We start from the raw sequence: 267,852 nt of genomic DNA, 5'->3' as shown, positions 1-267,852 counted from the left end.
ATGTAAATGTAATCAAAAAACACATATTGTCAACACAATACATTTTGAAACCACCCTTTGCCAAGATAACAGCTCTGAGTCTTCTCCTATAATGCCTAATTAGGTTGGAGAACACATGAGAAGGGATCTGAGACCATTCCTCCATACAGAGTCTCTCCAGATCCTTCAAATTCCGAGGTCCACTCTGGTGGACTCTCGTCTTCAGTTCACCCCACAGGTTTTCTATGGGGTTCAGATCAGGGGACTGGGATGGCCATGGCAGAACCTTGATTTTGTGGTCAGTACCCAGTGGTCAGGGGTGCATTATTTCTTTTGATTATAATGTGTGTTTTGGATCATTGCCCTGCTGGAAGATCCAACCAGGGCCCATTTTAAGCTTTCTGGAAGAGTTGGGTTTTGATTTTTAGATAGAGTCCATGATGCCATGTAGCCGAACAAAATGTCCAGGACTGCTGGCATAAAAATCCACCACCATAACCATGCGCATGAGGTACTTTTCCATATGGCTACCTCTCTGTGTGCGCCAAACCCATCTCTGGTGTTTACTGCGATCATTTTTAAGCTCTATTTTCATTTTTTCGGACCATAGAACCCAGTTCCAATTGATGTCCAGCAAACTGAAGACACTTGAGTTTGTTGTTGGATGAGAGCAGAAGATTGTTTTCTTGAAACCCTCCAAAACTTGTGATGTAGGTGACATCTGATTGTAGTTTTGGAGACTTTCTGACCCCAAGATGCAGCTAACTTCTGCAATTCTCCAGCTGTGATCCGAATTTTCGGCCACTCGAACCATCATCCTCACAATGCGTAGAGGCAATATAGACACGCATCCTCTTCCATGTTGATTCTTAACATCTCCAATTGATCGGAAATTATTAATTATTGCCCTGCTGGTAGAAATTGACATTTTCAATGCTTTATTCTTATAGCCACTTCCCATTTTCTAAAGCTCAACAAACTTTTGCCACACATCATAACTTTATTCTTTGGTCTTACCCACTGTTATAGATGACTAAAGGAATTTGGCTTGTGTTACCATATATTTCTACCCCTGTGAAACAGGAAGTCATGGCTGAACAATTTCATGTCTCTAGTCACCCAGGTGTCCTACAATTTTTTATGATTTTACAATGTTTTCGAGAAAAATATGTATGTAGTCCCCCCCCTTCAATTCATAAACAATATTTTTTCACAACCTTCTTTGCTTATATTTACCAAGGGTGCCAATGCAAACTGTCGTTCCGAAATTCTGTCATCATTTACTCTCCCCCGTGTTGTTCCAAAACCAGATGACTGGCAAACAGTTACAGTGTATCTAAATTCTAATTATTTTGCTGAAAAACAGTCTCCCAGGATCACTGGAGCCACAACGTCATCTTCCTGTTGGAAGAATGCAGAATTCAAGAGCAAAATTAAAGGGTAAAAATGTTAATGACTAACAAATGTGTATGTATTGGGACCTAACATGCACTGACAACCTGTCCCCAATCTTTAATCCAAATTTATAGCAATTACACACAGGGAGCAAATTCTTAGACAAGTAAATTAGAGGCAGTCTAAAGTCTGGGAATCATGTGCAGTTACCGCATTTGCTGTTGTGAGTAATAGTTGGCAATTTACAGTGTCACAGAGAGAGGAAGTCCTTGTAGCTGTACCAAATTTTTACTGTCATTTCATGAACATGATCTATGTGCCTCATAGACTGAATATTACCTGTCTATGATATATAATGTTACAGAATGTAATTATATGATTCACAGGCCTTTATAGTGCCATTGATCTCACTCATATTTAGTACTCACAAAATATTTTTTTTCCTTTTCTTTAAAACAGAGCTAGTCAAAAAGGAAAAAAAGGACTTTGAGAAATATATGCTTACAGCATAATCAAAGTATTTATTTAGAGAGGATGTTTGGATTTTATGCTTGAAAATACTGTAGGGAAGACCGGGCTAGATGTTATACATTTTACTGGGGTAAATATTTCTCATTTTTTAAAGTACATTTTCGTTGACCTTTTTGAAGAAAGAAAGAAAGAAAGAAATCACAATGTCTCACAATGGACCCTTTCCAGCCTGATCTCAATAATATATGTAGCTATTTGTACGTTAACGTTTGTAACATTTAAACATACATGTTTTTTAGGTTTGGCTAGACACTAAAAAGTTCAATACAGATGTTTGAAAGCATCTAAAATGTAAATATGTTTACGTATTTACGGCTTTAGAAATGTAAAATATTAACAAATCCATTAAAACTATATTTGAATACACGAATCGATTATAAATATTTTTGACATTTGTACTGTTTTATAGATATTTTAGATCCTTTAACCCTACCCCAACCTTTAAACATAACCACATTTCAATAGCCACAATAATTTATTCAGAAAAATTTTAAAATTCAGTACAAAAGTAGTCCAAAGGTGATGCGCTGTATCCGATGTGCTCCCTGATAGCATTGTGAGGTGGAGATTAGAATTTTATTTATTATGAATTATATGAATTCTAATGAGATCACGTTGCCCTTTCCCATGGTGGTACTATAGCCCGTTTTAAGTATTTTTTCCCGGGACTAGTACTGCTTGCAGTTTTCACACCTGAGGAACTATAGTTTCTCAAAGCTGTTATAAGGGACATTTTTGGCTTCTACTCAGGTATTTTGGGGGCGGATAAGGACTATGGCAGACTGTGGGAGGTGCTGCAGCCTGTGATTGGTTGAAAACCTGTGACACAAATATTTTTTTGAATCTCAAGGAGTCCACAGTTGCCAACATTTAGCTGCTAGCATGCTACTCAGAGGATTCCGATAATTTTAGGATTACCTTAATGTGTGTACGTTCACTGGCAGCCAAAAGTTTGGAATAATGATCACACATGTATAGTCAGGACATTACTGATGTAAAAAACAGCATCATCACTATTTGAAAAAATACATTTTTGATCAAACCTAGACAGGCCCCATTTCCAGCAGCCATCACTCCAACACCTTATCCTAGAGTAATCATGTTAAATTGCTAATTTGGTACTAGAATATCGCTTGCTGTTATATCAAACACAGTTGAAAGATATTTGGTTCATTAAATGAAGCTTGTGTTTGTTTTTTAGTTGCCACAGTATGCAATAGACTGGCATGTCTTGAGGTCAATATTAGGTCAAAAATGAAAAAAAAAGAAACATCTTTCTCTAGAAACTCGTCAGTTAATCATTATTTGAGGAATGAAGGCTATACAATATTTAAAATTGCCAAAAAACTGAAGATTTCAAACAAAGGTGTACAATACAGTCTTCAAAGACAAAGGACTACTGGCTCTAGCAAGGACAGAAAGAGATGTGGAAGACCAGGTGTACAACTAAACAAGAGGACAAGTACATCAGAGTCTCTAGACGCCTCACATGTCCTCCGCTGACAGCTTCATTGAATTCTACCCACTACAACACCAGTTTCATGTACAACAGTAAAGAGAAGAATCAGGGGTGCAGAACTTAGGGGAAGAATTGCAAAGAAAAAGCCACTTTTGAAACAAAAAACAGGAAAAGGTTCAAGTGGGCAGAGAAACACAGACATTGGACAACAGATAATTGGAAACGAGTGTTATGGATCTATTGAGCTTTTGTGGGATCAGCTAGACTGTAAGGTTTGTGAGAAGTGCCCGACAAGACAGCCACATCTATGGCAAGTGCTACAGGAATCTGGAAACACTGACAGCTAGAATGCCAAGGATCTGCAAAGCTGTCATTGTTACACGTGGAACTCTATTCTATACTAAACCATCATGAAATCTTATTTACATAAGGGAAGTATTGTGTGCCTGTTACTGTGTGGTTAAATTGCATCAAGACTTGCATCATGTATTTTTTTCAGTATTTCAATATAGTATTTTATATCATAAAAGCCTTAATTGTATAAGATTGTGTTGATAAATAGGTTTATAGTGCATTTTCAACATATCCGCTGAGTTCAGCTTGTGCACGTGGTTGCAAGCGCTTTCAACACATCATCTCATCTCTCACTCAGGCTGCAGCATGGAGCACTGAACACACTGTTCTTGCGCCCAGTTTAAAATGTAATTTGAAGACACTAGTTGCATCAGAATACTGGAAAATGCCTTTGGAGGCTGTTTAAAGATGGATTAAGGTAGGATGAAATAATGTTCTTTTTAAACTGTTCAGGGAGTTCTATTCATCCCAAAACTCTGTCATTTAACCGATTAACTGATCAGGCAGCTGCCTGTGTTTTCCGAGGCAGCCAAACTTGAATAAAAAAGCTCTAACATAAGTGTAACTCCGATCCCGGTGTCCTCCATCGGTGTTGTTGATTTTGTTGTTGTTGCTTCTGAATCACACATGCAAATAAGAGTCGGAATGCAAAAGAGGAAATGTCTCCATGGTTGATCTGTTCCTCGTAAGAGTTCTCATCTAGAATGTAACTAAGGGAAAAGTACTGGGAATGTAGGTTGGAAAGGGCCTAATAGCATTCATGTGACAAAAGGAACATGCCAATAAACAGTCTACTCAGCAAAAAAGAAAGAAAATGAAAGAGAGCCTAGATGTTAGGTCAGAATTTTAACCTGAGTCCCTTTTATGCTAAACTATACCACCAAACATTCTTATATTTAAATAAAGAATTACCCCTTCAAAAAATACAATAGGTTACAAAGACCCAGGAGAGCACTCATAATACCTCTCTCCATCAAATCCATCTCTTCCCAGGCTCTCTTTTTCTCACATACTTATACATACAAGTCCTCTCTTTCACTCTCACTATTATGTCAGTGTCACTGCAGGTATTGTTCCTCCATGCTGAATCTGAAGAAAGCTAGGTGTGTGTTCCTAATGTTGGCACTAGCTCTTGCATACTCAGCAGTTAGTATTGTATGTGTACAGTTTGTGCGATCTCACTCTCTCACTAAGACACTCTGAGTACTCACTGACAGCTCTATCTCTTGCCCTCAATAGGGTGTAATTTGTGAGGGCCTTGTTGTGCTGGGAATAATGGGTAATTAAGAAGGTGAGCTAAGCTACCGAGGATGGGTGTTGACAGCATTCAGACTGCTGTATATATCACTGTTTTCTCCAAGGGTCTCACATACACTCTAGTCACTCAAATCTCTCTAAGTGTCTGAAAAAAATATGCTTTTGATAAACCTTCTTACTTTTCAGGCATTCAGAAGAGAGAGTGAGTGGTGTCCAACACTATTCCTATAAATTAATAAAATACAAGCTATAAATTACTGGTTACTGTAATCAAGTTACTTTTAAGTCAAAAAGAGTAGTGTAAAATTGTAATCAGATTACAGTTACTTACTTTCATTTAAGGTAATTAAAGAACATGGGTTACACGTATTTATGAAATCACTGTCAATCAGAGCAGTGGTATATACAATTTTAGGGGGGCTAGAGGCAGTATGGGGGTAACGCCCTCAGGTCAAACATCCCCAGGTCAACACAACTGTATAACGTCCCTAGGTCAACATATGTTTATGATGTCCCTAGGTCAACAAAATTGTATTATGTCATACGTCCCCACAACTGAGTGATGTCCCTAGGTCAACACAAATGCATGACGTACTTAGGTCAACACTAATGTATGACATCCCTAGGTACAAATAACTGAATGATGCCCCTAGGTCAGCACAACTGCATGGTGTTCCTAGATCAACACATCTGTATGACATCCCTGTCAAAATAACTGCATGGAGACCCCAGGCCAACATAAATGCATGACGTCCCTATGTCAACACAACTGCATGAATTCCCTAGGTAAGCACAACTGCATGACATCACTAGGTTACATAAATGTATGACGTCCCTAGGTCGACACAACTGCATGATATCCCTAGGTCAACAGAAATATATGACATCCCTATGTCAACAAAACTATGTAATGTCCCTAGGTTAACAAAACTATGTAATGTCCCTAGGTCAACATAACTATGTAATGTCCCTAGGTTAACATAAATGTGTGATGCTCTTAGTTCAACACAAGTGTATGATGTCCCTAGGTCAACACAACTGTATGATGTCCCTAGAACAACACAAGTGTATGATGTCCCTAGGTCAACACAACTGAATGATGTTCCTAGGACAACACAAGTGTATGATGTCCCTAGGTCAACACAAGTGTATGACGTCCATAGGTCAACACAACTGTATGATGTACCTAGGACAAAATAACTATATGATGTCCCCTAGGTCAACACAACTGTATGATGTCCCTAGGTCAACACAAGTGTATAATGTCCCTAGGTCAACACAAGTGTATAATGTCCCTAGGTCAACACAACTGTATGATGTCCCTACGACAACACAAGTGTATGATGTCCCTAGGTCAACACAAGTGTATGATGTCCCTAGGTCAACACAAGTGTATGACGTCCCTAGGTCAGCACAACTGTATGATGTACCTAGGACAAAATAACTGTATGATGTCCCTAGGTCAACACAACTGTATGATGTCCCTACGACAACACAAGTGTATGATGTCCCTAGGTCAACACAAGTGTATGATGTCCATAGGTCAACACAACTGTATGATGTCCCTAGGTCAACACAAGTGTATGATGTCCCTAGGTCAACACAAGTGTATGATGTCCCTAGGTCAACACAAGTGTATGACGTCCCTAGGTCAACACAACTGTATGATGTACCTAGGTCAACACAAGTGTATGATGTCCCTAGATCAACACAACTGTATGCTGTCCCTACGACAACACAACTGTATGATGTCCCTACGACAACACAACTGTATGATGTCCCTAGGTCAACACAACTGTATGATGTCCCTAGGTCAACACAAGTGTATGATGTCCCTAGGTCAACACAACTGTATGATGTTCCTAGCACAACATAACTGTATGATGTCCCTAGATCAACACAACTGTATGCTGTCCCTACGACAACACAACTGTATGATGTCCCTACGACAACACAACTGTATGATGTCCCTAGGTCAACACAAGTGTATGATGTCCCTAGGTCAACACAACTGTATGATGTTCCTAGCACAACATAACTGTATGATGTCCCTAGTTCAACACAACTGTATGATGTCCCTAGGTCAACACAACTGTATGATGTACCTAGGACAAAATAACTATATGATATTTCTAGGTCCACATAACGGTATGACGTCCCTAGGTCACCACAACTGCATGATGTCCCTAGGGCCACACAACTGTATTTTGTGCATAAGTCAAGACAGAACTGTGTGGCTGTATTTCCTTTTAGTTTAGTTTCAAAAGTATCCTATTTATAACAATGATTCACATATTTTTGTAATCTTGTTCCTTTGCACAGTTCCTTCTGCACTACTCTTCTATGGAGAAGGAAAAGGGTACATTCATAAATTAATTAAATAAATAAAAAAAATAATAATAATGTCTTCTTTAACCAGATAATTCACTTTTGGTAATGTGTGGCAAAATGGCAAAATGGCAAAAAGTTATATTTTCAGTTTTCGTCCGAAAGAGAAAAAAAGGTCAAAAACTTTTGAGAATTTAAACATAAACTGTTACTTTAAAACCCCGTAACAGAAACACTCACATGGAGATAAAACATTGTTTATACTGAACATTTAAATTCCACATCCCAAAAATTTAAGTGATGGCTTTCTTGGTCATGAGTCCATTAATAAAGTGCATTTTCCCATGCTCCGATAATGTTTGTTATTGTGTGACATAGTCGTTAATGTCAAGCTGCAATATGGCATTAAAGATGCATAAAAGCACCATTAAAGTTGTTCATATGACATATGATATATGACTGTATTATGTTTATATTCTCTGGAAGCCATACAATAGATTTGTTAATCGCAAAGGATGCATTAAATAAGTAAATACATAGTCTGCATGCAATGAGCACTACTCTGTTGTTGACACACACTCACTGCTGCACATGCACACAAAAAAAGCACCATAAAGTTAATATTTTAGTTTTCTACAATCATTCTAAAATCATTATTCGCTGAACCTTCCCCTCCCACATACAAAATTCTCAAATCTCAAATCTCATGTGCACTTGCATATATACAAATATAGAAAAAAGTAGCGTAAATGTTCTACTTAATGCAATAGTTCACCTAAGGTGGGTAAATAATGACGGAATCGTCATTTTTGGGGTGAAGTATTCCTTTGAATATATATGAAATGTGACTTTTTTGTTTTGTTTTATATGCTCATAGAAGCATGTTTTATATGCTCATAGTTTTTGTAACTCATAACTGTGCACTGAACATTAAAAATCATCAGAATTGAAAATACAAAAACAAATTCCTTAATCCAGTATGCCTTCCCTCCTCTCAGTTCATCATTCTATGCCATGCTTATTGGCCAACAGAATGAGAAAGAGGGAGAGAGAGAGAGATGGACATCTCCCTTTAATTGATAAAGCCATAATATGAGCCATTTCTCCACCATCTGCTAATTAGAACCATGAAGGGGAAGAGATTGGATGTCGGGAGAAGGGGTCTGCCATCTGAGGGGGTCTTTGATCTTATGACTTGTCTGCTGTGCTGTTTTTCTTCAAGCTTTCCTGCACTTGAGCAGACAGCGGCTTTCACTCTTGGGGATACGAGCACTAATGGATCACTTGAAGAGGCCTTTAGCTTTACGGCTGGTGCTAAGCAATATCAGCTGCTCTGAGGCCAGTGGCTGCAGAGTTCAGTTTCTCATGAAGTGCTTTGTCAAATAAACCCACTGGGAATAACAGTTGGACTGCAATGGACGTGGGGGTGTTGTCTGCGAAAGACGAGGTAGAAAGTCCATCAAGGTGACTCCAAAACCACAGTCCCCTGACCGTTATTCAGTGGGCTGAAATTCCAGAATACATAATGGAATTCTAGAGCATCGGAAAGGCATGGGACATTTTGGGACAATTACTGTATTCCACTGTACTGTACAGCTGACAACAACTCGCTCACAACTCGCTTTTAGCACCCCTATGTGGACAATTCACCCAGAAAATGAAGCTCAAATGTGTCCATATACCGAATAACACTTACCGCTTTGGCCACTGGGGGCCGTGTTTCGAATTTCGGTAAGAACAGACCAATTTTAGCTAAAGAAAAGTCAACATACTTTATCCGATTTCCCTGTGCGATCAGTCTGAAACAACGCAAGATCCCAAATGAATACGTGAGCTTCTCATTGCATTCATGAATATTTAACGAACATCAATATTTTTACACAAAATGACATTTTGGGTTGTTTCTCACTAAAACATGTATGAGTTGCATTGACTACTTTTCTTTTACTTTTTTACCCTTTTTTAATGTTTAAAGTGAATATCTATCCACTGCAATTGTATTAAGAAGAAAGACCGCAATTTTCATTAAAACATTTTTTTATGTTCTGCATAATAAAGAAAGTAATATGGGTTTGGAACTACATGGTGATGAGTAATTTATGACAGAATTTTCATTTTTGGGTTACATTTATTCTTTCATTTGTACTCGGTTTTTCAGACTTTCATCTTGATTTTTGTTATCAGTAATTAATTTCAAAGTTGTCTGAAAGCTTAAACTTTGACACCACTTTGATTTTACTTTGCACTTGAACTAAACTTTTCTTTTTTAGTGGGTTGACATTTTTATAGTGATTTGCGTGACCCACTGATTAAGTGTTGATTATGTGTGAGTGACGCGGCTTTCCGTTGGATTGTTATGACGAGGATAATCAAAGGATAACTGCCCAGCTGTTTCTAATATAATGCCTAATCCTCACTCGCTTGCCTATCTAATGTAATCATGTTGTGTTGTATAAACCTAACAACAAACATTTATTTGACTATTGTTTAGATATGTGCTGTTGAAATTACATTATTAATCAATTACATTATATTGAACAATTTGAGGGCAATAAGAGTGAATGAAATAGGAGCCATTTGTTTTCCTTTTTTATGATTAAAAAAAAAACATCTTTGAAAGGTGGGGGTTTGAGCCATCAGCGCTGTTCTTTTGCCTCTAAGTACAGAGTCGTAAATATATCCAATAGCATGTGTTTCAAATTGCCCATTGGTTATGGATTGCTTTACGAGAGCTGCTTGTTAGTGGCCCAGTGGCTTTAGCCTCTGTTGATTTACCCCCAGGGAACCAGAGGTCAATTAGTCGGGGCACACAACAGACAATCCTGTTCTTGAGCTGGCTGACTTTCCACACTGATCTGAAACCAGTTTTGCAGTTCCTCTTGTTAGTAATAGAGAGCAGGATTTTTGCAGGAAATTCTGCTTCCAGAGTGATATATGATAAAGGCCAATTAACTCTCTTGACTTCTGTTGCTGTTTGAGAGCTTCTCTTATTAATGAGACTGTTTGTGATGATGTTCTAGAAGTAAGACATGAGAGTAGGAGTTTTGGACTGTCTAGCTGAAAGAATTACACTGATTAGCCACAACATTAAACCACTGACAGGTGAAGAGAATATAATTTATTATCTCGTTACAATGGCACCTGTCAAGGGGTGGGATATATTAGGTAGCAAGTGAACAGTCAGTTCTTGAATTTCATGTGTTGGAAGCAGGAGAAATGGGCAAGCGAAAGGATCTGAGTGACTTTGACAAGGGCCAAATTGTGACAGCTAGACGACTGGATCAGAGTATCTCCAAAACGCAGGTCTTGTGGGGTGTTCCCTGTATGCTGTGGTTAGTGCCTACCAAAAGTGGTCCAGGGAAGGATAACCGGTGAACCGGTGACAGGCTCACGGGTGCCCAATGCTCACTGATGCGTGTGGGGAGCGAAGGCTAGCCCATCTGGTTTGATCCCACCCAGAGGATAAACTGTAGCACAAATTGCTGAAAAATTTAATCCTGGCCATGATAGAAAAGTATCAGAACACACAATGAATCACAGCTTGCTGCGTATGGGGCTGCGTAGCCACAAACCAGTCAGAGTGCCCATGCTGACCCCTGTCCACAGCCGAATGTGCCAACAATTCGGCTGTGAGCGTTCTAACTGGACTATGGACCAATGGAAGACCAATGGAAGAAGGCGGCCTGTTCTGATGAATCACATTTTCTTTTAGATCATTCGGATGGCCGGGTGGTGTGCGTTTTTTACCTGGGGAAGAGATGGCAGGAGGATGCACTATGGGAAGGCAGGCAGGTGGAGGGAGTGTGATACTATGGGCAATGTTCTGCTGGGAAAACTTGTGAATGTTACTTTGGCAAGTACCACCTACCAAAAGATTGTTGCAGACTAAGCGCCACCCTTCATGGCAACAGTATTCTTTGGCCTCTTTCAACAGGATAATGCACCTTGCCACACTACAAAAATTGTTCAGGAATGGTTTGAGGAACATGACAAAGAGTTCAAGGTGTTGATTTGGACTCCAAATTTCTCAGATCTCAATCCAATTGAGCATCTATGGGATGTGTTGGACCAGAAAGCCAGATCGATGGAGGCCCCACCTCGCAAATTACAGGACTTAAAGGATCTTCTGCTAACGTCTTGGTGCCAGTTACCACAGGACACCTTCAGGGTTCTTGTGGAGTCCATGCCTTGACAGGTCAAAGCTGTTTCTGCAGCACAAGGGGGACCTACATGATATTAGGTAGGTGGTTTTCATGTTGTGGCTGATTGGTGTATAGATTATATAGGGGGAGACCGAGGCTAGTTGTTTGGTTTTGAGTCAAAAGTCAAAATATACAAGTTTATTTAAGTTTATTTTAGTAGTTTTATATGTTGATATTTGACATTATAACATGTTTTTATACTGTATCACATTTTGTTTTAATAAATGGCAAGTCAGAACAAGTTGTGTTTTAAAAGCTGTTTTATATAATTAATTCATTTCAATTTTTGTCAGCCCAAACAATTTCCTTAATCCAGTATTAAAAATTGTTGTTGTTTCACCAATTATTTTGTCAATTATAATTGTTTTACTTATTGAAATCAGAAAGGCTGTTCTATATTGTAGAGCGCATCTAAACGCATTCAGCGGGAGACGCATACATAAACAGTGCGCAATAGCGAAAGCCGTCGGGGTAGTTATGATGGAATAACTGCCCCCAGTCAGTCAACTAAAGGGAGGCCCTCTGAATATGTTTTGTACCAGCAGCCCTCTCTTTGGTAACCAGGAAATAATCGCGTTTACATAAACAATTGTGAGCACGATTTGGAAGTTGCATTTTTTCTTTAAAATGACATCTTTACTCCACTGGCAGTTCGATTTAGGGTTGGGGTTTATCAAAACATGCATTCCTGTTGACTGTTTTCCATCTTTGGCGCCACTCTGTGGACATTTCACCTGGACTCTGAAGCTTACATGTACCTATATTTTCAATGACAATTCCAGCTTCAGCCACTGGGAGCAGTGATTCGAATTTCAGGAAGCACAGACCAATTTCAGCAGCAAAACATTTGACCTAAAGTTGCAGAATATACAGTTAGACCAGTCTGAATATGACAGAAACAACCCAGATTTGGAGGATTTGAAGGATAAAAATATTTACCCTTCAAACAAACTAAGAGTAGAACTGAATCCATAGGCAGTTTGGAATATGACTGAAGTGTATTACTGAGATATTTTTATGCTGTAAAAAAAAAAAAGATGCATTTCAGTGAAAAACAAAAGGATATGCTCCGTATAACCTCAAACAGCATGATAATGGGTCTGCAAAACCCAAAGACAATAGAATAGACCAGACACCCTATTTTCAATTGTTCTCTGTGTTTATATTTTTTCAGGCCCAAATGAAGGGCTAACTTGAATTATTTCTTCTAAAGAGTATTTTAAAAGTACTGGGAAATCCCTTCTAGAGAGGCACAATTTTCAGTGTTAGACAAACCTTACAAAGATATTTGTCATATTATATTATTTAATGTAACAATCATTTATAGGCCTATTTAAATTTTTCTAATAGAATGTTGACGTTGAATCTGGCTAATATGTGCCAAAGTTTGAAAATGCACAAATGTGAATGAGATTTCCAGAAAGATTTTCATTGACTGATGACATCAATTTCTGTTTTTTTTTCCTCAGACAAAGCTATCATCTGGCTTCAGAATACTTTTTTATCCTTATTGGAATTTGATAGCCCCAGGTCACTGTATGCTTTCATTGTACAGAAAAGAGCTGCAAAAACACTGTCAAACATCTCTTAACATCTTCCTTTTTCCTCTCATAGAAAAAGTCATACGGGTTTGGAACGACATTAAAATGAGTAAAGTAAATTTTTGCATGAACTTTACTTTTAAGACAAGACAAACCTTTGATGTTCTTTGAAATTTAGTCATATTTTGGGTTCTTATTTCATTGTTGCCTTATGGTAAATCCAATGGACTTTAAAGCCTCTCCAGTGAATTACAAGACATACCACCAAAAAAAGTACTAACAGGGTCAAAGGGAGAGGCTTGTTCTTGGATTTTGCCCTACTGTATCCAGGATTTGGAGGGATCAAGACTGTTTGGTTAACTTAAAACTAATGCACACAGTCAGGGAAAAGAAGAAAGATTGGCTTCATAAGCCCCCGGGAAAACAGACCCAGACAAGGCTGCCAGTCTGTGTGCACTTAAATCCGTCTCCTGCTCTACCGTCACATCACTGTTAGTCATTTGAGAAATGTAGAATTGTTCCATAAGAAAAACAGTCTGATGGAAAATATAGTAATGGACCAGCCCTTGTTGTCCTTCAAGAGCATAATCACAATCAGAGTTAAAAGATTAACTTTAGTACAGTTAAAATGCAAAAGTTTGTGAACATATACAGAAACCAGTGTGTAAATAAACAATGTTTATAATATATAGCAGCCAAATTAAATATGGCGTCACGTCAATAAAATCAAAACTCAAAGGTTCTTGTGTCTTGTGACCAAACGAACCATACCAGAACCAGTGATGTAGATGTTATTGACATGTCGCCATGTTTGATGTCAGCGCTGTGGAGCTGAACAATAATATCATTTGATTTGAATTGCATAATTTCTAATTCATTTGATTGAATAGCAACTTTCGATCTGTTCATCACACCAATTTAACCTATGCCGTTAGAGGATGAGTGCAGTAGTTGTATTGACTACGTAAAAAGGGATGGTTCACCCCAAAATTTTAATTACACAATACAAGTGAATTGTGATCAGATGTTTGAAGTGCCAAAAAGGAGATTAAGTCAGCATAAAAGTAATCCATCAGACTCCGGTGGTTTAATCATCAGTCTTCTAAAGCGATCCAGATGGTTTTGGGTGAGAACAGACCAAAATATAAATCCTTTTTCAATGTACATCTTGACAGCCATCTCCTGAGGTAGTCCTTCATGATTACAAACTCGATTACACTTCCTACAGAGCCATCTAGTGGTCTGCGCATGGGTCAAGCACTTGGAAGTGTGTTTGAGGTTGAGCACGAGGAGATCGCCAAGGAGACTGCTATCAAATGTACAATAAAAAGGAGTTATATATAGATGTGTTCTCACCCAACACCAAATGGATCACTTCAGAAGACATTTATTAAATCACTGCATTACTTTTATGCTGACTTTATCTCCTTTTTTGGAGCTTAAAAGGCCTGGTCACCATTCACTTGCATTGAATGGACCTACAGGGATGAGATATTCTTCTAAAAATCTGATGTTACTTTGCTTCTCCAGTAAATTCAACTTGTTTTAAGTTAAAAACAGGACAAAAAACTCTTTATTAAGGTGAGAAAATTATTACCGAATTTGCCTTTTTTGGGATGAACTATTATAATTACATTATGTCCTCAATTTTAGTACATTAAAATGGACATTCTGGTTCACACTGGTTCAGTTCACTGGTCTTGGTCTCGGCTTCAGTCTGGGCCTTGAAGAGTCTAGCCTGAGTCTGGGATTTGGAGGGTCTGGTCTTGACTCCAACTCTGATGCACATATGGGCACATTAACACATAACTTAGTCTATCATATGGCTTGTTTAGAACCACACCTTATACATAAAACAGTTTTGAGTTCTGCAACGGTTTCAATAGGGTCGAGAGCTATGTTAGGTTATTTCGTTTACCACAATTGGGTATTTTAAGCTTAAATTTGTAAGGATAATAGCAACAAGTAAACTGCTTGAGGGGAGTCTGTGCTGTTTTATTGAACAAAAACTAGATTCCAAATCCAAGGCCTAATCATCACAGGTTGAGCAGCAATGGTGGTGAGCTTTAAACAGCGACTTCTTCAACAAGTTTATCCAGTTCAATTTAATTGTGCACTTACTTTTCAGTACAGTCATTTGGCTCACATCAGGAGTATTTGTTTTCAGTTTTTGTGGTTAAAGCTTGTTAATGTTTGCAACTGGGATTCAGGTAGGAGGAACTGGTTCAAAATCGGTGTGGAAGAGCAACATCTCCTGGAGCTAATTACACTGGGGGAGGAGGCCGTTTTCTTATTTATTTGACCCAACATCATGATGCAATTTGGTTTTATCACCAACAGAATACTTAAATAGCGGCTGTACGATTTCCTGTAACAAACACGTGTGTTGTGCCATTAGAGTGAGTGATTTCACACAGTGGGTTGCCATCATGTAGATGAGGGGGGAAAACAAGTGCTAATGGAATTGTTGTACTAAAACTGCTCAGTTATTGCGTCTTGTTATGGGTTTATTGGTTTTCCATGTTGTCCTTAAAGGGATAGTTCACTCAAAAATGTAAATTCTGTGTTAAGGTACTCTACCACATCATGTTATTTCCAGAAAGTAGGAAAGTAGAACGTATGTCTTATGTCTTATGGATTTGAAATGACATGAGGGTGAATAGAAAATACATTTTGGGGTGAACTAATCCTTTACGTTGCTAATAGGAAGGATAACAAGTATCACAGATAATGCAGAGGATTTGTCTTAGTGAAAGAAACCTGAGTTTGATAGCCCAGGCATGTGTACATGAAACAGCCAGACCTGATGTCTGATAACGGATTGTTTGTGTTCACGTAGACATTCACATGAACAGGTCACGGCCACTCGAGTCAAGATGGAGCCACCACATCAAATCAAAAAGGAGCCCAACTGGGCATATAGTTTATTATCAAAGCCTGAGTCACTTTTATAATGTTCAAGTAAGTTCCTCAGGCTTTAATGCTAGGCACGCAAGCGTAGTAGTCTACCTCTGCGTAGCAGCATATTATTGTAAAATCCCAAATGCCCAGGGACATCCATTAAGTAAATTCAAAGCTAACCCACCATGTCTCCAGTGGGCTTGACCCTGCTTGGATCCTCAGAGTTAAATAATACAAGTTACCCCAACACAGCAGATCATGAAGATATGTGCCCAGCAAGAAGTCGAGTTTCACATAAAGTACCCTGCATTGGAGTGATATTAGATAAATGAGATCAAAATTACATTACTGTGCTCTTTATGGAGCTGTGAAAAAAGCATCGCCCACAGGTATGTTGCTTGGCCTCGTAATTCGCTCCAGAATTGTTACCATCTGGACTGACATTGAGGAATGCTTCTCTCTTAAAAACCTCAAAGCAAATGATACAAGGAAAATACCATGTTCATAACATGGTGTAGTATTACTGGATGCTTACACACACAAACACACACATACACACTGATAGGCTCCCACGATTATCGAGGCGGAGATCATGCTGGCTTCTGGCGTCTAAGTTGGAGCAATCATTGTGGAGCTAGGACTCTTTTCTATATCCACCTCATATCCATGTATGAACGAGAACTGATATAGTAATTCTGTCATGATTATTTTCATGACAGTTACGGTAATAAGAGTCATCCTTGAAACCCATGGGAATAGTACAAGTAAAATGTCCAAAGTGTACAGAAAATAATGTCAGAATGCAAATAATGGCCCTAAATAGGCTTCATTTTCATCCAAATCTAGTTTCATAATTTCTTTAGATTGATATGGGGTTTAATATGACCAGGACATTTCCTTGACAGGATATGCAAGAATCACCAATAAGCTTGTAATTACAGTAAATCCTCTCAAAACATTTTAAGATGCACAGGTAGGTCAAAAAGACCACCAGCATTTATGTTTTTCAAAGAGACCGATAGACCCAAAAGATGACCCAAAGAAACTGAATTAATTAATTAATGAATAAAACATATAAATAAGTGAGTAAGCAAAATAGCCAAAAACAAGGTTTTACATTAGCCACTTTTCCACCATCGGGTCAAACAGTTCTGAGCACAGTGAGGAACAGTTCCAGTATCAGCAAGGTTCAGAACTGCACGTGTACAAATCGTTCTTGGCCCGGTTCTCTCGGTACGGTTAGCTTAACTGTGCTGGTGGAATGGTTATAGGGTGTGACGACTCACTATTGTCAATTTGCCAATGTTACGGTAACTAACTTGTTTCTCAGTAACTGACAAACTTTGCTAAGGTGAGGTTAATAAAATTTCATGAAATAATAGTGTATGTTTGGTGGATCTTCGTGATTTGTTGATGATGGTTTAACATTATCTTTCTACACACTTTTTTCATCAAGGAGGTAGATTACACAAGCTAGCTCACTGTAACTATAATATTTAATTTATTATTATATATATATATATATATATATATATATATATATATATATATATATATATATATATATATATTGTGAATAAATGTCTGGGCAGTCTGGGAACTTTTACCTTTCCTTTTTACATCATGGGCTATGTCTTTCCTGTGCTTTTGCAGAGTAAAAACTTGGGGGAAAAGCAGTCCTAAAAACTGGAATATGCATTCATCCTCCATAGCGCACTAGCTCCAATCTTTACCTCTCACATCATCATTAACTGACGTTACATACACGTTCAAACACCACAGTGGAATCGTAATCATGCTAACTGGCCTGGATCAGTACAGAATGACATGGTTTCGCAACGCGAATCGTCCGGCCCGAAGGTGTAAAACTGGTCATTGTCTATTTCTCTACCTCTGTTTTAAAACCAAGTGAGCTGCAACTTAGGCAGCATTTCAAGACAACAGCTGAAGACACACTTCTGATGCAAAGGCTGTTCCTAAAGGTAGGCTGCATGATTATCCATAAAATATCAATAAAAATAAGACTATTTAGCTCCAATATTTGTGTGTTGTAATTAAATTTTAAGGGTCCCACGGCATTAGCTTAGCAACATGCTAATGCCAAACTCAATTGAAATCAATTGTGTATCGAGTCTCTTGTGAACTTCAAATGATTAGCACTATTGGTATGATGTAGTGTAATGGGAGCCAGCTGGTAGATAGCTGTGCCATGTGTAAACCTCACTCTCCTGACCTCAAGAGGTGCACTAGCGACTGACACTAGAGGCTGTAGCCTTTAGCCTCCTTGTTAGAGCACCCGCCTCCCACACCGGAGACCTAGGTCCAAGTCCCGTACAGAGCGGGTAGAACAAGAGCGTCACATGTAGCACACTTTAAATCAGTCACTTTTGTGGTTCCATTTAAGTTAGTATGCTGGTTTAGAAGGCACTTGCCTATGTAGGCAATCAATTGCAAAGTAGCGCACTTGGTTTTAGAAACAGAATGGGATGTACTGTCTAAGCTGATACCACCATATAAATGTAAAACTTATGTGAAAATCTATTTGAAAATCTATCATAATACAAATTTGAACAGATGGGACATAAAAGTATTTATTATTATTCATTATTAGCAATTAGCTTTTAGGGTAGCAAATTTTCAGATTTTCCTTTATTGACAATCATTCACATTAATGAATGAAAATCGTCAGCAACAACAACAACAAAAAAACTTTTAAATAGCAAAACATGACAGAAACAGTTTTTCTGGGTATATCTCTTTTAAAGTCTAAATTAAATTTTAGTGAGCTACATAGGACCAAACATTTGTGTGTGCTAGCTTATTCAAGTCTCACTGTGTTAGCTTAGCCACATGCTAATGCCAAACTTATTCAAATTTGTGTCGAGTCTCATGTAAACTTTACACAATTAACACATATGTTATTATAATGATTGGATTCATATTTTTATCATTTTAATATGGAATCATGATATATTTGCACAGATTCAATGACAAAATTATTTATAATTATGCATTATTGGCAAGTAGCTGTTAGATAGCGAGACTTGACAGCAACAGTTGCTCTGGGCTTATATCTTTTGAAGTCCAAATTTAATTTGATCCTGAACACAGTGTTTTTGCTAAATAGCATCACTGACCTGTCAGCAAGGATAGGGGGTCATTGAGGGACCCATGAGGGCACCTGAGGGTTTGCCAGGAGCCGCCCGCTGTCCTGTCGCCCCCACACCCTGCCACTGTACGAGAAAAGCTGTTCTTAATAAAACTTTAAAAGAGGAGGATGAAAAGGAGGAGAAATTGAGCAGCCCAGGCTGTATTATTACTTCTCTATAAGGGAGCTGCCCTCTTGCTGGGCAGGCCGGCAGTGTCAACCCTTCGGGCTGGGAGGCGTGAGGACAGGACAGGGATGGGATGGGCCTTGGACGGGTATTTGACCACTGTTGCCCCCGGGGCAAAGCAAATGATTTGCTTCTCAGAGGCTTCAAAGGGAGGCAATTACTTTTAAGTAACCGTATGAATAGATTGTCTTGCCAGGGAGCATTCTGAGAGGAAAACAGAGAATTGCTTTGAGGGAGACACCACACCTCATCCAAACATGTTTCACTAAACAAGCACAGAGCCTGTCTTTAATTGCACAACAAATGGAATAATGTAAAGATTATTAAAGGGATAGTATAGATAATATATAGATAATGAGAATTCTGTCATAATTTAGGCACGGTTTGTGTGGTGCATGGCCATTGAGAAAGAATTTAAGGAAACGATTCCCACAAAGTCAGTCACCACTGAGTTCCAGCACTGAGAGAGAGAGATTATTAGAGAGTCCTTTGAGGCCTACCTCACCTGCAGTGAGAGGACTATAGTGCTCAGTGGGCAAATAGAGATCACAGCAGCTGCCAGAGCTGTTAGCCAAAGCTCCCTACAGAGTGAAAGAAAAGAGGATGCAAGGCCTTTCAGTTCACTGCCACTTAGTAACAGCAGCCTTGTGGAAAGCTTGCAAAATGGGAAAGAGAAATCCCCATCCACCCTTAATATCTTTATTATATATGGGTGAGATAGCAAAAGTCAAAAGGAACAAAACAAGTGACTAAAATTTAGTGTTAGCGCTGTATATGTTAGCATGGGTTGACGTATGGATAGACAGGACACATTTATGAATGTCTCAGCAGGGTGAAATCTTTTAGAATGCAGATATCAGCATAAAGGGTCAGACATGGCAGATGCTGTGTGGAAAAACTTTAGAAATGCTCACGGACAAAGGAAGTTTGTGGTGTGAGAACAGCCTGACAAGCTGCCTCAGCATTACTCACAGGAACTAATTAAATTTGTTTGGAATTAAAGGTGGTAATTAAGTTCGTTCAGAATAAAAATGACCTGATTCAAAAGAAAAAAACAGAGGCATTACACGCTTAACTACAAGTATAAACATGACTTCTTGTTAAATTAAATGCAGCAGCAGCTTTCACGCACTAGATTGCTTTTTAGATGTAGTGTCAAGTCAACTTTTAAAAACACATAATGGTACACCTGCGTTCTGTTTTATTTGTGGCGCTGCATCTAACTTTTTCTAATGCAAGAATGGGTTTGGTTCGAACAGCCCCTAAGGCAGTATGCTAACTGAAATGCAGCGTCATAAGTGGATGCTCTGAACCCAATCTCGTGACAGTTTTTAATAATAGAATAAGATGGCGAAATTGTATTAGTTGTCTCGGACTTTAACTCCAAATAAACGAACCAGAAAGTCGAACCCCTTACACAAACCCTAAACCTAACAGTGATTTTAATAGAAACTAGCATTTGTGTAGCATGGAAGAAAGAAAAAATCTTATGATTTCGCCATGTCAAACGGAGTAATACAAGAATATGTTGGATTATCTATAATGGCAGCAACTGTGTTAACTGCGTTATACAAATAGTGCTCCTCACACGAAGCATACAGGAGACTGGACTGAGTATTGATTTTAGTAGAGTTGGCTTGAAGCATGTTGCTAAGCTAACACTGTGATACTCAAATACGGAGTAAATTAAATTGGTTTTAATTTGATGGGACTTTTTTATCTATACTTTTTTGGTATTGAAGAATATGTTCAATCAACATCTCTTAAAATTCTCTCATTTTGTCCTCCATCTTGGGTGGATTTTCTCCAAAGAGCTGAGCACAAAACCTTGCAGGATTGCCTTCTTTGCAAAGTATACACACTTTTACAGTTAATCTGTAAATATACAAGATTGTATAAAATCGCACAGTGAATTTGTTGACGGTAAGTGAGAAGTTCTGAAACTGGTCTGTGCTTACTGAAATTTGAAGCAGTGTGCCCCCAGTGGCCAAAGCTGAAAGTTTTGTTGAACGTATGGGCATTTGCAAACTCCAGTTTCCGGTTAAAATGACCACAGGGTGGCATTAAAGGTAGTTGTTTTGTAGTTGTAAACGATGTGAGACAGTCAATAGGAATACACATTTTATTAACGCCACCCCCAAACCCAAACCCCAGCCCTAAACCTAACCGTCATTGGAGTACAAATTTAATTGTAGATAAAAATGCAACCTCCGAATCGCACTTCCTACCTTTTGGAACAGTCTTAACGTCTGGAACGCACCAATGATGATTTACAATGCTGCCTTTTGAGGCCCTTCACTATATTTTAGAACAGAGTCTTTTTAGAGTTTCTTTAACCATGTGCATGCTTGTTATATAGAACAATATTTTCCTTTTTGTTATTTACTGTAGCAGTACACAGTAACACAACTCACCGGCCTAATAGATGGTCGTGTGAAAGGAGTGAATCAGCTGTCTAATCTCTTAATCAACTCCTTATAGCCACTGCTAATTATACCCAACTCTTGATAACAGACATCACAAGAGCCTTTGAAATGCAACAAGTCAATTACCTGTAAGGTGGATTAATGTAAGCTTACTGGCCCTGTGATATTCCTTTCGGCCATCCCCTCCCTCTCCACCCCATTCTCCACACACAGCAAGACACATATCCCTTTAAGGCATTACCCACGCATTTAATTTACATCGCCCTGCAGACAATTATCACTCTCAGAAAAGTACAATTGTGTTTTCTACCTCATTAAGCAATAGAGCAACAAAGCACCTAGTTACCTCTTCCCCTTTCTCTACTTTCCTACCCTTTTTTTCCCGCAAAGTTTCTGTCCAAGAGTCAAACCTTCTGTCAAACGAGTAAGACTTTCTTTCTACTTTCTACTTTCTTTCTTTCTGGAACAACATAATGTTGGTAAGTATATAATGACAAATTTTTTGGGCAATTCATACCTTTAAGTCCAAATCTTAAGAAAACTAAGCTTTCCCTTACAAAAACTGAGATTTCATGGCAAATTTGGAGCAAACTTGCCGCAAATTCACCACCGATATTTTTCCCATGCAAATGAGCTTTGCAGAAAATTGTCCATTGTTGCCAAAGGTTTGCCGGAGGTTCACCACTACCAGCGCAGAGTTGCAATCTTCGGGCAAACATTTGGGGCGTATCAAAAGCTCATTTGCATGTGAAAATAACGAGCGGCAAATTAGCTGCAAGTTTGTGGCTTGTTTAGGTTTTTTAAGGGTCAGGCTGTGGTTTAAGCAACAAAACAAATAAAGGCTGATGTTTTATACTATACTTTTACTATATCTTGAATTAGCTTCTATCTCACCTGAATCAGAAATCAAACTGTTGGCTAAAAGAAATGAAAAAACTGGACCAGGATCAGTGTCAACACTGTGAAACAGGCATTTGCCCAGAGACAGCAGCTCCGACCTCCTGCCTCGTGTCCTGTGAACATTGTTAAAAGCTCAGCGCTTCCTCTCTATTCTCATTGAGAAAGACCAAAGAGTGTTTATTCAAAGAGTCATTTCAACCCACCGGCCCCCTGGTGCCTGACTTTTTCATGGTAAAACTTTCAAATTGTAATCTCAGGAGAACCAAGCACACATATTTGTTCATGCCTGACCTCCCTCATAATCAAATGACACCAGATGGTAAGCTGAAGGATATGCCAGAGGACCTATACAAATAAAAATGTAATTATAAGAATACTGAAAAGTATGAAATACATTTTATGAGACTCTAAATATACTTAAGCCTTAAGAATTGCCCCAATGCAGTTTGTGTAAACATTTATAATGAAAGATGCAGCTCTCTGGAATACTTGATACTTATTGGTCAATTGCGGCATTCGGCTTTCAAATAATTTTGTATAATGACTATTTAACTGTATAGTTGAATTGTCCCACCAACATGATCACACAGGAAATCGTAATGCAGCTTTTCTTTGCATCACTTGAAAGTGTTCAAACGTGAACACTTTCCCTCTAGCACTAACAACCTCAGAGAAACGGGTTCTGGTCATGTGGGAACCAGAAAATAATCACTCACATAAACAATGGTGAATCGAAGTTGCGTTTTGCACTAAAATTACCTTTCTACTCCATTAACGGTTAGGTTTAGGGTTGGAGTTTGGGTTAGGAGGTAATAAAATATGCATTCCTGTTGACTGTTTTTCATTATTTAACTAAAAATACAGCTTGCTTTTGGTGCCACTCTGTGGACATTTCACCTGTAAACTGGGCCTCATACTTGCCCATATGTATAACAACACTTCCAGCTTTGGCCACTGGGGGCAGTAATTTGAATGTGGCAAACAGACCGATCTCATCAGCAAAACTTTAGACCTACTGTCGCCATATTCTCTGTATTATCAGCCTGGCCCCACAGGTGACCAATTTCTAATACATTTGTATTAGTTTCATATTGTATTTTTTTTGCTGTACAGCACTTTGGGTCAATATAAACTTGAATTGATTTGACTTGACTATCATATCACTCTGCAGATTTTATTTCCACATAATAAAATAATAAAACTCAAATTAATATAATTTATATCCATTTGTACAGTCAACCGTCATTATCGCAAAATAAACCCTACACTATTAGAAGAAAAGGTTCCATATATGACCCAAAAGGGTTCTATTCTTCACTTCATATTTGGAACCCGAAAATGGTTCTACATAGAACCCTTTTAAAGATTCTTTGAGCCAGGTGGAAAGGTTCTATATAGAATCATTTAGGAGTTTCCAACATGCAACTGTTAGTTTTCGTTTTTGTTTAGTTTTTACATTTATTTTTTTGTTTTATAACCAGAAGAAAGTTTAATGGATATCCGAATTTAATAGTTTATATACTATATCACTAAGAAAGTGAAATAACCATAAAAAAGACATTTAAGTATTATTAAGTAAAGCATTTTTAATAGTTTTATTTACAACAAACAAGAAATAATTTACACAATTCATAATGCAATCCAAAACTTCACTCCAGGCATCTCCATGTCATTCACGTGCACTCTCTGAGGGGTCTGGATACCATATGTAAGATCTGGGCCTCGTTTCCCAAAATCGTTGTAAGCCTAAGTAGATCATAGAATCCATTTTACGATTTATCTTTGCGGCCCATTTCCCAAAAACATCATAACTTAAGTAGTACTTGAAAATGCTCATAAATTAAGGAGTGCTCTGGAGTAATCGTACAGCGCTAAGTACATCGTAAGGACACAGATGTTTCCAGACACCTGCTGGACAAACGTGAAATTACGCCCGATACAATTTTAATACCTTTATGCTCATTTAATATCAGTATATATATATACATTATATTTTATTTTTATTTTTAACCGACAAGGCTAATAATTATAATAACAATAGTACATGCAGAAAATGGTTAGTCAGTATTGGATGAACAGATAAATTAAGTAAACAAATAAAGTTATTTGTGGACTAGTTGGAAACAACAAAGTGGTTGCAGAGAACTGTAAAAACTACAATCAGAGAGAGAAGGAAAAAAGTCAATAACTTGCTGCCGTGGATGAAAATAGTCCATACATTATATTGGCTCCTCATCCTCATCTTCTCGTCCTCTCTGATTCCTAATGGCATTCTCGCCCGCACAATGCATTGTGTAGTACCACACATGTTGTGTAGAATTGCTGTTACCCTTATCACTTTTGGGATTAAAGAGCAGATCTAGAGTGGTGGTGGTGTAGTGGGCTAAAGCACATAACTGTTAAGCAGAAGGTTGTTGGTTCAAGCCCCACAGTCACCACCATTGTGTCCTTGAGCAAGGCACTTAACTCCAGGTTGCTCCAGGGGGATTGTCCTTGTAATAAGGGCTCTGTAAGTTGCTTTGGATAAAAGCATCTGCCAAATGTAAATGTATCTCCATTTGATTGATGAAAATCCCTAAAGCGCAGCTTCCACGCGTCTCCTTATTTTGCGCTCCACAATAACAAGGTGAACCTCGTTATATTCAATTAATGCTTGTTGTCATTAGCAGGACCACACTATGGGTCTCCGCTGTATTCATTGATCCTGAAAGCTTTAAAATAGGCTTACAGAGCAATTTTTTAAAATGAAAGATTAAATGCACATCTGATGAACGAAGAAGTGATTATGTAAAAGAATATATCGTTCTGCACAAAACGATTGCAAAACAAAATTCAAGTATGTGGTAAATTAAGTTATAATATTTTTATATATTTCCATCGCGGTAAATTACAAATTTTTTTAAAGTTATGCACAAATATAATGAAGTTGTAGTGATGAGCCAACATGCAACACGATCACATTTCCATCACTTCCTGTCTTGAATAGAGCTTGATTAATGTCTATATATCAGTGCTTAATTCAATGCTGTGATGCACTCCTGGAAACTTCTTTTGTTTTTCCCATGTTTTCTAGATGCAAGAAAATTCAATTATAACCTGGTATGAGGATTACAAGTCCATTTTTTGCATCTTTTGTTGAACTATGATTCAAGAATAGACTGTACCATAGACTGTATATTAATACTAAGATGAACATGTCATCTAAAATAATATAATTTCAAATAGAAAGATCATTGTATCTGATCATCTGTCATTTATCCTTTTCTATTCAAACCCAAAGCTGTAGATGTACATTTTAAAAGTTTAATTTTCAGCAGTATGAAATGCAAATGCAAAAGTAATATAGTGTAGTGTTCAAAACTATTTATAAACAAAACTTTTAATAATGCAATTGATGCATACACATACATATATATTGTACATACATACTCACATTAAGCAATTGTCAGCCTAAAGAAGCCTTTTGTGCAAAAAGTGTTCTATTTCAGTACATCTTTGTAAATAGGGTTCTATATGGAACCCATAGGGTTCCATATAGAACCACAAAGAAAATATTTTCTAAGAGTGTACAGGGTGATTAGGACCACGGCACAAAGCAAAAAATAGTGACTGTATATTATATCTTGCATATTCCTGCATCCATGAGATTCGTATTCTCATGATATGGGGTTATCTTCTTCAGATCAGATCACAAGGACCACGTAATACGCATCACCCTTCCTGTCACATCCTCTTTCGCAACAGAGTGGGTGATGCATGAATACTCTCATTTAACAGCTTGAAATAAAAACATTAATATGCAGATCTGAATCACCTGTCTGTTTCAGTTCATGGTGAAGTCAAGCAGGCAAAGATATCATTCTTGTCACAAGTTTAGCGGCCAGATAACCCTGACGATTTTGCTATTAATGCCGTGTTATTAACTCAGACGGAACTAAAGGGCAGTTTAGCTGTATCACAGACATGCACTTTCATATTGCATACCCAAGGAAAGTCTTTCCAAGATCTGAAATTCATACAATAGCTTGCGGTTGAGATGTTACCCCAGCAGTCAAAGCATAATTTAGGCAGCTGTGGGAGTTTTTATAAAAAATAATACAGTGCATCTTTGGCCACTAACAACCAAAGAAAGTGTGGAGACATTCCTGGTTTGTGTGTGTGTGTGACCGTTAAGTCGCCACAGTGGCGCACATAAACACAAACATTCATTTATGGTTGATTTATGTACAGTAAATATAGAATGACCATAACAAAATTCACAAACACATTTGCTCACACAAATAGATACTTATAGGTCTGTTTTAAAACCTAGTGACCTGCCTCGCTGTCTATTGCCTACATAGGCATCTGTCTTCTAAAGGCCGAATTATACAAGTGCATGAACGCAGAGGCTTATAGCTATGCAAGCTTGATGTTGTGTGTTGTTGTGTAACAAAATGTGTCAGATCACAATTCACAACACAACGCAAGTATGTATTGCATTCTCAGCATTGTCACAAGATATTAGTGTGAACTGTCAGCTTCTATAGAGAGATTTCTCTTTCAAGTGAATTATTGTCATGGCAGAGCAACAGTTTGATGTGAATCTTGCAGAGCAACTAAGTTAAAGTCAATATATTTATAGAAACTTACCTGGATAACACCACATGCTGTTTAATGGTACACACATTTGAAGGTTGTTTTTGAGGTTTGTTACTGCTTTAGTAATGCAAGGAAGCATGTTCAACCGAACAGCAGTATCCAAACTAAAAGGAATCATGTAAGTGACAAATTTAGAATGCTCTACAAAGGCAGCAACTTTGTGAATCGTACAAATAAGGAGCAAGGGAGACTCGCAATTGATTTCAATATTTTTAGCATATTGCTAAGCTAATATCACAATACTGTAATAAGCATAAAAATGCATAGTCCACAAAAACATTTGGTAAAATATAGAGGTGTCAAAGTTAACATGTTAACAATTGTGATTAATAATCGTGATTAACTATGAAAAGATTAACCAAGATTCAAAATTGTAATCAACTGACAACACTAGTTAAATTGTCAATTTCTTTAGATATGTTTTGGTAATGAATTCATTATATTTATAATAGACATTTCTCTCACTTTGTCCGCCATCTTGGATGCATTTTTTCAGTTTATACATCAATGCATTCTGGATATGCGTTCTCTGTAAAGAATTTATACGATTCCTGCTTTAGAATTTTGTTAAAACTAGATTTTTGGAATAGATATTTTGGAAGAACCTGTGTTAGAAGTGCACCTGTGATGCCTTAAAAATGGAAGTAAAGGTCTCTGCAGAACAAACATTGAGGTTTTCCAATCAGTGGGCATCGAAACGGTATGGGTGTTTTTCACCATCCAATAAAAATAAGAAACCTCTTCGTGAGCTCAGACATCATTGAGGTGAGAAAGGGAATTGACTACTTGATTATAGCAAATCATCTAAAGCGGTTAAAAAACTCCCATCCCAGGGTCACGTGATGCCATGCGAGGAGACGGACGTGTGAGCGATGAACTCTGCGCACTTTGCTTGTTTTTTTACTTATTTTCATGTTAAAATCCGGTGAAATTCAATACACCCAGTTACACATTTGAGGTAAACATGGCAAAGAAGTCAAAATCATCTGGCTCTGGAGACATTAAAAAACACTTACGTGCTCATGAAGAAACCTCTGACGGGCCTGCAGACCGGGACTCGATTTCGATGTCACGGCTGGGGAAATTCAGTGTCAACTGTCCAACATGTTGTTGCTGGCTTGGAGGATCTCGCTGTAATATGTTGATCGATTACGGCGATGGAAACAAAATTCTCTGAGTCGGTTACAAGAGTGGCAGATGTTGAGAAATGCATAGATTATCTGGAGTCATCCGAAAGGAATTATCCGCTAATCCGCTCGCGACCAAAATAGACCTGTTAGGCATTTTGGAAAAACTGGAGGATTTAGAAAATAGGAGCTGAAGGAACAACATACGGATTGTTGGAATTCCTGAGCATGAAGAAGGTAGATATATGGTGAAATTCCTGGACGAGGTCTTCCCGAGTCTGCTTGATGTAACAGTCCATAAACTGGAAATCGAGTGAGCTCACAGAGCCCGGCTCGCAGATCTGCTGAAGAAGACAGGCCCCGATCAATTCTGGCCACATTTTTTAGATCATCTGATAAAGATTTCATGTTACGCCAGGCGAGGTGCAAAGGAAAGCTTTCATGGAAGAATCACAATATTTTATTTTTCCCGACTTTGTGAATTCAACAAGAGAGAAATGCGATTGGTTCAAGGAATGTAAGAAACTCTTGCATCAATGGAAGATCACTTTTGCACTGATGTTTCCGGCCAAACTGAGAAGAGACACCAAGGATGACCTCAAAGTATTTATATCCCTCAAACAAGCACTGTCCTTCATAGAGACAATGGGTGAGTAAAACATTGGGTGTTTCTCATGTGAGTGGATTGACTAACTGTACATTGACTCGACTGTCTGAGAAGCTAGGCACCATTTTGTTTATTTTTGTGTTGGCTCCGCCTAGCAGCTGGAGTTTGTTTTGTTGAATAACACGTTTCCTTAAAGAAACTTTTGCATTGATGGAAGAATGCTTTTACACTGAAGTTCCAGGCCAGATTGAGAATGGACACTATGAATGACTGCAAAATATCTACATGCCCACACAAAGAATGTTTTTTATAAAGTTGACGGACTGGGTAAGTCATGGTGAATTTTCTTTTCTTTTTTTTTCTTTTTTTTTTGTGGCATCCATGTGAATTTGACTCTTGACTATCTGAGGAACCAGAAGGCCTGTTTTGTTTCTTTTTGTTTTGGTTCCGCCTAGCTACTGGAGCTTGTTTTGTTGAATAACACTGCTTCGGGACAGTTGTGGATGAATCTGTTTGTTCTTTGTGCTTATGCCTCCTGTTGAATGGAGTTTGTTTTGTGGAGGTTTTTTTGGGACATTGGTATGATTACATCATCTGCTGCACTCATAAACAGCCGGCTCACTGAACACTTGTTTGTCTGTCCGAGGAAACTGAACAGCTTGATATCAGTTGGAATTAGTTTTTGTGGAGGAACACACATTCGAGACAGTTCTGTGAGTTAATCTACATGTTCTTTGTGTTTATTCTGCCTATTGGCTGAGGTTTGTTTTACAAAGTATTTTCTGTTATGTAAAATTGAGCAAACCGATGGCAAAGCTGTCGCAGGGGATCTCGTAGGTGTACATGGACCTTTTAAGTTTAGAGGGATTGATGCCGGTTGGCATTGTCAGGCACAGGGTTAATGCACATGTTTTTATTTTTTTCTGTTTGTTTGGTTCGGGGGGGAGTTTGGGGTTTGATCGTTGCACTAATGTGGAATGTGGTCTGTATAATCTTGTTTTTGACACACAATTAATCTGTTCTATTATATCAAAATGTCAAATGTTAATATGAGTGGGTTATCTTTCTCCACATGGAATGTGAATGGATTGGGGCACCCTATAAAAAGAAGGAAATTTATTTATATTCTTAAGCATAAGAAATATGATAGTGTTTCTTCAAGAAACTCATCTTTATTCAGAGGAAGCTGAAAAATTTGGGAAGATATGGGGTGGACATGCTTTCTTTAGCACTGGCTCAAGTAAGTGCAGGGGAGTCATTATATTGATAAATAAACATCTACAATTCAAATATCTCAAACAGATTAAAGATAAATTAGGAAGAGTCATTATTGTTTTAGCAGAAATTCAGGGTTATAGGTTGATTTTAGCTAATATTTACACACCTAACGCTGATGATCAGAGCTTTTTTATAGACCTTGAATGGATGTTGCAAGCCTCTGGCACCCCTCATGTTATGGATAGATATTAATCTTTTGATGGACTCATTGCAACACTGACACTTCACAGGATGTGTAAAAATCTTGGTCTTGCAGATATTTGGCAACTTTTTAACCCATCTGGTAGGGACTATAATTTTTTTTCATCAGTCCATAAAATCTATTCTAGAATATATATATATTTTTAATCTAAATTCCTCATTTCATCTGTTGTTGATTGCTCAATTGGAAACTCAGATCACACCCTGGTGAGTTTAGTGATGTTGCCACATAAAGAGAAAAATAAATCATACAGTTGGTGCTTTAATGTATCCCTTTTGCAAAATCCTGATTTCCAACAAATGTTAAAGACTGAAATCAATGTTTATATGGAGACCAACTGGTCCTCGGTGTCCTCTTTGGGTGTAGTTTGGGAGGAACTTAAGGCGGTTCTTAGGGGTCAGATCATACAGTACGCCAAAAAATCCAAAGCACGAGAACTCGTGGAGTTGGAAGGGAATATTAAAAGTGCAGAGGCAGAGCTGAAGTGCTGAATGTCTTCTGATGGCTTCAGGGAATTGATCTGATTGAAATACAGATATAATACTATTTTGTCACGGAAGGTGGAGTTTTGGTTATTCAGGGCAAGGCAGTCATACTTTGAGTCGGTCCAAAGTAGGGAAGCTTTTAGATAGATATATAAACCAGATTTCCCTCAGTGAAATCTGCTGGTGGTGAAATATTTACCTCAGCCATTGATATCAATAATGTTTTTAAAGAGTTATATCTTGATCTTTATAGTTTCACGTCTTCATTTACTGATAAAGATATTAGAAAATTTGTGGAACCATTAGAACTCCCTAAACTGACAACTGAGCAATATAATTCTCTTGATTCTGAGATAACCTTGGAGAAGCTTGACGAGGTAATTAAGGCCTTACCTACAGGCAATGATCTGGGGCCAGATTGTTTTGCCAATTAATTTTTTAGATCTTTTGCTACAGAATTGCTCCACTTTTGTTAGAAGTTTATATGGAAGCATTAAAGAATGGAAAGCTTCCTCCAACCATGACACAAGACCAGATCAGTCTGATTTTTAAAAAGGACAAAGATCCAAGCGACTGTAAAATTTACCATCTAATTTCCCTGATCAAGCTAGATGTAAACATTTTGTCAAAGATTTTGGCTAACCCATAAAGTAAAGTTATGACATTAGGCATTTCATCAATATCATGTGGTCAGTAGCTAATGATCAGTCTCCGGTCACTGCCATCTCACTTAACGCAGAAAGGCATTTGATATGGTAAAATGGGATTATCTTTTAATTATAGGTTAATGTTAATAAAATGAATTGTATTCCAAAATTCAACTACCTGCTAAAGTCACTCCCTATAGATGCCCCCCTCTCTTATTTCAAGCAATTTGATAGTATAGTGAAGTCCTTCATTTGGAATGGTAAACGTCCCAGACTACATTTCAACAAATTACATAGGCCGAAGGACAAAGGTGGGCTAGGCCTACCCAAGATTTTGTTTTATTATTATGTGTTTGGTCTCAGGCATTTGGCTCATTGGTCGCTTCCACCTGGAAGGACTCCTCCCTGGTTTCATATTGAACAAGAAGTCCTTGCCCCTATTTCGTCATTGCAAAGCCTTTCTATTAAACCGGAGAAGCTAAGTTACACCCTGTTATCTTGCATTTGCACTCTGTATGGACAATGTCAGGAGTGTTTAATTCAGACATTTATTTCAATGCTGCCTCGAGCATATGGCTGAACCCAAAATTATGTATCGATAAGTCCCCCTTCTGCTGATCAGAGTGGATTGTGAGGGGGTTACTACACTTGGTGACCTATATGAGAGTGGAGTGTTGAGATCCTTTGGTGATTTGGCTCCACATTTTGGGATTGCAAGATCTCAGTTTTTTAGGTATTTACAGTTTCGCCACCTGCTCTGTAATACTTTTGTACTAAAAACATAAAGTCTGTATCTAGAGATGCAAGGGTGCAACTTAAACAATTCATGATTCTACATAGATTCTATTGGACCCCCTATAGACTCTATAGACTTGGTCTTAAAAACACACTGGCGTTGACAATCTGAGGATGGAGACATTGCCCATGTTTTTTGGTGGTCCACTGAGATTCAGGAATTTTGGTTGAAGGTACAGAGTTTTATGTGTGGCGTGTTGGGCATTCAGATTTCGTTTTGCCCCAGACTCTGTGTCTTGGGTGATGGGGCAGTCATCAATGTAGGTGACAAATACATAAAAGATTGGGTCCTCACCTGTGATGATAGGCAGGCAGATTGTTTTAAGGGGTTCGAATCGGTGGGAGCACCCTCAATTTGGGAGTGGTGGGAGAAAATGGGAAGAAAATGGTTACCTTTGAAGAGGTAACGTATAGAAGGCTGGAGATATGGGATTCTTATAATGGGATAGATATTTGGGGTAGATATTTGATGTTTTTGGGGGGCTCTCGTAGTGGGTGTGTGTGGACAGAGGCATAGTTTAGAGTTGTATGCTTATTATATGTGTGTGCGTGTGTCTGTGTGTCCGTGTGTGTGTGTGTGTGTGTGCGTGTGTATATTTATTTATTTATTTATTATTCTCTGTATGTGTGTGTACTTATATAAGGCCACTGGGATGTTCGTTTGGGGATGGGTAGGGTTCTTGATTGGGGAGGGTTAGTGGTGGGAGTTAATGTTGATTCACTGTATACAGTATATGCCCATCCCGTTTTGAAAATGGCCACTGATTGGGAAACCTTTATTTTTTTCTGCAGAGACATCGGTCTCAATAAATGTTGCCTCTGTAGGCAACTTACTAGGTTTCGGAACATAGTCACAGTTTCTGTGAGCTTATTGTTTGTAAAAAATGATCTCTTTGTATTGATGTTGAGATTACTAAAAGGCCTGAAGGAAACTGAACTTGTTCTCCACTTTTCTGTACAAAACAGCCGTCTTATACTAGACTTCCATCTCTCACTGAAGACATTGTTTTGTTACAGAAAATCAAAGATCTGTCTATTAGTAGGTTGATGCCTTTGTTGAGACATTACTGTAAAGAGAAGAACACACCCAGTGTATTCAGTGCTTGACTCAATGGCTTCATAACATTGTCAGCTATTTCACAACTGTAAAATACCTTATTACCATCTCTCTCTCTCTCTCTCTCTCTCTCTCTCTCTCTCTCTCTTTCTCAGTCTGTATTTCTGACTGAAATTAGTCACTATCTACTCCATAGATTCTTTATGTTTTTTTCCTATTTACTTACAAAAGCCAGAAAAAATATGATATTTTTATATATAATATATATTAACATATCTAATATTTCAGATATGAGTATATATATTTATAGTAATAATAAAAATGTGGTGAATCACAATAATTTGCGACTATAAATATAATTAAATGTTATTATTAACTTGTAAGATTTAATTTGAAAAGAAGGGGCCTGTGTAAATAATTGTAAAGCAAGTGTTGAGCACATGCATGGTCCATGGATGAGTACACGAGGAAATATAGAAAAAACAGATACATTTAACTCATAGATACACAAATATTAGGAGAATCTCTGGAATGTCAAGCACATAATGGCCAGCATGTAAACTTTATACTGTATATATAAGTACAGCTAAATTTGGCTTGGACTCTGGTTTTATGAACTGACTGAGTGGTTTCAACCAAGCTTGAAAATGATTGAAAATGACTCCATGTGAAAAGAGCCATTATTGGCTATATAAATTATGCAGCCTGCCGAAGGCTGACCTTGAGAGGGTAAATGTGCTATGCAGAGACTGTTGGTAAAAATCCACATCCTTTTTTCTTTCTTTCTTTTTTTTTTTTTGTAATGATGATGATAGGTTTGGTTTGTCTGGGAGTGTTTTTCAGCCTTAAAAGTCTGAGATTGAACTAGCTCAGAGCAAGTAATTTAGGAAATGATGAAGAGTATGTACATAATCTATCTATCTATCTATCTATCTATCTATCTATCTATCTATCTATCTATCTATCTGGCTACCTATCCATCTATCTAGCTATCCATCCATCTGTCCATCCATCCATCCATCTATCCATCCATCCATCCATCCATCATCTATCTATCTATCTATCTATCTATCTATCTATCTATCTATCTATCTATCTATCTATCTATCTATCTATCTATCTATCATCTATCTGTTTATCTGTCTACCTATCCATCTATCTATCTATCCATATATCTATCTATCTATCTATCTATCCATCATCTATCTATCTATCCATCCATCCATCATCTGTCTATCTATCTGTCTATCTATCCATCTATCTATCTGTCTATCTGTTTATCTATCTAAATTCAAATTCAAAATGCTTTATTGGCATGACTGTACATATTACAATATTGCCAAAGCTTGGAACACATAGAATAATTATAAAGACATCAAAATAATAAAGTATATAACTTACATTTAAATGTAAAAATTAAATTAATTGTACAAATTAACAGTGTAACAGATTAAAATATCTGTGAACATTCGATACCACATTCGATATCTATCTGTTTATCTATCTATCTATCTATCTATCTGTCTATCAGTTTATAATCTATCCATCTATCTACCTATCCATCTATCTATCTATCTATCTATCTATCTATCTATCTATCTATCTATCTATCTATCTATCTATCTATCTCTCTGTGTCTGTCTGTCTGACTGTCTGTCTGTCTGCCCATCTAGTAATAGACAGAACATGTCCCCCACAGTCAGGGAGATACATTCAGATTACACCTTTCCATGGCATGACAAGTTCTATAGCATCCTATCCAATTAGACAAGTGAAAGTTTAATTTTGGTCCAAATATCTGAGATGTCCTCCTCTGTTTGTACCAAAACGAGTTTTAAATTTCAAAAGAGAGAGACCCAATCAAGTTAAGATAAACTCCACTTTCGTCATTACAGCTATTTAAAAACTTCTAGTAATTGACCTCCCTGGGAATCATGTAAATTATTTAGAGTTTAGATTGTGGGGGTTTAGTGCAGGGGGTCTTTCTAATGGAGACCAGCAGGTTTGATTTGATATCCACCATGACAGATCTGTCACTCGTAAGAGGAAGCCCTCTTGGCTTTAGAGAACATTAAAGCATCTGAGATCGTCTGCCAAATCGGTTCAATGTGCCGCAAAGAATGCACAAAAAACTCAGTCGAGTGGAAAAGTCTGATCGAATTTAATTCAGGATTATTTGTCTGATTAATGATCAATTAGCTATATTATTAAATTAGATAATAAATTATACAATCATGAATTTTATGTTATTATAAGTGTTTTTCTATTAACAAAATATCCGTGTAATAAAATATATATTTTGATTAAAGTAGCCTAATTGAGTATATAATCACAACAGCAACAGGCCTGATAATAATAATAATAATAATAATAAGCAATAACTTTCTGTTAATAACTATTATTAGCCTATTATTATTAGTTTGTAATTTAATTGAATAATAGTTTACATTTTGATTAGCTATTAACTTAATAATAATTTTATTATTTGGATTAAAATAAAAGTACATAATTATTACTATTATTATTATTATTATTATTGACATTATAGGGTTTTTTGTTGTTGATCATAATATTATATTATTGAATTTCATTTCATTTATCAATTTAATTTGATTAATATTCAATTAATGCTTAATTAATATTTAACTATTTACTAATAATTCAATTGTTTTATTTGGTATAAGACTATTATTATTATTATTATTGTAAGTGATGATGATGACGATGATGATAATAATAAAAATAACATTCATTATTATTAGCCTATTATCATTGTTAGTTTGTAATTTAATTTAGTTTAAAATTCGATGAAGTATTAACTTAATAATAATTTTATCATTTAGATTTAATGAAAGACAAGTAATTGTTATTATTATTATTATTGTTGTCATTGTAGTTTTGTTGTTCATAATATTATATTATTTAATTTATACATTTAATTTGATTTACTTTTAATTTAATAGTTTAATTGTTTTATTTAGAATAAGAGCATAAGATGATAATAATAAAAATAATAATAATAAGCAATAGCGTTCATTATCATTAACCTATTAGGCCTATTATTGTACGTTTATTGTTAATTAACTATTAATTTAATAATATTGTGTTATTTTGATTAAAATAAGTGCATATGGTAATAATAGTAATGATGATGATTAGTATGATGATGGTGTTGTTGTTAATGTTGATTATTATTGACTGTTTGTTGGTTTGCATAGTGTCCATGTGCTTATGTTGTTTTGAAAAGAAGAGTGAGAGTTTGTTGAATCCCTTACCCCGTTTACTTGGGGGGCGGGGGGAGGTGGAAAAAAGTAATGTTTCATTTTCTTGACGTCACCGTTTGGCCTTGCAGCTATGCGCGGGACTACATGTTTGGAGGACAATTGGTTAAGTGGAGTTAAACTGTTGCCTTTTTCCTCCTCGAGGTACCTCCGGCTTTTGATCCCACCGTCTCTGGCGCCTTCCAAAACGGAGCTCGTCTGGCTGTCTAAATGAGAGAGAAGAAAACTGTGCTCGCTTCTCAGCTGAGCCTTTTGTAACTTAAAAGCCCGTGACATGCCTTAAATTGCCCAAGTATTGTGTAACTTACAGCCCTTTCGAATCAATTTCTGCCTTTTCAAAAACTTTTCTCAATGAAGCGACCATGAATAGTGTCTATATAGCCTTCTTCAGGAATGTTTTTATGCTAAGATTAATAGTTAATGCTGCTTTGCCATACTTGTCTATTTTATATGAAGAAACAATTATCTATTGATTTTGTACAGAAGTGTATATACATAGGTTAAATTTGCAACAAACAAAAAAAATGTTTAACCTAATAACAAAATATAAAAAAATAATTAAAAAATATTCCACTGAGAGCAAACAAGACAGCCCAGTTTCTTGTTTACAGTGAATTCCAATGACAAAAGTTTCGATGTGAAATAATCCCATTGTCTTTTCAATGGCTCCTCAACAGTCGGATACTTTGAGGGCTTCCCCACTGTTTAATTGGGCTAAAATTGGTCTACTTTGTGCTCTAAAGAGTCAAGCGCCCCGAGGCCATCTATAGATCATCTCAGCAAGACATCCGAGATTAAGTACTCATTTTTCTCAATATCCCCTTGATGTCTTGGTGTCAATTTGGATTGGTTTGAAAGTTTCTCTGGGGAGTTTCCGACCAATCAAAACGAGACTTTCTAAGTCACGTGATCGAGCGGACGCGCTGATTGGAGGACAGCAGTTTGTGCGCTATTATAAGCGTACTGAGCCAGCGCAGGAAGGACAGTCTATTAGAAGTTGCTGAGACGTGACAGTATACGCAACAACTCGCGGCGGATGGTTTACAATGAATTCTCCCAAGGGACCCGTTGCGTCTGAAACGACAGCTCACGAAAAATCGGACTCGGAGAGCGAGGAAAGCCACAAGCCGAAAGATATGACCGCTGACATGGGACATAAAGTGAAGAAGAACCACCTTCCGTTTAGCGTTGAATCGCTGATGGCGAAATCAAGCTGTCAGGTGACGTGCTCTCCGGTTCTCCCGCAGCCTTTCCCGCTGGGACAGCAGGACTTTGTTAGGACTTACTTTGTGGACAAAACTAAAGTTTCTGTGGACAGTTTGTCAACGCTTTCGGACAGCCTAAACGACGAAAGTGAAGAATTAAGCGATAAGGAGCAGAGCACTTGGTTGAACTCATCTTTCACATCTCATCCTCGTAAGTAGGCTAACATATTTAAACATTTAAGAGTCATTATTTTGTTTATTTCAAAGCAGTGTAAAAGCAGCAATTTCTTATTTCCCCTGACTAAAAATAGATCACGCTATAACGTTTAAGCCTACTTTTATAATGAATATAATATTATTTATAGTAATGTAATATTATAAAAATGCATCATAATTAATAATGTTTATAAGCGCAGTTGTTGCTGTGAACGTAAACCAAAACGACGATAAAAATTTGTATTTGCTTTCACTGAATTAAATAACAGTGCAAAAGAGTAATGTTAAATATTATATATGAATAATGTGAATAATTTAATTGTAAGTATATATATATAGCCTATAGAGAGAGAGAGAGAGAGAGAGAGAGAGAGAGAGAGAGAGAGAGAGAGAGAGAGAGAGAGAGAGAAGTAATGCTTAAAAACTTTATTTACATTATTTTGCTGCCTGCACTCGAGTTTTCAAATTATATATACATATATAATTATTTAATGTTTTTAAATAAATATTTGTTTAATTTAAATATATATATATATATATATAATTTAAAAATATAAAAAATTTAAGCAAATATCTACTTTAAAAAGCATTTATATAATGTTTATATATATGTGTGTGTGTGTGTGTGTGTGTGTAGAGAGAGAGAGAGAGAGAGAGAGAGAGAGAGAGGTAACAATAAATAAAATCGTTTTCCTACTAATGATATATATATGTGTATACACACACACACACACACACACACATATATTATATAATGTTTTTTAAAAAATTATTTTTTTTACATGTTTAAGTGTTTTTTTTTATTATTATAGTGTGTGTATATATATATATATATATATGAGAAATTAATATTAATAATTTAGAAATTATCTTTATATGCATTTGCATTATTGCTATTATAAACCATGAATGTTTTTAAATAAATATTTGCTTACATTTCTAAGTATTTTCTAGATACTACTGTATATAGAGATAGATCATTTATTTATTTACATAAAAATTTAAACAAATATTTATTTGAAAAAGCTTTATATAATTTGATATATATTTTTAGAAATACTATATAGGCTATATATATATATATATATTAGAAAAGTTGGAAACTCAAATATTTCAAACGTTTAGAAAAGTTTTGTTTAGGCTATATAGTTCATTTAAAATAAGAAAGAAAGAGAGAAAATGTTTACGTTGGGTTTACAAAAATCCAGAGGACAGGAAAGCCCAAAAGAAATAGAGACAGAGAGAACTTTTTTCCAGCTGAACTTTAGATTTTTTTTTTTTTTTCAAACGAATTAATGATCCCCTTGTGTTTTCCAGGTCACTCGAGCTCACTGTCGTGCCCCTTACGCAAGCACAAGACGAACAGAAAGCCGCGCACACCCTTCAGCACCTCGCAGCTGCTCTCACTGGAGCGCAAGTTCCGGCAGAAACAGTACCTCTCCATCGCCGAACGGGCCGAGTTCTCCAACTCCCTTAACCTCACCGAGACTCAGGTCAAGATCTGGTTCCAGAACAGGAGGGCGAAGGCCAAGAGACTTCAGGAGGCCGAGCTGGAAAAGTTCAAATGTGCCTCCAAACCGATTCTGGCACCGTTCGCGCTGCCCTTTCCTTTGGGATCTCCATCATCTCTGTACGGACCTCCAGCCTCTTTCCCACGGGCCGTGCCGATGCCAGGACTATTTAACGGGCCTGTGTCTTATGGGATGTATTATTTGTCTTAAAAACTTTTATCTGATGGCTTCTTCCAAACTCTGAAAGTGTTTTTTAAAAAAAAGATTTTAAATAATGTCCGCCACGCGCACAGAAATAATATTGAAAAGGTTTCCAAAAAAATCTAAGTTTCTTTTTTTTTTTTTTAATCATTAACCACATTGTTCTTGTTATCTCTATGATTACATAATTAGTATGATTGCGTTAAACTAATGAACAACATGCAGGCCTACTTACTATGTAATTACATAGTTATATGCAATTACAAGAGTAATTAATTAATTATAGTAGCTACCATGGAATATGTGGTGCATTCCGTTATTATTGAATCCCTAAATTCACACGCAGTCATCCCTCAAATAACGGAATGAATGGAAGCAAGCTCTTGTATTATATTTCAGTGTTTTATTCTCTGTTGTATATTGACGTGCTCTTGTAGAGCACGTAAATGTGTTTTAATACTGTTTTAAGATCATTTTAAACTGAGCGTCATTTGACGATAAGTACTTTTTGGCCTTATGTTGGAAGTGCCTTGAGAGACCAAATATTTATTAGTCAAAAATAAAAAAATTATTCTTTCCTAAATTTAAACTTTTGTGCTTTTTGTATATTTTTTTTTTTTTCAGTATTTTTTGCCGCAAAGAATTTTATATATATATATATAATAAACTTGCACCGTTTCCCACCCATAAAAGCTTCTTTAGACCTTATTGAATTAAATAAAACACCAAGAAAATCTAAACAATACAATGGTTAGAAAAGAGAGAAAAAATCAGACAAACCAGATACGTTCAATAAACGTTTAATTAGCGCTTCAATAAAAACATCTCTAAGAGGCGTGAAAGTGCCCAACATCTCACAAGAACACAAATGTATCTTCAAGAACAATCAATAAAATATAAATAAGACCGAAAAAATATACGGCCTACTTTGCTATTTGTTTGCACGATATGTGCTGGGACGTCTCAGTGTGGGATGTTAAGGCTCCGTTTTACTTGAGAGACACCTGCACATTTGAATAATATAATAGCCTTCTTGGTTTTTATGTATTGTTTGAAATAGCGGGTTCCTATTGGACGGGTTGGATTGTGGCGGGCTCCAAAAAGGGGTTAAGAATAACTAATAACGTGGTGGAGCATCAATTATGGAGAAAACCTCTATTATTATAACGACCTTCCTAATCTTTGTCTATTTCTGTCCAGTGGAGGGAGACATCGTCTTTTACCAGCAATACAGTGTATTTGAGCAATAGCAGTTATCACCATAGATAAAAGTGTTTTGATTTGATTTCCTCCCAAAGCACTAAACCGCAGCAAAGAATGCACAGTCTGTCCATGAGATCATAATGTCTAAAGTTTGATTTTGATGCAATTTGAGCTAATATATTTTTTTTTTAAATGTTCCAAATGTATGTAGCTAATGAAAATTCCAAAAATAATCACATTTATTTGGAGCCAAAATACTTAGTTGTCATTTTTGGGGGTAAAAATTTGGAGTAATTTTTCAAAGTGGGCTCGTATTGACTGGTCCAATCACAATGGAGATGGGTTTATAGAATACTTGAGATGTTCTGAAATGCCAAATATGACTGAAATGAACAGAAAATGGTGCAATCTTTTCACCATGAGTGGTTATTTTGATTAAGCATTATCTTAATTTGTTACTCGAAAAAGCATCTTGCTTTTTTGTCTAAGTTGACAATTTTTGCCCTATAATTATTGTCCCATATCTGTACAATAACACTATAACCGTACTGGGTGCCAAAAAGCTCCTTTGCCACCAGTGTTGGGTAAGCATTCATAATAATTAATCCACTACAAATTACTTCTCTAAAAAAAAAAGTAATCACATTATTAATTATTTTAATCTTAAGTTACTTTCTAAATCACTTTTCCTGGAGAAGTTTTTCCGCTCATTCAAAATGTCTATATTTCCTCCTCGTTCATTGACGCACGCCCTGCAGCTGCAGAAACGCAAACCTTTGAACATATGAATTCATGTTTTAAACTTATTATACATACAACTTTAGCACAAATAATGTACTTAAAAGTAACTACTTTAATTGAAAGACCGTAACTGCAGTCTGATTACAAGAATCTAAAATGTAATGTGCTACACTACTTTTTTGACATAAAAGTAAATAGATTACAGCAACTAATTACTCATTTTTGTTCAATCTTGATACACTTTGTAACCAGAAAAAAATTCTTCCGATGGTCAGTCCGCCCCTGATCAGCCCCAAAGTGCGTCGGCCCACCGGGAAAATGCCCGGTATGCCAGATTACCAGTCCAGCCCTGCTCCTAAGCAACCAAATTTGCCCGATACAGTACAGTCACATGGGGTAACCTCCTCGTGGTCATGATTAGTGGTTCTCGCTCTCAGTGTGGCACGTGGTAAGTTGCGCGTGGATCACGGAGAATAGCATGAGCCTCCACATGCTGTGGGTCTCCGCGGTGTCATGCACAATGAGCCACGTGATACGATGTGTGGATCAACAGTCTCAGAAGCGAGGCAACTGAGACTTGTCCTCCGCCATCCGGATTGAGGTGAGTATCCGCGCCACCACGAGGACCTACTAAGTAGTGGGAATTAGGCATTCCAAATTGGGAGAAAAAACTTGACAACTTGACTTTGTATGTGCTCACTGTTTAAAATTATAAGTTGCTCTGACTTAAATGCCATAAAAGTTGACTTTATTGATTGCTTTAAGTAATCTCAACGTTTTCTACATTAGATAGTTCAATCAACCTTAAAAATTGAGTTTCTGACAAAATTTAAGATGTTTTTTTATTCAGTGTATTTGATCAGAAATACATAGAAATGTACAGACATTCAGTTATTATCATCTTAATGGCCCATATTATAGGGTTTGTTTCAATGTTGACTTTTCTTTTTTATGTTGTTTGTGTTTTGTTTGTTTGTTTTTGTAATATTTGTGTTACAATTATTAATTAATTGATAGATTATTGCAATTATTAATAAATCAAGAGCATAGCTGCTGGACATGTGTGGTACACTGTGTATAAAAATGTCCACATCACCAAGGTTATGCATTGGCAGCATTCAGTTGAATTTAGGCTTCATTAAGATCACAGATTAATTATGAGATCATAAGTGTGTTTGATCAGTTGCAGAGGTCAGTATTGCAGCAAACAGCTGTCACGTTTGGCATTTGCTTATAGGTCCAGCAGGTCGTCATTTTCATACAGGAACGCAAAGAGGGAGAAGCTGCAGAAAGAAAGTAACAACATTTTTTTTTGCTACTTTCTTATATGCTGTATTCCTCATTTGTTACCAGTTAGCAAGCATTTATTAGTCTTGGGCTGACTAAAAGTTTTGAATGTGCTAAATAAATCTTCTGAATGATCTGAAATAAGGATTTCTTGATCAGAGAAAAGGCTCTGAATGATGGCTGAACTCACCGAATGTACCGGTGTTGAACTTGATGTCTCCACAGGTCCTTATGTGTTGAAAACATCTCTGCACTGTTGTAGTGCAACGATCCGCAATCCCTTTGGAAATACATAGATTGCACTGCAATGCCATTCCCATGAAAGGAAAGAGAGCCAGGTCTGGAAGGAGAAACACATACAAATGCACATAAATAAACATTTAACACCACAATGTAACAGCATGTGTTTACAAACTAGTTTCGTTATTTTCAAATGACATATAACAGAGAATATAACAATTTGAAAGACACAAGCTTACCATGAGTGACAATCAGCACAAGAATAACTGGAGAAAACAGCCTCATTTCTCTCGTAAGGTTGTAAAGGAGCCGCTCAGAAAACCTGTTATTGTGAATATATGTATTTTATGTAGGTTATTCAAATAGACAAAAGTAGTCAAAAGACTTTCAAAGAAAACAGACGTGTATAAATATCAGCCTTACCAACAAGAGATCTGCTGTGATTCACACTGTAGATTAGACTCAGGCACTTTTAAAGGAGCACTAAGGCTGTGCAGCTGAAATATGTGTCATTCTTGATGTATCATTCACATGGTTGCCAAACGTGTATGTGTGTGTGTGTGTGTGTGTGTGTGTGTGTGTGTGTGTGTGTGTGCTGCAGCTCAGTGATTCTGACATTAGTTTACGCCTGAATAATTCACCTATATTTTCTTCTATTAATTTTTTTCATTTGTAAAAAAAGATGGCACATCTTTAAAAACAAAAATCAAAATAAATTATTTTTTAAAGAGTTGCATATAACATATATTTTGTCTTATTCATGAACGTCTCAGGGTTCCTTGGACTCCATGAACAATTCCATGAAATTACGGTAAAATACCGGCAGCGGTGATTGCCAGAAATTTACCTTAAAAAAAATTAAACTGTGATCATATTTCAGGCTTTACAGGATGTCATTTTGATGCCCGTATATTTTTTGGTTCACTACCGTTTATATTATTACATAACATAAACTTGAAATAGTAACCCTCTGGATATCTGTCCTTACTTGTATATCTTTTTTTTTTATCAATGCTGAAAATGATTTAGTATGAGATCCCTTGCTATTGCGTGACTGTAAGTCTGTCATAATCAGACAAAAAACTCTATGCCTATGTTGTATAAGTTGGTAGCCCAACTAGTGGGCAATCGTCCTGGTGCCACGTGGTACCTGTTACTTTTCTCAGTACTGGCCAGGATGGGCCAATCACAGTTGGTGACTAAAAAATGCTTTTATTGATAATGCTGAGGCAGATTTCCATTCACAGTTGTGAATCCTTGCAATTATCAGTTTTTATTAAAAAAAAAAATTATCCAGAGGAAAATGTCTCCAAAGGGATATAAAACGTTCTGAGATTTAAATGCGGATGCATGGAGGATTTGGTTTTCAGAGCGTCAAGCGCCCCCTGCAGGCATAAAAATGTGTGTCTTACAAGAGAGTCAGTGGCTGACAACATGTGCAATTTCGGTCTGTAGGTCTGTTACCAACACAAAACTTTAAAATGAATTTAGAAAACATGAAATAAATCACACGAGTCAGTCAGTGAAGATATTAAAAGTGTCCACAGAAATGATCAGTTGTTTTTTTCAGGGTGAGGAAAGCAGACTTTTTTTAAAGTGTTAATGTTTTCTAAAACATTAACCCTGAAGCTTTTTCAGAATTTTTGATATGATACACAGTGTATAAATATTTAAAAGTATGCTATGAACATAATTTTCTATTTATATGTGCATTAATTTGAACCGTTATTATGCACAGTGTAATGTGTGTGTGTGTGTGTGCAGCAGCTCTGTGATTCTGACATCATTTTACACCTAATAAATTCACTTCTATTTTCTTCTATTCATATTGTCATTGGTAAAGAAAAATGGTTTCTTAAAAAATAATAAAATTGAATTACTGTAGCATTTTTACATTCTTTTACTGTTAAAAATACAGATATATTTTTTACACTTTTATTTATTCATTTATTTACTTACATCTTGTGTTGAAGAATGTATTCATAAAGAAATATATATATATATATATATATATATATATATATATATATATATATATATATATATATATATATATATATATATAGCTTTTATTGCTGTTTGAAAAAGCTCAGAATTTGAGCACCTTGGGTTGTAAAACATTTGTTTCAAATTTGTCCCAGATGCTGCAGAAGACCTTCGTACTATTTGTGAAGTAACACAAATGCGTCATTCACAAGTACATGATGCTACAAAGTTTTAAATGTCTGGTGTAACACATTTTATCAGTATAATTATCAGTGCCAAGGTAATACAGGGAATGTTTTCAGTTCAGAACATTTGTTTGTACAAAACACTTCATGTTCTGGGATCGTTTAGCACTTTACCCCAAGTGTGCGGTCTTAAAGGCCCCCTGACCACCTTTAAAAAAAAAGAGCATTTAATCAAAACAACCTTCTGTTATTATTTCTCTTCACCCAAATGATGCTGCTCTACACTTTTTCCTTAAGGGCTGCCTTTAGCCCTGTGGTGCCCTACTTATAAGATAGAGCATTTATATTTACTTGTTTGAATGTAGAATTTACCTAATATTTTTGAGCTCAAATTTATTCAATGTAGAAAGTACCTAATCTTTTCTGCTATATTTACTTTTACTTTTTTTTTTTTTTTTTTTTGCCATTAAGGTCATTACAGACATTTTGTATATTTCCTTTTCTTTTTATGATACCTTTCTAGAAGCACATACAAATGTTTACACTTTAACTCAATATTGTTTTTATATAAGGTTTCTTCAGAATATTTGGGAATGTATCGGCACAATATAATCCTATCACTGCAGTATAAAAATTATTCATATTTGACTATTGGACAAACATAACTACTTTAGATTTTTAAGCACGATTGTTTCAAAATTGTTTGAGGACAGCCAGGTGCTTATGATGTCACCAGTATGATAATATCACATGATATGACTCACAGATCACAGAATGCTTCTAAAAGTCATTTTGTCAAGCAACTGCTTAAAACTACATTAAAACAAATGAAACCTTTACATCTAAACTTTGTATTTGATGTATATTGTGACAATCTCAATCCATGAAAAACAGTCCTTGTCTCAAGTTACTGCAATAGGTAAGTGAGGACGGAGTATGGCGGTACTCACCCTCATGCCAGATGTGTATGACTATCTTTCTTCTGCTGAAGAATCTCAGCTCTGCAGGTCCATATAAGCAGCATAAAAGTAATCCATAAAACTCCAGTGGTTAAATCCATATTTTCAGAAGTGATATGATAGGTGTAGGTGAGAAACAGATCACTATTTAAGTCCTTTTGTACTATAAATTGTCCTTCCTGCCCAGTAGGTGGCGATATGAACAAACAATGTGAATCGCCAAAAACAAAAGAAGAATGTGAAAGTGAAAGTAGAGATTTATAGTAAAAAAGGACTTAAATATTGATCTGTTATTTATGTCTATATATCATATCGCTTCTGAAGACATGGGTTTAACCACTAGAGTGGTATGGATTACTTTTATGCTGCCTTTATGTGCTTTTTGGACCTTCAAAGTTCTGGCCAGCATTCACTTGCATTGGATGGACCTACAAAGCTGAGATATTCTATAAAGAAAGGCATACACATCTGGGATGGCATGAGGGCGAGTAAATCATAAGAGACTTAAATGCTGAACTATCCCTTTAATGCAGAAATAACTTTTTAGATGGCATTATACTTTTTCCTATCCCAGTTTAATATGCAGAGAAAACTACAAGTAAGCCATTCTATGTTTATTTTTTCAAAAACTGTAAATACTGTGTCTCTGTGGCACTAGAAAAAAAACGCTATTCGGACAGCAACATTGACTCAAGAGTTTATTTGTGCAATTCCGAACATAAACTCAATAGCAAACACTGCCAACATACATTGGCAGCTAAAAGTCATGACCGTGAGCAAAACTGTAATTCATTAAAATCTAATTCTGAGACATTACGCAATAACGAGATAGTGAACAGTTTAAAGTGTTCAAGGCTAACCTACTCTTTATTCAATGCAGTACAGTATCAGGTGCCTACTTCTCTGAACCAGAACACACAAGGGACAGAATGCACAATGAGTATGTACAAGAAGAGACCTTTAGCATACCTTCAATGGAGGAGAAATTATACAGTACAAAAAAATGAACAAAGACATAGTAATAGTAATGTTTTAGGAGTTCCGTTTGCTGTTGGGTTGACTATTATAGGTCTGAATCATATCGTTTGCATTAATATATTAATATTTCCTCTATTATCCTTTTCAGTTCATATACTGTATCTCATGTTCATCTTAAATACGAGTCACTGGGAGGTATCATGCTAAGAAACCAGTGAAGCAATATGGCTGCCTACAGTACAGGCTGTTTGTGCAAGCATGTATACTTTGAAAACATATAATTTAAGTAAGTGTTAAAAAAAAAAAAAAAAAGTGCTATGTGGCCCTTTAATTGCTGCTGAACGTTTTCTACAGCTGCAAAAAAAAAAAAAAATAATAATAATATATATATATATATATTTCCATTGTACGCAATACTGTTGATGCATGATCATAATATTCCCGATAGGAAAACCCTGTATATGTCCCTAAAATATTCTCCATAACAATTAAAAGAATATACAACAAAGTCCTTAAACAAGAGGGCCGACAAGACAAAGTCCTTCAGAAAAGTCTCATTTTTTTAAGTTAAAAGTATATATAAAAAAAAAAAAAAAAAAAACACAAAATGAAAAACACCCTGTAACAGTGAGCGCTCAACTGAACAAGAGCTCAGCAGCTGAAATTCAAGCATACATTATTTAAACAAATGATTATTTGAATACTTCCTACACTTGCTCTTCTTTACTGATTCAGAACCGTAATAAGAGAAAACTACAAACAGTTGTTACATCAACCTCGGTTGTATATCTCCACTAACACTAGAGGGCACTAAAGACCACGTGATCAATAAAAACAACAAGAAATGGCCACAGAAGTACCCTAAAGTGTTCTCATCTTCTTTTAGTGTCCTAGTAGTGCTCCTTTCCTGTCATAGTGTTTTCAGCCACTCATACCCGCTAAAGTTGAACACGAATAATACAGAGGAGACAATTTCGAGAATTCAGATAGTGCTAAACAAGGACCTCTTTCCTTCAAGCTGGGATTTGTGGTTTATGAGAGAGCAGGAATTCAGTTCACATGTTCAGTTTTTAAGTAGAAGTACACCCAAAAATAAAAATTCTGTCATCATTTACTCACCCTCGTGTCATTCCAAAACACGAATGGCTATCTTGGTAAGAACACAACATTTATAAGAGTCTGCTAGTCGCTCTTTTCCATGCTATTACAATGAAAAGACCCAACAGCTAAGAACTGCATTATAAAAGTGGTCCATAAAACTTGTGCACTGTATTCCAAGTCTTCTGAAGCCATACAATAGCTTAGTGTGAGAAAGAGACTAAAAGATTTGAGTTATTCACTGAAAATCTTGACATCCGCACTAGCTCTTCTTGGTACATTCATATGAGACTCATTACAAAAACGGTCTGAATGATTCGCAAATCAGACTGATTGTGCCGGTTCTAAACTACTTATTAGATGTGGTCGTGACGGTTTACGGCTGACTGGAGGGTAAGATTATTAGAACAATTTCAATGTTCTGTTCCTCAAAACTATCGTATGGCTTCCCAAAACTTGGAATATAGCACATAAGTCACATGGACCTCTTTTATGATACTTTATGGTAATTTTGTGTTCTTTTTAAAGCTCAAAACTTCAGTCCCTATTCATTATAACTGCATGGAAAGAGCAACCAGTACAATCTTCAGAGTAACGCCTTTGGTTTTCTACTTAAGAAAGTAAGTCATGGGTTTGGAAAGACATGAGGATGAGTAAATGATTTTCATTCTTGAGTAAACTATTTTGGGGTAACTTTGTTCGTGCTCTTTTTCATTGCATTTTCGTATTTATAAAGAGATCATTATCAGCATGCTCAAACACACACACACTTGCTCACAGAAAATGAATTTGTGTGTCGAGAAACAGTACTTTAGTAGAGTTCACTGAAGTACATAGTGATTATTAAATGGGGAGGAGGAAAACGAGCAGGTAGAGGAGAGGAAATGGAGGGAGTGTATTACTCAGTCAAAAGTGGTTTAAAATAAAGAGGTACACAGCAGCATACAGGTTTAAGCATACAACTTATCCACCCAATACGGAGGGAAAAGGCAAATGTCATTAGCATATACTGTATTTCACATACAGCCTACAGAATGTGCACAAGTCCTGGAAATCTGTCCATGCGACTGAACCGGCCAATCAAAGACCAGCTTTTCTATATCTCAAACTTCCTGCCAGCACTACCATACTCTGTTCACCTGGGCAGCCATCGTTTGTGCCTGTAGACCAGGTACTGACGGGCATTGGTTGCCAGGCAGAGGCCAGAATGGTAGATGCCAACTCTTCTGTTGGTACGGTTATAAAAGAAGCATTGGCAACAGCTTACAGATTTCCATAAAAAGATGTCAAAGTACACATGTGAAAACATACTTGTAGGTGTAACTTTTTATATAAGGGTATATTTAGTATATAGAATAATCAGACATCTTCGCAGACAGTCCTGAGGCGAAGCACTTGAGCCCTCGTTTACAGTCATTTAGAGCAAATAAATAACAATAAGAATAAAAACAGACAATGAGACGGGGCTGGGGGGAAATTTGGTTGATGCATTCTTCATATCATGAGCTTTAGGTTTTGTTTTAGCCACACCCATGACTCAGGAGGGTGGGCATGGTTAATAAGCAGCTGCGTGTAATTGGCCCACTGACGGGTGGTTGGGGTTCAAGTTGAAGGAGTCAGGGTGGAAGAGGCAGCGTTGGTGTTCAGACCACGATCGGCACTGTTGGCACCTTGAATAAAATTGAGAGACGGTAAGAGAAGGTTAAAATTCACATTAAATGTCGTGTCACTATTATGACCTGAGTGAAGGCGAAAGTGAAAGCGAGACAAACCTGTTGCAACCGAGGCGGACTGAGTGGAGTTTTCAGCCTGGTTCTGAGCATGCGCTGGGATGAGTACGCAGGTCAGCGAGGGGTTACTGGACAACTCTGATGAACAAATCCAACAGACATTACTGTAATACAGGGCTACTTAACTTTGGAAAGCATAGGGGCTGCAAAGATGACATGACCTTAACCAAAACCATAACCCTAACCTAACCTTGAGAGAGGTCAACGGAGAATGGCCAGACTGGTTCGAGCTGACAGAAAGGCTATGGTAACTCAGATAGCCACTCTGTACAATTGTAGTGAGCAGAATAGCATCTCAGAATGCACAACATGTCAAAACTTGAGGCAGATGGCTTCAACAGTAGAAGACTAGGTCGGGCACTTTATGGGACCATGTGATTATTAGTGTTCCTAATGAAGTGCTCAGTAGCTGCTTTTCAAATATCGGGCCAGTGCTAGCCAGGGTTATCACCTGGCCAGCTGTGGCCAATAGCTTAGGATCTTGAGCAGCAAGACCAAAATCGATCTGCGTTCCCACCATCGGGCCAATAACCCCCCTTAATATGCTGCTGTGGTGCCAACGTCACACACCCCGCCTATTTCACAAGCAAGAGGAAAGCTCAAGCAGAGGTATCATGTTATCTAGTTATCTAGAATAATGACTGTAACTGCCATGGTCTCCTGAGTGTTCTCTACATTTCTCAATTTCTTTGGGCCTTTGACATTGAATATGCCTCAATCCCCAGTTGTCCTTGTTTGTCCTAAGGGTAATCGGAAGGCAAAAGTCCATTGGCCCCAAGAAAGCCCAGAGGAGGCATGATGAAGGCTCGGAAGTGACAGTGGGCACGCAACTGGCCCTGGCACACACTAACACACCCTCATTTGGCCCAATAGTGCAAATGCAGCTAGTGAGTGTAGAAAACATATAAATGGATACAATCCTTTACATACCAGCTAACTAGTAAACAGCATGAGGGTTCAACATTACACAACAGAAAGACGATAAAAAACAAGAGAGATGCTTTCAATAAAAGTTCAAACATTGCTCAGTAGTATGATTTGTTCACCCTCTCAAGTGTTTTGTTGCCAAGTAACATAAATCCCCAATAAGCATTATCGAAAAGACATCACAACACCCTTATTGCAGGATAAACTATTGTTTTTTGCTTATTATTTACACATGACTCGTGCTTTGATAAGGGACTAAGAGGGCATGCGAGCGCAACTAAGATTTATACTCTTTATTAATTCATTCCTCAAATCCGTTTGCTTACACATAACCTATTTACACATAACCTAATTTTTTGTGCCTTTGGGAGAATATACATACCCTGTGTAGTGAAATTAAACAGCAAAGGCCTCTCTCTTCCGTTCGGGAGCTTGAGGGTGGGCTCTCGGAGCTCATCGAAGAAAGTGTGAGCACAGGCCTCAAGAGGAGTGAAACGGGACGTGGGTGTGTACTCCAACAACCGGGAACACAAAGCTATCGCCTCCGGAGGGGTGCGTGGCCGGAAAACCTAAGACATGGCCAACAATACAGGTTTTTTTTAAGGTTTTATGCAATCATTGCTATTTTGCACCATCAAGCCCTTGAACATACACCAAAACAAACTTACAGAACTATTGATATAAATGAGGATTCCTTGTTTTAAACATCTCACAAAGGAGCAATTGAAGATGGCCAGTGTAATTCTGTTGGAAATGTTGAATACTATTGCATGTCTAGTGCATGGAAAACCAATAAAAAAACAGCACAGATGGACTCTAAAACACCTTCTGTGTGAACGGCTCCTTATGCTCACGAAAACGACAAACCTTAGTCCATGGATGTGCCTTAATCTGTGGAAACTTGAACTCCGTATAATTTGGGTTCATCTCCCGAATCTGTTCTCGTGTAGGAGTACCCAGAACCTGAAGGAAAAGATCACATACAGCTTAACTCTTTCACATGACTTTCTTTCCAAGGAATAGTTCACTCAAAATGAAAAGTCTGCCATCATTTATTCCTTAGTGTTCCAAAACCATATAGCTTTTTTCATATTTTGATTTTGCTCACACTGCTCTTTTCCATTCAATAACAGCATATACGTAGTGACCAGGTGGGTGTCAAGCTCCAATGAGCATATTCAAACTTGACAACATTGGTTGCCATATATTTTGCAATACAAGATCTATCAATGATTGAATTAATCTCAGTGAATAAAGACTTTAATACAATTCTGGTCTGTTCTCCAACAAAGCTTTCATATGACTTCAGAAAACTTGGAATATTGCAAAAGAGGTGTATGGACAATTTTTATGATACATTTATGTTGCTTTTTTGTCCTTTTTGGAGCTTGATGGCCCCTGGTCATTATATGCTTTCATTACATGTTAAAGGATTAGTTCGCCCAAAAATTTTAATTCAGTCATTGTTTACTCTCCCCTGTGTTGTTATAAACCTATATGACTTTCTTTCTTTTTCTTAACACAAAGTGAGAAATTGTGAAAAAATGTTGGCTCAGTGATGTCATGCAATGGCAGTTTATGGTGACCACATTTTCAAGCTTCAAAAGGACACAAAATATAATTCAGAAGTCTAATAAATGGACTCATGATTGATATGAAAGCATACGATAAGGTTTGGTGAGAACACTCCAAAATCGAATGTATTATTTAGTGAAAAATTTCACTGAATGTTGATCTCACGTGCATGTTCATGATAGGGCACGAGAGCAACAGTTCATGCAGCCCCCTCGCGACATTGGGGCGTTCAAGCGAAAACTTGTTTTTCTAAAAACAGGTTCTCCACAGTGAGTGACAACAGAAAACAGCTGCACACAAAACAAAGAACAGAACTTACTAAATGTGTCTGAAGGGTTTGTTGTTGAAGAATTGATGCATTTCTATGCCCAGCCTTATTTTCTTTAATGGAGCACTCATACATCAAATAGAAACATTTCTTCGACAACAAACTATTCAGACATGTTTAGTAAGTTCTGTTCTCTGATTTTTGTGCAGCTGTGTTGTCGCTATCACTGTGGAGAACCTGTTTTTAGATAAACAAACAAGTTTTTGCTTGAACGCCCCAATGTCATGAGGGGGCTGCACGAACTGTTGCTCTCGTGTCCTATCATGAATGTACACAGGAGATCAACGGTAAGTGAAAAGTTTGACTAAATAATAAATTGTTTTGGTTTGTTTCTCAACAAACATTAATGTATGCTTTCGTAACAATGAGTCTCCTGAAATAATTTATTAAACTTCTAAATTATACTTTTATGTTCTTTTGAAGCTTGAAGAGGTGGTCACCATAAACTGCCATTGTGTGACATCACTGAGCACATAATCTTTTCACAATTTCTCCCTTTGTGTTAAGTAAAAAAAAAGAAAGTCATATAGGTTTATAACAACACAGGGAGAAAACAATGACTGAATTAAAATTTTTGGTTGAACAATCCCTTTAAAGAGCAGAATGAACATTAACCTTAATTTGGTTATCTAAAACTTAAACAATCTAAAAGAAAAGTGTTTAATGTGGGGTCAGAGTGGGCAGAGACACTTCAGCAATAACAAGAATTGAACAACCAACAAATTACATTTTCTGTCCTCATCTTCACTTTGTCTAATTGAAGATATCTCATGGAAAACACTCATGTTTCCACATGCATCACTTACATACCTTAATGATTTCAACAAGCTGATCCACACCACTGTCACCAGGAAAAATAGGTTGCCCTAACAGCAGCTCTGCCAGTACACAGCCAGCCGACCAAATGTCTGTAGAGTAACAAAGTTAAACAATGAATATTAGAGCAATGTGCACATATTCCTATAGAGCCAAACAAGGCAGCATTTTAGTCAGAGCATATGTATTCAATCACATTGGGACTTTGCATTTAGGAACTTATATCATTAGGAGGACTGCAAAAATGTTAAGATCTATAAGAGGACAATGCAAAACATTGTAGATTGTGCACTACCAAAAGGCACTAAAAAAATCAGGGTCCAAAGCGGACATAGGATTTGCATGACACTGGATCTACTTTATAAAAAGTTAGCAATAGTATTCCAATGTTAGTAGTGTGGTTTATAAAGAGATAGTATGAGTATACCAATGCTGGAAGTGTAGTCTGTGGCTCCAAAGATGAGCTCAGGGGCTCTGTAGTACCGCGAGCAGATGTATGAAACATTAGGCTCACCGCGTACCAGCTGTTTAGCACTGCAGGAGACACAAAGACAAAGAGATAACGAGAAATTACACCAATCCAAGTCTATATCAAAACAATCATCCACATTGGAAGTGTATAAAACATAATCGTCAAAGGAGCAATAATAATGATCATTATCATTATCAACAGCTGAAATATAATTAGTGCTGTTTAGCAAAAGTTTGTACCGAGAAACAAAAACACTCTTTATTTGAAATCCTCAAATCTTGAGTAGTTTAATCAAATAAGTCTAGAATTACATCAGAATTTGTTAGTTGTTGTTTTTTTAATCCCCAAACCAAGACCAAAATCTCTGACTGTAACTCTTTCTAGCGCTTTCCAGCTGCATCCACCAAACTTACACAGACCTTCAGCCTGTTCTGACTCGCGTTGCTATAACTTTTCTAACGTTTTACGTAATTACGGATTTCACACAAAGGGCGATTATTCTTCCTCAAAATCCTCTAGACTTACATTAAAATGTTTAACCTGGCCAACTGTTTAAACTCCAACTGACCAAAAATGTAAACAAGGCCTTTAATGTGCTTAACCTGTCTCTCTCTCTCTCTCTCTCTCTCTCTCTCTCCCATTACATGTCCACACTAATATGTTTTTGTTTGAAAATGCATCTTCTTCAATATGTTTTGGCCTTCCGTCCACACTATGACAGCATTTTTGTCCTGCAAAAACTGAGCTTTTTAAAATGCTCTCCCAAGTGGATACATTTGAAAACACTGTCTTAGCATTGTAGTGTGGACAGGGAAAATGGAGATATCTGAAAAGGATGACGTATTTATTGTCATGTGATCCAGTATTGTGATCTATTCAACCCAAAACAATCAAGTTGGCGGTCCAAGTTGTAGCAGCGCTGTTATGCCTGATATTCACTTTCAAGAGTTGCTAAAGAGAAATTTTCTTTGTACAACCTTCAAGTGCATTCCTTCAAAGTGAAGAGACGTTAGCTCTGAATGGCCGGAAACCCTTATGAAAATAGAGAGTTCATGGCAAATTTGACTGTTCATTTTCACGTGCAAATGAGCTTTGCTGCAAACTTGCGGCAAATTGTCCATTACTGCCAAAGGTTCATCAGAGGCTCACCACTACCGGCGAAGAGCTGCAAACTTCTGGCAAACATTTGTGGTGAACCAAAACCTCATTTGCATGTTAAAATAACAACTGGAAAATTTGCGCCTAATTTGCGGCTAGTTGCGATTTTTTTGTAAGGGAATGGAACACAAGGAAAAATGCATTGTAAAACTGCAGATGGAATGGCAATTTGAATCATATTTGAAAAATATCCGTTTTGACAAGAAACTTTTGAAAAATGCTTGAAAACGGCAGTGTGGAAGGAGAGCGTTTCGAAAACAAAAAAGGCATTTTCAAATGTATCCCGAATAATGTGGATATAGCCTTACACTCACTTTTTTAGCACAGTTTGATTTCTTGTCTGTTCGTCTGTCTTAGTGTTAAACTTTAAGACAAGGCTTTATCAAGCCAACATCAAAATTTCTATTGAAAAAACTTACGTTACTATAAATCTTCTTTACTATTTGTGATTCATTATGTATTAATACAAGAAGCCCTCGTACGTGACATCATATCCTGTCCATTGCTATGTCTGAAATTATTTTGTATTCTCCAAATCTAGTGTGACCACCCCTTAACATTCCTTACCAACAAAGAGAATACTACATTACATTTACATTTATGCATTTGGCAGACGCTTTTATCCAAAGACTTACAGTGCACTTATTACAGGGACAATCCCCTGGAGCACCTGGAGTTAAGTGCCTTGCTCAAGGACACAATGGTGGTGGCAGTGGCGATCGAACCAGTGACCTTCTGATTAACAGTTATGTGCTTTAGCCCACTACGCCACTACCACTCAGGTGGTGACAATTTCCCTGTCTCACCTTCCAAAGTCACAGAGCTTGAGTACAGCTGTTTCTGGGTCCAGCAGAAGATTTTGAGGCTTGATGTCCCGATGGCAGATCCCATATGAGTGGATGTACGCCAAGCTACGAAACAACTGGTACATGTACAGCTGAGAACAAAAACACACAACAATGACTTTAGCACACCAGAACTGATATATTGGTTTTGAATGCTAGTAATGTGGACTTTATCACCGGGTGCTGGTTTGTTTTACTAGGCTGCAACTGACAACTGGCCTGCTTAAACACTATAAACTAGTATATCCAGCACAAATGGGTGAACCAGCACAAAACCAGTATTTACTAGCCTGGACCAGCATGAAAATTGAATAATGTCAAAGTGTATTATGAGTTGTTACCTTCACATAGACCATGGGCAGATTCTGCTTGGCTTTGTTGTAGTGTCTGGCCACTCGGTACACGTTCTCAGGCACGTAGTCCATGACCAGGTTCAGATAAACATCATCCTTCTGTGTGTGTGGAAGGAAGAGAGTTTATAAGATTATTTTTATATCTGTGAGCTGTGTTACCATGCTTTTGCTGACAACAAATTCTAGTGTCAGAGCTACAGACTGGGGAGACTAGGGCTAGCTGTGACACTTTTTCCTTCAGTAAATATATGTCATTAAATCTTTTTTTTTTTTAAGTCAATTTCTACATTGTCATGGCTACAAAAAAGATATTGAACATTTTCAAATACAGTTCATTAAATACACACTAACGTTTTATAAAAACATGCCCCAATAGCAGGGTAAGTTGTAACAATGGAACCTACCATTAAACTCTGAAACAAGCGCTGCTTGACGCTGGCTTTGATGCCTTAACGCAAATCATGAATGCAGCTTTGTGATTGCTTTAACAAAGTGGATATCCACAGTCTGCCGGCTGATTAATATTGTGGGGGATGAGAGTTTAAGAGACGTAATGTGCATTGCAATGAATATGCAACCTATGTGGGGACTAGGATCCACTAGAATTTGGGAAATGTTTAATGTTACTTGAATTGGTGCTATTTTAGTGCATTTCTATCTTAATACTGTGGAAGGCTTTGTTTGCATTATATTGTTACATATTGTTTAGCTTTCTTTCCTAAGAAGGAAATAAATGCATTTTGACAATAAACATACAATATTTAGAGTCAGATTTCAGAATTTTCTATATATGTGATTAATCGCGATTAACTACACAAATTATGCGATTAATAACAATTTAAAAAAATTATCGATATTCTTAAAACCTCCAAGTCTTAGGGTTTTAAAAAGTACCATTGTTGCCTCTTCAACAATATAGTTTGGAACAAAGCCTATGAAATCGGATTAATTGAAATTTAATAATACCCTTAAACATTTGTTTAGGGTGAAAACTCTTTTTGTGCAAACGTGCATAGACTGACTAGTGTCAGTAGACATAAAAAATACCTTTGTACCCAAACCTTTCATTCTCCCAACCACATCTATAAAAAAATAAAATTAAAGTAAAACTTGGGTGTCAAAAATTCCAATCTTTCTTTTTGGAGGTTGTACTTGATAGTGATACTGGGATTATGTTTATTTAACATTTCTAAAAATGTTTAAAACTCTCCCTCTGAATGAGTCAAAAGACCAAAGATGTCATCCAAATAAGCTGGGGCAAATCTCTTTCCCATAGATGTGCCATGTATTTGTAAATAGTGTTTAGAATTAAATACAAAATAATTTCTAGTTAGACCCAGATATTAGCTACTATCCACAATTACTATGGCTGAATTTTTGTCCGCTGGTTTTATAACAATATTCCGGTCTATTTAAGGCCCTGTGTTGTTTCATCATTACATTATCCATAGAATCCTGATTATTGAAATGACTAAAAAGAAAATTTGTATCTCTATAGATATATAGATAGATGTCAAGCCTTTAGACAATTAGCCATTTAGCTTCTGATAGGCTAACTGGCAAATTGGAGTCAGGGCTGCAACTAATGACTATTTTGATAATTGACTACTCTAACAATTATTAGAACGATTATTTGACTATTCGGACGATTATTGCAACGATTAATCATTTGCTCTTAACCGACTATTGAAAGGTTGTATTAAACAAAACTAACAATAAAGAGGACAAAATAAGTTTTTTTTAAATACCTCTAAACGGCATTCACTGAAATTACAAGGGAAAAAAAATAGTTTTAAGTTTGTCTTGTTTTCCATTTCAATTATCTAAAAATCCTTAGAACAAGATACATTTACTTGAGAAGTAACATACAAGATATTTAGACTTGCTTTCAGAGAATATATCTTGAATACAAGTGTATTTTTTCATATTTTGTTGCAGTGTATAATGGGTTAAGACTACACTCTCTCACTTTATGTTCACTTTGATCCATCTTTAACACACAAAAACAAACTCTCTCTTCTTAAATAAGCTGCGTATCGCAGATTTGATTCACACAAGATACACACCATGACACATACAGTATATTATGATTCAATATGTCGCAAGCCATCACGTTATAATCTAGCTGCAGCAAATGCGCACGAGGTGTGCCTCAGCTAGGTTTTTTTATGACCCAGTTCCTTATTATTTGAACTTTAATAAAAGATGCATTAAAGATATAACTGCTATGACATGCACATTTTGCCTAAAAGGAATGCCAGATCTGGCTATATTTCACGATGGCAGTGCTACTGTATTTACTTATTTTGTATTTTTGCATTATAATTCCCTCAAACTTTGCAATCAATATCACCGGAAGCTGTTTGGAAAGTTTAGAGTGCATCTGGACATGAGATTTCTTCCTCTTCTCAGTCAGGTATGAGCTGTGGTGCTCCTCTCGCACCCCATCATTAGAGTTTCATATGATCTCATGTTATGTTAAATGACATGAAACTTCCATTCGACAATGTACATTTTTTTCGACAATTTTTTTGTTGATGTTGTCGATAGCGTTGACTCTAATCATTTCAGCCTTAATTGGAGGTGTACCTGTGGATGTGTTGTAAGGCCTACCATCAAACTCTGTGCCTCTTTGCTTGACATCATATGAAAATCAAAAGAAATCAGCCAAGACCTCAGAAAATAAATTGTGGACCTCCAATAATCTGGCTCATCCTTGGGAGCAATTTCCAAATGCCTGAAGGTGCCATGATCATCTGTACAAAAAATAGTACACAAGTATAAACACCATGGGACCACGTAGCCATCATATCACTCAGGAAGGAGACATATTCTGTCTCATAAAGATGAACGTAGTTTGGTGCGAAAAGTGCAAAACAATCCCAAAACAACAGCAAAAGACCTTGTGAAGATGCTGTAAGAAACAGGTAGACAAGTATCTATATCCACAGTAAAACAAGCCCTATATCGACATAACCTGAAAGGCTGCACCGCAAGGAAGAAGCCACTGCTCCAAAACTGCCATAAAAAAGCCAGACTACAGTTTGCAAGTGCACATAGAGGACTTTTTGGAGAAATGTCCTCTGGTCTGATAAATAAATTGTGTTACTTTTTGGCCATAATGACTATCGTTATGTTTTGAGGAAAAAGAGCAAGGCTTGCAAGCCGAAGAACACCATCTCAACCGTGAATCATGGGGGTGGCAGCATCATGTTGTGGTGGGGCTTTGCTGCAGTAGGGACTGGTGTACTTCACAAAATAAATGGCATCATGAGGAAGGAAAATTATGTGGATATCGTGAAGCAACTTCTCGATATCAGCCAGGAAGTTAAAGCTCGGTCACAAATGGGTCTTCCAAATGGACAACGACACCAAGCATGCCTCCAAAGTTGTGGCAAAATGGCTTAAGGACAACAAAGTCAAGGTATTTGAGTGGCCATCACAAAGCCCTGACCTCAATCTGATAGAAAATTTGTGGGCAGAACTGAAAAAGTGTGTGAGAGCAAGGAGGCCTACAAACCGGACTTTGTCTGGAGGAATGGGCCAAAATTCCAGCAACTTATTGTGAGAAGCTTGTGGAAGACTACCCAAAACGTTGAACCCAAGTTAAAAAAAATGTAAAGGCAATGCTGCCAAATACTAACAAAGAGTATGTAAACTTCTGACCCACTGGGAATGTGATGAAAGAAATAAAAGCTGAAATAAATCGTTCTCTCTACTATTATTGTGACATTTCACATTCTTAAAATAAAGTAGTGACCCTAACTGACCTAAGACAGGGAATGTTTTCTATGATTAAATGTCAGGAATTGTGAAAAACTGGAGTTTAAATGTATTTGGCTAAGGTATATGTAAACTTCTGACTTCCACTGTAGACAGGCAGACAGATAGATGATAGATGTTTGAAACCAACATTAAAAAAAACAACTGCAAGAGAAAATACACAGTTGTGCAACTGGACTGTTGACAAATCTTATTGTTGTTGGATTTGAGAGCACAAGCCTAGCCATAACCTCCCCTACACTTAAAGCATTGGACATTCTGCTCAACACGAATAAATCCGAAATTTGGATTACAAAAACATCTCTGATCACAGTGGTGGTCTGTCTAGGGGAGAAAGGGGGGCTGATACTCTCTTTGACACCAAGACTATTTAATAGTCTTCATTTTCTCTCTCTCTGTTGCCCCTCAGAGATATTAACTCCTTAATGTAGCTTGAAAATTAACCTGCCAATGACATTGAGCCAACTCCTGCCTTCCAACAATGACATCAGCTTTGCAATTATTCCATGATTGGCTGAATGTGCTGGGGATTGGTTGTTCACATGCACACACACAAATCCTTAGATAAAAGAGGCTGCTAAATAAGACATTTTAATATCAATGTTCCACACTCATTGGTGGTATCTGAAGAGGGCTGCAGGTGCTTTTACACTGTTAATGACTGAAGAAAAGATTGAGTTTCTTTAACAAATATTTCTGGTCCTAAATGCTAATTGATCAGTACAGCATTCCTGTCATGTTAAAAAAAATGTTATCACTGCACAGCACATATAAAGGCCAGCTATTAACCTTATTTTACGTCAGGGACTATATCGTCAAGTGGAAGGATGGCACTTAATGTATTTGCTTAATAAAATAATGTTTAAATGAAAAAGTGTGTTCTTAATATTTGTATTATATAATAACCATCTTCTAAAAGCAATAAGGCACTCAAAGCTGTGCTACTTTGTGAATATATCGTGTCCCTTCAACCTCTTATAACATTCCGGGTTAAGCTCAATCAACAACTTTTGTGGCATAACGTTGATTACCACAGAAAACTGGATTGTGGACTCGAGTTGCATGACTTGGACTCGAGTCACAAATGTGATGACTTGCGACTCAACTTAGTCATCAATGACTTATGACTTGACGTTGGACTTGAGCCCTCTGACTTGTTAAGACTTTATACCTTATAAAACCAAATATCAGATTTTCAAATCTGCATCATAACAAAGGTAATTTCATTTGGATATAATAATACAATATTAAAAGGCAACAAACCGATTGCAACATGTTGAACCTATGGTTTAAAAATTAGACACTTCATCACTTCTGTTGATCACTGAAGGGTGGCATGACAGCTAATATCCATGAACTCTCATTCACTTCCACCACAAAGACCCTCCATGCAAGTTTGCGTGTGTGGTAAGGGAACAGGGCAGTGTTCTCTCTGTAAACGGGAGAGTGTCCTGTCTGGACAGAGTTACATAACTAAACTGATCCCTTTCTGTTAACCCAGGGGAGAAGTCGGATGCAGTTTCAACAGTCAGACACTATGTCATCATGCTGGAATGGGTGAATGGGGGTTAAACACAAAGAACAGTGCTTCTCTCACTGTCTGAGATGGGCACAGACACCCGTTTCTCTAGACACGCGCCCTCAGATACCAGAAACATACTCTGCACAAGTACGTAAATGTGAATGCTTGGCCAAAGCATTGCAAGCATGCTGTCCTATTGCACATAACACATGTGGTGGTATTAAGACGCTACTTAAGGGTCGATAGAGTTTCCTTCAAAAACATTTGACCATTAAATGGACATGTAAAGGTAGATGTGAAATTAAACGTGCTTAGCTAACAGCATTTCTGTTCACATACTTGGGTACCACTTTATATTAGGTGCCTTAAACATGCACTAACATTAAAATACATACAATACAAATGTACTTATTGTGAAAACTACATGTTGTTCTGCACAATTCTCACAAGATTCACATTTGCTGGTATGGATGTTGAGGTACGGGTAGGTTTAGGAGTAGGGGTTTGGTAAGAGTTTCTGGTAAGGGTAGGGTTAGGGGCAAGGTTAACAATGTAACTAAAGATGTAATTAAATGCAGGTAATTTAAATGCAAGTACAATGCAACAACATGTATGTACATAATAAGTACATTGTATCATATGCTTAAGTAGTAGTTAATGATACCTAATATAAAGTGGGTCCCATATGGTAACATTTTATAATAACTAAATTTAATAAAGTATTTGTAAAGCATTCGTTTATAGTCAATTGATCATTTATAAACTCTTGTTCCTACATTTGTTATTTAGTTTATATTCACTGTAGCAAATGATTGATTGATAATATTTTTTAACATGAACAAGGCATGAATTCATAGTAATTAAAGAAATTGGATATGTAATTAATTGGATATACATTTAAACGATATTAATGTATTTGTTACTGTTTTAGTAACACTTACTATTAAAGCAATTATGACTTAATATATAGGTCGTAATAAAGCATTGACTAATTGCTTAAGCATTTTCATGACCAAATCTAAAGTGAGAACTGTAAATGCCTAATTAAACATTTATTAATGATCTATTACTCTGAAAGCCCTGAAATAACCATCTCCACAGCATCTCAATCACAAAGGCTCAAAACAGACACTAAAGCTTTAAAAAAAAAAAATGAGACAACACAAGTACAGGAATTAAAGTGAGAGGGGAAAATCCACAGATTATTAAAAGAGATCCTCTAATTGCTCAAATGCCACTTTAGCATTTTCCATCCTATTACGCTTTATGTGCAGGCATGTACCCATTATTGCCAATTAAAATGACTGTTTAATTCAGTTTCACCAGTGGACCTACAATACATGCTCCATGCTCAATATTTCATTAAATTGAATCCAATTCCAGAATAAATGTACAATTAGGCATACATAGATCTCACTTTAGATTAGGTCACACAAAATGCTTAGTTTTTTATTACAACCTTTATTAAGCATTAATTGTTTTAATAGTAGGTTAATTAAGTCCTAAACCCCCAGTAGATCACAACTGACCTCTCTTTGTCACCAAATAAATGTCCTGACACTGTGCAAGAGTAACCATATACCTGCACTCCCTAGTCAATAATGTGGGTCTTTGTCATACAGTATAAATAGAGCTGGTGTAACAGTTTATCTACTCCAATACTAGGCTACCCATCACTCAAAAGTTTCCTACTGAGCGGTCAATGGCGGCTGCCGTGGTGACAGGTTATGGCAGACAGCTTGCCCTGGGGCAACAGCTATCACAGGATTACCAGAAATCCCATCTACAGATCAACACTGGACGGCATGAGCATTCAGTGCTGTTACCCACAACAAAAATATAACCCTGCTTGTTTGACAGGAGCTGACTTTTAGTCATGTATAGGTGAATTGCAAAAATAAATGTCAGGCCATTGTTCACCCCAAAATCTAAAGATTACATTTAAAAACTAATTTAATTTTAACCCCCATTCTCATTACTGTAATGCAAAACAATCTCATTCTCATTAATGTAATATGTTAATGAAATCATTCTGTTGAGGTACAACAAATACAAGAACACATAGATATATAAATAGATTACAATTTCAATAAAATATTATAATGAGAATAAGACTTTTTCAAATAATGGTAAAAATATTTTTTTCAAATTACTGTTATGAGAATGAGATTTTCTTCAATATGCGGTAATTATCAAATGAGATTATCAAATTTCTGTAATAAGATTTTTTTATACATTACAGTAATGATGATGAGATTTTGTAAAATTACTGTAATGAGATTTCTTCGAATTGCGGTAATGAGGACAAGATTTTTTTTTTCAAATTGCGTAAAGGAGGATGACATTTTTTTAAATTACAGTAATGAGAATGAGATTTTTCAAACTGCAGTAATGAGAATGAGATTTTTTTTCGAATTACGGTAATGACAAAAAACAAAAATCGAAATAAGGTAATAAAAATGAGATTGTTTCCCATTACGATAATGAGAACTAATAGAATCAGTTCTCGATGTGGGCCGGTACCAGAAACGATGCAGAAATGTTTGGCACAGTACAAGCAGCTATTCTTGCTTTCCAGCAGCTCTTAGGAGTAGCAAGGGCATGGATTTAATCCCACTTGATCTGAACACTGATCACAAAGCAGAATATAATATCAAATTAAAATGTCACGAAAAATCCATTATTATCTTTTCTTATTTTTTTTCTTCTGATTCTGTGATGAAAAATGATGCAGACATTTTCTTGACAGATTTTGTGAAATTCACAAAATGTGAAATAACTTGCTTTTGTTCTTTTAGACAAAAGGAAACTCTAAATAGAGTATGAACCTTTAGTTAAGAGTCTGCTTGTGTCCAGAGTATTAAACAGTATACAAAGAAAAAAATACCTGCAGGGTTCTGCTGTGGACAGCTATTTTACAGGTTTGTTGCTGAACTGAATTTCAATTAGGGAAAGGATATTTACCCCTCTACCAAAAACTTTTGCTGGAAACTGATGGGCAGGGTGTTTCATGGCCTTGAATAACACGGTACTATTCAGAAAGATTGAAGAATGAGGAATTAAAAGCAGGACTAACTTTGTCTCCGCTGGAGTAGAAGAAGTACCGCAGACGTACAATGTTACAGTGGTCTAATTTCCTCATGATCTGTAGCTCCCGATTCTGACCCATTCATATGCATTGAGAGAGAGAGAGAGAGAGAGAGAGAGAGAGAGAGAGAGAGAGAGAGAGAGAGAATCATCAATATCATATTCTGTGCAAACAGTGGAAACAGTATCAGATACACTTTTTGAGTCAATGTAAATCTTAATTTATGATAATAAATCAATAATAATCAGGGCAAATTGAGAGACTTGGGTCCATTTAAAGATATATATCTTTATTCAACAAAGCAATGTAAAATACCCCAATTCTCATTACCGTAATTCATCTGATTACTGTAATAGTATTTTTTGTGTACACTGATTTCTTCCATCAAAATGATAAAAAAAAATGAAAGGCAGTACTAAGGGAGTAATATTATGATGTACAAATACTTTTTTTTTATTGTGGTAATGTGAATATCATAATTAATATAATAATTTAGCAAATTGTAGTAATGAGAATTGGGGTCATGAAAATAATCTCACAATGTAAAAAATCTTAATGGCCTGAAAAGCATTCATTTTATATATGCAAAATATAATTTCTCCTTTTTTATTTTTATTGAGGAGTAAAATAGGACCAGGACATTTTCTTGAATGTTTCATGGAGTCAGCGTATAGGCCAATATGTCCTGCCAATGTAATCGGAGTGCATACATGAGAACAACCAACCAAAGATATACACATTTATACCTTAAATCTTTTATCCTGTAGAACCTTCTTTATGGCCACCAGCTCACCAGTGTCACAGAGCTTTGCCTGATATACGACTCCAAATGACCCGTTCCCGATGACCTTTGTGTCTGTGTAGCTGACCTCCTGAGGTCGATCGGGACCCTGACCGGGGGTCACAGCAACTGTTGTAACTTTACTGCCATCTTTATCTCCTAAAGAAAAAGATGAAAGAGAGACAATACATTCAAACGTACTTTGGACATTGCTTTGATTCAACAAAGCAATGTCCAAAGTACGTTTGAATGTATTGCTGATCTAGTTTAATATCCCAGCATGCTTCTTTTTTTCTTTTTTACAAAGTCACAAGAGCTAAAGGTGTTACAATGCTCTTCAATGTGTGATCCTGTGCGTGTGTGTGTGTGTGTGTGTGTGTGTGTGTGTGTGTGTATATAAAGTGCCTACTGTGTCCTCATTCACCTGAGCTAGTTCGAGTATAACACATTGTTTCACACCTTCATTTTCAGACCACTGAGGAAGCACTTGACAACAGCAAAATGGAAAATATATTAATACATTCAAAAGTCATAAAACAGAATTATACTTCACTAGTCGTCCCCAACTTTAAAGAAGCTTAATTCAATAAAATTCCTTTTTCTTCTCTGCGTACTCACATTTTAATTTACAACAGTATTTCACTCTTTATAAAATAACTTTTGTAACAAATGTAACAAAATATCTGCTTTATTTGGTCAACCAGCTCTTTATAATCAAGTTTCTCTGAAGTCCAGTAATAGAACCTTACGTAATATTGAATATAACTTAGCACAGAAAAGGTTAGTACGAACCTTTTTCACACTTTTATACAAGTAAATGTGTATAATGTTTACCTTTTGTAGCTTTACTTTCAAAACAATGTATATTTTAACGTTGATGGGCTGGCATATTCACTTCAATTGTAAGCGACTTTCTGTAACAGGGATATATATTTTTTGTTTTATATATATAAAAGAGGCACAAGTTGAAAATATTTGTTATGGTAGTTAACAGTAAGCCACAAATGCTATCAATTGATCTTAACTTGCATTGCTTTAATCTGTAAAATTTGCCATTTCAAATGGAAACTAAACCCTTTTCTCGCCAAACTTGCCGCAAATTTCCCACTCATTATATTCACATGCAAATGAGTTTGTGATTCGCCGCAAATGTTTGCCAGAAGTTTCCATTAGTGGTGAACCTGCAGCAAACCTTTGGCCACAATGAATAGTTTGCCGCAATAGTTTGCAGCTCATTTGCATCTGAAAATAATGAGTGGCGAATTTGCTAGAACTCTCGATTTTTGTAAGGGAAGCTAGATTGGGAATCATTGTTTAAAGAGTGATCTAATCCGAGTCTAAGCGGAAGTCATGGAAATCACTCATTAGGTGCGTCCCAAACCACACACACTTGTGCACTATTCTACGCCATTTTAGAGTGTATGTAGTAACAGTAGTATGCTAACACAGAAAATGCAACAAAAAGGACTGTACTACGAGTACCAGGATGATGCACTTATTTCAACCGACACTTTATGCACACTGCGCTTGCGGCAAGTAGTGGAAGGGGCAGAGTTACCTGGCCGTCTTGCTGGTCTGACAAAACAATTGTAAATAATTGAGAATGTAGCAACTAGCAGAACTTCATTGAAGACAGCATTTTACAAATGAAAGATGACTGCTTTACCATCACACCCCATTGTGTGAATTTGTACGTTGTAGAGCTGTCACGATTATGACATTTGACAGACGATTAATTGTCAGACAAATAATTGCAATATTGACAATTAATTGTCTGTTTGAGTGCTATGACGATTAATGGTCTCTTTAGGGATTTTACGATTGTCATATAAATCATCATATTTCTTAAGGTGCATGTGTGCTTCATACATTTTAAGAAATACTTTTTACATATTTAACTTCAAACATATAAATCAATGTTTTATCAGTGAAATATCATATTTCATTTTAAGGCTTTAAAACTATATGAATGACATTAAAATGTGTTTTCAGATATCAAAATATTACAAAATACTTATGTTCGTAGCATTTATATATTTGCTTAAAATGCCCTTAATTGGGCCTTAAAATGTGATTGGAATTTAAAGTGCACAATAATAACGTTTATCTCAATTAACTGCGCTCGGTCGATTATTTAATAATCGCAACAGACCAAGTATGTTGTTTGAGATACAAGTGTTGAACTGAGGTTGGCTAACTTGCTAAAGCTAGCTGCAACACAATACATGTGTACGAAACGTCACTTCAGCTGTTACACACCGAATGCTTCTGTTAAGTAAAAAAAATTAAGTGGCCCATTTGGGACAATATTACACTTTGAAAATTCATACACTACATGGTTGAGTGCATAGTGGCATAATTTGTTTCCCAAACCACACCCCACAATCATAACTAAACCCTCAGGAATGTTTTCATTGGTCATCTCAATCACACAGTCACCTGTGAATAGTACAGACTCCAGGGCTGCGTTCCACATCACTTTTAACATCCACGCTAACTCCCCTAAGCACTTCCATTTGTGGGAATCCCCGCCGCCATTTTGGAAGTCCATCCCACTTCGTTAAGTGAGCGAGGGAACTTTCTACTGACAGCCCCTTAACCCCTCAATTTTGACCGAGGGAGCGAGCCTACTCTGATGTACGCTTCAGGCAGATCCATATCCTATAATGCAACTCGATTGTGACAGTAAATTGCATTTCATCAGCCACACACCCACACAAATGTAATGTTTGATGGAAGTGAAGTTCGGTCAATTAAGCAGTTTAGAAAAGTTACATTGAGATTTAACAGCATAATACTTGTAGCTACCTTAAAGCAGCAGCCTTCAACATGCTCCAAGTGATCAAGTGTTAAGGGTGTTCCAGTTAAAGCCGTTGCACATCTTACGCCAGTGGTGGACACTCGTGCAATGTAGTCTAGAAAGATCGTGATTTAATCCGATGCTGACCAACGGTAAAATAAGCCTGCCGGTAGTTTTCAGTAAGGGTGTGGCTTGTGTTTAAGTGGTTTTGGGGGGGGGGGGGATCAAGCGTGTATAGTGTGACATGTGGGACACAACTATTATCAACTAGGAAATAACACCAACTAACCATCAGTGACTTTATATCATCTGAGATGTTCTGAAGCCTGAATTCATCACTATAAGGTGAAGATCACTCCTATAATGTCCATATTTCACATTCTCAATGACTGACAGAAAGGTGTCAACCATTAACATCAACCATATTTAGGTGTGATGCATGAGTTCAGAGATTTCTGTGGAAAGGAAAAAGAGAGAGTAAGGGAGATGATCATTTGCTCTTTAACACTAGAAATAATGACGTTAGGGTGAGTACATTTTCATCTTTGTTTGAACTATAGTAGCATAATTAAAATAATATGTAAGGATAATATGTAATGAAATTAGTATGAGTGTCTGCGTGTACGTTTGGCAGGTCAAGTGAGTGGTGGTGTAAAGAGCAGATAGAGTGCACGTTCAACACAAGGAAATGTGATGAGTCAGAGGGTGTGAGCGTGCACACAATCTTGTGCGATGAGCTAATAAGGTCTCTGCTACCAAACTTACGCAGCATGGAATTTTTATTGAGTTACAGCCCATTACTAACACAGGTCATCTTTCCATTCCTGCTCCTCTGACACATCCAGCTCAGCCGGTCATTTAGCAATTCAGATAAACCAAGTCATTTAATAGAAGTCTCAGATTAGATTTAATCTTCTCATGTCTAAGAAATGTCTCATTACAGCTACAGCATTAATCATGTTATATCATATACAGAAGGATTATCCCTTCCCTACACCACTGCTTAGAACACATGTAAATTAATTGATCATGAATAAACATGAATTAATCTTAAATATGGTAAGGGCTGCAGAATTCCACAGAAAGTTTCACACATACCACACCATAATATTATATTGTAAAATGTTCTGATTAAATATTGTTTAAATACATGGTGAAATTTCAATATGGTGATGCTTTAAATTACCAATTAGAGTTGACTTCTGACCTTTTTGTTTTTAGCCCCACATTAAAAATGCTATTGACCACTGGTAACTAACAACTATTCCCATTTGCCATTTCAACAGACAAGCTTGGGTTATTTTCCAACGAAAGGTCAGGGTGTTAAAGACAAGAGCACACTATGATACATGCAGTCAGTTCCTGCGACTCACAGTCTTGTTTCCTGTGGTGCACACATTACACAACAGATCGCAGACTGGGTGTATCAACTGCATGACCATTCGGACCGACAGGCCCTGTGTAGACCTGGTATTAAGATGTGTTTTGGGTGATTTGATCACAAGAGAGTCTGTGACGAGGAGGCAGGTGGGGCCGGGCCGTGACTACGCACGCCCAGCCCCCAATTGGGCTAATCAGACGAGAAGAGGGCTAAATGCTGCGGAGAGCGGCAGTTCGGGAGAAAGAGAACCACATGCAGTTGCCATGTGTACGTTTGTGTTGTGTCTTTTTGTTTAAATTAAATATTATTTTGACTGTTCAGCCTGTTCCTGCCTCCCCCTTTCCCAACCTTAACCTTGTTACATTGGTGCCGAAACCCAGGAAGGAGGAGGCATGCGCTGTAGTGTAGTCCTCGCCAATGCCATCCACCCAAAGGAGAAGCCACTTGGAGCTGTGGAGCCGCTGCCAGGGGTGGAGGAGTTCCCTACCAGCTGCCAAAACGCAGAGGGGTGTTCCATCTGCCAGGGGTTGGAAGACTGGCTCTGGTCCACCCAGGGAGGAGCAGCTGTCGTCTGCAGAGGGTCAAGTGGTGATCGAGGACCAGGCGATGGTGTGTCTGGGAAACAGGCGAGCAAGTTTTTTTTCTCTCTTTCCTCTCTCTCTCTCACGTTGCTCCGCCTTGCACTTTTCCTCTCCTCTTTTTTAGTTTTCTTCCTCCACTCACCCCCCTACCCAGCCCTAGAAAGGCAGGGAAAAGCCTCCCGGCAGGAGGAGTGTGACGAGGAGGAGGGTGGGGCCGGGCCGTGACTACGCACGCCCAGCCCTCAATTGGGCATATCAGCCAAGGAGAAGGATAAATGGAGCAGAACGCGACAGTTCAGGAGAGAGAGAGCCACATGCAACTGCCATGTGTGTGTTTGTATTGTGCCTTTTTGTTTATATTAAATATTATTTTGACTGTTCAGCCGGTTCACGCCTCCTCCTTTCCCAACCTTCATCACAATTACACCTGGTCGTCTCTTTTGACCACTTGTGATTTCTGATTTCCTGACATCAATGATAACATGCATCAATCATTAGAAAGTGTATTATTGAATGATAAAAATAGAGTAAGGAGTTGGCCAACCCGGCATCTAATTAAAGAAAAGATATTGGAGGTGTGGGTTAGAGCAACATTGACTTATATAAAGCACTCAAACATTTTGAGTTTGCTATTCACAAGAAGCATCTGCTTACGTGGAAAATGCCTTGCAAAAAAAGAGATCTCAGAAGACCTACGATAAAGAATTCTTGCTTTGCATAAAGCTGAAAAGGGCTGCAAAATGATCTCGAAGAGCTTAGATATTCATCTATCCGCAGTTAGACAAATTATCTATGATGGAGACTATTTAGTACTGTGGGTACTCTCTCTAGAAGGGGCCGTCCAGCCAAGATGACTGAAAGGGCTCCACGCAGAATGCTTAATTAGGTAAAAAGAACCCTAGAGTGACAGATAAAGACTTGTAGGAATCATTGGAACTGGCTAACATATCTGTTCTTGTGTCTAATATACAGAAAACATTAAACAGGCATAATGTCTATTTCATCACACCACGAAGGAAGCCACTGCTTTCTAACAAAAACATTGCTGCTTGCCTGAAGTTTGCCAAAGACCACCTTTACACTCCACAACGCTACTGGGAAAATGTTTTGTGGACTAATGAAACTAAGGATGAATTGTCTGGGAAGAACACGCAGCACTACGTATGGCATAAAAAGGGCACAATGAAATACCAACATGAAAACATCATCCCAACGGTGAAGTTAGGTGGAGAGAGCATCATGATTTGGGGCTGCTTTACAGCCTGGACCACTTTCCATCATCAAGGGAAAAATTAATTCCCAAGTTTATCAAAATATCATAGGATAATGCCAGGATTGCTGTGCACCAGCTGAAGCTCAGTACAAGTTTGGTGATGCAGCAGGACAATGACCCTAAACATCAAAGTAAATCAACTACAGAATGGCTTCAAAAAAAGAAAATCCACCTTTTAGAGTGGCCCAGTCTGGGCCCAGACCTTAACCCAATATAGATGCTGTGAAATGACCTCAAGAGAGCCGTTCACACCAGAGCTGAATACACCACTACTGGAAAAATATGGTTGAAATATGGCTGAGCTGAAATATGAAAGAAAACAGTTCTTTAAGGAAGAATGGTCCAAAATTCCTTCTGAACATAGTGCAGGTCTAATCCACAGCTACCGGTAATGCTTGGTTGAGGTTATTGCTGCCAAAGGAGGATCAACCAGTTATTAAACCCAAGGGTTCACATACTTTTTATACAGCACTGTGAATGTTTAATGGGATGTGTTCAGTAAAGTCGGTTATTTAATTTTGAAGGGTAAGTTTAAACTCGTTTTATTAGGCGGTGTTCTGCTGCTGTGGCAATACGAGACCAATGTCTGAATGTGTTTGAAGTGGACAAATTTAAACAGTTTGGCCCCCGTTACAGATGTCTTTAGCATCATCCTGCTTCAAACGGATCGCCCAAAATGCATCTTAAAATTACGATATCGAAATTAATTCACGAACTTGCGCAGTTTATTCAATATAACATTTCAACAAACTTGAATGAATGGCTCACACCTGTTTATAAACTTATTTGCAATTATATGCAAAGAAAAGAAGAAAATGCTAAAGGCAGTGGGTAAGGAGATTTTTAAATAATGTTTTGCCTCCTGCTTCCCAATACATTGCTCTCTTGCACTCTCTCTATATTTCATTGGCTTTGGCTCATTGTAGTCTATCGCTCATCTAGATATCAAGCTGGTTTGAAATCCGTCGTAGTGTCTGCGACTAGTCGGGGCATGTTGCAGGAGTGCACACACTACAGGACTGTTAGTCATGAGATCTGAGATTTCCTGTCGCAGACCAGTCGCTGACTCAAAACATTAAAGGGGTCAAGCTTGAGTCGTGCAGTAGAGCGCAACAGGCTTAAAACGCTGTTGCCGGTTTGCTTTCAATAGTCAATAACACGTTTTTTCAATGACGTAACAATTTCTTCAAACAATGAAGGCAGATATGCCTTTCTATACCAGACTTCATTACAGCCCATGTAATATTCATTCAATATTTACCAATTTATGAGCACATTTAACTAATTTAAAACATTTAACGAACTGTTTACTGAAATTAATTCCCATGGGACGATCAGTATATCATGTCTGAGTGAGCAACATTAAACCAATGGTTTACCAAAGGTACAGTTGTCACATTTTACTTAAATATAATCCACAGAATTCCATAATTTTCACAATTTGACAAATATGTGCAGATTCCATATAAGCTTACCAATAGATATATATATATATATATATATATAAACTTATCTATAATAGTGCTGTCAGGGATAACTACATTACGGTTACTTTAAAACGCAATAGTATATTCTTTGATATCAGCAATAAAATGCCACTTCCCATCTATGAGCCTGCTACTATGTGCTCTGACAAACCGGTCTAGACACTTACTGATCTGCCAAGTGATGATAATGAGTATGTCGCACAAACAGTCAGGTGTTGTAGCTCCTCTTTAGGGCACACCCAGTGGAGAAAGTCACACTGCTTCAGGCCTGGGTGTTGCTATGGCAGCAGCATGAGTCAGCTGGTGAGACTAAAGGCGGTTTTACACAAGACGTGGTGGGCAGCAGGCTTTGCTTGCAATCTTGCCGCTTTTCGTTTGTACAGGCGATTTCCCATTTCACATGAGAATCGGTGCGAAATGCGCCAGTAGAAGTGTAATAATGCCACCCATTGATTCAGATCAGTTACTGCGTCTGAGGCTGAACAATGTAGGCTAATTGTAAATATTGATGCCGTCTTGCCACCTGTCTTCACATTTAATGAGTTCCGCATTTTCTTTAATGACTAAAGAAACAGACAGCATGTTGCTTCCTATTTTTACTGGCAAGTTGGTATAGTATAAATAACATCATATCAATAATTACAATGGAAGGGCTACAAATGAGCATTCAATATCCACAAAACACTGCCTATAACCCATCTGGGCAATTGTATTTTCTGCATATCTAAAGTTGATGTTTCAGACACCTGTTGCGGAAGAGAAATTAAAGTATACGGTGCATGGCCTGCTAAATTGTCATGAAAATAATGTCACAAAGCAAAAAAAACACAGTATAATTTAATATTTCTTTCTTTTGATTTCAGGGTGGAATATGACCTACACATGTTCTTAACAGGGCTCACATGATTTGCCCAAGACATGTTTTTGATTTTGTAATAAAATAAGGAAGTTTTTGGTTAAGTAAACCAATCCTGACATGAAAACCATGCTGATTTCAGGGAACTAAAAAAGTAAATGTTTCATAACTTTGCAGAGTGCAATGCATCCCCAGGATGAATAGTGAAGAATCACTTAATGACAGAATCATTTGATGACTTCTAATGATCCATGTGAGAACAGGATATTACGCATGTGTAGGTGAAGATGTGTATTTGTTTGTTTACAAAGAGGCATTACCAGATTTACTCAGCAACTCTTTCGGATGAAAATGCATTAAGTGATAAAGGTTTTCAAAGTTTCCATTGGGTTGACTATGTCAGATTCATGGCCTAGCATTTAGTGTATTTATTTCAGATGCGTTGACCCATGGTACTCAAGAGACACAGGTTTGAATACAATCTGTTGTGTACTTTTTTACATGCAATGTAAGGGGCATTTGTCGGTTTTAGGGCGTGCCGCCATTATGAATTATGAATGAACCGAGCACTTTATTATGAACACCTGTACACCTACATATTCATGCGATTGACTAATCAGCCAATTGTGTGGCAGCAGTGCCATGCATAAAATCATGAAGTACGGGTCAGGATCGTCAGTTAATGTTCACATCAACCAAGAATGAGGGAAAAAAATGTGATCTCAGTGAGTTCGACCCTGGCATGATTGTTGGTGCCAGACAGGCTGGTTTGAGTATTTCTGTAACTGCTGATCTCCTGGGATTTTCAAGCACAACAGTCTCTAGAATTACTCGGAATGGTGCCAAAAACGAATACAAATAAAACATCTAATTTCCGCAAGGACACCAGAAAAAGCCAAGATGTAATTATCCACAAAGTACAGTTTACATGCAATCCCCACCCACAGGAATTATGTCAATAACATTTAAGCTGCATTTAAAGGGGTCATGACATGAGAAACCAAATTTGCCTTGATCTTTTGGTATATAAGAGGTCTTTGTATCATTAAAACGTCCTGCAAGTTTAATATTTTAAGACGTCCTCCCCATTCTAAACGAATCATTTATTTAATCAAGCTCAAAATACAGCTCGTTCTGGATTCATGGTTAGAAGTGACGTGTCGGTTAGAAGTGACGTAACAGCGTTTGCATATGACCGCCTCCAGCACAAGATAACTACGCTTTAAGCGCTAAGACAGCTACGCTCATTTCAGTATCGCCGTCGCCTCACAAGTGTTCAGTCGATGGACAGCGAGCTCTGACAGAGACTACTTGTGCACAGGAAAATTACGATGCCACACAGATGTGCTGTTCCTGGCTGTGGTCAAACAAAACCTCTGAATAAGCTGCCGAAAGATCCAGACGTCAGGGAAAAATGGATGCAGTTTATTTTTGCGGATGTCCCAGTCACGGCAGTGTTAACTTAAGCGTTTGTTCTGTACATTTTAAGGATGACTGTTTTGAGAACAAATCTCAATATGATGCTTTCTTTGCCAGAAAACTGTTGCTCAAAGATAAGTCCGTGCCGACTATTCTGGGAACAACGACGACGCAAACTGTAAGTAATCTATTTTAAACTTTAAACTACTTTTTAAAGCGCAATTTCATTCATTATGAATAATCACAGTGTTTTTACTTAGTTTACTTGCATATTGTTCTGGCTGGGAGCGTCAATAATTGATACATAGGCACTGACGTTAGCCAATCATAACAGTGGGCGTTAACACTGAAGTCTTAAATAGAAAACGCACCCAAAACAGACTGTTTGAATCAGAGGATGAGAAACAGGGTGGGAAAAGGTCATAAATCACTAGATTTTAAAAGTTTTTCTTAAAAAAAAATATATTAATACTATAATTGCACCTAAGGGAACATAATAATACAATAAAAAAAACCATGTCATGACCCCTTTAAGAAGTAAATCCACCTAGAAAAATAGTCCCACCTATAAAACGGTGATTTAGACAACTTTAAAGCTCAATTAACACACATTTTTTCCCAGAAGAGATAGTAAGCAAATTCTGTACTAAATACATGGAAAAACAAGAAATCAATTCTGGACAATTTCTGTCAAATCTCAAACCAAATATGTATCACAGAGTTTATATCAAATAGATTAACTTAATGACTATCTTCTTGGTTTCTACAAAACCCTTATACAGATAGCATGTGTTTAAAAGCAGGTCAAACAGTGCACTAAAATGTTAATTCGGCATATGCCCCCTTATTGTCAAGACACTAATAAAAGACTAGAGACAATTGGGAAAGAAGAAGAGTCAAAGGTGAGTCACTCGCAGCTCTCTGATCCTCCTTTCCTGAGGAGCGCAGTGGTGAGATATACATCATTAGTGCAGAAAATAAGTGATCCAGCTGGGCTGAGACTCAGGAGAGAGGTCTGTCAATCAAACACCATGGAGCATGGGTTCAAAGGAGGGAATGGACATTTTAACAGCCCTTACAACGATGCAAATAACACTGAGCCAGAGAGAAAGTGAGATATTAAAGGGACAGTTCACCCAAAAATGTAATGATTTTTTTCACCCTCGTGTTGTTGTAAACCTTGATGTCTTCCCTTTTTGATAAGTGTACAAGTCCAGAGCTTATAAATCAATACCAGGACAATTCAAGACTCTTAAAGGCACTAAAACATGCCCTGCTCTAAGTGAACAACCTGATACACTTTACAGATGTGTGCTGTTTGAGTCCATGTAGGAACAACTTCCCTGTTAAAACAATTCATCTGAACTTAGAGAAACCTATGCAAAGGAAAACAACCTGGTAAGTGGGTCTCAGAACAGATCAGACATCAATGATTTTCGCTGCTTGTTCGATTTACCTAATTAAAATTAACTAAAGCAACACAATTCTGGAACATTTTGTCACAACTTGATTTCATTGCGTTCTATCCATTTAAATTTGTAAAATGGACGTTTGCGTTGGCCACGTCCACACTAACACGTTCGCGTTTAAAAGTTTACGTTTTTGCCTTCTGTCCACACCGAGACGGCGTTTTAGACAGCGAAAACTATGCTTTTTCAAAAAACGCTCCCCCAATTTGATACATTTGAAAACGCTGTCTTCGCATTGTAGTGTGGATGGGTAAAATGGAGATATCTGAAAATGATGACATATTTGTTGTCATGTGACGCAGTCATGTGATCCATTTAACCCAAAATAATCAAGATGGCTGCCCATGTTGTAGCTTTGTTGTGGTGCCTGTTATTCACTTTGATAGCGTTGTTTAATATAAATGTTTCTTTGTACAACCTTCACATTACATTCCTCTAAAGGGGACGGGATGTTTACTCAGAATTGCTGTCCTGCGACAGAACGAGGACAATTGTGTTTCAGACCGTACATGGAATGTCGTTTTTATACATTTCATATAAAAAATGCTGTTTTCAAATGTATCTGGAATAATATTCGCGTAGGCTTAAATGCTTCTAAATTGGGACTACAAGATTACTTCTTGTGGTGTTAATATAGATTTGATGAAACTGGGCTGGCGATTTCCATTTCCCAGCATGCTTTGCTTGGGACTTAATCTCTTGGGAGAGTTAAGGTTAACATTTTTGCAACATGAATATAAAGAGGGATACTTGTTAGTGTTTCATATTTTATTATGTTTTATGATTTTAAAGAGTTGCTGTTCTAGTGGAGTTTTGGGGGTTACCATTATGGTGATGAGTGGAGCTTGAGCGAACGATGAGGTCAGGTATTTGTCGCAACATGAAATTGAGTGTTCGCATTGTTGAGCGATTGCTGCACTACACTTTGTAGTGCTTCCACCCAGCATGTATTTAGCATGCTAACATTCACTTTCACTAGTTAATACCTAAAGAAACAAGAGTTACATTTCCATGTCTAATTTTGTTGGGTTTACTCAATTCAACTAGTTTCTTTCTACACAATGCATTTGTGTTGAGATTACATAGTCATTTTTAGTTAAGAAAACTAATTTCAAACACCACTGTCCACTATTAAATCAAGTTTTGAGTGAGTTTTACCATTGCATCAAAACTACTGAGCTTTGCAATGATGCTCAGGTAGGGTACTTCCCTAGTACACAATGCAGCAAATGAGATCAGAGACAGGACCTGATCCATCACTTTATGCAAAAGGTGCAACATTATAGTGGGGGATAGATTGCATGACAAATGGTATATCATATACATCCATCATTATTATAACCAAAAGCCTATTTCTTGTGTTGTTTGGCCAGTACAGGCTATGATATGATGTAAAGAGAGGCTGAAATGATACTTACTGCTGACTTTCATGTTGCCAAAGGCTGAAGGCTGCGGCAATGGCTTGCAGCTCTCAGCAAATGAGGTGGTCCTAGGCCGGCCTGACATCTCCAAGACCCTTTTATTCTTTAACCACGATCCTTAGACTCCTTTTACACGAGAGCAAAAATGTGTGTCCCAAATGAACTCTCTGAAAATGCGTTTAAAGATAAACTACAGGAATATCGTCTTCTGGGATAATGAATTCAGTGACCGGCTTGTAGATGGAAATGTGCGCCCGTTAACTATCTAATATGCCTTTTAAAAGATCCAAAATAGGCATTTAGTCCAAGTATTACAGCTGCCTATGTGAAAGTCACAGGAAAATGTCCAGAAATCGCGGAAATCACATTATATTGAACACACATTCAGCCTATATCAGTTCATTTCAGCATATGTAGAGTTCATATCACTCAATAATAATATATCCGTTTTCTCTTTCACTTTATATTCTTCAGGTGGAGCCGGTTTATATAGCTAAAGCTGAAACCGAGACTTGCCATGGCCGCATCAGCCCATGAACATTGATCCAGATCCGATAAAATGCCAATAATTCAGTCCTCTTTCTTCAAAATGATTGGACGGATGTTGATGCCTCTTTCTTGGTAACTTATAAAACACGAAAGCCTTTATAAAGATGCTTATCTTCCTTTTTAGACCACACAGGTGACGTTAACGTCGCGCTGGATGCCTCCTACCTAAAGCATGTGAACGATAGCGCAGTACTCTCTCCCTCTCCTCTACGGTTGTTTTACATTTACGGGCTCTTTCTGTCTCTACGGGAAAAAACATTACGTCGTTTACGTACAAATGCGCGATGGAATGCGGAGCGCTTAGTTGAGCGACGCAACTTCGACGGGAATTGGAAATTGTGAACGCGCGCCCTCCATTGCGAAATGACACTCGGGGAAATGGGTGGAGATTCCGCAAGCCAATGGTGAAAGATGTAATTCTTTTTCCATTTAGGAGAATCACACTAAAAGAGAACTTCAGGATCCATGCCGAATTTTACAACCGAACTCCAAAGAGTCAAAATCGCTGGTGTGTTAAAAATAAGAAAATAATGCTAAATTAACGTTTTTGCTGAATATAGATTATTTGTATGATGGCGGAATACTTTGTCCTCTGGTTTTTGTTTATATATTATTGTATGTAAATGTGTGGGGTTATAGTACAAACTGTTTTTGGTTTAGCCAAAGTGCAAGGCAAGTCAGTGCACTCGGCGGCCATTTTTGGAACGCTCTCGGGCTGCTATTTTCTATTGACACAAGATTACGGTTGGTCAAGATTACGATCAAAGAAAATATTTAAATGGGCAGTTAAATATGACTAAAATGGAAATCACAAATGTGATTAAAGTGTTTCTTTAGCTCAGATTACGATAAAAACGCTATTTTCGACTGGCCAGCCAATGCGCATGCGCTTGCGCGTTCACGAGTTGACTCTCAGGCGATGTCTGTATCTAAAAGGGGATTGGCTCTTTTACTTGTAAGGCGGGATTTACTTTACTACGTCCGTATTGGGCGTTCGAATTTCTCCAATTCATTTTAATACAAGTGGTCCGTCTTGGACTAAACATGCTTTTTTTTAGCTCAGTAATTTTTTTTGAAGTATGTTTTACACTGACACCTAGTGGCATGAATGCTGCATCATTCAGAAACAGTAGTTTTGCAATTGTAGAAATTCAGAGTAAACCAGGATTCATTTAATCCATAAATTAATTTGTCAAATAACAGGGGCAGTTGCCGAGTTTAAGCGTGTAGTATTAAAATGGTCATATGATGCTAACATGACTGCCCCCATGAGGAAAAAAACAGCTTTTATAAAATTACCGATATGACTGAATTCTTCATCTCACATGAGTGGTCATTATTTTAATACATTTGTTTTAAAATTACTTGGAAGTACAACTTTTTAAATGACGAAAAAAAATTACTTAGTGCAGGGGGAGGGGGTGTAAAACCTATACTTCAAAACCCATGCGTCGTGACGTCACTCCTTCCTGCGCCGGGCAAAATGGCGGCTGTGCAAGATGGCCCGATGGAGCTGGAAAGCGAGAAAGAGACAAAGCCAGAAATTCTCAGCGATGGCTCGGCGAAACTCCCCGGGAGTACGGGGAGCGGGGCGCTCTCCTCATCGCCCCTCACTGCCGCCCCCGCCGGTGGAGCTCCGAAACCGGAGGAACAGCAAACTTTGATCGCAGTGCTGCAGTTCTTGAAGCGGAATAAACTGACGGAGTCGGTAGAGATCCTGCGGCGCGAAGCCGGTCTATCGGACGACCAGGAGGACTCACAAGCTCCCGATGCCGGCGGTGGAGGAGGGCCCGGTGCAGTAGGGAAGGGTGATGGGAATGGAGGGGACGCAAACTCTCTACTCAGCCGTGTGTCCATTGCAGCAGCAGCCGCCCCCCAGACCGCCCTGACTCCCATGCCTGCAAAGAGTGAGTTTCATCTACAAACTTACTGTCAAATATGATACAATACCATACTATACACGCGTTTGCATTTGTTGCATTATCAACATTGTTATTATGCACCAACATCAGTATTTTGTAGTACACTGAAGGCACTAACAATTTGAATGAATTTACACAGTGTTTCTTTTTGCTTTGATTTTACTTTAACTTTGCAAAAAATAAAGTACAAATGAAATTAATTATTCAGTTAATTTTGCATTAAAACTGTTGCAACAATATAGTTTATAATGTGACTAATATTATAAATGTGATTTTGAAGAGAATCCGTTATTCTTATAGACTCTCTTGCCTCCTTATGAATGCATTTGCACAGTGCTTTCTTAATTTGAGCAACATCTTTTGGGCTTTTTGGCACTGACTAGTTCACATGTTTATTTTGTCTGCTGTAGGCGCTGATAACCAGCCGGACGTCAGTGTTGTGCTGTCAGCATACAGCCAGCAGGGGGACCCCTCTCTGTACCAGGTGTATTACAGTGGCCTGAAGAACTTCATAGAGTCGGTGCTGGACTGTCACAGAGCGGAGCTCTCACAGCTCTTCTACCCTCTTTTCGTTCACATGTACCTGGAGCTGGTCTACAACAACCATGAGAACGAAGCCAAGGCCTTCTTTGAGAAGTCAGTATCAGATATTATTGCTGTCATTTGGTTGCAATGTTATAAAGTGTGAAATGTCAGTGATACTGATTGACAGACCAACCCAAAGTCATTCTGTTCTGTTCTGTCATATTACAGACTTTCTGTTCTGTCCTCCTATTCTGTTCAAGTCTGTTAAAAAAAATGTCAGTTCTATGTTGTTCTGTTCTGCTTATTCTATACTTGCACACTATTCCATTATGTTCCTGTCTTGTTCTATACTGTTCCATTATTTTCTGTTCTATTTATTCCTGTTCTATTCCATTCTATTGTATTTAGTCATGTTCCATTCCATTCTACTCTGTCCTGTTCTATTCTGTGCTGTTGTGTTCTATTCCATTCTACTCTGTTCTGTTCTATTCTGTGCTGTTGTTCTATTCCATTCTATTCTGTCCTGTTCTATTCTGTGCTGTTGTATTCTATTCTGTTCTGTTCTATTCTGTGCTGTTGTTCTATTCCATTCTATTCTGTTCTGTTCTATTCTGTGCTGTTGTGTTCTATTCCATTCTACTCTGTTCTGTTCTATTCTGTGCTGTTGTGTTCTATTCTGTCCTGTTCTATTCTGTGCTGTTGTGTTCTATTCCGTTCTATTCTGTGCTGTTGCTATTCTGTCTGTTCTATTCTGTGCTGTTCTACTCTGTTCTGTTCTATTCTGTGCTGTTGTGTTCTATTCCATTCTATTCTGTCCTGTTCTATTCTGTGCTGTTGTATTCTATTCTGTTCTGTTCTATTCTGTGCTGTTGTTCTATTCCATTCTATTCTGTTCTGTTCTATTCTGTGCTGTTGTATTCTATTCTGTTCTGTTCTATTCTGTGCTGTTGTTCTATTCCATTCTACTCTGTCCTGTTCTATTCTGTGCTGTTGTATTCTACTCTGTTCTGTTCTATTCTGTGCTGTTGTTCTATTCCATTCTACTCTGTCCTGTTCTATTCTGTGCTGTTGTATTCTATTCTGTCCTGTTCTATTCTGTGCTGTTGTGTTCTATTCCATTCTATTCTGTCCTGTTCTATTCTGTGCTGTTGTATTCTACTCTGTCCTGTTCTATTCTGTGCTGTTGTGTTCTATTCCATTCTACTCTGTCCTGTTCTATTCTGTGCTGTTGTGTTCTATTCCATTCTATTCTGTCCTGTTCTATTCTGTGCTGTTGTGTTCTATTCCATTCTACTCTGTCCTGTTCTATTCTGTGCTGTTGTGTTCTATTCCATTCTATTCTGTCCTGTTCTATTCTGTGCTGTTGTTCTATTCCATTCTATTCTGTCCTGTTCTATTCTGTGCTGTTGTGTTCTATTCCATTCTATTCTGTCCTGTTCTATTCTGTGCTGTTGTATTCTACTCTGTTCTGTTCTATTCTGTGCTGTTGTTCTATTCCATTCTATTCTGTCCTGTTCTATTCTGTGCTGTTGTTCTATTCCATTCTATTCTGTCCTGTTCTATTCCATTCTATTCTGTCCTGTTCTATTCTGTGCTGTTGTGTTCTATTCCATTCTATTCTGTCCTGTTCTATTCTATGCTGTTGTTCTATTCTATTCTGTCCTGTTCTATTCTGTGCTGTTGTGTTCTATTCCATTCTATTCTGTCCTGTTCTATTCTGTGCTGTTGTGTTCTATTCCATTCTATCCTGTTCTATTCTATGCTGTTGTTCTCTTCCATTCTATTCTGTCCTGTTCTATTCTGTGCTGTTGTGTTCTATTCCATTCTATTCTGTCCTATTCCATTTTATTCAATTCTATACTTTCCCATCATGTTCCATTATTTTCTATTCTGTTCTGTTCTATTGTGTCCTGCTCTGTTCTATTCCATTCTATTGTATTTAGACCTGTTCTATACTGTTCTGTTCTCTCCTGTTCCAATCTACTGTATTTAGTCCTGTTCTATTCTATTTTATTCAATTCTATACTTTCCTATCATGTTCCATTATTTTCTATTGATTTCTGTTTTGGCCTGGTATGTCCTATTCCATTCTACTGTATTTAGTCCTGTTCTATTCTGTCCTATTCCAATCTACTGTATTTAGTCCTATTCTGTTCTATTCTATTTTATTCAATTCTATACTTTCCCATCATGTTCCATTATTTTCTATTAATTTCTGTTCTGTTCTATTGTATCCTGCTCTGTTCTATTCCATTCTATTGTATTTAGACCTGTTCTATTCTATACTGTTCTTTTCTGTTCCATTCTGTTCTGTCCTATTTTATTTTATTCAATTATATACAGTCCCATTATGTTCCATTCTATTCTATTAATTTCTGTTTTGTCCTGGTCTGTTCTATTCCATTCCATTTTCTGTTCTATTTGATTCTGTTGTATTTAGTCCTGTTCTATTCTGTCCTCTTCTATTTTATTCAATTATATACTGTCTCATTATGTTCCATTCTATTCTATTAATTTCTGTTTTGTCCTGGTCTGTCCTATTCCATTCTATTGTATTTAGACCTATTCTATACTGTCCCAACCTATTCTATTTTGTTTTGTCCTGTTCTATTCAATTCTGCCCTACTCTGTTCTTTTCTATTCTGTCCTGTTCTACTCTGTTCTGTTCTATCATAATCTAGTCTTTCTGTTCTGTCCTCCTATTATATTTTGTTCTGTTCTGTTTTGCCCCATTTAATTAATTCTGTTCAGTCAATTTCTATTATGTTGTCTTATTCTATTCTGTTTTGTCCTGTTTAATTCTCTTCTTTTCTGTACTATCCTATCCTGTCCTATTATGGTCTGGCCAATTCTATTCTTTCCTGTTGTTCTATTTTGTGCTGTTCTGTTCTATTCTGCCCTGTCCTATTCTATTCTGGTCTAACATATGGTGTCAAATCTAATCTGTTATGTTTGGTCCCCTCAAATATTCCCCTGTTCCATTATTTTCTGTTCTGTCCTATTCAAGTCCTATTTGTGTCTTTCTTTTCCATTCTATACTTTTCTGATTTGTCTTGTCTTATTCTATAGTTTTCTGTCCTGGGTCCTCATGTATAAACGTTGCATGCACACAAAAATGTTACGTATCTTCTCAAGCTCACGATGGGATTTATAAAAAAGTAAACTTGACGTGAAAATGTGCGTACCACTACACGAGCGGTACCCCTTGCGTATGTACTCTTTTACAGCTGTGTGTGAATTTTCAACTCCAATATCCAGACTGATTCTTATCTCTGCTTTTCATTAAATTGTGTTAAACTGTATTATCCCCCGTGTTCATAGTTTCTTGTACCGTTAAACTCGGTAGTCACGTGTCTGGATGGTGACAACCATATGGTAATTGTATGTAAAGGAGGTTACGCATAGTAAATACAGGCATTGTACACTCCATATATGGTTATTTCGGGGAGGAGACGGGATAGGGAATAAATCACGTGCATGTACGATCAATCATCCGCTAGCTGGGATACATCCGCTTCTGGCGTACATACGGTTTTATAAATCTGAAAATGGTTGTGTGTACGCACACTTTTAGGATAAAAATCTATGCAGAGTTTTGACACGAGGCCATTGTTCTGGTCTGTTCTGTTTTGTCCTGTTCTTTAACATTGTGCCTTATTCTATTCTGTCCTATTCTAGTCTTTCTGTTCTGTACTTCTATTCTTTTTTTCTTCCTATTCTGTTCTGTCATGATCTATTCTATTCTGAATTTCTGTCCTATTCTGTTCTGTCCTATTAAATTCATTCTGTTTTATTTTATTCAGTTTTGTCCTGTTCAGTTCACTCTGTTCTGTCATGTTCCATTCTGTTGTCTCATTCTATTCTGTCCTGTTCATTTATTTTCTGCTCTGTTCTATTCTGTCCTATCCTGTTCATTTTAGTCCATTCAAACTTTATTTTTAGAATTGATCAAGGATGTTATGGTAATGTCATTTGATTTTACAAAACTGTCATTGCTAGTCTGTGTTTACTGGCTCCTCAGCAGTGGTTTAAACAATTGTATTCATCACCTCTGATAGGTTTAGTGGTGATCAGGAGTGCTACTATCAGGATGATCTGCGTGTTCTCTGCGGCCTCACAAAGAAAGAGCACATGAAGGGGAACGAGGTCCTGCTGGACTTCCGCACCAGTCGCTTCGTGCTCCGCATCTCCCGAGACTCATACCAGCTTCTGAAGAGACACTTGCAGGAAAGGCACAATAACCAGATATGGAACATAATCCAGGAGCATCTGTACATCGACATTTTTGACGGCATGTCCCGCAGCAAGGGCCAGATCGACAGCATGTCCGGCAGTTTAGCAGGAGAGGCCAAAAGAGAAGCCAATAAAGCCAAGGTTAGATTTGTGGAGCAATTGTTTTTATGTAGAAGGGATGTTTTATTTTGTTTTGTATGTTTATCCCCTTTTTTCCCCAGTTTGGAATGCCCAATTCCCACTACTTGGTAGGTCCTCATGGTGGTGCGGTTACTCACCTCAATCCGGGTGGCGGAGGACGAGTCTCAGTTGCCTCCGCTTCTGAGACCGTCAATCCGCGCATCGTATCACGATGTTTGTTGTGCATGACACCGTGGAGACTCCAAGCATGTGGAGGCTCATGCTACTCCCTGCAAACCACGCACAACTTACCACGCGCCCCATTGAGAGGAAGAACCACTAATCGCAACCACGAGGAGGTTAACCCATGTGACTCTAACCTCCCTAGCACCTGGGCGAATTCGGTTGCTAAGGAGACCTAGCTGGAGTCACTCAACATGCCCTGGATTTGAACTCACGACACGTGGTAGTCAGCGTCAATACTCGCTGAGCTAACAAGGCCCCCATTGTAGAAGGAATGTTTCAAATGCTAAAGTTAGCTCCAGCATGTTTTACTTATGTACTGTGTTGTTACTAATGACATCAGGTATTCTACGGGCTGCTGAAGGAACCAGAGATTGAGGTCCCACTAGACGATGAAGATGAAGAAGCTGAGAATGAGGAAGGAAAGCCCAAGAAGAAGAAAACAAAGAAGGACAGTATGGGCTCCAAGAGCAAGAAACAAGATCCTAACGCCCCTCAGCAGAACAGGTATGCCAGGAGAATAGCATTCAGCTGCTGCAAAAACCCTTAATTATTTTCTTCCGTATTGTAGGAATAGATACTGCTCAGAAATGCTTGTATATGGGAAACATGCTGTACTTTGAAGATGATGCTGATACAAATTGCTTTTGAAAATGGATGCAATTACATTTTCACTGTGTTCTCTGCTGGACAGAATCCCTTTGCCAGAGCTGAAGGACTCAGACAAACTGGACAAGATCATGTACATGAAGGAGAGCACCAAAAGAATCCGACTCAGTCCTGATAATCTGCCTTCCATTTGCTTCTATACGTTCCTCAATGCCTACCAGGTTGCTTATAGTATATACAAGAAATTGCTGATTAAATTAGCTGTTGATCAATTTTTAATGTGCTGATTTTGTGTTGATGCTCAGGGTTTGACGGCTGTAGACTTCACAGATGACTCCAGTCTCTTAGCGGGAGGGTTTGCTGACTCCACTGTCCGTGTGTGGAGTGTCACACCCAAAAAATTACGCAAAGTCAAATCCGCGGCAGGTACACACTTCTCCAAAGTAGGACTCCATGTTCGTGGTTGTACCTTGTATTGATTTATATTAGGAATGGGTAAAAATATTGCTTTTTCTGATGCCTTACGGTCTTCGTTGGAATGATATCGATTCTTAAATCCCCAAATCGATCTTTTACTCTATGAGAAACTCTTTACAGTGTGAATAAATCACTCGCATATGCCACCAAATTGAATTGAATGGGACAAAAAATGGCTGTGATTAGCCACTGGCTGGTAAATGTTCAGATTTCTCTCACCATAATTGAGTAGTATAGTGACAAAAAAGTTCAGCACCGACATATTTTTCTGCAACGTGTCCAAAGACGTGAGCTACGCAATCCATTTTTCATTAATGTATTTTTTTAATATTCTTTCTGTTCTTTACACTCAGCTGTTGATTAAAAACAATACAAATAGAAAAAATATAATTCTAATCAACACAGAAAGGATGCGCTAAAGAAACACATCCTCTCTTGTAAATATGAGCTCACTGGCTGATACTCTTAAAGAGACAGTACCGATGTTAGTCTTAAAGAGACAGTACCGATTTTAGTCTTAAAGAGACAGTACTTATTTAGCATGTGTTCTACATATCAATATAAATGCTTGAAAATAGTACAAATCATGAACGTCAACAATGGACTTAACAAAAAATATATATGCAGTTTCATGATTTGTGTTGATGAAATGCACTGAAAACATTTTTCAAAAGCTAAAATGTGACCAACATTACAAAAAATAATAACAAAAATATAATTTGTAAAACTAATATTTTCTTAATTGTCCCTTTATAATTAACAGCATTAGCTGAGGAAGAATTTCTTTCATATGTAAGCAAAATGGACATTGTAACACAAATATGCCCATATGAATTGATATTGAATTGAGTCAAGAACTTGTGAATCGGAATCGAATGGGGAAATCTGTATCAATACCCAGCCCTAATGTATATGCTATTAGCGCATGTGTTTTTTTTATTGGCTATGAATGCTACAATCATGTTATGTATTATTTAAATCATGCCATTCTATTCTCTAGACTTGAATCTGATTGATAAAGAGTCTGATGATGTTCTTGAGAGGATCATGGATGAGAAGACAGCCAGTGAGTCCAAGATCCTCTACGGTCACAGCGGGCCAGTGTATGGCGTCAGCTTCAGTCCAGACAGGTATCGCACATATCTATAAATGTCATCTATCAGCCAACAGGGGCATTTTATGATTTTATGATTGTGATCTTCCTATGGTTCTTGAATCATTCTGACTGTAACATCTTTCTCATAGGAACTATCTGTTGTCCAGTTCTGAGGACGGAACAATCAGACTGTGGAGTCTGCAGACGTTCACGTGTCTTGTTGGGTATAAAGGACACAACTATCCAGTATGGGACACTCAGTTCTCGCCCTTTGGTTATTACTTTGTGTCTGGAGGACACGACAGAGTGGCACGGTATAAAACTACTTTCATTTTTAGACTAGACTTAAGCTCAAAGGAATGGTTCACCCAAAAATACAAATACTCTCATCATTTACTCACCCTCATGCCATCCCAGACATGTGTGATGACTAAACAATGTTTGATGACTAAAATGAGGGAATAGTTTCATAAGGCCATGCCTGTGCCATGTTTTATATCTAAAGACATGTTCTTAACTGTATTCATATATGTTCTATATGCTTCAGAGGGCTAGTAATCAAATATGAATAAATGTTTCTTTCCAGCCTCTGGGCAACAGATCATTACCAGCCATTACGGATATTCGCTGGACATCTAGCTGACGTCACCTGCACTCGCTTCCATCCCAACTCCAACTATGTGGCCACAGGCTCGGCCGACCGTACTGTACGTCTCTGGGATGTGCTGAACGGAAACTGCGTCCGTATTTTCACAGGTCACAAGGTACTGAAATGATACATAAGGGCTCAGTTTGAATGTGAATTTGGATTTATGTCTCATTGGACCACTTTAATGACCTTCACAGTATTAAAAAGTCCCTTTTTTTCAGGGGCCCATCCATTCTCTTGCATTTTCACCCAATGGAAAGTTCCTGGCATCTGGTTCCACCGACGGGAGAGTTCTGCTGTGGGACATTGGACATGGGCTGATGATTGGAGAACTGAAGGGTCATACAGACACCATTTATTCCCTCAAGTTCAGTAGAGATGGAGAAATCCTTGCATCAGGTCAGGATTACTGGCTTCATATCTAGAGATTCTGTGACTATAAACACTGATTATTATTATTAGGCGGTATATCACCTTTAATATCTTGAATCCAAGGCTACACAAGTGTTTTGAGAACCAACAAGGGGTTGGTTCTCAAAACACTTCACTTCCTTCAGTCAAAACTGAGTCTTTAAAAAAATAGTTCACCCAAACATGATAATTCTCTCATTTTGTCTCAAACTCTTGTGACTTTTTCTTCCACGGAACACAAAGATGTGGTTTAATCCATGTCTTCTGAAGCAATCCAATCGGTTTTGCGTGAAAACGGACAAAATGTAACTCATTTTTAAGCTACGTCTTGCCATTGCGGTCTCTAGGCATGATCATGATTTCAAGCTCTATTACGCTTCCTAGTTCTTGACACATGAACCAAGCACAAGATGGCACTAGGAAGTGTAATCAAGCTTAAAATCATGATCGCCAAGCATGACTGCCGATGTCAAATTTACTGTGAACAAGGCTCGATGAGAAAATTATCATTTCTATGTGAACTATTCCTTTAAGGGGAACCGTAGTAACATTAAGGCTAGCAAATGCTGTAATAAAAATATGTATTTTATTTATTCTGCATAGTTTTCATTGTTGATCAAATTTATTTAATGTACATTTCTCTCCGCCTTTGTCCAGGCTCCATGGATAACACTGTACGACTGTGGGATGCTATGAAGGCATTTGACGACATTGAGACGGATGACTTTACTGCAGCGACGGGCCACATACACCTGCCTGATAACTCGCAGGAGCTTCTGCTGGGCACGTACTTGACCAAAGCCACGGCTGTCACACACCTACACTTCACCAGACGCAACCTGTTGCTGGCCGCAGGGGCGTACAACTCCCAGTGAAGTGTCTACAACACACTGCCAAGATGTTCGCCAGGTGGATGTCTCTGCTGTATAGCCATGTTTATTTTAGACTTCTAATCACCCTAATATGTGAAAAAGGTTCAAGTGACCATTTTAAAGTCACGTTCAGCTACCACGTCTTACTGCCAAGATCGAGTGTACATAAGCTACCTTCTTATGTCATATTTTACATGTAAATCTACAGTTCAATTAAAAGTACAGTTCATCCCAAAATTCTGTCACACATTTGTGCACTCTCATTATGTCCCAAACTTGTATGACTTTCTTCTGCGGAACACAAGATGAGATCGTCATGCAGAATGTTAGCGAGTCACCGTTTACTTTCATTGCATCTTTTTTTCCTTGGAATAAACGTGAATGGTGACTTGAGGCTAACGTTCCGCATAACATCTCATTTTTATCCCATGGAAAAAAGTCATATGGGTTTGGAACAATCTGAGGGTGATTAAAAAAGATCACTTATACAGGACTCTAATTTGGTTGTAGAAATAGTACTTGAGCTCATGCATTTCTTTTCCCTCTCTTGTATCATCACTCCCATGCTTGTTTTCAAGGCCTTTATGCATGCTATATCTCTGAGATGGCTGTTCTCGGATCAGCTCCTTTTGCCTATATAGATGATGAACATTTTGGACATGAATCCAAAAACTGGTCATACATCATAATGCCAACTCAGACACAGTATGTGATGCAAACAAGCACTAATGCCTAAATGTGTAAATAAAACCAGTTTTTGTATACAACACTATGTGGTACAAGTAGTCTTTTATTTTTTTACATAGTTGAACTGAAGTGATGAGGTCAAAATAAGGACATCCAGCTTCCAGCACCCCTCCGCATACACAGTATTCACAAATACATCCTATAGAGACAGAGGAAGAAGATCATCAGTGAGACATAGCACAGGAACATGTACTGTATTAAAGGGATAGTGCACCCAAAAATTGTAATTCTCTTGTCGTTTACTCACCCGCATGCCATCTCAGATCCCTTTCTTCTACAGAACACAAATGAAGATATATTTCAGCTCTGTAGGTCCATACAATGCAAGTGAATGGTGACCAAATGTTTGGAGCACTAGAAAAAGCACAAACGCAGCATAAAAGTGGTTTAATCCATGTTTTCTGAAGTGAGCCAATAATTTTTGGGTGAAAACAGATAAAAATGCAACTCCATTTTACTACAAATCTTGACATCTGCGCTCTCTTTGGCGATCAGGATTTCAAGCTCGATTACACTTCCTAGTGCCATCTTGTGCTCAGCGCATATGTGAAGCTCTAGGAAGTGTAAACAAGCTTGAAATCATGATCGCCTATGAGAGATTTATACTGAAGGAGTAACATTTTGGTCTGTTCTCACCCAAAACCGATTGGATCTCTTCTTAAGACTTGGATTAAGACTTGGGCAGTGGTGGCTCAGTGGTTGAGGCTCAGGGTTACTGACCAGAAGGTCAGGGGTTCAAGCCCCAGCACCACCAAGATGCTACTGTTGGGTCCTTGAGCAAGGCACTTAACTCCAGGTTGCTCCGGGGGGATTGTCCCTGTAATAAGTGCACTGTAAGTCGTTTTGGATAAAAGCGTCTGCCTAAATGTAAATGTAAATGGATTAAACCACTAGAGTTATATGGATTACTTTTATGCTGTCTTTATGTGCTTTTTGAATCTTCAGAGTTCTGGCCACCATTCACTTGCATTGTGAGGACATACAGAGCTGAGATATTCTAAAAAACCTTTTGCTTGTGTTCATCGGAAGAAAGTTAAGTCATACACATCTGGGATGGCATGAGGGTGGTTAAATGAAGAGAGAATTTTCACTTTTGGTGAACTATTGCATTCTTGGAAGATAATTTATGTACTCGCACATATATAGAGAAAAGTGGTGAGATTAAGTGTGAATATCATAAATGGTTAACCTTTTTTTTCTCAGTGCAATTCATGAAGGAATCGATTGATCCAGTTCTTTATAATGACTCAGTCTAAACGTTTGTCAAACCAAATTTAAAAAGACATAGTTTTGAATCATGGACAGTATGCATACAATTTACTGTATACAGTTAGTATGGTAGTATGCTATTCTCAAGCTATGGTGGCCCTAATGCATAGATATTCTGTAGTCACACTGAATTTCACTTTAGCTGGTACTTACTGTAAATTAACTTGATGTTACAGCCTTTTGCTTCTTGGGCTTCAACTTAAAGAAGAGGATAATGGTAGCAATGCTGGCGTATGTGGCCAGTACACACTAAAGTCAAAGGGCAAAGAATTACAAGTCCTTGGTTTAGTGAGGAATACAAAGACAATGCTGACATTCATTCATTCAGACATGACACTTACATTCCTCCTGCCTGTAATGGTGTATGCATTGAAGTACTTGGCGATGCCAGTGAATTGGTGGTGAGTTCCAGCGTCATGTCCACCCATGATTTCTGTACGCAATCTGTTTCAAATACAAGTCACACAGTGTGTGTAAAGGTATGTAAACATATTGGAGACTTGCACATCATTTTTTTCATCTCTACACATGCACAAAGACCAGTGTTGGGTGTAATGCATTACTAAGTAATGAAAAAAGTAAGGGATTACTCATAATATTTCAGTAATTTAATTTCAGATGTAATTGCATTAAATACTGTATTTACTCTAGAACAATTCTATAAAACAATAGTGAATTTAAAATCTAAATGTAACATCTAATGTTAAAATGTATGTTTTCTAATTTAACACTGCCCCCTTAAATTCTTCGGCCAGTTCATTAATAATTTATTTGATATTATATGATTTATTTAAAAGAATTTAAAAAAAAAAAAACTATTTCATGTCAATCCTTATATTTTTCATCTGGTCAAGGTTGATAAGGGTTTTAAGAAAGTAATAAGCAATTCGATTTCAGACAGACTAATTAGTACAGTAATCTAATTATACTGTAGAAGATGTTTAGTAGTTAGTAATTAATTACTTTTTTAGACTAACTTACTCAACACTGTCCCTACGTAAGGTCACACAAAATGCGTAAGTGTTAAAAGTGCTAATGGAGATAATAGTAAGCTACTTTTTAGTGACTATATGTTATAGTTTAAGGTTGAAACGCCATATTTTAAATACACTTAATATTATAATGTGATTTTCTCAGCTCTTAAACTGCGACCTCTGGAATTGCTAGGCAGCATATAATCGATTCAAAATCACAAAGAACCCGATAAATGTTCTTATAAATGAGAAACATAACTTACCGAGCACACTATGCTTCAAGTGAACTGGTGCCCTTCAATGGAGAAGCCGGAAAGCAAATATGTTACGAGAAAAATCCCTCCTTCTCTTCTCAGTCAGATAAACTGTGGTTATTGGAATACATCCCCATCAATCACTTCTTAAACCAAAACGATAGGCTTATGGAGACGTCGATCAGTTGTGCGTTACTCTATTGGTCAATTCTTTCTGGTTAGGTTTAATTCTAAGCTCCGCCTCTAGTTGTTTACATCCGGGTCGCAAACATGGCACGCTTGTGGATGAACATGTGAGATTTTGTACATGAGAGTATTTTAGGATATTTACAGTGAACCTCGTACAGTTGTATAACGTAAGTATCTTCAATCTGTTTAATTTCTGGGGCTATTTAATAACAGATACGTTACATATGTTGATCAAACGTTGTGTTATGGTTACTTTGATGTGCAGTAATGAGGGCTACTCATGTGTACGTGTATGCTTGTTTGTAGAGACATGCATGTAGAGGAACAAAGTTGTATCTTTTTATTCAGTCATTGATTAAAACAACGGTTGTCAAGGTAGTTATTCAGGCTCAATCTATTTTTAATGAGTTTGTTCCCTGGTTGAAACTTATTCAATTCTCTGTATTTGGGTAGTTGATCAAAAATGGAATCTATGGAGGAAGATTTTCCCCGTGGTGGCAAAGAGAAGAAGACTTCTGAGCCTAAACCCTCAAAGACTCATGCAGTGGACAATCTTTTTGAGGTAAGGAGATGATTGCAGTTGTAGAGTTGGGTTAATTAGTGATCATAAAGTTGCGAATTCAATTTGATATGAATGTAATGCAAATATCTTTCAGACACGTGAACCAGAGTTCATGAGGAAGAGGAAGACTGTGAAACAAGACGAATGGAAGGAATTAAAAAAACAGAAAGTGCATGAAGATTTAAAACTCAATACTGCCACCAGAGTGGAGATTCTTCATAAAAGTGTAAGTTTGCAATTTTTTCAGGGTTCCCCCGGGGACGAAAAGCACGAAAAAATTTGGGAGTTTTACAATTGTGACATCCATGACTGGAAAAGTCATGGGAAAAGATTGCTGACATTTCTATACAGAAAATAATTGTAATTTAAATGTTATTGTTAGTTTGTGTTTGCCAAGTAATTACAATAGACTGAAAAAAATAATGGCAATTCGTTGATCTCTATGTTTTTTCTTGCAGGTTGTCTATATTGTTATCTATTGATAGATGATATATTGGCCAGATTAAAGGGATAGTTCAAAAATGAAAATTCTCATCATTTATTCACTCTCATGCCATCCCAGATATGTAGGACTTTTTTCTTCAGATGAACACCAAGATTTTTAAAAGAATATTTCAGCTCTCTAGGTCCACATAATGCAAGTGAATGGTGGACAGAACTTTGAAGCTCCAAAAAAAGCATATAAAGGCAGCATAAAAGTAATCCATAAGACTCCAGCGGTTAAACCCATCTCTTCAGAAGTTATTGATAAGTGTGGGTGAGAGACAGATCAATATTTAAGTTATTTTACTATAAATCTCCACTTTCAAGTCCAATTTGAAAGTTCATACCTACAAGGTTGGAAATCGTAAAAATACAATGGATACACGTTCAAATGATTTTAGTGGGAAGGAATGGACCCATTTTGCGATTTCATATTTCCTTTTCTCTTTTTCACATATTAGAAATGGCAGAAAGCTTGTGCAACAAAAGCCACGCATTAGATGTGTAATTAATGCTTTATTGTATCATTCTTGTGTGGCCATATGTAATGATAGGAAATGTAGTTTTGTTGTAAATGCTTGTCGCATAAGCCAGCTAAATTAGTCTTATTTTCTGGCAAGTTTTATCGTTATTCTTTGAAATCAGTACAAAAAAAATGCAAACAATGGGAGTGGTGGTGGTGGTGTAGTGGGGTAAAGCACATTACTATTAATCAGAAGGTTGCTGGTTCGAGCCCCACAGCCACCACCATTGTGTGCCTTGAGCAAGGCACTTAACTCCAGATTGCTCCGTGGGGATTGTCCCATTATAAGTGCACTGTAAGTCGCTTTGGATAAAAGCGTCTGCCAAATGCGTAAATGTAAACAAACTGTACTGCACAGTCAAAATCCTCTAGTAAAACTGAATTATTACCAATAACAATTAGCTTCCGCCATGATTCTTTAATCGACATTCACCCAACTCGGAAAGTCAGGGATTGAAGAAAATATAGAGATTCCCTTTCGTAATTCCGACTTTGTTGTGGTATTTATGTTGCTTAACTAATAAATACGATCATGACTTGAACGCCCCTAAGGGTGCATTCACACTTGGTTCCATTGCTTGGACTGAACCAGAGTTTGTTTCTTCCCGCTACCCGCGCTGGTCTATTCACATCATATTATTTGGGTCCAAGCCACAGTCCGATTACAACATCAATGTGTGTACAAGCTGATAACCACTGTAACTGGGTAACAACTCAAGAAGATGTCACTGTGTTAAGTAAAGTTTTAAAGTGTGTGTCTTTTGGATTTCCACAAAAACTTGCCATGCACAGAACAACACTTCTGTTTGTCTCCCTTGTGTTTGGTTTAGCTAAATCATTACAGCATAAACCCTGTAAGCTGATGTTTCTGCTTTGATTTATGCAAATATTTCTAGAATTTGAAGGTTGGCACTCTGTTGCTGGGTTGTGTGAAGGAAGTGTCAGTCATGGAGGTGGTGGTCGGTCTCCCAAGTGGCATGGTTGGTTACATGCCAATCTGCAACATTTGTGATTCCTACACGAAGATCCTTAATGACACACTGCACTTGGAAGACAGTTTAGAGGTAACTGATATAGGCATAAAAATAAAAAAGTATTTTAACTGTGGCATGTTAATAAGGAATTTGTGTGTTTGTGTACTCTTTATAGGAAGTTGTCTCCCTCTCTGAACTTCTGACACCTGGAATGCTGATCAGATGTGTCGTATCCTCCTTAAACGCATTTAAAGAGGGTTCTTTGAGTCTTAAAGTGTCAATCAATCCAAAAGAGGTTAACAAGAACCTGAGTTCAGGCAAATTGAAACCAGGAATGGTGAGTTTAGAATCTTTCACTTGTACGCAAAGAAAGAGGTATTTAAAGTAAATATGATAGAGCTGGGTAGTTCCATTAATTATTTAATTAATTGAATAAATATGTAAATAATATATTAATTTATAAATGATAAAAAAATATATATAAATATATATATATATTACAGTTTACATACACTTATCTTGAATTCATTAAAACACATTTTTTTAAACACTCCACAGATTTAATATCATATATGTCATGTAATTTGTGCATGACAAGTGTCATTTTTCCAACAATGGTTTACAGACAGATAGTTTTACTTTTAATTGCCTATATCACAATTCCAGTGGGTCAGAAGTTTACTTACACTAAGTATGCAAGATAACTTGGCAAAAAAAGTGCAAATCAATCCCAGAACAACAGCAAAGAACCTTGTGAAGATGCTGGAGGAAACAGGTATACAAGTATCTATATCCACAGTAAAACAAGCCCTATATCGACATAACCTGAAAGGCTGCTCAGCAAGAAAGAAGCCACTGCTCCAAAACCGCCATAAAAAGCCAGAATACAGTTTGCAAGTGCACATAGGGACAAAGATCTTACTTTTTGGAGAAATGTCCTCTGGTCTTATGTAACATTTTGGCCATAATGACCATCATTATGTTTGGAGGAAAATGGGTGAGGCTTGCAAGCCGAAGAACACCATCCCAACCGTGAAGCATGGGGGTGGCAGCATCATGTTGTGGGGGGACCTTGCTGCAGGAGGGACTGGTGCACTTTACAAAATAGATGGCATCATGAGGAAGGAAATTATGTGGAAGCAACATCTCAAGACATCAGCCAGAAAGTTAAAGCTCGGTCACAAATAGCTATTTCAAATGAACAATGACCCCAAGCATGCCTCCGAAGTTGTGACAAAATGGCTTAAGTACCGCAAATTCAAAGTATTTGAGTGGCCATCACAAAGCCCTAACCTCAATCCGGTCCGAAAAAGTGTGTGTGTGTGCAAGAAAGCCTACAAGCCTGACTCCATTACACCAGATCTGTTTGGATGAATGGGCCAAAATTCCAGCAACTTATTGTGAGAAGCTTGTGGAAGACTACCCAAAACATTTGACCCAAGTTAAACAATTTAAAGACAAAGCTGCCAAATACTAACAAAGTGTATGTAAACTTCTGACCCACTGGGAATGTGATGAAAGAAATAAAAGCTGAAATAAATCGTTCTCTCTACTATTATTGTGACATTTCACATTCGTAAAATAAAGTAGTGACCCTAACTGACCTAAGACAGGGAATGTTTTCTATGATTAAATGTCAGGAATTGTGAAAAACTGAGTTTAAATGTATTTGGCTAAGGTGTATGTAAACTTCTGACTTCAACTAATATATATATATATATATATATATATATATATATATATATACATATATATATACATACATACAGTATCTCACAAAAGTGAATACACCACGCACATTTTTGTAAATATTTGATTATATCTTTGCCAATAAGCCATTTTCCCTCCCCGGTGTCGTGACTCGTTAGTGTTACAAGGTCTCAGGTGTGAATGGGGAGCAGGTGTGTTAACTTTGGTGTCATCGCTCTCACACTCCCTCATATTGGTCACTGGAAGTTCAACATGGAACTCTGAGGATCTGAAAAAAAGAATTGTTGCTCTACATAAAGATGGCCTAGGCTATAAGAAGATTGCCAAGACCCTGACACTGAGCTGCAGCACGGTGGCCAAGATCATACAGCGGTTTAACAGGACAGGTTCCACTCAGAACAGGCCTCACCATGGTCGACCAAAGAAGTTGGGTGCACGTGCTCCGCGTCATATCCAGAGGTTGTCTTTGGGAAATAGACGTATTAGTGCTGCCAGCATTGCTGCAGAGGTTGAAGGGGTGGGGGGTCAGCCTGTCAGTGCTCAGACCATACGCCGCACACTGCATCAAATTGGTCTGCATGGCTGTCGTCCCAGAAGGAAGCCTCTTCTAAAGATGATGCACAAGAAAGCCCACGAACGGTTTGCTGAAGAAAAGCAGACTAAGGACATGGATTACTGGAACCATGTCCTGTGGTTGAGACCAAGATAAACTTATTTGGTTCAGATGGTGTCAAGCGTGAGTGGCGGAAACTAGGTGAGGAGTACAAAGACAAGTGTGTATTGCCTACAGTCAAGCATGGTGGTGGGAGTGTCATGTTCTGGGGCTGCATGAGTGCTGCTGGCAATGGGGAGCTACAGTTCATTGAGGGAACCATGAATGCCAACATGTACTGTGACATACTGAAGCAGAGCATGATCCCCTCCCTTCAGAGACTGGGCCGCAGGGCAGTATTCCAGCATGATAACGACCCCAAACACACCTCCAAGATGACCACTGCGTTGCTAAAGAAGCTGAGGGTGAAGGTGATGGACTGGCCAAGCATGTCTCCAGACCTAAACCCTATTGAGCATCTGTGGGGCATCCTCAAACGGAAGGTGGAGGAGCACAAGGTCTCTAACATCCACCAGCTCTGTGATGTCGTCATGGAGGAGTGGAAGAGGACTCCAATGGCAACCTGTGAAGCTCTGGTGAACTCCATGCCCAAGAGGGTTAAAGCAGTGCTGGAAAATAATGGTGGCCACACAAAATATTGACACTTTGGGCCCAATTTGGACATTTTCACTCAGGGGTGTACTCACTTTTGTTGCCAGCGGTTTAGACATGAATGGCTGTGTGTTGAGTTATTTTGAGGGGACAGCAAATTTACACCATTATACAAGCTGTACACTCACTACTTTACATTGTAGCAAAGTGTCATTTCTTCAGTGTTGTCACATGAAAAGATATAATCAAATATTTACAAAAATGTGAGGGTGTTCTTTTGTGAGATACTATATATATATATATATATATATATATATATATATATATATATATATATATACACACACACACACACACACACACACACACACACACACACACAATCAGTCACACCAAAATAAATCCACCTGCCTAACTGTGACGAGGAAGAGGGCAGGGCAGAGCCGTGAGGACACACAGCCGGGAGGGGTAGGGAGATAGACACACACACATGCCATGCTTTGTGTGTTTGTTTGTTTATATTGTTTTAAGTTCAGTTATGTCATTAAATTTATGTTGACTGTCCTGCCTGTTTCCACTGCCTCCTTGTCCACCTTATTATTGCCCAATAATATTGTGTACGTCCCCCTCATGCTGCCAAAACAGCGCCAACACCCACCTCAGAATAGCATTCTTAGATGATATACTTCTTACCACAATTATTCAGAGCGTTTATCTGAGTTAACGTAGACTTGTTCAGTCCATAGCAGTCTGGCCATTCTCTGTTGACCTCTCTCATCAACTAGGCAGAGCTGCCGCTCATTGGATTGTTTTTGGCAGCATTCTGAGTAACAAGCATGCCAGATGGGTTGGTTTGAGTATTTCTGTAACTGCTGATATCCTGGGAGTTTCATAAAAACAGTCTCTAGAATTTTCTCTGAATGGTGCCAAAAACAAAAAACATCCAGTGAGTGGCAGTTCTGTAGACGGAAACACCTTGTTGATGAGAGAGGACAACAGAGAATGGCCTTCACAATATTAGGCGGGTGGTTTTAATGTTGTTGCTGATCGTGTGTGTGTGTGTGTGTGTATGTGTATATATATATATATTACACACACACACAAATGAATACAAAATTGAAAATATTGCTTTTTTATTTCTGTCTTGTTAGTGGTGCATCTAAAAAAAAAAATATAAAATATAATTCTTCCTTGTGTTCATTTAAGAATAGTAAGAAACCTTGTGAAAAATATTCCTTGATTATTTTAGCTACGTTTGTACTGTAATTTACTAGCATTAAACATTCTGAATCTAATTGTCTACAATGGTTGTTTGGTAAAAATGATGGGTAATACAAAAAGACTGGCTGTATTATTAGCTATAGTCCTACTTGTTAAAATGTATACCTGTATCTGTATCTAATGTGTATTTATTATGGCTTTAAAATGTGTATCTAATGATATTATGCCAGTAATATCTCTAAAAGCTATATCCTCTAATATTTAGACGCTTAGTGGTTGTGTAGATGGTGTGGAAGATCACGGCTACCTGGTTGACATTGGGGTCGGTGGCACTAAAGCTTTCCTGCCCAAAAAGAGTACATCCTCAAAGCAAGGTGAAGAACCGAAGCAAGATCCACTACCACAACATTTAATTTCATACACAGTTCATCAAAGTTCAATTTAAGTCATGCCTAGATTGTGAATGATTGTGAGTGTCTTGTTGATCTCAGATTTGAAGGTGGGCCAGTATGTGTTGACCCTAATAGAGGAGGTTAAGAATGATGGGCATGTCGTGCGACTGTCTATGAACCCTCAGGCTCTGAGTAAGGCATATGTAGAGACTGAGCACGGATGGACCCTGGACACCCTCCTACCTGGCCTGCTGGTCCGGGCACGCATCAAGAGGGTAAGTGTAAGATGGCTGTAATTAAAGCAGGAACCATTTAAAGGTTTAATGTCAGTGTTGTGGATCAGCAACTTTGCTCTGTGTTTTCACGCTAGGTGACTCCTAACGGGCTTATTGTGGGGTTTCTGTCAGCTTTCACTGGAGTGGTTGATTTTCTGCACATTGATGAAGTCAAAGCATCTACTTACAACAAAGGTGATGAGGTAAGACCAGACTACCTTGTGAACAGAGCTTCAGAATTATAAATAAGTGTTTCGTATTTGAAGAACAGATATTTGGATTCTATCTCTTTAATAAATAATGAATTGAAGGGATAGTTAACCCAAAAATGAAAATGGGCCTCTTTTACTCACCCTCGTTTTTATTCCAAACCAGCTGGACTTGCTTTTATAGAACTCAAAAGGAGAGGCAGAATTTTAGCCTTAGATGCTATTCAGTTTGATTGAATGGAAAAGTTGCAGTGAAAGTGAATGGTGACTGAGCCTAACATTTTGCATTCCTTTTGTTCCATGGAAGAATGGAAAGTTATAGGGGTTTGGAACAACATGTGGATGTGTAAACAATAACAGAATTTTAATTCTTGTGTGAATTAACTCTGTGAAAAGAAGCTTTAGCTTTACAGTTTTGTCTTAAGTCTGTTCTTTTTGTGTCTTAAAAATTATTTTCAGGTCCTGGGACGGATACTGTATGTGGAGCCCTCCACGCGGCTGGTGAGCCTGTCACTGCGCAGCCATCTCCTGGCACCAGGTGGTGATGTACTGAACACCTTGAAGAGTGAGCGTGTGGGTGAAGTGGTTCAAAGCTGTTTGATGACTGCTATGCACCATCACTCTGGGGCTCTGATGCGGATGCCCGATGGTACTACTGCCTTTGTGCATGTGAGTATACAGTACAACCACCTATTTTAAAGGAATAGGTGACCCACAAATGAAACTTCTGTCATTTACTCAGATGATAAGATGATGTGTAATTGTCTGTCAACATTCACTTTTAGTGCATATTTTTTGATGGTTTGAAGAGTGGAATTTTACTAAATGCACCTTTTTTTATTTTATTTCCATTTTTAGAAAAACCACACGAAGGAGCCACAAGATGAATTCAATCCAAACCGTTTGCTGGCCCTCCCCGATCACGCTATGAGAATCACGGATTACAGTCCCATGGAGCAAATTCACCTGGCCACACTGCGCAGGTATGTCTGGATTGCATTTGTTTATTATGATATGGTACTCTGAAATACAATCACTTTGTGTAACATGTGGAATTACATTTTAGATTCAGCTGTTTGTAGATATGACATATGGACAGAATATACTAGGGGGTTGTCAGTCTGGGGTCCGGGGATCCCCAGGGGCCTGCAAAAGGGTGCTAGGGGGCTGGTGGAAAATTTCAGACCAAAAGGGTGTAAAAAAAAAATATAATTATATATGGAAGTAAACTTTTACCAAATTTGAAATTAATATTGCCATGTACGTTTACTTGTGCTATATTTGCTAAAACCCTGGATTTTACTGTACTAATTAAATGTGATGAAATGTAAACGCTCCAAGAGTCTATATAGTGCAAGCAATAAACAGAGATCTAACCCAACAAAACCCATCTTCAGTCTGACCCTTTATTAGATACTTTAATACTGCTAACAATTATTAAAAATATATGACAATAATGATTTTGGTATTCAAAAGCACACAGTGTGCACTGCAAGTCACAGCAATGCTATTCATATTTGGTGAAGAGAAACACAAACATTTCTGATCATCGTTTTGTGATGGAAGGTGATAGAGCGAAAAACAAAATCCTAGTACTTGCTGCCATCTAGTGGAATAATAAAATAAGAGGGAGATGGAGTCTTTACTATAATTTGAAAAATTAGGAAAAAAATTGCAATTAGTTCACAGTATGTGTGAATAGGTGCCCTTTTAAATTTGAGCGTGAAAACTTGCAGACGGCAGCCCAAAACATCCTTAGATTTCAGAAGACTTTAATGTGATTTTCCTCAGGTTTAAACATCTAACAGTACTCTCAGCTGGTAGTAACACAGGGAATGTGGTCAAATTGTTAATTGAATTTTTATTTTTTTTTTTTCAGATAATATTTTTATTTTTTTTGGCTTCAGTACAATAATAAAAAAATCTAATTATTCAGTCAATTCAGTAATTTCGCAAACAATATAACATTTCATTTTTTCACAACATATAAAGGGGTTGCAACCATAGACTGTAAAAAAAGATGGACGACGCCCCTTCGCTCTTTTCCGTTGGTGAGAACTGAAGCCGCCAGTGTCCCGATATGGCGCTGACATCTTGGGACTTGAGTCTGCGCAGTTGCGATTTCGGGACCAGACTTGCGCAGTAGTGAGCAGGAAGTAAACCACGAAATCAAGGCCCCGCCCTCACTCTCGCTGAATCAATCGCAAGCACACGCCCCTGCACTTTTGACTTTTGACTTGTGACGGTGTGAAATAATTAATTATAGAAATTTAGATATTAAATTTAAAGCTCAAATCTCCTCAGTCCTCCGAAGATCCCGAAAAATAGTCAGTAGGTGCTTCAGTGACTACTTCGCTCAGAGAACCTGTCAATCACAGCTGTCAATCATGATGTCACAGCACCGTTTTTATAGCATCAAATAACTAAAACTAAAAACAAACTTATTTTGAAAACAAACACTTGAAATTACATCAACGTTGGACGTAGGTTGAAACCAAGTGTGCCACACAAGCCCTCAAAAGTGAAGCCAAAACGTCTCGATCTCCCCCCAGGGACTGGTCCTAGTATAGGTCATAAACCCCGCCTCCCCATGTTATTCAACGGGAAGTGAGACCAACTAAACAATTAAATTACACTTCACATATCTTTTTGCCAAAGATAGTTTCTGTCATTTACTGTAGTTTCTATCATGTTGATGTCATTTCAAGTGCTTGTTTTCAAAATCAGTTAATAAGTCAAATAGACTACTCCAAATTTGTAAAATAAAAAAAAAGAAAGAAAAAATGGCAAAAATTTGTTTATACTTGTGAAAAACAAAATATAATAAGTCAGAATGTGCTTAATCAATGTATGCATCTAAACTGCATAAATTCCTTAGTTTTTATTCCTAGTAACTACAAACCTGTAGATTTTGACATAAAAAAAAAAAAAGTACCATCTTCAATCGTTCGTTTTCTTTATTTGTTGTGTTTTGTTTTATAGGAGCATTATTGCAACACCATTCTTCACATACCAAGACATTAAAGCTGGTCAAATTATTGAGGTGGGTGACCACACAGAACTCTCATTCCAAAATAAAAAATGCAATCGTAACAAATTAAACATGGATTTACAGCAAATGACACACAAAATAATTCATGTAGTGGGTTTTACACGCTTGTTTGTGGGTTTCAGGGTACAGTTACAAGTCTGCATCCACATGGCATGTACGTGAGTATTACTAACCATATCAGAGGAATGATACCCAGAACTCACCTGGCCGACATCGTCCTTAAGAACCCAGAGAAAAAGTTTCACGTGGGCATGAAAGTCAAGTGCAGGGTGAGACTGCATTTGTATCATTTGTGGAAGTTTGAAATCTGATTAACCCTCCTATGGTATTCAAAATTGGCACATCTCTTTGGTACTTGCTTGAACGGAAGGGTCAGGTGTGTAACCCTTTTTTATAACGATGATAATGATGCCATTTCTTCTTCCCTGAAGTAAGAATAATGCATTTCTTTTGAGATTTTATGCTATTTTTAATCTTATTTTCATGTACATTTCTAAATTTGACCATTCATTTGCATATACAAATAAGCAAATTAAAAAACAAAAACAAATTCAGAAGCTGCACTTCTATAAGCTGAAACATGAATGTGGAAAATGTTTACGTTCAGATGCAGGAAACGTCAGCAGGTCTTGTACAGCTCAGCTAAAGGAAACTATTTTTATTTAATTAGGAAAATTGTTTTGGTCAAAAATGACTGAATTCCACAGGAGGGTTAAAATCAGGTTTTTGTTCATTCGTCCAAGCCTGAACGGTCATCGAATTTCATGCGTGTTCGTCATTCATTGTGCGATGGGTTAAGTGTTTTTTAAACCATTGTCTGTAACTAATATGTTCAGATTATGTTCGCATAATGGCAAAACAAGTTTGCATTGTTACTACTGTATCAGATATTTAAAAAATAATCTTTTCCCTGCGTTGTTAACGAAGACTTGGCAATTCTTGTTGAATTATTTGGATTTTTATCATTCATATTTCATAATGATTTTGGCAAGCTGCTGAATTAATCAAATTGTGCATATTTGCCTTTGTTTAGGTATTGTCAGTAGATGCTCAGAATAAGAGGATGATACTGACTAAGAAAAAAGCCCTTGTGGAGTCCAAACTTCCTCTCTTCCTGTCATACTCTGATGCCAGGGTGGGCCGCATCTCCCATGGCGTCATCGTGTCCATGAAGGACTTTGGCTGCATTGTGCGTTTCTACGGAGATGTGAAGGGACTGGTTCCAATCCAGGAGCTATCCAGAGAGCTTGTGGTTAATGCAGGAGATATTTTCTTCATTGGCCAGGTGACCTCCACCCCCACTTTAGTATTATTATGAAATATTTTACTGTGCATGGTTAAATTTATTCCAGTCACCAGTGTTGGATGTAATATGTAACAAAATAATGTGTTTCTGTAATCTAATTACATTTGTGGCAACTCGGTAATGTAACACGTTACTTTTAACATTAAGTAATCTGATTACAATTACATGCATTAATACAATTACGTTACTTGGATTACATATTAGTTTATCATGCATTTTAAAATGTATTACGTTCCTATTTTTGTGCTTTTATGTGTGTCAGCTAATGAGCATATGCTGTAACAAACCACCATGGCATAGAGAATACCTATTGAGGCGACGGCAGATGATTGAGCTGTTATTATGGACACAGCGGAGTGTAGTTGTTTATTAAAATTGAAAAGGAAAGCGAAGCGTTTCAAGTTTTCATGCGCTCTCAATCAATGTCAGCAAGCTAAAGTAAAAGCAAGTAAAATTGTGTAAACACACACACATGCTGCACATGTGTACACACAAACAGACATACTGTACATGCATGATGCAACACACAAGGAAATCAATATATGCACACCAAAATGAAACGACAAGCATTCAAATACACAATGGTGTTACTATCAAAACTTTTCAGAAATGTTTCCAGTTCATTCATATTTTTTCATACTAACACAGGTAAACAAGCTTACTGTACACATATATGCCACACACCCCACTAAGAAGGTTTAGGCAGTAGACACACCTGAAGATCAAGTTGCTGTAATTTTGTTATTGTTTTCAATCAATATTAAAGTACTGAAAGATCTATTAGTGCCACGTTTGTTCGGTTTTAGAATGTAACCTCAAAGTTATTAGTAATGTGATTACTTTTCCCATTAAGTAATCAGTAGTGGATTACTTTAAGTAACTTACCCAACATTACCAGTCACACATTTTCTTTTTCATCTTAAGTTCACACTAATTAACGCTTTGTGGGATTCTCTGTTATTTTCTGCAGGTCGTCCAAGCCAAAGTCATAAAATGCGATGTAGAAAATGAGAAAATGCTCCTATCATTTAAGGCCGTGACCGAAGGAGATCTAAGATGGGAGGAGACCGCAAAGTTTGACTTTAAAGTTGGAAAGGTACTTTTACTGAAACAACTCTTTATACTTAGTTCTTTAGTACAGTTATGTACTAAGCACAGGGATATTATTTAAATTGTTTTTATGTCTTTTTTTGTTGTTTCTTGTTTAGACGGTTGATGTAAGAGTGTGCAGTAAAGTCCCAGATGGCCTGCGGGTCTCCATTCTTCCTGACAATATACCAGCGTTCCTACCCAAAGGGCATCTCTCTGATCATGTGACCAACTGTTCTCTCCTGTGGGCGGCACTGGAGGAGGGCGACATCATCTCCAGCACAGTGTGTCTCACGAAAAACAAGATGGGCATTGTATCCTAACACAACCGTTCTTAACACATATTTTTGAGGAGTTATTTTCATTTCTGTTTGGTTATGGCGGTGCTTCGATTTTTTATTTTTTTTTACATGGTTTGATTACAGACAAACTGCCAGTACAGTAAAAAATCCATTATCTGAAAAACTAAAATATATTATACAGTGTGCTTCTAAAGAAAATAAAGCATATTTGTTATAAGGATTTTTTTTTAAATATTTTTACAGAAAAGAAAATACAAAAAATATCATCAAGAATAAGATTTTTGGTTTTACTAGAGGAAAAAAAAAAGATCTAATGTGGATTTTCTTGATAAAAAAAAAGAACAATTGTGCCTGATAACAGATGTATGTAAAATGGCTAGAAATAGCATTTTAGCTTAGCATATCTAAATGTTCAGATGACAATTTACACATGGTTTATTTCCATTTCTACTGCTCCAAACATCACACTTCTCTGTCTGCTCGTGTAAATGTCACACATCTTAACGGTGCTATAAGTGATTTCAGCTATTCTGCTTCCACGTGTCTGGTGAATTAGCCACGCCCCCTCTTTCAAAAACACTGAACTCCAGAGATACGAAATTAGCTTTATTGAGACTGGCATGAACAGTCTGTTTTAACCCACAACTATCACATTGCTTCTGAAGACATGGATTAAACCACTGGAGTCATATGGATTACTTTTATGCTGCCTTTATGTGATTTTTAAAAAAATATATCTGATTATTACTTAGCGCAGCAGTTTCACATTCAGTGAGGACAGACATGTTTGTTTCTGGGAACTTGTTGAATTTGGTTAGGATGTGGATTTTAGTGGAATATATGCATAGTTGGCTTATATGCAGTACTGTGCAAGTTTTTGGCACTTGTGAAAAATGTTGCATGGTGAGGATATCTTCAAAAATAATGCCATAAATAGTTTTCATTTATCAATTAACGGCTCTGTTGGGGCCATGCCATCTGTTGCAGGGCTCCCTGTTCTTCTATTCTATTTGAAAACAGAATGATTGGGAGTCTAAAATGTGCATATCTTATTGACACACTAAAGCTGAAAATATAAATAACCATCTTGAGACAAATGTTTTTGTGAAACAACTTATGTGCCTAAGACTTTTGCACAGTACTGATATTTCTTGAGTTTCACTCCTAAGTGAGCCAAATAAATGTCTTGCATACAAACCAAGCATTCAGTTCTTTTGCTTAACCTAGCTCTGTTCAGACTCTCACTAAGAAGCCTGTACTGAAGGCCTGTCTGGAGGATGGGATCATCCCGAAGGAGTTCTCTGAACTGCAGGTGGGGATGCAGATGGTGGGCTGGGTGAAGAACATCATGCCTTACGGAGTCTTCATCGATTACCCTCACGGACTCTGCAGCCTCGCTCCTAAAGCTGTACGTCATTATTTTTTGTCAGTCTGTGTGGTTGAATTATGTTTTGTGTGAGATACGAAATGATCTTTCCACTTTTATAAAAGAGATTGTAATATTAGAAATCATTTTAAACATGTAAGATGTAGTGGTGTTTGCTAAGGCAAGCATCATTATTACTATTGCTCAAACTTGGGGTTAGGGGTTTGTTCAAAAATACATTTTCAAGTTTTAATCTTTGCTACATAGCCTTTCCTGGACCGTTTTTGCTAGTGACATGAACTGTACCTTTATAACAGCGATTCCTAACTGGGGTAAACAAACTGCATGGGGTTACATGAAAATAATTAGATGTTTTCTTTATTTTACCTATAAAACAAAATGCATGATTTTAAATAAAAATAATAGGGATTAGAACTGCGTAGAAATCTAGATTTGTCTCTTTTGTTCTTTACAATCAGATGTTATAATAAAAAAATCGGTGCCTCTCCACACTCTTTAATATGTGCTCACCCATAGCAAAACACTGAACTACTGGTTTTCTTAAAGAGACAGTACCGTTTTAGCACTCAGTTAATTTAGCAACAATAAACAGTTGGGCCTAACAACTACACATATATATATATATATATATATATATATATATATATATATATATATATATATACATATATACATATATATACATATATACATATATACATCCATTTGAGCCGGTTGCTTAAAAAGCACAACATTGAGGAATGTGTTACCTTTTCTAAGCTATTGGAGCACCACTCATTTTCATCTTGGAATATATATATATACATATATATATATATATGTATATGTGTGTTCATTAAATAGCTCTTAATGGACCTAAAAACACACATTGTGCACTTTTGCACAATTTTGGTGTATTTTTGATGTTGTTTTGATCTTTCAGGCTTTGGGCGAGCAGTTCATCACAGACACATCTGGTTTATTTGAGATCGGCCAGACAGTGGTTGCCAAGGTGACTAATCTGGATGAGGAGAAGAGACGGTTTCTGGTCAGTCTGAAGGTGTCAGATTTGTACCTGTCTGAAGAAGATGCCCAGGACAGACTGATCCAGGGTCAGAAGGAAAGGAAAACCATTACTGAGATGATCACTTGCAGAGGTTTGAGTTCAGGGTGTATTTTTCTAAGCAATCATATTTACGATGTTCACTTGGGCAGATGATAATATGGGTAAAAGAATCCCATTGACTTACATCGAAGGAGGCCCCCGAGCCATATAGGGACCAGAACATTGGGGTCACAGAGACTTTTAAGCTATTATGATGTCATCTTACCCATAAGTTCCTGAGACCCAGCAAATAAGTTTTACAATTTACCTTTTTTAAATGTCTATGTTTGATGCGTAAAATACATATGATAAAAAAAAAATTATTGAAAAAATAACGTTTTATTCATAATGTATACAATTCAATCAATCTTTATAGACTATGGAGAGGAAGTTGTCATGGCCTCTGAAAAGCACAGGGAGTGCTCTGATAATTGCCCAAGATTTACCACTGTAGCATCTATGGGCTAAGAAAAACATAAATAACAAATGTCCTTCACAAGAATGAATTGCTGGGCCTTAGGAGGATAATGACCTTTACAGCCGAATTAATCAAATATTATACATAAAACACATGCAATGTTTTTTTTTTTATTATTATTATTATTATATATATATATATATATAAGCAATATCACACGAGCAAGAGTGAGATATGGCCCTACATTTGAAATGTATCTGTCTGTCTCTAGGTGAATCTGCCGTCTTACAGCAGCTGTCGTCTGTATCAGTGGGAGTTAAGATGAAGATGACAGTGGGAGATACCACAGAGGATGGCACAGTCACACTGACCTCAGATCAGCTCAGTGAAGCCACAGTTTTGGCCTCTAAATATCACACAGAAGGTGAGGACCGGCTGATGGCATTGCCAGTAAATAGAAGAGTTGTAATTCAAAGGGTGTTTGTTTCAACTTTCAAGACATGAACATTTTGAAATGGATTTAATATACATTTACAAGAATTTTCCCAGTTCAATACAAGTTAAAAGCTCAATCGACAGTATTTGTGGCATGATATTACTTGCCTTAATTTTTTTTTTTAAACCAACAACTAAAATCTGGGCTGCACCGAGGCACTTAACAGTGGAAGTGAATGGGGCCAATCCGTAAATGTTAAAATACTCATTATCATTTCAAAAGTATATCCACATGACATCAACAAATATGCTTGTTAACACTGTTCAAGTGTGATAAAATCATTTACTAACCTTTGCTGTATCTAATTTTACAACTGCGTTGCCATGTAATGTCAATAAATCATATAACCCTAAAATTATGATTCAAGCAATTTTATAGCTTAAATAATACATGAGTTTTAACATAATGTAAGTACTTTTATAAATTTATAAGCTTCACATTGGGATTATAATGCGATTTAAGGCAATACTGCGATTTAAACTATCTCATGTAAACAGAATATTGCAATTATGATATTGTGATTAAGCTTATAATCGCAGTAAGATATGTGAAGTACTCCTATTTTAATCGCTTTATACTGGCATGTAAACGCTTTAATCGCATTTCTTCCACTCTGAACAAAGTGTGCCTGCACCAGTGCTCCACTCAAGCACAGGTAAAAAAATAAAAATAAAACACCAAAAAGAAGCTGCACTTTTCAGCTTCATGTGAAACGGTAGTTCCATGCACCGTTTTCCAGCAGTGGAGCTCCCCCATCTACATCTGTATTAATCATCATTATGCCCAAAAGTGCTGTCTATTGAGCTTAAATTGTATTGAACCCGGAATATTCATTTAAGCAGTGCTTGACAAAGTACATAAATCCTGTACTTGAGTAAAATTACAGATAATCTGCTGAAACAGTATTCCTGTAGAAGTAGACGTATATATTCTATATACCGATAGAAACGTAAAAATGATTGGCAGTATGAGCAGCAAAAGAAGCTTTGTGACTTGTTGTTTTGTTCGAGTCCGATGAACAGTGTATGAGGAGTTAGAAAAAGTAAACTTTCAATCATAAAAAAAAATATTTATTTTAAAATGAACTAAAAATAGCTAACCCCAAGCCCATTAATGTCTAATAAAATGTTCTTTATTTTTCAGGGAAACAATTGAATTATATTGTGATCTATTGTATATTGTTATCGTGATATAAAATTGATCATATTGTGAAATACGTTTTTGGTCATTTCGACCACCTCTAGCCTTCAATGATTTTAATAAAATACATTGGCTAAAAGCAAACTCTTTATTGTGTCTGTTGATAGCAAAGCAGTGTCATTCAAACAATTTGTGCATATGGCTGCAACTAACGATTATTTTGATAATCGATTAATCAAACTATAATTGGAACGGTTATTCAACTATTCGCCGATTATTGCAACAATTAATCATTAGCTCTTAACCGATTATTCAGCTTGTGTCCAACTTAAAAGGTTGTACTAAACGTGCTTACTAACAATAAAGAGGACAAAATCATCTTTTAAAAATAGCTCTAAAAGACATTCACTGAATTAACGGGAAAAAATACTTTTTATTAAGTTTAATTCAGTAAAGAAATTCGCTGCAAAAAAATCCTATTGCTATCAAGTGTTTTTATCTTGTTTTCCATTTAAAATGATCTAAAAATACTTAAAACAAGATCATTTACTTGAAGCAACATATAAGATATTTAGACTTGCTTTAACAGAATCTATCTTAAATATAAGTTTATTTTGTATACAATTGTATTTTTTCACTTGGTTATACTTCTGCGAGTGCAGTCAAGAATTTAAGGATTTTTAGATATTTTAAAATATTTGTATTTTTAATATTTTATTCAACATTCTCAGAAAACAATATTTTCTTCTGCAGCATAGCTGCTAAAGTAAATGTACATTTTTTTAGATATTTTTATTGGGGGAAAAAAAGGCAAAACAAATCATAAACGTATTTTGTTGCAGTGTATAATGGGGCGAAGACTGCCCTCTCTCACCTTTCTGTTCACGTCAATCCATCGTTAACTGACTAAAAAACAAACTCTTATTAATTAAGCTCCTTATTAACAATTGACTCAATAAGTCAGGAGTCATCATGTTATAATCTAGCTGTATTAAGTGTGCGCGCTTGAGAGATGAGCGTCCCCACGACAGAGTGTACATCAGCTGGGTGCAGTTTCAATCTCTCCCCCTTAGATTGGGACATTCGTGCAACTCATAGAAGAGCCGCTGACCGCACAGAGAAATGCCAGACTTGGAGTTTGTAGTTATTTACGTGATCTGCTTCTGTATTATTTGAATTTGACTAAAGCTATAACGCATTAAAAATAACTGCATTTAAGATGTAACACTGGTGTGTTTCCTTTAAAGAGCTCCGGCTCCGCTTATTCCACAACGAGAGTGCTTCTGAATTTACTTATTTGGTATTTTTGTATAATTCCCTCATACTTTGCGATCTACATCACCTGAAGCTGTTTAGAGTGCATCTGGATTGTGATCTGTGTAATTCTTCCTCGCCTCATTCAGGCGCGAACTGCAGTGCTGCTCTCATGCATCATCATTAGAGTTTAATGTGATCTTACGTTACGTTAAACGAGATCAAACGACTATTCGACAAAACGTTTTGCCGTCAATTATTTGGCGACGTGGTTGACTAATCGTTTCAGCTCTAGTTGTGAACATGTTCCTGTACACATGCTGCATTCAGCTTACTTCTCACTCCATTGGCCAAATCCTCCTTATACTTGTTAGTGAACATTTTTAGAAAAATGGTTCTCACCTCAACAGGGTTGGGTATATCTACACGTAATGGGCAGAATTAAACGATAAGGCTTCACTTAGTTCTCACCTGACAGTATGTGTGTTAACTTTTCAGGAGTGAATGTGACTCCAGGCTGCAAGCTCAATGCTGTGGTGCTCCATGTTGACCTTTTGAAGTCTCTCGTCCATGTGTCGCTGCTGCCAAAGTTGACCGGAAAGAGAAAAACTGTAAGTACAAACCTACTGACGTACATTTAAACGAAGACCTTTTGTGGGTTCTCATATAAATGTGAAATGTTTTGTTTGTTTTCTTCAGTTGGAAAAGGCCTCTGAACACACCTCTACGATCCAGTACGCAGACAGAGACTTTGCTGTCGTATCATTGGGCCACACTGGTCACCTGACCATCATTCCCTTATTGACTTACTTAAATGACATCTACCACCATGTGTCAGAGAAGTTCTCCATTGGCTCCCATCTGAATGTGACCGTGTTGGACCCGAGCAGTGAAGAGTTAGGAGGTCTTCCTCTCGTTGCATACCAGAACCTGAAAGCCAGACCTGAGCAGACCAGATCAAACAGCAAAGATTCAGGACCTCACAGCATTGGGGAAGTGATGACAGTCAAAATCAAGAAGGTGAAACCAATGGGTTTGCTCGTGACATTGCCATCTGGAACCACAGGCAGTATCCATGTATCTGAGATCGAGGAATCACCCGCGATTGGCAGCTTTCCAACAGCATCCCTAAAGGTCGGGACAGAGGTCAAAGCCAGAGTGACCGGAGGGCGCACAGTTCGTGGTCACAAGTAAATACATCTACAATCATCCATTTAAAGAGTATCTTATTCTCGCACAATCTGTTTTACGACTCCAATGCTAAAATCATAATTATCTTGAGCGTAAGCTTGGAAACAGTCCTCACGCATCTTCTAATATGTCATCTCTCATAAATATAGTTTTGGACGTAGCTTGTAGTTTGGCCAAATGCACTTAATGTAGTTTCCCCAACATTCCTGTGCATAGTTTGTTACTAAACCTTGATGTATTATTGTTTTTGCCACTTTATTTTTTTCATTTTGATATTCAATAGTGAATCTAGTGTTTTACTGAGGATTTTTTGGAAATGGTGCAGCACAGTGCAATGTCAAAATCATTTTATTAACACTGAAAACGTATTTTTATTTCTCAACAGGTTCCTGCCAGTTACTCACCCCAACTTTGACATTTCACTTCCTGAACTCACCCTTCTGCCCAGGTACATGTCTATATCTCTCTATACATTAACATCTACAGTAGGGTTGGACGATTAATCGAAAAGTAATCAAAACCGAAACTCAGAACCTCTAACCAACGTAATTTTCCCATGTCGGTTATTTCGTTTTTTTTAATCTGGTTACTAATTTCCCCTTAAAAACATACCACCGCGTGTGGTCACGTGACCCTGCCCCGCCCAGTCAGCGGCATGGAAGCAACATGGAGGCGAACTCAAACACAGAGTCAACTGAGCAACAGGAGCAGGTTGTACCAATGAAAAACGCAGTGTCCGTCATTTGGACACATTTTGGCATCAGTCAAATGTAAACACCACCACAAGGTTATACCACCAACTGTTTCAACACTTGGACCACAATCACGTTACCGAATATGAACAGTGCATGGCTCAAAAAAAGAGAGAGACTGACAAGCGCCCAGTAACATGTGCCTCCACAAAATAGGTGTCGATAACGCAAGCGTTTACAAATTCTACACATTTTGAAAAATATATTTTGATTTCAATTGTTTGAAATATTCAATAAATAACCTTAAATAGTTTCAATTATTTTAAAATCACAAAGATAAGAAATGCACCTTTCATTAGAAACAAATATCCCATCTTTAATAGTTGAGCATATTTACAGTACCGACCTTGTCAGTGAACTATGAGGGCAAAAAAATTTTTAAAATAATCGTTCATTAACCGTAATCGTGGTAAAATGTTCAATTAATCAAGATTTTGATTTTAGGTCGTATCGTCCAGCCCTAATCTACAGAACAGGTGTTCGTAGTCATTTAAGGGTGTTGGTAGGGTGTTCAGGGTGGTGGTGGCTTATTGGCCCAAGTCAAAAACCCACCTCCAATTCTCCCTTTTCTGTGGTCACTCCTTCAATATAAGTCTATGGGTTTTTTTGTGTGCATCTTTTATCTATCTCTCTTCAACAAGCCGCATCATTTTAGGTATTCATGTCGGTACGAGTTAAATGTTATGTTTAATCCCTAAGTCCTTAATCTTTAGTTTGAGCAATAGTATAGTTACGTATATAATAGTCTTGGTAAACAGCATTAATAAGGTCTTTGCTTGAGTTTGAAGTGCCTCATGAGACAACAGGTTTATTTGAATGTTGTGAAAAGATTAATATGTTTCCTGTAAACTGATTTGAGATGCATACTGAAAACGTTTACGCTTCTGTTTTTTTCAGTAAAGTTGAAGATATTGACAGGCAGGTTGACAAGATGCCAAATTACAACCCTGGAGACGATGTCATATGCTTCCCATTAAAGGTAACCGTCGTAATCACGGAAAAAGGAAAATGTTATGTCAAACTGCTAAAAAGCTGTTTTAGTAATTGTATGCCTTTTCTTCAGTATGTCAAAAAATCTAAGCTTTTAGAAGTACATGTGAAGCCTAACATCATGGGGACCATTGAGATGTTAGCCATGATTACCAAACCTGCGGTAAGTGCTGATCTAACTCTACTCAAAAGAATGCTCCTTAAAGCTTAAGTGTGTCAATAAAATTGCAAAAATAATGAGCTTTCCAGAAGACTCTCCAATTTGCAATAAGTAGTCCAAACCGATAGTCCCGTCCCTGACGGCAACCTGTATATTTGGGGTGTGCAGAACTACTTGGATAATTAACTACTTGACTAAATTAACTGTTTTGATTCACTTCAGAGCTGGTGTGGTTTGGTTCGGTTCGGTTCGTGGCTCAGAACTCTTATGAATGGTTTTATGAAATCCCTATGAAAAAAATAAATGCGAAAAATACTTCCAAAGCCAAAATGGCTTAAAAAAAGTGGGCGGGCAGGGCAGCGCTTGTCGACCATCATGACATATCCATCCATTTTAACATTAAAAATAATACACACTTCAGCTTTAAATGTGTATATTGCTAGATCAGTTGATGAACAGACAAGAACAACTCTTTATTTTTTTCCCGCAGCAAGCTAATCACCCACAGACACTCGTCAAACCTGGACAGACCTTTTCTGCAAAGGTTGTTGGGATTAGTACGAAAAGGCCTCTTCGACTTTCCCTTTCACTCACAGGTAAAACTCATGACTGTTGTTATATACAATACTAAATGAAAAAAATTACCAGCTCAAGCCTCCATATTTGTTCCATATTTCTTGTCATAACAAATATTGAGTCATGCTACCGTTTGTCACTCTTTTGCCATCACGACACACTTTGCAGTCCTCCCTCGGGTCTATTTAGCATTTCCTGTGTGTTGCATTTGCTGTAGGGACCTACAAGCTGGAGAAAGGATCAGTCGCCATGGCGATGGTTTGGAAAGTCGAGCCCAAAGGACTGATGCTCAAACTCCCATTTGGGAATTCGGGTTTTGCGTCCATATTGGATCTCTCAGATTCATACACAGACAATCCACTAGAGCCCTACAAAGAGAACCAAGTCGTTCGGTGAGTCTCATCTGAGCATGACCTAGTTAGTCGTTTACACATTTTTGTCAATTTTTAAAAGTGGGAAGTTTGTGATTACTTATGTTTAAATGTGTGTTTGTCTTTTTTTAGGTGCTGTGTTATCGATGAGGATGATAGGAAATTCAATGTGTCATTGCGTCCTTCCAGGTACTTGAACATGTGTCATTTCAAAATCAGATCAAACTTGATATATATTTGTCATGATGGTTCAGTAGTCAGTTAGTCATCCACCGAATAATCGATGTGTGAGGTCCGATCATCAACAAGTGTACATTCTCAACCATTCCATCTTCAGCCTGTCCCCGATGTTATTTATCATGATCGTCTGGTCAACCTAAGCTAGTGTTTTCTTTCATTTGTATGTCAAAATGTGAAATGATATGAAACAAGGTCTCAATTCCAAACACTACACATGTTTTGTATTTGCAGGATTCATATGGGCCAACAAAAGAAAGTCACAGACCCAGAAATTGAATCTGTTTCCGATATAAAGGAGGATCAGATTATCAGAGGATATGTCAAGTGTGTTGGAAAAAAAGGCATATTTGTGAGGTAAAATACATCTTGGTGCACATGCACAATATTGTCATTTTGAACGAAGCCATTCTAGTGTCATGAGTTTGAGTTGAAAGTATATTTTTCTTTTATGAAAGGTTATCACGGACCATCACAGGACGGGTTATGTTACAGCATGCTACAAATTACTTCATGAATGACCTAAACATGATTTCCAAACACATCACTGAGAATGCATTGGTGACAGCCAAGGTTCTAAGGTATGTGTGGCACAATACAGCAAAAAATATTGTTAATCATTTTTAGGTTAATATGTAATTGTTTAAAGAAAATTTTTAAGGAAGATTTTTTGATGCTTTTTACATCCCTACTACATGTTTTACACCATTTTTAGAACCTTACTAGAAGTTTTGCAAAATGTTTAGATCCTTAAAGTCATTGAACACCATTATTAGAACCCTACTAGAAGTTTTTCTGCGTTTTTGACCCCTATTAGAAGATTACACCATTTATAAATCCACACAAGAGGATTTACACATTTCTTTTAGAAACCTTCTTAAAACATTTCAGCGTTTTTAGATACCTACTAAAGGTTTACATCATTTTTAGATCTCATGAAAAGTTTTCTACTATTTCATATCCCTACTAGTAGTTAAGATACCTTCTAGACATTCCTCTCTATTTTTAAATCCCTACTTGGTTCCAGCATTTTTAGTACTTTTCATAACATGCATAGTTTCAAAGCAGATTTACAGAAAATTATGCTTTTAAGACATTAGTATCTTACAGCTTTTTCTATTAGAGTCATAATAGTGTGGTTTAATAAAAAACATGATTGTAAATTGTGCCTTAAAATAAATAAGAAATTATATTTATACCCCTAGTGAGCAAGCTTAATGCGACTGTGGCAAAGAACACAAAACTCCATATGATGTTGGTTAATGGGAGAAAAATAACCTTGGGGAAACCAGACTCACTGTGGGGACCAGTTTCCCTCTAAACAGCCTGAATATATGTGCTTTACCTGCAATCATTCATACAACAACAATCACTAATATCAACAGCGTTTCAAATTTGGAAGTGATAAAGGAAACAGTGTTTCTTGGAGCACAGGCTTATATATGTAAATAATCCACTCACTGTTAAGATGTGCAATTTTAGCGGCAAAGCAAAGTTTTAAGCATCCAGAGCACAAGAAACTGATGAGAAAATTTCTGATGAAATGCTACTGTGCTCCGGTTTATATGTCCGTGATGACGCACGCATCAGGAGCGGAGCATCAAGCGCCATCTGCCAGTAGTCTGCCGTGATTTTAAAGGGCTCCAGAAATCCTCACTCCTGAGAGGTGTTCCCATAGCGTCGGCTACTGATGCACTGTTGAAGTGATCGAAGAAGTTTGAAAAAGTCAAGCTTAGTCACACTGCAGGACACGTTGTTGTCTTAAAAGAACCTCTCTTTTTTCTTAGGCGATGTTCCTTATGAAATTTTCCGTTGTTTTAATTTTCCTGTATTTTGTTCTTCTAAATTAATAAAAATGTATGTTATTTCTCTCCCGATCAGTGTGAGCACTGAGAACAGCAAAGTGGAGCTGTCCTTGCTGTCAGAGGACACTGGAAAGCCAGATATACTTCCAGAATCCCTTGGTTTGGAATTGCGACTGAAGGGAGTGGAGAAAGTGGAACGGGACAAGAGATCTATTAAAAGAAAGCGCACTCCTTCTGAGAGCCAGGTTAAGACTGTGTGTGTTTTAGTGTTTGACAAGATGTTATCCTGTAAAAAACATGGAACTGACCTTGCTTTTTATCCCTGTAGCAACAAGATAATGTGAAAGTTGGACAGAAGATTAAGGTTTGCACAGGGAAGGAAGAAAGCGTGCAAGAGAAGAAAAGGAAAAAAACTAAAGTAAAAAAAGAAGACAGTGACAGTGGCGTTGAGGTGTTTTTTAGAGAAGAGGAAACAGAATTTAAAAAAGAGAGCGAACAGGTAAAGATGATTCTTTTATAAAAAAAAAAATTCAGACCTCATAAATCATCATTGTAATAAATCAATAACATTGGGGAAAATCTAAAATGTTTTTAATATTATTATTATTATTATTATTAAATTTTTTTTTTTTTTACAATGTTAAAGAGAAATCATGTATATTTGTGCAACTTGTATATCTGAATTGTCTTGTCGAGAAATTGTTTGTTAGGGAATATATATATAACAATTTTGCTCTCAATATTTAGGATAAGCATAAGGAAAACAAACCTAAATGTCCCGCACGGCTGCAGATAGCATCTGGATTTTCCTGGGACTGCACACTGAGCTCTTTAACTCCCGCAACCAAATTAGACAACACCCATAATAGTGACGATGAAGAGGAAGTTCAGAACAAGGTCAGAAGCATCTTCTAGCACATGTGCCATGCATGTATGAAATCAAGAGCAGAAGAGTTAACTCTAAACACTCTTCTTTCTCCACAGCCTGTGAAGAAGTCCCGTAAAGAGCTTCATCAGGAGCAGAAGAACGCGGAGCAGCAGCTCAGCAAGCGTGAGGTGGAGCTTATGGACCCGTCTGTACGGCCGGACAGCACAGCGGCGTTTGAGCGTCTGCTCCTCTCATCTCCCGACAGCTCCCTGCTCTGGCTGCAGTACATGGCCTTCCATCTGCAGGCCACACAGATCGAGCAGGCACGAGCCGTCGCAGAGAGAGCCCTCAAAACCATCTCATTTAGGTGAAAAGAGGCACAGTTGGAATAGCTCAAAATGTGTTGATTTGTTATTTTAGTGTGTAAACGGCAGGGTTCTCACAGCGATGGAACACTAAGAAAGATTACAAAATTTGATTTCCAGGCCTGGAATAGTCCATTTCTTCCTCTGTTCTAAAAATATCTCATTAGCTAGATATTGCTCTTGTGTATAGTAAGGGACCGTTCAGACCAAGCGCGTCCTTGTGCTAAAAAAAATCTAGTGCAGTGCAAAGTATAGAACAATTCCAGGTGTCTTAAATGTGGAGTAAGCGATTCCTGAGAAAGGCCAATAAACACGCCCCTCCCTTCATTGCTCCTTTAGAAGCTCCGCCCCCAAATTCGTGCACATGCAATCGTGTTGTGTCGATTGGGCCGATCTACTTTATTTATTTTCCTATTTACAGGGCCGTGAACATGGACCACTTACAGACCGTGAAGAGAGAGATGTGGAATTTGAAAAAAGTGCATTTGCGTAAAATTACTCGCTCCACTTTTAAGGCACACTTTTAAAAGTTGCCATTCTTTTTAACCTATGTCTAAAATCGCAGCGGTCCCACCCGAGATGCTGAAAAAACAGCAAGATGCTGAGTAACGGTCAAAGACGTCTGTCTTGTATATATTAACATGGAACAAAAATGGAAAAATGGCGCAGACAGATGGAAAAATCCATTCAGTGTGAAGAGCCCCAAACATTTGCTCACATAGTATAGTCCAATTTCTGGGAGATTTGTTTTTTTGAGTCAAAGATGATTCAAAATGGCTTTAAAATCGGTTTGAATGATTCATTAGCAAACTGGTCTGATTCAAAATAAAAAAAAATTAAATCCATTGTGATTAATGTATCCATTAATCACAAACTGCTGGAAAGGTCACGGACAAGTCATGTGATTTCGTTGTGAACCGTTTTGTGCAACGCAGCACAACGGTCAAAGACCATTGATGGTCAAAGGGAGGTCATGGCAAGGTGGAGGAATTTCATTGGTCAAAAAGAGTGGGAACCCTGGTTCCAGGTGTGGAAATGTTGTGTTCTTTTTAAGGAATTGGTCTGAATGATTCATTAGTGAATCGGTCTGAATCGAAATGTTTTTAAAAAATCTGTATCTAGGTAACACCTGTAAAAGTCATGTAATTTCATTGGTCAAAAGGGTGGGATCTTTGTGAATAAAATTCAGATTAGATTTTTATCACATGTTAAGATTAACCAGTTTACTTCATTGTTTTAGAGAGGAACAGGAGAAGCTGAACGTGTGGGTGGCCATGCTCAATCTGGAGAACATGTACGGCACAGAAGAGAATTTGCAGAAGGTCTTTGAACGGGCCACTCAGTACTGTGAACCTATGCCTGTGTACCAACAGCTGGCCGACATTTACGCCAAGTCGGACAAAATCAAAGTGAGAATTTTTGCCTAATGACTAGAGATGCTGATAGTTGTTTTTGTGCTGTAATGTGCAGAAGTTTTAGGCACTTGTGAAAAATGCTGTAAAGTTAGGATATTTTACTTGCTGAAAGTGGTCAGACATCAGAACAGTAATGTACGGTGTGAAAGGTGGCAAATCACTTATCTATTTATTTTGAAACATGCTATAAAATAAGAAAATTATTATACTGTTTTAATTTGAATAAACAACCCCTCATGTAATCTGCTTCCAATATCAACTAAAGCGATAATGAAGAAAACGCACTAATATTGACCAATACTGAACTCTGTGCGTGTAGGAGGCAGAGAGTCTTTATAAAAGCATGGTGAAACGCTTCAAGCAGGAGAAAGCTGTTTATCAGAGTTACGGCGCCTTCCTGCTACGACAAGGCCAGAGCGATGCTGCCAACACCCTTCTACAGAGGGCGCTGCAGAGTCTGTCCAGTAAAGAACGTAAGTGCCAACTGTATATCATTCTTGCCTTGTACATATCGTGTATGTTTTTTAAATCAATTTGTAGAATTGACTTGTTTAATATTTCCTTACTATGATGGATGCCGAAATAGAGGCTAGAGGTCGACTGATTGTGGATTTTGCCAGTACCGATAACTAAGGTGATGGAAAAGGCCGACAACAATTAATCAGCCAATAGTTTTTTTTTGTTTATCAATTTATAGAATGATCAAAATGTTTCCTTACTATGATTTGCTCATACATTAAGGCCAAAATGAATAAATATATATATATATATATATATATTGTGGCAGTGGTGGCTTGGTGGTCAAGGCTGTGGGTTGCACAGGTCAGGGGTTCAAGCCCCAACACTGCCAAGATGCCACTGTTGGGCCCTTGAGCAAGGCCCTTTACCCCACCTGCTCCAGGGCGCCGTACCATGGCTGACCCTGCGCTCTGACCCCAGCTTAGTTGGAATATGCGAAAACTACAGAGGGCCAGCGGTTAAGTCTCTGGGTTACTGACCAAAAGGTCAGGGGTTCAAGCCCCAGCTCTGCCAATATAGGGTCTGTTGGACCCTTGAGCCTATCTGCTCCAGGGGTGCTGTTTCATGGCTGCCCCTGCACTCTGAGTTGGGATATGCGAAAACAACTGCATTTCATCGGCTCTGTACCTGTACTCTGCACAATGACAATAAAGTTGAATCTTAATCTTAATTTTAATATATTATTCAGACAGTATGAAGTTGGAGGCAAGATGTTTGTGCTGATTGGGCACTTGATTATCTAATGGGGAAAAAAAAATCTGAATTGAAGATATAAATGCGAACATTGTCAATGATGAAAGATTTAGATACAGCAAATCTCCACATGATTGTTAGTCACAAACAAGATAAAAATCGATAGTTCCAAAAAATAAACATCGGTACCAATTAATCAGTAAAACCTATATATCGTCTACCTCTAGATCGTAGCGCCAGTGCCAACACCAATATTTTCTATTAGCAGATTATGTGATCTTTCCTTGTCCTTTTCCAGATGTAGACTTGATCAGCAAATTTGCCCGTTTGGAGTTTCAGTACGGGAATACTGAGAAAGCCAAATCCATGTTTGACAAGGTCCTGAGCACCTACCCCAAACGTACAGACCTGTGGTCTGTGTTCATAGATCTGATGGTGAAGCATGGCTCTCAGAAGGAAGTGAGGTAAGCACACCCATAAGGCTGGTACTAGAATAAGTGGAACGTATCTGTGTTGGGGAAGCTAATTTGAAACAGTTTCTTCCCAAGCTACTCATAACTTTTAGTTAAACTACAGTCATAAATGTAACAACTCCCCAACATTGGAAATGAGTTTTAGGATTTTACTCTATAGTCCATATAATAAATTCTTAAACATGATATTAACCCATATAATCGGATGCATTGCTTGCTTTTTTTCATTGTTTTCTTCAGAGAGCTGTTTGATCGTGTGATCCACCTTAGCGTTTCGGTAAAGAAGATCAAGTTTTTCTTCAAGCGTTACCTGGAGTATGAAAAGAAGAGCGGCACACCTGAGAGCATCCAGGTGGTCAAACTGAAAGCTCTGGAATACGTAGAGTCCAAAGGAGCAGAAGCCGCCAACTAGAACCATCTGATCTTTTTCTTTATCATTAAATTCAGACCTTGGGGTGCATTATGATAAACTAACCTATAAGAAATTTGTCCCCGAGTCTTTCAACATTGTGTTTATTTGCCGCCTCCTACACCTTTGGCTATTTATATATTTCTATAGATGCACAAAGTTGTCACTGTGTGTGTTTCAGAACTCTGGGCCAGATTTCCTGAAGCAGTTAGTTTGCGATTAAAATTACTTTGACATGCATCCCATTATATCTATGAATGGATCATAAATTGTCTCTGCCAATCAGTGTTTGTATTTGACAAAATTGATGGTTATTGGAGAAATGTTTTTTCCAAAATTGTGTTTTGCATTTGACTCATTGTAGAGATGTTTAAAAGATCAACTTAAGCTATTAAACACTTTCCATCAGATATCAAGTGAAATAAATCTATTTCACTGATTTTCTTTTTCAGACTTTGTAAAAACAAATAATACTGCTGCAATGATATAAAGGCATTCACATTTTTTAATAAAGATTCTACAGTTTAAAGTGTCCACATTTATTTTTTTTATTTTTCAAATTACATTGTCTGCATAACAACTTGAGTGAAATATTTAATAAAAAGCAATAATAATTATAATTTTTTTACTCCGTATTGGTGATCATTTTGTGACTTCAAAAAACAATGACAGTCTATGGGATAATCTTTTTAGGAAATGTTTCTTTGAGGTAACTTGTGTGAATTAATCTACCTATGACATTCATTATGCAATTTTTTCCCCACCAAAAGTATTGATAAAGTTCAGAGTCAGCTATACTTTGTGTAGGGTTTTTCTTTACATTTTTAATAAAAAAAGATGGGTATTTGATTGTCTGTAAACAAACTTTGCATTTCTGCTTGGCTAGTTCTTTAAATCGCACATTTTCAAATTTGGCTTCAGAACTCCTCAATATTTCAAGAATGATACAAAAATTAAGGTTTAACGCATAACTATAACATTTTATTCAAAAACAAACAATGCAAAATAACATTAAATGGTAAACAACTTAAGCAATGAACACAATATTGGATAAGAACTGCTGGTCACTGATTATATATATAATATTTCATTATGGACTACACACAATCTTCATAAAGACCTGTAGTACCAGTCAAATAGTGAGCTTATTACACCAACACCATATATGTATCAGTCCTTTGAAGTTTCATTGCCAAAGTTCAATGTTTTCTTTCGTTGTTCGATCCCCTGAGGCAAACTCTTGAGACATTTACCTCTCATTTTGACGTCCATTACTGAGCATGCATGTTGTGTTGCTCTCTTTAGAACCTCAGCACGATACTAATGGTGCTTTTCCATTGCACGGTTCAACTCGACTCTGCTTGATTTTTGGGGGGTTTTCACTGGATAGTACCTGGTACCTGATACTTTATTTAGTACCACCTCGGTCGAGGTTCCAAGCGATCCGAGCCGATACTAAATGTGACATCAAAATCCTGAAGATCTCTGATTGGTCAGGGAGAATCGTTACTTCCAGCGTCACTGGATTTCCGACACGTGACATCAACCCGCTAGTTTTAAAGTTAGCAACAGCGATAACAGTATCATTAGTTCACGTGACTTTCGAATTGTGAAAAAGAAATGGCTGTGCGCAAAACCACGCCGTGGTCAATAAACGAGGTACAGACGGTCCACTCGTTAGCGATGAGAGAAACGAAAAAGTCTCTCAGCTGTTGGCCGCACATAGCTACCACCAGACCTACCAACAGTGTAGGAAAAAGTAAAAAACAAACAAATTAAAAGTGACTACAGAACCACCAAGTAAAAGTGGAAGTCATTTGACCAAATCGACGCCATCTAAACCGGCGAGCAATGGGAGGGAAGTGCCCTGGACTAAGCCACGATGGAGGATGGTACGTTTTGTTATGTTAACTCTATACTCTGCTTGAAAGCTTCACTTTATTTAGTTGACCAGCTACTGGAAGCTTCCTTCTAAAACAACCAGGCCAATTTAACTGTTACACTTGTGTAAAATCACCATGCAACAACTGCTTTATGCAGCACAATGAGCTAGTAGCTAAAAGCTAGCGGTCGTGTTATTATTTTGGTCAGTTTGTGTCGTGTTTAAAATGATGTCACTGCAGTAGAGGCGGTGCAACTATGACGATCAGCCTATAATCTCACCCACGTTGAGGAGGCACTAAACTGCAGTGGAAATGCAAGCTCATAAAAGTAAAGCGAATAGAGGTGAGTCAAACCGTAACAAGCAGTGGAAAAGTGCCATAAGAGAATATTGTGGCACAATATATAGTAGATTATTCTTATGTTTGGCTACTGGCAATATGGTACTTATTCACTAGTGCAGGCTGCTCTTGTCATCCTGATGGGTCCTCTGTGGCAGTATATATAAGTGGCTATGGAGAGCCTTGGCAGATCATATATGTCCCAATGTTCGCAGAACAAGAGAGTGTTAATCTGGCCATGGGCCATACAGTTTTTGGGGTCACACTTCTTCGGGGTCCTGAAGCCCCTCCGCTCCTTGAGGAGTGTCGGCACTCTGTAGACGCATTATGGGTTTATTGCACATCGGGCAGACGCTGCGGATCTCAAGCCATTTTAGCAGGCACCTGCAAGTTACATTGAAATAACAGAACACAAGATAAAATATTTTAGAAATAGCATTGCAATAGGGCGCAACATTTTTTCAGCTGTCTTGTTCCAATTATTTGCTGAGTTTAGCTCCAATGTGAATCACAACAAACTTTGATTTGAAGCACAAAAAAACGCATGTAATGGCTTTTATGAAGTAATTAACTAAGAAGCTACACATGAAGCAGTGTGAATGACATGATTGAAATAAACAATGTACAAATATAGAACTACTGATTCAAAGTTGTTTACATAAGTATAGAAACAATATATTTTTAGTTTATTGCCAAATATTCTGTAATAAAAATTTGTATAAGTAGTTTCAGAGTGTATGGAGACACTCAGTTCATCATGGGAGTGGACGGTCACTGCTGAGCGCTTCTTCCGCAGTTTGTTTGCTGCGATTCTCTGATTGGTGGATCTTTCACTGCAGGGTCATGGGCAACATAGTTCTTCGCCAGAATGTCCACTATTAAACTAAGTTAAATTAATGAAACAACAAATCAATCAAAATGTATAGCACTGCAAAAATTATTTATCCTAGAGTCCAAAAACATCTCTGAACAAATAAAACATAATAATTGTACATAAGAACTAATTACATGCACATGCTTTCTCTCAAAAGCATGCAGACATGAGTAACGAGATCTCATTCAGTTCCATTCTGTGTCATTTGAGCCATCATTGAGTCAGTGTCATGTACTTGGCGCCATCTCCTTGTGGCCATATGTAATTACAGAGAACGATCCCCTCTGCCCATATTTGGATGACTTCCACCCTAGTTGAGCGATTGAATCCTAATACGATTGGTTTAACGTTCCATGACGCTGGACAACATACTACAATACATCATTTCCGATGAAGTCATCTGATGTAGGAAATCTAACATGTTTTATCCAGATAGCACATATATGTGCTGTGTGCACATTGTGCTTTGTGTGGATTACAACTGATCTATGCAGCATTTTACGTTGTGTGTGAGCTCGTTTTAACAGGAAATCACCTAATCTAAGTAATGTGGGTATGTGAGGTTTTATGTGTGGTTTATTTTTCATGAAGTTAACTTATAAGTGAAAACGTGAGTTTTATTACATTTTTTTTCCTGAACCCAGTGGTTGTGCTCTATCGCATACATTTACATTTTCTCAAGAAAATGCAAGTAGTGTTTGCCCATGAAAAATTTGCTGCCATAATGCTAGGGTGTTGCTTTGCGATTACAATGGCATTCTGAGTAGTCCCTAGAGTGATCCCTAGATATGGATCACTCTAGAGTACACTAGCAGTTCGATGGCCTTAAAGCTAACGGGTAGGCACACAAAAAAAGTCTTGTTTAAAAGATTGTCAAACTCCATGAATTTTGATCTATGGAGGTCTTAAATAAACAACCATGTAAGCGGTGGGGAAACTTCTGCAGAATTTAGATTCCAGACAGGCCTAGGCATAAGCAAATGTGACATGTCTCCAATGAATAAACACTTGTCTACCAGTACAACTCACTTCTTATGAAAGGTGTGTGAACACGGGCACACGCCCAGTTCATCTCTGGTCTTGAATTCCTCTAGACATACAGCACAGGGTTGCTGCATCATACAAAAGACAAAACATTTTTAATCTCTTTCCTTTACACCCACACACACACACACACAAATTGAACACGGAGAGGGATAGCTCACCCAAAAATGGAAATTATGTCACAACATTTATTTTAATTATTGTAAAATATCAGTTTAAAAAAAATTGGGATGCCATGAAGACATAAATAAATGTGACTTTATGGTGGATTTTCCCCAGATCGCACACGTTCATCAGTCAGACGTATATTTAATATTTTTTAGGTTGTTTGCTCATCTGCAATACGTCTATAAGACATTTCCTCTCGGATGTAAGACATTCAGCTGATGTCTTTAAAACGTTTATGATTTAGAACGTTTGTAAATCTGATCTTTTTAAGATGTTTAGCAGATGTTGTTTAGAATGTGATGCTTTTCAGACGAAACACTCTTTAAACAGACATCTTGGAGATGTATGTGTGCTCTCTGGGTCCAAATAAGGTGTTTATATGCCAAAACATCTGATTAATATATGTATATGCCAACTCTTATTCGGATTTAATGATATATAATCCAGTTATTTTAATGTGTTTACAATTACACTAACTTAATTCAAAAATGACCCAATTCATAATCATATTGAAACATTCTCGTGCATGTAAACAATCACTGTTTTCTTTTGCAAGATGGTGGAATCACCATCAATAGAGAGCACCAGTTTCCCTCCTCTTATTTGTATTGGATTGTCTAGTTTAATAATTCAACTCCATTATGTTGATAAAAATATTGTTCTTGGCAAAAAGCACAAGAATACTGTCTGTAAATAATGTGGTGTGGTCTTGTGATATTTGCTAGGTCATTATTCAACATTTTAAAACTGCTCTTCAACCCAGTAACATTCAACCCCAAATCATTCTGAATGCTAATAGGGCTAACACCTCTTTCGTTTTAGCATTTTATTTATTTTGTAATTTTTTTTTTCAGTTATATTGTTTTTAGTACACACCAGCACACAAGTTTGACACTACCATAATTGTTCGGTTATCTATTTAAATTATAAGTATTTACATACCAAATTGACTTTGATGGAGCTTAAATAATGTAGCTCTGAAGGGTTAGGCATGGGGCTAGTATCGATAAAAAATCTATTGCCACTTTTCAAAGCTGTTAAAACATATTTTGGATTGGGGTAATATATTAATATTACAAAACAATAATTGTTTATCATTAATATAAATATTGCCGGGACACATCCTACTATGGTGGTCCCCCAATGTCTACTACAGTAGTTAAGACGCTGCTTTTTTGGGCCTTAGGTGGAGTAATTTGATTTCTTGGAAGTTCAGCAGTAACCTTAATAAATGAATTGATAAAAAAGCATAAATGGCACCATTTCCTGAGCATGACCCATGTGTAAATGGAAGAAATACATTAGACGGACAGACTAGACGTACCTCATACAAACAACCAGCCACAGTGTCAAAATATAAACGTACAACTTGAGCAAATGTTTTCCAAAACTTACTCCCAGCAGGCTCATCTTCTTTCCAGCGCCTTTTAACACCACCTATAAAATGAAATACAAATATGTCTTTCTTTATTTGCAACCACCAACCAACATAAAAAAAAAAACAGTTCTGAATGATTACTTCAGTATATTTGACATGGCATATCATGTATACAAATGATATATACTGTAAATACAGAATATGCAAAAGTCTTAGGCACATAAGCCTTGCCCTGCGACAGACGTCATGGCCCCCACAAAGCCCCCCCACTGAACATCGTGTCAGTCTGAGATTACATAAAGTGACAGAAGCAGTTGAGACCGCATAAATGGATACAAGAACTGTGGCGAATTCTCCAAGAAGCTTGGAACATCCAATCTGCCAACAATCAATAAAAATGGTGTTCTGGTGTAACTAGGAGAATTGGTGCTGTTTTAAAGGCAAAACTGGCTTTCTTTTATGTCTACTGGACATTGTATGATATATAGAGATAAATGAAAACTATTTATGGCATTATTTGAAAGACATCCTCACTATCCTAAAACTTTTGCACAGCACTGTACGTATATACACACTCAGCACTTTATTAGCAAAACCTGTACACCTACATATTCATGCGATTATCTATTCAGCCAATCATGTGGCAGCAGTGCAATGCATACAATCACGCAGATACGGGTCAGGAACATCAGTTAAATTTCACATCAACCATCGGAATGGGGACAAATTAGATTTTGACCATGGCATGATTGTTGGTGCCAGATGGGCTGATTTGAGTATTTCTGTAACTGCTGATCTCCTGGGATTTTCACACATAACAGTCACTAGAGTTTACTCAGAATGGTGCTAAAAACAAAAAACATCCAGTGATTCTGTGAACGAAAACACCTTGATGATGAGAGAGATCAATGGAGAACTGCTAGACTGGTTCGAGCTGACAGAAAGGCTACGGTAACTCAGGTAACCACTCTGTACAATTGTAGTGAGCAGAATAGCATCTCAGAATGCACAACACGTTGAACCTTGAGGCGGATGGGCTATAACAGCAGAAGACCACATCGGGCACTTTAATAGGACTATAGTGTTCCTAATATTAAGATTCAACTTTATTGTCATTATGCAGAGTACAGGTACAGAGCCAATGAAATGCAGCTGGGGTCAGAGCACAGTGTCAGCCATGAAACCCCTGGAGCAGATAGGGTCAAGGGCCCAACAGTGGTGCTGGGGCTTGAACCCCGACCTTTCAGTCAGTAACCCAGAGCCTTAACTGCTGAGCAACCACTGGCCGAATATATTATATATATTATTATAAATACTGTTAGTATATAAAACAGTATATACTGTATTAATGTACCTTGGAGTACCATGAAAATGGTGGTTCTTTTTGGTACTTTCCTGCTAGTGTCTCTTTGAATGTTGCACATCTTGTGTCATACTTGTATGCTGACTATTTATAGGTGAAGTATATCATGAAGGTCATCTGTTAGACTGGATTTCATCATTACGCTGGCAAAGTCGATGCTATATTTATATTTAACAGCCCGAGTGCATACAGTATATACTATGTGTATAGAGCTTTTGAGCCATGATGTCACTTTGTAGGCGAATAATGGGCTTTTTCGATATATGAGTAAAATAAGGACTGGTAGACATATGGGGATTTTCCACTGCACGGTACGACTCGACGATGCTCGCTTTTTGGGGGTTTTCCACTGAGGATAGTACCTGGTACCTGATACTTTTTTTTAGTACCACCTCGGTCGAGGTTTCATGCGAGCCGATACTAAATGTGACGTCAAAATCCTGCAGATCACTGATTGGTCTGAATCTTCACTTCCAGCGTTACTGGATTTCGGACACGTGACATCAACCCGCTAGTTTTAAAGTTGGCAACAGTGATAACAGTATCATTAGTTACGCGACTTTCGAACTGTGAAAAAAGAAATGGCTGTGCGCAAAATTACGCCATGGTCAATAAACGAGGTGCAGACGGTCCAAAAAGTCTCTCAGGAAGTGTCTCAGCTTATGGCCGCACACAGCTACCATCGGACCTACCAACAGTGTAGGAAAAAGTTAAAAAATATTTTAATTAAAAGTGACTACAGAACCATCAAGGAAAAGTGGAAGTGGTTCGACCAAATGGACGTTATCTAAACGGCGAGCAATGGGGGGAGAGTGCCCTGGACTCAGCCACGATGGAGGATGGTACGTTTTGTTATGTTAACTCTATACTCTGCTTGGTGGTGTAGTGGTCTAAGCACCATAACTGGTAATCAGAAGGATGCTGGTTCGAGCCCCACAGCCACCACCATTGTGTCCTTGAGCAAGGCACTTAACTCCAGGTTGCTCTGGGGGGATTGTCCCTGTAAGAAGGGCTCTGTAAGTCCCTTTGGATAAAAGCGTCTGCCAAATGCATAAATGTAAATGTAAATGTAGTTGACCAGCTACTGGAAGCTTCCTTCTAAAACAACCAGGCCAATTTAACTGTTACACTTGTGTAAAATCACCATGCAACAACTGCTTTATGCAGCACAATGAGCTAGTAGCTAACAGCTAGCGGTCGTGTTATTATTTTGGTCAGTTTGTGTCTTGTTTAAGATGATGTCACGGCAGTAGAGGTGCCACAACTATGACGATCAGCCTATAATCCCACCCACGTTGAGGGGCACTAAACTGCAGTGGAAATGCAAGCTCTGAAAAGTAAAGCGAGTAGAGTTGAGACGAGTCGGACCGTAACAAGCAGTGGAAAAGTGCCTATAATGTGAACGAACTTCACATACTTAATACTTCAAACATAACATTTAAAGGCACAGTGTTTTAAAAAAAATAAAAATAAATAAGGACTAAAGCATAAGAATGTTCATGCCAGATCAAACAAAAAAAAGTTGTAGTCCTTATCTAGCAACTATAACCTGAACAACTCTATTGTTGTAGACCCACCTCATTGTAGCTGTACTGCTGCCTTGTGCCTTGCTGTTTCAACCTATAGAAGATGGGGAAATAATTAAGACAAAAAAACCTCCACACTTCCTGAGTTAGTGTGCATGCAAGTTCAACTGCATCAACTGTTGTGAATGTTTAAATTATTTTGCAGCACCATTTCCTCTCTACCCCCACCCTCTCTCTCTCTCTCTCTCTCTCTCTCTCTCTCTCTCATGTACAGTGGCCTCAAAGTATCTGTACAACCGATACATTATTCAAAATAAAGACAAGAAAATATTAATACTTTTTGGTAGTTAAATATTAATGGAACATAATATGCAATCTGTAGAAGTTAGCTCTGAGAAAAGGTCTATCATTGGTTTGATATTTTGTGTCCATATAGTTTTTAGGGCCACTTTACATAAAATACTTCTAGATAACCCTTTTAAATGTTCTGTGCATATGATTGTACATGCCTTTGCAGGACCAGTGGTTTGATGTGTGTAAGAGGTATGAGCAGAGATTGTGGGTGTGGGGCATGTGTTCTTGCCTGAACAGATAGCAGCAGAAGAGTACGCCGAGCATGAAGATGAACATGCCTATGCCCATAACAATGACATACATGTTGAGCGGTAGGCGGTAGATGTCTTCTTCTGACAAATCACAGTCTGAATGCTGCAGTCCTAGACCACAGAGGAAGCCTACACACAAACAAAAACATTTAAAGGAACAGTTCACCCAAAAATAAAAATTCTGTAATCATTTACTCACTCTCATATTGTTCCAAGCCTGTATGACAAAAGGAGAAATTGCAAAGAATGTACTGTTTTTTTTTTCTTATTTTTTTTTCTACATTCAAATACAGTGAATCGAAAAGGATGTGGATTCATTCCCTCAGCCAGACCACTGTGCCCCCTCTGTCAAATTATTGTATTTGAGACCATTTTAATAATTTAGTCATTATCTTTTCAATTAGTTTGACTTTTTTTTGACAGCCTGAATATTCAACTCAATTGTAAAATAAATTAAATAAAGCAAATTAATTCTTAAATTATTTGTGGTGAGTTTCAGGTGAAAGGTGACTATCTCTTCTCAGACGTCAGAGGCTCAAAGGCTAAAAGAAGGAAATGGATTTAAGAAAAGGAATTTAACTAGGAAGAGGATTTAACTAAATGATGTAACAAAAACATTTGTTGAATCCTCAAGACAAGAGGTTTAACACGAGCACACGGCATGTACAGTTGTTCTAATTGTGAGTTCAGCGATTTACTATACAGGTACTATACACACTATCCTTGTGTTGTGTTTTGTTATGATTATACCATGGGTCTCTTGAATGCTTGATTCTGATTGGTTGACGAACGTTCTAAGGTGTGCAATTATTTTTCAAGTAAACGCACAGCTATGAAGTAGTTCCAGGTCTTGACCGCATAACGGTTCCATATCGCTTCACCGAATTATTTCAGTTATTTCAAAGAGCCGCACAGGCTACCACAACAAAATAACCAATTAAAATAAAGACATTGGTTAATTACAATAACAACAATATCTATAATATCCTACATTTATTTCAATTTGAATGAAAAACATCCTTGGGCTCACTCTCTCTCTCTTTCACTCTCTCTCTCTCTCTCTCTTTCTCTCTCTCTCCTCTTTTTTTTCTCTCTCTCTCTCTTTCACTCTCTCTCCTCTCTTTTTTTTCTCTCTCTTTCACTCTTTCTCTCTCTCTCACTCTCTCTCTTTCACTCTCTCCTCTCTCTCTTTCTTTCACTCTCTTCTCACCCACACACCCTTTATGCTACCACAGCAAAATAGCCGTATAAACAAAGTTGCACTGCACATTGTGACTGCATTAGCACCTTGGGTGTGAATTTTTTTTATTTATTTAATGGCACGTCGTCACTTTTTCCTTACATATAAGTGAAGTTGTCTTGTTTTATTTAGGTTGATAAATAGATCGAATTTCATGCACTCAAACAAACAAAATCATAACAAAATTCCATCAAATTGAATTAAGTTTGAAAAAAAAATTACATGAATAAAATGTGAATATATTGAGGTTTTATTCATTTAATTTTGTTCTGAAATTGAAATGCATAAATCTTAAATATAGGCATTTTTTTTTTGAGTGTGCGCTCCTGAGGATCATTTGATTAGACATTTATTAGACAAACATTTTTTAGATTTCGCTTTTGGTTTATTTTTGGCATATTTTAAAGTGCTGACATGCCACAAACATGACACACGTATACAGTCTGGCTGCAGCCGCTGCTTCACAACACCAGGAAGTGAACATATGTCATGGCCTTTGCGCTATAGGAGGTGTTTAGGTTAGTGTGGTTTGCAGGCCTCAATCCAGTTTTTGTTATAGTACAATGTTATTGTTCTCTCATTAGTAATTTTAGTTACTGTTATTTTTTGAATTAACATTTGCCTCGTGCTTATTTTTAGATAATTCATTATTAGAAAAGTGAGAAAATGAGCAAACACATCAAAGCTTTTCAATTTAACAGATTTTAATTATTTCGAAAAACTTCATTTTCAGCAGCGTTACTTCTTAATGTAAAGTGACAAATCTGTGCCTCCTTAGAAATTTAAAATGCCCCCTCGGGTAAATTATCCTGGCTCAGACTCAGTGAACAACTGTGGGATTACATCCAACAAAACAACCATCTGCCCTAGAGGGAAGACATATGTGTTTTGTGTGTGTGTTATAAGTGTACACATCAGTCATACTTTACAGTTTTGTAACTGTGTGAAGTTTGCCCAGTCAATGCAAGAGTTAAAAATGAACGGTGTTTGCAGGAATCCCCCCCAAGTCTGAATTAGTAATCGCTCATCTAAGGTGCTTATGTGGAGAGGGGAGCTTGCACAGAGATTATTGTAAACTTGTGTCATTCTGATGGGGTGGGGAAAGGGAGAATTAATATTTGCCTAATGCTGAGGCAACAGATCTGTTCATTAAAATGTCAATAAAACTAAATGTTATTTTTGTTGAATAATAATGTTTTAAAATATAGGCAAATATATCAGTTCTTAAAAATATTAATACAATGGAATAAAAGTTTGCTGATTTATTAGTAGAAGTAGTATTAGCAGTAGTAGAAGGACCAACGTTTTTTAGAGGCAAAATATATTTTCAGCTTTTTGCCGTTTTAATAAAACTAAATATTATTCGTGTTAAACAATAATAATCATTTGTTGCCATATTCAGATGCTAAATCTCTTAAACAAACTGAATACCATTTTTGTTGAACAATAATAATAATTATTATGTTTTGCAATATGCAGAGGCAAAGGATTTCAGTTCTTAGGGATATTAATAATACAGAATGCAATTTTGTTGAATAATAAAAATAATATTATATTAAATAATTATATCTGCTGTCATATGCAGAGGCAAAAATCTCAGTACTTTAAAGTTTTTTTTACAACTGAACATTATTTTTGTTGAATAAAAATAATAATAATAATAGAATTGCCATATGCAGAGGCAAACGATCTCAGTTCTTAAAAATATAAATTAAATGTAATACAATTTTTGCTTTTATGTGTTTCCATCTGCAGAGGAAAAATATATATTTTTTATTTTAACAAAAGTAAAAACTCTGTTTATTGAATAACAATACCAAATAATATGCCACATACAGAGGCAAAATATCTAATATCTGAAAAAATAAATAAAACAAAATACAATTGTGATGCATTATTATTATTATTATTATTATTATTATTATTGCCCTAACAAATAAGTATCGTGACAGTTCCATGGTACTTTGTTGGTGTGTAATGGCAATACCATGGTACTGTAATATATACTATGGTACTGAATGTTTAACCTATTACTATACAATGATGTAAACAGTACATGGTTCTCCAAGGTAATAAGACCATACTATAGAACATGTACAAAGAAAACATGGTATTGACATGGTACTTTTTGGTTAGTGATTGTTGTTGTCATCTACTTACTATGCATTATTACTGTTGCCATTGCAATAATTGACTTTGTTTAAAACAAACAAACTCTAGACCTTTCCATTTTTAGAGGAGCAAAAGGCCCACAACATACAGGATGTCAAAACAGTCTGCACATTGTACGAATATTTCCTCAATCTTGACCATCTGCTCTTGGCCTTCCTCAATAGTTTCCTTCATTGCAAACACATCGACTTCTTCCAACTGGTTTCAACATACTGAGCCATACCACTTCAATGACTAATGCTGGGGAGAGAAAAACAAACTCAAGTTAAGCCCAGCCATTTTTGGAAAGGCCACTCACCGTTACACCATTGTAATGGTTGCATGTAATCTGACTCCAAGCACTGGTGCTGCAACTCAGTGCTTGTTAGGAACAGGCAGTTCGGGGGTCCTGGGGATGCAACCAAAACCTTATTCACAACAATGTTCTGCAATGCACTCAAAGCAGTTGTAGGTCAGTGTGTCTAAAAATCATCTCTTAAATGCAAGAGTGTGCTGTCTTGATTATAGCTCAATTATAGCTTCATTTATTCCACTTTTATGATGCCATTGTTGAAGAACAAAAGCGTTCAATCACTCTTTGGCTCCAGTGAATTGAATAAGCACAAGGTGCTTTGTTACGAAGACAAAGGAAGCATAATTTGCCCTTGATATTCCTCTTGTCTTCGAGAATGAGTCCATATGCGGCTGAATGGCACTTAAAATCTGATTGCTTTGTGTTGTCACATACAAAAGTAAATGGATTCCTTGATAATTCCTCTGTATGGTTTGTTTAGTGATCTCAAAAAATCCAAAAATATGAGTAATTCGTGAAAATCTACAGCAAGAATCCTTAGGAAACCTGCCTTTGTTTTCCCTTGAAGCCTTATTGCAAAAGAGTTTGGTGCCCTTCTTTGATGTCCTTGTTCTTAATTCTAGTTCCTCTTCTGCGATGTCTCTATAAAATTGAGGGTGTTTAAGCAATGTCCCTTTCTCTGAAAACAGGCCCTTCAAAGAAACAAAGAACACAGCCGCACATACACAATTCTTTTCACCATCAAGCTGCTGTATCTCTAGAGTGTTTGTGTGTGTGTGTCTCTGCCTATGTGGGGGAGTATTTTTTCTCTCCACCTAAAACCATCTGCTCTCTCAATCCTTCCATCAAGAAAGTCGAAAAAACAAAGGCCTCAGCTCATTCTTCAAATATCCATGCCAAAAACACAAGGGTCTTGGGTTCAAGGTAAAGCTTGTCTGGAATATTCTCCAGGAAAGTTAGTTGCTCTGCTTCTCTTTCCCAGCCGCACAGTTTCAATTTGTAAACAGATCCCTGCTCATGTGATCCCTGGTTTGCCTCGCAACTCTGTCGACCAATCCCTCCCTTCCTTCCTGTGCTATTCCCCTCCTCCAGTCCCTCACTCTACCTCGCTCTCTTACACCATTTGGGTAGTGACTGCAGTCATAGGATGGCCTCTTGTCTCTCTGTCTCTTTAGTCGTCATAGTAAAGGAAGTAAGACCAAGTGCATACACTCTACTGCAAAAAAGGACCCAAAGGAGACAGAAAAAACTGTGAGAAAGAGAAAGTGAGAGTTTAAAATGGGCCAGAGTAAACAGGCAAGTGTGGGTGGCTGCTCACATCTGCCAGAAGAGCTGTGATGCATACAGGTATATGCAGCACATAAGATCAAATACAGATCATGTTGCTGTTTGACCTACTAAAGCACCGAGATGATGGAAGGCTGTTTATGTTGGAGTACGGAACGTAATTGTAGCTTTTTAAGGGATAGTTCACCTAAAAATTATAAATCTGTCATCATTTACTCAGCTTTTTGTCGTTCCAAACCCTTGACTTTATTTGTTTTCTGCGGAACACAAAAGGAGATGTTTAGCAGAATGTATTAGCTGCTCTTTTCCATACAATGAAAGTGAATGGTGACCAATGGTGATGGCTGCCGACTCTAAACAAGACAAATAAAATACCATAAAAGTATCCTATATGACTCGTGACCTAGAGTCATAGTTCTCAGATCTCATTTGCACATGTGCACATATTAAAAAATGGTGCATGACATTGCATTACGCTAGGTTTGATGTCGATGATCCCAAATGCATTGTTTTTTCATGTGGGATGTGACCAGATTTAGGTGTAATGTGATCATAAAATAATTAGTTACTGTAACTAATTACTGTTAAAGTCTAAGTAGTGGTGTACATTAATGGGGTTATGCATATTTCTAAAATAAAATCTATGTAGAATAAATTTGTGGCAGCGGGGGCGTGGTCCGGAGAGAGAGAAGCTGTAAGGGCACTTACACCTGAGCTAAATTATGACTAACACCTGTCTCTAATTCCAGTGAGCATGGGAAGAGCGGATAAAACCACCCTCGCCGCCAGCAGAAGGGGAGAAGAGAACGAGTCCAGTGTTGGCGTCTGCCAATATTGTGTATTCTGCTGAGTGTTTGCCGCAATTTATGTTTATTTTGAGTGTCACTGGACTGAGTAAAAGCACAGGCAAAGGAAATAAACGGCCTTACCTGTCTCACTGTTCCCGTCTCCTGATTTACCTTTACACTGGTGCCGAATTATAAGTTGCTCCAATACCACCTGGTCTAGCACTCCCACGACGTTGCGGATCCCCGCCAGCAGCCATTTCCGGCACGCGTCTCAGAGCCGCTGGGAAAAGTCAAACAGGTGGTCGGAACTCCCCATCTTCAAGAAGCGGAAGAGCTGCCGGTATTGCTCCGGCCAGGATGGCCTTCTTCAAATTGTCATAGGTCAGGAGGTTAGCAGCCGGCAGTTGCTGGGCAGTAAGTTGGGCTTCCCCGGACAAGAGCGGGGGTCGCTAGTGCAACTCTTGAGGTCAGGAGAGTGAGGTTTATACACAATGCACAGCTATCTATCAGCTGGCCACCATTACACTCATCCCCCTAAACCTCACTCCCATCCGGTTCACAGCACCATTGAAACAGGCCCTGGTCGTCCCGCTCCGAATGGGACTTGAACCGACATTGGAGGCAGGTGCCCTAACAAGGAGGCTAAAGGCTACAGCCTCTTACGTCAGTCGCTAGTTCACCTCTTGAGGTCAGGAGAGTCAGGTTTATACACAATGCACAGCTATCTATCAGTTGGCCACCATTACACTCATCCCCCTAAACCTCACTCCCATCCGGGTCACGGCACCATTGAAACAGGCCCTGGTCATCCTGCTCCGAACGGGACTTGAACCGACATGGGAGGCAGGTGCGCTAACAAGGACGCTAAAGGCTACAGCCTCTTGTGTCAGTTGCTAGTTCACCTCTTGAGGTCAGGAGAGTGAGGTTTATACACAATGCACAGTTATCTATCAGTTGGCCACCATTACACTCATCCCCCTAAACCTCACTCCCATCCGGGTCACGGCACCATTGAAACAGGCCCTGGTCGTCCCACTCCGAATGGGACTCGACCCGACATGGGAGGCAGATGCCCTAACAAGGAGGCTAAAGGCTACAGCCTCTAGCGTAATTCGCTAGTTCACCTCTTGAGGTCAGGAGAGTGAGGTTTTTACAGCTATCTATCAGCTGGCCACATTACACAGACACTGTTATACTGTAATAATATGCAGACTATGTATTACTACATTTGTTTTGCATTCTAGATTCAAACAAGCACAATTCACAAGTACACAAACAGTTACACTTTATTAGGCTGCATTAGACACTTTACATACACTAGTCTCTGACTAGCATTCTGACAAACAAATGAATAGTAATGCCTGATATTGCACTCATTACCACATACTATAGAATGCATACTTGGAGAGGAAATCTTATTTTACAGATACATCACTAGGAAGGACCCTTGCATCAGGCACATTCCATTACACATTCAGGCTACATTATATTAACATCCTTTATGCTTATAAAAATACCTGAGACCACTTGAAGATTATAGACCAATTGTAATAGTGTATTTGTACAGAACTTTATCTCTAGACCAGAAACGGGAGTTTTATAGATTATAAATTATGTCTGGCATCAGGTGTCTGAAAATGAAAATGAATGATCATTCTCTAGCTTGATTGTGCACTTATAGCTTGAGGTGAAGATATTTAAAATGATATATAGTTTGTCCAGATAAATTAAATTGTACAGTAACAGTTAATCTACAGTACAGGAACACTAAATAAATAAAAGCCCCTGAAGTGTTGGCATCATCATAATGTTATATTATAAATGGTGTAACACATTAAAAAATATGTATAGATTTTTTTGTCTTTATTATTTATTGTCTGCATATTGTGTACAATGTGTGTATTATGTAATATGGATATTGTGTATTACGTGTGCGTTCATTGAGTGTTGTGTATTCTGTATATATTTTAACTATATGACTGCAATGTTGACGGAACTGCACTAAAAAAGTGATTTGATTTCCACAACCATTTTAATCAAGTTTAATCCATTCAATCTTTAAAATCAATCACTAAGATGGTTTTTTAAAAGTTACATATTGAAGCACTATTTAATGTTTTTCAACAAAAACATTTGGATTGAATACCCATGCAATGCAATACCCTTGAAGGTCTACATCCTGTGAAAACAAGCTTGATTGCGATTTTCATTATCTGTTTAAATTCTTCAGGATTAATAACAAAGGGGGAATTGTGATGTTTTGAGTGCATGCGCTGACAATAGGTAATTGTGTTTTCATGGTTACTGCATTCGTCAGTGCTGCTCCTGAAAGCTTATCACAACAAAGTATTAGGAGAAAAAAATAAAGATATAATACAAAAGCAAACTCCTAAATATACATCACTAAACTTTAATGAGTTATGAAGACGGTTGCAGACTCGCACTTTTAAACTCAAAACTGAACCAGAGCCCCTTCCACTGGCTGACCTCTTCTTCCAGGCCAAAGAGCTGTCAATCAAAAACTCACTAGCCAATGAGAACTCATCTCAGTTAGCCCCGCCCATGTGAGTTTTGTGCCAGAAATGCAAACGAAAATTCAGGGAGCGAAACTGTAAACCGTAGCAGCACATTCGTAAATTCTGATCAGCAAACGCAAGCAGAGAATATAATTAACAAAGTTTGCTTAGTTGAGTTTAAATTTTACCTTTGATTTTATTTTTTTTTACCATTTCAGAATACCATTTATTCATTCTTATTTTATATTTTTATTCGTTTCTTGAAAAGTTAAATTCAAAACTATTTGCACAAATATAATCCCATAAACTATCCCTTTAAAGGTGCAATATGTAAACATTTTCATGGAATATTCGCCTTTTTTTGCCAATGTGTAAAACAAAAATGAGTCCCGGACCCGGAGTTCTAGGTTGCCTATTAAAGTCTGTAGACTGATTTTCATGCAAAGGGAGTGGCTTGGTTTTGCCAGGAAAATCCAAAGGATGTGACATTTGCACACTCCCGAGAGCCTTGCCTCAGTAATAGCTTCTCTAACAGTCTGTAACACTAGGTAACATTATCTTATGGCACTTTTCCACTGAATGTTATAGTTCGACTCACCTCAACTCTACTTTATGTTTTATGTTTCTGAGCTTGCATTTCCACTGCAGTTTAGTGCCATCTCGACATGGGTGGGATTATAAGATGATCGTCATAGTTGCGCCGCCTCTACTGCAGTGACATCATCTTAAACACGACACAAACTGACCAAAACAACACAACCGCTAGCTGTTAGCTACTAGCTCATTGTGCTGCATAAAGCAGTTGCTGCATGGTGATTTTACACAAGTGTAACAGTTAAATTGGCCTGGTTGTTTTAGAAGCTTTCAGTAGCTGGTCCACTAAATAAAGTGAAGCTTTCAAGCAGAGTATAGAGTTAACATAACAAAACATACCATCCTCCATCATGGCTGAGTCCAGGGCACTCTCCCTCCCATTGCTCGCCGGTTAAGATGGCGTCCATTTGGTCGAACCACTTCCACATTTCCTTGATGGTTCTGTAGTCAAGTTTTTTTTTTACTTTTCCCTACACTGTTGGTAGGTCCGGTGGAAGCCATGTGTGGCCAACAGCTGAGACACTTCCTGCACAAACTCAGTAAGCCAAAAAACCTAAGTGGGAATGTGATCGTGGTTGAGCGAAAACTAGAGTGAATGACGGCAGGGCATTTGATTCCTGGAGGGACATTTGTTTGTTTTCGGGGATCAAAACTGAATGTGAATTGGCGTTATTCTTATTGGACAGATAAGCTTACTAACAGCAAAGCATGTGAAATATAGTGCCATAAGGATTGATCTGTGTAATTTTAGCTAACTTGAACTTGCCTGCTAACGCCGACGAATTGCTAGCTACCTTGCTTCATAACTTTCAAATAATTTCAACAATCTTCTCTTTATAATAATAGTCAGGTATACAGGATAAATTTAAGCAAATACGCTGGTTTCTTGATCATAGTACAACATATGACATACAAAACATACAATAGTGCATCAGTAAACTGTCTGGTATAGTTCTGTATTATGTCGCTGTATGTGTGTATTCATATGCTATGTTAGCTGATAAGTAGTTTTAGTTTAGTCTCAAAGTTTGAAGTAAAACAATCATAACTGTGTAATTTTAATTATATTTTAATTACTACCTCATTTATCAGCATGATGCCTGTTAATCACGTTCAGCCTGTACTTTACATCATTGTTTTGGCCAGCGCTCTCTTGTGTCCCTATGGAGTGTGTGCATGAGTAACTGATAGCAGGCTGCAGTTCACTTATCGACCACAGGTGTCATTAATAACAAGGATTTCTGAATCTTACATACTGCACCTTTAAGAATAGAAAGAGAGAGAAAGAGACATGACATTCAGTAAAAGACTCAACCCCCAACATGAGTTAGGGATTCTACTCTAGCTGCTGCTTGCCTAATGTGCTTTCTCTCTGTCGCTTTCAGCAATCTTGATGACTTATGAGTTCAGTTTTAGGCTAATACGCCTTTTGTATCTAACAAAACTCGGATTCCATTAATGGCAAGAATGCCTTCAACTGTCCAGTAAGCATGCTCCAGATTCAGGATTTCTGTTCTGGTGTAGTAAATTGGCTTTTTGTTTTTATGTAGGAAAGCAAATGTATTGAGATGTTAGAGATGCATTTATTGCAAAAAGGCATATATAAAGGTTACTACCAGTTGATCATGTAATTTGTTAGCATGAAGACACATTTCATAATATGTATCAGTAATATGATATCACATGATCATAAACAGCATTTTTATTGCAGTGTCACATGCAAGAAATATTATGTGTAATATTTGCTTTTGCTAAACTGTTACAAAATAGTCCAAAAGGAAATAACGCTTACAAAATGAACGCCAAGGTTTGTTGAGGTCAGATGTATTGTGCCCTCTTGTGGCACAAAGTGAAACAACATTCTGTATAAAGAGCATTTTGGTATTTTTTAGTACATTTTGGACATGAAAATAGAGATAGATATATATACATTTTAGCTGTATATTTCACAGTATATTCCATATATTGCACAGTATATACAGTATATTATATATTTTAGCTTAGTGTTAAATTTCAAATGGCAAACAAGCCTAAATCAAATTGGTGGCATCATACTGTTTTTAGATTTCCTCAATATGAATGTGACTAAATGCTTTCATGTAAAAATAAATAAATATTAATAATATCATGGCCTCTTTGAGCTTCCATTTTGTATTTTTTTTGGAAATAGCAAATTGTAGTTCATGGCTGACGTAAACTAAAGACTATTGACTATTTAACTATAAGGGACTGTTTTACCTGTTAGTGACTTGTAACTGTTAGTCCCTTCCTGATTCAATAGGAATCACATCAACAGGAGGAAACTGCGCTCAATTGATTTCATGGGGTCTTTAGCTTTACCACCTTTTAAAGCCGCTATTGTATATTTTCAGACTTTACTGTAATACACTGCCGATGATTTCTTTTGAGCACTTCTTGGAGAAGTGGCACCAGCATTCATGTATACATTCTGACTTTTGCTATTATTATGAGTGGTATAACTATTTGTAAAACCATTTGTAGCATTATCATGCCCCCTGTCCAATTCATTTTGGCCAATATCAAGGCCTGCATTCACGTAACCAATCTTCAAGCCATTTTGGTTTGCACCAAGATCAGTTTTATCACAGGCATGTCCATTTTGATTCAAGTTATCTTTCGTGCCACAATCACCATTTTGTTCTCCAGTGCTAGCTTGTACAGGCTTTTGAATACTCAGTGCAGGTTTGCACATGTGCCAGTCCCATAGCACCTTATTCATTGAATCCTGTCTACAAACGCCCAACAGTTTATCTTCATCAGTAGGGGGATTATCATCACCATCTTCGCTTTTATCTCCATGCGGATGATCGTGGAAACTCTGAAACTCGCCGCTAATACCCTCGAAGTATTGCTTTATGCAAACCTTAGCAAAACCTTTGGCATGTTCTGTGCAGGTCTCATCAAACATCTTCCGCTCGATGTCTGCATAGTGGGACCAATACTTCGTTTTGAGGAAGGCGGCCTGGCTAAAGCAGGGACGAATGGCTCGGATCATGAATGCAATGATTGTGATGATCATCAAGAACAACCATCCAAATCCCTGGAACATTTAGAAAATTGACAAAAACATGTTTAGTCACTGTATTTTCAGTTTGACTTATATTTTGTTGTAAACGGTCATCTGTTTATAATTCAGCTGAAAAAATATAGTTAGTAAGTCTACATATGTGCTTGGTTCCAAAATCTTGCGAAAAGGTAGCAATCTTAATTATGCTGCCTACTAAGATATCTTGTTTTGGCTAAATTCTAAGGTAATCCCAATAATGTATTAAGACGAGCTCAGAGGAAAAATAGGAAATTCCCAATGCACCTCCTGTGCAGTCCTCCTGGAGGTATAGTGACTCACCTCAATCCGGGTGGCGGATTACGAATCTCATTTGCCTCTGCGTCTGAGATCGTCAACCTGCACATCTTATCACGTGGCTTGTTGAGTACGTTACCGTGGAGACATAGCGCGTGTAGGGGCTTCACGCCATCCACCGCAGCATCCATGCACAACTCACCACGCACCCCACCGAGAGTGAACCAAATTATAGCGACCACAAGGGGGTTACCCCATGTGACTCTACCCTCCCTAGCAACCGGGCCAATTTGGTTGTTTAGGAGACCTGTCTGGAGTCACTCATCAGGCCCTGGATTCAAACTCGTGACTCCAGGGTTGGTAGTGAGCATCTTTACTTGCTGAGCTACCCAGGCCCCCACTTGTTCTCGTCTTCTAATGACTTGAGACTTCTAAAGACAAGACGTTGCTTCCGGTAAGGGAACATTGTGAGCAACGATGCTCCCTGGGTTTTATTGTGCATTGTGGGACTTTTTTTACATAGTGAACATTTCAGAACACTGCAACGATTTTGTGATTGAGATACCAAAATGGCCGACTTCCTGATTAGTGCCCAGACTATTGAAGTAGGGAGCTGATTGAGATGCACCCTGCGATTATAAATAAACTCAGCGTTAGCACGTAGCTCGCAGCCTCGTGCTAATGTCACACTTTATTAAGTCTCAGTAATAAGACAAGTCTCCCATACGGAACACTAATTGTATTGCATGTGAAGTTGCTGCTCATGTAGAGCATTCAAAATCAGTCACTTTCACCACTGGTAAATTTTACATGCAAATGAGCTTTGCGGCAAATTGTCCAAAGGATTTCCAGAGATTCACCACTACCGGTGAAGAGCTGCAAAATTCTGGCAAACATTTTCTGCCAATCAAATGCTCATTTGCATGTGAAAATATCAAGCAGCATATTTGCACCTAGTTTAGATTTTCTTGTAAGTGTGCTCACTTGGTTTTGGAACAGAGCTATAATTTTAGGCATGTATTGGCAACTTCAGAGACTTTATTAGTCTCCGGAGAAGTATATTTATATCTGAACTTTGAGTATCTGGCTATTGTGCAATATGTTATTGTACAAAGTTAATACTGAATTGAGCAATCAACCTACCTGTGAAATACAACGTATGTATCTGGTGGCTGCCTCTCTTGATACGATGTCCTGACCATCAAATATTTGCTTGCATGGAATTTTGGCTAGTGTTCGTAGGAGATCCTCTTGCGATAGTCCATGTCCACTTAAATTTTTACCAAACTCAGTCATATCCAAGTCCATACTGTAGGCACACAAGAAGCTTTTACCATCCATTAATGTTACCGAGATCCAAACGGCTGGCGCAATGAGTGATCGTTGGGATATAGAAACACACATGTACCGCAGGACAGTAGGGTCCTTCTTCCGTTGTCCCACTGGCCGTTTCCACTCCTCCGCTAGTATTGAAACATTGTTGTTCAGTACAAAACCCAAAACGAAAAACCATATAGGGGGAATAACCAGCATACTAATGCCATAGGAGTAGTTATATTCAGGTATACAGGGGCAGTTGAATTCGAAAGATGTGTAAAGCTGAGCGCTTGCCAGGGCCATAATGCCACATATACCATTCATAAAAGACTCCTGGTTGGACTGGAGGATCTGGGCCATCATACGAAACTTATCCATATTGATATGTTGGCTGATCTATCCTGAGATGTACCTATATGAGAACAAGAAATATTCCAACTTAAAAAGACTGGTTTGCAAAAAAAAGCTTTCCATAATTTGGATTCTTAAAGTCAACATGAATTTGCAACCTATTTTCTTCTGTAATATGACGTATTTCCGAGTGAAATAGCATATTCAACATGAAAAATATGTAAGGTGGGACTTGATTTTATCCATCAGGAGTCGATTTGCAGTCGTGAGTCCCTTCTGAAACACCGCTGGCACCCACTTTTGAGGAGACATTTTCACAAATGCCAGTGGTAACTCTTCTTTTTCAAATCTCTTATTTGCTTTTACACACATCCCCTTTAACAATTAGCAATATCTGAATTTCATGTTGATGTTAAAAGTTCAACACAATTAGCTAAATAATTCGATATTACATTGTACATCAAAACAAGTCAAAATCTGTATTCCAAACATCAGTCATTCAGAAATCTTTAGCTTAGTATACTTACAGAATTTTGCAATGTGTTGGAAAATGTTGATGTCAAGTCCTCTCAGTTGCACATAATTCACTTTGGTTCAGTGTAAGACCACAGCAGACAATGTGTTTCCGCACTTTAGCTCTCATACTCACACACAAACCAAACACACACCTACATCCATGTGATGTCTGATGTTCACATTTAAATTTGTATTTGTTTCAGGTGACAATGCGATTGTTCTGTTTAGGCATATCTCACAATTCTCTCTCTTTATACATGTATGGCTTTCCATACATCACGATTTCCATGTTAATAAGGAAAAGTATGTTTATTTTATCACATTATTCTTAGTCTAAAAATGTCGTATTTACATACCTGGTGAAACCATGGTAACCGGCAGTGTGGCCCAGAGTGCATGCAAAGGTATTGACTCTCCCTATTCAAATAGAATCTTCTGTGGGTTTTTGGTGCTAATACAGTTGCAGGAAACATATCATCTTTTGAAACATGCACAAGTTTGCAGGGGCTAATTTCTCCATCAATGTTATGTGTTTAAAAAAAAACTTCTTTACAATACAATATTTTCACTGCTTGCAACATCACATGGTTTCACACAATATGAATGTGTCTGGGTGCTATTGAAATGAGGTAGCAAGACAATGTTGTGCATTAATGTCAAGATACTCATATGTGCTTCAATTCAAAACTGCTTACCTGCAAAAGTTGATGCCACAATGTCAGGGATTTGTAATGCAAATATTCAGAGTGGTTTTGTGTTTTTGTTTTTTTTTGATTGTTGGTTGGTTGCTTAAGTCAAAAGAGAACTTCCAAGTTCCCTTGATACATATACGTATGGCTTGGGTCTCTCAGTACATGTCTATGGAAATGTTTTCACTAGTTTTGTTGTCTGCCAGGTACAATTTGAGGTATAGTTCAATGTCTGTAGCCCGAACCATGGTTTATTACTTGGGGTTAGGGGTTTGTTCAAATCTCCAAGCCTAAGTTTTACATTCTGAATATTTCTGCAAATAAACCTTATTTTGTTGACTAAGTGTTTCTGTCCATGTTGCATATCATAAACGCTGTATTGTATATCGTACCACATTATAGAGGTATGACACTGGTGAATTATTTTTAAAAAGAGGAAAGGGTTGTACAGCAGCAGAGCATTCAGGAAGTGTGCTTTCAAACTCTCTCTCTAACAGGGTACATCCTGTGTGAAAAGAAGAAAAAAAAAAACGAACAAAGCAACAATTTTCAGCCAATTTCTCTTTTTTGAGCTCTACATCGGAGCCTAATTTTTTATGTCTTTCAAGGTGCGGTATTGAGAGGTAAGTTGTTTTAATGATATTCAGGATATGTGTGTTCAGTAATCAAGGATAGTGTGAATGAAATAATATTTGACTGACAAACACGAACGCTACAGGAACTAACTTATTGCTGCTCTATATACAGAGTAAGCAACTCAAAATTAAAATAGAGAGACGTGTGATGTTTACAATGTACAACACTTGCATTCATGTCAAGATAAAATAGAGTTCTACATCTAATAAGTCTTAATTCGACATCTAAGTAGTGCAAATGTCTAAACTGGAGACCATCAACACAATGGCATGTCTTAAAATTGTGCTTTTGTAAAAGAAAGGCTCACGTAAAAAAAAGGAATGAGTTCGAAACAACATTATGGTTAAGTAAATGATAAACATATTATCATTTTTGGGTAAACTATCCCTTTGATGAATTTTATCAGTTGTGTATTTCTTTCATGGGAAGTTTGATGTGCTGTAGTCTATAAATTCCAAGTAATTTAGCGATATTTCTACTTTGTTAACAGAAAGTATCTCTTTTTCCTGATTCACAGAATGGAGGACACGCTTTTCAATGTGTTTTTTGTGGTCATCAGTATGTTGCTCTCAAAGGAGCACAATGTATTTCATTACCAAGATGACAACATCATAGTCACCATGGAAGACCGTGAGCATTTTCTTTTGGAGGAGGGAGCAAAGCTAGGACAAATGGAGCACTCTGTTGCCATGGAGCTGCCAAATTCAAATCAGGAAGCATCACAAAATCATTGCAAGCTGCCAAGGGGAGAGGGGGACACAGATGCTCATCAAACTCTGCCAAATGTCAAGACTACAGTGCTGCACGAGGAACAAATGTCCCCTGCTGGAGAACAAGACGACTTCCGCCAAAACCTGGAGAAACTAGACATTGTCAAGGACAAATGGACATTGCCAGCATCAAATAAAGGTCTAACACATGGGCAAGCCAATGTAGACCAGTCAGGGTCCACTATGGACCATAGCTTCTCACAGGAGGATGAGGAACAGTCAATAAAACCCCAAAATGGCCAGACTGGCGCCCACCATCAGAGAAAAGTAATTCAGGCGTCATTTATGGAACAAACATCAACTTCAAACCAAAAGTTGATGAGGGCAGTCAAACAATCTGGTGATCAAGACGAACACTACAGCTGGTACCTTTGGAAGACCTTTTCCTTGATCTCATTAATTCGTGTTCTAAAGAAGTTTCTGAAACGTGACTCCAAAACCCAACAGAAGAAACATTCAACACTGAATGAAAAAAACATCCCTGCATCACTGAACATATCCACCAAAGTGTCCCACCTTGATTACAAGTCATTAACTAGTTTACATGAAAAATGTGTCTTGGTTCCACCCAGTAAAAGTTGGCAGATTTTGGAGTTTGTAGAGGGGTTTGTGAATGACCTCCTGGAAAATGTGAAGAACATGAGCACTAAAGGTACAGACATGGAGATTGAGGACTTTGTTGGTGTTGGGAGCATGTATGAGCAATGGGCTTCAAGGAAGAGCAGTGTGTGTGACATACATGTCCTCATCATCCCGCCAAAGCCTTATAGCTTTGAGTTTGAGCTTTTGAAAGAAAGTACAGTTTCTTCAGCCAACTGCAGAATCAAGATGATAAAAGGTGACGTCAAGTCAAGTATGTGCCCTTGCAGCAGTTCAAACCTAGATGACATGCTGTGTCTTCTGCATCCAGATAATAAAATAGAGGATGTGATGGATGATAACATGAATGGCCCTCTGTACCAAGAGAACAGCCCATACCTTGCTAAAACCCATGTGATGAAATGGTTTAGAATGTCAATTAGGAAGGCATGGGAAGAGATCAGCCACAAGTATGAGTTTGAGTTAATATTCCAGAACAGGGATAGCCTTGGAAATCTTAAGGTCCGATTCAGGTCAGGTCAAGTCATTCTGTTCAATGTCACACCAGTAGTCAAGTTGAAAGACTCAGATGCACACTTGGTCTCGTATCTTCCCTTTAACAGTGACATGTCTGACACTCACTGGCCCATATCTTTTGCGCAATATGAAAACGCCCTTCTTCAACACTTCACAAATATTCTTCCAGATAATGCTTGCCATATTCGCTGTCTACAAATCCTCTCCTATCTACACAAAAAACAAATTTGTTGGACTGGGAAATGTGGACTTACAAGCTTCCATTTGAAGAATGCATTGTTACATTTGCTGATCGATAAGCCCTTATCATGGCAACCTGAGGACATTGTTTGGAGGCTGAATGACATAATAACTTTCCTTCAGCAAAGTCTCCAAGCTAAAACACTCTACCATGCTTTGATTGGGAACCCTCATATTCCTAGTCACATTGGATTTCCTGTAGAGTTCAGGGAGGGAATCCCTATTAACTTATTTATGCCATTACGGTCTAATGATGACTTGTATGTCAAAGCAACCACGCACTTAGTGGAAATGTGTAGAAATATACCTGTACTAATACATGAATATGGCACAGCCAAACAGTGATAAAAATGGTCAGCAGCAGAATTATTCTACTTTGCAACATTGTATGCATAGAAGAAAATGAGTATTAAAAGTTGTGCTTGCGCTGAAGTTGTTTAAAAAGCATTTTTTTCTTTCTTGCTTTGAGTAAGGCATTAAAAGTTTCACTTAAACAAAGCTTTAAAAAAGACACTGATTTACAAGGAGTCAGTCAATTCAGTTTATCAAAATGAACTTGACTCTTCGATCAAAGAACAGCATGGTTGTAGTCTTGCTTTTTGTTAATAACTTTCTCCTAGTAGTCATAGGAGTCCAAGAAGTCGCACTGGTGGAGGAGTTGTGAAGGTTTTCTCCCAAAACATTCCCATGGCTTACTGGTGGTCATAAACTTGTAGTGGCTGATAGCTGTCAGATAGAGAACCATACATTTTCTACAACAGGAATTTAATAAAAAATAATTAATAAATAAATAAACAAGACTGGTGAAAGAATCATCTCAATTATTTATAAGCACTTTCAAATCCATAAAAGTAGACCAAAGTGCTGTTTTCCAAATCTTTAAAAGGAAGGACAGAATTTATCTTTGAAATAGAATTTAACTGAAACTGATCTCAAATTTGATCGGCAGATAAATGCTTGAGATTGATTTTGACCAAAAATCAATGTGGTAAGTATATGACCAAAAGGATAATCTGTTTTATCTTCATTTAACTTGAAAATGATTCACCAGCCAACTAATAATATCAGCCAAAGTGTTACAAAGTAAATTAACTGAGCAGTGATCACTGTGCTTCAAGGGTAAATACAATTTTGAATCATCTGCATAAAAATGATAACAGGTACCATTTTAAAAAATTATTTACTATAGAGGTATCATATACAAAGACAAGAAAACCATACCCAGAATTGAACCTTGTCTGCAAGAAACAGGAGCAGAGGATGAACAACAATTCCCAATCCTGACACAACACCTATATCTATTCCTATATCTTGCAAATAGGAAGAGAACCACTCAAGGCCAAAGCCCTGAATGCCAATCCCAGAGACATTCAATTAAAAAAGTATGGTCTATACTATCAAAGTCTATACTAAGATCCAATAACATTAGTGCAACACAATTAACACCTAACAGTAACTATGTTTCCATCCAAGGATTTTTTGCGGAAAAACTTTAGCACATCAAAATAAAGCTGATGGAAACGCACATTATCGCTCAAATGTCGACATAATATTTTTCTGTTTAACTCAAGCGCATAAACTCTACGTTGATACATCAAATGTCGTGGAAAAATGGTTTGGAAACACTTTTTGTCGCCAAAAATGTAGTGTCACATGACAGAGTTTGCCCCAATCATTAGCCTGTGCTAATCATGACAACAGTATTGAAAGCCAATTTATTGTACGTGATTGTGGATTGAACTTTACGGCATATAGAGCCGATCTGCAAATGTGACACTTCCAGGAGTGCCAACAAAAATATCTCGTGCTCATTGAACAAATGAATGGCCACTGTTTGCGATTAATTTAATCACAGTATCCATCCATTTATTTATTAAAGTTGTTTTTACACACAATTCAAAGTAATAGACGGCAGTCACTGAATTAGCTCACAAAACATAAAACATATAAATTCTGTGCACAAAGATGTTTGAAATTAAGAATAAATACAATACACAATACTAGCCGGTGAAAAGCTTTTACAGCCCAATTCTATTAAATTATTGTTTAGTCTACATTTGAAAAAATGCTGGCAAAATCCCCTGTATTAAAGGGGTCATGACATGGTTTTTTTTTATTGTATTATTATGTTCCCTTAGGTGCAATTATAGTATTAATATATTTTTTTTTAAGAAAAACTTTTAAAATCTAGTGATTTATGACCTTTTCCCACCCTGTTTCTCATCCTCTGATTCAAACAGTCTGTTTTGGGGGCGTTTTCCATTTAAGACTTCAGTGTTAACGCCCACTGTTATGATTGGCTAACGTCAGTGCCTATGTATCAATTATTGACGCCCCAGCCAGAACAATATGCAAGTAAACTAAGTAAAAACACTGTGATTATTCATAATGAATGAAATTGCGCTTTAAAAAGTAGTTTAAAGTTTAAAATAGATTACTTACAGTTTGCGTCGTCGTTGTTCCCAGAATAGTCGGCACGGACTTATATTTGAGCAACAGTTTTCTGGCAAAGCCAGCATCATATTGAGATTTGTTCTCAAAACAGTCATCCTTAAAATGTACAGAACAAACGCTTAAGTTAACACTGCCGTGACTGGGACGTCCGCAAAAAATAAACTGCATCCATTTTTCCCTGACGTCTGGATCTTTCGGCAGCTTATTCAGAGGTTTTGTTTGACCACAGCCAGGAACAGCACATCTGTGTGGCATCGTAATTTTCCTGTGCACAAGTAGTCTCTGTCAGAGCTCGCTGTCCATCGACTGAACACTTGTGAGGCGTACGGCGATACTGAAATGAGCGTAGTTGTCTTGGCGCTTAAAGCGTAGTTATCTTGTGCTGGAGGCGGTCATATGCAAACGCTGTTACGTCACTTCTAACCGTCACGTCACTTCTAACCATGAATCCAGAACGAGCTGTATTTTGAGCTTGATTAAATAAATGATTCGTTTAGAATGGGGAGGACGTCTTAAAATATTAAACTTGCAGGACGTTTTAATGATACAAAGACCTCTTATATACCAAAAGATCAAGGCAAATTTGGTTTCTCATGTCATGACCCCTTTAAATCAAATAAATTACCAAAAGAAAATTTGTTTTTATTTTCTCAAACTTAATTTAGCTTTACTCTGTAGATGAATAAAGTCGGCTGAATGACGTTCTCAGAATGTTCTGCACTTTTTTCAAGACTATAAACAATCAGAACTATTTTTCCAATGCCGTGTTCACTTTCAGAAAACGTTAAAATATTTTAAATCTAACCCTCTTTAGCTCGGATCGCATTTACTGCTTCTTCAGAAAATATACATTTGCATTTTGAAGCTAAAATAAATTTTAGACTATAATCAAGTTCAGTTGGTGGTGAAAAGTTGCTGGAGAAATATGCGGGACATAATGCAGTTGTGATGGCGATGCTTTTGATTAGATGATTGTTCAAAATATTGAATATCAGGTGTGTATCATATGTAAACCCTGATATTGCACAGCATCATTTCTTTTTTCTTTAATAGCTGTGCACACAGCATATACACATCGATGGATGGTCAGATTGATTTATTTGCTCTTGGTGGGTGTGATCTTTAGGATATGTCCCAGTCAAGGCCTTCTAGCTGGCCTTGAGTGGTGCAATCATGCTTTAAATTACCTAATTTGAAAGCGAAGAGTGTGAGGTCTTGCTGGCAAGTCGACTGCCACTATCACCATTGAGAAAGAGAAACCTTTACAGATTTACAAACCTGAGATGTTCTGCATGACCGTGTGTTTGCTTTATTTATTAATCATGAAAGGAGGACTGATTTTCACTTCAAGCAAATTGGTAAGTGCTTTTTGCATTTTTATAGCAACATCAGGAGTTTTCTAAGTGTAAATTAGGCTGCTTGAGCATTCAGTGTCGGATCAAGTTTTGAAAAGTAGTGCTGCATTCCATTCAACTCGGAAAGTCGGATTTTACAACTTGCTATTAGGAAAAGTGCAATGGATGCATCTTGAAGTCAGAATTACATCTTGTAGGGTCATGCAGAAATTGTCAACTCAGATTTCGCCGAGATGAAGGGGCATGATGTCACACAAACATGTTGACACTTAGGGAGCTATACAAAGTAAGTGATAAATATTCACTTTATTATGTAATATCGATAAAATATATTGTTTCCACATTACATGATATTAAAGCTTGTTTAACAAATGTCTGCAGAAACAGGTGTATATAACATTATAATCTCTTTTGATAATCGTACACCTGAAGCACAAATGCTAGCGCTGCATCATTGTTTATCAGTAGGGTTGCTAGGAGACATCTCTAATGAGAGTCACACCCCTGCTAACCTAATTGGAGTGTTGCAGTTCTGAATATCAGGTAATGAAATCACTGTAGATCAGTGAATGGAATGCATTTATGGTAGGAGATATGAAGTAGGAATATCCCACATCCAACTTGAATGGAACGCAGCATAACCGTGTACCCTGACGAAATGAAATTTATTGCAAGCAACATTTAAATTGCAAATATTATTAGACTCTCTGCCAGAGTCATGATCATCTCTGCCAGAGTCACGGTCATCTCCGTGGTCGTCTCCGACTGAGTCGTGGTCATCTTTAACAGAGTCATGGTAGTCTCTGTGGTCGTCTCTGCCAGAGCCATGGTAGTCTCTGTAGTCGTCTCTGCCAGAGTCATCGTCATTTCCGTGGTCATCTCCAGCAGAGTCGTCATTGTCTCAGTGTTTGTCTCCACCAGAATTGTTGTAATTTCCGTGGTCGTCTCCGCCAGAGTCGTGGTTGTCTACATGGTTGTCTCCGCCAGAGTCGTGGTCGTCTATATGGTTGTCTCCGCCAGAGTCGTTGTCCTCTCCATGATTGTCTCCCCCAGAGTCGTCTTTGTCTCTGTGGTCATCTCCATGGTCATTTCCGTGGGCGTGGTTGTCTCCGTTGTCATCTTTGCCAGAGTCATGATCGTCTCTGCCAGAGTCGTGGTCTTATCCGTGGTCATCTCCATGGTCATTTCCATGGTCGTCTCTGCCAGAGTCGTGGTCATCTCTGTTGTCATTCTGCCAGAGTCATCATCCTCTCCGTGGTTGTCTCCGCCAGAGTCGTCATCCTGTCTGTGGTTATCTCTGCCAGAGTCATCATCGTCTCCGCCATAGTCATGCTCATCTCCACAAGAGTCATCGTCATTTCCGTGGTCATCTCCGCTATAGTCGTCGTTGTCTCCGTGGTTGTCTCTGTGGTCGTCTCCGCTAGAGTCATCGTCCTCTCTGTAGTCATCTCCGGCAAATTCGTCGTTGTCTCCGCCAGAGTAATGGTCATCTTATCCAGAGTCATCGTCGTCTCCATGGTCTGCCAGAGTTGTCGTCATCTCCGGCAGAGTCGTCGTCATCTCTGTGGTCGTCTCCGCCAGAATCGTGGTCATCAGTAGTGGTTGTATCCGTGGTTGTCTCTGCTACCATCCCAATCTTATGGTTATTGTGAAAATTAACTGAGGCTTCTGACCCGTATCTGCATGACTTTTTGCATTGCACTGCTGCCACAGAATTGGCTGATTAGATAATCACATGAATGAGCAGGTGTACAGGTGTTCCTAATTAAGTGGTCAGTGAGTGTATAACTGGTCTAATCTGTTTCAACACATGGATGGCATTGGTAATGCCAAAATGATCTGAGTAAGAACATTTTGTCTTTTAATGCTTCTGTTTTTTCACTATCACACATAAAAAGAGGAAGTATTAATCACGGTTGACAGACTGGAGCATTAATCTCTCTCATTAACAAGGCATTTTCGTCCACAGAACTGCTGCTCACTGGATGTTTTTTGTTTTTGCATGCTTCTGAGTAAACTCTAGAGACTGTTGTGAGTGAAAATTCCAGGAGATCAACAGTTACAGAAATACCCAAACCAGCCCATGTGGCATCAATAATCACGCCATGGTTGAAATCACCGAAATCACTGTTTGTGTTAACATTAACTGAAACTCCTGACCCGTATCTGCATGATTTTATGCATTGCACTGCTGACACATGATTGTCCAAAATATTACTGTGTGTACATCTGCTTATGTTATGCAACATTTTTGTTCAATTATTTTGCCATAATAACTATGAACATGTTAATTTGTTAAAATTAAAAGTTGCATTATACTGCTTTTAGGAATATTTTAAAAACTGCATCATACTAACAATTTTATGCTTTATGATCTGCTGCAGGATGTGTTTTTTCTACACTCCCTCAAGCTATTTTGTTCATCTTTGATTGTGTCTCTTTTCACTGAAATGCTGTGCCCCTGGTCAGAGTTGGTACCCTGCCTTAACATGAATGTTTCAGTGAAATATTCTACCCTGTGGCTAAGGGGAATTTCAGTTTTAAATTCTCCTTGTGATTCCATTACAGTAAATCAAGTGCTGTACAAAGGTGAGTAACATACAAAAGGTCAAGAGGCCATGTAGCAAAAATAAACAAACCATGCATTTTAACAGAACATTGTTGCTTTCATAATAAGGTTGAAGAATTTTTGATTGAAGCATCCATTATAGTTTGCTTAGATAACTAAGCCTTGAGAATAATTGACTACACAGTTTTGCTTGTCTAAGACATGTTCGAACACACAGCATTATCCAGCAGTGTGCAAAACATCCATTAATGGAAAAGTGTTTCATGAATTTAAAGATATTCTTATATCATGAAATATAGTTATACAATTCTTTATTTCATATCAGCCGTATTATGTATTTCTATACACAGGAGAATGGAAAAGATAAATCAGTAAACAGACAGTGGTTATGTAATGACAAAATGTCATATTTACTGTCATATATAAAACAGAATTAACAAACAAAATGAGCAAAATGTATGGTTTAGTTTTTGTGATTGATTCTGTAGGTATGCAGAAAAACTCCAATGCACATGTCTCAGTGGCTCTAAGAACATTCTGTATGAAAACTATTTTAGGGTCATCCAAAGGCTTGCGTGACCTCTGTAGAAAGAAAATGTAATAGACAATCAACACACACACACACACACACACACACTAAAAAATCAAAAAACAAATTTACTGTAAGAAATAACCCTGGTAGTTGTGCATGCCAGAACTGCAGCATGAAAAACAATATGATCAGACAGGAAATCAACAAGAACTATTGAATGTCCATATACCTGAAAAATCAACGGCATTCAGCAAATTTACTGACAAGCTTCATCATCCATCATATCATCATCTATCATATTCTACTGACTAAAAGATATCCTATGCAATCTCTATATGATTCGTGTTGTCTTTGGAGACAACGCTCCAAAAAACGTTCCACAATGATGTTTCAGTGCCATATATATTTAAATTAGTTGCATGGTCTTATAAATACCTAGCATACATTTTCAAAACGCTTCATACTATCATACTGCTTAGATACAAAATGTACTCAATGACAAAATCTTTCAAAATTAAAAACAATAATATTAGATATCATTTGAAACAATGTGCTATTATTTGTCTTAAGGTTTTCTAGTTATGCTAACATTTAATTACCATAAGTTGAATTTACTTAAAATTTTACTTACAAAAATGCTATTTTTCAGTGAGTATTTAGCTGTTTTTGTGTGTGTGTGTGTGTGTGTGTGTGTGTGTGTGTCAAGTCAAGTCATTTGTATTTGTATAGCGCCTTTCACAACACGCATCGTTTCAAAGCAGCTTTACAGAAGATCATGCATTAACAGAAAATTAAACTGTAATATCTATAATGTCTATGAGTCATCATTGTAATTAGATAAAGTGTGATTGTGAATTGTGTTTAAAAATAAGTAATTAAATAATAATTGTATTTAAAACCCCAGTGAGCAAGCCAAAATTAAAATTAATAAACTAAGTAAGTGTTAAGGGTTAGTATTTAAACAAAGATTTAGTTTGAACTGTAAGATTAATAACTAATGTATTTGAAGTCTATCCTGTATTAACTGCAGAAGTTCACGTAGATGCAATTGTCCTTGTTAATTGGCTGATGAAGGTTTTTTCGGGCAATTGATAGTTTATGTACTTCATTTCAAGAGTGTAGTCCATCATTAGACCGAGATGATTCAGGCAGAGATCAGTGAGGTGCATCGCAATTCAACCTGGCAGGTAATTTCGGTGAGGTCTATCCTAAGGCCAAGGTTCAGGCAATGGCATATGAAGTATCATATGTCTTATGGTTGGAGTCGGCATCAGTTAATCCTTTGAAGTCCATCATAATAGACTGACGTGATGTTTGGCTGGCATGGGCTGCATTTAGTCATCATCATTCAGTGACACGTAGCAGTCAAACACCAAGCAGGAATGTAGCTGGATCCAGCGATCGTAATGAACGTGATGGAATATAGTGTGGTAGAAGGTCACTTAAGTACTGCGGATCTAGACCATTCAAAGCTTTGTAAGTAGTTAACAGAATTTTAAAATGAATATGATATTTAACAGGTAGCCGATGTAATGATGATAAAATGATGCTAATATGATCATATTTCTTGGTTCTCGTCAGCACTCTGGCTGTTGCATTTTGAACTGATTGAAGTTTATTTTTTGATCTTGCTGGACATCCTCCCAGTAATGCATTACAATAATCTAGTGTGTGTGTGTGTGTGTGTGTGTGTGTGGGCATGTTTATGTGGTTTACAAGGACAATGTTTTAGGTTACAAACTGGTAATTACAAGGGTAGGTTTAGGGGTTGTGTTAGATTTAGGGGATAGAATCTATAGTTTGTACAGTATAAAACTCATTAAGTCTATGGAAAGTCCTCATAATGATAGGTAGACCAACATGTGTGTGTGTTGATATAACTTTTTGGAAGGCCTATTCTAGTCAGAAATGACAAATAAAGGCCTATTGAATCATCACTTACACTGCAGTGCATCTCGCACATCCTGTGCATGTTTGTAAATGTTGGCTCATGAAAAATAAAATCCAACATGCTTGGCAATGAATAAGTAAATTATACAGTACATCAAATGTTTCGGTTACACTTTATTTTACAGTGTCCTTGTTATAGTGTAATTACACATGTAATTACTGATTATTACCAATTAACAGCATGTACTTACTATAGGTTTAGAAAAAGGGTAAGGGTTTGGTTTGGTTTAGTTGCTTGTAATTATGCATAATTGACTGTAATAACTATAGTCAATACATGTAATATGTGTAACAAGGACACTGTAAAACAAAGTGTTACCAATGTTTTCAGTATTTTGTGTTTTTAAGTTCAACACCTTTGTGCAACAAGGACTAAAGATGAAAGTTTTTTCATTTCGGTGCATTCTGAGCAAAAACTGTAGTTTTTCTTTCCCAAAATAAATCAAGCCCAAAATAAGCCACTTGCCTCACCAAAATAAGTGAAAATAAGCAATAATTTTTTTCTGTGTGGTGGATTTATCAACATAGAAATCCCAATATGCATACAGTTAATTAACAGTTAAGTATAAGTTTAATTACATATCTGCTTCTCAGTCAAAACACAGCAGCATCAAATCTAAATGTTTTCCTTGAACCCGCATTAGCCGTGCATGTGCATAATTATACATAGTTGTTAAAAATGTGTCTTCATTCATATGCAACATCAACTATGGTCAATTAGTCAAAGAATTGTGTGATGCAGCAGATTCCTTCTAAATCAAAGCACATGTTTCAATTTTTGGGGGCAACATGAAGTGGTATAGTTTCAAAGATTTGACGTGATAAACAACAGTTATACCATTTTCACTCTGGAACAATTGAAAATCACTTTGTTCCCGTTCTCGGTTACGTTCTGCACAAAAATTCATTCATTTCTGGTTTTGGTTTAGTTCCTTGAACTGTTTTTAGTCCTGGGTCATGAATGAGAAACTGTGTTTGCTGGGTGAGAATGTATGATATGTATACAGTAGAATAATCTGATTTTAAGTGTTTTAATGGCGTTAGTGAATTTTGGAGGAGAAATGAACTGATGTGTCAATCTCCGTTTTTCAAAACACAACTGTGTGAAGTGTTTTCAAAATGGGACTCCGAATTGAGAAAATCATGTAACTAATTGTAAAAAACTGTAATAGGATTATGCCAAATAAAGTCAAATAAAACAATGTTTTAATGTTAAAGCAATGCATTTGTGCTAATCTATTGTACTTCGCACAACCAATATTAATATGTTTATTTTTCTTGGATAATACTAAACTTTTTTACAAAAATATTACCTGCTATTGTCTTCATCGTCACTTTTTGCATTATTTTACCAGTAGAAAACCTAACATTTCTATGAGTGTTGAATATGCTTTACTCTAATAGTTTATATTAGATCATTATTCAATCTGTGATCAGTATTAAATCAGGGCATTTCAAGCATGAGTCATACAATTCAACAAGCATATTTCTTAACTTCTTTTACTTCTTTTTCAATGAATTATTACTAAATGATCAGGGAGATTTATAGTGTTCAATGCAGATGGCAGAAGATGTAATGACACATATGAGTGACTCAATGGTGACTCACTAAGGTGTGTGCTTCATAATTTATTCACACCTGTTTGAGAGAGAGAGAGAGAGAGAGAGAACCAAATGGATGATCATGATGATTTCACTCATATTATGTCATTGGGGAGAGCAGGTGTGAATGTCGAGATTGAAGCTGAAAGTTGTAAATGAAGAACTCATAATATTCCTTTGTTTTTATCATTGATGAGCAAGGGCAAGTTCATGCCAAGTTGATGGGTTTGACTCTCATGGAATGCACATTTTGAATGTAAAGGCTGCTTTAGATATACTGAAAGCATCTGTCAAATGTAAAGCATTCTCCGTCTGAGAATCAACAACCACAGAAGCAATCCCCACCATTTGTATTCCACTATTCCACCTTTCACCAGCAAATGGTCATCATTACTGCCAAACTGTTATAAGGTCAGTGAGGAATTTCACAGAAAAATCATTTTGGCCGGTAATAAAGCTGTTTCTAATAATACATGCCAGTTTATGCAACTCAGATTCATAGTATCATATCATTGGCTTTTGCACATGCTATTGGTACAAGACTTACAAATATATTTTCAATATCTACAAAATAGGTTGCAATTTGTCCCCAAGGCATACATTTGCAATAAAAATTCCACTTGATAAATGTTCCCCCAGGCAATTTACCTGGAAAATAAGAATTTTTGTGCCCCGTTTTTCAAAATAAAAACGCCTTAGGGTTCTTGTGTTGTGCTGCGAGTTACAGCCCCCTCGCCTTGTCAAAACTCGTCTGTAAGTGACTGTAGTTCTGGAAAAAAAAAAGCGATACTTGACATGTAAAAGGGTACACCACATGCATATGGGGTCCTGGATTAGTCATCACATCTGAACGTGCCCACTCGTAAATATAATCGCTTTGTGGAGTGTGTTCTTATACTGAAGAACCGGTGCACAAGAAGGCAATATACTACTTTCTCCTAAATGAGAAACAAGGTAAGTTGGAACATCTTTAAAGAAAAGTCTGATTATTATGCTATATTTTGAGGGACTTTTTAAGCATCTGCTATTTGTTTCTTTGCTGTTTGCTTTTATGACTGTGCTTGTATTGCTTTCAAGTGCAAGTTCAAGTTTACATGTTCAAGGAGCTGTAACAGGTTGGTGCAGAATTCTTCAGCTGATCTTGGAGCAGTCAAGCTACTTAAAGCAAAACACTGGCAATGAAAGAGAGAAATTTCACTTGTACTTGTTGGCTCATTGTCAGAACTCAAATGGAAATATTCAAAGCAACAAATGAACAGTTGTTTTTATGAGATGAATAGCAATTTAAAACAACATTTGCTCATATGTTCAGAATTATATAATGTTGTTAATGCTCTTAATGATAGTTATTATACATTTTTATAGATCTCTGGGTCGGGGTCCCTGGGCCTAAAAGGGTTAAAAAAACAAGATTGACATTTGGCCTATAATATATGGCCTATATATTTCCATGTAGAATGAGTCCTTTAGGAAGCTGAATAATTTCAGGGCATGTGTAGCTTATACAGTACGTCAATGAACGTAGTGCAAATGTTTTCAACATTTATTGTTGCATTTATTCATTTGTGGTCACGAACAGATAATCACTGTTATTGTCTTATGATGTAGGTGCAAGATGTATAATTTATGAACAGAAAAATGTCAGGACAACCACAAGAACAACACACACACACACACACACACACTTTTATATAGGCTTCAAGGTGTAATAGTATCTGTCATTTAGTGGTTTAACATTCATAACTGCACTTTCACTCTGCTATTCATAAATGATTCATTATTCAGAGTAAACATGAAGAGCTGTAAGTAGCTGGAGTAAATCTCACCTAGGTGATCAAAAGACAAGAGAACAGATCATTACTCTTTTACAGTTGTGATGATGACTATTACTTGGCAGTAGTGATGAAAAACATGGCTTTGAATTGCAGCACTTGAGCAGAGGTGTCTAACTCTAGATGGATTGATGGACCAATTGTCTGTAATGCATTATACTCGATTCTGGGGAAACAAATGGAATTTGAATGATAGTTTTTGATTAATGTGCCTATTCTTGTTCCTACTGTGCATGTTTCTTTTGTTCTAATTTTTGAAATACTTAAAATAATAATAATAAAATAATAATGATAATAACAGTAATATAAATCAAATTATTATAAAAATAATTTAAAAGTCAAATTCATCTTCAAATTTCCAGAAGCATAGGTTAATTCAAGGAGCAGAGAAGATTGATTTTGTAGCTTTTGAGAAGCTCACAGATTTCTACTGTAATTGATAAAAGAGCGTATAGAAATGATAGATCCTACATTCTGTACACTATGATTTACAGTATGTCAGGTGATGATTATATAGCTGCTGCCTCGAGGAAAAGTTCAGGTTTAAACTTGTTTGGCTCCAGATGTGTTAATAGCGCTTGAAATCCAAGCTGAAAAACATTTTTTATGGGCTGTTCTGCTATTGCACTTGAACTGAAAAACCTCAGTGTTGATACAGGCACATTTTTTTACATGTGATGGTAATTGTAAGCAGTGGTAAGTGTTCATTTGTATAATATTCTTTGATAACATGTAATCTGGGCAGACCAATTCTGTGTTTTTATAAATGTGCTATTATTGAAGAGCTCAGTGCCATTTTCATATCAATTTGTGGGCTTGTAGGTTTAATTTTGTGCTTTCTACATTACTATCTCTGTTTAATTAAGTCTAGTTGGTACAAATTGTTAAAAACATAGAAAGGAAATGGAAAACATCAAGAAGGTTAAAAATGAAGTAAGGTTACAGCAATGAGATGAAAACTAGAACAGAATTATTCCTACAGACACCTTTCTGTCTAGAAGATTTGTCTGGAAGAGTTGCATTGAAATGTTTGTTGCTTGCATTTGAACATCTCTTTATGTTAGAGGGTATTTGAAATATTTTCAAAAGGTTACAAGAAAGATAAATTATAGTTAATCAACGTGCATCAACATGCATGAACGTGCTCATAAAATGTGTGACAATGTAAAGTAACGGTATAATAAAGTAGGTCTGAATGCAGAATTTTGTTCTCTTTGGTTTACAGTAGTTAACATGGAATGGACAAGCTAACCACAACCAAGATTGTCAAAGTAGAGGGGGGATCTGGAGGCTCTGGAAAAGGTGGTTGTCAAAGACTAACTCTAAACTCAAAATTGGGGAAAATATTGGAAATTGGAAACTGTGAACTGATTAAGATACTTCAGTTTAAGTATATTGACTTGATTGTGTACAGAAATCCAGAAACATACAGAAACTGTTACTACCACAAGACTGACATCTCTACCACCAAGTAAGTTTAAATGGTAACACTTTACAATAAGTTTGTATTTGTTAACATAAGTTAACTACATAAATGCACATTACTTAACGCAATATTAACTTATCACAACAACAAGCAATTAGTTATTGTATTTTGACGCCCTGTTGTTTAAATGACATTACATACAATTTTGATAAATGAAACTTATTTAAAACTACAGAAGAAAATGTGTTTTTTTGGGGACCAATTATCTACACTTATTCGAAAAAAAATAAAGCCTATAATATATTGAAGGTACTTAGTTCAGTCTTTCCACTCAATCAGAATATTATACAATCGAATGCTCACTTCTATTTGTTATTTGCGTTCTTCCCACTAGAGGGCAACAGTAGCTCAGTGAGCAGCCAACAGGCGCTGACCTCTATTGTGAACAGCTACAGCTCTAGCTCAGGGGGAGCTGCTCTGGTGGAGAAGATCATCTCTCAGAGCAGTACTGAAGGAGGCAGTTCCAGAAGTTATGTCATATCCTGTAAGCCCACAATCTGAATTAACATTTTGAATGGAATCTTATGCTAAAATAACCCTGCTGGGGAACAGGTCATACCACCTGTCTTTTGGAACATGGTTGACCAGTGCAACCAAGTCACCCCCTTCTTAGCCAAGGTGATCTATATTAGCCCCAACAAGGTAGAGCAAGATGGTCTACCAGGTTGACTTTAACACAATGCACCACCTGGTGATCCAGTTGAATAACCATGTAAACCAACTTGGACCAGCAAATGATCTGCTTCAACTAGAAACCATGTAAAACCACCAGAAGGTGGTTTTTAGTTGTATTTTCCAGCTCTTTTGTGAGATTGTTTGCCCATTTGTTGAGGTTGTACCTTCTTCTACCCAGCCTCCTCGTCTGGAAGTTCAGTCGGCAGCAGTTCAGGAGCAGGCTCTGTGATTGGTGGATTTGAAGGTGGCTCTTTGTCTTCAACATCAGGAGCCTCTCGTGAGATCAGTGTAACCGCTGGACCGATTGGTAGCTCTATGGTTAAAAGCTCTAGCTCTGCAATTAAAAGCTCCAGCAGCGTCTCTACCTCCGTAAAAACAGTTGGCGGTTCCTCAGCAGCAGTTGGAGATTTTTCAGCTGGGTTCGGGTCCATCTCTTCCTCTGAGTTTTTGTCCAGTTTAGCAGGTGACCCTGTTCGTGATTCTGGAGGTAGTATGAACATATCCAGAGGTGGAGGAGGTGGCGCTAGCTCCTCTGCAGGCATGTCTGGCAGAGGAGTTTCCAGCTCAGTGACTGTGACCAAGTTCAGCTCCTCTTCTCCAACTGGAACACGCAAAACCATGAGTTATAGCACCGTTCCAACAGAGAGGAAGAACAGCTTGACCCTTCACACTGGAGGATATGAGGGTAAGCCAAAGATCACTACCTCCCACCTTTTGTTTCGGCTGTGGGTTATATCACAGGTAAACTCATTATAATTTTTTTGAATGTGACTTCTTAAACCTGCACTTACACCTATTGCTGAGGATGCAGCATCCTTTAAACACAATAGTTTTCAGTGAAAAATGCCATTGTGGAAATAACTATTCACAGTTAGCCATAATTAATTTAATCCATGAGAAAGAAAAGTCTAATAACAGGGAAGATACTGAGATTAAGCGAGTAGTATTAGGCTGGTTATGTGATCATAACATGGCAGCCCCCATGAGGGGACCCTCTCCATGTAGAATAAAACAGCTTTTATATGGTTTCTTCAATGACTGGAGTCTTCATCTCATGTGAGTGCTCATGATCTAATAAATATGTTTCAAAAATACTATTCATTAGGAGCTAAACTTTTTTAATGAGGAAAAAATTATTGACTGCACCTATAATAATCTCGTACTGTGTTTAAAGGTGACGTGTGTCATTTCTGAGGTATCAAATGGAAAATGCACAAATAATATTGTACTCATTTTCCTTTGGTCAGACACGTAGTCCTGCCCCAAACACCATTGGCTGAGCCAATGTTGCAACTGTATGTCAACAACAACAACATAGCATCACAGAACCATAATGGTTTTCTTTTTAGTTTTTAACATTACACACTTACACATTACATTATAATGTTGATATGCATACAGATGCTGAATATACATTTGTAATAAACATCAGATTTAATATCCAGTATATCTGTGACATATTTTACCTCAGGGAGCTCCAGTGGCAATTCTTCCCCTGAGTACACAAAGAAAGAGTACGGTATGTCCAGTTAGTATTTTCTTTTTTGTCTAAATTTCCATTTGTACTGCTATATCAAAGAAACTGACTATTAATGCGTTTAATCTCTGTAAAAAAAAAAAATTAAAAAAAAAATACGACAACAACAACTTGTATTATACTTCACTGTTTTTATTTGCAGCCGTGACAAGTGCCGCCACAAGAGGTCGCACTCAGACACGAGGTACTTAAACTCGAATTTGTGACATCATTAACTCCACAAGAGTCTTAAACTTTATCTTTATTTCTTTATTACCGAATAAAAATATAAAATTAACATCTCTGTATTTATTTTAAGTCTCCTTCCTTTGTTTTTTTTGTTTTTCAGAGAGTGAGATCAGAGCCAGATTGCAGAGTGCCTCTCCCTCCACTAGATGTCAGTGTTACTCATGTTCAAATTCTCCGGACAATGCAAATTATTATAATTTTTTCCAGTTAAACCACATATATGTACGATACTTTAATTTTGTTATTTCATATTTTGTGTTGTGTAACCTAATTATTGTGTAAGAGAATAACTTTTTTGTTGTTGGGAAGGGTTGTGTATCATCACCTTGTTTATAAACATCAGTTTGTGAGTGTGTGCGTGTGTGTCTATGTGTGTTTGTACAGAGAATGAAGGGTATCTTATTGTGTTCAGGGACAGAGCTGGATGATGTGAAGAGATTATTGAAGGGAAGTCGCTCTGGGAGCATCAGTCCGCCTCGTTCCCCACCAGCACTCTACCCATTCCGAAAAAAGCCAGCGTGGACACACGCCATGAGAGACAGTCAGGTACCACACAGACAAATACAGATATTTCTGTGATACACAACACAGCATAGACATTCCTTTCACACTTATGTGTGTTTTACAGGTTATGATGCCTCAGCTGTGGATGCTGGATTCAGTGGATACTACACCAACCCCAATAATCTCAGTTATTCCACCTTGCAACAACCCTTATCACCCACAGGTTAAATAGAGACAGAGGATATGCATGTGTTTGTGTTTGTGTACATGTATTTTTACAGTGTTCTGATCATGTGTTGTATTGTTTCTGTAGGTTTGCAGAATAACCTGTCGCTCAGCTCGTCTGGAATAAGCAGTGCAGGTAATTTCTTCTATACTAGAGGCAACACTAAACACTGCACTGTACCACAGTTAAATTAAAGGACGAGTTCACCCAAAAGTTACAATTCAGTTATTGTTTACTCACCCCTGTTTTGTTATAACCCTATATGACTTTCTTTCTTTTCCTAACACAAAAGGGAGAAATTGTGAATAAATGTTGTGCTCAGTGATGTCATACAATGGCAGTTTATGGTGACCACCTTTTCAAGCTTAAAAAGGACACAACATTATTATTCATAAGTTTAATAAATGATTCCATGAGACTCGTGATTGTTATGAAAGCATATGATAAGGTTTGGTGAGAAAAAAACTGAAATCTAATATTTACTGAAAATGTTCACTGACCATTTGTTATCCTGTGCAGCAACAGTTCACACAGAACCCTTGAGACACAGGGGTGTTCAAACAAAAACTTATTTTGTTTATCTAAACAGGTCCTCCACAGCGATAGTGACAACACAACTCAGCTGCACACATAACAGAGAACAGAACTTACTAAACATGTTTGAAGAGTTTGTAGTCGAAGATTTGATGCATTTCTATGCCCAGCCTTATTTTTTGAACTCGGAGTATTCGGAAATCAAACAGCAACATAGAAGAGGCTACAGGCAGCCACAGTTACACCATGTCCTAACCTGATGGCAAACGACACATGATAAAAGGCATATTTTCTATGTTAATCAGAGTTTTTGTCCTAACCAGCATTGACGAGCGACAGTATATCCTGTCGATCACTTGATTTCTGTTTTCGGCATCGTGCGGTTAACTCCATCCACTGTGAAATTGGACCGGTCCAAAAACATGGAAAAAAAGGCTGGGCATTACATACTGTCAGGGGTGTATATTCCAGGGGGGTCAATGGAAACATGTAAATTCTTCACACTGTATAAAATATATACAGTTGTTGAAGCAGGTCTTTCCTTTTGTGTTCCTCACAGTGTATGGGATGCAGAATAACCTGTCAACTTCTGGAGGTGCTCTTATAGCTAATGGAGTGAGTGCTGGTCAAGGTAAACTGAGCCTTATTTATCTGTAACAAACTGAAGCAATGTATGCAAAAAAACAGCATGCTAAGATCTTTATTATGTATGTCTATCAGTGTTGGGTAAGTTACTCAAAAAGTATAATCCACAACAAATAGCTAACTACTTCACTAAAAATTGTAATCAGATTACTTTACTGATTAATACATGGGAAAGTTATCACATTGCTAATTAAAATTTTCTAAGAAACGCTCAACGATTTCAAAATAATCTCTAAATTTCAACCTTGTTTATCGTCGTTGTCCTTTCAGCTGTCACAGAAACACAAACAGATGTACATAATGAACATAATTTCTACATAACAGAAAATCATTTTATTTTAGAAAAATGTGTATCCCAAAGTAATTCACTTCACTGAAAGTCAGTAACTGTAATCTGATGCCAGTAATTTAACATGTAATGTGTTACACTACCCTTTTTTTTTTTTACTACAAAAGTAATTTGATTACAGTAACTAATTACTTTGTTATCAGATTACACCCAACACTGTTGTGTATTTACTTTAAGTGTATGGCGTACAGAAGAATGTTGGGAGCACTGGACTGGCCACTGCTGTTACTGGTAAGGCAAGTTATTTTATTTCCAATTTGTACTAATTTGTATTAAACTACATTATCACCAAATTAAAACCTTTTATCACATTCCCAGCTGTTCCGGGCAGCCCTATCACATCTGACGATGTGTTTGTGAAAGATGGCAAGTTTATTGCGATTGGGAAAGAAAATGTTGCAGCTAAGAAAGAGACTGAGCGACTGATTATGTCCAAAAATACCGGCAAACTGTTTACCACTTCAACCACAAGTGCTGGAGCAGGTAGAGGCACCAGACACCAGATACTTTAAATTGGACCTTAAGTTCACAGACTTTAGTAGCTCAATTAATGTTATTATTTAGTAATGGGGTGTTCGTTGTTCATGCCCAAAAGTTGTTGAGCATGGGGGGTTGTTCTTGCCCAAAAGGGTTTTCAAGAGATCACCAAACTAGATCACGCAGCCTTAAAGCCCAGAGCATCCCCGGGCAGTCAAGGGGTCCCTGGTAGTCAAGGACCCTAGGCCCTGGCCCCATTGGCCCAGTCAGTAATCTGTCCCTGTACAAACTTGAAAACATTTGTGAGTTTAACTTTTATGACATAAGGACATATACTGTAGTATGTACATTTAGACAGTTAAATTGTTAAGGTATTTATTAGTGATGATGAGTGAGTTCTTCATATTACAGATACATTTTGTGAGGATTCACTCAAGAGGGAGAAGAAGATGATCTCGAGCACCATGGAAACAACCACTTCTGGTATATTCAGTTAAAGAAGTCACTTACAGTATATTCACCTCCTCACCAATGTATGAATTCTTTCTTAAATTGTATTTAATAAAACCCTCATTTGTGCTTTCAGCCTCGAAAACATCAACAAAAGACAAGGCCACCTATGCAGGTAGATGTCCTATAGAAAAACCTATTTATCACTGAAAACAATTACTTAAATGGTCAAATTTAATTTGAGGTATTTTTTATTTTAATGTATTCATTGAAATTATGTATATGATAAATTTCATTTTTTATTAAATAATTATATATTTAATATTGCACTTATATTTAATAAAATAGTAATGTTTTTTAATATGACATTTAGGTCAAATAAACAAAATACGTTTGTCGGCACTAGTGAAGTAGGCATAAAGGATGTTGTTTTGCTAATAGTGTCATATTGCAATGTTTCAACAGAGATCCATAAAGAAGAGTCTGGCAGTGCAGGTCTGGGATTCTGTTCCTGCTGCTCATGGTGGAAGTGGCTTCTGGCTTTGGTCATTGGTCTTCTTCTTCTTCTGGGTCTCCTTTGTGGTCTCATCGCACTGGGTACATTTTAGTCTCAAAAGATTTCACTCTCCCAGTTGATTTAGCGGTTTGGAGATAAGAATGGTTACATAAGAGTGCTTAAGTTACGTTACATTGTTACATTACGTATATAACATTGTTTAGTTATGCTTTGTTTTTTTTTACATTACATTTTGTTGCATTAGGTTATGTTGCATTATGTTATGTTACTTTATATTGCGTTACAATACATTGTGTTAATTTAATTGTGCAAAACATATTTCCTTGCAGATTTCTTAGTGTGCAAAATATGTTGGAAATTAAGCAGGTCAATGCAATAATATTTACATATTTTTATGAATTAATAAGATTTAGCCCAGGGTATCCTAATGTATTCTACAAATGTTGTGTAGTGAGTTTGGGATTGCTTAATATTCTTATTAAAGAGTAAATTAAGGGCCCATATAGACAGCCAGCTAAGCTTGTTCTCACATCTCAAATCTTGCGAAAAAGTTTGAATACTGAAACAACTTCCTGTGCCATGAATGTCTCTCTCTGTTTGTGTCTAGCTGAGGAGGTCAGAAAACTGAAAGCTCGTGTGGATGCTCTTGATGGTGGAGCGAGTGCAGCCTCCGCTCGCACTAGCCGTTTATCCTCCTCTTCTGGCATCAACATCATGGATCCACTGGAATCTTCATACGTCCCCGGTGTCCGCTCTGATAACACTATAAACATGGGATCGGCATCTGCTCCACAAGACCCTGTGGTTCTACAGAGGACCATCCAACAGATCCTCAGATCTGAATTGCAGTCGGACACTGTTAGAGGTATTTCGTTTTAAGACCAGGCTAAAATGCCCATCCATCCATCTATCCCCCCATTTATAAATATGTATTTATCATCCATTGGTTACCATCCATCATCATCTCATTCCAGCTTCGCTGGTAACCTCAATTAAAGGCGAGAGGGGAGAACCTGGGCCTAAAGGTATTACATTCAGATAAACACATACACCTGTAGATAAACTTGAAAGAGTGTTAATGTGTTAATGCAGGTTTGCTAATATACTGTATGCATTTTACATTTACATTTAATTCTAGGTGACCAAGGATCTCCTGGAGTTAAAGGTATTTTTCAACATAACACATCAAATTATAATTGTGACATTCTGCATAGCAATTTTACAATAAGTCATGCTTACTTGTAAAATTGCTGTTTCACGCCGGTTCTCTGTGATTTTGCAGGTGAATCCGGATTTCCTGGCACTCCAGGTGAGAACATTTTAAATACTTTGAATTATAGTCGTTTGCACTTTCATTTCGCAAAAGTACATAAACCTGCTTGTTACACATCGAGTTGCCCAATTAAAGATTAAAGGGTTATAAAATATTGGCTTGAGTTATAATTTATTTAAAGTAGTGTTGTCTGTTGAATAAAATGTTTTAATTGCGATTTGAAAGTGATGAAATTTTACTCTATATATATATACTTCTTTTCCTTTCAAAATTAACCTATTTCCTTCTTAAGAAAGAAAACAAAACAACATATAACAATAATGCTTTATTAACATTATCCAAGCAAAGCCTTCCACAGTATAAAGATAAAAATGCACTAAAATAGAAATAATTCAAATAACATTAAATGTTTCGCAAAGTCAAAGTGAGAGTTTGACTAATTAAAAGAACTATTCAACCATAGGTTGCATATTCATTGCAATGTGCATTAATGCAATGAGCTCAAACTCTCGTCCTCCACAGACTGTGGCTATCCTCTTCGCTAAAGCAGTCGCGTCAGGGCGTCAATGCCAGCATCAAACTCCACATGAAAAGCGCTTTCAGATAAAAATGTATCATTCTGAATTTTAATGATAGTTTACATTTGACGTGCTTCTGTGGTAATTAAATTGCGCCTTACAGAGGGTGCAAAGTGCTTGAAGTCCCTTCTGGGTTTTGTACAACAAATAGTGTTAAGAAGTTGTATACCCATCATCTGATCATGGCTGTGTGTGTGTGTGTTTGTGGTGTGTGCATCACTGTAATGACTCTGGGCTGACACATCGCAAAGGTTCAGCCCTGCTCCGTCCAGTGTATATGCTGGTTTATACTTTATTAACTGTACATTTTAAACTGTACACTGAAGAAGGCTTTGGACGGAAACGTCTGGTTTATTCACCTGCTGCTCTTAGACAATAGAGAACCAATATTTTTTAAGACATTTCCAGAGTGCAGTTGAACAGTGCTGTGATCATTATAAAAAAAATTAGTATTTTTGTATGCTGTGACTGACCAATCAGAATTAAATATTCTAGAGTGTCATGAAATAAATTAAAGGAATGAATGGCTCTTCCTCAGGTCCTCCTGGTCTCATTGGTCACCCTGGACAGGAAGGTCCACGAGGACCCAAAGGAAGTGCAGGTATGGTTAAGATACAGTAAATAGTAATTTCTTCCATTCAGTGGTTGCCATGATATTTGAACACTGGTATTGTGGTTCACACCAACTAAGTGTGTGTTTTATTCACAGGTGAACCAGGAACGGATGGTTTATCTGGACCAAGAGGTCGAGAGGGGCCAGCAGGACCCAGGGGAGAACCAGGACCTCCAGGAATCGGAGATAAAGGAGAAAAAGGTGATGCCACTGCCATTATTATAGCAGTTCACAATTATATGGTTCATATAGTCCTAGAGTACAGGTAAATGGATTTTGTCGTGCTGTCCATAATGGAGGGGCTCGAGCACAGGACCCCGGCAGCCTCGACAGGCCTATATGAACAAACTCCTCCCAAACTCGTGTATGGAACTTCATTTATATTATAGCCATTTTTACACATGGCCCGTAGAACAAGAAAGTATTTTAATAGTCTTGCTAATTATTTTGCGTTTGCTCTACAGGCTCATCTGGAGATGTTGGTGTACCTGGGCCAGCAGGACCATCTGGCCCCATGGGACCCAAAGGTACAGTAAGACCTTCGGCTCACATCAAGAGACAAAAACAAGGAGAGAAATATCACAGTACAAAAGTATTATTAATTATTTAAGTGGAAAACTTGACTTAGTGTACTACTAACAGACTATCTAATTATGAACGATGCATGCAGATTTGTTGTTTATTTTGTGAAATACTGTAACCTACACAATCTGCTTTATCACGTCAGGTGATGCGGGCACACAAGGCATGCCAGGTCTTCAAGGAGCTCCTGGACCACAAGGCTTCCGTGGAGATGCTGGTGACCCTGGAGTCAAGGGTAAATCTCCCCTTAGCACTCTTTTTTTAGCATTTTCAAGGTTTCTCCCCTTTTTCTGCAGAATTTGGAATGCCCAATTCCCAATGCTCTCTAAGTCCTCGTGGTGGCTTAGTGACCTCAATCTGGGTGGCGGAGGACGAATCTCAGTTGCCTCTGCATCTGAGACCATTGCATTTTACCATGTGGCTTGTTGAGCGCTGGAGGCTTCACACCATCCACCGTGGCATCCACGCACAACTAACCACGCCCCCCCCCCCAGAGCGTTATAGCGACCTCGAGGAGGTTAACCCATGTGACCCTAACCTCCCTAGCAACCTGGCCAATTTGGTTGCTTAGGAGACCTTGCTGGAGTCACTCAGGACACCCTGGCATTTGAGCTCGCGAACTCCAGGGGTGGTAGTTTTAGCATTGTCTTATTCAGAATTATCATATCAACACTATTATGCTTTCATCTTTTCAGGTGAGAAAGGACCTGCTGGGCCATCTGGTGTCAAAGGTCAGTCAAAGTCTGAGATACATATTGCAAGGAATAAAATAATTTTTATACGGATATTTGTGTTACATTTTTTTTGGTTGTTATTTCTAAATTAGGTGATCAAGGAGAGAGAGGGCCACGTGGTACCACTGGTGGGTGATCATATGACACAACGATAAATATTATAAGCACTCGTTGCTATATGAAGACACAAACGTTTGAATTTGAAATGTCAAAAAGATCTCAAAATATGAAAATCTCTTCTGTTTGTTGTCAGGTGAGCCAGGTCTGGTTGGACCAGCAGGCCCTCCTGGTGAGAAAGGTCCTAAAGGATCAGCAGGTAGGACCATTCACGATGGAGTAATTTTTTAATTGTTTGTGTATATACACGATTCAGTCTTTGCTCGTTGTGTCACTTCTCACTGTTTTTCAGCATCTTGTTAAGATGCCATGTGAAGTTAAAAATAGTTAAACTTTCAAAAACTTGTCTCAGTTCTGTTGTATCCTGAATGTATATCCTGTGTGGATGGCCATTAAGTCTGCTTTCACTCTAGGTTTGATTGCTTTGTCTGAACTCATTTTTCAGAATAGCTTTGCAAATTTAAAGGGTTAGTTCAACCAAAAATGAAAATTCTCTCATCATTTACTCACCTTCATACCATCCCAGATATGTATGACTTTCTTTCTTCAGCAGAACAAATTTGAAGAAAAATAAAAGAATATCTCAACTCAGTAGGTTCTTAAAATGTAAGTGGATGGTGATCAGACCTTTGAGTCTCCAAAAAGAACAGTCAGCATAAACGTCGTCCATATGACTCCACTGGTTAAATTAATGTCTTCTAAAGTGAAACGATCGCTATTGGTTAGAAAAAGATAAATATTTAAGTACTTTTTAACTCAAAATCATTGCAGCCATATCATTGGTCATTGGTCAGCAGCCGTATGTGCATTTACGAGAGGTCGGAGTTCACGCAGTCCCTTGTGATGTATTTGCATTGACAAGTTATGGATGTAATCTCACGTTTTTCTCTTGGTTGAGACATCCAGGTTGAGCACACAAATGCACCATTGTGAGTAAACAAACAGATGCAAATACAGATCTAAACCAAAACGTGCATCTGTTCTCAGGTGTGAACATGCCAATGTGATTCTGTCAAACACGTATACTGCTGCTGACAAGAAGCGTTTATTTATTGTTAAAAAGTACTAAAATATCTATTTTTTATATATATATATATATATATATATATATATATATATATATATATATATATATATATATATATATATATATATCTTTTTAAGCAGCAAAAGTGATCGTTTCACTTTAGAAGACATTCATTTAACCAGTGGAGTCATATGGATGATGTTTATACTGACTGTCTTTTCTTTTTGGAGCTTTAAAGGTTTGATCACCATCCACTTGCATTTTAAGAACCTACTGAGCTGAGATATTTTACTATTTTTCTTCAAATGTGTTCTGCTGAAGAAAGAAAGTCACACACACCTGGGATGGCATGAGGGTGAGTAAATGATGAGAGAATTTTCATTTTTGGGTGAACTATCCCTTTAACCAGACTTATGCCAATTGTAAATCATACTGCAGCCCACATTAACAGCCCCAGATTTTGTATATTGTGTTCTGAAAACAGCTTTCACACCAACTAAATGAATCAAACTCTCACGTCAAACGGTCCACACCAAAATTTAAGAGAGTCTTTGTCACTTTTTTTGGTGAGTTTTTTTGTGAATTTATGACACTCCTTGAACATTAGTTCACTTACAATACTTCATCTTTCTCTTACAACAGGTGTGCCGGGACCAGATGGTGTTAAAGGAAATCGAGGTAATTTTTGAGAAGTCTTTATTCTCTTTTACTCTTCTCAAGCATGCAGTTGGTAAATTGGATCTAATAATTTTTCGTTCAATTGAATTTAAGGGGATCAAGGTCCAGTTGGGTTGCCTGGTGCTCGGGGGTCACAGGGACCTCCTGGAGATGCGGGAATCCCAGGTATAAAAGAACGGTTCTCAACCTAGACTGAATTGAATGATAATAATAGCTTTTTGTGGTATTACACATAAAATTGTAAATTGAACATCTACAGGTACATCAGGACTCCAAGGACCACCAGGTTTGATTTCACTTCTTCTCAGCCACATTAACAAAATAGAAAATGCTTAGGAGCTTATTTCTTGAGGATGTTGCCACAAGTAACAGGCTTGTAGACATTTGTAGACTAAACCTACACTAGGCACATCTGTGTCCTAGTGTTTTGATATTTTATTCTTTAACCGTATTTAATTGTAGGTTTGCCAGGTATCCCAGGCCAGCCAGGTCCTAAAGGTAATTTTTTTATACGATTATTTTTATGCAGTTGGCCCCATGTATTCACAACACACATAAAGTCATAAGTTTCATACATATCAAACATCTTACATTCTGTTCTGTCTTTAGGTGAGACAGGTGAGCCTGGACGAGTTATTTCTGTAGGTAAGAGGAGACAATTTCTAGTGCAAGCATCACTGTTACTATTGAGTTTTTGAGCAAACCCTTAAACCTATGTATTACATTTCGGCACATATTTGTATCACACCATTTGAGCTACAGACATGTGCTATTAATTTTCTATGTGATCAGTAAAAATATTGAAACCAGAATATCAAAGAGATGCCTCTTTTGACTTAAGCCCATAGGCAACCACCCTAAACACCCTAGCTATACCCTAACAACCGCGTAGCAACAAGCTAATAACCTCCCAGAACACCTTAGCAACATTATAGCAACACCATTGCCGCCACCTTTAAACAACTTTAAATGAATATAAAAGAATCACTAGAAAATATAAAAACCCAATTATACAGATATACAGTTTGTGTGTATACATATTCCATATATTTATGAAGCCTTGTCTTGAATAATAAGCAGTTTCTGGGGGTTTGTCTTGAGAATTTGATGGTGACATCATTCCCATGCTCTTGTCTCTTGTTCTAGCTGGATCCAGTGCTAACACTGTGGGCGTACCAGGACCTCCTGGACCTCCTGGAGCTCCAGGTTCTGCTGGAGCACCTGGGCTATCAGGTAAGTTCAGGATGCTCATCACAGAATATCTCAGATATTCCAAGTAATGTTCTGGTTTATTCTACAATTTATAGAATAAACCGTTAACTATGTACTTCCATTGTCAACGTTTGTCTTTTGTCAGTTTTTACAAAATGTAGCACGAGTTGAAATAATAATTTTGTATTTGATGATAAAAATAAATAACATTAAAAAAGTGATACACTGAGTTGCACTTTTGTGTATTTTTTTTTTTTGCCTCAGGTCCCATTGGCCCTGCTGGGCTTCCTGGTCAACATGGTGAGGTGTTTTTAATTATTTTCAAATGTGGAAATTTGAAAGTTTTAGTTCACTGACATTAAAATCTTCAAAGGTCCAAAGGGAGATCGGGGAGAGAAAGGAGAAGATGGCAAGCCTGGCACCTCAGAGACTGCATGGAGTAAGTGTGCTCACTTTAAAAATAATCTCCATACTGTCGAAGCCCTGAACCGCAAAGTGAAAAACAATAAAATAACTTTTTTTTGTTTTTCATTTTTAGCCTTCCTAAACCTGTCCTTAAATGTGTATTCTCTCTAAATGTTTTTTCTCTCCTTCATTTTTTTTTTCCTTCATTTTTGTTTCTAATTACTAATAAAAAAAATACATTTACATTTATGCATTTGGCAGACGCTTTTATCCAAAGCGACTTACAGAGCCCTTATTACAGGAACAATCCCCCGGAGCAACCTGGAGTTAAGTGCCTTGCTCAAGGACACTTCTGATTACCAGATTACCAGTTATGTGCTTTAGACCACTACACCACCAACACCGGTTAAAAATACAAATAAGGCTCAGGGAGGCACTAAAGGCCCCTATATAATTCCAGAGATGTTCTTTGTTCTTCGTTCAAGGCTAAAAAGAAGTTTGAAACAGCTGAGCAACTATTTGCGAACCTTCAGACACCCGCCACACAGCTGTGGGAGGCGTTTAGTGGACCCTAAAGTAAAACCTTAACTAATGTGATATTATAATGTATTATCAATGACTTCATGCCTCATTCTATGAGTAGAATTCACATGAGGTCAGAAAAGAAGTTGTTTTAACCACTTGATGATGATTTAATTTAATATATGCAGAAGAAAATGTTTAATTTGTCTTGTTTACAATTTTAACTCCTGCCACTAATGCGCTAACATACGCGCCCAAAATATGCATTGTTACAGTGTTATAGTAATTTATGATGACACTGATACTATTGCAAAGAACACACGCCGGTGTGTTCATGTTGACTGATCTTGACTGACTGAATGCTGTAAATGGGAATTAGCTGCGTCCAAAGTAGGCAGAGCTTCAGGCCACACCTACCGATGACGTGGACCAATGGCAGTAAGAAGATCTTTTGCAGCCGTGAAGAATTTTTCGTAAAACGCAAAAACACCTTCTTTTTGGTCAGTTTTTGTTCTTAATGATTCATTCTTCGATTTCGAAGTATATTGGGGCATAAAAAAAATGTTTACCTGGTGAATTGTTTTTCCACCTTGTGGTTCAGAGCCTCAGTACACTTCTCATTGTGATTTGTATCATTAATCTCCACATAATGTGAAATTAACAGAGAAACCTGGTGAACCTGGTCCTCCTGGCCCACCAGGCCCGCCAGGACCAGCCGGACCCCCTGGTGAGAATGGTAAACCAGGTATTTAGTCATTCATAACTGCTCCAATTGACCTTTCTGTTTTGTTAAGGCATTAATTTTTTAATTTTGCAGGATAGTTTTTAAGTACATTTTATTAAGTACATATACTTTTTTGTCCAACTGTGCCATTTATGTTACAAACCCTCACCTATGTTGTTTTCCAAAAGGTGTTGGTGAGCCTGGTCCACCTGGTGAAAAAGGTGAACCAGGAAGCTTTGTACCCACCTCAGGTATGCCTCTGAGTTCATTTAAACAACTAGAGTTTTGTACTTTGAGATATGGATCTCAAATACATAATTAATAGTATTCGATAGAGTAATTGAGGTTTTTGTGGTCAATCAGAAACCTTCTTTGCTGGACCACCCGGGCCTCCTGGACCTGTTGGACCAAAGGGATCACGAGGTACATCCATTATCCTTTATACAACATTGGGTTCTTCATGGAACAAATGGACCCTGTGAATTTTAACGTTTGTTTTCTGTTCAGGTGATATTGGTCCTCAAGGATTCCCTGGTAAGGTTTTTGATACACACATCAAATACTATCACACATATAGACATGATGATGTAATCATTTTGACTTAGCATTATATAAACTTGTTTTTGATCATTTTTTGCTCAAGGTCAGCCAGGGTTACCTGGAGAACCTGGGATCGGTAAGTGATTTAGATATCAATACCAATATTGATTAATTATGTAATACAGAAGATATTTGGACACTTAAAGCACACTTTAAAATGCAGGTTTGTGATTGCATTCGATAACAAAATAAACAACCAAGCAACATTTCTTTTTAAGTTAGCACAAGCTCACAAACTTTTCAAGCAAATCATTTCACACACACACACAAAAAAAAAAAAAAGTGTTAGGTTTTGATCTATTAAGCATTAGATACTGTTCAAAATTAAGACATAACATATTTGGACACTTTCTGGTTGTCAAACCAAATGTTCTGAGAAAAGTTCTCAGATGCCACTTGGTTTGATATTTTATTATCTAATGCAATGACATTAATACATTTTTAAGTGTGATCTAAGAGTTCAGGGCCACTGTAATGTCTTTCCAGCTCTCCAATTTGCATTATTTTGCTCTGAATCCAGGTATTCCAGGACAACCAGGGTCACTTGGACCTCGTGGAGAACAAGGACTTGAGGGTCTATCAGGACCACAGGGACCTCAAGGACTAATGGGTCCCATGGGACCAGAGGGTCCAAAAGGTACAATAGAACAAAATGAATCAATGCAAAGAAAAATGTATGTTAGTGTGTTAAACTAAAGCGGTGTTCTGGGTTCAGTACATGTGACAATTGAAGTTAATGGGGTCATTCAAAAACATTATACATGTTAACATTATTTTATAGAGTAATAAAATTGCTTAATAACCTTTTCTGTATGAATTATAATCAATATTACCATTTTTTTCATGACGACTTAAAGCGGGTAAATCCCTGATTTTATCACACTAAAATCATGTTAACAAGTAAAATGTTTATGCTTTGTGGTTCTACTTTTGAAACATTGTGTATTGTAATGTTTATGGACTGGCCCCATTCCCTTCCATTCTAAGCCTTACTGGAACCGCAACTTTTTTTGCAGATAAATGAGGTACGAGTCGAAATTGTCTTTTGTGTTATCAGCGTAATGCTACAAATGTTGTTGATTGAGCTTTCTTGTATTGAACCTGGAACATTCCTTTAAGGTTGTTGTTACATTTGAGTTAATGTTAGTTTTTCTTTGACTATGCACTAAAATTGTGTTCATATTTATCATATATAGGAGATGCTGGTGTCCCAGGTGCCCCCGGAATTCCAGGATATTCCTATGGTAGGCAAAAGGGGTGTCTATAGTTATCATTGTTCTGATTTCTACAGTATATTAACATGAACCTGGTCAAACCAAGCAGCATTTCTTCATTGACCAAAAGAGATTTTCATGTTATTATTTTTATAAGGTGGAGGATCGAGTAGCGCTCCGGGACCACCAGGTCCACCTGGAACTCCAGGGGCTCCTGGGCCTCCAGGTGCTCCTGGTGGCGGCTCACCAGATGCTATTCAACAGATTTCAGACTACCTCAGAAGTAAGTTTTAAAGGCGTGAAGAATGTTTATGCCCAACTTTCACATTGTGCATGACCCTGATAAATCTAGTCATGAAGGATCAACATTTAGGAAATAATAATATTCAATAATTATTCCTTCAAATCATGTGACTTGTTGAAAAGAGGTGTGTTTTTATTTTTCCAAGCAATCTTACAATTTTCATCCTGGCAGACGATAAAAAGGGTGAAAATATCCAATAGACTTGCACTGAAGGACGGACCTGACAACCTAGCAACCACCCAGAACACCTTAGCAACCACATAGGAATGCGCTAAAAACAACGCTGAACACCTTAGCAATTGCATAGAAATGTAGAGGGGACCCATTTCTTTTTACTTTTCCATGAGCAAACTGTAAATAAAAGGAAAAAACTAGTTGGTTTTAAATTTCTATAATAATAGACAAAGGTTTGGCCCCATACATTTTTATGTCATATTTAATATAAATAAAACATTCAGTGTTAAAGAAATAAATATTAATACCAATATGTAATATTTTATGTGTCCTTTATAGATGATGGCATCAGAGAATACCTGACTGGTCCACCAGGCCCACCTGGACCACCAGGACCACCTGGATCAACCTCTGATGATGCTCTGGCTAACCGTGTCATCGACTACCTTCAAAGTGAGTGTGTAAATGTAAAATGTTCATTAAGAGGCTTTAAATTTGATTTGAGGGTTTCTTTTCTGTAGTATGTATACTATTGTCACTTTCAACTAACTTGTTGAAAAATCAACTCACACTTTTCACAGTTCTTCTTTTTGCCACATTTTAAATGAATCCACTCACTCTTTGGTTATTTATAGGAGACGAGGTGAGACAGTATCTGATTGGCCCTCCAGGACCCCCAGGACCTCCAGGTGTCCCAAGTATCCAAGGTGGATATGGCTTTAACACTCAGGAAGTCGCCGGACGAGTGCTCAGGCTGATGAATGGTAGGTTAGATGTGAATTGTACAGTATATTTGGACCTCCTAGATAGTCAGCACCTGGCTCATATGCTCTAGATGATATTCAGAGCTACCTGTATCTGTTATGGGAAACAGTTCAGGTTTAGGATTTGGTTTGTTTAAGGTCTGTTAATAGTATTCTTCTCAAACAAGAAAACTGTAATCATTTACTCACCCTTACGTCATTTAAAACCAGTATGACTTGCTTCCAAGAAACACGTAGGAGAAATTGTGAAGTTAACAAAGGTAATACATTGAATGGGAATGCAAAACTTCTGTGCTGTTTTCCAAGCGTTCTGAAGTCATACATTGTGTGTGAGGAACAGACTAAACATTTTACTCATTATACACTTATACAGGTTAATGTTACATGTTAATACTGACATAATTTTCATTTTTGGGTGAACTGATCCTTGAACATTGTACAGAAGCACAAAGCATTCAAATATGATTTTATACTCTATTTGTATCAACCCTTTGCTTCAGATGCTGGTATCAGAGGTCTTCCAGGACCTCCTGGTCCTCCAGGGCCCCAAGGACCTCCAGGATCCTCTGGAGGACTAGTGTCTTATGCTGCTAATGACCACCAACAGCAGATCCGCGCACAGCATCAAGAGTATCTCAAGAGTAAGACAGTGTTAACAATGTCAACCCCCCCCACACACACACACACTACTGTTACGTCAGTTTTTTATTGTTCTTTCAATCTTTATTGTCCTCAAGAGGCATTTCAGTATGTAGACATCAGCCAATAACACAAAAACATTGAATAAAACAAGCATTTTATAATGAGCTATTTATAACAAACAACAGGTGGAATAAAAGAGTGCTTATATTTTAGAATGGTTTTGCTAAAACAGCTTCATCCCAGAAATTAATCGAAATAAAAACGAAATCAATTCGAAATTGTGATATGACGTGGTAGCGATTATCAAACCGCAAGTGCTGCATTTATTAAATAGATAAATAGTCTGCCTGCAGTATGTATACAGTATATTTTCTAGATTCACTAATTGTCCATTTGCTTAATTCCAAATATACTTGGCTGCTAATGTTACACTCCAAATCTGAAGTAACCTCGTATCACTGGGTTTTTGTGGGCAGAAAAGTGGATGAGAGCATTTCTCTGCATGAGAAGTGGGCTAAGACCCTATCTCAAAGTAGGCAAATACAGGTCTATCGCTCTCTATGGCCCCATTTCCAGGTGATCCAATCGCATGTGGTCAGGTGAGACTACCACATGCTGTTTACACCATGTCACTTAAATGCATCTACTGTGACCACTTGTGATCAGATTTGGAGGGGAGGGTCTCTGTTTCATGACTACACATCAATCACTATGTCAGTGTGTTACTGCATGATATTACAGTGCAACAAAGTCAGCAAAAAACTAAGAAAGCGCGAAGAAAATGGATAGCTGTTTCTTCCAGATGCAGTTGTTCTATTCTAAACCTTAATCTAAACTTAAATGCAACATGTCAAGCAGAATTATCTGTTATTTTAGTGGATTACCTGTATTAAAGGAGCTGCAGGTGTTTGTGTTTCTCATCGATGTTGATATCAGACACACTAAAGAAGATCCGTGAAGCTCTTGTGATTGTGTATGTATCCGCTTTTGAATATTTTCCGATCGGATGGTTATTTCCCTTTAAATCCGCACGTAATCTGAAAAGTTTAAACTCTTGTTTTATCGCAGTGGTGGATTGACAGGTGAGAGGTGGTGCTTCGCTGTGGCTATGACACATACACATTTTTTATAATGAGTCTTCAACACCCAGTTTTTATGGAACATGTTTTCTGCCAGTTTTAAATAAGTAAATATATACAATGATGAAAATGAAAACCCCATTAACTATTTCATATTCCCAAAGTGTCTGTGAATATAATACTAAATACTTATAAAGCCTTATATGTCATCATAAGCATCATAATAGGAAATATTCCTCTCATTGAAATACAGTAAGATCCTCAGCATTGTAAATGCTTTAAATCTCCCACATTTCTATTTTTAATTACTATTATTGATCGATTAAATTAATAATGGTAAATAATTGATGACTGAGTAATCATTAATAACCCTAATATACTGCACACATCTCCCTTACAACCCCTCTGCACCTCCTAGCGTGAGAACCATAGTATTAAAGTATCCTTTCTTGAGCACCACCCACTCATTACATAGAATTTACATGTTGACTTTGCTGGAGAGATTACATCTCCACACTGGCCTGGGAACGCCTCGGGGTCCCCCAGTCAGAGCTGGTTAATGTGGCTCAGGATAGGGAAGTTTAGGGCCCCCTGCTGGAGCTGCTGCCCCCGCGACCCGACCTCGGATAAGCGGTTGAAGATGGAGATGGAGACTTTAAAAATGACATTTTAAATACAAGATAAAATTGAGCTGGCCTTTGTTTTATGATGATACATGTTTGGGTTTAGCGTTGAAGCTTATATCAGTACATCAGCAGTCTCTTTCCAGCAGTTCGTTTTTTTATGGATTTTTTTATTGTGCTTTCAATTAAAGGTGATCCTGATCAGCGTTTGGATTATCCAGCCATTGCTAAGCAAGTCTCAGATTACATTAGGAGTAAGTTACCCTACAGTATATGTGTCAACATTATAATGGCTTTGAAAAGGACAGAATATGGGTAGATACTTCATGAATTTAGGAATTGTTTTTTCTTATGTGTTTGCATTTTTCTCCACAGTTCATGGTTTGCTTGGTGACATGGTTGATCAAGATGGTGTGAAAAGGATTCCAGGTCCATGTGGTCTTCCAGGGATTCCGGGGATTCCAGGGCCCCCTGGACCTCCAGGAGTCAGCCCAGAATTCCCTTATGCCAACATGACTGAGATTGCGAACTTCATAAGAGGCACGAATAAACTTTTATGGGAAAAAAAGTCTACATTTTATATATTATTGGCACAACATGCGTAATTCTCCTTATGCTTCCTTCAGAACATCATATGACTGGACAACCAGGTTATCCAGGACAGAAAGGGGAGATGGGATATCCTGGAAACAAAGGAGAGAAAGGTACATGATACTTCTGACATGTCCATATGAAATGCATCTGGACTACATGGAATATTCCTTTACGTTGCCAGACAGATGTTTGGATCTCTTCTCAGCGGCCATGTTTCATGTTTGCTATTGCAGCTGCTTTGTAATATTTTACTGTTCTACAGGTGAGAGAGGTATCCAAGGTTTTCCTGGTGTTCCAGGTCTCCCAGGTAGAGATGGACTAAGAGGAGAAAAAGGGGGAAAGGGTATGTTGTAGCTTCACATATTTGACCAGCTGACACCTAATGTGTTCATTACATTTTATATCCACATCAAGATTTAAAGTTTAATTTTATATGAGTGTACAAGAGATGGTTCAATCCAAGTCTAAAAGTTTTGCTTAAAAAAAAATAATAAAAAATAATAATATTTGTTTCTGTCACTATTGCATTCACTAGTTCATTTGAAATTGTCCTGTGTGTGACATACCTTTTCATATACAGTGTACATCAATCAGCCACAACATTAAAACCACCTGCCTAGTATTGAGTAGGTTCATCAGATGGGTTGGTTTGAGTATTTCTGTAACAGCTGATCTCCTGGGATTTTCACACTCAACAGTCTCTATAATTTACTCTGAATGGTGCCAAAAACATCCAGTGAGCACCAGTTATGTGGATGGAAACGTCGTGTTGATGAGAGAGGTCAACAGAGAATGGCCAGACTGGTTTGAACTGACAAAGTCTACTGTAACTCAGATAACCACTCTGTACAATTGTGGTGAGAATGCTATACTGAGATGCGGGTTGGCGCTGTTTTGGTGGCACGAGGGGGACCTTCACTATATTAGGCAGGTGGTTTTAATGTTGTGGCTGATCGGTGTAAGTATTTATTCCAGATAATCTATGTAGTCTCAATTAATTTGAGGTCATGAAAGCTACATGCATAATAATTATGAAATAAGAAAAATGCTGTTTTATATGGAGTATAGCCTCTGACACCACATGTCAACTTTAAAAGTAAAAAAGCACATATTTCATATCAACAAATATATTTACTGTACATATAACAATTTGTTTCCCCACAGGTGAGACTTCATATGTAACTCGAAGAAGAAGGAGGAGCTCAGGAATCTAGACCAATGGCAGAAGGGCAGCATTATAATAATACATATAAATAATTATAAAAAAATTAAAACCTTTAAAAATATTTTCTTTTTCTTTTTAGCAACTTCTTACCTGATGAGCTACTACTGCTTTATTTTTTTTTTAATCAAAAAGATATGGACTGTATATATTTCAAGGTATCCTTGTTACCAAATACAGTATATTAAAGGTGCACTCAGTCATTTTTTTCCTCATTAAAAAAGTTTAACTCCTAAAGGGATGAACTTTAATTTTGCAATACGTGTTCATGTATTAATTCAAGTAATCAACATAGCAACATTTCTACAATGGCATCTGAAATGTAAAATGATTGATTTTAAATGAAGCTGCATCCACACCGCTAGGTGTCAGTGTCAGTACAAGAAGACACAAAGACAAAAGATTCTGAGTGCATCATTAACATGGAATCAACAAGCATTATGTTTAAGTTCACCTTTATGGTCACATTTTTATTATTTCTATGCAAGTCTTTAAATCACTTGATCTCTTCATTACAAAAAGATAACGGTGGGACTCTTGCATGATTGCACAATCGAATTTAGCATAGACAAAGGTGGAGGTTTTTAATTTTGCTTCATGAAATGGATGTTTGTTTAAATGTTTGCATTATAATACACGTGCTTTATTGTTCGGTGATAGGACTTGTACTACAAAGTCCAATAGCATCATCGTGGGACCATTTGCAAAATGAGAAATAAAGATTGAGTTTTATTTAAAGTGTGCCTCGTGGAATTGCTTAAAGATGCTAAAAAACAAAGACAACTGACTAGAGGCCAGAAATAGCATCGCAAATGTTTTAATCACAGTAGTTTACTACAGTCACAATGATTTAATCTTTGACACGAACACAGTACTTCTTGCATTGTTGCTATTTTTAACTTTTACATTGAAAATACATAAAAATGTAACAAATAAGGACAAAGTCATTGACAATGCAAAGACAGGCATGACTTGAAACTCTCACTGAAAGACTCCATTTGAAAGTTAATTTACAGTAAAAATCTGCTGTAAAACAAAAGCAATGCTTTCTATACAGCCAATCAGAAGTCATTGTACAGACTACACCACAAATGTAGTAAATGCTTGTTAATATTGGCAATACATGTTTTAATTTTTTAAAGTTGAAAGTTGTCAACAAAAGATATAGGCTACTGAACAGAAATGAATTCTATTATTCAAAAATAAAAATCAAATCAGCTAAAACGTACAAGAATAAAATAACCTGTCTGATTCAACTAAACAGAGTTACAAGGATACATCATTCTCTATACAATGTTTCTGAAAATTATACAAATGTTTATATAATTCTCAGTAAATCAAAAAAAGCTTGCATTTTTAATTGCAAATTAAAAATAAAATGACTTGAGGAAATATAGAGACTGATCGGTCTTGCTTCGAAGTTAGATCAAATTAAAAAGTTGGCTACATATTCACATTGCAGTTGCATAGCAGTGCAAGCACAGAATGCACTTGATTTTACCACAGTGATGTCAGAATATTTGCATTCAGTGTGGTTGATATGCTAAAATACCTGTAAATAAACTGATATGGCTGCTATTTAATGTATAGACCAACCTATGATAATAAACAAAGCTTACAAATGAAAAAAAATAATAATGACTTCAGAGACAATTGAAAGTCAAAAATATTTTTTATCTTGTAATTCAAACAATAACACAAACCAAAACTTGATGGATTTATGTCCTTAATGAAAAGAGTCATTCAAAATGTATTAGAATTTCAACCGACGTTTTACATTTTAAAGAATGTATTAATAAAAATGGCTGAGCAAATTCATTCATTCTATCATTTTTGATTCCCAAATTAATTTGGCTCTTTCTTCAGCTGATTGGCCTTGATATTTAAACCATTCACTTTTATTCTCATCTCCTTTAACATTAAACATTGATTCTGTCAGTGCAAACAAATTAGCCTGAAGCCAAAACTCATTCCATATACTTCAAAATGATCTTAAAAACAATGTAAAAATAATCACATTGTTGAGACATTCACATTCAGCAAAATCAAATGTATTAATAAAAAAAAATGGAAAGAGTAATTTAGTGGCATACAGAATTAAACCACATTTTCCTTCAAAAATATATTTTTTAAATGCTTAGGGAAGTAACACTGAAAATTCCACTTTTGCAATTTAAATCAAAATAAAATCAAAATCAAAACCAAACTCATACATTATGCACTCTCTGTAGCTTATGGAAATAATTAGTTGAGTGACCCCTCCTCTTTATTCCGACTGACATCAGAGCAGAGGGAAAAAGGCAGCAAAGTTTCAGTCCCAAACAGTTTAGCATCTCTGCGTGCTTTGTGTGTGTGTGTGTGTGTGTGTGTGTGTGTAGTGATGTGCTTTTGCAATTTGCATGGGTGTGCATGAGTGTTTTAAAACCCTGTGGATTGGACATTCGGTACAGGGTAAAACTTTGAGATGCGAGTCTGGGAGGAGGGGTTAAGGCATGCAGACTCTCCGCTCATTTTGAAGAACACTTCCTGTTCTTGTATCTTACGGGCAAACTCTTCCTCAAGGGCCTGCACACAGAGTTTTAAAAATGTCTTTAGTATTCTGATAAATGATTAACTGCAAACCAATATTTCTGGTGCAAAAACAAAGCATATAAGTCACAGTCATAGGTGTCCGTATATAGAAACAATCTGTTTTACAAGAATGATTGGGCCAGGGGGCCTGGGTAGCTCAGCGAGTAAAGACGCTGACTGCCACACCTGGAGTCGCAAGTTTGAATCCAGGGAATGTTGAGTGACTCCACACAGGCTTCTTAAGCAACCAATTGGCCCGGTGGAGTCACATCGGAGTAACCTCCTCATGGTCGCTATAATGTGGTTCTCACTCTCAGTGGGGTACGTGGTGAGTTGTGAGTGGATGCCGCGGAGAATAGCATGAAGCCTCCACACGCGTTAGGTCTCCGCGGTAATGCACTCAACAAGCCACGAGATAAGATGCGTGGAGGCGACTGAGATTCGTCCTCCGCCACCCGGATTGAGGTGAGTCACTACACCACCATGAGGACTTAGAGCACATTGTAAATTGGGTATAACAAAATTGGGGAGAAAAAAAAAATGAATGATTGGGCCTGTAAGATCTTTGAGATACCTTCTTGCGGGGTCTGAGTTTCTCTCTCCAGTCCTTCAGTTCTGCACTGTGCTCCTCATCCAGTTCCTTCAGTTTCTGAGTCTCATGCTCGATCAACAAATGGCACTTCTCATTCTGAAACACACAGACACGTGGTTGTTTCTCGTTTCAGACAATAGAGCATGTGTTCTTGGCCATCACATATGAATGGGGGAGAGAAAACGACAGGTGTGTGTGTGTGTTTGTATTGTATAACAATGTGCGTGCGTTTTTGTCTACCTGTAGCTGTTGTAGTTCTCTGACATTGGCATCACACTGCGTCTGCAGGTCTCTCATCTGATTCTCATGTTTCTGGTGTTGATTGAGCCGCTCGTTCTTTTGTCTCTTCTCCTCCTGTACTGCAAACTGCTCATCAGACACACAAACACAAACATATAAGTACTACATATAATCTAATACTTTCACTACATATGAAAATGATCTGTGAAACAATTTCCTTTTACTAAGTTATTATAACAACAATTCACTTAAAGGAATAGTTCACCCAATGAGAATTTTCATTTTTGGGTGAACTCTCTCTTTAATCCTTTAGCCTGACTTCACTATCCTGAATGAACCTGATTTAACCACTGACCTGTTTGACCCGTTCCCGTTCCAGTTCAGGTGTGACCACTGTGGTGGTGATGCGGATGCTCTTTTTAAACATGGCCATACGTGTCTTCGCATCACTGCGCTGGATTTTGGGCAGTCTGGTTCTCTCCTGCGTGTGTTTGCTCTTCATCTCCTCCATCAGACGCTGGTTATACCTGTGCATCTGCTCCATTTCCTGTACACAAACACACCCACTTATCACCAATATCACAACAATATCAACTTTTGCGGTTAGAATGAGGATCAAACTTTGATCCTACTTTATTTGAAAATTTTTAAAACTTTCATTGTTTATTTTTAATGCAATATTGATGAACTCCCTCAATATTTGAAGGCAATATGTAGGGGTTCATGAGAGAATTGTGATGAGGGACCAAAACTGGACAGTAGACAAGTCTGGATTGGTGGTGGCGTAGTAGGCACATAACTGTTAATCAGAAGGTCACTGGTTCGATCCCCACGGCCACCACCATTGTGTCCTTGAGCAAGGCACTTAACTCCAGGTTACTCCGGGGGATTGGCCCTGTAATAAGTGCACTGTAAGTCGCTTTGGATAAAAGCATCTGCCAAATGCATAAATGTAAATGTAAATGGATATCTGCGGAGGTCCACAAATGGTAGGCCCAAGGTAGCCTCAGTTTTCTGTTATTGGCTGACAGAATTGGAACCCAATGTGGTCTTCTTCTGTTGTAGTGCATCCGCCTCAACGTTCGACAAGTTGTGCATTCTGAGATGCTATTCTGCTCATTACAATTGTACAGAGTGGCTATCTGAGTTACCATAGCCTTTCTGTCAGCTCGGACCAGTCTGGCCATTCTACGTTGACCTCTCTCATCAACAAGGTGTTTTCATCCACAGAACTGCCCTAGAGACAGTTATGCGTGCAGATCCCAGGAGATCAGCAGTTACAGAACCATTCAAACCAGCCCATCCTTTTCCCCATTCTGATGGTTGATGTGAACATTAACTGAAGCTCCTAACCAATATATGCAGGACTTTATACATTACACTGCTGCCACACGATTGGCTGATTAGATAAATCGCATGAATAAGTTGATGTACAGGTGTACCTAATGAAGTGGCAGGTGAGTGTAGATTACTATTTAAGACAACTTTTCTTAAGATAACTTTTTAATATTTGCATTTTTATATCAATTATAGACACAATGGTGCTGTATGTGCTGAACTGTTTTCCTGTAATCAAAAAAATGCAGACAGTTCAACCGTGTCAAATGCATAAAGACTGATCTGAGAACAGACTAACCTTCTCATGTCTTTTGAGCAGCTGGTGTCTTTGCATGAAGTACTGGTCTTTCAGCTGCTGCTTGAGCAACTGGTGTTTTTCCTGCAGGTGGCGCTCTTCCAGCTCCCACATGGCAGCTTCTCGGGCTGAAGGGAACCAGAGAGATCCGTGTTAAACATCTGAAATCAAGGATGATTCTACTAGTGACCTAGCATACTAATCTTGAGTAGAAAAAGCTAGCACATTACTAGAATATTAGGATACGGTTCTCCATTATTTGCATTTGTCTTTTAGGATTACATAGTGGTAAATGTTTAAGATCGGCTTCTCAAACAATAAATCACACAAATCCTGCCATAGCCCCTACCTCGAAAAACCTCAAGCGGCTATATGGTGCAGTTTCCACGAAAATGCTTTAAGCAACAGTATTAGGAAACTGTGGTGGTGCCTCGCTCTACAAAAACAGCTGACTAGAGTACACTCTAAAAAGTCTCGGGAATGCTGAGGCTTCAAAATAAGTAAATTAGCAGGTGGGAGGAAAGAATAAGCGAGGGAGGAGAAGAGTACAACTTGTAAACGGACCTCTCAGTAGCTGCTGCTTGTGGTTGAGGCAGTCTCTCTCGATAGTGGCAAGCTCATGTTTGTGTTGCTGAATGATCTTCTTCAGAGCGCTGTCCAAATCCTGCTGCTGCTTCTGTAGAAACTCTTGCTCCTACAAACACAATCACAGCTTTAACAACTAGCATTACAATAGCCAGTTATTTGTTTCGAAAGGAATAAAATAGGGCACTGTAGGGAATCACGTCTATTCACTTGGACAGATAAAACAATTTTGAACTAGTCTACAAACTAATAATTCCTCTAAACAGGCCTATATTTAACCCTGTGTGAGTGAACAATAGCACAGTCAAACACTGCCAAAGAGAGAGAGTGTGACAGATTACAAAACTCATAAGTGCAACCTCTGATCCACCTTATTCATCAGGTCATGAAAGGGCATGGACTGTCTGTGGTATCTTATGTCATGCAGGCTGACTTTGATGCCCAAATGCAATTAAATTTGATCCATATAGAAGAGGTTTGACAATAAGTTGTTTTGAAAAGAACTTATTTGACATCAGAAATGTGCAGTTAAATAAATAAAAAGACGCCATGGTATGGACATATCGACCACGATTAAATTAACATATGACCACCCACATTTACATATCAACAGGAATGGCAGTGTGAACTGAGCCAGTGGTTTTCACATGCAAAAATGTTAACCAATTATAACAGAGGTCATATATATATATATAAAAATAAAAGTCTTAAAGGTACAGTAGCAAAAACAGCTTTGAAAATGGTCATTTCATGAGTTCCCAAGTTCATATAGTCCTGAAGTGCATCAAGGTAAACGTATATGGTGTGCGGTCCATAATGAAGGGCTTCGAGCACAAATGTGGAAAGGAATATTAAGACATCTTTGTGTCTAAACACCTGAAGAGAATTAGTTCAGTATCTCTTAGCAGTTATAGCTAGCATGCGCCTACCCTACCACCTGTATATATGCGCACAGTAAAATAAAGTATACTTTGATAGGCTCGCGTTCGACTGTACGACGCTAAGCTCTCGCATCAAAACTGAAGTATTCTTTGGGCTTAAAGCTACAGCATTAGAGACAAAACAATTTGCAGATGGTTTTACTGTTATTCACTGTTAAGCCCAGCAAGTCATCATCACGCAAAAACGCTCAAAGTAGTTTCTCTGTAAATTTGAAAATTGCATCTCCAATTAAAACCACCACCACAAAAAATATACATTTTTATTGTCAACCCCACTTAATTGACAAGTCGATTTAGTCAACCACCCTGGCACATCCCTACTTTGAAGAAATTTTTTGTTGGCTGACATTTTGCAGGGGTATACAACTAGAGAACCCTGATATTTTGAACTTTCCTGTAGTTTGGTTGTTCAAGAATCGAGAGAACTCTACGGAAACGAGGAATACTAAAACTTCCAAACTCTTACAGACCTCCTTCTTGTGGTTCTTGAGCATGTTCTGAAACTTGGAGAGCTCCTTGTCCTGCTCAGCTTTGATCCTTTTGGCTTCATCACGCAGACGATCAGTGTGTTCCTGCTCCAGACGTTCAATGGTCTGTTTTTGCTGCCGCTCTAGATTCTCCACCTCTGTGTCATAATGACGCTTCTTACTCTAGAAAGACAAGACAACATTATTGAGTGACTAGAAGCAACCCTTCAGAGATGGAATTAGTCCTACACAACCAAAACCAGGGTTCCCACACATTTTGAACCAATTACATTTTCCAGTTGCTCATGCTTACTGGATAAGATGTTTATCTTTATTTATTTTTTATATATATATATATATGCCCTTTTCTCCCCAATTTGCAATGCCCAATTCCCACTACATAGTATATATATATATATATGCCCTTTTCTCCCCAATTTGCAATGCCCAATTCCCACTACATAGTAGGTCCTCGTGGTGGCTCGGTTACTCAAGGTCACAAATCTTAGTTGCCTCCACTTCTGAGACCGTCAATCAGTGCATCTTATCATGTGGACCCACAGCATGTGGAGGCTCATGCTACTTTCCACAGTCCACGCACAAATTACCACACCCCCCATTGAAAGCGAGAACCACTAATCGCGATAACGAGGAGGTTACCCCATGTGACTCTACCCTCCCTAGAAACCGGGCCAATTTGATTGCTCAGGAAACCTGGCTAGAGTCACTCAGCACACCCTGGATTCGAACTCACGACTCCAAGGGTGATAGTTAGAGTCAATATTCACTGAGCTACCCAGGCCCCCCTTGGATAAGACGTTTTGAAATATCTTTTAAAGATATAGAGTGCAACAGTCTAGCTCTGGAAGTAAAAATCCCATTCCTTTTTTCCAAAGACGACTATAAACCTTAGAAAGACATACCTACTCTGAGCTACGATGTTGTTAATCAAAGGTATATTAGTCCATTGAAGTCATCAGACTACATAATTATAACTTCATGGTTTAAAAATCTTGCTTGATAGCGGAATTCCTGGTGAACAAATATATTACGCATGGTCAAGCACAGAAAAATCCACCAATCAGAGAATAGCAGCCAACAAAGCCTGTGAAACTAGCCTAGGAGCGACCGCCCACTCCCTTGACGCACTGTGCTTCCCTTTACCCTTAAACTACTTACAGTATATATATATATATATATATATATATATATATATATATATATATATATATATATATATTTGTACATATCTGAATATTTTGAAATAAAACAAAATAATTAGCTTTTATACTTAGAATCAACAACTTAAAATCAATAATTTTATATATTCCCATAATTTGTATTCAATTAAATGATTTGCAATGCTTTATGGGATTGTAGTTCGTGCCCTCGTGAATTCTGTCTTTTGGCACGATTTTTAAATGCTTTTTTGCCTCAAAACAAAGTTTGTAACATTATGATTCACCACGGAGCTGGTTGGTTTGGTTCATGGCTCACAACTCTTTTTCTGAAGGATTTTATGAAAAGCCTATGCAAAACCTTAATGGGAAAAATACTTATGGACCCAAACGGCTGAAAGGTGGGCGGCACTGTTGCGCTCTACTGCACTCACAAAGAAAAATTCCAAGCCAATTAAAGTTGATCTAAGCATAACTACATACATTTAGATTGGCCACAAAAATATCCATACATTTTTAAGATTTCATTCATTTTCATGCCTTTCTCCAGGCATCAAATCCCCAATTGTAAAATTCCCCCATATAATATTTTCAGGTTGTTTTCCACGAACATAATTACATGTCCAAAATTCTCATCCAGCAGTAAAAAAATAATATATGTTGAGCAAACTTCTTTTTGAAATTTTTTTAAGTGAAAACAACATGTTTACTGTGTAGAAAGCTACCAAAACAATAAACAAGGAAAATCCCCATTGACCGGACAAAGTGGCTTAATTCCAGGTTGTTTAAAATAGTGAGTGACCTCCCTTTAATAGTCTGACACAGATTACGTACTCCCAAAATAATTAAGCTACTGTGCATGTGATGTAATTTTCTAAAGGTATTCAAGTGTATTTCAGGGTTGGTTATCCTAGGAATGCACAACATGCCTTGATGTCAAGTGTTGCAGCAGAGGCTCTCCAAGTACCCCAAAAGACATTAAAACCATTCTACATGCGACCATTCAAGTCTTTCATGATCTTTGCTCAATCACAGCTGATTTAGCTATAGCCAATAGCTAAACTGGCCATGTTTAGCACATTTATTTGGAGGAACTACTTTACTTTCCTTCTGCATCCTTCATTTGATCGATTTTTGATCCATGATGTGACCCAGTTTCAGCAAGGACCGTTTAACGTTCATTAATCTCAGCTCCTGTGTGAACTGCTTTGTTTGTTGTCTCTCACCGTGACTTCCTGTTCGAAGCGCCTGTAGATCTGCTCTCTCTGTTGCTGGAGTTTGTTGCTGAGCTGTTGTTGTGCTCTCTGCTCCTCTTTCTGAAGAAGCCTCAGTTCCCTTAACTCCTGACGCCTGCAGTGCAAACACACACACACACACACAATCAGCCTGACCTATGGTGAGTCTAACCCTTTCAAGCTTGATTGAAATGACTCAAATGTTTAGATTTAAACCATAAAGCCGCTGGCAAATGCCAATATAATACTGTTGATACTGTATCACTTGATACTGATTGTACTGACGGTATATTATCCCTTAATTATGGCTTTGAATTTATTAATTCATTACACATTTCTACAGAACACAATGCATTTAAAAATAAGTCAAGGTAACACATACTTTATAAAAAGTAAATGCACATGAACAAACAATTTCAATCCCATACATAGTGTTTGAAGAGCCAAGGCTCAGATTAAATACGGTTTTCTAATTCCCACACATTTTGTTATGACATTCATTTACGATGAACGCAAATTGAACACTGTAAATAATGTTAATGGTTGAGAAATACAGAGCTATTCTGGATCACACAATTACGCCTGACAGGATGGACTCGCACTGCCAGACAGGGACAGGAAGTGTCACTCTTGGCCTGTCTTGCCTTACCCAAAACTACAGCACATCTGCTGCTGGAATATAGTGAGCTTCACTAGGGTCCATTAGCAGTAACACTATTCAGAAAACCTTTTGTTGCCTTGTAGTTTCAAAAGGTCCCTGTACAGAATTTATTTTGGCCAGTTTGGATACCCACTTAACTACCCATCTGTGTGCAACTACCAAATCACTTCTCATCCTAATTCTAACAATGGCAAACATTTGTCAATGCTAAAGGAGCCAGAAGAGGTAGCTTCCCAGCCACAGCATTATACAGACAGGGCCAAAAAGTTGAACCCTGTTTGCAAATGTGATGTAAATATGAAGCAAACATGTAAATGATCTAGGAGCAATTAAACAGCTGACAGCTCACCGGAGGAATCTCATCTCCTCACTTTTGGTGTCATTGTCGGTGATGATCTTAGATGTAGTCACGCTGACTTCCACACCGTCAACGATGAACTTGCGAGTCTTTTTCAGAGTCTTTTTCTGTCTTTTGTAATCCTAAGAAAAACATTGAACAAATTGACAAATTTAAAGCAAGTCAGGAAATACTAAAATAATAATAATTATATAATAAATAGTTTATATAATATACATTTTACTTATATAATATTATGTATATTAAATTATATTTATAGATAAAGGAAGTGCCACATATTAATACACATTCTTTAATAATACATACTATTATATTTTCTTTAATATATAAATATACAGTATATATAATACTACATTTATAAAAATTGTATATATTTTTTAAGAACAGTATGAATAGTAGAGACCAGGGCTGGGTGATACAGCAAATAAAAATATACATATTTATACGATTTTTGTCAATATTCAATGCATCTCAATATTGTTGTATTAGCAATGAAACGGCTTGAATCAGATGAACCTTCATTTCAACCAAACAACCACTGTTTGAAAGTAGAATCAATATGCTTAAATGCAAGATCTAAAACAAGGTAAAAATCTAGTTAAATCAAAGCAATTTTTTCAGCTTTTGCAAATGAGATTTAAATCATAGATGCGGCTTTGTCTTAGCGCTCTTATACTCGCAAGTCACGAGGCAGGAAACTAGTGTAATGGCAAGTGCATTTTTTTTTTTTTTCAATGTTTGAAGGTGTCATGTCATGAGCAATCAAATGTTCCTTGATCTTTTGGCATAGAGTTTATTGTACTATAAAAACATACAGTAAGTTTCAGAACTCAAAACTTCCACTCTAGTCCAAAAAGACCATTTATTGACCCCAAGTTGCAAAACGTCTCGTTCTTTACTTCCATGAGTTCCCTATGTCACTAGGGGTCCTTCTTTAATGCATGGCTGCCTCCACAGCAAGAGATCATCGCCTCCTTTTACATCATCACCTCTCTGGTTCACCTACTGGTGTGCAGTCAGAGTGAATAATGACAACTGGACAGGTACTGCCATTGCTATACACCCAGACGGGCCATTGCTGTGGTTGTTATTTAACTAACAAAGAGACTGCGATTCCGAGGAAGATTTCGAAAACATTGCGCTGTTCCTAGCTGTGGAAATTTAGAATCTCTTCATAGGCTTCCAAAGGATGACAACATTAGGAAAGAGTGGCATAAGTTTATTTTCCAATAAAGTTCCTGATAGATCAATGAGGAATTATATGGTTTGTTCTGCACATTTCTCTAAAGATACTTTTGAGAAATATTATGATTCAGATTTTGCATAACTAACTTGTATGGAAAGATGGAACAGTGCCAACTACTGAATATTGGACATGACCGTAATGCCGGTGAGTAACCAATTTAATACTACAGTTTGTGTCTCTTTGTTTGAAACGTAAGGAATTGTATAGTCAGCCATTTTTAATCGCAAAATAAACCATGATCAGAACTTGGACAACGCAGAGTGGATCATGTAACTATGGTTACTTACCAAAGAAATACATAATTGGTCACAAATTATTGATGCGAGATTAAAAGGTTGTATTATGTAAAAAGAAAGTGTAGCTCAGACTGCAACAAACGGCAATGGTGTAGTATACGCTAGTAAGGTTGCCAGCTTTCTCATCAGCCTTGTTTTAGCCAGGACATCATATATTTTGGCCAAAAATGAACACATGGGATGCCCATTATCCTGTATTTAAGCAGTGAAACAATTCAGGTCAATTGCCTCCCCCGGTCGACCAGTGAAATCATTGAGGGTGTGACTCCCCACCCAGGGAACATCCTGTATTTCCCATTACACGGGAGATGAACACAAGGGTCGACCGTCCATTACAGCTGGATACAGATTTATTAACCAATTTACATTTGCATATTGTGCAAGTTTGGACTATTTTCCGTTTACTGTATCACCAGATCTTGTCTGCCTGATGATAATAAGAGTATTCAGGAGCAACAGAATGCAGACTTTGTTCAGTTTTCGATTGTTATTTCAGTCAGACCAACTCTGGTAGTTTGCTTGTGTGCTTAACATAAATTGGGACATACAGTACAGCTATTAATGATGGCCTAGACGGAGTGCTTTCAGGAGATTGTCATTTTTGGGGGGCGTTTTTGTAATTACTTACTGCAACTTCAATTAGGTATTTCTCACCTGTTGAGAGATGGTTCCTGGCTCCTTGGATTTGCTAATAAAGCTTGAGATAGACAAATTCAGGTCTATGCTGCTGTTCAAAGCTGCAGAACCAATTCCAGATTCTGACTCTTCCTTCTTCAGATACCTGGGCTTCACTGGATTTTCCTTTTCCTCAGGCAAAGCAGGTTTCTCCTCAACATTCTCTGCTTCTTTCACAGTAGTTGTTGGAGGAACCTCATCAGGAACAGCTTGTTTTGTGGGCTCCTCGCTGATTGGTTTCTCCAACGAGGAAATGTCTAATTTGGGCACTTCCATTATGAGCTCACCATTGCCAATCTTCTCCTTGTTTTCAGCTGGATTTACCTCTTTCTCATCTTCCTGAATATCTGTTGACTCTTCTGTTGGTTTCGTCCCCTCTACTTCCAGTTTCTCTCCAACAGGTTTGGCTGGTTGCTCTTCTGTTTGGACTATTCCATCCGCAGGAGTCTCTGGGAGAGCAACCTCTGCTTCTACAGCCTTGTCATCAAACTTATGCTCGTGAGATTCCTTTGGAAGCACTGCTACATCCTGAATATGGTTCTCTTCCACCTTCAGAGGTTCTGCTTCATTGTTATTTACAACTAGAATGTTATCATCTGGTAGTTTGGGAGTAGCAACTTCCTCGATCTTCTCAGGAACAGACTTCAAGGTGGATGGTGACTGTGGAAGCCTTTCGTCTTCTGAGCTTCCAATGCTAGCGTCGGATGGTGCACGTTTGTGTCCCGGACGCAGCTGAGGAAGTGTATTACACATTAGTTGGTTTAACCACCATGAAATCATTGTACACCAGTCGTGGTTTTAAGTAAATGGAGTTTATATGTTTATACAATGTTCAGGACACAAGTACAATAATTTCATGCATACTGTTTAAATGAAACTACATGTCACGAGATTCTATATGGCATGTTTTATATTCTTAATCATTTGTTATTTAAAGGGCTCAATGGTGATAGTTTGTGGATAACCTCTTGTAAGGTTTAACATATTATAATCAATTAATCTACACCATGTAGTCTTTACAATATTAAGTTTGTGTCTGTGAAATGTCCTCTTAATTTTTGAACAATATTAATAATCTCTTACTGGGTTTCCTTCATGATCTTCCTCCTCCTCTTCCTCCTTCACCTCCTCGATCTCCTCAGTAACCTCCGCTTTGGCCTCAGCGATGAGTTCCCGCAGGGGTCGATTATCAATCACATTAATCACAAACGGGTGCTAGACATACAAGGGAAACTATTAATACATTATTATTATTTAAATAGTAATGTATCTACACATTATCATAGTATCTGCTGATGTTTTTATTATATCAGTAACACTATTACTGTAACAATAATGAGAAAGAGATTTTTCAGGAATAATTTGGGGTTAAAATGCTAATGATATAAATTTTCTTCATGCAAAGTATTCCTTTTTTCTTCTCGATTTTGAGGTGAAATATGAACTGGACATTTCATCATCAGATTCACCCAGCAAAAAAAAAACCCAGCATGAACACATTGAGTGCCATGCAAAACAGGAAATGCCTGAAACCCAGGTGCATGTAACCCAATGCAAATCAAATTAATGTTCCGTATAGATCTACCTTCCTCATCATTAACCCATCTCTTACCTTTCTTTGCTCTGACACTTGCAGCAGACAGTCTAAAGCAGGTCTGAGAATATGCAGCTTCTTTGATATTATCAGCTTAATCGGAGGAAAATTGGAGTTCTGAATTTTAAACCCCCATTCAGCCTCTTTCAGTGTGCAGATTCTCCCCTGAACGGTTTAGCTCTGGTAAATGTGTGTGTTCATGTGTGCGTGCATGTGTGTGTGAGAGGAGATCAGTGTCAGGCTGGTCTACTTAAAGCCTCGGTAAGAAAAGGGCCTTTGTTGACGTCAATTCTAAAGGACGAAAACTGGCCACAGAAAGTGCCCAACACACACAAACCTATAAATGAACAGATGCTGATTCAAGTTGCAAAACGTCCACCTGGAACAGCAGGTGAGAGAGCAACAGACCAGGATGAATGTAAACAAGGGCCATTTACACCGATTTGGAAAGGTTTTATGGTTGCTCTCTAATACTGCCCAAGGTTATAATCACAGCTAAATATCAGTGTTGAAATAAATGTGTGACAGGTCAATTCACCTGAAGAAGCTGTGCTGTGCTCCACCTGTTGTCTATATTCTTATCCAGTGCACGTTTCAGGAAGTCATTAAACTCAGAAGACCTGCAGAAAGACTTAATCTTTACTAGGCAACAGCATTAATAACAATAACATTATTGCACTCCAACCCTATCCCTATCCCAAACCACAAAAAAGCAAACAAAAATCTAAAAACAAAAAGGCAAAAAGGTGCAAACCAAAAACAAAATAAAAACCAACAAAACTCAAAAATAAAAACAAGACACAAAACACACAACAACAAAAAACAGACCAAAACAAAATAACACAGAACAAAGCACAGAAAACTAACAAAAAAAAAAAAAACACAAAGAAAAAGAACAACAAAAAATCAAAACAAACTATGTAAAAAGAAAACACAAAACACAACAGCAAAAACAAAATAAAAGTTGTTAAACAATTTTTTTAAATGTTGCACTATTTAGACAAATCTCTCTGTTTCATACCATTTTGAAGGCTGTTGGAGAGTAGGTGGGTCAGCTTTGGCAATCTTCAGCAGGACTCTCATTGGGTTCATCTCATGGTTGGGCGGTTCAATCTGGGCTAACTCGATCAGAGTGACTCCTAGAGACCAGATATCAGCCTTATAGTCATACGGTCTGTCCTTAAACGTCTCACACATCACGACTTCCGGGGCCATCCTGAGTAAGAAGGAGAGAGAGAGAGATCAGTAAGACAGCCATGTGTACGGTTATGGGTCATTTCAGCATTGTAGGAAAATCTGACTTGCCAGTAAGGGGTTCCAATGAAGGAGTCTCTACGCTGGAGGGTCTTTGTGTTCTTGGCAGATACCCCAAAGTCCGCTGAAAGATACAGGTGAAAGATGTTTGAGCTATCACAGTTGTTTGCGTTTTCAAGATAACAGCATACAAAGACGTTGTGTGTCAAAACAATGTGTCTGTAGAGATTTGAATCTTTTGCATTTACCTGCAAGAAAACGTTTTTCGTTTTTTTTTTAGATTAGGTTAGACTTATAAGTCACAGTGCTTTGCTTATCAGCGTCATCCAATCGCAATATCACGGATGTATTTACATTGGTTCAATGACGTATTGTGGTTGAGTCTGACATGTAAATGACCTTCCTCTATTTCTCTCCATGTCTCTGCACTGTGTTATTATGTGAAGTAAAACTGCTTATTAGCACAGGGCCTCTGTAACAGCTGAGATATCCTGCTGCACTGGACTACATCCAGCGGATGAGCAACAACACCAAAATCACTTCAATAATAAAGAATACAATCACAACCGTGCATGAACAGTGTAATTAGTTGCAGTACAGCATATTTCTCTTTTTTACTAATAAATGTTGAGGTTGCACCACAATTTCAGGCACCAACATTTTATGGCCATTTTCGTCTAAGAGAGAAAATGGGCCAAAACCTTTGCCAAAACAACTGAAAAATAAATTTACCCAAAAACTAAAATTCTCTCATCATTTACTCTCTCTCATTCCATTCCAAACTCTTATGACTTTCTTTCTTCTGCAGAATAAATATGTTTTTTGTTGAAGAATATCGCTGTTTTTGTCCATACAATGCAAAGTCGAAAACTTTCAAGCTCCAAATGGGACATAAAGGCAGTGTAAAAGTGATCCATACATCTCAAGTGGTTTAATCCATGTCTTCTGAAGCGATATGATCGTTTTTGGTGAGAAACTCCAAAATCTAAGCCCTTATTTACTAGAAATCTTTATTTCCAGCCAGCTCTCCTGCGCACGCATGCAGTTCACATGTTAATCAAGAACTGATGCAGGAAGTCATATATCAACTTTTTGATTACTTTGGTCCTTTTTGGAGGTTGAACGTTTTGGACCCCAATGACTTAAATTGTATGGACAAAAATAGCTGCAATATTTTTCAAATGATCATCTTTTGTGTTCCGCAAAACGAAGTCAATACGATAATAGTTTGTATGACGTTTATATGAGCAACATTTCCCAATCCAATCCCCCTCAGCCTCTATCATTTCCTGTCCTCTCTTTACGATCTTCTAAATAAAAGTGGCAAAAAGGCTCAAATGTAAATAAAAGCCAATAAAAACCTAAAAAAACACAACTAATAATAGACTGATTTAGACACTAAACTCGAAGATTAACTGCAAAATGTAAAAGAAAACTGAAATAATAATATGCTCTTGATCTGTTGCCCTCACCACACCAAACACACACTCACCCAGTTTGACATCTCCATCCAGTGTAAGCAAGATGTTTCCTGCCTTCAGGTCTCGATGGATGACCTTGTTGTCGTGCAGATACAACAGAGCTGCCAGAGTCTGCTTACACACAACCCTGATCTGCGGCTCGGTCAGAGGCCTTTCCAGCTCTACAAAAACACATAGACCGACATCCTGGGCAGGTCAATTAATCAGCTAATATTTGTCCATTTTGAGATTAATAGGCACCATCAGACTTGAGAAAGAATTTATACATGTTAATTTAATTTTCATTTAAAGGCTCGTCCTGCTGCAGCAATTCTTTTTTTTTTATCCTCGCACACAAATTAATAGGTTATTGTACTGCAATCCTCTAAAATCAAATATATTGACTGCTTTAACAGCAGGGTTTGAGTCAGATCTGCAACAGCTGAAGACAGCCATCAGTAAATAATGCAATGTTCAACACATAGTTCAAGTTTAGCTCGCCCTTGTCAATAACAAAATGAGCTTTTAAGAACCTTACTGCTTTATGCCCATGCATATGACCTTTTTGCATATTGAATGCTGTGTGTGCACTCACCGAGCATGACTGCATCTACAGCTCCACCGCCACAGAACTCTATCAGGATCTGCAGGAGAAAACTTGTATTACTATTACAGGGGACATAAAACAGGGTGGACCTCCCTGACACACAATCAATGCATTTTACAACAGCAACAATTTCACATTGCACAAGACAGACTGAATGAGAATAGCATATTGTTTATTTCTCAAAGTTCATCTGGGCACAATGGCAGCATTAGAAAAATGTGGATGAAAAACTTTGTTTATACTATTGTTCTAACATTGAACACCTCCCCCAGCATGAAACTACAGGCTTACATCCAGTCACTGGTTTAAAAATAGAAAAGCTTTACTCATTCATAAAGCCATTGTGCATTCAAATGACTCGTTCTTTCTAGTGTGCTTGCATTTGTACACAATGAACCCCGAATATAGTAAGCCAAAAGATCCAGAACTGTAAATTCAGATCAGCTCATTACCAGATCAATGGATGAGACCAGAAATCAAGTACAACATCATCAAAACCAGGTAATACAGGGACATCCTACATACTGTTCCACACCAGCTGTTCATGGAAACAAATGGAATATCTTCTGAAAACAAATCGACAACATTCAGAAATACACTAGAATACACACTCACTGAGCACTTTATTAAGAACCCCATGGTCCCAATAAATTGCCCGACATGGTATTCTGCTGTTGTAGCCTGTCCGCCTCAAGGTTCAATTTGTTGTGCATTCAGAGATGCCATTCTGCTCACTCAAACCTTTGTATGTTGTATACACAACTTGGTAAGTTTGGATACAATATACGTAATCCTGCATTCGTTTCGGCAAATGCTGTCAATGTGATATTGCTCCCCGCTTCAATCCCCAGTTGGCATTCCTTGGCCAAAGGGTGATCGGCGGGCCGAGGCACTTGGCCGTTGGCCCCAAGGAAGCCAACACGTTGGGAACACAATAAGCACTGGCACGAGCTAGCATGCCCTCATTTGGCATGGCTAATTAAGCTACATTGTAGAGCTAATGATTGGTCAAGGTGCGTTGCCAAGCAGCGACTGGTCAACGAAGCTGCATTTCAGGGCTATGATTGGTCAATTAAGGTACAGAGTCTTAAAGGCTTTTCCATCTCCTCAATATGGTGAATGACATAAGTGGATCAAGTCAGAGAGGCCTGTGTATGCACATCCCGAGGGATGAAGGGTTCACACATTAGCACTGTGCCAGAATCGAGTCCATTTTGTCCAAATAGGATCAGAGTTTAAGTAAACACCTGCAGGATTCGGTACAACTGCCCACATAGTCAATAGAGGAAAAAACAATAGGGTTCCAATAATTCAGCATTATAAGAAAGGGCTTAGATGAATCCAAGAATAGCAGGATATTGGTAATGTGGTTGAAAACCTTGGCTGATGACCAAAAGGTTGTACCCCACAAACAAGACACTTAACCACAGGTTGCTCCAAGGAACTATCCTGGTAATAAATCAATAGTAAGTCAAGTGTACTATAATTAGCTTTGATAAAAACATCTAAAATAGCACATTAAATGAAAGACTAGGTATGATTTCAGTTTACAAGACAGACCCAGATAAAGCTAGTTCACCATTCAAACATTAAAATCTGAACCATACAATATTGTGAACAAAAGATCCAGAAGCAGTGCTCAAAACAGTCAATGGCATTCATGCTCTGAGCTGCTGGGTTGTTCCGCTGTGGGCGGGATGTTGGTTTAGACCGGTTGCTCTGATAACACAATAGCCTACAGAGAGGTCATACAGTCAGGGAACTACAATGGCCACACTTAACGCACAAGAAGAAACTTGTGTATTATTTGACCTGTTAAAATCATTTTTTACAGTCATTTTAGGGTTATGGCATTAAGTCGTCATGGCAATGAAGTTAACATGCGTATTGTTGGAGTCTCTTGGTTATACATTTGAAACCGTAAATATTTAAAGAGCATCACTGCACCCAACAAGTCAAAATAAATGTTTGTGGTAATCAACATTATGCCACAAATGCTGTCAATTGAGCTTAACTTGTTGCGAACACTTCATATTCCTTTAAAGGGTTAATTCACCCAAAAATGTCAATTCTTTCATCATTTATTCACACACACATTACCTACTTTTCTTAAAAATATCATTAATTAAAAAGGAAACCACCTCATATGGACAGCTGAACAGAATTATTGATCTCTATCAATTTTTATCCTGTTATAGCTGTAAATGCCTGATGAACATTCCTTGAATCAACATCAAATCAAAGCCCTCCTTCATAAGGAAATGGCCGAGGTTGAAATCAGTCCATTTCCTGGTGTACTACAGGATCAGAGAAAAATCTGTAAACCGTCACCAGCACACACAGTTCAGTACACAATGTAGAGGAAGAAAACAGGTATTGACTGAGAGAAGTAACATAATACTCAGGTACTGTACTTATATTACCATTCTCACTGTAAAAACACAACACATCTCTGTCTGATGAGAGACCATTTGTAATGACAAAGCTGGATATTCTGATTAAAGTCACAGTAAGCAATATTTTGAAGAACCATGCATAACATTTCCTTCTACTTGACGGATGTCACTAAACAGATATCTTGAGAAATCAAACTGTGAGAGCCCTGAGACCTTTAAAAAAATTTAGGGTAGCACATTTATGGTTTTAACCAATTAGAAACACTTTCTGGCTGTCAATCATTCTGCATGTCTCATCAGCTGTCTCCTAGTATTTGTCTCCTTTCACATTGTGTCCAAATGGGGATTATTTTATTGCAGTAAAAGAAGAGGATTTATGTGCTCACCATGCAATCCATTAGGAGACATATTAACATGATTAAACAGGAGTTAAAATCAGATTTAAACTGACAGTGTGGAAAAAACAGGATCAGAATCAAATCAGTGAAACAAGGAAATAAAAAACTCCATGAAACAAAGCGAATACACACTCACCCACAGTTTGCTCTCATAGTAATAAGCATCAAGTAGCTTGACGATGTTGGGATGATCACATGATGCCAGGATCTCGATCTCCACCATGTAGTCCTCCAACTCATCTTCAGTTTTAGTGTCAATCACCTTTGCAGCTGCAAAAATGCCTGTCTGCTTGTTCTGAGCCTGAGAGAGAAAGTGAGAGACATTCATTTTCACTTATAAAATCTCTCTACATATACACTGGCAGCCAAAAGTTTGGAATAATGTACAGATCCATAACACTCTTTTCCAATGTCGGTTCCTTTGCCCACTCTAACCTTTTATTTTTGATTATCTGTTTCATAAGTTTCCTTTTCTGTGCCATTCTTCCCATAAGTTCTGCACCCCTGAGTCTTCTCTTTACTGCTGTACATGAAACTGGTGTTGAGCGGGTAGAATTCAATGAAGCAGTCAGCGGAGGACATGTGAGGCGTCTATTTCTCAAACTAGAGACTCTGATGTACTTATCCTCTTGTTTAGTTGTACATCTGGTCTTCCACATCTCTTTCTGTCCTTGTTAGAGCCAGTTGTCCTTTGTCTTTGAAAACTCAAGTGTACACCTTTGAATGAAATCTTCAGTTGTTTTGGTAATTACAAGAATTGTATAGATTCATTCCTCAAAACAATGATTGACTGACGAGTTCAAGCTGTTTCTTTTATGCCATTTATGACCTAATATTGACCTTAAGACCATGCCAGTCTATTGCATACTGTGTCTTTGTGTTTGTTTTTGAGTTGCCAATGTTAAGCTTCATTTAATGAAGTGTCGCCATTTCAGATCATTTCAAACAGTGTTTGATCTAATGACAAGTGATTGTCTAGTACCAAATTAGCAATTTAGCATGATTACTCAAGGATAAGGTGTTGGAGTGATGCTGCTGTCTAGATTTGATCAAAAATGACATTTTTCAAATAGTGCTGGTGCTGTTTTTTTACATCAGTAATGTCCTGACTATACTGTGTGATCAGTTGAATGCCACTTTGGTGAATTAAAGTACTGATTTCCTTCTGAAACAGCAAAATCTGTACATTATTCCAAACTTTTGGTCACCAGTGTACATTAAGCACAAGCTGAGAAAGAATGGGAGACTAGATTGACATTCATTTTTTTGTTGCATGATATCAATACATAATCTCCTTCAACCACCATTACATTTGAATGAGTCAATTATAGGTAAAAACTATTAGTTAGAATCATACAGTCAGTGGGATTCTGAGATCAAACTTAGTGCCATTCATCCAAATGAGTATTTCAACACTGAGGGTCACAAAACAATACAACTGGACCCAATATCTGGCTTTTGTTCAAGGGCGTACCTTACATTATTTAGAAGATAAAAATTAACCAGGTCAAAGTCTGCAGCTTTATTGCATGAAGATTTGGAATAATAAAATATGCAGTTGTATTTTTTTATTAGTGTGTGATGAAGTTGCTTTCAACCAAAACAAGTCAGAACAAAATCTTTACATTTTCATAGTTTAAACTTTCCGCAGCAGAAAGCCTAGATTTAATTAAATAACAATAAAAAATAAAAATAAATATTATATTGAAAAAGTACACGGTTCTCTTATATTTACAAGCTGGGGTAGAAAGATTTTTTTCAAACAAAAAAGGTAAAATCCAAACTTTCTAAAGGAAAAGTTATTGTACCTATAAAAAAAAAAAAAAAGAGATTGTCAAAATGTTACTGTATGTCTGCATCGGATCAACCCGTGTACAGCTGAGGTGTTTCATTGACTTCAGCACAAAGCGAAACAGATACAATACCAAAAGAAGGCCATATAATCCCATGTAAATTCACATATACATACATATTTATTTAAAAGTGAAAATGTGCTAAATACTGAGAAGACTGTCAGAATAATTTTTTTTTAAACTCTTCAGTTCACCCCAAAATGGAAGCTCTCTCATTATTCATGTCATCCCTGGTGTGTATGACTTTCTTCTGCTGAACACAAACAAAGATTTGTAGAAAAATATTTCAGCTCTGTAGGTCAATACAAAGCATGTGAATGGTGACCAGAACTTTCAAGCTCCAGAAATCACATGAATGCAGCACAAAAGTAAGAATCGAGTGGTCTTCCGAAATTATATTTTAGATGTGGGTGAGAAACAGGTGAATATTTAAGTCCTTTTTTACTATAAATATCCACTTTAATTTTCAGAATGTGAAAATGTAAAAGTGGAGATTTACAGTAAAAAGAATTGAAATATTGATCTGTTTCTCACCTAAAGTGATTGCATCGCTTCAGAATACATATATTAAACCACCAGATTCGTATGGATTACTTTTGTGCTGCCCTTTATGTGATTTTTGAGCTTAAAAGGTCTAGCCAAAATTCACTTGTATTGAATTGACCTACAAGCTGAAATATTCTTCAAAAATCTTCATTTGTGTTCAGCAGAAGAAAGTAAGTCATACACATCCGGGATGGCATGAAGGTGAGTGAATGATGAGAGAATTTTCATTTTTGGGTGAACTATCCCTTTAAATGGCCAAACAAGAACAATACATTTGCAAATGGCGACAATGTTAAAAAGGCCAACAATTAATAAATCTTGCTGATAAATCGGTCTAAGACTACTTCTGATTTTAGAAAATACTTTAAACAAAGAGCACCGAGTATTGATGTAATCAACATGTTTTACTGTATAACACATTCAAGCCGTTTCAAATGTAATCTCCAAATCGCCCTATCCCACAAACTAAGCAACTTAAAGCCTTATGACAGAGCAGCCATTCAGGAAACCAGAGCCGTAAACAATCAACAAGATTGCACACTTGCTACATTTGTGAGGTCATGTGAATGACAGCTAGTTATGTGCATGATGACGTCATCGGAGTGGTGACGTCACCGCTGAGAAAGACCCCAATAACTTCGTCCCTTTTTACTTATTTTTTTTATATTAGGATTTGAATGAAGTCTGGATAAGGATTTGAAGTCTGTTGGTATGAAGAATATGATTACAACAAGTATTACATGAGGCCTTAATTTTTAATTTTAGTCTAATTATGATGGGGTGCATTAGCATAAATAGGGATTTTTTTTTACATACATTATTTTTTTATATTGATATAATTGTGAATAATTATTTGAAAATAAATCATTTTAATAAAATAGACAGACAGCCAGATAGATACGATTATCAACTTATCAGTTGCCTTTTAATTGCACGGTAGTTACCTCTAAGAATAACAGTGAGGTTACATAAATAATCATAAAATAAGAGGACTTTAATTTTACCTTGTACACCTTCCCAAAGGCTCCATCCCCCAGTTCTCCCACAATCTCCCATTCCTCCTCGGGATTTGTGTCTCGGTGCACGTGTTCATATTGTTTTTTCTTCTTCTCTGCGCCCAACTTGAAAATTTTTCGGAAATTAAAGAAGGACATAGCCAAATTCCAATCGTCTCACTGTCTGGTCGATTGACAAAGGTGTATATCCTTACATAAAAAGTATCAATAGGCGTAATGCAGTGCAATAGTTACTGCATTTCCATTGCAATGCAAAGCTTTTCAGTCTTTGGTCTACTAAAAAAATATTCGGAGTGGTGATTTTACATGTTTCTCAGTGCATGTTATAACCGGAGAACTTGTTACATATTACACTAGTAGTCATATAGTTATTGATATGTCGATGCAATAATGCACGGACAAAGGATCTAGATTATTAAATCGAGCAATTCTGAGATCCGACGTCTAGTGTAGCATATAAACAAAATAAATTTAAAACATTAAAAAAAACTTCAATCTACGCTGTGCAACGGTCTGGAGTCGATCTTTTGCTGGGTAGTAGTTAAATATATCCGACGTCTGGCTCTCATGCGGACTCATGTAAGTCATGCGGTTGTTGTTGTTCCTCGGAGTTTAATGGACATGATAAAAAAAAAGCCTCTTCTTCTTTAAATAGTCTTACAGAAAGCTTATAAAACTAATATACATCCAATACAAGCGCAGTCTTCGATCACACATGGTCCGGTCGTAGATTAAAAGGTAAACTGCTACAAATGCATGAAAACACACAATCGTTTTTTGCTAGGATAAGTATGCGCCTCCTGTGCGCGCCGCGGCTCTTGTAATCTAGCGGATTGTGCGCGTTCACGAGGAGCGTCGCATTCTTCGCTCGTGTTCACTTCAACAGCTCGCGCTTTACTGTCGCCTGCTGTCGTGGATGTCTGTCACTTGAAGGGTCGTTCACACCGAACATGTCCTCTGCTTAAAAAATATATATATAAAAAATAGACGCGCAACACATTATCGTCTCGTTATGCTTTTTTAACAGTTGAAGTTCTTTTTACAATATTCACCCTTTAATCAATGCATACCTCGGGTCTTTAGTGAAACGGCCACCTCATAGCGTCATCCATTTTTTGGTGTTATGCCCAAACCTCTTTGGTAGTCCTCAACCTTTCTCTTCTGAATAGTGTAAAAAATTAATAAATACATAAATAAATTTAAATAAAGATATTGAAGAAATATAATTAAATAAAAAGGAAAAATGCAAAAATAAATAAATAAAAATAATATATATATATATATATATATATATATATATATATATATATATATATATATATATATATATATATATATATATATATACATATTTATTTTTTTTTTTTTTATTTATTTATTTTTTATAACTGCTTGATTACCAAAAGTGTATAGGGTATAGGTATGTAATTGTGTAATTATGATTTTTTTATTATCATTTTTGTGTGCTCATAAATCATATTTGTATGATTATTTCATATCAATATAAGTTTACTAACACATAATATACTGTATATTTCTAGACATATGAGTACTGTATTCATACAAATTATTCCATGTGCTTATACACACATATTATACATGCTATTTCTTACTTGAGGTGGCACTGATGTGTCAGTGATTCACTTGATTTACATTTGCCTTGCTCAAGGGCACAAGGGTGGTGGCCATGGGATTCAAACCAACAACCTTCTGATTAACAGCCCTGTGCTTTAGCCACTACGCCACCACTCCCTATTTTGCTATATGAGGAAGAAACAACATGGAAGTAAACTATAGCAAGTACAACACATGAACAGTATGATATGACTATTGTCATTTGAGTGTACTAATGGAATTATGTTGTGCATCGGTTTACAATCAAAAACATGCCTGTGAAAAGAGCTTATGTACAGGATGGCTTATGTGTTATGTGTATCTGAGGACAAAATATGTACATTATTCCAAACTTTTGGTCGCTAGTGTACATTAAGTACAAGCTGAGAAAGAATGGGAGACTAGATTGACATTCATTTTTTTGTTGCATGATATCAATGCATAATCTCCTTCAACCACCTTCAGCCACCAGTGTATATGTGTTGGGTCTTGTAAGTAATAATGTTTGGCAAAACACCCATGCATTTAAGGGTTAATTGAACATTTAAAACAATATTATGGTCTATTTATACATTTTGTGTCATTGTCAGATGTCACACTGCTTTACACTTACATTGTCTATAGTTTGTATTTATCGTCCCTCGTGTCTATTTACTGTCTGCAATATCGTGCCACAATTTTGTTCTAAATAGTGTTTCTAATTGAACAAGCTTTGCCGAAGGGTTTATTTTTTCTCTTGCGCATAAATAAATAAATAAAAAATGAGCCTTCAGGAGTTCTGGGATTTCATCATGGGGCACCTGGACATTAAAGTGAGGTGGTTGACAGAAAGGTGCAAAGGCACCATGTCTTTTGCACTTTATTAATAGCTGAAGTCCCAAGCTGTCCCTTCTTAGTCCAACAAACTGATGTATTAGCAGACTACACATATGCCATATGAGCTTGAGAATGTGTGCTTTTTTGTTGTTGATATTTTAGTGTTTTCCTAAAGCAGTTTTTTGTATTAAATACTTAAAGTTATAGATATATTTCTAAGTGTCAGTGATAATCTTTTTTGTTATAAAAATTAACTATGCTTCTAAACTCATCCAGTAATCAATATTGGAGGATTGCAATCTTTCGATCTTCATTGTGTCACTGTGTTTCCAGTGTTGTTTTTTGTTTGTGTCATATTTTAACATTTAAATTATTTTATATTAATTGACTGCTGAGTGATTAAGTGATTATTCAAGAGTACGTATTTTATTGGATTGTATCATTATATTTGTATTACTGTTCATCAAATATTTTATATTATAGCAAAGATATGATGATGTAAATGAGCAAATGTCACACAAACATACTTTTTACAAACCTAATTTAAATTAATAAAAAAACAATTATTTTGTTTACATTAAAATAATCCTTCTGTGCCTGAACTACATATGTAGAATAGATTGAGAAATAACATTTGTCAAATGTATTTAATGTTCCAAAAACTTTATAAAGTAACACCAGTGACAAAAATAATAATATAATAATTAAATCTGTTAAGCTGACATTTATGTGGATTCGTAAAACCAGCGGGCTTACCAATAAATGTAACCTAGGTTTTATATATATATATATATATATATATTAGTATTTTTAGATATTACTCAAAAGTGGACGTTTCTGTAGAATGACTCCAAACAAAGTCTCTCTACCTAGTCAGTCCACTTTCGGCCATTTTTGGAACGCTCCCGGGAGGCAATTTCCAGTCATGCCAGTGCAGCTCCTATCTACTTGTATGAGGGAACACCGGAATCTACAAAACGGTTGGTCACAATTGCGATCAAAGAACATATTTCAAATTAGCAGTGAAATCCGACATCACTGGTATCTTATATTGTTCTTCTTTACCTCGGATTATGCTAAAAAAAAAAAAAAAAACTATTTTCCCGGCTAGTATGGCTAATACGTATGCGCTTTCTCGAGTTGATTGACAGGCAATGATTACATCTAAAAGGTGAATGGCTCTTTTAACTTTAAGGCGGGACTTCATTTCTACATCTGTTGACCGTTGGTTGCCCAGAGCTCATCGGTTGAGCGTTCCACTTTCTCACATTAATTTTAATATAAGTTGCCCGTCTCTTCTGAGTATTCTCTGGCGTGAGCGTGCTTAACCATGTAGTCAAGGCAACAGACGCAAACGGAGGAAGAAGGCGTTTTTTGATTGGTTGTCTTTTCTTGTTGATGTTGACTTGTAGTTTAATGTAGTGCTGTGGTGGTGCCAAAGAGCTTTAATGGGGTTTGATTTAATTGAATACACTCCTTTCACCAGAGCTACAGCAAGAGGTAATGCATTTAAAAAATGTCTAATCAACTGTGAATGATGAATCAACGGTGGGCCATTTGTTATCAAATATACTGGGATGTAAATGTTTAAAAAAAAAAAAACACTTTTGAAGTAAATTGCTTATTTCATCGATACAGTTTTGTAGAAGCAATCATGTTGCACTAGACCATTTTAGTTTAATTGTGTTTTACTTGTTTTCAGTGACAAATGCATACGTAGTATCTTTGTTGCCATGGTAACCTCTGCCGAATTTGTTATTAAAATTTAGAAATATAAAGTAACTAACGAGATTTGCTTGAGGCAACTTGCTTTTAGTAGATTCAAACGAAACATAGTAGCTACTGCTGAATTTAAATATATAACTATTAATTCCCATCACAACCTTCGCCTAAGATTTAATATTGAGAAACGTAACTAATAAATCTTAACATCCTGTTGATAATCAGGGTGATAAAACCACAGCAAAAAATTGTTTAATGGTATTACATTTAATAAAATAAGAGGTTTATTTGTATTTTATTTTTTTAATTTAAGGTGTCTTCTATTATTTAAACGTACTTAAAATGTAGTTGAAGATTTTTTATTTTTTATTTTAAGTGAATTTACATCATTACCCCCTAGACTGAATATGTGATTCCTGTGGTATTCAAAGCATTGAACACTGGCATTACTCCCAGGCCTGTGAATTGTTTTACAGGCTTTTTTGTTGTTGTTGTTGCAGCCAATCAAATTGACTCAACAGAAAATACAGAATCAAACCACATGACACACATACAGTATGCATTTAAGGGGGTGAAGTTACTTATGCGTTCTAGTGTTAAAAGTTGGTCAACTGAACTGTGAGACATATGGAAACGGATGCTCTCCTTTAAGGGATAGTTCTCCCAAAAATGAAAATTATGTAATCATTTACTCACCCTCATGCCATCCCAGATGTGTATGACTTTCTGTCTTCTACAGAACACAGATTAACATTTTTAGAGGAATGTTTAAGCTCTAGGTCCATGCAGTGCAAGTGAAAGGTGGCCAGAACTTTGAAGATCCAGAAACCATATAAAAGCAGCATAAAATGAATCCATCAGACTCCAGTGGTTCAATACTGTACATGTCTTCAGAAGAGATATGATAGGTTTGGGTGAGAAACAGATCAATATTTAAGTCCTTTTTTATATATAAATCTCCAATTTCACTTCCACGTCCTTCTACTTTTGTTTTTGGCTATGCTTGGTGCATACCACCACCTACTGAGAGGAAGGAAGATTTATAATAAAAAATGACTTAAATATCTATCTGTTTCTCACCCACACCTATCATATCACATCTGAATATATGTATTTAAACACTGGAGTCGTATGGATTACTTATATGTTGCCTTTATGTGCTATTTTGACCTTCAAATTTCTGGCCACCATTCACTTGCATTGAATGGACCTACAGAGCTGAGATATTCTTAAAATCTTCATTTGTTCATCAGAAGAAAGAAAGTCATACACATCTGGGATGGCATGAGTGTAAGTAAATAATGAGAGAATTTTCATTTTTGGGTGAACTATCCCTTTAAAAATAATTTTATTGGAGTTTTTAATTTGTGTGGGTTGCAGTGACAAAAGTGGCCCAGCAGAGGGCAACTCTGATTCAGAACTGAATCAGAAAGACATTGAACTCTGCTGATCAACAAAAAACAGGACACGGAGGTACAACCACGTTTTTTTCTTCCACACACCCAGTTTTAAACGTTCAGTCTCTTCTTTCTGAATCCCTCTCAAAGTGTCACAAGCAGACCTTGTCTCCAAATGTACCTCTCCTGTTCCTCACATTTACTTTGACTGTTGCGATGATTTTCATATTTTCTGTCCGACTCTTTCTCTATCTGTCAGTATCAAGGAGAGTGATGTACTGAAGCTTTTTAAGGAAAACAATGAGCCAGAGACCCAGCTGAACTCAGAGCAGAAGCAGTACATACAGAGCTGAAAAAAGAACAGAGACAGCACCAAAGACAGGTGCAGGATCTAAAACCTGGAGTATCAGAGGCTCAGAGAGGTGTTTCTGTTTTTACAGTTTAGTTTTTACCGTTTTTAACCATTGTTTGACTCTTTCGTCCAGATGCACAGTTAGAAAGCAAGTTCTGGAGACTGGCTAGTACAGTGGCTTGGACAGCTTTCTGCATTCTCTGGAAGATTCCACTACAAGCAAGAGGCTGAGGAACATAGAAGGATGCTGAGGTCTCGTCGCTCTACCAGCCCCATCAGAGGGGCATCAACCAACTGGAGTCCCACCAGACACTCACCAGTTAAAGTACTGATAAGTCAGCATTGCAGGTGTATTAGTGAGATTAGTGGATGCCGAATGCTTAGAATGTTAGTTAGATGGGTTTTTATTTTCATTCAACATCATACCATAATCATTTGGTTTTGTATTTTGAGTGTTGTAATACAATATAAAACACTCTCTGTCCATCAATGTCTTTTTAAAGGGTGGCACGTATGACTCAGAGCTGATGAGGATTTTACGAGAAAGAGATGAGTTGCAGAACATGTTGGAGAAGTATGAGCGTCACATCTCAGAGATCCAAAGCAATGTTAAAGTTCTCACTGCTGAACGGGACAAAACCAGAATGCACTATCAGCAGGTAGACAGAACCACGCCTTCCAGAAGTCTTGGGAGCTTGGTATCATGATTTTTCAAAATTGTATCATGTGTGTTATCATGAATGGGAATGATTGATGTACTATAAAACAATAATAATAATAATAAATAAATAAAAATCACATTTGCATTATCTATTAATGTTATTATTTACTCACTCCCTGTGTTGTTATAACAATACATGTCTTTCTTTCTTTTTCTTAGCACAAAGGGAGAAATTGTAAACAAATGTTGTTCTCAGTGATGTTATACAATGGCAGTTTATAGTGACCACCTCTTCAAGCTTCAAAAGAACGTAAAAGTATATTCCAGAAGTCGAATAAATGATTCCACGATTCTCATGATTGTTATGAAAGCATACAATAAGATTTGATGAGAAACAAACCGAAATCTACTGTATAATTTAATGAAAATGTTAACTGACCATTGATCTCCTGTGCACATTCATAATAGGGCACGAGAGCAACAGTTCACGCAGCCCCCTCGCAACATTGGGGTGTTCAAGTGAAAAATCGTTTGTTTATCTATAAACAGGTACTCCACTTTGATAGAGACAATACAACACAGCTGCACAAAATCCAGAGAACAGAACTTGCTAAACATGTCTGAAGAGTTTGTATTCGAAGAATGGATGCATTTCTATGCCCAGCCTTATTTATAATTTTTTTTTAAGTTTTTGGAACAGTGCCATTTCACAGTGGACAGAGTTACCTGTGTGATGCCGAAAATAGAAAACAAGCGATCGATAGAATTTACCTTTGCTCGTCATGGCTGTTTAGGACAAAAACTCTGATTACCATAGAAAATATACCTTTTATCTTGTGTCGTTTGCTGTCAATTTAGGACATGGTGTGACTGTGGCTGCCTGTAGCCTCCTCTATGTTTCTGTTTTCCAAGTACTTGAGTTCCGAGTACGCTCAAAAAAATAAGGCTGGGCATAGAAATACATCAAATCTTCGACAACAAACTCTTCAGACATATTTAGAAAAGTTCTGTTATCAGTTTTGTGTGCAGATGTGTTGTGTTCTGTTGTCGCTATTGCCGTGGAGAACCTGTTTTTAGATAAACAAAATAAGGTTTCGCTAGAACGTCCCAATGTCACAAGGGGCTGCGTGAATTGTTTCATCAACGGTCATTGAACATTTTCACGAAATAATTCATTCGATTTCGGTTTATTTCGCACCAAACATTAACGTATGCTTCCATAACACTCACGAGTCTCATGGAATAATGAATTATACTTTTGCATTCTTGTAAATCTTGAAGAGGTGGTGACCATAAACTGCCATTGTGTGACATCACTGAGCACAACATTTTTACACAATTTCTCCCTTTCTGTTAAGAAAAAGAAAGAAAGTCATAAAGGATTATAACTACAAAGGGGTGAGTAAACAGTGACTGAATAAACATTTTTGAGTGAACTAATCCTTTAATATCTCTTCAAAAATGGTATAAGAGTGCTTTGTTTTGGGTTGGTCTAGCCTAGTGGTTAAAGGTCAACGCTGGTAAAGATCATTATCGGCCACTTGACCTCTCAGGCACTTGGCTCCAGGTTTGTCCAGGGGGACTGTCCATAAAATATATATAGCGAAAGCCACTTTCACCTTTACTAACTTAGTTCCTGTTGCTCAACAGGCAATGTTGAGGTATATCTTCAATGTACTGTAAGTTGTTTTGGATAAAAACCTCTGTCATAAGCATACTTATAATTGAAAATGGCAGCTACCATTTTTATTTACTGAAAAGTGTGGCCTCAATCTCCCTCTGCAGGCTCAAGAGGAAATAGCAAATCTACGGCGAGAGGTGATGAAGTCAAAGGTGGTGCGAGGGCGCAAGAGCAGTGTGACCGCTCAGAGTGTTCTAAAACGACTGGAAGCTGAACGGGATGAGGCTACAGCAGACCTCCATCGCATGAGTACAGAGAGAGATAGTCTGAGAGAGAGACTCAAGGTGAGCAGAGTGAGGGAGTGTCAGCTCTGATCTCACCTTTCAAGCTCATGGTCCGATGTTTGGATTCTCTGAATCCATTTTCATAGTTGTTTAAGAGGTTGTTTACAAGTGTGTGCATGTCTGTGTATTCACATTCACTTGCATCCATCTGATGAAGTTGTTATTGGGGAGCACTGAAGGAAAATCTATTACGCACTTGAGTTCCTCACTAGAGCACAGTAATTAATTGAGTCATCTCACTGGGGAGGGAAGCAATGTTACCAGGAGAGAGATGTGCTTTTTTAAGCCCGCTGAGTGAATGTGTGTTTCCTTTGAACTGCACGTTGCCTTAGATCTCTCAGGAGACGGCCATCAGTGAGAGAGCTCACCTGGAGCAGAGGGTGGAGGACCTGCAGGCTGCTGTACTCACAGTAAGAACTCCATCTTTATGGACTACCATTGACCAGTGATGACAACTGTAATCTGTCAGTAATCTGACCAGACATGATAACTGTAAGCACTTCTTGTATTATTGCCTCCTTAGGATGAATCACTATTGCTGTATTCCTTATTTGTAAGTTGCTTTGGATAAAAGCATCTGCTTAATGAATATATATAAATGTAAATATAATCTGTGAAATACAGTAGTTAAACCATATTGATGTGACGTGATGTTACTCTACTACACTACACAACACCACACTATAGATTTTGTCATAATATAATTAAATCATAGGAAAAATAGTAGCAATCTATTGTAACTATACTAAACTTTACTGTATTGTACTGTACTGTTCTTTACAGTAATGTGCCTTACTGTAGCATACTATACCATACCTGTTGATACGCACCCCCAACCATGAAAATGACATACCTGAACTTAAATGGTTGTATTTACTGACCCTTTGGAGTATGGACACAGTTGTAGTATCTTTTGAAAGAATACATTTTGGGCTTTATTCCCCAGAATTAATATATGTTGTAATTTTCTTAAGTTAGAGAAGCAGAAGTTTATATTAATAGAAATATTTTATGCTGAACATGTTTTTATAATCTAAAAAAACTATAATAAAAGTACCAAGACAGTGCAGAAATACAATGTTCTCAAAGCCACAAGTCTAAAGAAGTTACGTTTCAAATTTGAAAATGAGGTTCCTGTAAGCTTTTTTCTCTGAAAAATCTTTGGAAGCGTACAGAGTAAAATTAAGGCTCCGCCTTTCAAGACGACACAAAATCTGACTGCACTGCTTGGCTATTATGAATAAAACTACGCCACATTTTTTAAAAACAATCTTGTGGCAAAACATTGAGATGTGCAGATAGATACACTCTACCTAACTTGTCCTGGAATATGGTTTTTTTTTGTTTTTGGATTTTTCTCCCCAATTTGGAATGCCCAATTCCCAATGTGCTCTAAGTCCTCATGGTGGCGTAGTGACTTGCCTCAATCTGGGTGGCGGAGTTGCCTCCGCGTCTGAGACCATCAATCCATGCATCTTATTATATGGCTTGTTGACTGTGTTAACGCGGAGACATAGCATGTGTGAAAGCTTCACACTATTCTCAGCGGCATCCGTGCACAACTCACCACGTGCCCCACTGAGAGCGAGAACCACATTATAGCGACCATGAGGATGTTGACCCAAACAAGTCCATTTTGTTTATGAGATTCTAATATATAAGATCATATACAGTTTTACAACATGAATGCTGCTCAGATTGCAGTTTGTTGAAGAACAATGACGAATGGTAATTCTTTCAGGTGAGATCTCATGTAAACAATGGAGAATATATCAATATTTCTCAGATTTATGGACAACAAGTGCTACTGGATGTTTATCAATGAACGTTTGTCATGGACAATTGACCCAAGTGTGTTGAACTGGATTCATCTGGCGACCGTGTTTTCATAACAAATATAAGAAGTCCCGTTTTGATATTGCATGTTTTCATTTGTATTCTTAGCACAACTAACTAAATTGCTGTTTCTGGAGCATTGCTATCATGAAACAAAGATCGGATATCAAGGTTGAACCTTTAGACCTTTGACAAGATGTATAATTTGTTAACATTCATTACATTTATAGATGGTAAATTATATATTAAACATAAGCAGAGTGACGTCGATGTGTGGGGAATTGCATATCAACAGGTTAAGACTATAGATATTGTCATAATATAAATTAATTTAGCTAAAAAAAACAGTATTCAGTCAACAGTCAATTTTGACAATACTATACTATCCTACAGTATTCCATACTACTGTATACTATACTGTACTGTACCATAATATACTTTGACTATAGTTGTTGTCATAATATAACTCAATTATGGGAAGAACGGTAGCAATTACACAAAAAATAAAAGATAAATTCAAACAAAAATATAAACCCTCACCAAAACATAATACACCGTTATTGTAATGGACTAGTGTCATTATTATTAGTAGTGGTGGTGTGTGTGTCACAGCTGGAGCAGGAAAGGGGGGAACAGAAGAGCAGGCAAGTTCAGATGAGGGAGACAATAATTGGTCTGGAGGAGGAAGTTCACACACTTGCCAGAAAACTCAATTCCAGTCATGAGGAGCTCAGCCACATGAGGAATGAGTGCAGTAGCCGCAGGTACACAAGGAATCAATACCAATACTTTAAGTGTTTACAAGTTTACTCATATTATTTGATTTTACATCGCTGAATGGTTTAGCCCCATCTTACCTTTCTAATATACTGCAGCTACTGTACATAATCCCACAAGATCTGAACAGAGAACTTTGATTGTTCCCAGGTCCAGGTTAAAGCAAATGGGTGACAGGGCTTTTGCAGTATCCACCCCAAATCTCTGGAACAGCTTACCCTTGTACATAAGAAATGCCCCTTCTTCATTCATTTTTAAATCACAGCTGAAATCATATCTTATTTTCTTCTGTGGCATTTGGTCCAACAGAGTTTATGAATCAATGTTACATTTATATAGCACTTTTCTGACACTACACTCAAAGCACTTTACACAGTGATCAGGGGACTCTCCTCAACCACATGGATGGTGCGCCAGTATGCTCACAACACACCAGCTATTGGTGGGGAGAAGAGAGTTGAGTTATAGAGCTAATTAATGGATGGGGATTATTAGGAGGCCATGATTGAGAAGGACCAATGGGGGAATTTGGCCAGGACAACAGGGTTACACCTCTACTCTTTACAAGAAGTGTCCTGGGATTTATAATGACCACAGAGAGTCAGTGCCTCAGTTTAACATCTCATCCAAAGGACTGAGCATTTTACATTATGGTTTTCCCATCACTATACTGGGGCATTAGGAGCCAAATAGACAGCACACCAGGCTGGCCTCTCTAATACCTCTTCCAGCAGCAACCTTAGTTTTCTCCAGGAGGTCTCCCATCCAGGTACAGGCCAGACTCAACTCTGCTTTTCTTCAGAGGGCAACCGGTCATGAGCTACAGTGTGATATGGCTGCTTTTTAGTTAATTGTTAGTATTTTACATGTTGTATTGTTGTATGTTCATTGGTATCTTCCTTATACAGTGTTTTATACTTGATTATTGTACAGCCCATTGGTCAACAGTCTGTTGTTTTTAATCGTGCTTTATAAATAAATAGACATTTACATTGACTTGGATTCTGAAAAGAATGTAATGAAGAATCTGAAATGGTTGTAGCTTGTAGCAAAGAGGTTTGGGAGTTGCTGATGAACTGAATGCCCATTTGATTCCTTCAGATGCAAGTTCATTACCATTCTGAATCACAATATCTGTTACACATTACCTTATTGTGCTTTACTACATATGAACTTTTACATGTCTGTGCTGAATATTATTTATCTGTTGCTTTGTACCTGTGTAACAGACTAACAAATAATCAGATGGAAAGTTCTCTGAGTGAGAATCAACGGAGACTGACAAGCAGGATTGGAGAGCTGCAAAACGTTCAGGAGAAAAACAAACTGCTGGATGAAAAGAATGGTGAGAAAAGAAGAAATGTAATCAGTGCGTTCATTAAACCGGTACATTTATATGAGATGATATTGTGCCAACATGCATATCATTTTTTGATACAACTCGTAATTTTTGATTTGTCTATGTTTCTTTGTGTGTATCAGAGTCTCTGGCATGGCAGGTGACTGCTCTGTGTGAAGATGTAAGCATTCTGCAGGGGAGAATCTCAGAGCTGGACCAGCACAGAAACACACTGCAGGTGCAGTTGGAGAAGAAGACTGATCTGCTCTGTAGAGCAAATAATCAACTGGATGAAAAGGTAACACACACCGACACATTTTCACTTAGTCTCTGATCACTGATCAGTTGGTATGGACGACACATTGCATGACCAACCCACTTGCACAAGTTCCACTGTTCATGTTTGTCTGAGTATTAAATACAAATTTGTGGAAAGAATTTACAGTGTACATTTCCAATGTATGTGTTTGCATATCACTGTTTATTTTCAGGAGAAAACCATCAGGAGTGTGAAGTTAAGATCTGAGGATCTTGAGACAACTCTGATGTGAGTTCTCTGTTCAGGATCATAGAGTAATTTTTTCTTTACTACTGGTTGTTACCAAAGTATAGCATACTGTATAATTTTGTCATTACACAGTGTGCTATCACCATCAATGTATAAACTTATTACAGAAGGAAATGTTTATTTATAGCTTTGATTCCAGGGCATAAATAAAAAAACACAATAAATATATCTTTACACTTTGACTATCAATGGGTACATCGCTGTATATGAAGGGGTTGTTGCCTGGATCTTTCTGTGTGTCAAATTTGTTGGTGATGAAGAGTGTGACCCACAGTTAACTTCAGTTAGCCTCTCTCAAATTTGTTGTAATGTTTGGTGTTAGCCATAATTAGCTAACACTAGTGTTACTGGCTGCATTTCCTTTTATTCTTTTAGTGCAATGACTGCCTGTATGTATAAATGTCTAGAATGAAGTTCTGTGGTATTTTGAGAAGTTGTCTTGTTTATATATTTTGCTCAGTAAAGATAATACTAAAAACATGTACTAAATACTAAAAACAAATGTTTTTTCTTCTGAATTTGAGAATGTGATACTGTATGTACACTCACTGGGAACTTTATTAGGAATACTTTGGTCCTAATGAAGTGCCAGACGTGGTCTTCTGCTGTTGTAGGCCATCCGCTTCAAGGTTCGACATGTTGTGCTTTCTGAGATGCTATTGTGCTATAGTGGTTATCTGAGTTACCATAGACTCTCTGTCAGCTCGAACCAGTCTGGCAATTCTCCGTTGACCTCTCTCATCAACAAGACGTTTCCGTCCACAGAACTGCCGCTCATTGGATATTTTTTGTTTTTGGCTCCATTCGGAGTACACTCTAGTGACTGTTATGTGTGAAAATCCCAGGAGATCAGCAGTTACAGAAATACTCAAACCAGCCCATCTGGCACCAGCAATCATGCCACAGTCGAAATCACTGAGATCACATTGTTTCCCCTGTCTGATAATTGATGTGAACAGTAACCGAAGCTCCTTACCTGTATCTGCACAATTTTATGGATTGCAATGCTGCCACATGATTGGCTAATTAGATAATCATGCATGGATAAGTAGGTGAAAGGGTGTTCTAAATAAAGTTCTCAGTTAGTGTAAGTATTGCTGTTCAGTAAGGCTAATAAACCCTAAAAAGTAATTGGATGCATATCCTCAAATATGGTCAAATATTAAATAATTTGGATTATCCCTTCACGGTATTACATTTAGAATCCTGGGTTACCAGCACACATGTTGCCACCTCCCTGATGATGTGACTTATTGTCTCCAGAGCTCAGAAGGAGACTGTGGTTGGCAGAGAAAGAGAGCTGGATGTTCTGAGGAGGAAGTTGTCAGACTCTGAAAAGGAGGTGGTCACAGTGATGAAAGTCAAAGATAACATGTTGCAGGAGAATATTATGCTCAGGGACAACCTCGACAGAGCACATCTATACAACCAGGTACAATTGTTTATTAGGGTAATTCAATAAATTAGGTAAGACCTCTGATGTGATTCAATTTGCAAATGTAATTAACATATACCAGGTCAGGGGCCTGGGTAGCTCAGCAAGTAAAGACGCTGACTACCATATTCAGAGTCACGAGTTGAAATCCAGGGCATGCTGAGTGACTCCAGTCAGGCTGCCTGAGTAACCAATTGGCCCGGTTACTAGGGTGGGTAGAGTCACATTGGGTTAACCTCCTCGTGGTCGCTATAATGTGGTTCTCGCTCTCAGTGGGGCACGTGGTGAGTTGTGCATGGATGCCGCTGAGAATAGCATGAAGCTTTCACGGGTGCTAGGTCTCCGCGGTAACACAGTCAAAAAGCCATGTGATAAGATGCGTGGATTGATGGTCTCAGACGCGGAGGCAACTCCGCCACCCAGATTGAGGCAAGTCACTACGCCACCATGAGGACTTAGAGCACATTGGGAATTGGGCATTCCAAATTGGGGAAAAAAAATCCAAAAACAAAAGAAACATGTTCCAGGACAGATTAGGTAGAGTGTAATCAATGTTTTGCCATGTCTCCACAAGTCCAGCCTGCTTAAAACTGATGCTGAGTATATTGACTTATAGGTGACAGTGTCTGTTGGTTTTGCAAGGAAGCAACACTCTACCTAATCTGTACTGGAGGGATAGGAATACTTTATGTAAATGTTGCTGGTAGCTAATAGTTTATACAGTGTAAACAAACTCACTATCATAAGCTCTGTCTATCTATCATTTTTGGGGGGCACACACTTAATTAGACCTTTATGTGTGACCCAATTTAGGGGATGCCTTATCAGTTTTAGCACATACTGGAGTTGGGGTACTCGAGTTTGGACTTGGACTTGAGTCCGAGTCACAAGTCCAATTTTAATGGACTTTGACTTGTCACGGACTCGGATGCATATTTTACTTGGACTTTAAGCGGACTCGATGCTTTAGGACTCTCGATTTTTTCAGAGTCCAGCCGAGTCCATGGCATTTGATTTGTGATGCAATGAACAAAATAAATAAATAAAAATAACGAAACAGAAATAAATTGACTCTCTGTCTGCAAGCATTTGTAGCACCCCCTGATATAGATGTAACCAGAGTTTGTTTCACCATGTTGAGCAAACACACCTGCAGACTGGCACACTCAGTCAACCAATACACTTGAATGTTACTACAGAGACTTCTGTAAAACATTGATTACCGAGGTGGCTGGCACAACGAACACATAAAGACTGGTATGTAGCCAATGTACTATAAACTAAACAAGTCACAAGTCCTAAAGGCTTTACCAGTGTTTTTGGATGTAGCATTTGCAGTCAAATCGTGAGATGTAACTTCTCAGCGAGTGTTAATTTCTTCTGTGTTGACTCATTATTTTCCCAAACCAGTCGAAAGATAGAGACAAAAATAAATCTCAGTATATATTATTCCTTTAGATAGGGATAATTTAAGATAAACGTAAACTCAATTGAAAGGACAGATTGAAAATTAAGTAGAAATGACGAACACAGCTTTCACTTTATTTAGTCTATATTTAATTGGAGGGGAAAAAGCAACAAATAACTGAAATGTCAACAGAACGCAATAAGAAGTGTGTTGAAGGACAGTTTTATTATGGACTTCAGTCTGACTCTGCCCCTTTTGGACTCAGACTCGATTGTTTAAAGACTCAGACTTGACTCGGACTCAAACCCAACACTACCACATACATACTGTATGTACATTGTATAATGTTGAAAGTATCCCCTAACCAACTCTTTCCTTCTTTATTTTCAGGCTCTACAGCTCAAGCTGGATGAAGCTAATCAGAAAATAGAAGACTTACAGGGAAAAGTACAAGATCACATTGCTAACATCTCACGCGCTGAAGATTTACTGTCTGCTAAGGTAGAATCTCTTAAACAAAAGGTTTGTCAAATGGATGACAAGCACATTCTATATACATTTGACAGTATTTTATCCTTATTGGCATACTTACTGTAGGCTACCTAGTCCATTTTGATTATAGTCTTGTTTGCATCTCTATTTTAGGGGTGTGAATCAAGGGATTTGCAAGAGTCTCGCAGGAAAGCATCTCTTCAGGCAGAGAGCTGGGAGAAACAGGCCAAACAGTCTGAAATAACCATCACAAAACTCCGTCTTGACCTTCGGAACTCTAACTCAGAGATACTCCGACTCAAAGAAAGAGCAGACAGCCTAGAGATCAGCCTACAAGAGGTCAGCCTCTTGGTCATAATGATATTGGTGGTGACAGTAATAATGGTGGTAATATCCAGGAGATACTCACATGATCCATGCGTGCAATTCAAGACTGAAGCTCATCGCCCTTTCATGTTTTAGGTCTGCAACTACTCTGTTACTTAAAGCCCCAGATCACTGCCAACAGTCCATCGCTGATGCTCTTCTAGTGTGCACACTTGTGAGACATGCTATGACTAATAGCAGATACAACAATAAACTGATCCTGTAATTGACACACTTAGTCTTTGATTTGTCCAAGTCTTTAAATGTTCAAAAGGGCAATGAGTTTCAATATTGTAGTGTGTGCTTGCTGTTATTTTATATTTACTTAACATACTATAGTGTATCTTGCAGTATAAAATAATTGTATAATACGTTGTATAAACATTGAAGTGTAACTACATTTCTCATAAAGTTGTTTGTTGCTGTGTCCAGGCATTGAGTGCAGAGCAAAACTGTAATGGTCAGCTATCTCAGCTGAACCGAAAGCTCATTCACTCGGAGGAAGATTTTCAGCAAGCTCAGACTGAGCACGCACAGGTGCAGACTGACCTAGAAAAAACGAGAAAGCTGTGTATCAAACTGGATGCAAGCAAAGAGGCTGTGAGTCCAAAGGATTGGTCTAATACTGCAGAGGGTGTGAAAGAGCGTGTGTATGAAACGTAACTTTAGCAGATATTTCCTAGGTGCTTTAGAGTACACTTACATCACAAACATTGGTTGATGTTAGTGTTTCCACAATCAGAACGGCATAATAATAGTGAAACTAAATAAAAGTTTGAGTTACCAGCTCAGAGCTACTACACTGTGCATAAGACTTAAAGTTATTTTCCAAACACAAAGCTTATAGTAGAGTTTTGAAAGACTTAAGGTGCTTTTACAGTGTTAAATTGCTACTCTGTCAGTTTTACTCAATAAGTCAGTGGTCTAATGGTAAGGTCTCAGCCTCTAAAGCTGTGGATTGTGAGTTCAAGTCCCATCTGCTTTAATACTTTATTGCCAGTTTTTTGTACAATAAGCATCACACTATAAGTGCTCAGACTGTGGGTTGTGTGGTGCTGACATGCTAAGACAAAATTCTTGTAAGAGTCTCAGTGGCCTCATTAATAAGGCATCAGCCTCTGGAGCTGGGGATTGAGGGTTCAAGTCCTACCTGGGTCATTTGCCAAGGACTAATTTAATTGGGTACAGCAAAATCATAAGGTTAATTTATAGAAAAGGTAGCATATCATATCTGCTTCTCTGTCAGTTTTGTGTGCAATAAGTAGCATAATGTCAGTGATCAGACTTTGGGTTGTGTGATGCTGAAATGCTGAGACAAGCTGCATGCACAGTGGCCTAATGAATAAGACCTCAGCCTTGAATAGCCAGTTTTGTGTACAAAAAGTTTCATACTATTAGTGCTCGGACTGTGGTGCTGACATACAGTGGCCTAATGGATAAGGCATCAGCCTCTGGAGCTGGGGATTGTGGGTTCAAGTCCCACCTGGGTTGTGTATAAAGAGCTAACTTTAATTAGGTATGGCAAATCATATGGTTAGTTTGTAGAAAATGTAGCCTTTCATATTGGAACTGCATACCATCTGCTTCTCTGTCAGTGTTGCGTGCAGTAAGCGGTATGCTCTTAGTGATCAGACTGTGGGTTGTGTGGTGGTGAAATTCTAAGACAAACTGAATGCACAAAGCCCAGTGGCCAAATGGATAAGGCCTCAGCCTACAGAGCTGTGGATTGCGGGTTTAAGTACCACCTGGGTTGTGTAGGAATATCTATCTACAAATAAGTGCATCAAAACAGCTTGGTAATTACATTTGAACTGCCCTTCTTATGCTTAATTGCCAGTTTTGCGTACAATAAGCATCATACTATCAGTGCTTGGACTGACCAACTATTACCAGGTAGCCCAGTGGCCTAATGGATAAGGCATCAGCCTCCGGAGCTGGGGATTGTGGGTTCAAGTCCCACCTGGGTTGTGTTGGAAGATCTACCTTCAAATCGGTGTGTCAAAACAGCTTGCCAGTTACATTTGAACTGCCCTTCTTATGCTTAATTGCCAGTTTTGTGTACAATAAGCATCATACTATCAGTGCTTGGACTGTGGGTTGTGTGGTTCTGAGTGACATACTAAGATCAACTACTACCAGGAGGCCCAGTGGCCTAATGGATAAGGCATCAGCCTCCGGAGCTGGGAATTGTGGGTTCAAGTCCCACCTGGGTCATGTATAACGAGCTACCTTTAATTAGGTATGGCAAATCATAAGGTTAGTTTGTAGAAAAAGTAGCCTTTCATATTGGAACTGTATACCATCTGTTTCTCTGTCAGTTTTGCTTGCAGTAAGCATAATATCTCAAGGTATGTGGCCTAATAGATAAGGCATCAGTCTCTGGAGCTGGGGGTTTGTTGGTTGAAGTCCCACCTGGGTTATGTATGAAAGGCTAACTTTAATTGTGTACAGTGAAATCATGAGGTTAATTTGTAGGAAAGTTAGCCTTTCATACCACATGCCTCTCTGTCACTTTTGTGTGAAATAACCAGCATAACAATATTGTGTTGTACACAACCCACAGTTTGATCTCCGATGGTATGATCGGGACTTGAATTCACAACCCCCAGCTTCAACGGCTGTTGCCTAGGTCCACTAGGCCTCCTGCATGCAGTTTACCTTAGCATCTCAGCACCACACAACCCACAGTCCGATCACTGACAGTATGCTGCTTATTTCATGCAAAACTGACAGAGAAGCAGATGGTATGCAGTTCCAATATGAAAGGCTAACTTTTTTACAAATTATTCTTATGATTTTGCTGTACACAAATAAAGGTTGTCCTTAATACACAACCCAGGTGGGACTTGAACCCACAATCCCTATCTCCAAAATATGATGCCTTATCTATTAGTCCACTAGGCCCCCTGCATGCGTTTTGTCTTAGCATATCAGCACCACACAACCCAAAGTCCAATCACTGATAGTATGATACTTATTGTACACAAAACTCGCAGCAAAGCTTACGAAAGGCAGTTCAACTGTAATTGACTAGCTGTTTTGGAAATTAACCTGTTGAATTTGTTGCACCCATTTTAAGGGTCATGAAACACTAAAGAACATTTTCTGAGATGTTAGCAGATACTTATGTGTTACACATGATAGAAGACAATGTAAGCATCCACTAATTCTAATTGGTTAATTTAGGGATTTTAAAATCAACCCTGCTCAATCAACATTGAGTCAACATCACAGGGTGTGCTGATGCCTTATCATGCCTCTTTCATGTGGAATGACTGAGCATCTCAAATTTGGACTACCCACATTCTGATCATTGATGGTATAATGCTTACCATACACAAAACTGGCAGAGAAGCACAAGCAAGGCAGTTCTATCAGGAAGACTTGCAGACTTGAGTGAAATTTAAGATGACATTTATTTGATGAATATTAAACAGAAAAGTAATGTCTCTCTTTGGCGTAGGCCCCGTCTGGCGGTCTGAATAAGTTGTACTCGGAACTGTCATTTCCTGCCGGGGATAGGAGGTAGGGGCGAGGAGCCTACCCACGTGCAGGACGGGACTCAACTGGTGGTGGTGGGGTGGTGGAGGTTGCCGTGTTAGCACACTGAAACAGCAATGTGATAGATTGTGAGCAGACATATAAAGCAATGGCTTACATGTGATTGGCTGGGAATTACCCAGCTAATGGTGCAATGATGTACAGCTGCTAGTCTTCCTGCTAGAACTACGCTGCGCTTACATTTCCACTGTGATTGTTTTGGTTAGCTGTTTTGCTAATTAACCTGATGATTTTGCTGCACCCGCATAAAGATTGTCCTTCAAACACTACACAGGTGGGACATAAACCCACTTTATCCAGTTCTATTCGCACACCTACTGGAACCTGCTTATGTACCCCTTGGGATACGCACACCCTCTGATTGGTAATGACTGCATTATGCCATTGGGCAAGTGGCATGCCTGAGCATCTTTAGGCTGCCTACAGTCATTTCTCTTTTGCATATTGCTAAAAAAAACTGTCAGAGGAACAGATAATCTGCAGTTCTAGTCTGACATGCCAAACATGAATGTGTTATATATTCAGGTGCAGCATGAGCTGGAGTCATGCCATTCAGAGGTAGAACAGTTGCAGAAGCAGTTGGCCAGTGAACGTCTCTCTGTTAAGAGTCTGGAGAGCCTGCTGATGTCTGCACGAGAAAAGGAGCTGCAGAGACAACTTACTTCTCGGGAAAGACAGACTGAAATACAATTAATGAAGGACATACTCAGTATGGATGACAACAAAGTGTGAGTGTAGCACACTGTGACGAGGAGGAGGGCGTGGCTGGGTGCTGAATCATCTGATCAGCGGGAGAGCGAGATAAAGGGAAGCTGGAGATGCCAGTTCGAGTTTGAGAGACACACATGCAACGTGGCAACGTGTGTGTCTCTCTCCCTCAAACTGGCGCCTTAGGCTCCCATTTATCTTGCTCTCCCGCTGATTAAGCGCCGGCCATGCACCATCACGGCCTGGCCATGCCCTCCTCCTCATCACACTCACATATGGACACACACACTTATCCATTATTCCAGTGTTTCCCAAACTTTTTACAGTGGCATACCCCTTCAAACATTCAACATCTTTTTGCGTATCCCTTCTCTAACGCATAGATAAAATTCACTCAATGTTATGCGAAAAAAGATACTTGTGTGATGCACGACACATGAGTAGATGCATTTTTTTAACTGCAAAAGATAGGGTTATTTCATTGCATATTCTTCTGACCTTTATGACACAACCGTTTTGGTGTTTCTACACTAGAGGGCACTCAAAATAATTTTTGCCAGTGAGAAATACATTAACTGGGTTTGAATGTTATTTTAGACTGTGATGAAATAGAAAGAACAGTACATTTCAGAATGTTATTTGCATACCCCCATCGTTACCTCATGTACCCCTTAGTGTTACGCGCACCCCAGTTTGGGAAACACTGCATTAGGCCTCTGGGACACACACACACACACACACTCATAGACAGCAACACACATGTGCATTCATTCATATCTCCCAATCTTTTCTCCCACAGAAGTAGTCAGAGTAGGGAAATGGCTCAGTTGAGGACACGATCAGCCCAGCTGGAGGCAGATCTTGATTCGACCAAGAGACACCTGTCCACTGAGCGCTTTGACAGGTGAGACACAAACCTTAAAGGTGCTTTATGTAAGATTGACAACAAGCATTTGAAATGGGTACTGCAGTCCAAATTCATAATATTGGAGAGTTGTCTGCCCCACCCCAGAATCGAAGCTCATGCGGGTTGTCAGAATGTTTTATAGGATTTCTGGGCTTTAAGCTGTCTCCATCTTCTAAAGGCATCTCCAATATTTATCCTTGTCTTACTACGCCTCTGGTCATGGTTGTTTTTAGATTGATGGTGAGGCTTTTTAGGTCAGGTGGAATCTGTTATCTCTGATCCAGTTTGTTTGCTGGCTTCCATGGCTGCAGCACGCTGTGTTGTTTGCCTGAAAACTTGTTCAAATCTTGCAACCCGGTGTGTCGAAATACTACTGGTGAGTGAGCAGTGGGCAGGATCACACTGGCCAAAACATAAACAGAAATTCCGGCCCGCAATGGAAAATTCTGTGGAATAAGTGGAATATACTGGCTGTAGCATAGTTATCGGAGAAGCCAGTATTTCAACATAGCATGTTTCCTAATTCTTTAATGACATATTAAGACAAAACATTAAGATCACGTTGTTCCGGGGCCTGTGTAGCTCAGCAAATATTGATGCTGACTACCACCCTTGGAGTCACTAGTTCGAATCACGGGCGTGCTGAGTGACTCCAGCCAGGTCTCCTAAGCAACCAAATTTGCCGGGTTTCTAGGGAGGGTAGAGTCACATGTGGTAACCTCCTCATGGTTGCATTTGTGGTTCTCGCTCTCAATGGGGCGTGTGGTAATTTGTGTGTGGATCGCGGAAAGTAGCATGAGTCTCCACCTGCTGTGAGTCTCTACAGTGTCAAGCACAACGAACAGCGTAATAAGATACACGGATTGACGGTCTCATAAGAGGAGGCAACTGAGACTTGTCCTCCGCCACCTGGATTGAGGTGAGTAACCACGCCACCACAAGAACCTACTAAGAAATGTAGGTAATGGGGATAAAAAAAGAGAGATTGTGTTGTTTCAAACCTGTATGTCTTTTTTTTTTTCCTACTATGGAACACAAAGTGAGAGGTTAGGCAGAATGACTCACTCACCATTCACTTTCATTGTTCAAAAAAAAAAATAATGCATTGAAATTGACAGAGATTTTATGTGTGTAAACTATATTAGATTTATTTATCCATGGATTATGGTTCATCCTTATTACAAGAAGGACTTGATTAGAAAATAAAATTGTATTTGTCTAAGTTTCTCTGTCTGTCTGTCTCTCTCTCACTCACTCACTCTCTCACTCACTCACTCACTCACTCACTCACTCTCTCAGGGAGCATGCAGTACAGGAGTTGCACAGGCAGGGTCTCTCAGCTATATCTCCTGTCCTTTCCTCCACTATGCGCTCATCATCCCCTTCCCATCGTCGCTCTCTGAGCCTTCATAGATCCTGGTCTCCAGAACACTCTCATCACAACATACATGACCCTCTGCTTCAGTCACACTATCACGAAAGGTAAACTGCAAACTTTATTTTAAATGTGATGGCTGGGGTTACAGCACATAATTTGTGCATAATCAGGAATCAACGTTTATGGCCCTACGAATGATCTTTAATTTCTATATTATCTCTTAATTTTATTTTTGGAAACACTATGCATGGCTACATTAGTACTAATGGACAGTATTTGTCACTCTAGCTTTATTTTTGTCATTAGTGATGGTGCCGGTTGTTATCTACTCTTCATTTTGTAATACATTTTTATTCTTCTACAGGAGTCTGACTTTCAGGGAACTTTATGGCTGAGAAGCTCTCAATGCACATACTGTATCATCCATGTTTTGGCTGGATTCTGTCTGAAGAAAATCACAAGACACTGATGTGATCAGATTTACTGTGACATCTTGGTCAAGGTTTTCCATAAAGCAATAAATGTGTCTAAGATTTTACATTTTCAGAAAATGTCTGTGTTTGTAATTGAAGGATACAGCATAAAAGTTGTAAATCATTTAGGAGTGGTTTGATGATAATGATAATAATCTATGACTCTGCTTGATTCATTTTAATATAATTTTTATTTATTAAAATGCATTTGTATGTATTTTGTATAAAGACATCAAGACAACTGTGAAGTTACCAGTGTTCTTGAAAATTAACAGATTATGTTAAATGTGAAGAGTTTTCCACTATGCATGTACAGAAAGTATTAGCATGAATTATTCCAGAACAATGCACAAAAAATTACAAAAATGGCATTATGTGACTTTTTATGCTTTTAGTCTATGCAAGAGAAGAGAAAAGTATTAGTGAGAAGTAGTGCTGGAGATTATTATTATTATTATTATTTGACATAAAATCTAGTTCCTTTAAAACCTTACAAATTCCCAGTGCTCAGAAATCTGGTTTGCCAAGTGCCCATCCTTCGTATGAATATGGCATTGACCCAACTTAATAACTGTACCATACTATATTTATTTACATGGAAAAATATAATCTCTAAAAAAACAAAAACAACATACGTCACAACTGTTTCCAGTGATTATTCTCCCACTGCACCTGACCGTCACGCTGCACTCTGCGTGAAGCTGTGACATCATTGTCAGGGTGTAACCAATCACGTGAGCGCACTAGATTCTTTCTCACAGTAGCGCGAGCTGGACATGCATTATTGATTATAGTCGCGCAACAGAGCTCTTCTGCATCTTTATTTCGCAAAGGTAAGACATTTGTGGTGCTGCTGTAATTATGTGTCTACTAATATTCATCCTCGCACGTAGAATAGTGATAACAGTTCGGAGTTTTAGTAAACATCGAGATGTTCATTTCTGGGAAAATGAAATACAATTCCAAGGAAAGGTCTTTGCAACAACGTGAATTACTACCTAAAAGAACATGAACTTGAAAACATGGATTTCTATAAACTAGCAGTTTATATTCTGACATTATCAGAAGGATTAAGCCATTAGTCATTTTGTGCAGAAGTTGCTGTTGATTTTTAATGCAAAAGTCTTGGTCTGGACTGAAAGTAAGGTGAAAAAAACAAAAATTAACAGTTGAGGTGGTAAAGTCTAAGAACAAAGTTACCATCACAAGAAAAAAAGGCGGGAACAATCTCTATCTGGAGATATGCAATTAAACGAGGCTATCAGAGATGTTACAGTAACAGATTCTCACAGAATGCACAGTCCTACATATCAACAGCTGATTTTAACATCTTTTTATTATTTTACAATAGACTCACTGTGTTACTACTACATTATGTCACGCACTTGTAAGATCAATGTGTTCAGTTAAACGTGTGCAGCTGTCCATGCATTACTTGAGATAGTAGAACATTAAAAGACACATGGTTACTGTACTTGACATGTGAAGTATACTTCAACCTCAGTGCAGTTCATTTGTAGTGAGATATCAAGTGACTAGCATATTACAAAGGGGCTATTATTAATGGCAGGGCTTGTCTGTGTTAAGTTTCTTTTGAATGCATGTACTGATGTCACTGGCTTTCTAATACAAATAAATGGGAGGATAGATTTGCCCTAAAGTATTATATCTTATCATATACAGTACCACTATGTGGTATATCTTATCATATACAACTATACAGTTTCTTCCAAAGATATTTAGACACCTAAGCCAGACTTGTGAACAAGTCAAATGTATGGATGTTATTGTATTGACTTGAGGATTTAATAACTAAGTGGCATTCATTTTAAAGAAAGATAGCAACATTTTTTTAGTTATAACATTACATGAACAGAAGTTCGGTAGGTTTTAAATTATAAATCAATGGATACATTGTTCACAATTAAGACAAAACATATTTGAACACTTTCTGGTTGCCCAACTTAGTGGAAAATGTCCATAGCTAATGTGACATGTAGTTACTCTGCAAGGACACCTGTGTGAGCTTGATGGAAACTGACTTATGTCCACTATCCACCAGTTGGATACAAATAATTAAAAAGTGAAAAAGGGCTAAGAAAAGTGGTTTGATGTTTTTTATCTAATGCAATGAAATTCACACATTTTAAAATGTGATTTAAGTTTCAAAAAGTGTCTAAATACTTTTTAGTTGGCCAATATCCTACACCCAGGGATAAAATCAGGCATATTAAAATGTTATATACGCATAATCTCACATAATCTGAGAAAGTAAAAGGTGAATTTCTGTCAAAAGTGCTGTTTAAACTAAAACCAGCCCTTGGTTCATTTAGAGCGGAGATACAGTATTCTTCTAAAAATCTTTGTTTGTGCTCTGCTGAAGAAAGAAAGTCATACCCATTTGGGATGGCATGAGGGTGAGTAAATGATGAGAGAATTTTATTTTTACTCTCTGAGCTGTTTGGTGCTGATTCTTTCAGTCGCGTAAACTGCAAACATTAACTGCCCAAAAAGAGAGGGTGACTAATCTGCTTGAACATTAACTGTTTTGAAGATTAGCAGTAGGGGATCAGGTTGTGATTTAATGCTTAAAGTTTTATGAAAACAGCTGTATGATGTATACAGGATAAGTCACTCCATGACTACCTTACGTTAAAGCTGTTGTAATCCAAAGGTCAGTTAGTTTAAGATGAAAGCAGGGTTAAGGAGGGGTTGAGTATCTTCAAAACAGTTAATGTTCAAGCAGATTAGTCACCCTCTCTTTTTGGGCAGTTAATGTTTGCAGTTTACGCGACTGAAAGAATCAGCACCAAACAGCTCAGAGAGTAAAAATAAAATTCTCTCATCATTTACTCACCCTCATGCCATCCCAAATGGGTATGACTTTCTTTCTTCAGCAGAGCACAAACAAAGATTTTTAGAAGAATACTGTATCTCCGCTCTATCCATTCAAAGTGAATGGTGGCCAGAACTTTGAAGCTAAAAAAGCACATAAATGCAGCATAAAAGTAATCCACAAGACTCCAGTGATTAAATTAATGTCTTCAGAAGTGATATGATAGGTGTGGGTGAGAAAAAGATAAATATTTTAATCCTTTTTTAACTATAAATTCTCCTTCCTGCCCAGTAGGTGGTGATATGCATGAAGAACGTAATCTTTTCAACAAATACATGAAAGATTATAATTTTTTGTGTGTTGTTAGCTTAAGCACATTGTGTTTGTCTATACTTGTGACTTTGATGAAGATGAGACCAATTAATGCAGAAAACCAGCTAATTCTAAAGGGTTCACATACTTTTTCTTGCCACTGTAAGTAAGGCATTTGTAGGTTGATTCCCCGAAAAAGTAGAAACACTGTGGTGCTATCAAAAGATTGCTGTTTGTTTGAAAATCCTGACCAATGGCGTTAATTTTGGGTGGGGCTATTTATTTGTTCGACCAGTGGCAGAGAGGGTAGTTCATTACTATACTACACTATTATAATTAATGCCCTACTGCATACAATTTAAACTTGTTCCTAGATAATTTTCACAGTTCAACATAATGTCTCCCAATAATGTATCCTCTATGTCATTTAGATCCCTGAGAGCCCACGTACATCACCAAACATCTATTTGATGTTGTAGGTTGTTTGGTCATCTGCAATGTGACATACAACATTCAGCAGATGTCTTTGAGACATTTATGATTTAGAATGTTGGTAAATCTGATCTTTTTAAGATGTTTATCAGATGTAAATTAGATTGTGATGCTTTCCAGATGAAAATATCTAAAACAGACTTTATCTGGGATGCAGTGGCGGATTTAGGCATGGGTGACATGGGCAGCCACCTAGGGCGGCATTCTTTTAGGGGCGTCAGCAACCTTTGGGGGCGTTCTCATTTAGAATCACCATTTTTTTTTACCATGTTTGTCATGCCTGCGATGGACTGGCGACCTGTCCAGGGTGTCCCCCGCCTTTCGGCCAATGTTAGCTGGGATAGGCTCCAGCCCCCCGCGACCCTGTACACAGGATAAGCGGTTGATCGATGGATGGATGGATGGATGGATGGATGGATGTTTGTCATGGGAATCTGAGCTCTTTTTACTGAATGTACTGAATGTACAGCCTGAACTGAATGTACCACAGGCTGTAGGATGTACAAAGGTGGGCCTGATTTTTGTTCCTCTGTGCAGATTGCATTTCATCTGCGTAACACACTTGAATGGGTGCATTCATTCCAGAAAAGAAGGGAAGGTCAAGTCTGAAAAAACGAAGCCAGAGAAGGTAAGCTGGTTGCAAGCTACATAATGTTGTCTCATCTTGGATTTCTCATAAAGGATCAATCTGTAGGTTATATGAGAAGGCTGAGGGGTTAATTGAGGCTTGTTGACATTCGTAAGTTATGTCACCTGTACTCGCAGGAAGTCAAAGGTGTATCTCTAATGTTATTGTATAAGCTGCAAGCATGGATTTCCCTGGTTAGCACAAATCAGGGTTTTGGTGAGAGCCAAAAACCTAAACAAAAAAGTGAACCTCAATCACTGAATAATCACTGCAATTTGTGAGGAGTAAATTAAATCTCATGTAAATATCATGGGATCTTATTGGTATTCATAGGTATCCAAATATATATTTTTGTACATTTGGACAGAAACTGAAATATACAATATCAACGTATTGACAGCATCTAAAACATAATCCCTTTTACATATGTACAATGTAAGGGACATGCGAATGTTAACAAATCCTTTCATAGAATATTATATCAATAGAAGTTGCTAATTGATTTTATTGATGTATTTAAATTAGATTAATTTAATATGTTTAAAGTGTCAATTTACATTTATGCTTTTGACAGATATTTTATCCAAAGCAACGTACAGTGCATTCAGGGTATACATTTTTACCTGGGAATCGAACCCATGAACCCATTAGCATTGCTAAGACCAGTGGAGCTACTTTATTTAAAGGATTGCTTTTTTATTCTATTAACGCTTCATCCGGTAACTTATTTTCACATTATAACAGTTTTACTCTGACTAAAATGTCATCTAATTTAGGTCAATAAAAATAACATATTTTAGTTGATAATGATAATAAAAAAAAGTGTGCAACAACTGTAACAAACCAAATTTAAAAAAATATTCAAACATTTAGTAAATGAATGTTTTATCATTTAAACATGTATCAAACATAATAAAGATGAAAAATTTAACAAAATAAAAAAAACCTTTGTCAACGATCATTTTGTTGATGAGATTTACAATGCACACACACAAAAACACAAACCCATATATAGGGATCCTGAAGATTTGTAAATCTCTAAAATTGTAAAAACTGTATGTAAATAGGTTTGCTGTCAATACGTTGCTTATTACGTTGACTATCCAAACATACAAAAATGTACAGGAACAATTACATATAACTATGAATTTGAATTAGATCACCATTCATGTTTTGTAAGACTTTACACAAAAGGTAGACATACATTATAGTTTACATAAGTATTATGCTTATCACAAATTCAGTTGAGATTGAAGATATACCCAGTGATGCTCTGGGCTGCGTTTCCCAAAAGCATCATAGGCCTAATGAGATCGTAGAAACTAATGGTGCCAATGGTTTCTACTATCAACTTAAGCTTACAATGCTTTTGGGAAATGCAGCACAGGTTAGTATGCTTGGAACAATTGGGCAGGGATTTTAAATGGATTTTTCCATTAACCATGACCAGAAAAGACAGGGACATGCAAATACATAAAACACACCTGGCATGGTCAAGCCAGCAGGCTTCAATGTCATTACTGGCCTAAATATGACTATAAGTCATATAAGTATCACTGCTCTTGAACTATATTACTTATTTAATCAATTTGACCATGACCCTGTAATTAATAAGAATTGTTGTGCCCTGTTGTTTTAATTACTTCTGTACATCCACAAGACTCATGACTATTTATCAGCTATATGGAAGCATGTAAGGCAGAATAACACCTTAACTACGATGATTGCTTTCAAATAATAAGTCAGAGGATCTTTTAGCTTTCAAATGTTAGTAAAATAAAAGAACTTGGTGGATTTCTGAATGTGAAACTGTTATCCCTCATCATAGAAATGGGGCATAGGTGGAGATATAACACTGGTGTCCGTTTAGGAGCAGGACATCCCATTCCAGTCTTTCTTTTTATAAGAAGATAACTAAGAGCTTTTTACACAAGCAAAACCTCCTGAATCCATAAATCCATATACTAGCTGTGAGTGCTAGTTTAGAGTAACAACATTTTTTGGTATAGAAAATGCAAAAAGCCATACCCCATTAAACCTCAACCACAATAATCCCCCTACCTAGAGCATGGTAACCCAGCCATATATAATCTCGAAATGGATTTTGTTGTTAAATTTGAATGCCCATTTTTCACACGTCACTTTAAAATTTTAGAAGAAAAGTCACCTGCCCACCATAATTATTAACTCCAATTGAAGACCAAGATGCTTTTGTAAGGGGTTTAATAATATAGATCACTGAGTTTTTAGAGAACGAGTAAAGGATGAATTTGCATTTATGAGTGAACAATCCATTTAATACCAATTATAATGTGTAATATTGCATTTAAGTGGTTTGAATTCATAAAGATATTTGATATGCAATAAGGACTCAGAGAGTGAGTATATGAGAACATATAACCCCAGCTAGATTCACAAGACATTTAATTTATTGCCCTCTCATCGTTTATTACTAGAAAACTCTTTGCTCTCTTTCTCTGTTTCACACACACACACACGTTCTGTCTCTTTTTTCCTTGCTCTGTCTTTCAACCTTACACTAATCCCCCGTTAAACTTCTTTTGCAGATGCCAGTGATCTAAAACTATCAAGGATTGGGGACCAAAGAAAAGAAAGGCACAGAACAAAACAACAGAAGCTTTCAATAGAGATCATTCTGCCTGAACTTAAAGCTGACAGTAAGTTTCTATATCATGTTTTTGTTACATTTTAATTTTACAACAAATTTAGGAATCAATCATTCCTTCTGAAACTCCTGTCAGAAGACCAACTCTGTGTTTGCTAGATAAGAAAATATCAAACCAAGGCTGTGTCCACATTAATCAGGATACATTTGAAATTGAGCGTTTTTCATAAAGCTCTCCATTTGCAAACTGCAAATGCAAAGAAATCACCGTTCTATTTACGGTCCATGTACGCAATTCTACTCGTGTTCTGTCCCTGGACGGCAAATCGGAATAAACTTCCCTTCGCCTTTAAAAGACTGCAATGTGAAGGATGTACTTAGTAACGTTTATCTTTAAAAACGCTATCAAATTAAATATCAGGCACAACAACGTAACATGGGCCACCATCTTGATTGTTTTGGGTTGAATGGATCTCATGACTGCGTCACAAGATGACAAATACATCATAGTGTTCAGATATCTCTGTTTTCCCTGTCCAATCTACAATGTGAAGACGATGTTTTTGCTTTCAAAAAAAGTATTAGTGTGGATGTAGCCCAAGTGGAAACTTAACTTCTAAAACTTTTTCCAAAACTTTTCTGAGCCATTTTTGTACTTGCCATTAGCCAGTTAGTCCCAATGTGTTTTTAATGGATGTATGAAGTCAGTTCATCTCAAGTTCACACAGGGGTACTAGCAGAGCAACCACAGGTGTATTACACATCACATTAACTGTGGACATGTACCACTAACGTTTGAAAAAACAGAAAATGTCCAAATAATTTTCTCTTCATTTTAAGCAAACATCTGTAAAGGCATTAATGGAAAGGAGGAGGCGAGAACCAGCTTGACAATATAAATAATAGTTTTAATATAAAACTGAAACAAAAAGACAAACACACACAGGTGTTGAACAGCTGTCTGTAAATCTCTCTGTCGCACTGCAGCTTCCAGTCGGCCTTTATCCTTCACTGAGGCTTGATTAGCCTGATTAGGGGCCAGGTGTGCGGAATCACGACCTGGGCCCACCCTCCGCCCTGCCACAACATCTAATGTGTTTTTTTTATCATGTTAAACCTAACAAACTTCTTTTTTATTAAATGTTTTGTCTGAAAATAGTGATTTTGCTATCTTTCTTCAAAACAAATTCCACTTGGTTTGATATTTTGCTATCAGATGCAATGACATGCATACATTTATAAATGTGGCTTAATTGTCTAAATACTTTTTGGGGCCACTGCATATGAATTTGCTGCCACCGACATTTAACCTGCAGGAAAAGTTATTGAAAACTCAAACCTTGATGTTCTAACCTTCCTTTACGATGACATAATGGCCTATTGATTTTTTATCTTTTGGTTAAACAAGAGACAATTGTCTTCTGTTGTGTTGATTCTAATTCTGTCCACATGAATGTAACATGGACGCACAATAAGTTTGTTTTGCTCACAGCCATATGATAGAAGACTGAATGAAAAACAGAGCTTATTGGTATATTTCTGTCATATGACTGTTTGGGCAATAGGTGTATGTATGTGCCTAGGCTTATGTCCTGAAAGGCAGTGTACATAACACATTGTTGAATGTAATCGCTCAGGTTTTTAATAGAATCGTATCATGCTTTATCTTTCAGACACACGCGCGCGCACACACACGCACACCCCAAAGGGCATGGTTAATTCTTTAAATCTTCCCTGTTGCTCAGTTTTAAATTACAGCCATGAAAAATGACAATAGATTGCTGTTTGTATTATTAGTGGTGTTATCTAAGCAAGCAGATTAATTAGGGTTAGGGATTTAGCATTAGTATTGAAAAATCTGTAGTTTGGAATGATGGAGTAAATATAAGTATAGGTGTCTTGTACAAACAGTCAATATATTCTGCTCTACTACAAACACTCCAAATAATAATTCAGAGAAGTAAGGAAATGTGAGAGTGAGCTTTGACAAAGGCTTGGTTTCCCAGGTTGCAGTAAGGGTGCACACATACACACACAGTTTGTCTAATATCTGCTGTAAAATCGCGTCACACTTGTGCATCACTAGGCAACTGGTGCCTCTGCCCAGGCCAAAGTTAACTATTCTAACCCCTTAGATGTCTGTGTTTGTATTATGAGAGGCCACTGATATATCAGAATACAAAGCCAATAAAAAAAGACACAGGAGATATTTGTACAATCTGTGGTTTGCCAGTAAGACCGGCCCTACAGGATTAAAGCATATGTTGTGTGGTCATGTTTGCTAAAACAAAAGCAAAGAGGGTAAGTCTCTCCCTTTTCGTCTACTTCATTGAATCATTTAAGCAATAATCTGTGTAATATGACAATGCCAGTATTATTCAATACTCCATTTAATAGTAATACGACATTTTATTTTGGCTTGCTAAGGGTGCCACTTAAATAAGGCTAGTAAGATTTATCGCTGTTTCAGTAATTGTTCATAGATTTGTTTGATCCAAAATCAGTCTTTAAACTGAAAACAGTAGCATATCTGCTCTTTCCTTATAAGGGCATTGCAAAAGAATTTAGCAAACTCTTAGAACAGCGTTTACCATCTTTCAACACAGGCAATCATGTAATAAAGTGAGTGCAAACAGACTGTATCAGTCAACTGTGATCAGCTGGTTTTTACAGCTAGACATTCAGTTGATAGACCTCTCTTAAACACAAACTAGCAGGTTTTTGAACAAAGTCTGATTGCCATTTGCATTAGTCCAGTCTGTAGAACATCCGTATCAAGGAGCGTCATCACACATCAGAAATGTATGTTCTTGTATAGTGTCTTTTGAAGTTGAATAATACTGTTCTCATGCAGTCTGGTTCAGCAGATAGAGATGGAATCTAGCACTGGAGAAATGGACAAAAATGTAGAGGAACTGACAGGTAAGAGAATACTCACATTTTACTTAGGGAAAAAGTTTGAAAAATATTTTGGTTTGGATTTATGCATTATAAGGAACAATTACAGGCTTTGTAAATGCTCACCATTTCTTTTAAGATTATTGATATTTTAAAACACATTTCTATCTTCACTAGTTCATTCTAAATGGTCCTGCAGTATACCAAATAATTTTTTTCAAGTATAAATTGGATTCCATGTAGTGTCTCAATTACTATGAGGTCATAAAAGCTGCATGCATAATAATACAAAAAATTGAAAATATTGATTAAAAAGGGTTAGATGGAAGACATGCCACAGGACATGCAAAATGTTCAAAAGTATTTTGTGTCAGCTGCAACAAATAAATGAAAACGTGTACTGATCATGTCATTGTAGAGTGCAAAACTGTCAAAAAATTATTGACAGTGAATGTTTAGAAGAAACCTCCTCATAATATTAGCATTATTAAATATCTATATGCTGTTTCATAAATGAAAACAAACGTACACATCTTAAAACAAGAAATTCTTGCCAAGATAAGATCGAACTTAAGTTTGGCTCAGATGTATTTTATCGGGCAGAAAATCTCTCCCGTAGAGGGCGGGTTTTGTGATAATAACATGGGAAATCGCACTATTAAAGGTACAATATGTAACAATTTTCATGTAATATTCACCTTTGTTTTGCCAATGTGTGAACATCTTGTTACGCAACTTAAAAAATTAGTCCTGGACTTCCTAGGTTGCCTATTATAGCCTGTAGACTGATTTTCATGCAAAGGGAGTGGGTCGGTTTTGCCGGGAAAATCCAAAGGATGTGACGTTTATGTGCTCTCCCGAGAGCCTTGTATTGAATCCCGTCTGGCTAAGCGGGAACGTGATCGCGGTCGAGCGAAAACTAGAGTGAACATCGGCAGGGAATTTGATTCCTGGAGGGAACTTCGTTTGGTTTTGGAGATCAAAACCGACCCTGAATTGGCATTCTTCTTATTGGACAGATAAGCTTACTAACTGCAAAGCATGTGAAATATAGTGCCATAAGGATTGATCTGTGTAATTGTAGCTAACTTGAACTTGCCTACTAACGCTAACGAATTACAAGCTACCTTGCTTCATAACTTTCAAATAATTTCAACAAACTTCTCTTTATAATAATAGTCAGGTATACAGGATAAATTTAAATTTTCTTGATCGTAGTACAACATATGACATACAATAGTGCATCAGTAAACTGTCTGGTATAGTTCTGTATTATGTCGCTGTATGTGTGTATTCATATGCTATGTTAGCTGATAAGTAGTATTAGTTAGTCTCAAAGTTTGTAGTAAAACAATCATAACTGTGTAATTTTAATTATTGCCTCATATAATTATATTTTAATTACTACCTCATCTGTCAGCATGATGCCTGTGAATCACGTTCAGCCTCTTTGTACTTTACATCATTGTTTTGGCCAGCGCTCACTTGTGTCCCTATGGAGTGTGTGCATGAGTAACTGATAGCAGGCTGCAGTTCACCTAACAGCCACAGGTGTCATTAATAACAAGGGTTTCTGAATCTTACATACTGCACCTTTAAAGTAATCTTAATGTACTTTTTTCTTATTTGTTGAAAATCTGGTTTCCCAAACCAGTACGTAGAAAGCACTTTGATTAGATCTGAAGCGAGCCATCAAGCCCAAGATTTAAAAACTTGGACATTCGGATTCTACCTGCGCTCTTTAAAGGCCACTATCTTACAAAGATCATTAGCACAATTAGGTTAAAGAGAATATAACTGTACTATATGGCAGTGGCGGCCCGTGCATTTTAAGTCTAGGCCTTCAGTACGATTCATGCTATTAAGAAAACAGTTTCACAATAAACAAGACACACTATAGACTTCATACATTACGTTGCATATAACTAATAACACCAAATTACATTTTTTACAAAATGTTCATGCAAAATGTTCACGCATTAAAATACAATTTCAAATTTGTTGTAGGCCCCACTAGACCTTTGGGCCCCTAAAATTGTAACCAACTTTCACCCCACTAGCTACGGTCCTAAGTATACGCTTCTTGTAGCTGGAGATATATGTTGAAAAGGCACTTTCATTGCCTGGTTTACATAAGGGACCGTCTAAAAATTCCACCCACAGAGCTAAATCATCAACGGTGTACAAGCATGCATTTAATTGACATTGAGTTATGCATAAAAACTACAACCTTAAGAATGTTGAAATGGTTTTCATTGAGTTAGTTTGTTCATGTAAGTCATGACAGTAATTTGAATGAACACTTAGACGCGCCAGCAACGTTTTGGCGCAGTGTCTGGACTTTTCAGATAGTCCCTTAGGTCTATTATTCAGCGGGCAATCTTCAGTGAATATAAACTTTTATCTCCTCCCCGGGCCCTCCCTTAGGTCCAGCCCTGATGAGAGGTAGCGCACTACATTGATTTTACTATAGTTAAGGGGAGTTTGAATTGCCTAAATCTCTCCTAACCATGGCAAAATCATTTTAGCACTTGGTCTAGAGTGGCAAAAAACAATCCAAAGTTCTTCAGTAATATAGTTAATTGGCCTAACTGCAGGCTATTTATGGTTGCCAAGGAACAAAGCAAGTTCACACTTATACAGAATTCAAATGATGTGCATTCAGATTCAGAATGTTTATCAGATAATTTATAAAGGCATTTAAATGATACTAATTCAATCAGATTTAATCATTTTCATATATTGGTATTTAAACTTTTTGAAATTAAAACAGAACAAATTCTGGCAGTGTAATTTACACACTGACCTTCGCATAATGTCATCCATCTGTATTTCTGATCCATTCAAACCAATCCGGTTGATTTTTGGTCTTCAACAGGAAGGAAGAAGTCACGTTTTAAGCAACTGAAGGTGCGCTTTTTTGGGAAACTGAAGAAAAAGGAAAGTGAAGACCTGATGAAGCAAAGCAAGTCCGCCAGTGACATCACAGCTCCAGAAGCCGAGAGGGAAGGATATGACTCTGAGGATGACTGTTTGTAAGTGGCTGATGTGCTATACACTCAGAGCACTTTATTAAGAACACTATGGTCCTAATAAAGTGCCCGATGTGGTCTTCTGCTGTTGTAGTCCATCCCCCTCAAGGTTCGACGTGTTGTGCTTTCTGAGATGCTATTCTGCTCACTATAATTGTACAGAGTGGTTATCTGAGTTACCATAGCCTTTCTGTCAGCTCGAACCAGTATGGCAATTCTCTGTTGACCTCTCTCATCAAAAAGGCGTTTCCATCCAAAGAAATGCCTCTCACTGGTTGTTTTTTGTTTTTGGCACCATTCTGTGTAAATTAAAGAGGCTGTTGTGTGTGAAAATCCCAGGAGATCAGCAGTTACAGAAATACTCAAACCAGCCCATCTGGCACCAGCAATCATGCCACGATCGAAATCACTGAGATCACATATTTTTCACATCAGGGTTGATGTGAACATCAACTGAAGCTCCTGACCTGTATCTGCATGATTTTGTGCATTGCACTGCTGCCACATGATTAACCGATCAGTTAATTGCATGAATAAGTAGGTGTATAGGTGTCCCTAATAAAGTTTTCAGTGAGTGTATATGAGTGCTATATTGTGTTTGTATAGATATTATACTGAAAGTATAAAGCTTAAGGAATAAGTCATGACTGAATCCATATTTACAGTATCCATTTGCAGCAAAATCACAAAAACCTATTAAATGTGATCCGCAGGTACACACAGTGTCTGAGCACCAGGGCGATGTCCCACGATAGCATCTTCATTACTGATCAAACTCAGTCCACAGAACCAACACGGGTTCTATCACAAGAGAATGTACATGGCAAAATTAAGGCCTTACAGGTAAGGAAATGTTCTTTGTAGGGTGTTTGAAAGCTGGCAAATCTAATCACAAATTTCTTTAATAGAGGGAGATTTTAGATTGTTACAGGTACAAGGATCCTTATTGAGGATCAGCAGTTTTAATTGAGTCAAATTATTATTGGCTATTTCATTTCTGCAGAAGAATTAGTTGCTAGCTGATTCTGTTTTGATTTCGTAGTTAAAGCTACAGCAACAGAATTTACATCTGGGGCCTCCTCCAATGTTGATCCCTGGTAAGTACACAGAGGACTCAGGAGCAACTTCAGAGGATGATGGTTTGCCTTGCAGCCCACCTGAGATGTTTTTCCACGAGCGAGCGATGCATGGAGCAGTTAAAAAGGTGAACAAAGAACAGAAACATATACAGATTGTAGGTTAGACTTAAACCAGCTTAAAACACCTGTATAAAACCTGATTGATTGCAATCCTTATGCCATTTCTCTTCCAGTATCCAGAACCTCATAAACATCTGAGCTCTCTGAGTTTAGCAGGAACAGGAAGTGAAGAGGAGGAACAGGTAATGCTATTTCCATAATCAACCCTGGTTTAATGTCAAGGTGTAATATCAACTTTGTGGTGGTGGTGTATTAACATTTGTCATCATTTACTCACCCTTATGTTGTTTCAGACCCATTTGACATCTGTGAAACACAAAAAAAAAGATGTTAGGTAGAATATTAAATCTCAGTCACCATTTACTTTCATGGAATTGTATGGAATGAAAGTGAATGGTGACCAAGGCTATCAGTTCCTCACATTCTTCCCAACATCTCCATTTGTGTTACATCACAAGTCAAAAACAACTTTTGGTTGAACTACCCCTTTAAGAAAGATCCTACATATATAAGTTATATGACACTAGCTAATTGTATCTCAACCAGGGTGATCCTTTCCAGTCATCATCAAGGCCTTTATCCCCAGTTTCTAAGCCATCTCCTCAGCCACCAATTTCCTCCACCTCAGCTTTGGACACAACCTCTACAGGAGTGGATTTCAGTTGCTCTGCGTTTACCACACCCAGGTTGGATAACTCAGCCGCTCGTCATCGTATGTTAGTCAAACCTAGGAACCAACGAGCCAGTACAAAGGGCAAAAAAGTGTCAATGGTAAGGCTGCAAGGGCACTACTTCAAATGAACTTACCTGTCAATTTTTCCTCATATTTTTCCTTGCTATTTTACCACAGCAAAAATGGGATAGTATGCTAAATATTAAAAAAGTTGCATTTAAAATTCAAAAAATTCAAAAGTGCAACTAAAAAACACAAATATCACCTATAATTGATCATTCACAAGCAGTTTTTAACACTGATTTTGAACATTTGGTTTAAGCAAAAGATTTGAAGGCAGTTTGGTCTGTCTCTCCCAGGCATCTCTCTCTCCCAAGCATCGCTCAGGAAGTCTCAATGATTTGGACAACGTTCTATCTGAGGAGGATGATATCGAAACCATGTCAACAGAGACAGTGCACAATCGCCTGTGCTCTTCTCCGAAACCTACCACTCCAGAACCAAAATCAACTACACCTGCAAACTCACTGCAGATCCAAGAGGAGAAACCCACTGGAATCGAAATCCATCCCCCATCCATGGGTGTTGAAACCCTCATGTTTCTTGAACATGAGGAGAAGGTCACCACCAACCCTCTCTGTTTGCAAGCCACCCCAATTGGATTGACTTCACTGTCTTCCGGGAGAGTATCACCTTCAGGACTTTATCTTGAATCCACACAACCAACAAGCAACAAAGAGCCATTTAGATCCCATTCACCCATCAATAGATATGATGGAAAAGAGATCCAACCATCAAGGGAAGTAGAGCCGTTAAGATCCCTTTTGCCAATCCAGAGATATGATACTAAAGAGATCCTGATTTTTGATGATAAAGGATCTCAAGGACCAAGTGATAACAAAGGTGGGATCCAAGCAGAAGCAGCATTTAGATTACATCTTGTACCTGTGCCACAAACCAAAAACCCAAAAATGGAAACAAGGAATCCGCCCTCTCCAAAAGGTCCCACAGAAGCCTCTCAGAAGCCTTGGGAAGTTGGAGTGGAATCTTCTTCTCCCAAACTGGTTGGTAAGACTACAGCACCCTTTAAAGGAGTCGTTGGGGCCCCTTATGCAAGAGAGTTTGATTCCAAATCACAGACACTTAACTCTGGAGCATTTCAGTTTTCTATTGCACCTGCCAAGTATCGCTCCAAAATGACAAGTGAGACCGTAGCAAAGCAGGACAGGGAAAATTTGAAAAGTGTTCCAGGAATCAAGACCCATTCCAAGAAACCTAACCCAGAGCCACTAAAGGATGAAGCTAGGGAGACAAAACCAACAGAGTTGCAGCTCCTTCATCAAACGCAAGAGACAAAGAGCAGTTATCAAAGAGAAGAATTATCTCCTATTATGTCCAAACCCGCACCAGGAAACCAGACCTCTACAGAACATGTGGAAACTGAGAAAACTGAGGAACCTGAAGACCGGAAGAATGCTTTTGGGGTGCAGCTTCGCACCACCTCTTTGTCTCTGAGATATCAATCTGAGGTTTCCAAAATTAAGGATGAAACAAAGCGGTACAATTTAGAGTCTAATCAAATGCAAGTGGTCTCAGAAGAGCATGTTGGGATAGCCAATTCTAACAATAATCCCATGGTTTCCAAAAAACAAGATTTACCGAATCTGCACTCTCAGCTTGCTGCCACAGATAGTGAGTGTTTCTTGTCTTTATTAAACTTTTAAAATATGTTGCATTACATGGTGTTAACTTATATGGTGCATAGAGCTGCTGATAGCAAAACTAAGAAGTAGACCAATTAGAACTGTTGTATAAGGAATAGTTTAACCAAAACTTAAAATTCTGTTGTTATTTACTCACTCTCATATCACTCCAAACCCATTCGACTGACTTCTATGAAAAAAGGAAGGAGATGTTAGGCCAGAAACATTACAAAACATTTAACTCAAATATGATTATGCATATGCGAGTACTTGGGAACCTGCAATCCGGCTGAACATGTTTAACATGTGTTCTTGTGTTACTGTGGTGGGAACAAACGTCAATACTCAAGGGGGCGATAGAGTTACTTCAAATGTCTGTGCCATTAAACTGCATGTGGTATTATTCAGGTAAGTGCTATAAGTATATTGAATTTAACTTTTAACTTTAGAAATATTCTCTTTAAACTGTTGCACCGCCATGACAGTTGTTGGCTTACGGTTGCTTACAGCAATGTTTAGAATTCAACACATACTTGCGATGTGCTATGAAATGCAGGCTGACACATTTTGGAATGCAACAACGCATGAAACTGAGCTTGCGTATCTAGAGGTGGCTGTGTTTAATATACTTATGTGGTGTATGTTTCTATAAAGAATGTTAGGGACTGACCGTTTATTGCCCTAAAAAAGATGTAGAACAACAAATACAACAAAACGCATTGTTCTGGAGACGTGCTTTCAAAAGTTGCTGTTCTTTTTAACATGACACTTTAAAAAAGTGCATCTAGCGCATGTTTACATAGAAAAACAAAAACTGCACAGACCGGAGCAATAATTGCATTTGGTGTGAACGGCCCTTAAAGGGATAGTTCACCCAAAAATGAAAATTCTCTCATCGTTTACTCAACCTCATGCCATCCCAGATGTGCATGACTTTCTTCTGCTGAACACAAATTAAGATTTTTAGAAGAATATTTCAGCTCTGTAGGTCCATACAATGCAAGTGAACGGGTGCCAAAATTGTGCACTCCAAAAAAGCACATAAAGGCAGTATAAATGTAATCCATAAGACTCCAGTGGTTAAAGCCATATTTTCAGAAATTATATGATAGGTGTGGGTGAGAAACAGATCAATATTTAAGTAAATATTTTTCTAGAAATTCCTCCCCCTGCCCAGTAGGGGGTGTATGCGTAAAGAATGTGAATCACCAAAAACATGAAAAAGAACATGATAGTTAAAGTGGAGATTGATTGAGCAGGGAGGAGAATTTATAGTACAAATTTACAAAAATATTGCTCCTGAAGACATTGATTTAACCAATGGAGTCATATGGATTACATTTATGCTGATTTATGTGATTTTTGGAGATTCAAAATATTGGCACCCATTCACTTACATTGTATGGACCAAAAGGGCTGAGAAATTCTTCTAAAAATCTTAATTTCTGTTCTGCTGAAGAACAAAAATCATACACATCTTGGATGGCATAAGGGTGAGTAAATGATGAGATAATTATAATTTTTGGGTGAATATTTCCTTTAAATCACCATTCACTTTTGTTGTACGTCAAAAGATGCAATGAAGGTGAATTGTGTCTGAGGCTAACATCTGCTTTTGTGTTCCAATAAAGAAAGTCTTTCGGGTTTGGAACGATAGGATGAGTAATCAATGATTTAATACAAATTTTGGGGTGAACTATCTCTTTAATTATTTGTTTTTTCAAGTTGGTCAGCATTAATATAATATTAATTTATAGATGAAAGACCATCTACCCAAGACATATCAGGAACAAGCAAAGAGGCAGGATTGGAGCCAGGCTGGATGAGTCTAGCAAGAGAGAAGACCAGGGCTTACCAGCCCTTCTTGAGCAGATTAGCCACAAATCAGTCACCACAAGTCCACCCTTCACCTCCAACAGTACCTCCTTCACAGCCTCCAAAACCAACCTCACAGCCCAAAACACAGCCAGTAACCACAATGTTTCTTCCATTGAAAACACAGCACACACTGAATGCGTCAATTCAGATGGTCAACCAGCAATCTTCACAAGTTACAACACAGAGATCTCCCACTAAAACGACCCCAAGTGGAATGAAAGACAAGCAAGTATCATCTGGTTGGAGAACAGAGAACACATTTACCCAATCAGCAGGCGGAGGAAGACTACCTGACATTAAGGCAAGGGAGAACTGATTGACTTCGTTTCTTTTTTTTTTCTAACCCTAACCCCTAACACTAACTATTTGTACCTGAACATGAAATACTGAAATACTTGATTTAGATAAGTCAAATGGGGAATTTTTTGACTTCCATTGTATTTTAGTTTTTTTTTATTGTATTTCTCTTTTATTTAATTTCAACTTTAACTACCATGTCAACAGAGACAGTTTTTGGTTTAGTCTTTAACTTCTATGTAATTAAGCATTTGATACAATGCTCTTATTATGTACATTGTTTCATTGTACTTACATTTAAAGTACCTTTAAGGTAAGGGTTGGGGTAGGGTTAGCTTTAGGATTAGGGGTAAGGTTAAAAGTGTAACTACAGATGTTAATTTAATTACATCTGTAGTTACACTTTTAATTTAACCCTAATCCTAAACCTAACCCTACCCCAACCCTTATCCTAAACCCTAATCCTTACCCCTACCCCTAAACCTACCCGTACCTCAACCACAGGAGCCGCAAATTTTCATCTTGTGATAATTTTGCAGAACAACATTTATTTACACAATATGTACATTTTATTGTATGTATTTGAATGTTAATACATAGTAGTTGAAGACACCGAATATAAAGTTGGACCATTTATTATTATTATTATTAAGTGGGATAATGTACAATCAGCTAGCCAAATTGCAATCATATTGTTGTTTCAATGTACTATGATGCCATATGATCACCACTGTGAACAACCATATTGCGCCTAAATATCATTCTGTAATTTTGGTCTGTCTATTGCATTGTTTTTCAGGATAAAAGCATCCCTGCACTTAGGATCAGTACATCAGAAACTGATGCAACAATGAAAGCAGCATGTCCCAGCAAGATGGAAGGGAATTCAAGACCGATTACACCCAACAACACAGAATGTAAACTGTTGTTTTGACTATAATTTGTATTCTTGTAATGTTTTAATATAAGCGCTTCAAAACATTAACTGAAAAGTTTGATATTCACATCAGTGTTTGTTTGTTTCTTTGCTGTAGTACCGACTATCACTTCTGAGCTTCTATCCTCATCATCCTCATCATTAGACATCTTTCAGCAGCAGCCTCGGTCAGATGGAGCTCAGCCATCTTGGATGGAGCTCGCCAAGAGGAAGTCTTTAGCTTGGAGTGACAAAACATTAGAATTAATTTGAAACAACCAGACATTCAGAGATGTAGTGTTGGAATAGTGAATGTTACAATGAATGAATGTACTGTGTACAGGGTTTTATGTGTACATAATTGATCGGTTGTGAGTGAGTGAGTGAGTGAGTGATATTTGTATTGTTTGTATGCAGTTAGATTGTTTTAATTATAATTCAATTGCAATAGACAAGACATTCCTATAGCTTTACAGAATTACACAAATGTATGTATTATTACACATGACTTATCTAACCTTTTATTGATACCTGTATGACTGTTGTTCATCTTTACAGTGACGATATGTTGTTATTTAACAATAGAGGAATACATTTCTGATAGTGATAATAAACTATGATGCTTAACTGTCACAAATATATATATATATATATATATATATATATACTCAGAGCATAACAACTTTATTGCTTTGATGTTTATTCTTGGTGATGGTGGCTAAATGTTAAATATACAACTTTTAAAAGAACTAACAAAGCTCCAGAGCACATATGTATGAATCATCATTTTTAAAAACACACCCTTGTCGTTAGTTTAAAAATCAGGCAGTTTAGCTAACTCCAATGGATCATAATGATTACACTGCCCTCTAGTGGATACATTACCTTTGCACACAAGTGTAGCAAAGACGATGATAGGTAAAAAAATACGTGATTGGGACACAAAAACTGTCTGAATACTAATTGCTCAACCATCCTGCTAATATGTTACATCGTCTGGGGTTACAGTGATGTACTTACAATGGAAGTGAACGGAGCCAATCCATAAACATTAAAATACTCACTGTTTCAAAAGTATAGCCACAAGATGTTAATATTGACGTAATTCTGTAAAGCCTAAAACGACTGTAAAAATTATGATTTAAAAAGCTTTACAAGTTTTAACAGAAGAACTAATGAAACTACTTTTATCAAATTAAAAGCTTCACATTTCTGCCTTTTAACCCTCCATAAATTGGCCCCATTCACTTCCATTGTAAGTGCCTCACCAACCACCATTTTTGTGATAACTAAAAAGAGGGGCAAGTCAAACTGTACAAAACATTTAAAGGGATAGTTCACCTAAAAATAATTATTCTGTCATTATTTACTCCTCCTGTGTTCCACGGAAGAAAGGAGTTTAGAACCACATGAAGGTATGATGTTAGCCTCAGTGAAAGTGAAAATGTTGGAGAGTAACAGCCTCAGTCACCATTCACTTTTATCCATACAATGAAAGTGAAAAGTGACAAACTGTCAGACACTTTACATATGCATTTTGGTCTACAGGTCAAGTCTCAATATCTCTGAGATGTCTGTTTAAGAGCGTTTCTTGATTTGGAGAGCTTCGCAATGTAATTAACATCTGCTAAACATCTTAAAAACATCAACTTTATAAATATTTTAAATGATAAACGTCTCAAAGACATCTGCTGAATGTCTTATTGACATTCGAGACATACTTATTGACATACGTTTTATTGACATATTGCAAATGAGCAAACAACCTAAAAACTACCCCCAACCCAGATAGATCACATATATCTCTGGAAAGCATCACACCTAGACATATTGCAGATGAGCAAACAATGTAAAAAATATGTCTTAGGTGTAAACACAAACATTAAAAAGATGTCTGGGTGATGTGTGCTGTCTATCAGGGGACAGCACATGTATATCACCCAGACGTCTATTTTACATGTGTTTTTACGTCTGGAAGACTTTTTTCCCCCCATTGTTTGCTGATATGCAATATGTCTATAAGACCTAGGCTATGTCAGTAAGTAGCATATGTCTCGAATGTCAATTAGACATTTAGCAGATGTCTTTGAGATGTTTATGATTTAGAATGTTTGTAAATCTGATCTTTTAAAGATGTTTAGCAGATGTTAATCAGATTTTGATGCTTTCCAGATGAAACGCTCTTAAACAGACATCTCGGAGATGTATGTGTGCTATCTGGAATCCTATCCTATACCAGAGATTGATTCATTGACTGAACCAAAGGTTTTAAACTATACAAGACACTGAACACATTGTATGTCGATCCCATATTATCATTTGCAAAATAATAAATAGGTTGTTGACACAGATTGGAAATTTTAAAATAGTTATTTCCAAGCCTGGATGCATGGACATATCTTTGAATCAATATGATTTTTCTAGGTGTTTTAAAATATTGAACTTACTATAATTTGCTCTTTTCTCTTCCTAAAGGTGTGGACTTTCCAGAGCGTTCTCAGTTTCCTGGCAAAAAGACAATGAAAATTGGAATAAAAAGGAGGTGAAGAAGGTGAGTAGAAAATGAGCATTGTACTGTAGACATAGGACTGTTTGAAGTTGGCCATTGTATTGGGACGTTATTGTATTTGACGGCAGGCGATATAATGAAGAAGAAGCAAGTGAGAAGGAGATATGGCTGGTGTTAATAATGCGTAGACCCCCCGTTGCTTAGACTCACCCTCTTCATTGCCTAATTGACCGGGCCGGGTCCCCTGAGCCGTCTGTTATTATTTATTAACAATTCAAAGATAAATAATTCACGGCCTGGAGAAGTAGCATGCGGACAGGAGCTGTTAATTGAGCATTTGAAGATGATGAGGAGCCCCCTGCCCCGATTTAACACCCTGTTGTTTTTTTATCTTTCTATCTTCTTGTCTATTCTTTCTTTCTAAATCCAGATCATGCTTTACTTATATTTTAGTTAAACCTACTTAAAAGTGTATCTGTCCTATTTGGACAGGTATAAGCAATTTTCTCACAGTCGTTCGCTCCAGGAGGTGTTAAAAAACTCAAGCAAGCAATACACGCATAACCCTCTGGAATTATTATTGGAGCACATATTGCTTAAACATGTTTTTTTAGTATTTTTTGTGTTTTATGCGTTAAATATTTTGATGAGATAAACTGTCAACTGTCACAAAATATACATTAAGAATACACATTTCATAAAATACTTTGTAATAAATTATTTATGGTGTGATTTAATTACATTTAATTGGGATCCTGCGGGATTAACCCTCCTCTTATATGATAGAAGAAAAGTTAAATAATATGCCATATATATATATATATATTGTTCTTATAACCAAAGTGTATGTTATACCTGTGGGACATCGCAGAAGAGAAAAATCTCTGTGTTTGTCTTTATATTGTTATCATTTCATTTATATCATTAAACCTTTATGTTGACTGTTCAACCAGTTTTCGCCTTCTCCTTGCCCGTCCTTTAACTGTTACATTGGTGCCGAAACCCGGGAGGGAGGAAGGAAGCGCTGTCCCGGAATTCCTCGCCACTGCTGTCCGCCAAAGGAGCAGCCGCGACAGTCCGACAGGGTCCAGGACAACTTCCTCAACAGGTCCTACAAGCCCTTATTATTTTGCATGAAGGAAAACATTTGAAATTCTATGTGCATTTGAAAATAAGTTTCTTTATCTATCATCTAATAGATGTAATAGAGCAAGCCAGCGTCTCCCCCTGCGTGTCTTATACATTGTGTGAATGAGCCAAGAACATTTGACATTGCGCAAATAAAATTAAAGTGAAACTATAAAAACATCCTCGCTTGTATTTTTGTGGGAGTTTGGCGTGAACCTCCGTAGAAGGTGTACGCCCATCAGAGCACTTTAAATCGGTTCATCTTAACACACTGCTCCGCTCTGAATGCGGACGGTCTGTTCATTTTAGGTAGTCAAATAATACAACAAGAATGGAATATGAGACACAAAAACACACTATGGTAATCATGATATATCTATATTCACTTAAAATTTCCATATTTGGACAGTAAATTCTGACTGGATGTATGTATGTATGGCAAGCCACGAGGTACATATGCCATAAAATGCAAAGCGGGCCGGTACCTCTTCCCTTTCACTTCGTACAAATCAACAGAACCACAAAAGAACCCACAATCGAACGTTCGCTTTTCGGTCCTTTTAGGAGGGCCTGAGACCATTTGGGTTGTTCGCATATACACGCTATAACGCTCTGAGAGCGCTTGGAGTGCTCAAACAAACTAGGTGTGAAAACGGCCATAATATCCATAAACGAGTGGGACTAGTTTCCAGCTTATTACTGAAGGTCTGCTTTAATGAGCACAGATTGGTTCTCAAGTGGGTCCTGGTCCAGGGTGGAAACGTCTCCCGGAGAATCTGTAATTTGCTTGCTTGATCAAGCTGAGTATACTCCAATCCATCTCTCAATCTCTTATATGATTTAAAAGCAGATCTCCAAACCCGCTGAGAACCGGGTGAGTTCTGAAGCCCAGGCTGGTGAATAATAGAACAAAGAGAGAATGAGCCTACAGAGGTTCCACTGCACTTCAGAACCCCTATTTTGAACGTGGTGGGAGAGGATGGAAAGAGATCTGACTTACAATAATAAAATGTACTGACAAGTGGAAAACAAATGTGAAATACGTGATATTATTGTATCGTTGCAATGTAGGGGTTAGCTGACAGCAGAGGGCCTGTGGTGAAATTAAACAATGATGATTAACATCGCTGGGGACGTTTGTTCATCTGATTTTCAAGCACGCATTCCTGATTATAAAATCAAAAATAAGCTACCATATAGGGCTGGGCAATATATTGAATATTTACAATATATTTTCCATGATTGCTGGTGAAAAAAATAAATATTGTAATGATTCTTAAACTCTGGGCCATTTTTGGGCTGCCATATGCACATTTTCACACTCAAATTGTAAAGCTCACCAATCTCACATACTGTGGACTAATTGCAAAAAATGTGTACATTTTTTTCAGAAATCCCTCCAAATAAACAAAAGAGTTCATTAAGTATTCATAAATAATGTTGTATGTGTTTATAATCTTATGATAAACAGTAAGTTATATATATATATATATATATATATATATATATATATATATGAGGTATATATATATATATATATATATATATATATATATACCTCAGTTAGTTCAGGTCCTCGAATCTGATTGGACGAGAGACGTTCCATGAGCACTGATGGTGTGACAGCATCAGCACACAGATGCTTCACTGTGTGTATCACTCCACGTTCATGCCATTCTAAACTAAAGTGTATCTGTTAGGAGTTACTGGCATTATTTTTGAACGTACATATGTTAGCCAGCAGGTGGTGGCAAAAGATCATTTTTGTGTGTAATATGAGCCAGTTGGTGGCGTAAAGTGAATCCATTAGTCATTGTTTACATAGCTCTGTGATTGCTCGTATATACATTATCAAAGCTAGTAAATAGCTTTAAACAGCTTTAAATGGACAACTTCAGGATTAAGGCTCATGCTGAGAGACACAACAGACTGATTTATTACAGAACTCAAGTGCTTAACTTTTATCAGAGATTCCACATTGGATACATACTGTTTAAAATGGCCATCAGTGTTTCTATAGTGAATGACTCTTGCACACGGGCTACCACGAAATAGAGAGGAATACCCCCGCTTGGACATCCACTGAGAAAGCTGACAGCATCTCTGATTGGGTGTGGCAACAGGTGATTGCACATGCTCCATCTCTCTCTCTCTCTCTCTCTCTCTCTCTTTACACACACACACACACACACACACACACACACACACACACACACACACACACACACACACACACACACACACAAGCCGTCATACTATTTCTGAAGTGAACTTTTTGAATTACTAAGGGAGGCTTGGACGCATCATTTGTTTTGAACCAGCAATGGCAGATTCTGATCCATCCCGTAATAAATTAGTTCCATGCACAAATGCATTTTTATGACCGTACTTGTTTTTTTCAATTTTTTTTAAATGTACTTGTTCATTGAACTGTTGTATATATGCATTATCACTTATAATATTGCTTAAATATATATATATATATATATATTATTTGTTACTTTTTGGGGCCTAACTTTGTAAACTTGTCATTCTGTTCACTCTACCTTACTTTGAAAAGTCTTATTTATAATATACAGATCTGAAATGTAGGTGGCGCTCTAACACATTTTAGCCCTCAAAGATGTGCTCGTCCATAAATATTAAGTCTAATTTTCAGTTCATGCACCACCCTCATTATTTAATTGAATATTTCGGCCTCTGAGTGGACTAGAATCTCAAACTATGTGTCATTATAAACCTGAGATCCTCAGTGATGATATATAACATTGTATCCCCAATAGTCAAAACATAATTTTCTGATGATTTGTTTAGCATGCTTTTCCTTCTGGATGACATATTTTGTTCTGGACATCTAAGATATAACATTAGATAACTCAGGCAAGCTAGTTCACAGACAAGTAAAAAATAACGTAAAAGCAGATATAAAGTTTTTAGCTTACAGCAGCAGTGATTGGTGCATAAAAGAGACATTTGTACTTGATTCCTAACTGAAATCATATTTCACTTTACGATTCTTTTGAAAATCTTTCAAACTGTGGTATTAAGTAAACAAAAAAAAAAACAGTTTAGTCACATTCCTGAAGATGAGCTTTCATTTGATACATGATTTGTCCTTATTCACAGCAGCGCCATCTTTGTTTTTTGATGGAAATGACAATGAGGCTGTAAGGGACAGATGTACAGTCTCATCAATGGGCTGTTCCACGGACGAAACAATGAAAAAATATATTTTTAAGAACATTCATACAAAAACTCCAGACAATATGAGTTGTGTAAAATCAGATGGATTCTAGGATGCAGCTTTATACCGTTCATGCCATTGAAGAGATGGTAAGTCTACCTCTCACAGCCTGGTTTTCATTCCCATTAAAATTCAAAGATGGCACTACTGTGAATAAGGTCTATATAACTGTGCGCGCATACACAGGTGGTTGACGCATGTGTGCTATGACTGCTGTGAGACACCAGATTATTTCGCTTCAGGAGTTTAGATCCATAAAGATATATATTTCATAAGACTCGAGTGTCTCCTGACCTCACACATGCACACTTGACTTGCACATCCTCTGTTGTTGTTTTTACCTTCATCTCTTGATGTTTAGTGCGATTACAAATTCTTCTAGCGCATCTTCGTGGCAGTAATGGCTCAAATGTGTTGTTTAGAAAAAAATCAGTGCAAGATTTGCATCACTTGTCCTGTACTTTAAGCCCAAAGTCTACCTCCGTGATGATTTGTGTGCTACATTCCAAGTCTTCTGAAGTCATACAATAGATTTGTGAGGATCCCACTCAAATTTAAGCCGTTATTCGCGGAAAATCTTCCCTTCTGCCAAAACTCTGAAATTTCATTCATAGTCACATTCAGATTAAAAAATGGTGACTTGACGGATAGCACTAGGTTTGACATGATTGATGGTAAAACGCCATTGGGTCTCGCATGTGGCGTACGCAAACATGGCGTGGCAGTTTCCATTTTGGTCTGTTCCTCACACAAAGCTACTTTTGTAAGATTTACAATATAGCGCATGTGGTGGTTCTTTTTTTGGAGCTTGCTGTATGGGAGTGAACTGCATGCATTTCCTTAGGAAAAAACATAAATAGCAACAGAATTATTTACGACGACATGGGGGTAAATAAATAATGACAGCATTTTCAATTTTGGGAGAACTATTCCTTTTGGTTCCCTTAAAACAGCATCATTAGATGCATTAGCAAGCGTTAAGTTGTTTCACCAGCATCTTTAAAGTTGTAAATATGGCGATAAAGAGTTTTACTGTATTTTAATTCTTGCTTTAAACATTTTGAATCTAATTGGCCACAATGGCTCTTAAGTCGAAATTAAGCTTCCCCTGACTTGAAAAAATTCACCCTTTTCAGTCGTTTCAGAGCAAATACATTAATATCAAGAGATGTATCAAATATCATCAGAAGGCTGAGAAGTATCAAGATATCATTGTTGTAGCTACCAGTAAATTGCCCAGCCCTACTGCCATCTGAACACAGGTTTTGCACCAAAGGGCCGCATGAATAATATTACAAGATGGGATGGAGTGGTGTGCTCCCGCAAGGGCGACCACTTACTTCAAGCGTAAGAGCTTGAACTCTGTGGATGTCACATGGGCTGATTGATGTTTTGGCAGCTTTGGTGCTTCTGCCCCGATGATTATACACTTCATTAGAACTGTCACTCATTTGGCCCCTGTGATAGAGCAGCACTAAAGGGCCCCCTCTGGGCCTAATCAATGCGTCCCAAGGAACATGCCATTGAACTGATAACTGGCAGAGACGCGCGCTGTACGCCCTACACGAATGTGCCCAGATGGCTGTCATTGATCACTTGAAGAACACAGCTCTATCTTTGTGCACTTTATAGCTCAGTTAAAGCTGTCATTTAATTTAAGTTTATTCAAAAACACCACTTCAACTGAGAGGTCATGAGAATACAAAGGTAGGTAGCAGACCTTTTTAGTGTTAACGAATGGTTAAAGGGATAGTTCAGGAAAAGGGGAAAAAATTAATTGGTAATCATTTACTCTCAGACACTCAAGTTGTTGCAAATCCATCACGGAACACGAGAGGATATGTTAAGCAGAATGTAAGGGACTAAGAACCTCAGTCACCATTCACTTTCATCTTTTTTTTGTCCATACCATAAAATGAACGTGAAAGGTGACTGAGGCTATTTTTTCATTCCACAGAGAGAAAAGAAAATTCACACAGGTTTGTAATGACACAACAACATTTTAAATTTTTGGGTGTCCTATCCCTTTAAATATGCATCCAAATGCTTTGTTATATTCTTTTATTATTCAATGTTAGTTTAACATAATCTTCACTTTCTTTCCTCAGCATGTTGAAATCACGATAAGCATGAAAAATAAATGAACAGATGGCCCCCGATCTCCAACCTGATCCCTGGAACAATAAGATATCCTCCATATTGTGTTAAAAAAAAAGCTAAATATATCAACACAAAATAGACTTTGATGAAAAGTTGTTCAGACTGAGTTCCTTTCAACAATATACAGAGCGTGTCTTTCTCTGTACCTTCATGTTATTCAGAGCATTCTTCCAAATATTTTGAGAGACTTGAGATGAAAAGAGCAGAAAACAATGAGGCCGCACTGCTGTTGTGGCGTCGGTAAGCTCTGGCTCGACTGGCCTTTGTGTCTGCTCCAAAGGGGTCTCAAAGACACCCGCACTGGGTCCAGTCAAGGTGGTCAGACTAACAACTGGAACCCACCTATGTGGTTATGTTCCCTTTTCTCTGTCTCCGACGAGTAGGTCCTAGTCAAAGCTTTTATGGATGTACTGTAGGTGTGTTACAGCACAAATGCAAACCTAACTGGTTGGTAGGCAGATTTGACCCAACCTACCACTGAAATGTTTAATTTCTGTTTATTTGTATGGCGATTTTCACAATACATATTGTTCCACAGCAGGTTTACAAGAAGAAAATAGTGCCTTACAAAACCCCAGTATGCAAGCCAAAGACGACAGTGGCAAGGAAAAACTCCTTAAGATGTGTAAACACAGACGTAAATCATTTGGAAACATTTGACTGAATTTATTTTTGTAATGATCTTAAAATCCTTTTGATCTGAGGGCTTATAGGAATAGTTCACCCAAAATGAAAATTCTCTCATCATTTAATATGTATGGTAAATGGTCTGCACTTATATAGCGCTTTTTTATTAACCTTAGAGGTTACCAAAGCACTTTACACTGTGTCCCAATCACCCATCCACACTCACATTCACACACCAATGGCGGCAGAGCTGCCATGCAAGGCGCTAGCCTGCCATTGGGAGCAACTCAGGGTTCAGTGTCTTGCCCAAGGACACTTCGGCATGTGGAGCCATGTGGGCCAGGATTCAAACCTCCAACCCTGCAATTGGTAGCCAACCCGCTCTACCATCTGAGCCACAGCCACCCGGGATGTGTATGTATGACTTTCTTTCGTCTGCTGAACACAAATTAAAAATATCTCAGCTCTGTTGGTCCATACAGTGCAAGTTAATGGTGGCCAGAACCTTAAAGCTCAAAAAAGCACTTTAAGACATCATAAAAGTAATCCATATGACTCCAGTGGTGTAATCCATGTCTTCAGAAGCGATATGATAGGTGTAGATGAGAAACAGATCAACATTTCAGTCTTTTAGTTAGTTAAATCTATTTATAAAGCACATTGAAAAATAACTGTTGTTGAGCCAAAGTGCTGTACAATAAATAAATGTCAAACAACAAATACAATAAGAAAATCAACAATAATAATAACAAAAATAATTAAAAAAAGGAAAATAAATGTGTTAACATCTCAGGCAACTTCAAATGCTAAAGAGTAAAAATGAGTTTTCAGCTATATTTAAAAATAGCAAGGGTAGGTTAATTAATTATTTTCATTAAGATGAAGGAAATGATGTGACATTCAACACTTTATATCCTCAAGACAGGAAAATAGATTACTTAATGAACAGCTTACACAACAGATTTGTGAATTGTCAACATAACAGCGATATGAGATATTGTATGTCGAACCGTTTTAACACAAGCCCTTTGATGCCGACAACACTCACAAGGCGATTTAAGAAGATAGGGTGATCTATGGTGTCAAATGCTGCACTGAGATCTACTAAAATTACAATATTTTACTATAAATTCTCCTCCCTGCCCAGTAGGTGGCGATATTCATGACGAATGTGAAATGCCAAAAACAAAAGAAGAATGTGAAAGTGAATGTGGACATTTGTGGTAAAAAAGGACTTAAATATTGATCTGTTTATCATCCACACCTATCATATAGCTTCTGAAGACATGGATCAAACCACTGGAGTCATATGGATTACTTTTATTCTGCCTTTATGAAGTTGATTTAACTCAGTAACTTGAGAGCAGGAGGTGGTGATATGATAAGAGTTCATGGTTGTACCTGGGGGAAGTTGTTCCATTCATCTCTTATGCATAGATGATAGATCAGATTGAGTTCAGGAGATGTAGTTGACCATGGGAGAGAACAAATATATACTTGTGTGTAAGTTCGATATTAGGACCTGTGTTTTGGTGCTTTTATATGGTTAAGTAAAACCTGATGAAGACAGCAAACCTACAAACACAAGCATGTACATGTGAGTGCATTAAACATGTTGAAGATGTTTTCAAAAGAGTATATTCATATTAACAGATGTAATAATTTGTGATAAATTATTAATTTCAGATGCTAGTCCATAGTCTTCCACATGAGGGCACTGTGCATCGAGATGGAACAGGGAAACAAAGGAAAGTCAATCTGCCATCTTTTCATTTTTTTTTTCTATTTCAGGTAATATTTGACTTCGAGGACCATTTAATAGAAAGGTCAATGGTGTTTTAACATCTGTTATAACAATAACAGATATTTTGTAAAGGGTTTTTGCTAATATAACAACAAATAAAAGCACATTATGTAACAGTGACGCATCAAAAGCAGACAGCCTTAAACAACACGGAATATGACTTTCTAAAGATCACATCTCACATCTTCAGGACTGGATTAGGAGCTAAAGACCTTAGTGAATGTTCACTGTGTGGCTGAGATTATACTCACTCATAATGGAGTTAAATAGTGCAGTCAGCAGATGACACTGCAAAGGGCTCAGTATGTTGTATACATTGGCTTTGGAGCGGCAAGTGTGAATAGAGGGACAGAGTTAATGCCCGAGCTCGGGTGGATTAGAGTTATAAACTGCAGCCTTTCTCCTCTAGCCTCAGCAAACTCTCGGGGGTGATAACCACGAATGCCGCAGAGGTTACAGTCTTGCATACGACCCACACAAAACGGGATTATCTCTGTTCTTCCACCAGCACCCCTCTCTTGCTTTCTGTCTGTCTTTCTATACTCCACGTGCCCCGCATCTTTCTTTTGTGTTATCCCTGCTGAAAAGAACTGCTTGGACCAGCATGAATTTCCATGCTGGTTTATGCTAATTAGTGCTAGTTTGGAGCTGGTATTGGTGCAACACAATGTAGTCGATGAAGTTGGTTGACCAGCATTGTCCTGGTGAAGCTGGTTGACCAAGAAAGCCAGAAAAGATCATTGTTTTTTGAAAATTCTGTCACTGAGCAAATAATGACAAAATTTTGGGGTAAACTATCCCTTTAAAGAGCCTGGTAACCAACACATCAGCATCGAATGCTTTGGACCAGTAATCCTTTTTAGCAGCAATAGTTTGAAGCAAAGGAGAAAGTGTCTTCATTTGCCATTTTAAAGACTGTAGGCATGTGCCAGATAGGTTGAAATGTCATGAGAAAGAGAGGGGATGTGACATGGCTCATAGCCAGTGTCAAGGGGCTTGATGTGGTGAAGGTAATCCAGGGTGATCTGGCCTAATCTGTCACAGATACGCGGATGAATGACGGTGACTGCTAAATGGGAGTCCAAAGTGAAAGTGGGCTGAAAACTGGATTATGGTGGTACTTTGGCTTGAACCGACCAGCCTTATCTCTAAAACGCTCCAAAAACAGCTTTGGCTTCTATGTAGGCAGGGACTGCCTGAGTGTGTGTGTGTGTGTGTGTGTGTGTGTGTGTGTGTGTGTGTGTTCTGTATGTGAATGAAAAAGGCTCTGGGGGGGCAAAATGGAAAGTTTCAGGCCATAGACCCCACGGTAATCTTTCTTGAGGCCAATGCTACAACGTTTCACAAGAATTTGTGCTTTTCAAAAACGAATTATGGCATCATTTTGGGAAGGATAATTCTCCATGGATAGGGTCCACTTGAGTAGTAATTGACAGCTTGTTTGGACTCTGAACTGCTGATTGGTGAAGCTATAAGTTAGTAATGTGCTTCCACCACACTTGCTGCCTAAACCCAATGCTGTTTTTTTATAATTGTGATTTTATCCATGATTAATGAATAGTGAGCTAGACATGAAAATATGACTAATTGTCAGTTATTTTAAGAATGGTAAATGTCTGTACTTACATAGCGCTTTTTTAACCTTAGAGGTTACCAAAGCGCTTTACACTGTGTCCCAATCACCCATTCACACTCACACTCACACACCAATGGTAGCAAAGCGGCCATGCAAGGCACTAGCCTAGCCTGCCATTGGGAGCATCTTGGGGTTCAATGTCTTGCCCAAGGCACTTCGGCATATGGAGTCATGTGGGCCGGGAATTGAACCACCAACCCTGTGATTGGCACACTCTACCACCTGTGCTACAGCCGCCCATGAATAAGAACATGAAAGTCTGTCTCCAGCTAATCTAAGCACGCTCAGGTGTGTAGCCAAAGGCCTCTAGTTCCATAGTACCACCGAACCAGACATATTTACCTATATTTAAACCATGGGTAGGCATGCTAAACATACATAAAATGTACTGATGCAAATGCTTAGCCAACGCATCGCAAGTGTGAAGTCCCATTGAATTTATGTAAGGTGCTTTACTGTGGTGGCAGCAAACCTGAGTACTCAAGATGGCGACAGTTGCCTTTTTTTCCCTCTCCTTTTCTCCCCAATTGGGCATGCCCAATTCCCAATGTGCTCTAAGTCCCCATGGTGGCATAGTGACTCAATCCGGGTAGCAGAGGATGAATCTCAGTTGCCTCCACATCTGAGACCGTCAATCCGTGCATCTTATACTGTGGCTTGTTGAGCGCATTACCACGGAGATGTAGCGTGTGTGGAGGCTCACGCAATCCTTCGCGGCATCCACGCACAACTCACCACACACCCCACCGAGAGTGAGAACCACATTATAGCGACCACAAGGAGGTTAACCCAACATGCCTCTTCCCACCCTAGCAACAGGGCCAATTGGTTGCTTAGGAAGCCTGACTGGAGTCACTCAGAACGCCCTGGTTTCGAACTTGTGACTCTCAGTGTGGTAGTTAGCATCTTTACTTGCTGAGCTATCCAGGCTCCCCGGTGACAGTTACTTTTAAATGTCTGTGCCAAACGTTTTATTCTGCCATTAAAGTAGTTGACCTGACCCTTTCCACTGATGTCTGCTATAGCATCCCTTGCAGCAATGCTAAGAATGAACTTGTGTTGCATTATAAATGCGATCCCACACATTTTGGAACACAACAATGCACAAAATTAAACTTATGTAGCTCAAAACGGTTTCATACATACTTAAGCTCTTTTCACACTATTATTGCTCTGAACCTTGGCTCGTAACTCACCCCATATGTTTCTCGCACACCCATGTATGAGGTATCAAATCGAATGGATTAATGAGGAGAGGTTTGCTATGTCTTTTATAAGTGACAGGACATATGATGTTTGCCCACCAGGTGAAATAAGCCCATAGACTTAACATTGAAAGGG

The 267,852-nt window shown here is 37.7% G+C and overlaps 12 protein-coding genes and 2 non-coding genes across 17 annotated transcripts; 9 read left to right on the top strand and 5 right to left on the bottom strand.

Moving 5' to 3' along the window:
• Window positions 1-29,588: 29,588 nt before the first annotated feature.
• On the top strand, window positions 29,589-90,380 carry taf5 (TAF5 RNA polymerase II, TATA box binding protein (TBP)-associated factor). 2 transcript variants are annotated; one of them, XM_052126627.1, is made up of 13 exons: window positions 29,589-29,696; window positions 79,138-79,284; window positions 80,620-81,119; window positions 81,545-81,770; window positions 85,718-86,033; window positions 86,599-86,762; window positions 86,950-87,085; window positions 87,170-87,290; window positions 88,342-88,471; window positions 88,587-88,751; window positions 89,024-89,201; window positions 89,308-89,485; window positions 90,155-90,380. In XM_052126627.1, exons 2-13 carry the CDS (start codon window positions 79,223-79,225, stop codon window positions 90,370-90,372), a joined length of 2,394 nt encoding a protein of 797 aa, XP_051982587.1. In that variant the 5' UTR covers window positions 29,589-29,696; window positions 79,138-79,222; the 3' UTR covers window positions 90,373-90,380. The 2 variants fall into 2 exon arrangements, with proteins under 2 accessions (XP_051982587.1, XP_051982588.1); XM_052126628.1 differs by lacking the exons at window positions 29,589-29,696; window positions 79,138-79,284 and having other exon boundaries at window positions 80,583-81,119.
• LOC127643766 (homeobox protein MSH-B-like) lies at window positions 37,647-41,634 on the top strand. The gene is made up of 2 exons (XM_052126630.1): window positions 37,647-38,144; window positions 39,467-41,634. Exons 1-2 carry the CDS (start codon window positions 37,775-37,777, stop codon window positions 39,868-39,870), a joined length of 774 nt encoding a protein of 257 aa, XP_051982590.1. The 5' UTR covers window positions 37,647-37,774; the 3' UTR covers window positions 39,871-41,634.
• Window positions 46,551-78,801, bottom strand: gsk3bb (glycogen synthase kinase 3 beta, genome duplicate b). The gene is made up of 11 exons (XM_052126629.1): window positions 78,661-78,801; window positions 65,942-66,135; window positions 65,184-65,267; window positions 56,791-56,901; window positions 56,411-56,541; window positions 54,402-54,508; window positions 53,969-54,066; window positions 52,123-52,218; window positions 51,638-51,824; window positions 50,311-50,406; window positions 46,551-50,208 (listed from the first exon to the last, which is right to left on the bottom strand). Exons 1-11 carry the CDS (start codon window positions 78,746-78,748, stop codon window positions 50,141-50,143), a joined length of 1,260 nt encoding a protein of 419 aa, XP_051982589.1. The 5' UTR covers window positions 78,749-78,801; the 3' UTR covers window positions 46,551-50,140.
• A 748-nt stretch (window positions 90,381-91,128) lies between the features above and the next one.
• On the bottom strand, window positions 91,129-93,681 carry atp5md (ATP synthase membrane subunit k). Its single transcript, XM_052126632.1, has 4 exons — window positions 93,623-93,681; window positions 92,727-92,829; window positions 92,539-92,634; window positions 91,129-91,255 (listed from the first exon to the last, which is right to left on the bottom strand). Exons 2-3 carry the CDS (start codon window positions 92,811-92,813, stop codon window positions 92,545-92,547), a joined length of 177 nt encoding a protein of 58 aa, XP_051982592.1. The 5' UTR covers window positions 92,814-92,829; window positions 93,623-93,681; the 3' UTR covers window positions 91,129-91,255; window positions 92,539-92,544.
• A 190-nt stretch (window positions 93,682-93,871) lies between these two features.
• pdcd11 (programmed cell death 11) lies at window positions 93,872-123,710 on the top strand. The gene is made up of 36 exons (XM_052126683.1): window positions 93,872-93,969; window positions 94,256-94,364; window positions 94,459-94,590; window positions 96,267-96,434; window positions 96,520-96,681; window positions 100,745-100,853; window positions 100,971-101,146; window positions 101,242-101,349; window positions 101,815-102,024; window positions 102,214-102,338; window positions 104,338-104,398; window positions 104,530-104,676; window positions 105,441-105,692; window positions 106,684-106,809; window positions 106,922-107,116; window positions 108,342-108,512; window positions 109,414-109,627; window positions 110,265-110,417; window positions 113,382-113,494; window positions 113,583-114,073; window positions 114,460-114,522; window positions 115,724-115,805; window positions 115,890-115,979; window positions 116,467-116,572; window positions 116,770-116,944; window positions 117,056-117,112; window positions 117,395-117,517; window positions 117,619-117,741; window positions 119,042-119,210; window positions 119,294-119,464; window positions 119,713-119,862; window positions 119,950-120,200; window positions 121,439-121,607; window positions 121,933-122,086; window positions 123,124-123,289; window positions 123,539-123,710. The coding sequence occupies exons 2-36, from the start codon at window positions 94,266-94,268 to the stop codon at window positions 123,708-123,710; spliced, it is 5,433 nt and encodes a 1,810-aa protein (XP_051982643.1). The 5' UTR covers window positions 93,872-93,969; window positions 94,256-94,265.
• A 14-nt stretch (window positions 123,711-123,724) lies between these two features.
• zgc:175214 (uncharacterized protein LOC557610 homolog) lies at window positions 123,725-137,677 on the bottom strand. 2 transcript variants are annotated; one of them, XM_052126685.1, is made up of 7 exons: window positions 137,142-137,677; window positions 136,598-136,687; window positions 132,866-133,016; window positions 132,334-132,376; window positions 129,411-129,452; window positions 127,833-127,915; window positions 123,725-126,313 (listed from the first exon to the last, which is right to left on the bottom strand). In XM_052126685.1, the coding sequence occupies exons 2-7, from the start codon at window positions 136,620-136,622 to the stop codon at window positions 126,190-126,192; spliced, it is 468 nt and encodes a 155-aa protein (XP_051982645.1). In that variant the 5' UTR covers window positions 136,623-136,687; window positions 137,142-137,677; the 3' UTR covers window positions 123,725-126,189. The 2 variants fall into 2 exon arrangements, with proteins under 2 accessions (XP_051982645.1, XP_051982644.1); XM_052126684.1 differs by having other exon boundaries at window positions 136,598-137,676.
• Window positions 137,678-143,354: 5,677 nt separating this feature from the next.
• LOC127644328 (calcium homeostasis modulator protein 1) lies at window positions 143,355-147,370 on the bottom strand. The gene is made up of 3 exons (XM_052127463.1): window positions 147,294-147,370; window positions 146,242-146,827; window positions 143,355-144,837 (listed from the first exon to the last, which is right to left on the bottom strand). The coding sequence occupies exons 2-3, from the start codon at window positions 146,791-146,793 to the stop codon at window positions 144,145-144,147; spliced, it is 1,245 nt and encodes a 414-aa protein (XP_051983423.1). The 5' UTR covers window positions 146,794-146,827; window positions 147,294-147,370; the 3' UTR covers window positions 143,355-144,144.
• Window positions 147,371-148,454: 1,084 nt separating this feature from the next.
• On the top strand, window positions 148,455-151,490 carry LOC127644309 (inositol 1,4,5-trisphosphate receptor-interacting protein). Its single transcript, XM_052127433.1, has 2 exons — window positions 148,455-148,594; window positions 149,125-151,490. Exon 2 carries the CDS (start codon window positions 149,126-149,128, stop codon window positions 151,076-151,078), a length of 1,953 nt encoding a protein of 650 aa, XP_051983393.1. The 5' UTR covers window positions 148,455-148,594; window position 149,125; the 3' UTR covers window positions 151,079-151,490.
• A 12,770-nt stretch (window positions 151,491-164,260) lies between these two features.
• On the top strand, window positions 164,261-187,046 carry col17a1a (collagen, type XVII, alpha 1a). The gene is given in 52 exon segments (XM_052126860.1): window positions 164,261-164,329; window positions 164,442-164,498; window positions 164,848-164,997; window positions 165,367-165,873; window positions 166,660-166,707; window positions 166,868-166,909; window positions 167,054-167,101; window positions 167,366-167,431; window positions 167,434-167,499; window positions 167,582-167,680; window positions 167,771-167,818; window positions 168,777-168,848; window positions 169,389-169,442; window positions 169,530-169,694; window positions 170,100-170,171; window positions 170,275-170,313; window positions 170,604-170,735; window positions 171,263-171,520; window positions 171,630-171,680; window positions 171,794-171,820; window positions 171,938-171,964; window positions 173,045-173,107; window positions 173,216-173,320; window positions 173,584-173,646; window positions 173,847-173,936; window positions 174,397-174,432; window positions 174,528-174,563; window positions 174,689-174,751; window positions 176,222-176,257; window positions 176,351-176,422; window positions 176,517-176,543; window positions 176,720-176,755; window positions 176,867-176,902; window positions 177,404-177,490; window positions 177,734-177,769; window positions 177,843-177,908; window positions 179,061-179,141; window positions 179,309-179,371; window positions 179,484-179,543; window positions 179,628-179,654; window positions 179,764-179,796; window positions 180,241-180,357; window positions 180,917-180,964; window positions 181,092-181,217; window positions 181,752-181,865; window positions 182,048-182,176; window positions 182,677-182,817; window positions 184,712-184,774; window positions 184,896-185,060; window positions 185,147-185,224; window positions 185,377-185,457; window positions 186,279-187,046. Coding segments are annotated over 52 exon segments (4,320 nt in total). The 5' UTR covers window positions 164,261-164,265; the 3' UTR covers window positions 186,329-187,046.
• A 98-nt stretch (window positions 187,047-187,144) lies between these two features.
• On the bottom strand, window positions 187,145-210,944 carry slkb (STE20-like kinase b). The gene is made up of 18 exons (XM_052126861.1): window positions 210,127-210,944; window positions 206,860-207,024; window positions 203,918-203,966; window positions 203,355-203,504; window positions 201,914-201,986; window positions 201,630-201,824; window positions 201,147-201,228; window positions 200,098-200,229; window positions 198,994-199,746; window positions 196,789-196,919; window positions 195,770-195,893; window positions 193,369-193,548; window positions 191,937-192,066; window positions 191,376-191,500; window positions 190,095-190,286; window positions 189,740-189,865; window positions 189,482-189,595; window positions 187,145-188,901 (listed from the first exon to the last, which is right to left on the bottom strand). The coding sequence occupies exons 1-18, from the start codon at window positions 210,274-210,276 to the stop codon at window positions 188,755-188,757; spliced, it is 3,018 nt and encodes a 1,005-aa protein (XP_051982821.1). The 5' UTR covers window positions 210,277-210,944; the 3' UTR covers window positions 187,145-188,754.
• A 5,339-nt stretch (window positions 210,945-216,283) lies between these two features.
• Window positions 216,284-233,835, top strand: tsga10 (testis specific, 10). Its single transcript, XM_052127107.1, has 16 exons — window positions 216,284-216,364; window positions 216,543-216,698; window positions 218,486-218,665; window positions 218,998-219,075; window positions 221,114-221,265; window positions 222,508-222,623; window positions 222,761-222,915; window positions 223,109-223,164; window positions 224,449-224,617; window positions 226,419-226,529; window positions 226,674-226,859; window positions 227,319-227,486; window positions 230,973-231,175; window positions 231,955-232,059; window positions 233,362-233,544; window positions 233,805-233,835. The coding sequence occupies exons 1-16, from the start codon at window positions 216,284-216,286 to the stop codon at window positions 233,833-233,835; spliced, it is 2,130 nt and encodes a 709-aa protein (XP_051983067.1).
• On the top strand, window positions 228,782-228,854 carry trnar-ccg (transfer RNA arginine (anticodon CCG)). The gene has a single exon. It is a non-coding gene; the product is annotated as a tRNA-Arg (tRNA).
• trnar-ccg (transfer RNA arginine (anticodon CCG)) lies at window positions 229,028-229,100 on the top strand. Its single transcript has one exon. It is a non-coding gene; the product is annotated as a tRNA-Arg (tRNA).
• Window positions 233,836-234,657: 822 nt separating the features above from the next.
• On the top strand, window positions 234,658-254,032 carry LOC127644249 (CRACD-like protein). 2 transcript variants are annotated; one of them, XM_052127337.1, is made up of 13 exons: window positions 234,658-234,746; window positions 238,091-238,181; window positions 240,749-240,859; window positions 243,662-243,729; window positions 246,584-246,740; window positions 247,451-247,580; window positions 247,780-247,941; window positions 248,050-248,118; window positions 248,483-248,707; window positions 248,969-250,301; window positions 252,070-252,491; window positions 253,287-253,404; window positions 253,522-254,032. In XM_052127337.1, exons 4-13 carry the CDS (start codon window positions 243,681-243,683, stop codon window positions 253,674-253,676), a joined length of 2,820 nt encoding a protein of 939 aa, XP_051983297.1. In that variant the 5' UTR covers window positions 234,658-234,746; window positions 238,091-238,181; window positions 240,749-240,859; window positions 243,662-243,680; the 3' UTR covers window positions 253,677-254,032. The 2 variants fall into 2 exon arrangements, with proteins under 2 accessions (XP_051983297.1, XP_051983298.1); XM_052127338.1 differs by lacking the exon at window positions 243,662-243,729.
• Window positions 254,033-267,852: the final 13,820 nt, after the last annotated feature.

This window comes from Xyrauchen texanus, chromosome 5, assembly GCF_025860055.1.
Source record: "Xyrauchen texanus isolate HMW12.3.18 chromosome 5, RBS_HiC_50CHRs, whole genome shotgun sequence".
Classification (NCBI taxonomy): domain Eukaryota; kingdom Metazoa; phylum Chordata; class Actinopteri; order Cypriniformes; family Catostomidae; genus Xyrauchen; species Xyrauchen texanus.
Note: the sequence above shows the minus strand (reverse complement) of the source record. Positions and strands in the feature narration are given on the sequence as shown.

Bases quoted from the DNA above. Each gene is read 5' to 3' on its own strand.
- taf5 (XM_052126627.1), top strand. From the start codon at position 79,223: ATGCCAATAATTCAGTCCTCTTTCTTCAAAATGATTGGACGGATGTTG. The intron at 79,285-80,619 runs GTAACTTATAAA...AAAATTACTTAG, and splicing joins ATGTTGATGCCTCTTTCTTG to TGCAGGGGGAGGGGGTGTAA. The intron at 89,202-89,307 runs GTACTGAAATGA...CCTTTTTTTCAG, and splicing joins GTATTTTCACAGGTCACAAG to GGGCCCATCCATTCTCTTGC.
- LOC127643766 (XM_052126630.1), top strand. From the start codon at position 37,775: ATGAATTCTCCCAAGGGACCCGTTGCGTCTGAAACGACAGCTCACGAA. The intron at 38,145-39,466 runs GTAAGTAGGCTA...TGTGTTTTCCAG, and splicing joins ATCTTTCACATCTCATCCTC to GTCACTCGAGCTCACTGTCG.
- pdcd11 (XM_052126683.1), top strand. From the start codon at position 94,266: ATGGAATCTATGGAGGAAGATTTTCCCCGTGGTGGCAAAGAGAAGAAG. The intron at 107,117-108,341 runs GTATCCTAACAC...AGCTCTGTTCAG, and splicing joins CGAAAAACAAGATGGGCATT to ACTCTCACTAAGAAGCCTGT. The intron at 119,211-119,293 runs GTTAAGACTGTG...TTATCCCTGTAG, and splicing joins GCACTCCTTCTGAGAGCCAG to CAACAAGATAATGTGAAAGT.
- slkb (XM_052126861.1), bottom strand. From the start codon at position 210,276: ATGTCCTTCTTTAATTTCCGAAAAATTTTCAAGTTGGGCGCAGAGAAG. The intron at 203,967-206,859 runs GTGAGTGTGTAT...TTTCTCCTGCAG, and splicing joins ACTATGAGAGCAAACTGTGG to ATCCTGATAGAGTTCTGTGG. The intron at 199,747-200,097 runs GTAAGAGATTAT...ACACTTCCTCAG, and splicing joins AAGATCATGAAGGAAACCCA to CTGCGTCCGGGACACAAACG.
- zgc:175214 (XM_052126685.1), bottom strand. From the start codon at position 136,622: ATGCAACCATTACAATGGTGTAACG. The intron at 129,453-132,333 runs GTGGGTCTACAA...TTCATTTTATAG, and splicing joins AGCAGTACAGCTACAATGAG to GTGGTGTTAAAAGGCGCTGG. The intron at 127,916-129,410 runs GTAAGTTTTGGA...TGTATGATGCAG, and splicing joins AGAAGATGAGCCTGCTGGGA to CAACCCTGTGCTGTATGTCT.
- LOC127644328 (XM_052127463.1), bottom strand. From the start codon at position 146,793: ATGGATAAGTTTCGTATGATGGCCCAGATCCTCCAGTCCAACCAGGAG. The intron at 144,838-146,241 runs GTAGGTTGATTG...TAAATGTTCCAG, and splicing joins ACATACGTTGTATTTCACAG to GGATTTGGATGGTTGTTCTT.
- tsga10 (XM_052127107.1), top strand. From the start codon at position 216,284: ATGCTGAGGTCTCGTCGCTCTACCAGCCCCATCAGAGGGGCATCAACC. The intron at 216,699-218,485 runs GTAGACAGAACC...CTCCCTCTGCAG, and splicing joins CCAGAATGCACTATCAGCAG to GCTCAAGAGGAAATAGCAAA. The intron at 219,076-221,113 runs GTAAGAACTCCA...TGTGTGTCACAG, and splicing joins TGCAGGCTGCTGTACTCACA to CTGGAGCAGGAAAGGGGGGA.
- LOC127644249 (XM_052127337.1), top strand. From the start codon at position 243,681: ATGGAATCTAGCACTGGAGAAATGGACAAAAATGTAGAGGAACTGACA. The intron at 248,119-248,482 runs GTAATGCTATTT...TATCTCAACCAG, and splicing joins GAAGTGAAGAGGAGGAACAG to GGTGATCCTTTCCAGTCATC. The intron at 250,302-252,069 runs GTGAGTGTTTCT...ATTAATTTATAG, and splicing joins TCAGCTTGCTGCCACAGATA to ATGAAAGACCATCTACCCAA.
- atp5md (XM_052126632.1), bottom strand. From the start codon at position 92,813: ATGGGTGGACATGACGCTGGAACTCACCACCAATTCACTGGCATCGCC. The intron at 92,635-92,726 runs GTAAGTGTCATG...CTTTGACTTTAG, and splicing joins CCATTACAGGCAGGAGGAAT to TGTGTACTGGCCACATACGC.
- gsk3bb (XM_052126629.1), bottom strand. From the start codon at position 78,748: ATGTCAGGCCGGCCTAGGACCACCTCATTTGCTGAGAGCTGCAAGCCA. The intron at 56,542-56,790 runs GTAACAACTCAT...TTTTGTTCTCAG, and splicing joins TGCCCATGGTCTATGTGAAG to CTGTACATGTACCAGTTGTT. The intron at 54,067-54,401 runs GTATACTCATAC...GTTACTCTACAG, and splicing joins AGACTACACTTCCAGCATTG to ACATTTGGTCGGCTGGCTGT.
- LOC127644309 (XM_052127433.1), top strand. From the start codon at position 149,126: ATGGAGGACACGCTTTTCAATGTGTTTTTTGTGGTCATCAGTATGTTG.